The 288,358-nt window shown below is 39.9% G+C and overlaps 5 protein-coding genes and 2 pseudogenes across 11 annotated transcripts in view; 2 read left to right on the forward strand and 5 right to left on the reverse strand.

Moving 5' to 3' along the window:
- The first annotated feature begins 22,730 nt into the window (after window positions 1-22,730).
- On the forward strand, window positions 22,731-132,832 carry NFAT5 (nuclear factor of activated T cells 5). The gene is made up of 14 exons (XM_052656047.1): window positions 22,731-22,803; window positions 24,527-24,580; window positions 82,400-82,525; window positions 93,895-94,453; window positions 99,320-99,512; window positions 101,607-101,797; window positions 103,255-103,427; window positions 113,324-113,458; window positions 113,585-113,637; window positions 118,455-118,587; window positions 122,848-122,928; window positions 128,495-128,643; window positions 129,453-131,934; window positions 132,597-132,832. The coding sequence occupies exons 1-14, from the start codon at window positions 22,731-22,733 to the stop codon at window positions 132,830-132,832; spliced, it is 4,638 nt and encodes a 1,545-aa protein (XP_052512007.1).
- LOC128063350 (60S ribosomal protein L23a-like) lies at window positions 57,524-58,533 on the reverse strand (annotated as a pseudogene).
- A 12,821-nt stretch (window positions 132,833-145,653) lies between the features above and the next one.
- NQO1 (NAD(P)H quinone dehydrogenase 1) lies at window positions 145,654-156,518 on the reverse strand. Of its 5 annotated transcripts, XM_052656069.1 has the most exons (8): window positions 156,168-156,298; window positions 153,300-153,324; window positions 153,165-153,220; window positions 150,698-150,862; window positions 150,459-150,589; window positions 148,201-148,314; window positions 147,444-147,545; window positions 145,654-146,568 (listed from the first exon to the last, which is right to left on the reverse strand). In XM_052656069.1, the coding sequence occupies exons 1-8, from the start codon at window positions 156,253-156,255 to the stop codon at window positions 146,263-146,265; spliced, it is 987 nt and encodes a 328-aa protein (XP_052512029.1). In that variant the 5' UTR covers window positions 156,256-156,298; the 3' UTR covers window positions 145,654-146,262. The 5 variants fall into 5 exon arrangements, with proteins under 5 accessions (XP_052512029.1, XP_052512030.1, XP_052512034.1 ...); XM_052656070.1 differs by lacking the exons at window positions 153,300-153,324; window positions 156,168-156,298 and adding an exon at window positions 156,400-156,518; XM_052656074.1 differs by lacking the exons at window positions 153,300-153,324; window positions 156,168-156,298 and adding an exon at window positions 156,400-156,512 and having other exon boundaries at window positions 153,172-153,220.
- A 14,201-nt stretch (window positions 156,519-170,719) lies between these two features.
- On the reverse strand, window positions 170,720-180,956 carry NOB1 (NIN1 (RPN12) binding protein 1 homolog). The gene is made up of 9 exons (XM_052656068.1): window positions 180,834-180,956; window positions 180,580-180,712; window positions 177,273-177,403; window positions 175,553-175,624; window positions 175,228-175,353; window positions 174,936-175,136; window positions 174,212-174,309; window positions 173,029-173,173; window positions 170,720-171,314 (listed from the first exon to the last, which is right to left on the reverse strand). The coding sequence occupies exons 1-9, from the start codon at window positions 180,894-180,896 to the stop codon at window positions 171,045-171,047; spliced, it is 1,239 nt and encodes a 412-aa protein (XP_052512028.1). The 5' UTR covers window positions 180,897-180,956; the 3' UTR covers window positions 170,720-171,044.
- On the reverse strand, window positions 177,782-178,342 carry LOC128063348 (ubiquitin-40S ribosomal protein S27a-like). Its single transcript, XM_052656080.1, has one exon. It carries the CDS (start codon window positions 178,277-178,279, stop codon window positions 177,812-177,814), a length of 468 nt encoding a protein of 155 aa, XP_052512040.1. The 5' UTR covers window positions 178,280-178,342; the 3' UTR covers window positions 177,782-177,811.
- Window positions 180,957-187,090: 6,134 nt separating the features above from the next.
- Window positions 187,091-288,358, forward strand: part of WWP2 (WW domain containing E3 ubiquitin protein ligase 2) — a 141,813-nt gene continuing 40,545 nt past the window's right edge. For 2 of the 3 annotated variants that reach the window (XM_052656049.1, XM_052656051.1), the window contains exons 1-8: window positions 187,091-187,149; window positions 203,341-203,425; window positions 212,275-212,422; window positions 212,778-212,899; window positions 244,250-244,387; window positions 246,379-246,475; window positions 269,053-269,180; window positions 283,118-283,328. In XM_052656049.1, coding sequence (XP_052512009.1) covers window positions 203,356-203,425; window positions 212,275-212,422; window positions 212,778-212,899; window positions 244,250-244,387; window positions 246,379-246,475; window positions 269,053-269,180; window positions 283,118-283,328 — 914 coding nt within the window. In that variant the 5' untranslated portion in view covers window positions 187,091-187,149; window positions 203,341-203,355. Of the gene's footprint in view, window positions 187,150-197,329; window positions 197,360-203,340; window positions 203,426-212,274; window positions 212,423-212,777; window positions 212,900-244,249; window positions 244,388-246,378; window positions 246,476-269,052; window positions 269,181-283,117; window positions 283,329-288,358 lie in introns of those variants that run through there. The other variant, XM_052656050.1, reaches the window with a different exon arrangement.
- LOC128064271 (uncharacterized) lies at window positions 207,393-207,479 on the reverse strand (annotated as a pseudogene).

The raw sequence follows: 288,358 nt of genomic DNA on the forward strand, positions 1-288,358 counted from the left end.
TAGTGCCTTCCTTTTATCTGCTGCATAATGCTTCATAGTATGACCATTTTAGGTTTTATCAGCCATTCTCCTACTGCTGAATATTTCCATTGTTTCTAGCTTTTTATTTTCATTTTGTTACAAACAATACTGCAATCAACATCTCCTTGGTTGCTCTCAAGAGTAGAATTGCTGAGGTATAGAAGATGCTAATGCTGCTGCCTAGTCACTTCAGTCGTGTCTGACTCTGTGCTACCCTATGGACTTCAGCCCACCGGTCTCCTCTGTCCATGGGATTCTTTAGGCAAGAATACTGAAGTGGGTTGCTTTGCCTTCCTCCAGGGGATCTTCCTGACCCAGGGGTTGAACCCAGATCTCCTGCATTGCAGGCAGATTCTTTACCACTGAGCCAATAGGGAAGCCTGATACAGAGAATACCTAATTTTTAATTTCACTGGTTCCTGCCAAAATTATGCCCTAATTTCTTCATCTGTAAAATCAGAGGGTTTCAGTGATTTCTAAGGTTTCTTTCCGCCAGCTCGTAAAACACAATCATCCTGAGACAATAGAGGGGAGAGGCTGACTTTAAATTCTTGGCAGTGATCTCAGATATACTGTGCTCAGTCAGATGAAGTGGAAACAGATAATATCCAGGGTCATGTGTTCCCCGTTGTTCCCTCTCTAGGTCCCTGGGAAGCAAAAACTCCACAAAACACCAGATCAGATTTTCTTTTAATCCTCTAAGTAATAAAGTAGATAAAAGTTTCTGACAGTGGAAAACTCCAGTTATTCAATTACATTAAATCTGTCAGTAGACTTGGAAACGCAAGCGCTGCTTGCTCAGATCATTAAAAGTAAAAAGGTTTCCATGCTATGAACAGTTTTCCTAACTTCCGCCACGTGATTGTGATTTAGGGTCATTTTACCTGCTTACGCCTCCTGTTACCCAACTGTTAATATCAATCCAGTGAATGATAAAACAATTTGTAAGGGAACCCTATCTAATTCCAATAAATACCCCACTTCTATTTATCTTGAATGTGTCCATTGTCTCCGGGCAGGAACCACAATTCAGGATATCAGAATACCCACATGTGCAGGCAAATATGTATTATATTCTTTAGCAATTAAAGATTCAATAGACATTGACATCATGTCCATGACTCATGTCCTCATGACTCCAAGCTCATTGAGAAGGCTTTCACCTGTTGATCTGAGTTAGGAATAGTATTAACACAGTATGGGCTTTTCCTATTTAATTGTAGCTACTCAGTCCTTGGGATTATATTAATAAGAATGTATATAAAAATCATAAGATGATAGTTCAGTGTTGATTTTATATGGAAATTACCTCCAGATATTAGGATCATGTCTGCTAGAAATAAAACTTTAGAACAGGACAAAAATGATGTGGTAATTTCCCTTCCAGTATAGATGTGCTTATTACAAAAGTTTGGAAATTATGATAGAAAAGCAGAAGGAAGAATGAAAGGATGATCACTATTACTATTTTGGTGTAGTTCCTTCCCATTTTGCTTTAGAAATTCTTTTATATTTTGAGACATTTCAAAAATACGGAAAAATGCAGAGTAACAAAATAAAAACCAGACCTATGTTCTCACTGCTGATTCAGGAATAACCATTAACATTTTTTAATGTTTGCTACCAGTCTTTGTTTTGTTTGTTTGTTTGTTTAAAGAAAAAAGAAACACTGAAGATAAAGCTAAAGGCTGATTTAACCACCATCATGAGGTATCATGAGGTTGGGATTTTCCCTTCCAGTTTATTTTTGAATATGTGTGTGTATACATACAGAAATACATACATAAATTTTATATGAACAATATATGGTATTCTTCTGAGTAGTTTTTTTTAATGTATTCCTATTTAAAGTTTATAAAAATTGATGACATATAGTGTTGTTTTGAGGTATCTTCTGCATCTTAACATCCACCTCGAGGCGTGGGAATTCTGAGCAGGATAGGAGAATAAAACCTTAGTTCCCTCATCTGCAAAATGGACACAGTAATAGTACCTGCCTCAGAGTGGATGATTGATGAAAGTTAACAATAATAGGAATATCGAGAACTCACCCTGTGCCTGGCACACGTGCTCGCAGCCATTTCTCCCCAGCACTGAGAGCCCTCCAGCTATTGAATGAGGTTCCATTCCAACTACTGTGTGACCTTCAGCCACATACCTGACCCCTTTGAACCTCACTTCTCTCATATAACACAGATCATCATAATACGTATCTCTAGGTTGTTGTGACAAGGACATGAGATAATAATGTGCCTTGCGTGGGACCTCCAATGTTGCAAACACTAAGGAACTGACAGCTGTTATTATGATCTCTTTATTCTTTAAAATGAAAACATTTTAAAGTTGGAATATGATTGATTTACAATGTTGTATTAGTTTCAGATGTACAACATAATGAGTCAGTTATACATATACAGATATCCACTCTTTTTTGGATTCTTTTCCCATATAAGCATTATGGAATATTTGAGTAGAGTTCCCTATGCTACATAGTAGGTTCTCACTTACTAGTGAGAAAACCACCTGTTTTATACATAGTCGTGTGTATGTTAATTCCAACCTTCCAGTTTCTCCCTCTGCCCTTCTTGCCCCACTGGTGACCATTAGTTTGTTTTCTGCAGCTGTAACTCTGTTTCTGTTTTGCATGTAAGTTCATTTGGACCCTTTTTTAAGATTCCACATATAAGCAATATCATATGATATTTGTCTTTATCTGAGTTTAGTTCATTCAGTATGACAATCTCCAGGTCCATCCATGTTGCTACAGATGGCATTAGCTCATTCTGTTCTTATTATTGCTATCTGCTTATCCTTTAAAACGAAAGCTTGATCCTGCTTAATCAATCTTAATGGCTGAAAGTAAATCCGTGGAAAAAATGTTCTGTGGTCAAAAGAGTTTGGGAAACCCTGTCTATTCTAGCTAGCCCTTGATTCACAGTGCACAGTAAGATATCAAAAGTGAAGAAGTTAAAAAAAAAAAGTCCAAAGTAAAAAGAATTTTAACCCAACATTTCCCACACATTTGATCACAAAACTCTCTTGTTCCATTTACATCTATAAACATCCCCAAAAAGTAATGTCCTGTGTGGAACACATTTTAAGTATTAGTTTAAGATATGACTCCCCCATATTACATAGAAGCATCTGAATTGGGGGCCTTCTTTTTGTGTCCACTCAAAAAAACTTAATTCACTCAAGGAAGTTTAGTTGGCTACTCCAAAAAATCTGTGATAAAAGAATACTGGCATAAATTAGAATATGTGTTGACAACCATGTACTAATTCTCAGATTCTCAGAAAGTTCTGAGAGCCTTACAGATTATTGATCCTGTAACAGAGAGCTTTCTTTAGTTATTTTAGAGGCAGTTGTCCATTCATATATTGGACAGAGTTTTGTTACCTAGGAGCAAATCTCTAATGGATGGAAACCCACTTTACCCAAGACTTGGCTTTTAAGTCTAAGGTCATTCAGATGTTCTTGAGACACCATAAAAGACCAGGCAAAGACCAGCTATGGATAGGGAGGAGGAAGTATTTGCAACACACATAATCAACAACAAGTTTGTATCCAGAATATATGAAAGACTATAACAGAAGACATGCCACCCGAATGAAAAAGAAAGTGACAAAGGAAATAAACAGAAGAGGACATTTATTAGTCAGTAAATATCTGAAAAGATGCTCAAACTCAATAATAAGAAAATGCAAATTTGAACAACGAGATAAATATATGTAGTAAAAGTCCATAACCAAGCGTGGGATGACACACTCCAACTTCAGAATACTGGCTACTGTAGCGGTAGAAAAAGGTAAAAAAGGATGAGAAAGACTTCTACATTATGTATAATGTCTCCTGTCTTTCTAAAAATTATGAAGAAATATAGGGAAAAGTTGAATTTGTTAAATCTGGGTGACGGATATGTGGCATCTATTTCCTGCACATTTGAAATATTTCCTATTTTAAAATAAACAAGAGGAAAGACTTCACTTTGATTACATGAATGTCAAACTTTGTAAGATATCACTTCATAAAAATATTTTCTTCAAGTATTATTTTTATTTCTTGTCTTTCATTTATTGATTTTGCACTTTGAGCAAGACCTATCTGGAATAGTTTATACACTGTAAACCCCAGAGATGTTGGTTATTGTAGTTTAATTATCCTCTTAGGGTCTAGAGTCTAGGCATTTAGGCTTGGCTTAATAGCTATTGCCTTTTGCCTTTTTTTAATTAAAAAACTAAGCATGGATTTAGATGTACTTGACAATAATATTTAGGTGTATCAGTTAGGTCTCAACAAGATTGCAAGGGACAGAAAAGTCATTTCAAACAGGCTCACAATGGACTTTTGTTTGGCTGTGTAAGTGCAGGAGAGAGCTGGTCAGGCTTCAACACCAGTGGATCCAGGGTCTTAAATGATGACATCTATTCTCACTTTCTAGTTTTTTTAATATTACAGATAATATTGCAATAAGCATGTTATTGCATGCTTACATACATGTGCATATACATGTGCAACCTAGATAGATATTCAAAAGCAGAGACATTACTTTGCCAACAAAGGTCCGTCTAGTCAAGTCTATGATTTTTCCAGTGGTCATGTATGGATGTGAGAGTTGGACTGAGAAAGAAAGCTGAGCGCTGAAGAATTGATGCTTTTGAACTGTGGTATTGGAGAAGACTCTTGAGAGTCCCTTGGACTGCAGGGAGATGGAACCAGTCCATTCTGAAGGAGATCAGCTCTGGGATTTCTTTGGAGGCAATGATGCTGAAGCTGAAACTCCAGTACTTTGGCCACCTCATGCGAAGAGTTGACTCATTGGAAAAGACTCTGATGCTGGGAGGGATTGGGGGCAGGAGGAGAAGGGGACGACAGTGGATGAGATGGCTGGATGGCATCACCGACTGGATAACATTAGTCTGAGTGAACTCCAGGAGTTGGTGATGGACAGGGAGGCCTGGCGTGCTGCAATTCATGGGGTTGCAAAGAGTTGGACGCCACTGAGCGACTGAACTGAACTGAACTGATACATGAGTGAAAGTTTATCAGATCTAGAGGGGGAATTGCTAAATTAAGAGTATAGAGATGCCTTACTTTCCAAACATTGTTGCCAAATTTCTACACAAAGTTAGGGATTTGTTCATTTGTTTATGTTTTGTTTTGTTAGTTTATATTTCCACTAGGACCTGCAGTGTAGGAAAGTTCTCATTTACTTTTTGTCTGATTATATTTTGAATTTTAAGGTCCCTACGTGTTTCTACTCTTTAGCCAGGTGTGTAAGATCAACATCATAAATCATGTTGATTGTATGTACGCTTGATATGATGTGATGAAAGTGGCATTTTAACTCTGTGGTCTTCCTTTAAGAAATTCATTGCCTCAATATAATCACACGAATAATATCAGACAAATTTGAATAGAGGAGTATCCTACACTATATCTGTGCAGCATTCCTCAAAACTGTCAAGGTTATCAAAAACAAGGAAAATCTGAGAAAATGTCACAGCCAAGAGAATTCTAAGGAGACATGAGGACCACATGTGAAGGTCCTGGATGAGAGATCCTGGAACACAAAAGGAGTGATAGGTAAACTAAGAAAATCTGGGACTTTAATGAATAATGATGTGTCATTAATTGTAACAAATGTACCACATGTATCAACATACAGGGAACCTGGTCATGAAGTACACAGAAACTCTGGTTTCTCAGATTTTCTGTAAATCTAAAGCCATTTCAGAATGTAATGTCTATTAATTTTTTGTACTCCTAAAGGCATTTAATTGTTATTTTAATTTTCATTCCTCTCGTTACTGGTAAGGTTGAGCATCTTCTCATATTTATTGACTATCCAGGATTCTCTTTGATGAATTTCTTGTTTACATCCTTTGGCTATTTTTTAAAATGTGCTATTCCATGGACAGAGAACCGTGGTGAGTTACAGTTCGTGGGGTTGCAAAGAGTCGGACACGACTGAGTGTGTGACACTGATTAACACACACGTTTGTTTTCTTTAAATGATTTGCTGGAATTTATATATATTCAGTGTATTAATCTTTTATTGGGTCATCTATTAATTTTTTGTTGTGTTGAGTTGTAAATATCTTCAGTTAGTAAACATCCTTTGATACATTCTATGGTATATTATGGTCTGGGTAGATATTTAAAATGTTAATAGCATCAGATGCTTCTGTTTATTTTTGTACCTTTGAGTCTTGTGTAGAAAATCTTTCCCTATTTTGATGTCACAAAGATATTACTTGTTCTCTTCCAATAATTTTTGCAAGTTACTTTTTTACCTTAAAACTTTTAAATTCCCTTGGAATTTCTTTTTATCTAATATAAGGTAGGAAACAAATTTGTTTTTTTGTGTATGTGTGTGTAAGTACCTAATTGTTCCAGCATCATTTATTGGGTTTTTAATCTCTTACCACTGATTTATAATGTGATTTCTATTTTATGCCAAGTTTCCATATGTATTTAAGCTGTTTCTGGGCCTTTGCCCCTTTAATCTGTTTGTCTATCCTTAAACCAGTCTCAAATTGTTTTCTTTTTTAATATGGCTTTATGATGAATTTTTCTTATCTGGTAAGTTGAGTTCCCTCCTCCATATTTTTTCACCTCAAAATCATCTTGGCTATTTTGGGCATTATGTTCTTTCATGTGAAATTTAAGATCAGTTTATCAAGAGCCATAAAATGTCCTTTTGGAATTTTGATTATTATGATGAATTTCTAGACTGACATGATAAACTAATGAATTTACAGGCTAATTTTGAGTCCTTCTATTCACCAACAAAGTATAGTCTCTGTTTACCTAAGTCATTTTTTATATCCTTCAATAATATTTTGTAAATTTCTCCTTAAAGGTCTTGTCCATCTTTTGTCTGTTTTTTCATGGATATTTCATAGTTTTCGTTGCTCTTATTGTATTTTTTGTCATTACCAAAGCTTTTGATTCTTGGATGTTGTTTTTACTAGCAAGTTGCTGAACTGTTTGAATGTTTTTCTTGGACTTCCTACATAAAAAAACCATTTCAACTGCAAATAGCAAAGATTTTTCTGTATTATTTTTGAATCTTTATTCTTCTTATTTTTTTCTTATTTCATTGGTTAGGACTTCTAGAACAATGTTGAATAGTAGCACAGAGAGGAAAGCCTGTCTTGTTTCTTACTTTAATGAAATGTTTGTAATTTTTCAGCACTAACCATGGTGTTTGCTGTAAATTTGCTGTAGATTTTTGGTATATAGTTATCTCTCATTATCTGTTTTATTCTTCTTACAGTGATAGGACCCCAGATTTTTAGCTGATCAAATAGCTATACAAAATGCGTACTATATTTCTCAGCCTCCCTTGCAGTTAGAAGATATGGTCCTCTCTAAGCTTCAGCCAAGAATGTATGATCGAGGTGGTCCATATCCTTAAAGGGAAGAGGAAATGCTCCCTCCTTTCCCCTTTCTCCTCCTTTCTGTTGACAGCTTCACCTTTTTCTCTTTTTAAAAGTATATGAGCTTTTAAAATTAGTTAACTAATTTTTTTGGCTGTGAGGCATGCAAGATCTTAGCTCCCCAACCAGGGATCAAACCCACACCCCTGCAGTAGAAACTCGGAGTCTTAGACACTGGACCACCAGGGAATTCCCAGGTTTACCTTCTTGATAGCTAATCTTTTGATGATCATGGAGCTGTCGTGCTAGCCAGAATTGCCCATATTCACATGAGTAAGAAATAAATTCTTGTTTCACCCACTGTTTTTGTTTTGTCATTTGCAGGTAAACTTAATTAAACATCTATTGGATAAAAGAAATTCCTTTTTATTCCTAGTTTGCTTGAAGTTTTTATTGTTTGCTGCTTTTTTCGTTTTTGCATCATGACTCAGTAATAAATATTACACGGTGTTTTTTCCTACATTGATTGAGATGAACATAAGTTTGTCTCCTTTAAAATATTCTTTCCATCTCACCTATAACATTTATTTATCTTGTGACTTGTTTCAAACCAGGGTAGGAAGATTGATTTTATTATTCTAGAACATAGACTAGAAATATATTTTTTGCCTAATTATAAATATTTTGTAAGTTGGATAAGAATAAACTGATTAAGGGACATAGAACTCTAAGAACTGTTAACTTGAGATACGTTTCTTTAAATCAATTTGCCCATGTGATTATAAACTTTAAGAAATAGAAAAGAAAAGATAAGACAAAGAGGAAAGACTTTATACATTAAAAATTTTATTTGAAATGATTAATATGATCAAGGGGAATTTTAAAAAGATAAATCTGTAAAGCTGCCATCTAGGTGCAAATATTCTTATTGTTGCTTACTATCTTTCAGCCCTTGTCCATATACTCTTATTTTTTTGTGCTTATGATTGTAGTATAGAGACACTTTTACTGAACAATAACAATAAAAGTTCATAGAATAAATGTTCCTTCCCACTTGAGTCACAGAGTAAAAGAACTTTTAGAACTGAAGGGAATTTTTTAACCTCATCTTTTAAAGGCTGATTTAAGTATTTGTTTCTATATTTATTTGATGACAGTTTTGATATAGAGTGCTCTCAAATCATTAAATTCTTATATTTAGGATTATAGTTTTGCTGTCCAGTCTTTGTGACAAACTCAGTTCTAGGAATGTCTGAATTTTTCAACACTTCATTAATTATAATAACCATTACCAGTAACATTTATGTTACAGTATTATACTTCACAAAGCAGTTTCTCACAACTTAGCTCATTTTTTTCCCTAAAATAACTCTGTGAATGGCAAAGGTACTATTATAAACCCATTTTGCAGAAGAAAAGATTGAGGCTTAAGAGTGATTAAGAGATTTATGTATTTACTAAGTGGCAGAGTAGAGACTCAAACTATTCTGCTTTTCCATCTGCACTAATAGTTTTTGAGCTCCACCAAATCAGATAATGCCAGCCATTTTTCAGTTTATAGTAGAACAATAATTAATTAATGGGCCAAACTTTCTCAGTTATAAATTTTTCTCTTATGTGTTTTTCTTAAATGGATACCTCTTGCTTGTCTGTACAAGATGCTGGAGTAGATGATGGTTTCTGATATAGCATGAAGTTATGTGTCTTGTGATTTTAAGTTTCCCCATCAGCAATTTCTGCAGTGTTTTGCAGAGAGCTCAGATTTCCAGGTGTTGAGCCACAGGAAAATATTTTAAAATCATTGCATTATGTTATGCTGAGTAAGCCCCGGAACCTGCAAGCCAAATGCATTTTAGGTCCCCAAATAATGGTGAAAAACTACTATGGACTTGCTTCATTTTCTCATTTCATACATTTTTTTCCTTACTGCTCATCAAAGTAAAGCTTATGGAGGGATATATATCCAAGGAAAATAGTTAAGATTAGGCTATAAACATAGATTAGCTACAAGGATGTTCATCTCAGTTCATTCTTATTGTTGCCTACTATCTTTCAGCCTTTGTCCATATACTCTTGTTTTTTGCACTTAAGATTATAGTATAGAGACACTTTAACTGAACAATAACAATAAAAGTTCATAGAATAAGTGTTCCATATTTACAAAGGTTTTCCAAAAAAGGAAGCAAACTAAATGACAAAAGTAGATGATTGGCTAATTAAGATCGATTCCACAGTTAAGTACTTCTCTGCCATCACACATTATTAAGAATATTTATTGATGTGTACTGACGTCCACAGTTATGTTGAGAAGGCAGGATAACAGTATACATGGTGCAGCCAAGTCTCGTATATATAATGCAAATATACATAAAAAATGTGATCTTCTCTAGGTCGTGGTTTAGTTTTGACTAATTGTTAATTGTCTTCTTATTTATATTTTCTGCTTTTTTTTTTTTTTTACAATGAACACATATTGTTTTTGCAGTATAAAACCTCCACATAACTTTTTTTAAATGAAAAAAACATCCCACTCAGGCCTTTATTGAGCATTAGTGAACATGTGATTTACTGCTACATTCTGTCAGCTTTAAGAATGAAGGGGAAGGAAATGGCTATGTACAGAATTTAGTTTAGATATAAGAATTTCTTCAGGGTAAGACCTTCAAATCTGTTAAAATGCTAAGAGTCTAGGGAATTTCCTGGTGCTCTAGTGGCTAGGACTCCAAGCTTTTACTGCGTGGGCCGAGATTTGATCCCTGGTCAGGGAACAAAGATCCTGCAAGTTGCAAGGGTGGTGGGAGGAGGCGAAGGTAAAGATACAGGTGAAACACTTAAGTGAAGGGAGGTGATCAGATTGCTGACTCCTGGGGCTGACCTAAATGTACAGTGCTAGAGACACTTAAAGGTAGAAAACCAAAGACTTTCTAAAGCTGGCTTCCTAGGATACAAATTGCCTTGGTAATGACTCTGAGATATAGTCAGTTAACAAGCATGCATTGAGGATAGGAGTTCTGAAGAGAGAAAAGAAATAGAAATTCAGATTTCAATTATTCATTTATCCAGCCATTGCTCAGCCATTATTGATTGCTCTCTACACATCCTGCATTGTGCTAAGTGTTGGGCTCTGTTCTTTATAAGTTTACAATTTAGTAGGAGAGAGAAAAGATGAGGCTCTAAGTCATTTGAGAAGCACATACTGGAAACTAGGAGGAAAAACTAGAGAACTTAGTTCAATTAAAGGAGACATCAGAATAGTGGAGGTGAATGGGAACAGGGTTCCTGAAGACTGAAATTAAAAAGTTGAAGGAAGTTTCACAAAAGAGAAAGTAAACGTAAAGGGTTTCTGACTAATAATCTGATAGCTCACATGGACCTATGGTCTTTTCATTTATGAGATGTACTGCTACTTCTCCAAAATTTGAGATTTAAAAAATGTGCTCCCTTTCCACAAAATACTTACTTCTTTTTCATTAAGAAAAGATTAGGGGGAATCCCCTGGCGGTCCAGTGGTTAGAACTCTGCACGTTCACTGCCAAGCCTGTGGGTTCAGTCCCTGGTTGATGGGAACTAAGATTGCACAAGCTTCAAGGCACAGACAGAAAAGAAAAAGGAAAGAAATAGGCAAAATGAAATAGATTAGAATTGCAGAATTTCAGAGAGGGAGGTTACCTTTGTTATTATAAAGTTTGTGAAAGGTGCTGCGGTCATTTGTAATTGTCTACCCAACATCTGTTCTCCCCCTCTTCCTTGCCAACTGACCCAAAATTGAATTCAGAGCATCAATGTAGCCATCTAGTGTACCTACACAGTTCCCAGGCTTCTTTGAGCTGAGATGATCATGTGACACCATCCTGGCCAATGATATGTAAGTAGAAGCCACTGTGCGGGTGTTCCAGGGATCAGAATTGCTCTTTTTACCCTTCATCTTTCCATTTTGCCTTTCACCTAGAATGCAGACAGGATGCCTAGAGGTGACAGTCATCTTGCAAACATATGAACAAGGGCCCAAATCTCAAACTCTGGCAGAGGGGAAAGCCTGTGTGCCTGATGGCATTGCAGGACTTCAGGACTAGTACTGGATTGCCTAATCCAGACTCATTGCATGAGAAAAATAAAGTCTGTGAGCCACTGGGTATGTTGTTGTTCAATCACTAAGTCACGTCTGACTCTTTGCAACCCCATGGACTGCAGCACACCAGGCTTCCCTGTTGTTCACTGTCTCTTGGAGTTTGCTCAAACTCATGTCCATTGAGTTGATAATGCCATCCAACCATCTCATCCTCTGTCACCCTCTTCTCCTGACTTCAGTCTTTCCCAGCATCAGGGATTTTCCCAACGAGTCAGTTTTTCACATCAGGTGACCAAAGTATTGGAGCTTCAGCTTCAGCATCAGTCCTTCCAATGAATATGCGTGGTATTTCCATTAGGATTGATTGGTTTGATCTCCTTGCTGTCCAAAGGACTCTCAAGAGTCTTCTCCAGCACCACAGTTCAAAAGCATGAGTTCTTTGGCACTCAGCCTTCTTTATGGTACAACTCTCACATCTGTACATGACTACTGGAAAAACCATAGCTTTGACTATATGGACATTTGTTGGCAAAGTCAGGTCTTTGCTAAATCTACTGTCTAGGTTTGTCATAGCTTTTCTTCCAAGAAGCAAGCATCTTTTAATTTCATGGCTGTAGTCACTGTCCACAGTGATTTTGGAGCCCAAGAAAAAACTCTGTCACTGTTCCCACTTTTCCCCATCTATTTGCCGTGAAGTGATGGGACCAGCTGCTGTAATCTTAGTTTTATGAATGTTGAGTTTTAAGCCAGCTTTTTTACTCTCCTCTTTCACCCTCCTCAAGAGGCTTTTCAGTCTCTCTTCACTTTCTGCCATTAGAATGGTATCATCTGCATATCCGAAGTTGTTGATATTTCTCCCGGCAATCTTGATTCCAGCTTGTGATTCATCCAGCCTGGCATTTTGCATGATGTATTCTGCATAGAAGTTAAATAAGTAGGGTGAGTGTATACAGCCTTGATGTACCGTTTTCCTAGTTTTGAACCAGTCCATTGTTCCATATCGGGTTCTGCCTTTAGCTTCTTGACCTGCATATAGGTTTCTCAGGAGAAAGGTAAGGTGGTTTGGAGAACCAAATTCTCTTGAAGAATTTTCCATACACACAGTCAAAGGCTTTTGCATAGTCAATGAACCAGAAGTAGATGTTTTTCTGGAACAGCCTTGCTTTCTCTATGATCCAGTGAATGTTGGGAATTTGATCTCTGTTTCCTCTGCCTTTTCTAAATCCAGCTTTTGTATTTGGAAGTTCTCGGTTCACGTTCTACTGAAGCCTAGTTTGAAAGATTTTGAGCATTACCTTGATAGCATGTGAAATGAGCACAATTGTATGGTAGTCTGAATATTCTTTGTCATTGCCTTTCTTTGGAATTGGAATGAAAACTGACCTTTTCCAGTCTAGTGGCCACTGCTGAGTTTTCCAAATTTGCTGGCATATAGAGTGCAGTGCTTTAACAGAATCATCCTTTAGGATTTGAAGTAGCTCAGCTGGAATTCCATCACCTCCACTAACTTTGTTTGTAGTAATGCTTCCTAAGGCCCACTTGATTTCACACTCCAGGATGTCTGGCTCTAGGTGAGTGGCCACACCATGATGGTTATCCAGGCCATTAAGGCCTTTTTTATATAGTTCTTCTGTGTATTCTTGTCACCTCTTCTTAATCTCTTCTGCTTCTGTTAGGTTCTTGATATTTCTTTTCTTTATTGTGCCCATCTTTGCATGAAATGTTCCCTTGGTATCTCCAATTTTGTTGAAGAGACCTCTAGACTTTCCCATTCAATTGTTTTCCTCTCTTTCTTTGCATTGTTCACTTAAGAAGGCTTTCTTACCTCCTTGCTATTCTCTGCAGCGCTGCATTCAGGTGGGTATATCTTATCTTTTCTCCTTTGCCTTTTACTTCTCTTCTCAGCTATCTGTAAGGCCTCCTCAGACACCACTTTGCCTTCTTGCATTTCTTTTTCTTTGGGATGGTTTTAGTCACTGCCTCCTGTACAGTGTTATGAACCTCCATCCCTAGTTCTTCAGGGACTCTGTCTACCAGATCTGATCCCTTGAATCTATTTGTCACTTCCACTGTATAATCATAAGGGATGTGATATAAGTCATACCTGAATGACCTAGTGGTTTTCCCTACTTTCTTCTGTGTTGGTCTGAATTTTGCAATGAGGAGCTCATGATCTGAGCCACAGTCAGCTCTAGGTCTTGTTTTTGCTGTCTGTATAGAACTTCTCCATCTTTGGCTACAAAGAGTATATTCAGTCTGATTTCAGAGTTGACCACTTTGTGATGTCCATGTGTAGAAGTCATCTCTTGTGTTTTTGGAAGAGAGTGTTTGCTATGATCAGTGAGTTCCCTTGGAAAAACTGTTAACCTTTGCCCTGCTTCCTTTTATACTCCAGGGCCAAACCTGCCTGTCACTCCAGGTATCTCTTGACTTCCTTTCGCATTCCAGCCCCCTGTGATGAAAAGGACATCTTTTGGGGGTGTTAGTTCTAGAAGGTCTTGTAGGTCTTCATAGAACTGTTCAACTTCAGCTTCTTCGGTATCAGTGCTTGGGGCATAGACTTGGATTACTGTGATACTGAATGGTTTGCCTTGGAAGTGAACCAAGATAATTCTGTCATTTTTGAGATTGCATCTAGATACTGCATTTTAGACTCTTTTGTTGCCTGTAAGGGCTACTCCATTTCTTCTAAGGTATCCTTGCCCACAGAAGTAGATATAATGGTCATCTGAATTAACTTTTTCTGTTCCCATCCATTTTAGTTCATTAATTCCTAAGAGGTCGATGTTCACTCTTGCCATCTCCTACTTGACCATGTCCAATTTACCTTGATTCATGGACCTGACATACCAGGTTCCTATGCAATATTGTTCTTTACAGCATCAGACTTTACTTTCACCACCAGACACACCCACAACTGAATGTTGTTTCCGCTTTGGCCCAGTCTCTTCATTCTTTGTGGGGCAATTTCTCTGCTCTTCCCCAGAAGCATATCGGACACTTTTTGACCAGGGGGGCTCATCTTCCAGTATCCTCTCTTTTTGCCTCTTCACACTGTTCATGGGATTCTGGAGGCAAGGATACTGGAGTGGTTTGCCATTCCCTTCTCCGAGTGGACCATGTTTTGTCAGAACTCTCCACCATGACCCATCTGTCTTGAGTGGCCCTGTACAGCATGATTCTAGCATCTAAACACAATGCCTGCCTGATAAATCATCTGACCCACTTATTTCAGAGAGAGGAGACAAAGGCCCAAGAAAGTTCCATAACCCTGGACAGAGTGTATCAAGTTAAGACTTTCTGTCTTTGAAGTGACTGAATACCCAGTGCCATATCTCCCATGGAAAAAACCCTTTAAAAACGGATTCATCAATTCAAATCATTGAGGTCAGGCGTGGCTTCCTCCAGAAACTCAAATGACTTTTTTGGGTTGTGTTTTGTTCCGCCTCTCTCCACTTCTTGGCAACCCTTTCTCTGTTCCCTCCACCTCAGACAGGCTCTTTTCCTTTGTGTGGCAAGGTGATGCCAGCTGCTCCAGCCTGACCCCACCCACGATTAAGTCAAGCGGGCAAGCCAAAACTCCTCCACGGAGGAAAGTCACCCCACTCAGGAGAAGTGTGACTGCCTGCTAGGCATTCGAAAAGGGCACATCTTCTGCTTAGTGTGTGCTGAGAACTAGAACTTAGAGGACCCCTGGTTCCAATTCAGTTTACTTGCCACTTCTTCAAATACCTTCTGCTAGACTTAAATAGGCATATGTGACATCCATGAGAAATACAGATCTGTGCCATGTGCCCTTGGATCATGTGATCACATGCTGCTTAGGCAGTTTTTGGCCACTGATATATATGTGAACCCTGAAGAGGAGGATACCGAGTCTATCTAGAAGCAATTAGAACTCAAAAGATTGCCCCCAACTCTGAAGACAAAGTCAGATTTGGACCTTAGGGTGAATCTGCTCAAGAGCAGTAATAAAAATTACATCTTCCTTTTTCATTCTGGAGGGATCACCTCTCCATGGGTTTTTCTCTCATGTTTTTCTCTTTCTGAATTTCCCCCTCCTGCACCCTCAAAAGGATACTTACTTGATAACTATGAAGGGCAGATGATCTGTTTGTTCCTTAGGGCTCCAGTTCAGGCAGTCAGGGCTAGGTTCAGAGTTCCCGCACCTTCTTTTGTACCTGACTTTTAAATGCTTTTGTCTTGGTCCAGACCTTACAGAGTAAACCTTAAGTCCATTATTACCCAACTTTTCCATGAATGGAATGTTTGCAAACTGATCTTTAAAAACATCGTGGTTGCTTTTTATTTCTACAAGCCTTTTTGTTTATTTCCTTTTTTTTTTTCCAAATTGTTGGCCTTTAGTATTCTTTTTCTAAGTAATAATTTTATTTATTTCTTTATGACTGTGCTGGGTCTTCTTTTTCTCTGCTCTCTAGTTGTGGTGCAAGGGCTTCTCATTGCAGCGGCTTTTCTTGTGGAGCACAGGCTTCAGTGGTTGTGGCGCAAGGGCTTAGTTGCTCCGCGGCAGGTGGGATCCTCCCAGATCAGAAATCGAACCCGGATCTTCCACACTGGCAGGTGGATTCTTTACCGCTAAGCCACTAGGGAAGCCCTAGGATTCTTGAAATTCTTCCAAACATAGCTACTCTGAAGGTGAGCATTTAAGGCTTCTGTGTTAATGCTGATGTATGTTTAGAGTGAAAATCAGGAATGCAAGTTCATATAGATATTGTTTCTTACCAGTTCACTCCTGTACTGAGTTTCAGCAAATTGTGTTTACTTGGATTTCCTATTGGTAAGAAGTAAATATAGGATAGTTTCTTTTCTGGTTAGAGTTTTTGCTGCTCTGGATAACAAAGTGTAAAGTCTCTTGAGGGTAGTTCACATTTAGTGGTGTTTGTATCTCCATTAAATATTATTTTTTTGATAGGTTAAGCTCTTGGGCTGCAACGATGAAACTCTTGGTGGATATTTCAAACCTTTGTCCCATTATCTTCTTTTCTTGAATATCCTCAGACTTTTCTGTCTCCCTCACTCATCCTTTAAGCATTTTTGAGTTTTTCTGATTCTACTTTCATACTTTGTACACAAAGCCTTCCTTCCATTTTTCTCAGGATCTTCTTTTTCAGGCCTTATTCGTCTTGGCTGGGTTCTCTTTCCAGCCTCTCAGCTGCCAATTTACTCTCTACACTGCTGCCTCTGTTACGTTCGTAAAATACAACTCTGGGCAGGTCATCTCCCCCCTCAAAAAGCCTTCAGTGGTTCCCCAGTACCTATAGGATAAAGAACAAAATATTTGGCATAACGTGTAAGGCCTTTCACCTCTGTCCTTTTCTTTCTTCTTTTGTTTCTCCTTTCATTCTATCCATCTCTGTACTCCGCATCAAATTCCTATTAAAATATCTATAAATGGCTTATTAGAGAGTTTGTTTCATTTTGTCTTGGTACTAAATTATGCGTTCACAGTCAATTATAAGTTACTTAAGGCAAGGATGTGTTTTATCTATTTTGATCTTAGAGACTGTACAAGCAGTGTTCACAACATACTAGAGAGAGACCCATGAAATGTAATTCACTGTGTTAATTGCTGTACTACAGTTTGAACAAAATGCTATGGGAACCCAGAGGAGAGAAAAATTAATATTGCTTGAAATGGCTCAGGATGGATTCATAGATGAACTAATGTCTGAGCTGGACTTTGAAGGATAAGTAGAATTTGTGCAGGTAGAGAAACTGAATAAATGAATATTCTCTCTAAGCCTCATATTTATAATTAGATCCTAACACCTGTTGGTAGACCCCTTTGTGTAACTTCCCCATGTCTGGAGCAGTCCACATTTCTTTATTCAGCTGAAAGACATTTTTCTCAGGTGGAATATGTTATTTCCAAAGCAGTCTTGTTTATCTTATAACTTCAGCTTAGCCCTTCAATTCTGGAGCTTAGATGTGGATAACCAATTAAACTATTTTGTCAGTGCATCCTTAACCTAAGTATTTAGTCACAATCCTCAGCAAAGCTGAGAAAAAGATACTCTGCTTCTTTGACCATCTACTGATAAAGTCCAGTGAAGCCCAGGTATTTCTTGGAATACTTGTATCAACACAAAATAGCTGTGATGCATCACAATATAAACATTGGTATGTTAGAACTTTGCTCAGCAATGATCTAGCCTCTTTTAACCACTTTACAAAATTAGGGTTGGAGTGAAGAGATATCAGCTATGGAGGATAGTAGGGGGAAGAGAAAGAATGACAGGTGGTATTCCTTCTTCTTCCCCTCTATCAGCTAAGAAAGTAAAAGGATAAATCATTTCTAGGTACCTGTACAGAATTCTAGCTTAGCACCTGTCACAGTGTGAGCTTGTTTGCAGGTCAGCTCCTCCGTTAGACAGAATTTCTCATAGGGCTTCCCTGGTGGCTCAGACAGTAAAGAATCCACCTGCAATGAGGGAGACCTGGGTTCGATCCCCAAATTGGGAAGATCCCCTGGAGGAGGGCAACCCACTCCAGTATTCTTGCCTGGAGAATCCCCATGGACAGAGGAGCCTGGTGGGCTACAGTCCATGGGGTTGCAAAGAGTCAGACATGAGTGAGCCACTAAGCACGCACACACACACGCACACATTTCTCATATTCATCTTTGTAAAAATCTTCATGTTTCTTGTTCGTAGCATAGTTCCCAGAGCCCATTTGTGGAAATACATAAGAATAGATAGTATTCATATGGAAGAATGGTTTTTCATTTTCATTTTCTCCAGGTTAAGTATATTTCTTTTTCCAAAAACATAGAAAGTTAAAGACTTTCATCCTAAAGAGAGAGAGATATGTAGGTACACCCTTAGAAAAATTTGTGTACAAGTTTAAGGAGATGTCTTGAAGAAAACCAAGGGACCTCAGGTTAAAACTCCATGAATTGAGAGAGGGAAATAGGAGATTGTAAAACCACTTCTAATTTGTACTTTTGGTCAAACTAATGTCACAGCCAAGGTGGGGCTGCTAGACTCAATATATATTATAATTAGATGTGGAAAGAGCACCATGGCAAAGATTGGTGGTCGTATCAAGGCCAATGTGAATAAGGACTTGAGCAGTTTGCCTAAGTCTAACCTGCCTACTCTTGGGATGCGGCTCAAGAATTTCTATTTTCCCACTTAAGTTACTCCTCCCTGATCTACCCTTTGAATTCCTCTGGCATTTACCTCTTTCCTCACTGCTAAATCCTCTGGATTCAAACTGATTGCACTATATCTCAGGACTTGCAACCATTCTAAATCTTGAGAGACTTTTGTCTCCATGGGTCTTCAAATGAAAACTCTGACCCAGACCAAGCAACTCATAAAATGCCAAAGTACTTCATCAAAGTGAATGAGATGCCTGATTATCAGATTTAGGTGCACTCTGAAAGACGTCAGAAGCGGAAATATTCTAAACTCCATGGCAAAACTATCGAAACAAATTTCGCCTTCAGAAGTATTTGCTAGAACATGTTCTAGGGGTGAAAATTGATGCATAAACATCATCAAATAAGAATTTGGTTACAGTTTCAGCACAAATGCTGTCACTGCTATTTCCCACCACTATCAATTCTCCATTATTATGAAGGAGTGCTCCCAAGGTGGGGCAAAGATAATTTGCGGTCTAAACTTTTTTTTGTCTGTTTCTTGAATTGCTCTGGAAATTTTCCTTTCAGGTTTTGTGTTTGTTTAGCAGGTTCACTACAATATACATGTGACTAAAATTATTTTAAAAGCCTTAATTGTATTAGGATGACGAAAATTCTGAAGATCTTGTGACAACACATGCCTCTATTCTGTATGAGTTTATTTAATTCCTTTTCAGTGGTTGATATTTGAACCTCTTTCAGTGAGAGCAGATCCAGCTATTCACTAAGGTGCCTAAACAGATCCAGGAGGGGTTAAAGAACACACCGTCAGTGTAAGAACTGCCACTCTGTTGCATAATCTACACAACCTTCTGGTTGAATCTGGGCTTCTGGGAACATCTTAATCAAATAACTAGGGAATATGATATAACAATTGGGAAGTAATGTAAAGAAATTCTACAAACTATTAAGTCTTCTTTATGTTTTGTCCCATGATTCTATTGTAATTTCCAGTGAAAGGAAATTTCCAAATTTTATATGCTCAAAGTTTTACTTCATATTGTGCATAGAAAAGGTTTTATGAAGAAGTTTGTTCTGGTGAAAGCGTTAGTCACTCAGTTGTGTCCAATTCTTTGCCACCCCATAGACTGTAGGCCACCAGGCTCCACTGTCCATGGAATTCTCCAGGCAAGAATACTGGAGTGGGTTGCCATTTCCTTCTCCAGGGGATCTTCCCGACCCAGGGATTGAAGCCGGGTCTCCTGCATTGCAGGCATATTCTTTATAGTCTGAACCACCAAGGGGGTGCTAATATGTTCTAGTAATAGAGTGGGTTTTCAAATATAAAATAAGACTATTTCAAATATCATATAAAAGGGAAAGCAAATGAGATATTAATGACCAGAAAAGGAAATACCATTGGAACTTGACGGTGCGTGTAATTTACTAAAAACACAATGATCAGATAATTATTTTTGGTAACCCTGAATTTTCAGAAGGTCATACTGTATTTTTGTGATCAGAGCAGAGCAAACACTGTTTACTAGTAAATCTGTACTTTTAGTTATTGAAAATCTGCGTCTCTATGGTATTGCAAAGCATGACCATGAAAACTATCCATTTAAGCGTTTTTGTTTTTTAAGTATCTCTGTAAAAGGATGGGAGGTGGAGTTAACCACTGAGTTTTCAAATGTTTAGATATAATCACTGCTTGATGCAGGGCTTGATGGAGTGGGTCCTGAGCCCAAAGAATCCTTGGAAGTCAGTTGAGGTCAAGTTACTTTTTGGGGGATCCTTATTCACTTTGCTTTTACTCAATCAGGGAAAATCTGATTAACATAAACAACAAAGCTTAGCACAGTACTAGGAAAAAAGTCATAAAAGGGCAGAGATATGTTAAGGGAAAGGGGAAGGAAGAGGCCTTGCCAATTCTTGACTTGTTAACTAGGGTCAGGACAGCAATGGGGATTTCCTATACCCTAAGTTTGTTGAATGATTACATAGGTCTGGGGTAGAGGGATAAACTCAGAGTGACTCACTCAACTTTTTTTTTTTTTTTGTATTGGGGTTCTGCCTGGTACCTTGCAGAATTTCCTCTTCTCACATTATGTATGGACTAATGGAGTGGGGAGGTCTCCAATAGGTGTTCACACCCACTTAGATTCAAAAGCTTTGGCCTAAGCCTTGGCCTGTTGGGCAATGTGGGGTCTGAATCTTCTCTCAAATGAATGGGACTTTGGCCCATTTTGAAGGGACTTCTGTTGGGACTTGTTACAACAGTGTACAGCAGTGATGTATGTTTGAGAATAATTTCTGGTTCTGCTTTGCCATCTTGGGGTGGCTCTGAAAAGCTTTCTTACCTCTGACAGGAAGACAATGTTCACAGGGTTGATTACTACACAGAAGGCAGTGAAGAGAATTGGGCAACCTGACTCAGATGTAAAGATGGAAAGATAGGTAGACTCTGGTGGCACAAGTTAAATTCCTGGTCTGCAGGTAAAGCTTTGCAGAGGGCCCCACCCCAAAGACACTTGCACAGGGGTCTCCTTTGCTTAGGGCTTCTCCCTTATCCCCACCACTCCAAGTCCAGATGAATTGCTCAAATTCTTGGGGGAAAGGTTCTACAAATCCTGTGTGCATGTATGTGTATACACACATATATGTGTGTGTGTATATATATATATATATATATAAAAGACCAATTTTTTTTAATGATTTGTAACTATCTTTGTGAATAATAGAAACTAAACCAATTCAAATACCTTAAAAATATTGCCCCAGTGGCTGCTGGCATTACTATTCCACACAAGAGTAAAATTATTTCCTATGTAGCATACCCTGCACTCCAGTTGATATGATTGATTTTTAATAACTGGATTAAAAATTTCTCAAGTCTATTAGTCAGGAAACAGTCTGTGGTGTATGTGAGAATTCAGTTTTTGCAACGGAAACTTTTGGTCTCATGAATAGAACAGCAAAACCTCAATTAAGTGTGCCTTCTCCATTCTTGTCTAGTCCACAGGTTAAAAAAAAGAAAATGAAAAACTGTAAGAATGGTTTTTAAGTTTGCTTTTTTCACTCTACAACAGTCAGGTGGATTCATAGGACTCAGTTTTTAAATTAACTTTTATCTCCCACTCTGAAAACACCCGGCCATCCCAGCACAATGAGAGACTTAAATCTTTCTTTTTTTTCAGCCTCTAATAGTTGGGGGTGCGGGGGGCGGGGAGAGAAAGAAGGGGAAGGGTAAAGATGGGAGAGAAGGTACTTTAATTTAAAAACAACCAATAACTCGAGGTTCCATTTCCTAATTAAGAAATGAGTTTGATAGTCCTTTGGCCAACTCAATTCAGACATTGCTATGAAAACCCCAAAGGAGTGGTAACTCCAAGGGACGAAACTCTTCCCCTCTGAGACCCCACGCCTGCCCGCTCGGGATGTCCCGGCTTTGGGGGAGGGGGGGTCTCTCCCCTGTCCCCGGAGACACCTCGGTTCCCCTAGGTTTGTGTCCTCCTGAGCTCAGCTTGGAGCTGGGCCGGCCGCCTCCGGCTTGCCGCCACCAGGTCGGTGCAAATACCTTTTCCCTCCCCGGGGCCCCAGGCGCGGACACCTCCCAGCCTCCCTCCCTCTCGGCAGGCGGGGCCGTTTCCCAGCTCATGAACAGCAGCCCGGGGCCGCGGCAGCAGGAAGCGGAGCCCTTGTTGATGCTGTTCCGTGGGGCGCCTCCCCGCCCTCCGGCAGTCGCCTGGGCTGTTCCCTGCTGTGGGCCGCCCCCCTCCGCGCCTGCGCAGTGCCTCGCGGGAGGCGGGGCTCAGATTCCTGTCAGCGGCGGCGGCGGTGGCGGCGACCGTCAGTTTTCGCAGAGGAGAAGCACGAAACGGACCCGTTGGCTCTCCCCTTCCCTTTCCCCCGACCTGAACCCCCCTCCTGGCTCGCCGGGAATTAGTCCCCGTGGAGTTCTCCCTCCACCCCGCCGCTGTTTCCTCGGTTCGTCGACTCGGTGGAAGTCACTGCCCTCGAGGAGGAGGCAGCGGCAGCCGCCCTCGCCTGCCGCCCCCGGTTCGGTGCCCGCGGTCCCGGAGAGGAGGTGCCGCCGCCACCGCCGCTCCCCCCCTCCCGCTGCCCTCGGGCCGGGCTGGGTCGAGTTGCGATGCCCTCGGACTTCATCTCATTGCTCAGTGCGGACCTAGACCTGGAGTCGCCCAAGTCCCTGTACTCACGAGGTGAGTCAGGCTGGGGGCTGGGGTGTGTGGTGGGGAAGCGGGGAGGCCCGACCTAGGGGGAACCGGAGGGTTCCCGGTCGGGGGGCGGCCGAGCCTCCGCCGGAAAGGCCTGTCTTGGGGGGGTGGTAAGGAGAGGCCGAGGGGCTGGGGGCGGTGGTGGAAGGGGCCTGAGAGGAGCGGTGGCCCCTCCCCCGCGGAGCCGCCTGCCGCCCGGGGCCCAGATGCCGTCGGCCCCCGGGTCTGCGGCCCCCGGTAGCTCTGAGCGCCCCTCGGTGGCGGGCCTCTCCCCTCTCCCCGGGCGGCCGGGCCCGGCCTCCCCTGCTTGGGGATCACCCAGGACTGGGCCCCGCGCTGGAGCTGCCGCGATCCGGGCGCCGTGGCTCTTCTTACCAGGACCACCCTCCCCAGCAAAGTTGCCCCCAAAGGGGCAGTGTAGCCTGGAGCTGGTTCTGGGTGCAGGATCACCATTTTTCTCCCCCTCCAGGTTGTTTGTGCGCCGTGGTTCTCCCCCCTCTCTCTCCGGCCTAGTCCACTCCCTCGCCTTGTTGGGACGGCCCCCCTCGACCAGGCGTCCTTCTTTCCTCGTCATCTTATTGCTGGAAAGAGCCCGAATTTTCTTTTCTTTTTTCTCTCTTTCCACCTCTGTGACATTCTCATTACTTCTCTCTCTGTTTTACAAAGAGAGGGTTGCTCTCTCTGCATTAGTTTTATTCCTCTCCTGTCCCGGGGGTACCAGCTCAGGGCACAAACGCTGTCCTTTGAGAATTTTCTCTTTCGTTGCCGTTCTGGGGCTTGTTGCAGGGAGGGGGCATTGGACAGAGTTTCCAGTTTTAAAACTCTGTTGGCTAAGGCTTGGAGGGGATTCCCGGGATATAAAATATTAACACTTGAGCTGATCTCTACTGGGGTTAAATTCCTATACTGGACACAAGAATGTGTTAGAATGTGTGCAAGGGCCATCAAACCAAAATTCTCTCACTGCACTCTTCACCACTTTTTAAACCATTGAGAGGGGCTAAAAGATATTACCGGGCTATTAGCTATTTATTTTGACGTATTAAAAAAAAATGCATACCAATGTGAACCCTGTTTACTGAGAAATTCAGGGTTTCTTCGGTTTTGGGTTTGATGTAGCCACCCGCTGATCCCACCTTCTCCAAAAAGGGCGGCTTCAGCCTCACCTTCTTGTATCTAAATCGCTTAGGTGAATCCGAGTGCGATGGTTTACTCTGGAAGGTACTGGGCTTTATAGACTGACGTTTGTAGAGTCCTACTTAGTGACTGTAGCCATTGTCTTGTTGTTGCTCTGATGACTTTAGTTGGCAATCACCATCCTGTAGGATATTTTTTGGGCAACATTACCTGAAGTAGCTTGAAAATACTGTAATTTTGAGTGTCAGAAGGAAGAGACGGTATCTAGAGGTGATCCTTAGAGGAGGGCTAATGTGATACAATTGGGTGTTAAAAATAGTCAAGACATTAACACCATTTGTGCAGTAATCATCAGATAATTTTCCGTGAAACAAACGCTTTATGAAAATCTGAGTTTAGCATGAAGACCAGTGTAGAGGCAATTCAGCCTTCCTTTGCAGAGATTATATTCACAAATACGGACTTTAGCTCTTAAAAATACGTGACAATTATATAAGAGATGTATGCTATCCTTGGCTTTTTTTTTAGTCATTCAGCATAAAAAGTACTTAATGCTTTTTGTGTTTTTCAGATTCTCTGAAGTTACACCCATCACAGAATTTTCATAGAGCTGGACTATTGGAAGGTCAGCAAAGTGCCATTTTAAAGCATATTGTGTGAGTATGCAAAGGCTTTCTCTAAAATGGAGTTTAAATGAGAAACTTTGCAAACTCATACAATGTAGTTTTCTGCTGAAGAGCCTGATCCTTCTTTTAGAGCAGCTGAATGTTTTTAGTGGATTTTATTGCTGTGTTTGATGTCCTTGTTAGCTATTGTATCTGTTTTGAGAAGCTTTGGGAAAAAACCCCACAAAACTTAAAAATTATGTGTTGGGTGTTCTACTTTAGAATTCTGTATCTTGATTCAAGTTTTTTGCAAACTGAGAGTAAAAAGGCTCTAACATTAAGTAAGGTAATGAATATAACTAAGAGTGACACCAAACACATGTTTAGTTTGAAAAGTCAAACGTTAGAACTTCTATAGGCTGAGCATTTCAGGATGGCATATTATTTATTACAAAAGCACTGATGTCATTACTGTTGCATCATTTTGAAGGATGAGGAAAGCCAAGTAATAGAGCTAATGATTGAGTTATGCTTAGAAAAAAAGGTTTTAGAAAGTTCTGGAAATGTTAATAGACTGTAGAACAAACAGCTGACAATTACTTTAGAAAACTTTATTCTGTGTTGCCTTCAGCATTTTAAGACAGAAAAAGGGGGACTACTTGTTTTGTTTTTGAAGTGATTTCACATATGTCATTTTTGAATCTTACAACCCTGGGAATTGGACTGCAAAGATGTTCACTTTCTTATGATGAGTAACCTGAGGTTGAAATTAAGAGACTTGGGGAGGGGGGAGAGTCATACAGTAGCAAAGTAAACAGTGCTTCTGTGTTGTAGTTGATACTTTTTACCCGAAACCAAGCTGCCGCTGTAATATATATGTAACCCGTAACTTAAGCATTTTATGGTCCACTTAAAAAAGGCCCTAAATATTTAAATTTGACTTGAGTGTAGGTTTTTGCCTCCCATATGGTAGCCTGGTAGTAATAGCAAGGGAAAAAGTGGGTTTTGTATGTAAGCTTAAATTTGAATACCATTTAGCTACTTAATTAGCTCTGTGACCTTGGGCAAGTGATTTTCTCTCTCTAAGTCTTAATATTCTTTTATTAAAATGTAATCTCTTAAATTTAGTGAGCTAATGTGTATGAAAGTACTTAGTATAGTGTCTGGCTTAATAAATGTTGTGTATTTGTTCCTTTAGTATCAGCCAAGTTGTCTTAACTGTAATTTAAAACATATAAAATGTTCTCAAATGAATTATTTATTATATTTACACTTATAAAAGTTCATAGATATATATTAGTATAGAAATCAACTACAATTTGAGGCAAGGAATTTCTGAAGTGTCTCTTAGTGAAGCATATTTGCTGTTGTTATTTGTAATGTTCAATTTATGACCATGTTGTAAAGTCATATTTGTCTGTATAAATATGGGCAACAAATTAGAGTGTTATAATTGCAGAGATATCAGGGTGGAGAAAGGAAAGAAAAAATTACTTAAGCAAATGTTTTGAAATGCAAACAGCAATTTAATATGTATATGTTTAACCAAAATGCTTTTACTAATTTTTCATTTTGGTTGAGAGGATAGTCACTTATTTCAAGTAAGATCACCCTTTACAGATTATGTATAAATTGTAAAAGGTATAAGTATCAAGTTTGTCATGTCCTTTTATATCTTTGATACAAAGCATCAAAAGAAAGTTGTTTGCTTATGTGATAAAAGAGTTTAATCTATGTACCCTATTCTATTTTCAACCTTTTATTGTGGAAGTTTTAAAGAATATACAAAAGTGGAGAGAATAAAATGATGAATCCACATAGACCCATGACCAGACTTTAACAATTATCAAAGTATGTCTACTCTTCTTAATCCTCTCTCCTCCCTCAAGCTGTATTAAATATCAGACATCATAATCATTTCATGTATAAATACCTCTGTATTAGAGTGATATTTCTTATATTACTTCTTAAAGTACTCTGTTATTCCAGGAAATACATTTTCTAATTTATTTCAACAAGATATAGCAGGAGGCTGTTGCTTCAAGTGTATAAGAAAATCTATGCTAGATTTGTAGATTATGTGGTCAGACTTAGGTTCAGATCCTTGTTCGACATTTGTGTATGATCTCAGCTTAGTCATTTAGTCTTTCTGTCCTTCGGTTTTCTCTGTTTTTTAAATGGGGACAATAATAGTATCTTCATAGGTGTTGTTAAGATTATTTGAGGCAAATTCATGTAAAGCATTTAGCCTGGCACATAGTAAACACAGGGAGTGAGTGAAGTGAAGTCGCTCAGTCGTGTCCCACTCTTTGTGACCCCGTGGACTGTAGCCCACCAGGCTCCTCTGTCCGTGGGATTTCCCAGGCAAGAATACCGGAGTGTGTTGCCATTTCCTTCTCCAGGGGATCTTCCTGACCCAGGGATCGAACCCAGGTCTCCTGCATTGCAGGCAGATGCTTTAACCTCTGAGCCACCAGGGAAGCCCAAAATACAGTAAATGTTACCTAAATTTAAAAAATTTAAACAGTCATCTACATAGTTTTTACTGTGTGCCAGGAACTTTACAAATAACTCAATTCTCATAACAGCTATTTGAGATCATTATTATTACACCATTTCACAGATGAGGAAGCTAAGGAGGCACAGGGAGTTTCAGTAACTTAGAGAATCACACAGCTGGTAAGTTGTAGAGACAAGATTCCAACCCAAGTAGTCTCACTTTAGAGCCTGTGCTCTTAAGTACTAAACTGTACTGACTTGCTATGATATATAATATGAAGTATTGTCTAGTAATATTTATTGTATGCTTACATCAGTAGTCCAGATTTCCATCTGATAACTAAAAAATCAGTCTTGAGTGGGGTTTCCCAGGTGGCTCAGTGGTAACGAATCCACTTGCCAGTGCAGGAGACATAGGAGATGCAGAAAGATCCCCTGGAGGAGGAAATGGCAACCATTCCAGTGTTCTTGCCTGGGAAATCCCATGGATAGAGGAACCTGGTGGGCTACAGTCCACTGGGTCTCAAGAATCTTGACATGTCTTAGCAACTAAACACGTGTGCATAGCCCAGAGTGAGGAAATTTAGTTGTTATCATACAATTTGTTAAGCTTTTTAAAGAACATAGATTTTACAAATTAAAGTTTTTTTGTGTGTGGGGGGATTTGAAACAAAAGTTGGAAAACCTACAGTTGAGTTTTTAGCTTTAGTTTCAAAATCTTTTTACTATTCAGTTTGTTTGTATTTATCTTACGTATCAGTGATGGACCTTTCTACTCTGTCTCCTTTTTAAGAACAGGAAATTAGGTTTTGCTCTTTTTAATTGAGACATAATTGACATATATTAGTTTCAAGTTGACAACAAAGATTTGATATTTATATATATTGGGAAGTGATCACCATAAGTCTAGTTAGCATCTGTCACCCTACATAGCTCTGCTACTGCTGTTTAAATGTAGTGGTTGCCCAGCAGTAGGAAAACGGTCTAGCTAGTTAATATAATGATTCATAGCCATTCAAATAATGTTTCTGATGACCCCATAGTTATATTTGAAACTCCTAATAAAATAAGTAAATAAAAGACATTGTTGTAATTATAGTAAAAATAGCTTGCATAGAAAAAGTCCTGGACAAAAGTATATTCTGCAGATTTTTACCTTTTGATTCTGTTTTTGCATTTTTCCTACTTTCTTAAAAGAAGGTAGTTTGTATATATGTTTTAAAAAATAAAGTGTTTTATACTTAACGGTGTTCAGACTTTAAGGCTAGGATTTTTCTTTGTTGTGCCTGGAAAAAAATGTTCAGCTACAAAAAAAGGTACCCTTTCTTACACTTTCTATATTAAAAAAAATGTTGATTTTGGCATATATAGTTTGCTATGTAAAAACTGACATACAAAGTTAAATAAGCAATAAGAAGTCATTCTTGAAATACCTATAGAGATGTAATATAAGATGGTAGAAAATCAGATAAAACAGGGAAAATAATATAGGCAAATTAGAAAAAAATACAGTAATAAAAACGGGATTAAAATTTTAAAACGCTTCAAAAAGTATGAGTTAAGAGATTACATTAAAATACTTTTAAAAGTATGAGTCAAGTAATTACATATGGATCAAATTAAAAGAACTGGTTAGATAAGAGCTAAACACCAATATGATGTAATCCTGATATGACTTAAACATTTAAGACTGGAAGATTTTTGAAAGAAAAGATGAAATATTGTAATGAGTTAGGGAAAAATAAACTACTTTAAAAAAAACCCACAACTAAATCTATTAGATATTATATCATGCAGTAATTTTACGTTATAGTTCAAAATTGAAAATCCTAAAAATAGTAGCAGGTTTTTTTTAAAACAGATTTTATTGGGATATTACTGGGATATTTAATTACCTTTAAGTTTGATTTATTTTTTTCCTAGGGCTTGTGTTCATAAGATAGTTAGGGCCTACACGATGATATGTATTAAGATAACTTACTGGAAAGGACTTTTTGGAAATATTTAATGTTGAAAGTACTCTATTGAATCCTTTTCTGGTTTAGAATCTATTAATCTCTATTTGTCTATACCTAACAAACTGAAAATATTATTATGGAAATAATTACAGAAATGAATTTTAAACGTAACATTTATACCTAGTTCATGCCAACTTTTTGTTTCTAGGATCCATCTCTCTAATTTCCTTTCATTTGTTATTTTGTCTCTTTCTAAACTCTGTTTCTCTTTTTTTTTAATTTTAATTTTTATTCAGTACTAGAATTCAGTTGCTTATTACAGCGAAAGGATAGAAATATATATTTAATCAGATGGTTCTTGGTCTGTTCTTAATTCACTCTTGACTCTACTGTATTCATTCCAGGAGTCCCCTAAAACTTGAAAATAAAAGTACAGAAAGACATTTCTTATTGTGATCAATAACTATATAAGTAGCCACTTTTTACTAGAAAAAGTTGACTCATTAGATTGTTTTCTATTAAGGATAACATGTAATTAGAAAAAATAAAGATCAAATTAATCTGAACCATCAGTTGAGCCTGATTATATAGTGACAGAGGATAATTCTGTTAACTTTAGAGAGGTAAAAGATGTTCTTCAATAGTAATGTTGCTTATTACACTCTTTTCTTGTTATTAAGATTTTATTTCAAGTTGCGTGAGAGAGATTCATGTGTCTTTTATTTCCTGTTTTAATAAAAATCAAGGTTAAAAAAAACTATTGAAGTATAATACACTAATTATAAACATGTACTTAAATGAAAAGGTAGAAATCATCTTTATGGATTAACTATAGATAATGATTTCAGCTTCCAAGTATAAATAAAAGCTGATGTTGTGATGAAGAATCTATATTTTTGGTTTAAACTCAAGATGCGATGCATGAGATTTTTCAGTTACTTTTATTTATTCTTAATAACTATTAAAATAGATTTTTTTCCTCTTTTGTTTTTAATATTTACTTGATAAGTTGTTGTTTAGTTGCTAAAGTCGGTAATAATTATTACTGCAGGCCAGCCATGAATCCTTATCCTGTCTTTCCCATTCAGAAATGTTATCAGTCCTTTAGTAAATTTGGTACTTGGTTTTTAAAATGAGACAAGAACAGAAAAGTTACTAATAAATAGTGAGCCGAGTTGTTGATTATTCTTTACAAATTTAGTTTTAGTTAAAAAAAAAATCTACGTAAAGTCATCTTTGTAGGACATGTTAGAAGAAACAATGTTGGTAAAGAGAAGAAAGAGTAATCAATTCAATGTTAGTAATAATTGAAAACATTTTTTGAGCAATTTGTGTTTATCAGCTTTTACAGATATTTTTCACATTTAATCCTCAGAAAAATCCTGTGAGTATCCCTGTTTCATCAATGAGGAAACTGAAGTATAGAGGGATTCAGTGATTTTCTAAGGTCACAGAGCTAGCTATTGGAGGAGGCTGGAATTTGAAACTTGACTATTTTACTCCAGAGTTTTGAGTTTTTACTTACTCTCTTAACAGTACAAATATTTGGTAATTGGCATTTATACTTCAGGCCCTAATAAGGTTATACCGCTATTCAAGTGGTGTAAAAAGAATACTTTGTGTAGATTTCTTTAGCTTAACAGTTCCTATAAAATAATGAGAGAAATTCTATAAGCCACACATAAAAATCAGTAAAGATTATGATGATGACCCTTTTGAGGAATATTTTAACACTCAAAATTAGCAAATCAATGCTTCACTTTGGTGGGTGTCTTTAAGATTTATCTGAAGCACACTGCTGTTTGAACCTCTGTTTTGACTGATACTGGTGCTCAAAAGTGAAAAGAAAAGGGAGGGGTAAGCAAGCCACCACCTAAGGAGAACAGCTTTAGAAATGGAGGATGCCGATGGTCTCTTCATTTCTTTGGCAGTAGTTTTATAGAAGCAGAGAAGTCACTGCACCCTATTTCTGCTGGTATGTTTCAGAGCCTAACTAAACCCAAAAAGAACTAAGCAATAGAAAAAGCAGTACTCATAGAATATTGGGAGTTCTGTTTCTTGCTGTGGTTGGTGTTAGTTTCTGAGCTTGCTGAAAATTGTTAAGCAGTAGAAAATCTGGATATTAATTTTGATTAAGCCTTTAGACCACGTGGAAAATCATATAAGTGGTCCTTTTCTTCAGCAGGGATATTTTCAGCAGACTTGCTTACCTAAGAGTTATGAGGAAGAATAACTGAAATAATGTTACAGGATTTTGAAAAAAATAGTGATATTTTGCAAAAGGCCCTGTTACATTTACTTTGGTTCTTCTTTCCACTGTCTCGCTCTCTTTTTTTACCCAGTCTTCCCATTTTACCTGTGTCTCCATTTTCTCATGGTTCTCTGTACATTTTGCTTGTTGGTTCTGTTGTTACTTTTTGTATCCTTTCTTTCCTCTCTTTTAACAAAAACAAACCATCTTTATACAGGTACACAGGTATACCCATTTTAAGTGTTCCTTGAGTTTTACAGGTACACCCATTTTAAGTGTTCCTTGAGTTTTTAACAAGTGTATACATTGTGTAACCACTACAGACAAGCTATAGAACGTTTTAGTCATCCCATGAAGCTACTCTACTCTTTTGTAGTCAATTCTGCCCACTCCAGCCCCTCAGGCAACTACTGATCTGTTTTTCCTTACCATAGATTAGTTTTGGCTTTTTTAGAATTTCGTATAAATGGATTTATACAGAATACACTATTTACAGTATGCATTGTGTACTCTTCTCTTTAATTTTGTTGTTCAACCACCATAACCTTCTAAAAAGGAAAACTAGTTTTTTAAAGGACATAAAGTTAGTAAGGCATTTTTTATTTCTGTATTCTGAATGTAGCCAAGTATAGTTTATTTTAGAGATAATTTTTTATGCCTATGTGCAGGGTTATAGGTTACATAGTCATATTATTGTTATATTATTATTATTATTCATTCACTCAAAGTGAATTTATTCCCATGTATCCTGGCCACATATTGCTTATAGTTTAGTAACGGAGATTGTATGTAAATAAACAGTGATAATACAGAGTTTTAAAGGGTTTTATAGTTCACTTTAGAATGGAGGATGAAGTTAATATGAAGTTCCTGTTTGTTAATAGGAAAATACTTTTGTGCAGAGTGTATCTGAGTATTATTTGTCCCCCTACTTAATAACTGTAAATTGAGGTTTAAAACTTTAAACTTTCTTTTTGCAACTGTTTAAGTCTTCAGAAGGTTATAGAGTTAAAGACTACGTGGAGGGTATGTACTTATTTATACTGATCATAAAGGTAAAAACAATGTGAGCTTTCTGTCCCAGGTGAGTACCATCTTGTGCTTGATGGTGAATTTATAAATGCTAATTTCGAGTAAAATTCATGTTTGCCCAGTAATCATATTATACTATACTACTAATTTGAACATTAGACATTAAAATACTTTTGTAAAACTGTAACAGAGCAATTAAATGTATATTGATGAAGGTGTGATTAACCTTAACTATTTGCTTGAATTAAAGTTTTCATTACAGCAATACTGTAAAGCAGTTATCCTTCAATTAAAAATAAAGTAGAAAAATAAAAATAAAGTTTTCATTACAGTTTTCTAGGGGAGTCAATTAAAACCTTGTATTTAAAAGTGTCTGATAGCAGTAAAACATCCAAACATAGTCTTAACAAGCAGCTATCCTTCAAAATAGATTTGTAGTTAAAAGTCTTAAGAGAGTTTGTTACTGTTACTGTTTTTTTCCAGTTTTTAAGTAATAACTTGCTTGTTGGGTTTAAATTCTGAAAGGAAGATTTCTACTTAAAAAAATACTACTGAAAATTGTAATTAATGATAATAAGTGAGTGTTCACAGTGTAAATGCTCAATTTATAAGTACCTAGATGATGGGCAGTTATAAGTACTTGAGAAACACTGTAAATTAAAAATTTACTTGAATAAGGTTTTATAAAATTGTATTGTGAACTCCAAAACTGTTTCGTATGTTCTTTTTCATTTTTATTGTTAGGTTATATTCTAGTCTAGACTTTTAGGTAAAGTAAATGAATGGGAATTATAAACATACAGCTTGAATTTTGTAATTTTATAATTATTTTTGAAGAACTTTTCATTTTCTTAGTTTCCTTTTGCCTATGATATTGAGTATAGAGTGAACATTTATATATACTAGTTGGATAATATGCCTTGGATAAAATCACCACTTAATTCCTTTAAAAACTCTTTATTGCTTAAAAAAGAAACAAACTGGGATAATGAAGTTATTGAAGAACAGAAAGTCATTAGTTAACCAAATTACTGCTGTGTTATAGTAAGCATAAATAACATGTTTATAGTGTAAAATATAGTAAATAAAAACTAAAAAATGACTTTTTTGAGAATGTTTCCCAAACTTCACAAGAGTGGATAACACTATAAATTCTGCATAGGAAAAAATAATTAGTGCATCCTGAATTGAGAACAAATAAAAAGAAGAGTTGAAATAAATATGAAGTGATTTTCTAATAAATTCATAGTAAATTAAAAGTGGTAGAGATGCTAATTGGGGAAGGAAATGGCAAACCACTCCAGTGTTCTTGTCTGGAGAATCCCAGGGACGGGGGAGCCTGGTGGGCTGCTGTCTATGGGGTCGCACAGAGTCGGACACGACTGAAGCAACTTAGCAGCAGCAGAGATGATTATAAGTAAATCAAAGTCCCATATACTTATCTGAATTGTGAATAAAAACACAGTTTCAAAAACATATATTACTTAATAGCTGTGTAATTTTAGGCAAGTTATTTAACCTTTCTATTTGTTTTTCTATGAAGTGGAGCTAATAGATTCATATTTTGTTATGAGGATTGGATTGGATATTTGTTAATATTTCTAAAGAGCTTGCTACATAGCACTATATAAATATTTGTTAAATAAAATTCATATGTAGAGGTAAGTTATTTGGCAAAAATACTTACTCAAGATACAGTAAGGAAACAGGGTTTTATTATTATGCATAAGCTTCTAAACACCCAAATCAGATGTTAAATTTATGTGCTAAAGCTTAGATATTCACAGCGGTATGTCTTGCAGGATTTATGTTCCTAAAATACAAATCTAATCATATTGCTTGCTTAAAAAAATCCTATAACAGTGCCCATGGGCTTTAGGATAAAATCCAAATTCTTAAAGACCTACCTGGTTCCAGATTATCTTTTTGTTTTAATTGTGATGAAATTCATAGAGCATAAAGTTTATCATTTTAATAGTTTTAAAATGTATAATTCAGTGAGTTTTAGTCCATTCATAGTGTTGTGCAACCAGCACCATTATATAATTCCAGAACATTTTCATCACCCCAAGCAGAAACCCCTTACTCATTTAGCAGTCATTCACCATTCCCTTCCCCACCCCCAGCCCCTGGTAGCCACTCATTTGCTTTTTGTCTTTATGAATTTGCCTATTCTCAACATTTCGTATAAAAGAAATAATAATATGTGGCCTTTTGTGACTTCCTTGTTTCACTTATAATGTTTTCAAGGTTTATTCATGTTGTAGCATGTATCAGTAATTCATTTCTTTTTATGGATGGATAATATTCCATTAAATGGATACATACTTTTGTTTATCCATTCATTTATTAGTTGATGGACATTTAGGTCGTTTTGGCTATTACGAATGTTTATGTACAAGTTTTTGTGTGTATGGATGCTTTCATCTCTCTTGGGTATATACCTGTGAGTGCAAATGGTGGATCATATGGTAACTCTATATTTATCTTCTTGAGGAACTGCCAAACTGCTTTCTACAATAGCTGCTCCTTTTTACATCTTCAGCAGCAGTATAGAAGGGTTCTGATTTCTCCACATCGTTGTCATTCTTACTATTATCTGTCTTTTTGATTATAGCTATCTCTAGTGAGTATGAAGCAGTCTCCTGGGGTTTTGATTTATATTTACCTGATGACTAATGATGTTGAATATCTTTTCATGTGTTTATTTGCCATTAATATCTTTGGAGAAATATCGATTCAAGGCTTTGCTCATTTAAAACTGAACTATTTGTCTTTTTGTCGCTTAATTGTAGGAGCTCTTATTATATTTTTTTACAAGTCCCTTATTAGATATATGATTTACCAAAATTTTCTCCTGTTCCTGTGAATTGTGTTTTTACTTTCTCGGTAGAGTCTTATGATGCACAAATCTTTTTAATTTTGTTGACATCTACTTTATCTGTTTTTGTTGTTGTTGCTTATGCTTTGTGTCATATTTACGAAACTGTTGCCTAATACGAGGTCAGAAAGATGTACACCTATGTTTTCTTCTGAGAATTCTGTAGTTTTGGCTCTTACATTTGGGTCTTCAATTCATTTTGAGTTAGTTTTTGTCTATGGTGTGAAGTAGGGGTCCAGCTTCATGCTTTTGCATGTGGATATCCAGTTGCCCCCAGTACTATTTGTTGAAAAGGCTGCTGTTTCCCATTGAATGGCCTTGTCACCCTTGTTGAAAATCAGTTACTATAGGCATATGGATCCTCAGTTCTTTTCTGTTCAACTATATGTTTATTCTTATGTCAGTACCACACTGTCTTGATTACTGTAGCTTTGAGATTAGGAAGAATGAATCTTTAAATTTTGTTCTTTTATGAAACTGTTTTGGCTATTCAGGGTCCGTTGAATTTCCATTTGAATTTTAGAATCAACTTCTCAATTTATGCAAAAAAGTGAGCTGTGATATTAATAGGGGTTGCATTGAATCTGTAGGCCAGTTTGAGGCGCATTACCATCTTAACAGTATTCAGTCTTTATGAACATGGGATGTGTTTTCTTTCATTTCTTTCAGCAATGTTTTGTAGTTTTCAGAATATAAGTTTTACATCTTTTAAACATCTATTTTTAAGTATTTTATTCTTTTTGATCATTGTTTTTAATAAAATTATGGAAATAATTTGAAGAAAGATCTCTCAAAACATAGGAGAGCTTTAGTATTAAAATAATAGCTTATGCATGTGATCAGAAAATGAAACCCAAACCCCAATAAGGTAACTGACTGAACAATATTAGAATCAAGCATGGAAATTAAAGGTGCAGTAAACCATAAAGAGCATTTAGTAAAGTCCAGTTTTGTTTAAAAAGTTATACTGATTTCTTGTTTCTCAAGGACAGGACTATACCTCACATTCTCTTAAGTGGCACAAGTGCCTTATATCTGAAAGGTGCTTGAATGAATGAGTGAATGAATAAATACCACATCCAAAAAAGAAGGAAGGAATGGTCTTGGAAGTCTGAGGATTGTGCTCTAGTTATATAAACCATGTAGAAAGCATTGATTGGAATAATAATCAAATTAAAATTATTACAGGTGGAAGGATGCCTAGGCCTTTAAAGAATCGGAGCTATTTAATCTGTTAAGACAAAGGTTTAAGTAATTAAGATGAAAATGGAGGTAGATTTGATCACTAAATCTAGGATACTCAAATAAGAAGGTTCTCTTGACGCTTGACCACCTTCACCCATTTCATTTACAACACCCACCCTCCCCCACCCCCAAAACCACCAGTCTATATCTTTGAGTTCAGTTTTTAAGAAACAATTCTGATTGCTCATATAAGTGAGATCATACAATACTTGTCTTTCTCTTTCTGACTTATTTCACTTAGCATAATGCCTCAAGTTCCATTCATGTTGGTAAATGGCAAGATCTCCTTCTTTTATGGCTGAATAATATTTCTCTGTGTATGTGTGTATATATATCACATCTTGTTTATCCATTCATTTATCAATGGACCCTTTGGTTGTTTCCTTGCCTTGACTGTTGTAAATAATGCTGCAGTGAAAATGAGGGTGCAGATACCTTTTTAAGATAGTTGTTTAGTTTTTTTCAGGTAAATACCCGGAAGTGGAACTGTTGGATCATATGATTCTACTTTTAATTTTGGGGGGAACATTTGTACTGTTTTCCTAGTGGCTGCACCTGACTGACATTCTTGAGCACAGGAATTGATGGTATTTAAATAAACGCATCTTAGTTAAATGAAAGAAATACATAGGTGATTGGCTATAAACAGTGTGACGAATCTAACTGTACTTCATTTTATTGATCAGGTTAACTGTTCCTGTGTATTTAGTTTAATAGCAAAATACTGCTTGTGCTATTAAACATATTTATTTAAGTTATATTTAAGAGCATATTGGCTTTAATATGTTTTTCATAAGTATTGATAAACATAAATGTTTTAAAATGAAGGCACTGATTTAATAAAAATATATTAAATTGATAAGCACATGAAAAAATTTTCAACATCATTAGTCATTACGGAAATGCAGAACAAAACCACAGTAAGATACCACTTCAGATCTACTAAGATGGCTATAATCAGAAAGACAGGTAAAATTAGTGTTGATAAGGATGTAGAGAAATAAGCTCACACATTGCTGGTGGAGTATAAAACAGTACAGCCACTTTGGAAAATAATCTGATAGTTCCTCAAAAAGTTAAACACAGAGTTACCATATCCAGCAATCTCATTTCTAGATACATACCCAAGAGAAATGAAAACATATGTACACATAAAATCTTGTGTATATATATGCTCTTAGCAGCATTGTTAATAATAGACAAAGTATGGAAACAACCCAAATGTCCATTAACTAATGAATGGATGGATAAACAAAATGTAGTATGTCCATGTAATGGAATAGTATTTGGCCAAAGGAATCAATTACTGATACATTCTGCAACATGGATGAGTCTTGAAAATATGCTCAGTGGAAGAAGTCAGTCATAAAGGACCATATATTGTATGATTCCATTTATATAAAATCTATAGACTAGGCAAATCTGGAGAGGCAGAAAGTAGATTAGTAGTTCCTAGGGATGGACAGTGGTATGGAGAATCATAGTTAAACCATTTGGAGTTTCTTTGGAGAATGATAAAACTATTCTAAAATTTATTGTTGATGATGGATGCACAACTCTGTACTGAAAGCTAAGTTTCCATTAAAAGATGAAAGGATAACTAAAATGTATATAAATACAGTGGAATATTATTCATTGTTACAAAGGAATGAAATTCTGATATCATCTTACAGCATGGATTAACCTTGAAAACATATGCTAAGTGAAATAAGCCAGACACAGAAGGACAAATATTGTCAGTTTCCTTGGAGTATCTAGAATAAAGACAAAAGGTAGAATAGTTGTCACCAGGGACTATGGGGAGAGGGCAATGAGGAGTTATTTTTTAATGGGTATATATAGAGTTTATGTTTGGGTTGATAAAGAAGTCCTAGAAATGAATAGTAGTGATGATTATTGTACAGCATTGTGAATGAACTTAACACCATTGAATTGTTGACTGAAAAAATGGTTACAATGGTACATTTTATGTATGGTTTTACCCCACACATGAAATGTTTACAAAAGTAATTTTAAGACTGAGATATAGTAACTTTTTTTTTTTTGGTAAAGTTAATGAAACAGGTAATTGTGTTGTGGCACATGGAAGGGAGACTGTTTCATTTTCCCATTTAACACAGTGTACTTTAGCTGTCTGAATAATTTAAATGTGCTTTAAATGTAAATGGCATCATCTCAATACCGAGTGTGCTACATTTTAAATAATCAAAAACAAAATTTTGATGAGCACGATTAGACTACAGATGAATTTGTGAAAAATTCATGAAGTAGATTAACCTCATTTAGATTGGAAATATTTTTTGAGTATTAATATGCATGATTGATTCATTTTGCTAATTTTTTGAAACCAAATGTTTATTTAATAGTAACATGAGGATTGCAGTTTTCCAATAAATGTCACACAATAATGACAGTGAGCTAGGAGGAAGAAGAACTGCATAAATGAAGTGAGATATGCTCCTGTAGCTATGGAAGCTATTTTGTTGTTGTTCAGTCGCTAAGTTGTGTCCTACTCTTTGTGACCCCCATGGACTGCAGCTCCCCAGGCTTCCATGTCCTCCATCTCCTGAAGTTTGCTCAAATTCATGTCCATTGAGCCAGTGATACTATCTAACCATCTCATCCTCTGCTGCCCTCTTCTCCTTTTGCCTTCAATCTTTCCCAGTGTCAAGGTCTTTTCTAAAGTTGTCTCTTTGCATCAGGTGGCCAAAGTATTGGAGCTTCAGCATCAGTCCTTCCAGTGAATATTCAGGGTTGATTTCCTTTAGGATGGATTGGTTTGATCTCCTTGAAGTCCAAGGGACTCTCAAGAGTTTTGTCCAGCACCACATTTCAAATGCATCAGTTCTTTGGTGCTCAGACTCCTTTATGGTCCAGTTCTCACATCTGTACATGACTACTGGAAATACCATAGCTTTGACTTTACAGACCTTTGTCGGCAAAGTGATGTCTCTGCTTTTTAAGACTGTCTAGATTTGTCATAGCTTTCCTTCCAAGGAGCAAGTATCTTTTAATTTTTCTTTTAATCGCCAAACGGTGATTTTGGAGCCCAAGAAAATAAAGTCTGTCACTGTTTCCACTTTTTCCCCATGTATTTGTCATGAAGTGATGGGACCAGATGCCATCATCCTAAGTTTTTGAATATTGAGTTTTAAGCCAGCTTTTTCGCTTTCCTCTTTCACCCTTCTCAAAAGGCTCTTCAGTTCCTCTTTATTTTCTGCCACTAGAGTGGTATCATCTGCACATCTGAGGTTGTTGATATTTCTCCCAGCATCCTTGATTCCAGCTTGTGATTCATCCATCCCACATTTTGCATGATGAACTCTGCATATAAGTTAAATAAGCAGGGTGATAATATACAGCCTTGTTGTAGTCCTTCCCAGGTTTGAGTCATTCAGTGGTTCCATATCTGGTTCTAACTATTGCTTCTTGACCCGCATACAGATTTCTCAGGAGACAGGTAAGATGGTCTGGTATTCCCATCTCTTGAAGAATTTTCCACAGTTTGTTGTGATCCACACAGCCAAAGTCTTTCACATAGAAAATGAAGCAGAAGTGGATGTTTTTCTGGAATTCCCTACTTTCTCTGTGATCCAACGAATGAATGTTGGCAGTTTGATGTGTTTCCTCTGCTTTTTCTAAACTCAGCTTGTACATCTGGAAGTTCTTGGTTCACATGCTGCTGAAGCCTCGTTGAAAGGATTTTGAGCATAACCTTGCTAGCATGAAGAGTGAGCGAGTGAGCACAATTGTCCTGTTGTTTGAACTTTCTTTGGCACTACCTTTCTTTAGAATTAGAGTGAAAACTGACCTTTTCTAGTCCTGCAGCCATGGCTGAGGTTTTCAAATTTGCTGACATATTGAGTGCGGCACTTTAATAGCATCATCTTTTAGGATTTGAAATAGCTCAGCTGGAATTCCATCACCTCCATTAGCTTTGTTTGTAGTAATGCCTCCTAAGGCCCACTTGACTTTACACTGTCTTAGTTCATGTACCTAACATTCCAAGTTCCTTTGCAAAATTGTTCTTTACAGCGCCGGACTTGACTTTAACCACCAGACACATCCACAGCTGAGGGTCATATCCACTTTGGCCCAGCTGCTTCATTCTTTGAGCTATTAGTAATTCTGGAGCTATTAGTAATTGCCTTCCCCTCTTCCCCAGTAGCATATTGGACACCTTCTGACCTGGGTGTGGGGGGCTCATCTTCTGGCCTTTTCATACTGTTTATGGAAACTATAAACCCTATTAAGTCTTGTAAAGATGTTCTTTTTGTATTTATATTAATAATTAGTAGAGGATAATGAGGACCCTGGATAACTGCTAGATTATTATTAGTTTTTGTTAATTTTCTTAATGATATCTTTTATCTTTTTATTATTTTTTAATTTTTACTTTATATTGAAGTATAGTTGATTAACAGTGTTAGTTTCAGATGTGCAGCAAAGTGACTCAGTTATTCATATGCATGTACCTATTCTTTTTCAAATACTGCTATAGTAATAAAGGTGTAACTGTGTTCATCAGAGGACCTGGGTAAAATGCATTGTTGGGTAGTTCAGAATTTGTTTTGTGTAAGCATTAAAGTGCTTATTTTCTTTTGGTCCTCAGACTACTAAAATATTCTCTATTTAAAAGGACATTCTCTTAAATTATTACCACAGCTCAAGTTTAAGTTTGAGAATAAATGGGAGAACTTAAATATGATTCAGTTTAATGAAATTAAATTTATCTTGACTGCTGCTGCTTCGTCGCTTCAGTCGTGTCCGACTCTGTGTGACCCCATAGACGGCAGCCCAACAGGCTCCACCGTCCCTGGGATTCTCCAGGCAAGAACACTGGAGTGGGTTGCCATTTCCTTCTCCAGTGCATGAAAGTGAAAAGTGAAAGTGAAGTTGCTCAGTTGTGTCCGTGTCCGACTCTTAGCGACCCCATGGACTGCAGCTTACCAGGCTCCTCCATCCATGGGATTTTCCAGGCAAGAGTACTGGAGTGGGGTGCCATTGACTAGTACTTGTAATTTTACTGGTAAATGCTTATATCTGTGTACAAGTAGGGTTTATGAATAAATAATGTTTTAGGTGTAAATAATTTACAGTAATTTTTGTAGAATAGTGCTTTTACTGAGTACTGATTTCATCACAGATTCCTCAACTACCCTATAGCTTCATATTGCCCCTAATTACAGAAACCAGCTTACTCCTAAGAATATGTAAGATTAGGTCTGTAATCAAGCTTGGCTTTACTCATTTGGTGAAATTATGATGGGCTGCTTGAGGTGGCAAACTTCAGAAGGGAGATGGCCACTAATTCTAAAAATAGAAAGGTAACCTAAAGCTGAAAAATAGCTAGTGAGTAATTGTGTTCTCACCACACTTACTTGCTTATTTATGTCTAAATCCAAAGTGCATTTTCTCTTAAATTTAGATGTGCTTTGTTCTATACATTTATACTAGTATTTCTTGAACTAACTGTTAGGCCTTTTCAGAACATCAGTTATCAGCCAATATAGAAATAAACTGTATGTTGGAATTTCCCAAGTCAAATAGTGAAATTTAAAAGTGAAATTTAGCAAACCTTTATTATATGAATAAAACAGAAAAAGTGAAATATGAAAAGTAAGGTCTTTTGGGGAAAAAAAATCACTGTAAATTGGAACCTGTAATATTGCCCAGGAGAGAGAAACCATTTGTTGGATAGGTCAAATTAGAGGTATTTTGGTGGAAAGCAAGGTTCTAGGTCTTCTGTTAAGAACTGTTTGAATATTCACCATTGTCTAGTTCTGGAACCCAAGATGGAGCAGAGCATTACAGGGAGGGTCCTTCCCAGAGCACTGAAGGGCCCTCCTGTAGTGCTCTGCTCCATCTCTGGTTTCCTGCTTCCTTTTTAGTAGGACATTGTTCATCTGCTTGTGTGTTAATTGCATAGGGAAGAGATCATGGATTGTAGTGAACATAGCTCTTCATAAAGGTCGGGGTATACTGTGAGAAAAGTACCATTTAAGCAATTCAAATGTGGATGTGCTATATTAGAACAGATAAGCAAATCCACATTTGGATGGCTAAAAATCCTTAAATGTAGATAAAAACTTCAACGTGGAAATTCAAAAGATAATATTTGGTAAAGATAAGAGAGTAAAGAAGTTTTTTGACTTAAAATAGCTAGGAATAGACAGTATAAAGCAGTATCTCTAATTTTAGTATTCAAGTATGATTGAATAGAAACTTCAGGATGATTTAGATAACTCCTTTGTGTCTTCAGGTTAAGGCTCTTGAATTCCAAATCCTCCTTTTCTTCAGCAGGAAGTCTTCTTTTTGTTTTTGCTTTTTTGATACTTTGTTACTTTATTTTTCACTATTCTTTTTCCATATATTTTATCTATCATCATAGGTGATTCTTTGACACCCCAGGTATCTAAAGAGCCTTCCTTACTTTGACATTTGTAAGTCTTCTCAGTACAGATTTAAATGAGTGCTAAATACCAACTGACTTAATACTGATTAAGTATTAATTAAGAAATAGTTCTGAATGAACCAATAAATTGACAAATCTTGTTTTAGATGATTGGCAATGATATATAACAAAATGGTTCTTAGTAATTTTAGGTTTGAGCATTTATTTAAAAACAAAAGCCGTATTAGCTGAAACTCAGGGTTTTTCAGGAGAGGTGTTTCATAATTCAGAACAGTATTATTTCTTCTTTGTATCATTAAAATAAAACTCAGCTGAATTTCAGCTTGTAAATATTAGAAAATTGTTGTTTACAGTTACTTTGTCTCAGGTTATATGGAGAAAATAACTTCTAAAGTGGTTTAGATAGTCATATTTTAAGTTTAATATTTATAAATTTCAAGTTGTGTTCTCTATCTTTTTCTGGCCTTTCCTCCCGTTAGTTTTTGTTCCATTGCTCAGTTGTATCTGACTCTCTGTGACCTCATGGACTGTATGTAGCATGCTCCCCTGTCCTTCACCATCTCCTGGAGTTTGCTCAAATTTATGTCCATTGAGTCAGTGATGTTATCTAACCATCTCATTCTCTGACCTCTTTCTCCTTTTGCCTTCGATCTCTCCAAGCGTCAAGGTCTTTTCCAAAGAGTTGGCTCTTCTAATCAGGTGGCCAAAGTATTGGAGCTTCAGCTTCACCATCAGTCCTTCCAATGAATATTCAGGGTTGATCTCCTTTAGGATAGATTGGATGGATTTTCTTTTGATGTCCTTGCAATCCAAGGGACTCTCAAGAGTCTTGTCCAGCACCACAATTCAAATGCATCAGTTCTTTGGCGCTCAGACTTCTTTATGGTCCAATTCTCACATCCATACATGACTACTGGAAACACAGTATGTGACTATACAGGCCTTTGTCAGCAAAGTGATATCTCTGCTTTTTAATACTCTTGTCTAGATTTGTCATAGCTTTCCTTCCAGGGAGCAAGTGTGGCTGTAGTCACCCTCTGCAGTGATTTTGGAGCCCAAGAAAATAAAGTCTGTCACTGTTTCCATTTTTTCCCCATATATTTGCCATCTATAGCTCTTGTATTGGACTAAGGACACAATATAAGAGAGAATCACTCTTACAGAGTTCACAGTTGAGAGAAAATAAAATCAGCAAACTTTAAAATAATGCACTATGTGCTTTCTTAGAAATAAGGGGTGTTATGCAAGTAGAGAAGAGGGAGTCCTTAACACTGTAAAGGATCAGCGAAGGCTGCACAGGATATGTGCCTCCAGATGTCAGTCTTGAACACTGAAATCAGCATTTAGCAGACATTTTTAAAATTAAAAATTATTATTTTATTTTTTTGTGGAGAGTTGAGAAAATGCCAGATTTAACTACATTTTTTAGTTATATTAGTGTCCAAAATGAATAAACTAGTTTTAGATTACCAGTGTGTTTTGAATATTATAGATTATGTGTATACCTTTACTAAATATGAACAAATGCACTGAACAAATCTTTCTGCAGTGTGCAATATCTTAGTTCCTTGACCAGGGATCCAAGTCATGCCACCTGCAGTGAAAGTATGGAGTCTTAACCACTGGACTGCCAAGGAAGTCCTTAAACAACAAATCATAGTCAGAATTTTATTTTAATTGGTCAATTTTTTCAAAATAGGATTTTGAAAATTTTTTTACTAAGTTTCTGTATCTGTCTGTCTCTCTAGAAGATGTTATAGTGAAATACCTATGGAGGAGACTGAAATGGCATTTGCCATCAGAAAAACTTTAATTCACCTCTAATATTTCAGCACAGTTACATTTTTAACAAAGTAATTTTGAGAATGCAGATATAAATGTAATTCTAAAACTGGTAGGTGTGTAGAATAGGATGAGAAAAAGGAAACAGGAGGAAATGAATTAAATTGAGTTTATTATTATTATATGAAACTATACCATTTTTGGTACAGTGTAAGAATATAAGATTATCAGCATTTTTTAATTAAAAAAACTTGTATTTTAACCTGTTTTTATGTTAGAACTTTCCCCCCAGGTGCTATTTTCAGCTGTAGCTGTTAGAGGGCTGAATTTATCCTTTTCTACCTAGTTTTTCATTAACCTTTTAGCACTTGACTAACAGGTTCAGAAAAATCTACTGCTTGTTAGTTGAAACTGCTAAGAGGTGGAATAGGAACCATTTTGCTTCTAGTATATCTTCCAAATCTGGTTTCTTTTAAAGAAAAGTTCCTTTTAACTTTAATAGGCTGATGTAAAATGTAATGATAAACAAGTAGGATTATTTCTATTGTTGGAGAATGGACAAGTAGACAGCTTACACTCGTGTTACACTTGGCCCACAGCTTTGTAGATCACTTTGATATACATTACTTCATTTAATCTTTTTGCACCCGGGAGGTATAGTTATCATCTGCATCCTATAGATAATAAAACAAAAACCCCAAATGATTGAGAGACTTGCCTAAGATTGCACTGTTAATCAGTCAAAGAGCTAGGTTTTGAAACGTATTCTGACTTCTGATTGGTTCTTTTTTTTCCCCTGTAATCTTGGCTAATAACATGTATTTACCAACTGACTGCAGATGTAATAGTAAAAGAAAAAAAAGTGATTCCTACCCTAACTTAGCTTGCCTTCTGGTTGGGGAAACAGACTAACAAATAATCCATTGAAAATAGTATGTTTAAATGCTCTGAAAAGGGAAATAAATACAGATTGATGAAGTAGAACATGAGAAGGTGCCAGTGTACTAGGGAATCTGAGAGGGGCTTTTGATAAAAGGTGAAATCCAGACTCAGTTCTGAAATGATAAAAATTCATCAGGTAAAGGTGAAGGGACTTTGTTGGAGGAAGAATGTTTTAGGTGAAGGGGAGAATATCATATTGGAAAATATTGAGATGAGTATGTTGGAGAATTGAAAGAAATTCAGTACAGCTGGATCATAGAGCTAGAGATTGGGAAAGGGGCGAATAAGCTAGAGAAAAGGTATAACAGTGAAAGATCTGGTAAACCAAGGCCGGATATGCTAAGAACCTGAATTAGTACAGCACAGATGAAGTGAAGAGACCCTCAAGTATCACAGAAAGCTTAATAAATGTGATAGAAGTATCATAGTCAACTAGTGACATTTTATACAGTTATTACATATGTCTTGTGTTTTTTTGTACAGTAGAAGTCACAGTATCCTGATAGTTGAAAACAGGTAACTGCACTGTTCACCATGGTGAATCTTGGAGATGAGCTCTGGCTACAGCCATTTCTACTTTCGCTGCCCTACTCTGGCATGTATAGGTTAATCTTCCTCTAGTGTGTTCTAAACTAGGTTTTAGACCCAGAGTTAATTGAGGATCAATAAGTAAGTGAGCGTTACCCTTGATAGACATTAATAGTCTTTGTTGTCTGGAGAAGATGTTAGGGAGAAAGTAGAAATGGAGGAGTGGAAATTATGATTTGTTGCCATAATAGTATTTAGTTATTAATTTTTAAGCAAATTTTAGTCTTTAATACACTGAATATTGAGGTATTTGGGAAAGTGGCCATTTATTCGTTTATTTAATGTATTTTGTGCTGAGTGCTTTAAAGAGACTCACCATTGTTAATAATAGAGCAGACACAATTTTAGCATCGTTTGATAAGTGCTGCTTATAAATTACTATTTCATGCCAAAAGTAAGGCTAAGTCCCATCAGTTGTGTCCGATTCCTTGTGACCCTATGGACTGTAGCCTGGCAGGCTTCTCTATCCATGGGATTCTTCAGGTGAGAAGACTGGAGTGGGTTGCCATGCCCTCCTCCAGGGGATCTTCCTGACCCAAGGATCAAACTCAGGGATCTCTTACATCTCCTGCATTGGCAGGTGGATTCTTTACCACTAGTATGACCTGGAAAGCCAAGCAGAAGATGATGAGTTTCATTTTGAGTATGTTGAAATAAGATGGTTGTGGGATACTGAGCACCTTCTGTTTACCAAGCACTAATCTAGATGCTGGGGCCACAGAATTAAAGAAAACAAAGTTCCTGCCCTCACCAGTTTATATTTTGGTAGCTGGAAAGAGACAGTGAACAAATGATTATCAAATGTTAGAGGGTAAAATCAGACAAATCCATAGAGACAGAAAGTAAATTAGTGGTTGCCAGAGATTTGTGGCATGAGGGAGTGGGGAATGACTTGCTAATGGATATGACATTTCATGTTATGAATGTGTTTTGGAATTAGTGGTGCCTGGTTCGCGAAGAGTTGGAAACGACTGAGCGACTTCACTTTCACTTTTCACTTTCATGCATTGGAGAAGGAAATGGCAACCCACTCCAGTGTTCTTGCCTGGAGAATCCCAGGGACGGAGGAGCCTGGTGGGCTGCCGTCTATGGGGTCACACAGAGTCGGACATGACTGAAGTGACTTAGCAGCAGCAGCAGCCTATATGCAGGTCAGGAAGCAACAGTTAGAACTAGACATGGAACAACAGACTGGTTCCAAATAGGAAAAGGAGTATGTCAAGGCTGTATATTGTCACCCTGCTTATTTAACTTATATGCAGAGTACATCATGAGAAATGCTGGGGTGGAAGAAGCACAAGCTGGAATCAAGATTGCCGGGAGAAATATCAATAACCTCAGCTATGCAGATGACACCACCCTTATGACAGAAAGTGAAGAGGAACTAAAAAGCCTCTTGATGAAAGTGAAAGAGGAGAGTGAAAAAGTTGGCTTAAAGCTCAACATTCAGAAAACGAAGATCATGGCATCTGGTCCCATCACTTCATGGGAAATAGATGGGGAAACAGTGGAAACAGTGTCAGACTTTATTTTTTGGGGCTCCAAAATCACTGCAGATGGTGACTGCAGCCATGAAATTAAAAGACGCTTACTCCTTGGAGGGAAAGTTATGACCAACCTAGATAGCATATTCAAAAGCAGAGACATTACTTTGCCGACTAAGGTCCGTCTAGTCAAGGCTATGTTTTTTCCAGTGGTCATGTATGGATGTGAGAGTTGGACTATGAAGAAGGCTGAGCGCTGAAGAATTGATGCTTTTGAACTGTGGTGTTGGAGAAGACTCTTCTTTTTTTTTTCCTTTATTTATTTATTTTTATTTACTTTGTGCCTTCTGGCTTTTATTTTATTTATTTTATTTTTTTAATTTTAAAATCTTTAATTCTTACATGTGTTCCCAAACATGAACCCCCCTCCCACCTCCCTCCCCATAACATCTCTGTGGGTCATCCCCATGCACCAGCCCCAAGCATGCTGTATCCTGCGTCAGACATAGACTGGCGAGAGTCCCTTGGACTGCAAGGAGATCCAACCAGTCCATTCTAAAGGAAATCAGCCCTGGGATTTCTTTGGAAGGAATGATGCTAAAGCTGAAGCTCCAGTACTTTGTCCACCTCATGCGAAGAGTTGACTCATTGGAAAAGACTCTGATGCTGGGAGGGATTGGGGGCAGGAGGAGAAGGGGACGACAGAGGATGAAATGGCTGGATGGCATCACAGACTCGATGGACGTGAGTCTGAATGAACTCCGGGAGTTGGTGATGGACAGGGAGGCCTGCCGTGCTGCGATTCATGGTGTCACAAAGAGTCGGACACAACTGAGCAACTGAACTGAACTGATGACTTTAAAACTTTGTGATTATAACTCAAACCACTGAACTGCAAAGTTTAAAAGGGAACACTTTTGTTGTGTAAATTACATTGATTAAAAAATGACGGGGAGTGAAAAAACTTAAGTAGCATTAGGAAAGATGGTCTCTCTCATTGCAGGCAGACGCTTTACCGTCTGAGCCACCAGGGAAGCCAATAAAATGCTGCTGCTGCTGCTGCTAAGTCGCGTCAGTTGTGTCCGACTCTGTGTGACCCCATAGACGGCAGCCCACCAGGCTCCCCCGTCCCTGGGTTTCTCCAGGCAAGAACACTGGAGTGGGTTGCCATTTCCTTCTCCAATGCATGAAAGTGAAAAGTGAAAGTGAGGTTGCTCAGTCGTGTCTGACTCTTTAGTGACCCCATGGACTGCAGCCCACCAGGCTCCTCCATCCATGGGATTTTCCAGGCAAGAGTACTGGAGTGGGGTGCCATTGCCTTCTCCAAATAAAATGCTAGTGGGTGCTATTTTATATAAGGTGGTAGGAGTGCCTCAAAGAAGTTGGGCTTCATTTGTACATGGACCTGAAGGAACTGAGGGAGTACAGCTATGGTAATATCTAGGGAAAGAATTTTCCAGATGGAGGAATGGTTAAGTTCAGAGGATTTGAGATTAGGAAGGTGCTTGGCATGTTCAAGAAGCTCTAGTTAGGAGGCTAGTGTGCTGGAGCACAGTGGATAAGGAGAAGAGTTGCAGGAGATAAAGTGAGAGAGATGTTAAGGTGCTGAGATCACATAAGGACTTTAGGTTTTACTTTCACATGGGAGCTAAGGAGTGATGTGAATTAGGTTTTGTGTGTGTTTTTATTTTCCAGTTATTTCTTTGAATTAAATGGATTGTTTTAAATGGATTATTCAGTGTACAAGGTAGACAACAGTCCAGGTGAGACAGTTAAATCAGGATGGTAGTAGTGGATGTGGCAAGGAATGTAAGAGTTCTCAATATATTTTGTAGGAAAAGTGGACAAGAATTGCTTAAAGATTAGGTGTAGGGTGTGAGAGAAGAAGGTAAGTTGAAAGATCATGACCACATTTTTTGAACTTAGCAAACTGGAAAAATGGAGTTCTCTTTTAACAAGAGGGTAAAAGATTGATGGGAGGGTGAAGTAAATAAACAGATTGGGTTTAGACATACTAATGATGAAATGTCTATATAAGTATCTAAATGAAGATAGTAGTTAGTATTTATATCTAACAATCTGGAACTGGAGGTAAACATTGATAGTCATCAATTTATGAATATCATTGAAGTTATGGTTGAAGTTGAAATTAATAATCAAGAAAGGAAAATAAGAAAGAAGAAGGTTGAAAATTGATTTCCCAGGGCAAAACACTCAAAATATTTAAGAGGAATGGAAAAACTGGTGGACTAAAGAAGAATCAAAGAGGGAAGAAGAGAAACAAAAGATAATGGAGAGAGGCGTTACTGGTAATAGAATCAGAAGTTGCAAATAAGTCAGTTTTATTGGAGTTTATTGGCGACAGAAATTTTGATGGACTAGTGGGAACAGAAGCCAACTAGTAGTAGGTTGAGTAATAAATGTAAGTGGAGGAAGTGGAGGCAGCTAGTGAAGACCACTGTTGTACTAAGCGTGGTTGTGAAGGGAAGCGAAGTTGGAAACTAGAAAGAGATACAATAGGAATAGGAATTTTGTGGAATGAGGGAGTTGAAGATAAAGAATAGAAGATTTATTAATAGAAGAAACTTTTGAAGGACTAAGGAAGGAAAAAGGAATCTAGTACACAGGATTGCGTCTTCTCTTGGACCTAAAGGGACAAAGGTAAGGATAATTTGTATCTGGGAAAGGAAGAATGTGGGTAACGTGTGTCTTATAGCCTGCCTGTTTTCTTTGTGCAGCAGTGAACACTCATTTACCAAGAATGATAGATATGAGTTGGTGGCTTTAAGATGGGAGAGCTGAGGGAACCCTCTGGTGGTTCAGTGGTTAAAACACCATGCTTTCACTGCCGAGGTGTAGCTTTAATCCTTGGTTGGGGAACTAAGATCCTGCAAGTCGTGTGGCTTGGCCAAAAAATAAAACAAAAAACAAAAAGACTTCCTGAGCTACTTTGAAGATAATGAATTCATAGTGGTACTAATCTGTTTGTTTTTATTTTCTCCATTGAAACTTAGATGCTGTGGTTCAGGGAGATGAATGGTTAGTGTTATTGAAGATGAGTGGTTAGGGTTATTGAGGATTGTACAAGATTAATAGAATGAATATGTTAGAAAAGCAATAAGGGGTGGATAAAGAAATTCTCAAGACACAACCTACAACCATCTATTCCTTGAAGTTATTCTCCATTGGTCTTTTTCATTTTGTGTTTCTTTTCCCTGGTGATACTGCCTAATATTTAATCTATATAATGAATATTTACATATTTATTTATCTTGAATTTTTAAAATACAGAAAGATATAAAACAACAAATTACATGAAAGTCTGTTGTATCTCTATATGACCACCATTAATATGTTAATTATTCTTTCAGACATGTCTCTCTGTACTCTATGTATGTATTGTTGTTTAGTTGCTAAGTTGTGCCTGACTCTGTGATCTCATGGACTGTAGCCTGTCAGGCTCCTCTTTTCATGGGATATTTCAGGCAAGAATACTGAAGTGAGTTGCCCTTTCCTTCTCCAGGGGATCTTCCCAAACCAGGGATTGAACCTAGCTCTCCTGCATTGGCAGGTGGATTCTTTAATATCACTGAGCTACCAGAGAAGCCCCATCTACTTTACATTATTTGTTCTTATTGTACATTTCTGCATAAATGAGATATAGTACATCCTGTTTTCTTATCTGCTTCCTGATATTCTTATGTATTGATCTATTATTACAATAACTTCAATACTAGTCCCTTAATATCCACCAGGGATTGGTTCAGTCCTGGATTGGACCTCTGGGGATACCAAAATTTGTAGCCCTTGTGTAAAATGGCTAGTGTTTGCATATAGCCTATGCACATCCACCTGTATACTTGAAATCATCTCTAGGTTTATTTAATAATATCTAATACAGTGTAAGTGCTATGTAAATAGTTGCCAGCCTGTGGCTGTTGGTTGAATCCAAGGATTTAGAACCTGGGGATACAGAGGGCTGACTGTATTCCATAATATACTTAAATCAACTAATCTTTGATGGGCTTTTATTTTATTTATTTATTTTTTAACTGTTACAAACATCACTGTTTTATTTTCTTAACTGTTTTAAACACACCATGCAATTTTTTTTTTTCTGTGCTAGTATGATTATTTTCTGTGAGTGATAATAGCTAATACTCATGTAGTGTTTTCTCTATGGTGAGCTCTGGTCTACCCACTTAAATTTGTCTTTTATTTTAAAATTTGTTACTGTTAAATTTCAAGGGGTTTCCTTCAGCGGTGCATCTCTTAGCTTTATCTTGAGAATGGAGCAGCTAAAGGAGACTACCCACTTGTAATTAGATAAAACCGACCCAGGTCATCCTGTAATGTTTTGGTTAAATGCTTATTAGGCTTTCAATTCAAATCCTTATTCTGCTACTAATTGTAGTTGTAGAAGTCTAAACTTTAGCTTTCCAGTTTGTTGAATGAAAGGCATTTAAAGCATAAAGCCTTTTTTTCTTGTGAAAATTTTATAACTAAGAATAATTTTTTTTAATTTAGCTAATTAAAATCCTTCTGGATGCAATTTAATGTTAGAATTTCCTTTTCTATGTTAGGAAAGGTAGAGAAATCTTCATTATCTTTTGTCTAGTAAATGTTCATGAAACTAAATCTATTACTATAAATCATGCATTCAAAGAATACTTATTGATCAAAGAAAGTGTCCATGATGAATGTTAAGGAAAATATAAAATTATGATCCCAATTTTATTAAAGAAAGTCTGGTAGGAAATAGATTAAAATGTTAGAATGGTTATCTCTGAGAACTGGGATTTGAAGTGGCTTTATTTTCTCCTTTATACTTAAAAAATAATCCCAATTTTCTATAATGATGTATCTTTTATATATATTTTATCAATTTTATAATTTAACAAAATGTTAAAGTAGGAAGCTTCATGTATTAGAACGTTGTAACTAAATGAAACTTTTATGATACCATCTTTTAAATTTTTCCTCACAGATTTTAATTTTCAGTGTTTGCATTTATTTCAGCCCTCTAGGTCCTCTTCATGTTTTTCATTTATACAGAGCTTAGAACATAATTCTCTATTAAGGTCTGCTTCTGTGATGTGTATAATTTCAGGATTGTCTGTTCTTGCGCATACATTCTAAATCAAAGAACTTGAGATTTGAACAGTTTACTTGTCAGTACTATTATATACGAGCAGTTTTTGATGATTGAGAGACCTACCAGTTATAGATTTCCAATAATATTAATAGTAATTAATGAAATTAAGCTATATTATATTAATGATTGTTTAATTATATAATAACAATGGCTAAAATTAATTCTTTCAAAGAAGCTGGGTCATTAAATTCTTGAATTATCTCATTTAGTCCTTAGAACGACCCTCTGAAGGATAGGAAACATCGTAACTCATCTATTTTACAGTTCAGAAAACAGGCTAAAAGTAACTTGTTCTGTGCTACCTGTAGCAAGCAGTATAACTGGCGTTCAAGCGGTACTCATTTGGTAATGAAACTGCCTCTTCCTTCTCCTGTGGTAGATTTATCTGTCCTGGTTGTTGTGTGAGATTTGCTGGGATAATTTATATTTAAAACATTTAGCACTGCATTTGGGTACCTAATAGGTGGTTGCATGGACGTGGGACTTTCTGTTTTGTTTTTGTTTTGTCCTAATAGGAAGAGCAGTTACTTTGTATTAGGTGGTCAGATAAGGAATTGTTCTTTAAAATGTCTTTATTGATATGAAATTCACATGAATTAACCATTTTAAAGTGAGCAGTTCACAGTATTAGGCAACCGCTCTCTCTGTATCTAGCTCAAAAATATTTTTACCACCCCTAGAGGAAACCTTGTACTCATTAAACTGTTGTTCCCTACCTCTCCCTCTCCCTAGCTGCTGGTAACCACCAGTCTGTATTCTTTCTCTATGGATTTGTCCTTCTGGTTACTTTACATAAGTGGAAGCATACAACATGTGACCTTCTGTCTGACCTTCTTTCACTTAGTGTGTTTTCAAGATATATCCACCTTGTAGCATCTATTAGTACTTATGAATTCTCTTTTATGGGTGAATACTATTCCGTTGTATGGATACCACAATGTATTTTGTCCATTCATATATTTTTTAAAAATTTTTGTTTATTTATTTATTTTTGGCTGGGCTGGGTCTTCGTTGCTGAGCAGACTTTTCTCTAGTTGTGGCGAATAAGGGCTACTCTAGTCGCAGTACACGGGCTTCTCATGTCAGTGGCTTCTCTTGTTGCAGAGCATGGGCTCTAGTGCAGGTGGACTTCAGCAGTTGCAGCAAGTAGGCTCAGTAGTTGCAGCTTCTGGGCTCTAGAGCACAGACTCAAAATAGTTGTGGTCTGTGGGCTTAGTTCCTCTGTGGCATGTGAGATCTTCTGGGATCAGGGATTGAAGCCTTGTCTCCTCCTGCATTGGCAAGTGGATTCTTTAGCACTGAGTCATCAGGGAAGTCCTATCCATTTATTTTCTGATGGACGTGTAGGTTGTTTCTACCTTTTATCTCTTGTGAGTAGTGCTGCTAGGCACATGCTATGCATATGTTTGTTTGAGTACCAGCTTTCTATTCTTCAGGGTATAGAAGTAGGTTTTTTTTTTTTTTGAAAGTAGCCTTTAGAGGTTCTTTAAAATTCTATAAAAATATTGACAAAAAAGAAAGTGAAAAAGCAATATATTAAAAGTACTATTGTACATGTTTGTGTCTTTATTATCTTGCATGGAGCCTTATAAATATTAGATGTTTGGTAAATGTTAAAGATGAACTATTGGTTTTGAGACTGCTTTCTAATTCTGATTTAGCTGTCAGCTATCTGATTTGGGGCAAATTCTTAACCTTTGGCCCTATATAGATGAAGTTTAGGTATCTATGACCTATGTAGATACAGTTTCTATATCTATAAAATAAGAAAGTAGACTAAATAAACTCTAAAAATCAGATTATTAAGTTCTGTAAAAGTCTATACCTTTAAAAAAAAAATATGAAGTGTTTTGGTACTGCATCTTTCTTTCACACTCTGGAAGATTAGGTACTTCCCAGCCCTTGACTATCATATACAGTTTCCTTCTTGTTAAATTTGCCTCTGGGGAGGGATCAAGATCATCCATATGATCAAGAAAGTTGAGATCAGCATTTTAGTCTTTAAGCTCTTGAAAAGTTTCTTCAGGAAAGATTCATCTTTTGTTTTTTCCTCCTTGCATTTCACAAGAAAATCTCAGTCATAAAACTCCTAGTGTAGAGATTGAAAACTCAGATGCCTTCAGGACTTGATGTAATGTAAAACAGTGAAATTGGCTGGGTGGTACTTTGAGTAACTGGAAGTCACACTAAAAGTTTTCCTTGTGGGAATATATACTTAATGTTGCCAGGTCTTGTGATTTGTCAAGAGAGGCCAGAAATCTGGATTATGTAAAATCCCATTATTAAATGTTGACTACTAATTCAGAATGTTTTAGAACACTGTGCAGGTCAGACAGAACACTTTTGCCCTCCAGATATGTGCTGTAGAAAGTGCAAGACCTGCAGAAAGAAAAGATGTGCATTTCAAAGTGAAATTAGTAATTTTAAAATGGTCATGAATATTCACTTGATTGCCTTTGGAATGAAGAAAATAATGCTCGGGGAATGTCTCATATCCATAACAACTTCCTCATTGCATACCCATTTGAGGCCAGAAATTAGGACTTTTATTTGTGTTATGAGCTCCAATTAGTATCTCCATAACTCAGTGGTTCCTGGTAATCCATCAATGAATACATGTAATTTTAGCAGCTGTGGCTCCCTTTATAACAAAGTTTGTAGACTTACGGTAGAGATAGCCATAGATTATAACCAGTTCACATGTAAACTTCTGGCACATTTTAGGTTGGGAGATTTTAGGTTGAGGAAACAGCTGTAGTACTGTGGTGTTAGTGTGTGTTTAGCTCTTGTTTACCCTCACATTTGTATTTTTAGCTTTACTAGGATGATAGTAATTATTTCTGTATTTTTACTTTGTTTCGCTTCCCTAAAAAATGAACTGATTTGAATAAGTAGTACTTCCTTGTTTTTATTTTTGTTTTTTTTAAAGGCGCTGGCCACATCATTAGGTTCTTTGCCTTGTGTTGTTTGTATGAAGTTTGAATTCTGTTTCATACTTCTGTTCATTTTTCCATCCATTTAACAAACACTGTATTGACCTTATCAAGGATGCCAAGGTCCTGCAAGAGCTGCCCTCTACCATCCCTACCTTATCTCATCTAGGAAGCACATTCTCTTGATTACTCTGGTTTTGCCACACTGTGCACCTTTTGGTTACTCAGACAAGCCACGTCTTTTCCTGCCTGTGGACTTCTGTACATGTTGTTTCCTCAGATGATTTTACTTCTCTTTCTGCTCTTTTTGAGTTGCTGATTCACTTATACCCAGGAACCTTTCAGAGAGGCCTTCCCTGACTATCTTCTCTTATAGTAGTTTCCACTTTGTTCTTTATTACAGATTCTTATTTGACTTCTTCATAGCATTCGTCCCGCTTTGAATTGTTAAAAATGATTTCTTGTTTTCCTGTTTCTCTCATTACAGAACAATCCCTTAAAGACAGGGACCTTTTTCTCTTATCTAATTTTTGTATCCTTGGCCCACAGTAAATTACTTCTGGTTGAGTTAATTATTTGTCAGCATAATAATCATTGTATGCCTACATTATGCTGGACAGTTTGTTTTAGGTGTGTTGTATACATTATTGACTGCAAGGAGATGCAACCAGTGCATTCTGAAGGAGATCAGCCCTGGGATTTCTTTGGAAGGAATGATGCTAAAGCTGAAACTCCAGTACTTTGGCCACCTCATGCGAAGAGTTGACTCATTGGAAAAGACTTTGATGCTGGGAGGGATTGGGGGCAGGAGGAGAAGGGGACGACAGAGGATGAGATGGCTGGATGGCATCACGGACTCGATGGACGTGAATCTGAGTGAACTCCGGGAGTTGGTGATAGACAGGGAGGTCTGGTGTGCTGCAGTTCATGGGGTCGCGGACACGACTGAGCGACTGAACTGAACTGAACTGATACATTATTGCTAGTGCTCACAACTCTGCAAGATAAATAGATGTCATATTATAAGCTTACTGTCATATTGTAAACGAGGCAGTCAAGGCTTGCTATGATGAGTAACTTGCCTAAAGTCAGAAAGTAGATAGAGCTGTAATGAAAGCCCAGTTCTCACTACCTTTGCTCTTTCATTATGACATGCTACTTACCTCTTATTTATTGTAAACAATATTGGTATCCTGACACAAGGATCATACTGCTTTTATACATCTCTGTGTTACCTTGTGGTTTTCTCCTTCCTCCCTACCCCACTTCATGCAAAAATGATTATAATAATATTGGAAATACCTAATAACCATAGTGTCTGTTGATACTGACTTTCTGATCAAAGTCAAATGAAAATTCATGTATTTTTAATAGTAATACTGACAACCTCTAGTATTAGAAGTTTCGTATCTTGAGTTTTAATCCCTAATTCCTGTATGTAATTGGCCCTTTAAACATTAATAGATATAGAGGGATTTCTTACATGCCTCTGAAGCATTTACTTCTAGAGCACAGCCACTGCTGCTGCTGCTGCTAAGTCGCTTCAGTCGTGTCCAACCCTATGCGACCCCATAGACAGCAGCCCACCAGGCTCCTCTCTCTCTGGGATTCTCCAGGCAAGAATACTGGAGTGAATTGCCATTTCCTTCTCCATACAGCCACTGCCTAAAAGAAATAATTGAATTATCTTTGAGCACTTTGAAGTGCTCCTTTCAAAGTCCGTCAGCTTTTTATCTCTCTCTCTTTTTTTTTTAATAGTGAAAACTTTTATATTTGGAATTAACCAGCCGGACTCAGTTTAAATGATCTCAGTTTTGTTGGCAACACCCAAAGCATCATATTCAGGAGCCATTCAAACATAGGCCTTCTTCTCTCCATCAATCTGAATCAAGGTGTTGACCTTAGCTACAACAGTGTCATAGAGCTTCTTCACAGCCTGTTTAGTTTGGTGCTTTTTGGCCTTGACATCCAAGATGAGTACCATTGTGTTGTCTTCTGTTTTCTTCATAGCTGACTCAACGAGGAGGGGGAATTTGATGATAGCCTAGTGGTCAAGTTTGTTTCTCCTAGGGTCGCTCTTCTGAGGATATTTGGGGTGCCTCCTGAGCCACAGTGTTTTGGGTTGCTGGAAGGTGGGTGACATCTGGATCTTTGTATGTGTGTGTGGCTGTGGATCACCCCACTCCAGTACTCTTGCCTGGAAAATCCCATGGATGGAGGAGCCTGGTAGGCTGCAGTAAGAGTCGGACACAACTGAGCGACTTCACTTTCACTTTTCACTTTCATGCATTGGAGAAGGAAATGGCAACCCACTCCAGTGTTCTTGCCTGGAGAATCCCAGGGATGGGGGAGCCTGGTGAGCTACCGTCTCTGGGGTCGCACAGAGTTGGACACAACTGAGGCGACTTAGCAGCAGCAGCAGCAGCAGCAGCAGCAGTGGCTGTGGATGCCTTTCACCATTGCTTTCTTTGCCTTCAAAGTATTTGCTTTGGCTGCTGCTGCTGCTAAGTCGCTTCAGTCATGTCCGACTCTGTGCGACCCCATAGATGGCAGCCCACCAGGCTCCCCCATCCCTGGGATTCTCCAGGCAAGAACACTGGAGTGGGTTGCCATTTCCTTCTCCAATGCATGAAAGTGAAAAGTGAAAGTGAAGTTGCTCAGTCGTGTCCGACTCTTTAGTGACCCCATGCACTGCAGCCTACCAGGCCCCTACATCCATGGGATTTTCCAGGCAAGAGTACTAGAGTGGGTTGCCATTTGGCAGGAAGGGGCAAAGGCTTCCTTATTCACTTTCGGTGCCATCTTCATGAAAAAGCAACTTTTTGCTTCTTTATCTCAAAAATTTGTTTGGGTCTTCTTATTTTTCTATTTTCTTTTTCTTTCAGGTTAGTAGAAGAAATGCTAAGGCACCCTCAAATCTCCAGGGCTTGACTCTGCGACGTACTACTTTGCTTTAATAGTTTTCAACTCTTGTTTTTCATAATTTACTATTACATTTTTTTTCTTCATGGTCTTCCCTAGTAGCTCAGCTGGTAAAGAATCCACCTGCAATGAGGAGGCCGTGGTTTGATTCCCGAGTAGGAAGAGGCCCTGGAGAAGGGATAGGCTACCCACTCCAATATTCATGGGTTTCCCTGGTGACTGAGATGGTAAAGAATTGCCTGCAATGTGGGAGACCTGGGTTTGATCCCTGGGTTGGGAAGGTCCTCTGGAGGAGGGCATGGCAATCTCTTGTTTTTCATTATTTTTAATTATGTTTTTTGTTTCTTCATAGTAGTAGTTGTCAAACTGTTTAACTACAATTTCTCTGGAATTGCTGTGGCACGTGATAATACAGTTCTAAAAGAAATTATATTTAAAAAGAAAGTTAGAAAGCAAACTCCTTATAGTAGTATAATTCTGTAACAATGCCCCAGAAAACTGTTTTATTATATTCACTGAAACACTAATTTCAACTTTACCATCTGATTGTCCCATAACCCGCTATCAGCACGCAAGCATTCTTTTGGAAATTCAGTTGTGACTTCGCAGTTGTCAGATATGGTGGTCGTGTCTTAATTAAATCTCTTCTGTATGTTTTCTCTTGGATCTTTAAACTTTTCCTTGTTACTGGCTGTTTTCCTTATACTGTCAAGCCTACATATTTCTTCTTCCACACAATAAAGTAACATAAACCCATTATTTGGCCCTGTCTCCTTAAGTATTCTTTTTTTCTCCTTGCAAGGACTTTGTGAAATAGTAGTCTACATTTCTGCTTACACTGCATTTATTTCCTCACTTCCATTTGGTCGTCAACTCTTTTCCTTCTGGCTTCTGTCCCCATCACTCCCTTGATACTTCCTTGGAAAAGGTATCAAGAAATATCTTTTGTCACATCAAATAAATACAGTTTTTCCAGTTTTTCTTATTTGAACTAAATGAGGCATTTTCAGTTTGGGGCATCCAGTTCCAAGACTGTTCTTTTTGACACTTTCTCCAAGCTATCCTCTGACTCTTTCTCTAGTTTTTTTCCTAGCTTTTTTTCCCCCTCATTCTGACCCTTCTGCCTCTTCATTCATTATATGGTTTGTCAGCATTCTTATGTATTTCCACAGCTTCTGTTTTCTTGTTCATTCATCAAATAAAAGCCTGTCTGTGCCAGGCACTGTGCTATTGCTGAGAAGACAGTATGAATGAAATGGTCATGTCCACTGTCCTCATGACACGATGTAGTTCAATAAGAAGTACACAGAGGTAAACTGGTAATTGTGAAACAGTGGGTGGTAAGTGTTCTGGTAGAGGAAATACAGAGAAAGGATACGTAACTAAGACTAGAGTGGTTAGGAAAAGCTTTTGGGGAAGAAATAACAGTAAAAAGGGGCTGTGGGAAAGTCAGTATTTCAGGGAGAAACAATAACATTTGCAAAGAAATAAAATGAGGGAGTGCATGGCTAAAGTATTGAAAATCATTGTATCTTGAGAGTGTGGAGGGAAAGAGAATGGAGGAGGGATAATGGTGCATGATCATAGATTAGGCACTCATAAAAATATTCATTCAACAAGTATTGGTGCTATTCTTTAATAATTATAGTGTCACATAATTATACATTTTAATAGCCTAGTTTTCACTCTGCTATGAACAATCACAGCTAGGTTTTAGAAGATATCTGAGTCTGATCGTTGCTTATTGCTATAGACTGGTCTTATGATGGGTTTGTGCTGCCTATTTTACTAAATCTGGCTTGAAAGTCTGTGTTTTTGATTATTCAAGATCTTGTCCTGCGATCTATTTATGGCTTCTCAGGGTCTTAGTTGCTGTGTGCAGGCCTTCTCTAGTTGCAGTGAGTGGGGGCTATTCTCTAGTTGTGCTTGGGCTTCTCATTGCAGTGGCTTCTCTTGTGGAGCATGGGCTCTAGGGTGCTTGGACCTCAGTAGTTGTGGTGCACGGCCTTAGTTGCCCCATGGGATGTGGAATCTTCCTGACCAGGAATTGAACCATGTCCCCTGCATTGGCAGGTGGATTCTTAACCACTGGACCACCAGGGAAGTCTAGATATTCAGTTTTTTGGGGGGCATAGCCTACTGTGTCTTTATTTTCTTTTACATATTCCTTTTTGCATAGAATACAAAGAGTATGTTTGTATGGGTCTTTATGTACAGAGTATTTTTGTAATTTTACAAGATTCTCATTTTTTTAAAACCTTGGACTTAACCCAGTATTTTTTACATGTGGCACATTATAGTATTTATCAGATATTTAACTGAATAACCTAAAAAAGTTCTTTAAATCCCTGGTGGTTCAGCTGGTAAAGAATCTGCCTGCAATGCGGGAGACCTGGGTTTGATCCCTGGATTGGGAAGATCCTCTGGAGAAGGGAAAGGCTACCTAGTCCAGTATTCTGGCCTGGAGAATTCCATGGACTGTATATAGTCCATGGGGTCGCAAAGAGTCGGACACGACTGAGCGACTGTCACTTTCACTTGACTGTCACAAGTAGAACATGATGATACTCAAAGTTCTTTCTGAGTAAACATACTCAGTTCAGTTCAGTCGCTCAGTTGTGTCTGACTCTTTGCGACCCCATGAATCGCAGCACACCAGGCCTTCCTGTCCATCACCAATTCCTGGAGTTTACTCAAACTCATGTCCGTCGAGTCGGTGATGCTATCCAGCCATCTCATCCTCTGTTGTCCCCTTCTCCTCCTGTCCCCAATCCCTCCCAGCATCAGAGTCTTTTCCAGTGAGTCAACTCTTTGCATGAGGTGGCCAAAGTACTGGAGTCAGCTTCAGCATTAGTCCTTCCAATGAACACCCAAGACTGATCTCCTTTAGGATGGACTGGTTGGATCTCCTTGCAATCCAAGGGACTCTCAAAGAGTCTTCTCCAACACCACAGTTCAAAAGCATCAATTCCTCGGTGCTCAGCTTTCTTCACAGACCAACTTTCACATCCATACATGACTACTGGAAAAACCATAGCCTTGACTAGACAGACCTTTGTTGGCAAAGTAATGTCTCTGCTTTTGAATATGCTATCTAGGTTGGTCATAACTTTCCTTCCAAGGAGTAAGCGTCTTTTAATTTCATGGCTGCAATCACCATCTGCAGTGATTTTGGAGCCCAAAAAAAGAGTCAGTCACTGTTTTCACTGTTTCCCTATTTCCCATGAAGTGATGGGACTAGATGCCATGATCTTCATTTTCTGAATGTTGAGCTTTAAGCCAACTTTTTCACTCTCCTCTTTCACTTTCATCAAGAGGCTTTTTAGTTCCTCTTCACTTTCTGCCGTAAGGGTGGTGTCATCTGCATATCTGAGGTTATTGATATTTCTCCCGGCAATCTTGATTCCAGCTTGTGCTTGTTCCAGCCCAGTGTTTTTCATGATGTACTCTGTATAGAAGTTAAATAAGCAGGGTGACAATATACAGGCTTGATGTACTCCTTTTCCTATTTGAAACCAGTCTGTCATGGGTTAAAATTACAATGACTTCTGTGTTTAGCCAAGATGAGGCTAAACACAGGGACCAGGTTTACTTACCCTCTTTTCTGAAGCAACTAAAAAGCCAGATAAATATATGAGACAATGGTTCTCTTCACATTTAACATCAGGCAGTGAAGGAAAGTGATCCTTGAAGAAACAAAAAACAAGAAGAGCCCGGCAAGTTCTTTACTCCCTGGAGAAAGTTCCAGGCTTTGGTGTGAAAGGGGAAGTACAGGTAAAGTCCAGTAGTCTCTTGAGTTGAGGAGGTAGAACTAGGAGTCTGGGAAAGCCAAGGTAGCTAGAGTTCTCAGGGGCAGAATATTAGAAAGGAGGGAGATGGAGCCAGAGGATTTTAGAAATCTGCAGAGGATGTCCTTTGACTATTCAGCCAAGTGGTGATCATTACATGCAGGTGGAAAACCACCCACGACTGAGGAAAGAACTGCCTAAAAGGATGAGAGGAAACAGTGCTCAGATCTCACTAAGGGCTGGATATGATGCGTGTTTGCAGCAGCAAGAGTGGAATACTTTCTTTAGGTTTTATTTATTTATTTATGGCTGCACTGGGTCTTCATTGCTGCATGAGGGTTTTTTTCCAGTTGCAGCAGGCAGGGCCTTCTCTCTAGTTGTGGTACACGGGCACTTCTCATTGCAGTGGCTTCTCTTGCTGCAGATCATGGGCTCTAGGGTCATGAGCTGCATTAATTGCAGCGTGAAGGCTCAGTAGTTGCTGTGCAAGGGCTTAGTTGTCCCCCAGCGTTTGGAATCTTTCCTGATCAGGGATCGAACCCGTGTCTCCAGCATTGGCAGGTGGATTCTTAACCAACAAGAGGAGCAGGGAATCCGTAGAATACTGTTTTACACATGAGTAGTGTTAAGAAGGATCTTGCCTCGGTAGTAATACTGGACCAAACATGCTCTGGTCACGGCTAACAAAGCTTTAAGAGCAAGAACTAAAAGGATCAAACTGTTCGCTAGTAACTTAACCATAACCCAAAGTAAAGCTCAAGAATATTTATAGGAATATGAAAATATAAGGACACAAAGTGAAATTCTCAATGTTTGGCATCAAGTCAAAAATCATTACCATGGTTCTAAAAGTTTGTTTTATTTTTATCAAAAACTACCAGTCATGGAAAGAGGCAGAAAATTACAAAATGTAACAAATATCAATAAATTGAAACTGCTTGTAAAATAACTTGTGGCTTTTTTAGCCTGTGCCCATTGGCGTTACCAGATTATTGGCCTCCCCAATACTCAGTCTGGTATGTATGAGGCAAAAAGAAAATTTGTGGGTCTCACCATCCCTGGCTGGCCTACTTTCTTTTTATCTCACCTTTCAATCTTCTTAGTTTTTTTTTTTTCCTTTTAAATGTATGTAGTGTTCAAGATTTTTAGCTGAACTTTTTGGAGGAAATAGTGAAAAGTGTGTCTACTCCATCTTTCTGAAAATGGATGCCTCCAAGATATTTATTTCTGGAGTATAAACAAATGTTCTTTGATGAATCATTTGAATATTAACATGAAAAACAATGAACTTTGAGTTCAATAATATAATAAAACCAATTCCAGAATGATCATAGACATAAATATGGCAGATAAAGCACAAAGACTTCCAGAAGAAAACAGAATATCTTCATGTTCTTGGGGTATGCAAATATTTCTTAAACAGTATGTAAAAATCACTAATCATAAAGGAAAAGATTCATATATTGAACTTGATTAAAATTAAGAACTCTTGTTTATTAAAGGTAACTTTATGGAGGTGGAAAGGCAAACCATATGTGGAAGAAGATATTTACATTATGTACGTTAACATAGGATTTGCATCTAGAATATACAGTGAACTCCTACAAATTAATATTTTTTAAAAAATAGCAACCAAATATAAAAATGGGTAAAAGACTTGATGAACCATACCTTGTGACTCAGCGATTTCAACCTATATATATATATCCAATGGAAGTATATATATGCACATATAAAAATGTTTATGGCATTATTTTTGTAAAAGGTAAAAACTATAAACATTAATTATTTAACAGCAGAATGGATTTAATTATTGATGATTCCGTGCAGTTTACCTCACTGGATTGTAAATGTTTGAAAACAGATACAGGTCACTTTAGTGTCTACACTTACATACACAAAATAAATTATTGGTGATATATTTTCCTTCTTTTAGAAAATAAACTCCTGAGGTACCTTGTAATCCAAAGTCCGTGCAATTAGAAATAACATTGAATTTAAGAACTGTATTTTATTTATTTTATTATTGTGCCTAGCACATAATGGACGTTAAATAATGTGCTTTATGAATGAATGAGCAGATTGTCATTTATTAACTGTCTTTTAAGTTCAAAACCAAATATGCATAAAATAATGGTCTTTATTTCATTTTCATTGATTATTATATACATTGATAAGTACATGGTTATTTTAGTTTATTAAATATATGGCTATTTAAGATGGTTAACTGTTAAGCAGTGGAACAGGTTTCTATTTAGTGTTGGTTTTGGAAATAGTAAGCTAAATTGCAAGTGTGTATACATATTATATGCACTATGTTTAGTCACTCAGTCGTGTCTGACTCTTTTGGTTGAGATGCTTCTACTGCTTATATTCCAGAAATGAACTTATTTTGCTTCCCTGGTAGCTCAGTTGGTGAAGAATCCGCCTGCAGTACAGGAGACCCCGGTTCAGTTCCTGGGTTGGGAAGATCCCCTGGAGAAAGAATAGGCTACCTACTCCAGTATTCTGGTCTGGAGAAGTCCATGGACTGTATAGTCCATGGGGTCACAAAGAGTCGGACACAACTGAGCAACTTTCACACACAGTTAATGTGAGTTTAGTAAGGACAGAAAATTACAGAACACTGGAGCCTCCTCTTTTTAGCAAGCAAGCCATCACCAAAATTTAAACTTGAGTGAAAGGTCCGTGACACAGATTGTCTGTTTTGTAGCTGATGTATCTCCAGGAACCAAGAGAGTGCTTGGCTTACATTAGGCATTTAGTAGATATTTGTTGAGTGAATGAATAAGTGAATGAGAATATTTATTCAGCTGTGCTTCATTCTGTAGCAGATACAGTGTTGTCACTGCTGATATGTCATTTATTACTTCTTTATTATATATTAGCAATGTTTCTGAAATAATATGAAAATTAGAAATTTTCATGAAGTTTATTTCATAACTAAAAATTAATACCCAGTAGCTTTCTTTAGTATTTTGATAACCTCATTAGCAAACATTGAACTCCCATTGTGAGTATAGTACCACTAAACTTATAGTCATTCAAAGAAGACATATCATAGTTTCTGCCCTTGAAGAGTTTTCAAGTAGTTGGAGAGAGAGAAAATAGGCATAAGGATGATCTATAACAATATGAGGGTGCCAGAGTTACAGTACACATGAGAAATAAATTTTATGTTCAATGAAAAGTTTGATACTAAGTTTATGTACATTATTCAACTTTTTAAAAATATGTATAGGAAAATAGGGAAAGAAAACATAAATATATTATGTTTTGAATGGTGAGATCATGGGCAAATTTACTTTTCTTTCATCAGTTCAATTCAGTCGCTCAGTCGTGTCCGACTCTTTGTGACACCATGAATTGCAGCACGCCAGGCCTCCCTGTCTATCACCAACTCCCGGAGTTCACTCAGACTCACATCCATCGAGTCAGTGATGCCATCCAGCCATCTCATCCTCTGTCGTCCCCTTCTCCTCCTGCCCCCAATCCCTCCCAGCATCAGAGTTTTTCCAGTGAGTCAACTCTTCGCATGAGGTGGCCAAAGTACTGGAGTTTCAGCTTTAGCATCATTCCTTCCAAAGAAATCCCAGGGCTGATCTCCTTCAGAATGGACTGGTTGGATCTCCTTACAGTCCAAGGGACTCTCAAGAGTCTTCTCCAACACCACAGTTCAAAAGCATCAATTCTTCGGCACTCAGCCTTCTTTACAGTCCAACTCTCACATCCATACGTGACCACTGGAAAAACCATAGCCTTGACTAGACGGACCTTAGTCGGCAAAGTAATGTCTCTGCTTTTGAATATACTATCTAGGTTGGTCATCACTTTTCTTCCAAGGAGTACACGTCTTTTAATTTCATGGCTGCAGTCACCATCTGCAGTGATTTTAGAGCCCCCAAAAATAAAGTCTGACACTGTTCCCACTGTTTCCCCATCTATTTCCCATGAAGTGATGGGACCGGATGCCATGATCTTCGTTTTCTGAATGTTGAGCTTTAGGCCAACTTTTTCACTCTCCACTTTCACTTTCATCAAGAGGCTTTTTAGTTCCTCTTCGCTTTCTGCCATAAGGGTGGTGTCATCTGCATATCTGAGGTTATTGATATTTCTCCCGGCAATCTTGATTCCAGCTTGTGTTTCTTCCAGCCCAGTGTTTCTCATGATGTATTCTTCATATGGTGAAGAATAAGCAGGGTGACAATATACAGCCTTGACATACTCCTTTTCCTATTTGGAACCAGTCTGTTGTTCCATGTCCCGTTCTAACTGCTGCTTCCTGACCTGTATACAGATTTCTCAAGAGGCAGGTCAGGTGGTCTGGTATTCCCATCTCTTTCAGAATTTTCCACAGTTTATTGTGATCCACACAGTCAAAGGCTTTGGCATAGTCAATAAAGCAGAAATAGATGTTTTTCTGGAACTGTCTTGCTTTTTCCATGATCCAGTGGATGTTGGCAATTTGATCTCTGGTTCCTCTGCCTTTTCTAAAACCAGCTTGAACATCAGGAAGTTCACGGTTCATGTATTGCTAAAGCCTGGCTTGGAGAATTTTGAGCATTACTTTACTAGCATGTGAGATGAGTGCAATTGTGCGGTAGTTTGAGCATTCTTTGGCATTGCCTTTCTTTGGAATTAGAGGAAAACTGACCTTTTCCAGTCCTGTGGCCACTGCTGAGTTTTCCAAATTTGCTGGCATATTGAGTGCAGCACTTTCACAGCATCATCTTTCAGGATTTGAAACAGCTCAACTGGAATTGCATCACCTCCGCTAGCTTTGTTCGTAGCGATGCTTTCCAAGGCCCACTTGACTTCAGATTCCAGGATGTGTGGCTCTAGATTAGTGATCACACCATCATGATTATCTGGGTCGTGAAGATCTTTTTTGTACAGTTCTTCTGTGTATTCTTGCCACCTCTTCTTAATATCTTCTGCTTCTGTTAGGTCCATACCGTTTCTGTCCTTTATCGAGCCCATCTTTGCATGAAATGTTCCCTTGGTATCTCTAATTTTCTTGAAGAGATCTCTAGTCTTTCCCATTCTGTTGTTTTCCTCTATTTTTTTGCATTGATCGCTGAAGAAGGCTTTCTTATTTCCTTGCTGTTCTCTGGAACTCTGCCTTCAGATGCTTATATCTTTCCTTTTCTCCTTTGCTTTTCACCTCTCTTCTTTTCACAGCTATTTGTAAGGCCTCCCCAGACAGCCATTTTGCTTTTTTGCATTTCTTTTCCACGGGGGTGGTCTTGATCCCTGTCTCCTGTACAGTGTCACGAACCTCCTTCTATAGTTCATCAGGCACTCTATCTATCAGATCTAGGCCCTTAAATCTATTTCTCACTTCCACTGTATAATCATAAGGGATTTGATTTACGTCATACCTGAATGGTCTAGCAATGTTCCCTACTTTCTTCAATTTGAGTCTGAATTTGGTAATAAGGAGTTCATGATCTGAGCCACAGTCAGCTCCTGGCCTCGTTTTTGTTGACTGTATAGAGCTTCTCCATCTTTGGCTGCAAAGAATATAATCAAATCTGGTTTCGATGTTGACCATCTGGTGATGTCCATGTGTAGAGTCTTTTCTTGTGTTGTTGGAAGAGGGTGTTTGCTGTGACCAGTGCATTTTCTTGGCAAAACTCTATTAGTCTCTGCCCTGCTTCATTCCGCATTCCAAGACCAAATTTGCCTGTTACTCCAGGTATTTCTTGACTTCCTACTTTTGCATTCCAGTCCCCTATAATGAAAAGGACATCTTCTTTGGGTGTTAGTTCTAAAAGGTCTTGTAGGTCTTCATAAAACCGTTCAACTTCAGCTTCTTCAGCGTTACTGGTTGGGGCATAGACTTGGATAACTGTGATATTGAATGGTTTGCCTTGGAGACGAACAGAGATCATTCTGTCGTTTTTGAGATTGCATCCAAGTACTGCATTTTGGACTCTTGTTGACCATGATGGCTACTCCATTTCTTCTTTTTTTCATACACATCTGTATTTTCAAAAGCAAGCAATAACTTTAAATTAAAAATTTTCTGCCCCAATTCTAGCACAAGATTTGTATTAAAGCGAAAAATACAGCAGTCATGTACCCAGTATCATCAATTGTAGATCCCTCTCCTGTTTATACACTCACTAGATACTCAGCCTCATCATTTAAAACTAAATTTGTTGACTTGCCAGTTTTACTCTTACTCCTAAACTCTGTATCATGGGACACTGTACCACCTTACATTAATTTTTGTGCCAGAATTTCTATGGGCTGCCTGGAGCTATTTCTGTCTCTCCCTCTCCAGTCATCCAATTCAGTTAGTTCATCAGTTTCCTGAACATGTTTAAATTTGTGTTCTATTTGCCATTCTCACTGCCTTGGTTTAGGACCTCATTATTTCTTACTTAGAAGATTGTAAAAAACTTAGCTCTTCGCCACCTCTAGGATGTAGTCTGTTTTGCATATACCTGGGCAGATGATCATTCTCAAATATGAATCTGAGCTTATCATGTCTTTTCTTGAAACACTCAAAAGCTCCCTGTGTGCTGAGGGATAAAGTCTTTATTGCTTAGAATGATTATACAGGGCCTTCAATGATCTTACCCCTGCATGTCTTCAGTAGACTCATCTCTTGGTATTTTTCTATGTAACTCCTGTATTCTAACTTAACTGAATTACTTGAAAAACTGAAATAAGCAAAATGCAAACACTCTCCTTGTTTGGATTTTCTTTTACAGTTTCTCCTCCTCCTTCACAAATTTGTTTGTCAGATACCCAATTCATTGTTCAAGGTTGACCTCAGGTGTCACATACCCCATGCACCCTTCTCTGACCTTTATAAACAGTGTTTAGGATTCCCTCTTCTCCAGTTGCATAACAGTCCATATTTCTATTAAAGCACATATTGTATTTTTTATTGAAGTGTAGTTGATTTATAGTGTTGTGCCAATCTGTGCTGTGTAGCGAAGTGACTCAGTCATGCACATATATACATTATTTTGTATATTCTTTTCCATTATGGTTTATTGCAGGATATTGAATATAGTAGGGAATGGCAGTCCTCTCGGGTACTCTTGCTTGGAGAATCCCATAGACAGAGAAGCCTTTAGGGCTACATTTCATGGGGTGGCAAAGAGTTGGACACGACTGAGCGACCAGCACTAATACTTGCTGAATATAGTTCACTCTGCTATGCTTTAGGGCCTTGTTGTTTAGCCATTTTGAATATAATAGTTCTGCATCAACCAACCCCAAACTCCCTGTCCATTCCTCTCCCTCCCCCTAACTTGGGAAACACAAATCTGTTCTCTATAAGTCTGTTTCTCTTTTATAGATAGTTTCATTTGTTGCATGTTTTAGATTCCACATATAAGTGATACCGTATGGTATTTGACTTTCTCATTTTAACTTCACTTAGTATGATAATCTCTAGTTGCATTCATGTTGCTGCAAAGGCCATTATTTCATTCTTTTTTATTACTCAATAGTATTCCATTGTATATATGGACTACATCTTTTTTTATCCATTTGTCTGTTGATGAACATTTAGGTTGTTTCCCTGTTTTGACTGTTGTGAATAGTGCTGCTCTGAAGATACGGATGCATCTGTCTTTTTGAATTACAGTTTTGTCCAAGGAGTAGAATTGCTAGATCATATGGTAATTCTGATTTTAGTTTTCTGAGACACCTCCATACTGTTTTCCATAGCCACTATACCAACTTACATTCCCACCAACAGTGTCAGAGGGTTCCCTTTTCTCCACAGTTTCTCCAACATTTGTTATTTGTAGACTTTTTAATGATGGCCATTATGACCAGTGTGAGGTTGTACCTCATTTTAGTTTTGATTTACACTTACGTAATAATTAGTGATGTTGAGCATCTTTTCATGTGCCTACTGCCATCTGTATGTCTTCTTTGGAGAAATGTCTGTTAAAGTCTTCTGCCCATTTTTCAGTTGGGTTGTTTGTTTTAAGTTGTATGGGCTGTTTCTATATTTTGGAGGGTAAGCCCTTGTCTGTCACATCATTTGCAAATATTTTCTCCCATTTGTAACATATTGCATTATTTTAAACTTGACTAATTTTATTTTCTTTCAACTGTGAATTTCTTGAGTGATTTCCTCTTATGTTGTGTCCTTAGTCCAGTACAGGAGCAAAATATGTGATGAATGCATATTTAAATTAATTGTTCTGTCAGGTTGAAGGTGTTAGTAAAGCTGAGATAGCATAGCTAAAAATATTGAGCCAATGAGTGTGAAATATAAGGTGTCAAACAAGTTCGTTGGTCTTTCCTGGACTTTTCACAGTTCTGATACTTTTGAAGATTACAAGTCACTTATTTGTGGAATATTCCTGATGATTGCATTCAAATTATGCATCTTTGGCACAAATACCACAGAAATAATGATATATTCTTTCTGCATCCTAGAGTGGCATACAATTTTGATTTGTATCATTTCTGATGATACTCACTTTGATCACTTGATTAAGATGGTATCTGTCAGACTTCTCTAAAGTTACCATATTTCTCCTTTGTAATCAGTAAATGTTTTGTGAAGTTGTACTTTGAAACTGTATGAATATCTCATTCCTCATCATACTTCTGGTTTATTCATTACTGTTTTATGTCAGTATGGACTTTTATGTTTTCATTTGATTTTAATCTGTTACGATTATTACCCTCCTTTCTGGCCATGCTGTATGGCTTACAGGATTAGTTCCCCAACCAGGAATTGAACCCAGGACATGGCAGTGAAAACACTGAGTACTAACCATTGGACTGCCAGGGAACTTCCATTGCTTATTTTCATGCTCATGTTTGTTAGTGAGAGCCTGGTCAAGATAGTTTCTGTATCCTTTTGACAGGTCTCCTTAATTCTTTGAGTACTTTCTTACTTTAGCAAAACAATATATATATATCAGGCTAATCTTGTACTTTTCGTATCCAGGTCCTGATAACAACTATTTCTCAAAGAAGCCCAAACTACTTTTCAGTAGAAAAGAATATTTAGAAACCAGGATCTGGATACTAGGTATGCTTGTTTTCCATGAGTATGCTTTTGGGATCGTGCTTCTTACAGAATCTTTCAGAAGACAGAGCTTGGGAATATATGTATACTTATAGACCCTGATTGGAAAAGGTGATGGCACCCCACTCCAGTACTCTTGCCTGGAAAATCGCATGGATGGAGGGACCTGGTAGGCTGCAGTCCATGGTGTCGCTAGGAGTCGGACACGACTGAACGACTTCACTTTCACTTTTCACTTTCATGCATTGGAGAAGGAAATGGCAACCCATCCAGTGTTCTTGCCTGGAGAATCCCAGGGATGGGGGAGCCTGGTGGGCTGCTGTCGAAGGGGTTGCACAGAATCGGACATGACTGAAGTGACTTAGCTGCAACAACAGCAGTATAGACAGACCCTGATGCTGGGAAAGATTGAAAGTGGGAGGAGAAGGGGATGACAGAGGATGAGATGGTTGGATGGCATCACTGACTCAATGGACATGAGTTTGAGTAAACTCTGGGAGTTGGTGATGGACAGGGAGGCCTGTTGTATTGCAGTCCCTGGGGTCACAAAGAGTCTGACACAGCTGAGTAACTGAACTGAACTATATTCGTATATTGGTCATTGGTCATCCACCAGTGTCAGTCTCCCAACTGAGGAAGTTACACTGGTGATTTAGTTGCTGTTGTGTCCAGCTCTTGCGATCTCATGAACTGTTGCCTGCCAGGCTTCTCTGTCCATGGGATTCTCCAGGCGAGAATACTGGAGTGGGTTGCTATTTCCATCTCCAGAGGGTCTTCCCAAGCCAGGAATTGAACCCCGGTCTCCTGCATTGCAGAAAGATGCTTTACCGACTGAGGTATGAGGCAAGTCCTTACATCCCTATATACATTTATATTTTTATTCTTCTTTCTCTTGTGAGTTCATGCTGATACCTCCAGTTGCAGTTTAGTAACACACGGTTCCTCCTTGTTTTTCTCCCTCTGTTTGTAACTCCTTTAGTTCAACACTGCAAAACTTTATTCCCTTCAATTTTAATATATTTACTTATTCGAGCAATCTCCCTTTGTATAATTGAGCTGCTTTTGCCATTGCTTCCCCCTTTCCTACACACTGATACCTAATTATCCAACTTGGACATACGTAACTTGCCTCTAGACTGTGACTGCTTTCCTCCTCCATCCTATGTATGCTGTGACACCCAGAGCTGCCCTCCTGCTTATCTGTTGACACCCTCCTTACCCTCCTTAGGTTCTGACTCCCCATTTTGGGTAGCGCTGCTAGGCAGATAGCCTTCACGTTACTAAGATTTTTATATTCTACCTAAAAGATGCCCTGTGCTCCTGCTCCCTCAACCTCATGAATATCTTGTTTACCCCACTGGGACTCCAACATCTTATGCTGGGCTGCCCATCCATGGGAATGTGCTCTTCATCCTGCTCAGGCTTGAAGGCTTCACATGAATGCCCTCCTCACCCTGCTTAAATTTCTAATTCCCATGTTGGTCTTCCACACTCCCCTCATGGGCGCACTCTACTTCCTGCTTAATCTTTGATACCCAGCTCAGGCAGCCCTATTATATGGACATCCTTCTTACTGCTTGGGTTCTTAAACCTAGAGCAGGCTGCCCTTGCATGAATACCCTTTATACCCTGCTTCAGCTTTGCTTCCCTGTGTTGGCTATCCTCTGTCACCTCACTGGCTTCAGCTGTGATATCCTGTGCCATCCCCTTAAGGCTACATTTCTCACCATGCTCTGACTCTGATACCTTATGCTAGACTCTCTGCCTTCCCTCCTCTGCATACCGTCCTCATTCTGTTTGGGCTACCCATCGCTGGAGACTTTGACTTTGCTTGGACTCTAACCCAGTAGGTTGTCCTTCTGTGTGTCAAGCAAAATTCCTCTTCTCATCCTGCTTTCTTGGGTTCCACCCCACCCTTCCACTCTCTCCCACCTTTCCCCACCCCCACCCCCAGATAAGTTATTCATTATGCTTGGGTTCTGACACCACATACTAGGCTGCAGGTATTTTATTTGCATTGCTTGGACTCTGCACCTGGTCATCTTTTCCTCACCCTCTGTCTCCCCATTAATACTTTCCTCACCCTGCTTGGGCTCTGAAACCATTTGCCAGGCCTCCACCTGCACCTTGGATTCCCTTCTCATTCTTTACTTCTGACACTCAGCCCTAGTCCTCCTTACCCTTCTTGAACTCTGAACGCTACAGTTCTTTAAAGCTGATTTGAATAAATATTCCTATAAGATGTCTGGAAATTATAAATCGATAAAGGTTTTACTCAGTAGTCAGGTCATAGGTAAGACTTTGAAAGTGTTTATTCTAGAACGGACTTAAATAGCTTCTTCTGAAAATAGTATAAATAAATTAAGAAAGTATAATATATAACAAAAATGGTTAAATAGAATAATCCATTCTGTATCTCATAAATGTTATTAAGTTATGTAGAAAATAACTGTGAAATTTTAAAGTGAAAAATAATACCTATTCGAAAAAATAGATCTCAAGTTATTCTTCTTATTTCCCAAATTGTTGCAGTCTGTGCTGCTGCATATTGTTTAAAATTACTGTAGCCCGCTAGCTTGAGGAAAATGGTAATCAAATATATTCAAAAAGAAGTGATATGATTAAATAAATAACAGCAAACTAGTAAGTGGATTTAAACTTAAATGAGAAAATTTTATTAAAACAGAGATCACATACAAGTTATTCTTGGACTTAATAATCTTTTAGAAACCAAATATCCAGTAGACCTGCAGCCAGTACATTTTCCAGTGGAGATGCCAAGTATGATGACTGTCAAGCCCAAAGTGTTTTTAACAGAATGAATGCTGTCTCTCTTCAATGCAGAAGTATGTTGGCACAGTGGAGGTGCCAGGCATTTTGTTTTAGAATGTCTGATGTGAAACCATAGCCTTGGGATTCACCAGCTTATTGAGGTAGTTAATAAAGATATGGAAGAGTAAGGCAATTAGTTTGCCAAACCATTTGCAAGAACTCTTCGTAAGTCTTTTTTAACTCTTCTGGATGCTAAAGTAGCTTTGTATATAGAATTAAAAAAAAGTGAAATCCCATTTTAGAAACAAGATACAAACATTTATAACTACATTTCCAGTATTATTAGAGTGTTTGCATCTAGTATCAGGGAGCACTCATTATATGAATAACTAATACCTATGCTGAGCATTAATTTACTTTTCATTAATTTTTTAAAGCATTTCCAACACAAAGTATCATTTTTTTTTTTACCACAAATACTTCCATTTAGCTGATTTCTTGACAGTTGAATAGAAACATTCATTTATTTACTCCACTACTACCACCTTTTATATTGTTTATCTCTGCATGAAGATAAGTCTCTGGTATTGGTTGTGTACAACTATGATTTGTTTGGTTACCTGAAAGTTAATAAGTGTCTTGAGAAAAGTTCAAGAGTAGGTGGACTCTGAAAATTCTGATCTTTACTTTCTGACTCTGAAGCAGCTGAATATTGAATGCTAGTTATCAGGTCAACAAAGGCAAAATGGCAATGTTGTTGTTGTTGTTGTTTGGTCCCTAAGTCATGTTCAACCCCATGAACTGTAGCCCGCCAGGTTCCTCCATTCGTGGGATTTACGAAGCAAGAATACTACACTGAGTCGCCATTTTCTTCTCCAGGAGTTCTTCCCAACCCAGGGATTGAACCCTTGTTTCCTGCATTGGCAGGCAGATTCTTAACCACTGAGCCACCAGGGAAGCCCCAAGAATAATTTACAGAGTTCTTTTTAACAGATCATCTTAGTTAAGCCTTATAGCAACTCTGAAGGCTATGCACTGTCCATGCGTAGCCTTTTATTGTATTTATTGATTAGATTATATATTTTAGTAAAAAGAACATTCTTGAGCCTGCTGTCCAGACCAACTTATCTCTGCTACTCCTTTGTCCTATATCCTTGTCTCCCCATCAAAGGAAATTGCTGTCCTAAACTTCGTCATTCCCTTCTTTTGTTGTTTTATCGTATGTATTTTTCTTTTCCTTTTTTAAAAACTATAAAGTTTCACATTCTTTACTGGTAAAACTGACCTCACATAATTATTTTGAAATTAAGTGAGTATGTATGTAGAAGACTTTTGAACAGTGCCTGTGCCAACAATCAAGTGCTCAATAAATGGTAGCTGAATTTGCATTATTAATGCTGTTATTTTGCAAAGGGGAAAAACTAGAAAAGCATGTCTTTTCTCAGCTGTTTCATTTGTTTTTGTCTCCCTGGGCTTTTCTGTGGGAAAGTGAGGAGTATAAGGGTTTGAAGTCTTTCATCTTTTTGAAACTGGGCAACATATAAAATTGTACAATGGGATTTGGTTGATCAGCAGTTAGGAAACAGATTTTCTAATTGAGAAGAATAAAAAAAATGCTTCACTATTAAGTTAACAGTTTTTTCTTCTTTTTCACTGCCTTGTGCCCTCAGGATAGGATTGCTATCTCCTTGAGTTTGATGCAGTGTGATAGGATTCCCCCTATAGCCAGTGTTGCAGCGTTAAAGACCAAATTGCCCAGAAATAACAGGTGATACAAAAGGATCAATTAGAATTTATTGAATGACTGAACACACACACCAACCAGTCAGCCAATATTTGCATTGTTTACCTTCCCACCAAACACTAGGAAGCATTTAGTTTGTTTTTAATATCTGAAAATGATTTCATTCCTCTAATCGCTGTAGGCTCTGCACTGTTGCACTAACAAAACAAATTCTTGATCTTCTGAGTTTGTTCCCTTTTCTGCCTAATTTCTTTTTTTTCATACACTTATGTTAATAATTTATGGTAACTATTCTATTGTACTTGATCTAAGTCTGTTACATGGATACTTAATCCCACTTATATTGGGATTTTGGCCAACTAAAATTTATAATGAACCATTAAATGAGTTGATTAACATTATTATTGCACAAATTATTAATGGAAAAATATGATCACCCCAATTCTGACAGACCAAGGAAAGAATTCTTTAAGAAGCAAAAATAAAATCATTTCTAGATTTTGAAAAAAAGAATGAGAAAGAAAGTGAGTACATTTGAGTACACTGCACAAGAGTATTTTTTTACCAGCTGTTACACTGATCTGTATCAAAGTTCACTTCATTCTTTTGGGCAGATATTCCAGCTTTTCATCATCTGTGATGAAGTTGTTGATGTAACTGCGTTTCTCAAGGTGGGGAACCCATAAAATTTTCAAGTGCTGTTGCTTAGAGATGTCTGTTTTATGAAGTCTACATTAATCTTATTCATAAGAACTTTAAAAGATTTTCATCAGGTTATTTTACTGAATGTAGGATACCTATAGCTGTCATATTTTCCTGATCTAATAGAAGAGCCTTAAAAAGCTAATTAAATTAGTTTGCAGTTTAGCCTTCACAGTTTCACTTTTTACAAACAGAAACTATGTGAAGAGGTATTTTGTCCATAAAGTTTATTAGGAACATAGAGAGACCTAGCTCACTCTTATGCAGTTCTCAGTTGTCTTTATTCTATTCCTGTTTCTCTCTTTTTTAAAAACAGCTTTTACCCATGTATTATTTGCATATCATGAGATTCACTTATTTAAAGTGTACAGAGTCAGTTGTGGTTGGTATATGTTATAGAATTGTGTAGCCATTGCCATAATCTAATTTTAGAATTCTTGCTACCCCAAAAAGAAACCTCGTAACCATTTTCTCTCTCTAAAAGAAAAATCTTGAAAATTCTTTTAAAATCTAGTAGGTTCTTTAAAAAAAAATGTAGTACAGATTATACTTTTGTTTTCTAAGGAAGTCTTTTCTCGGCAAACTGCTTTTCCATTATAGGTTTCCCATTCTCTTTCTTCATATCCTATGCTTATAAATCTAGAATTTCATTCCTCCCATATTTATTGAGCTGGTTTAACAGATAATGCAAGGAAAATAAATATGGCTGCTTAACATGAGGCAGGATTGTTTGTTGTTTTCATGTATTTAAAGGGCCTATGCTCTTCTTTGGGCTTCCCTGGTGACTCAGACAATATAGAATCCTCCTGCATTGTGGGAGACCTGGGTTTGATCCCTCGGTTGGAAAGAGCCTCTGGAAGAGGGCATGGCAACCCACTCCAGTGTTCTTGCCTTGAGAATCCCTATGGACAGAGGAACCAGGTGGGCCCCAGTCCATAGGATTGCAAAGAGTAGGACATAACTGAAGCAACTTAGCACACACGCAGGCCTGAGAGTAAGACCAGTGTATGTGGTCAGGTTGTATAGTTTTATCTTGGAGGGAGTCTCTTTGAGGTAATGGGCTAAAATAAAAGTTTCATTGAGGATTTAAGTTGCTTGAAGTAGTGGAGCCAACAGAGTTCTGTCTAAAGTCAGAGCCTGTGATGGTATGGACTTATTAACTGCTGTTTTCCTTGGAAAGATAGGATAAAACTTCTGAATTCTCTAATTTTCAAACACTGGAGTCAGTTAATCAGAAATACCTTTGGTGAAGGAATGAATCCATGCGTCCTACACCTTCCACTTGACTTATTTGGTTTGAAGGGTAGGCTGTGGGGAAGACTGAGATATAAGAAGTTCTATATTTAGTTACTTTCCAGTGTATTTTTACTAACACTGCTTTTATACTTCTAATTTAGATTCAACTTTGTATTCCTCTTTGGGAAACCGAAATGTGGTTAGTTATTGGGCTGTTTCTAGGGTTTTTTTTCCCCCTTAACATAAATGCATTTCGGCAGATCCTTTCTCTTTTTATCTAAGTGAATTTTACTTTCGTATTTCTTTCTGTTTATCTCCTTCCCCCGAAAAAGGTCTTGAGTATGCTTTTCTTTTATATATAAGAAGCTCTTGTTTTCAGCATGGATTGAGAAAAATAATTGTATTAAAATCAATATTTGATGATGGGCATTTCTGTTTTAATTAGTTTCTCCCTATTCTTTCTCTATGTTATTTGAAAGGTGGAAATAATTTACGTAAGCCCTATCAGTTCAGTTCAGTTCAATCCCTTAGTTGTGTCCGACTCTGCAACCGCTAGGACTGCAGCACACCAGGCCTCCCTGTCTATCACCAGCTCCTGGAGTTTACTCAAACTCATGTCCATTGAGTTAGTGCTGCCATCCAACCATCTCATCCTCTGTCATCCCCTTCTCCTCCCACCTTCAATCTGTCCCAGCATCAGGGTCTTTTCAAATGAGTCAGTTCTTCGCATCGGGTGGCCAAAGGATTGGAGTTTCAGCTTCAGCATCAGCCCTTTCAATGAATATTCAGGACTGATTTCCTTCAGGATTGACTAATTGGATCTCCTTGCAGTCCAAGGGACTCTTTAAGAGTCTTCTCCAACACCACAGTTTAAAAGCATCAATTCTTCGGAGCTTAGCTTTTTTTATAGTCCAACTCTCATATCCATACATGACTATTGGGAAAACCAAAGCTTTGAGTAGATGAACTTTTGTTGGCAAATTAATGCCTCTGCTTTTGAATATGCTATCTAGGTTGGTCATAACTTTTCTTCCAAGGAGTAAGCGTCTTTTAATTTCATGGCTGCGGTCACCATCTGCAGTGATTTTGGAGCCCAAAATCACTGGAGCCCAGTCACTGATTTTGGAGCCCAAAGTCACTGTTTACATTGCTTCCCCATCTATTAGCCATGAAGTGACGGAACCAGATGCCATGATGTTAGTTTTCTAAATGTTGAGTTTTAAGCCAACTTTTTCACTCTCCATTTTCACTTTCATCAAGAGGCTCTTTAGTTCTTCTTCACTTTCTGCCATAAGGGTGGTGTCATCTGCATATCTGAGGTTTTTGATATTTCTCCCGGCAATCTTGATTCCAGCTTGTGCTTCATCCAGCCCAGAGTTTCTCGCGATGTACTCTGCATATAAGTTAAATTTAAGCAGGGTGACAATACACAGCCTTGACGTACTCCTTTTCCTATTTGGAACCAGTCTGTTGTTCCATGTCCCAATTCTAACGTTGCTTCCTGACCTGCATACAGGTTTCTCAAGAGGCAGATCAGGTGGTCTGGTATTCCCATCTCTTTCAGAGTTTTCCACAGTTTGTTGTGATTCACACAGTCAAAGGCTTTGGCACAGTCAGTAAAACAGAAGTAGTTGTTTTTCTGGAACTCTGTCACTTTTTCAATGATCCAGTGGATGTTGGCAATTTGATCTCTGGTTCCCTTGCCTTTTCTAAAACCAGCTTGAACATCTGGAAGTTCATGGTTCATGTATTGCTGAAGCCTGGCTTGGAGAATTTTGAGCATTACTTTGCTAGTGTGTGAGATGAGTGCAATTGTGATGAGTGCAATTGAGATGAGTGCAATCCTTTCTCTAGGATTGAAATGAAAACTGACCTTTTCCAGTCCTGTGGCCACTGCTCAGTTTTCCAAATTTGCTGGCATCTTGAGTGCAGCACTTTCACAGCATCATCTTTTAGGATTTGAAATATAGCTCAACTGGAATTCCGTCACCTCCACTAGCTTTGTTTGTAGTGATGCTTCCTAAGGCCCACTTGAGTTCGCATTCCAGGATGTCTGGCTCTAGGTGAGTGATCACACCATCATGATTATCTGGGTCGTGAAGATCTTTTTTTTAATAGTTCTTCTGTGTATTCTTGCCACCTCCTCTTACTCTCTTCTGCTTCTGTTAAGTCCATACCATTTCTATCCTTTATTGTGCCCATCTTTGCATGGAATGTACCCTTATTATCTCTAATTTTCTTGAAGAGATCTCTAGTCTTTCCCATCCTATTGTTTTCCTCTGTGTCTTTGCATTGATCACTGAGGAAGGCTTTCTTATCTCTCCTTAGTATTCTTTAGAACTCTGCATTCAAATGGGTATATCTTTCCTTTGCCATTTGCTTCTCTTGTCTTCACAGCTGTTTGTAAGGCCAGCTCAGACAACCATTTTGCCTTTTTGCATTACTTTTTCTTGGGGATGGTCTTGATCATTGCCTCCTGTACAGTGTCACAAACCTCCATCCATAGTTCCTCAGGCACTCTGTCTATCAGATCTAATCCCTTGAATCTTTTTTTCAGTTCCACTGTATAATCGTAAGGGATTTTATTTAGGTCATACTTGAATGATCTAGGGGTTTCCCTACTTTCTTCAATTTAAGTCTGAATTTGGCAATAAGGAGTTCATGATCTGAGCCACAGTCAGCTCCCGGTTTTGTTTTTGCTGACTGTGTAGAGCTTCTCCATCTTTGGCTGCAAAGAATATAATCAGTCTGATTTCGGTGTTGACCATCTGGTGATGTCCGTGTGTAGAGTCTTCTCTTGTGTTGTTGGAAGAGGGTGTTTGCTGTGACCAGTGCATTCTCTTGGCAAAACTCTATTAAGCCATTGCTCTGCTTCATTCTGTATGCCAAGACCAAATTTGCCTGTTATTCCAGGTATTTCTTGACCTCCTATTTTTGCATTCCAGTCCCCTATAATGAAAAGGACATCTTTTTTTGGACATCAGATGATCATTATATCTACTACTGTGGGCAAGAATCTTTTAGAAGAAATGGAGTAGCCATCATAGTCCAAAATGCAGTACTTGGGTGCAATCTCAAAAAAGAATGATCTCTGTTCGTTTCCAAGGCAAACCATTCAGTATCACAGTAATCCAAGTCTATGCCCCGACCAGTAATGCTGAAGAAGCTGAAGTTGAACAGTTCTATGAAGACCTACAAGACCTTCTAGAACTAATACTTAAGGCTTTTAGCAATGGTTTAACAAGCTGAAAATTTTTATTATATTCAGAAAGATGTAAAATTTGTCAAATGCTTTGAAGATGAAAATTTCAAGTGTTAGGTAATAGTTTTTCAAAAGAAAATTTTCAGTTGATTCTTTATTGTGAACAAAGATCATTTAATACTACAACTTCTAATTTTAGCTTCATGATAGTCTTTCTTATTCATATCTGCGTGAAATTCAGGCTACATATTTTAACTGGGAGGATCAAAATATTTTTGAATTCAGTAAACAATTAACTAGCAATATTGTTTGCTACTGAGGATAAAATGTCTTCTAGTGCTACTTTTATTTTTTTTAATTCACTTAGTGCAAATAATAATCTTCCTAAATTGTTGGAATGTTGCTTTTCTTGGAATACTAGGCAAATCCCTTAAACCCTGTGCTTTGATTCTTCAGAAAATGAACATAGGATTCTAATTGGTCTTCTGAAGATTTTTCCAACATTGATTCTACTATCTTTAGAGGATATTTTGATTATTATTTCTGTCCTAAATGCATGTAACAATAATTATAAAATAATTTTTGAATAGTAGACATAAATTTGATTTTATGGACAATTATTATTAAATATATTTAAAAGATATACAGTATTCTTTAATCTGGGATACAAAACTAATCATAGTCTAATAAAGGCATTTATGCTTTTTCATTTCAGAGAATCCTATGCTTGTGCCTTTCTTGAGTTCGAGATACCTCAGAGTACAAAGTAGTTCCTTGAGTCATAACATTCCTTTTTTTAGTGTCTTTAGGAGGGAAAAATTCAATATGAAAGCAAATTAAAATATTTGATGAAAGTGCTGGATAAAAAAGCAGGAGTAGACTAATGGTCTGTTTGAAGAAGCCAATTTATAGCTGATACACACTAGTACATGCCATCTTACATGTAAAGGATGATAAAGAATACTTCTTTTTTTTAAACAAAGAAAGATATTGGAGCATCTTGGGTTATTTGACATCTCTACTGCCTAGTTTTATATGGTTTAAAAATTTTGGTAACTTTTTCTGTATATCATCAGCATGAAAGGAAAAGCCAAGAAGAAAATGGGACTCAGAATGAATGGAAAGTTCATTGTGCAGTTCACTAAAATTATAATAAAAGAAAAATGTTTGCTAAGAATTTTTACATCAGTAATTACATGAAATTTAGTGTGTGTATATGAATGATATAATTCTTGTGAGTGGAAAGACATTAATTTTGTGCTCATAAAAATTTTTTCTCTTTCTCCCAACAGAATCTGTCTATGATCTTCTCCCAAAGGAGTTACAGTTACCTCCATCTAGAGAAACATCTGTAGCATCAATGAGTCAGACAAGTGGTGGTGAGGCAGGCTCGCCTCCTCCAGCTGTAGTTGCTGCTGGTATGCATTTCATTTTACTTTTTAAAGAAAACTAAAGCATTATCTGGTCAACATGAACAGTGCTGGCAAAATTTGTATTAAAGAGTGTGATTTGAGGGTTTGTTCCAGGAGGTTTTAAAATACATACTTCTAACATTAAAAGTTTTCTATAAAATACTCTTATACATTTATTATTTCTTAAAATTTCACATTGGCACATCTGTTAGTGCCATCTCCCAGAATGGATCTTATCTTCAACTATGGGAGTGAGTTTAAAGCTCTTTGGTTGACTGCACATAATAAAGTTATTGAATAGCAAGCTGTGGATAGAAAATTACATTTGAGTCTATAAAAGAGTTATTTTTGAAAGTTTGCTCCAAAGGGAAAATGTTTATTTCGTGTAATCTGAAAAAGGACTCAAGCACCAAGTGTTTTTTTGGTTTGTTGCGTGTTACTATAATCTTTTCCCTACATTTAAAAACATGTGTGGCCCTACACTTATTTTAAATTTAATCAAAAGTAATGGAAGATTTGAATGTAATGTTTATATAAAGATACTTTTTTATATCAGTGAAAAAGTATGGAAAGTAGTGTTTGAAATTTATCAAGTTTATTTTTAATCAGCTCTCAAATCATACACTTTATATAAAATTGGTTCAAATTTTTACTGAATTAAAAGAAAAGATTGACAGATAAATTAATAGGAAAATGTCTTGATTATGATAAATAATAAGAATGCTTTCAATAATACTATATTGCCCAACTGTAATTCTTTTTTTAGTTGGGTTTGCAGATTACTAAGTGTGTTTGGCTTTTTAAAAAAAGTTAGAAAATTATATGTACATACTCTGAAGCTTTATCTGTCTCTTACTAATTAGAGGTTTCTTGCCCAATATGATACTTTTCATCTTTTAAAATGGTACTTAAAATCCATCAGAGGATTGTTCTCAGTAAATTATTTTTGTTTCAAAGAGAACAGTGAAGTGGAAGGTTGTGGTTTAAATGAGGATATTGGTACTGAAGTAGAACTTTGGGTATTTTTCTTATTTGCATTAACCTAAGTCCAGTCACTTTGTGTACCAATATTTCCCCTGAGCCGTACAGTGTAATCTGCAGCCTTCCTGGTTGAGGGCAGGAAAACTTTAACCATGGCCAAGAAACATACCAGCCCTGCTCACTGTTCATGTGTTGCCAGACATTTTCTAACAGATTCTGTGGATTTAATTGTGAACTTTTTGGTAATTGAATTGTAAAGATGACCTGGTTTCATTTTATATGCACTGAATATTTTTTTCTGGAATATAAGTATTTAGTTTTAAAATAGTATCAGATAATATTTTTAAAAAATTTAAATGAAATATTTCACTTTAAATCCACAGGTAGAAATTGACTAACTGATTTCTTTTGTATCTTTTGAGATTTTTTTTTTTAAGCCATTTTGAATCTGTATAGAACTAAAAGTCTGTTTCTTCTGTGCTTTTTAACATCTGTTGACAGTAGATCCAGTTCCTTTTAAAAGCTGAAAAATGTTAGCTAGATTTGGAAAAAGAACACCACTTCCTTTTAAATATACCAAACTCAGTTTTAGAAGTTTTTATATATAAATATTGAAAGTTTTTGAATTTGAGTCACTGATGGAATGTTGATCCTTCCTCCCTCTCTCCCTTTCTCCCTCCATAATCCTCTCCAGATAAATTAGAATGAAGGCTTTGAGTTGAAAAATCATGAAAGTAAGAATTAACTAAAGGAAATATTCTGAAGTAATAGTCTTTTATTAGATCAAACAGTTATTGACATTGTAAGATTGTGAAGAGTAAGGAGGTGACCTTGACAATTTTCATATATTCACACACACAGAAAGTTTCTGTGATTTAAAACCCATTTGTTTTTTTTTTTTTACACATATTTATTTTTAATCAACATAGACTCATTCTAGAATTTTAGTGTCTTATTCGTAGAGCCCTCATCATATAACATTATAGGTAAGAGAGTTTAAATTGCAGAATAATTATTATAGGGAGTTCAGTTAGTATGTATATTTAGAGTTGCTTTTTAAAAATTTGGCATATTAATATCCTTAGCGACATAAATGTCAAAAAGAGTTTTGGAGTAAATAACCAGTTACTCAATGTTTCCTGGCCAAAAGACTAGATATTTAGGGAAAGAAACATTAATTTAGACTTTTGTGATTTATTTTTTAATCTATAGCATTTGCTGTTTTAATATGAAATGCATAAAAATGATGACTCTTGATGTAGTTAATTCTTCAGAGTTTTGAAGGAGCTGGATTGGCTGCTATCAGATATGAGGGCCTGGTGGGAACAGACTTCTAGTTCTGCCATAAAGGTTTGTGTTTCACAAATTCTGAATCAATTTAAATTTTAAAATTTAGAGACTGGGCATATAGATATTCATGTACATTTTAAATTATTATTAAAAATGTGTTTCTCAGATTCGCCAAGCTATAATTTTTCCCTTTACGTATTACTGAAGGATTGAGTAAACATGATGCTGCTAATCCACAATCCAGAATATTGGGGAAAAGAATGTCTCTGAAACCTCCTTTTCTGTCTCTACACTATACACACTTTTAATACTGTCATTTATATTATCTTTAGTTTGGTAAGACCCTGGATTGGGAGTAGGGGAAAGAGGGCTTCCTTCCTCACAATGTCTCCCCTCTCCAGAGGGCCAGGTGTCACAGACTGGAGGTGTAGTTGAATATCAGCAGTCTAGAATTTGTATTTTAAACCATTTTTTAAAAACATCTGTTTTTATCTCACTAGAAAGTTTCTTAGTAGTTTGAGATTCAATATGTGAATATATAAAAGTTTTAAAGTACAGACTTCCTGAAGATATTGTAGGTTTTTGGTAATTAAGACAGAGGCCATTTTTCTAACAGAAGGTTATCCATATGAAATTATTATTTTGGCAAAATAAGGAGTTGTTAAAGGAGTAGATAAAAAATGCAAGTTGTGAAAGGATTTTTTTTGTTGTTTCTTTGTCATGTCTGACTCTTTGTGACCCCATGGACTGTAGCCTACAGTCTTCCGTCCATGGGATTCTCCAGGCAAGAATACTGGAGTGAGTTACCATTTCCTTCTCCAGGGGAATCTTCCCGACCCAAGGATCGAACCCTGGTCTCCTGCATTGCAGGCAAACGCTTTAACCTCTGAGCCACCAGGGAAGCTCCCCATAGTGTAGGTTATAAGACACTAAAATATATTAGTAAGAATTACTAAGAAGAACTAAAACAGTCACATTAGAATTTAGGGGTTTTAAAGAGATATGGCAGGTATTTTTCTTAAATAACAGCTTTATTTAGATATTGTTGTAAACTGAAAGGTGCATTGATCTTGGTTATTCCATATGATCAATTCCTACTTTTCTTAGAAAACTGGGCCATTTCCAAAAGGAAGTCAGTTACAAACATGTTGCCATGTAGGTTTTAAAACTACTCCTCATTCTGTCTTTTAAAATTCCATATAAATACATACATTTATACATACAGAAATATCTGTGTATGGACCTATGTATAGATGTTTACTAACATCTGCATTATTAGAGTGAAAAAAGCATCAGCAGACTTGAACCCTAATGGTTAATTCAGAAACAATTACCAATTTGGGAGACTGTCCATGTTGTAAATTTTCATTGACAAAAAGTACACATGGCTTATTAATGATTTATTCCCTATATATTTACCTTTTTTGTCCTCTTAATTTTTAGCAGCTTTTATAAATATTGTGATTTATTCATTTTCTGATACAATAAGCACATTTTTGTGTCATCTGAGTTTTAGAAATAGCATTTTGAAACTGCACAGATCCTCAACTATTCATAAACAAAATACATATATCAAATAGACACAGTTTCTTTTTTCCCTGTGTTTTGTAGAATTTCACATTAATAAGTTAATGTACAGAAGTAAGCTTACTTTTTTATGTTACCGATAAGATTGATAATAAGCAAAAGGTATTACCATAACTGTTTTATAATAATTAGTTATATAAATAATAGTAATTAAGTTATATAAAGACACTCCAACTGTACTACAGTGAGGGGAATTGATAAGGGTAGAATATAACAAGAGACTTCACCTATTTATGACATTATTTTTCTTTCCTATATGTGAAGTACAGTAAAATCAGCTTGAGCTTTGGAATCGTAAAGAACTAATATGAATCTGATTGCTATCTTATCATTTCTGTCATATAGACAGAATCTTGTGGAAATTAAGTAAATTTTTCATATTACCTCTGTAACTGGACAGTAATGACAACTTTCTAAAGGCTATTAAGAAAATAGATACTTAATGTTGCTTGATGATTAATGTTTAGATGAACATTGACCTCCCTCCCACATGGATTTCTCCTTTCATTTGTTAGTAAGGTTTTTAAAAATATATCTTATTTTTATAAAAAGAAGTTTTTAAGCATTTTGCTTCTTTCTTTCCATTCTCTGTTTTTTACATTATTTTGGAGTTTTGTGTATCAGACAACACATGGGCCGTGGGATTTTCTCTCTGAGTTAGTCTTTAATGTTGACACTCTCTCACTAGGAACCTTTGTAAATCAAAAAACATGGATGAAGGATGATGAATCATAGGGAGAACAGACATTTCCCAGTGAGATGATTATGCAAATTTGACTGATTAAATATTCTTCCTAGAATGCTTTTCCCACTTTTTAAAAAATTAAATGATAAAGTTGGGTGATCGATTACCACAACTTTTTAGTAGAGCGATTTATTGCTTTTGGTTTTTGTCTAGACGTTTTATCTACAGTTGGATCTAATATACACTCTAATCCAGATCCAGGTATAAAACCATTCTAAACACTTGAGTTTCTTTTCCTTTTTTTGTCACTTCTAAAAAAAGAAGTGTAAAGACATTGGACTGGTGTTGGCAGGAGTGCTTTTATTATTTAATCTAAACTATTTTAAAATGTATTATATGATAAAGCATTGAAGTGACCTTCAAATAGCATCCCTCAGAACTGCTTTTTCTCTCCAGTCCTTAAGTTAATGTGGTGGTAATCTCTCTTTTTGTCTTCAAGTAAACATTACCTTTCAGGTAGTATGATTGCTGTCTATTTTTTTTAAACCTATTCTTGGGGTCTTTGACAACAACAAATACAGTTGTCAGCTAGTATAGTTATTCCCTATTGTGTTTAAATTATTTGAGGGTGAGGATAATATCAACTATTGATGCTACCTGCTACTGCTAAGTCACTTCAGTCGTGTCCGACTCTGTGCGACCCCATAGACGGCAGCCCACCAGGCTCCTCTGTCCATGGGATTTTCCAGGCAAGAGTACTGGACTGGGGTGCCATTGCCGTCTCCAATGCATGAAAGAGAAAAGTGAAACTGAAGTCGCTCAGTCCTGTCCGACCTAGTAGTATTTAAATCACTGGATGACAGAAGGCATCTGTCTCTTCCTAGAAGATTTAAAAAACAAATTGTATAATGTGTACTTAGTACCTGTTTTACCCTGTGCTTATATACTTAGGATTGAATAGGACAAAATACATATTTTAAAAACATTGCTCTAAGTGTCAGGACACTTGCAAATGTTGTAAGCATTTTATTTTTCAATAAAGATTATTTAATAAATATTATGTGAATATATTTATTAATGGCACTCAGACAAGGTAAAAATAATTATTTTAGGAGAATTTAGATTAAAAGTGGGAGAGTAGTTATTGTATAGTATTAGAATTCTGACTGGCAATTTGATGAACTGGAGGAGAAAAGGATGATCTGTAGTAAATCAGTAACAAACCTTTCAGTTTCAGCAGTAGAGCTAATTTTTACAAAATAGAGCCACTGGGATAAAGCATTTTATGCACAGTAGCATATCTAATTTAAAAGTATAAATTAGAACTTCTCTGGCAGTTCAGTGGTAAGACGCCAAGCTTCCAGTGCAGACATGGGTTTGATCCCTAGATTGGAACTAAGATTCCACATGCTGTGTGGCACAAGCAAAAATTTTTTTTTAATTAAAAAAAAAAATTTTTTTTAATGTACATTAGTAACTTTGTAGGGGAGGGGTATGAAGAAGTGTTTGGAAGCTGGCCTGAGTAATGAAAATACTCTTTTGCTGTAAAATGCAGGGTTTTTTTTTTTCTGCTTTTATGTATTTGTCAGAACATAACATTTTCTGCTCTTTAAGGAAATTTGGTTAAGGGAACTGTTTAAAAACACTTAAAGCATTCTGGCTTATGGATTAGATTGCATTAGTAAACAAAAGAGCAAATTGGTGAATATGAGTTAACAAAAATTTTGAATAAGAAATTTTCTCATATGCATTTATTTGGGTGTTAATTTAATTTTTTAAAGTTTGTTTTAAAACATTGCTTATTGTAACATATAAATTTATGTTGGGTGGGAAAAGTACAAATGAGAAATTGAAACTGTTTTAAACATGTAAATTAAATGATAGACACTACAATTTTGGGGTTTTGGTTTTTTTTTTCTGTTTTGTTTTTATTTTTGTTTTTTGGTAAAGTAATCTGGATTGCTTATTTTATATGCTGGGATGCTAGTTGTTTTTTCTATTAATACACTTAACTTGCATTCTAGCTTCGCCATTCAGAGACAGGCATCGTGTGGTGGGTTGTGTGACAGTGTCTGTCAATAGTGAAGACAAATAGTGCCAGAGACACTTAACCCATCCAATCTCACCCAGGGTATAGGTCGGTCTCGTTTTCAGACTTCTTCATAAGTCTTTTTTTCTTTCTTTCTTTCTTCCTTCCTTCCTTTCTTTTTTTGTTTCTAAATAGTGTATTGATACTGATTGAAACTAAAGCTTTATGTAAAGTTTTATACTTTACGTTAATATTTTAAGAAGAAGAAGAAAAGTAGAAAACGAAGGTTGGCATGTAAGGTGTTGACAAAGCAGGTTTGCAGCCACTTTGTGTGTTCTAGATTTTTCAGTCCCTTGGCAACATGAATGTTGGCCTTATAAAATTTTTTCTGTCAATATCTTTCTTCTTTGATCTGAAAATATGTTCTTATATCTGGTGACTTTTATCAAACAAAATGTTTAGATTTGAAGTCATTGTTACCAGTAAGAAAAATGAAATACTTAAAAAGAATAACTTAGGCTGAACAGTAAGTGTTTTAGACCAGAAGTGGTTTCCAGATAACCTGTGTTGTTTTTTATCACTATTTTCTGAAGAGTCTTGTTTACTCCTTCCCGTTCCACTATTGGTTCACTTAGCACACTTGTAAATTTTTATGGCTTTTTTTTTTTTTTTTAAGGAAACTCAACTGATTTTGCACTGATGTTAAGAAGTTATAAAATATAAGTACATATTTAAATACTAGGGACCACATTTTTATCTTGGAAGCTTAGTTAAATGTCATTTCTGTTATATTTTTTAAAATCAGTGAAAGGTGTTTGTTTCTTTTGAGGTCTTTAAAGAATGTTTCTAGTTTCATAGCTTTCTATAAAAAGTTTAGTTAGGTCCACAAAGTATCATCTCTTTTTTATAGTATTTAAAGCACTGAAATTATGTGATAATTTAATTTATTGTTTACAAATCTAGAACTAGTAGTTCGCAATTTTAAAATGTAATTTAAAGCAAACTGTGTAAAATATACATAGGTTTCTCTATGTAGTATCATTTAAAACTCCATTTTCATCTTTCCAAACAAATTAATAATACAGTTGACCCTTGAATGACAGAGGGTTGAAGTGAGTAGGGGTGCTGTCCCTTAGCACAGTCAAAAATCCATGTATTACTTTACAGTTGGCATTCTGTATCCTTGGCTCTTCATCCACAGATTTGAAATCTAAAATGTTCTTGCTATATTTTATGCATTTATTTTTAATAGATAATATTAAGAATTTGCTAAATTTTTTAGTAAGTTTATGGATTAATACACAAGTATGTAGGGGCTTCCCAGGTGGCTCAGTGGTAAAGAATCCACCTGCAGCAGATGTGGGTTCATTCCCTGGGTCAGGAAGAGCCCCTGGAGGAGGAAATGGCAACCCACTCCAGTATTCTTGCCTGAGAAATTCCATAGACAGAGACCCTGACAGGCTACAGTCCATAGGGTTGCAAAGAGTCATACATGACTGAGCATGCATGCACAGAAGTAAGTCACTTGACTTATATCTGAGTTTTAAGAAAGAAGATTCTTAGCACATTTTTGTAGAAATAGTAGGTAAGTTACCTCTAAACTCTTTTAAGTTACTTCCAAACTTTCCCTCTAGCAGATAATGTTGCTATAGTAAGATACAGTCTAAGCATTTTGAGTATTAAATCTTTTTTTTTTAAACCTGATATGTGTCTGTTATTAACACACCGGTACATTTATTTACCAGTTTAATGTAACTCAGCGTACATAGGAAATACTGACCTTCTCATAAATCAATTTAATTAAAAAGTAGAATTTTTACTACATGAAAGTCATAGTATGTTACGTGTCTGGGGAGTCTAAGATGAGAAGGATGTTGTCCATGCTTTCTAGGGGCCCACAGTTCGTATCCCTTACTTTACCACCTCACCTGGCATTATTAATGCACTTAGATGATGTTTTCCTAACCAAAATGTAACATGGCTTTTGTGAAGGGTTTTATACACCATCTTCATCAGCATCAGAGAAGCAATGATACTATTGTGAAGAGTTTTATAGTTCAAAAAATTGTCTTATATTCATTATGTTCTTAAAATAAGTAGAACTTTAGTAATTTAGGATCGAACTGAGGTAACCTTTAAAAAATAATTTAAAAAATTAAAGGATGCTTGCTACTGTCTTTTGACAGTTTTATGTTTTCAGCTTTAATAGTATTGTGCTCATGAACTTTTTAATTTAATATGTATATCCAGCAAACTGCAGGTATAATATTCAAAATGTGTGTTAGATGTCCATGGAAAATATAGAGAATATTTTAACTTCTGTAGGGTATGATATCACAGTTTGGCATACCTGTCCCAGAACAGATATATATGTACAGGTATATCAATTGGGTTTTATAACCATGATTTTTAAATAAGACGTACAAGATTTAATCACGCATGCTTTTAAAGAGCAATGCTAGATTATATCTTGCATATTAAATTCATAAATATCATATAACTTACTTTGAGTTCATGATTACATTTTACCTAACTTTCCGTCTTTCATGGACAGGGATCACTGAGATATTCGTATTCTGCGTTCTCATTTGTGTGGTACCTAGATTCAAAGAGTGGGTGGGAAAAAATATTTTCTTAGAAATACAAGTTCACAGCATTCATGCTGCATGCTTTGTGTGTGCCGCTGCAAATACTGCATGCTGCATACTTGTATTTCTCTGAAAATGATGAACACAGGCTCATACATACAACAACATGTAGTTTCTTTTTTGCCAATAGTTGGAACAGATGGAGGAATGTTAGACATGATACCTTTTTTTATCTTTTCTAAAATGAATTCTGTCATATTTTTCAAAAAAATAAGGAAAACCTTGTTATTTAAACCCAAAGTGGCTACAAATCAGCTCCTAAACTGTCACTGACATTAGTATCTAGAATTTTGTAGTTTTTACAAATCTTTTAAAATATTTGTTTACTAAGAAAACATTGCATTAATGCATGATACAAAATTGATAAATTTTTTCTTTAAATTGGAATGCAGTTTAAAGTGACTGAATTTTTCCAATTTCAACTACTGCATTTGACAAGGATACAAACTGGAAAATGGAACTGGTATCATCTAATTGCTTTAAGTGCCTTAACTCATGGTAGTTGAGAAAAATCTTTCCATGTGGCATTATGTAGATTACATTATTTATGGCTAATATTTGTAACAGTATTCTTCAGCCTTGACAGCAGTGAAAAATTGTGGGTGAATTTAGTTCTTTCAGTGATTTTAGTGTTTTGGTGCATTTTTTCAATTTAAAAGTAGATCTTTGGCACTTGGCTTTTGATTATCTAAACATTGGCATTCTTACATTTTACTCTTTACATAATTAATGTGGATGTTGCAATTCTACTGCACATCACAGTTTTAAATTTTATCATGCCACTTTAAAACAGTAGCATACATGCTATAGATAAAAATTAATTTCAATTTAAACACTTTTAGTTGTCACATGTTGCCTATTTTCATTTTTGTATATGTTTATGATTATAAACCCTTCTGTATCTTATACAAGATAAAATTGTATAGGACTGATAACTTCCAACTGTAACATAAGTGTGCTTCCATAGATTATGTTGTTAAAGGGTTTAGTAGTTGTATTTTTCAATGAACTGATGTGCTAGTGGCCACACATTTTGAAAAGATCTACTTTAGACTTTTTCGGTTAGGCATAGGCAAGGGAAATGATTTTATGAAAAACCTTCTTATAAGAACTATTAATAATTCTGATTCTCTCCAGAGATTTTTTTTTTCTGTTCAACTCTTTTTCATTAGACTTCAGTCAATAAAATGTACTGTTTACTCAGTTGAAGAAATTCTCTTAGCAGTTAAAATCAAGTAGACCTTTTAAAGAGAGAGTAAATGGACAGTGGTAACCAAGTGCTGAATGTCTAATCAAGTACTTTACAAGAAAAATCTATCCATAAATAAGTCCTTCCTCTGTTTTTCATTCTGCCACAAAGGATGGTATTATTAGAGATCATGGTTTTGAACTGCCACTTCTAACTTCTGGAGACCCTCTGTAGTTAACTTGCTTATCTTCTGCAGCCCAGCCTGTTCCAAATCAAACCTTTTTCATTTTTATTCTTCTAGATTTTAAAATAATCATAGTTACGGTACCAGTTCCATTTTGCCTCCAATTCAGTTGATTATATATTTTTTCTATTTATTTCTCATTTTATAATTGATATCTGGAATAATCAGCAGCTCTTTTCTCATTTATTTTCTCATATTTTTATTCCAGGATTTGCCTCTGAAGCAGGGAGTGTCTGCATTAAAAATGACCTGTAGTTCTCTGCTTCATAGGTTAGAAACTTATTTTAATATTTTGTGGCTAAGCACAGTCCCACTTTTCAAATTCTATAATGAATTATTTAATTGGCATTGAATGTGGACCACAAGCATATATTTCATATTGGGGTTTTTTTTTTTATTATTTTAAATGATTAAAATTCAATAGAAATATCCAGCTGAGGCAATAAAAGCTTTATTCTTGCTTTACAGCTTAAAACATTAAATTAGATTTTTAAAAATCTATCAATTATAACAAGTAAAATAATGCTATTTTGGCATTTTTTTTAAATTGTGCTTTTTTAGGCCTTGTATTGCTTGAAGCATTTATATTCTAAAACTTAACCAAATTCCAACTATTCATTATGGGGAAAACAATCAGTTCACAAATCACTTTTCATTGGGACTGCTAGCCAGCGTAGGTTGAAACATGTATAGTGTATTTACTCTTAAATTGTACACTGCAGATGCTTCTTCAGCTCCCTCCTCTTCCTCCATGGGCGGTGCTTGCAGCTCCTTTACCACCTCTTCCAGCCCTACCATTTATTCTACCTCAGTCACCGACAGCAAGGCTATGCAAGTCGAGAGCTGCTCCTCAGCCTTGGGGGTAAGTAACCGAGGGGTAAGTGAAAAGCAGTTAACCAGTAACACAGTTCAGCAGCATCCATCAACACCGAAGAGGCACACAGTCTTGTACATCTCACCACCACCTGAGGACTTGCTGGATAACAGTCGGATGTCCTGCCAGGATGAGGGGTGTGGATTGGAATCTGAGCAGAGCTGCAGTATGTGGATGGAGGATTCCCCCTCCAACTTCAGTAACATGAGCACCAGTTCCTACAATGATAACACTGAGGTACCTCGTAAATCACGAAAACGAAATCCAAAGCAGAGGCCGGGGGTCAAACGACGAGATTGTGAAGAATCTAATATGGATATATTTGATGCCGACAGTGCCAAAGCACCTCACTATGTGCTTTCTCAGCTTACCACGGACAACAAAGGCAACTCAAAAGCAGGAAATGGGTTGGTATTCACATTTTTTTTAAAGTTCTCTCACCATTATGCAAAACAAAAAAATAAGTCATTCCTCATTTTTCTTAAAGGCTTAGCTCAAGTTTGCATCTAAAGCAAAGATACTAATTTTATCATTGATATAACATGAAAATTTTAACTTAAAATGATCAGGTTTCACAAAAGAAGATAATAAAATACCAGCAGATTTTGCCAGTAGGTATCTTAGTAAGGGTATGATTAGTAGTAGAAAATGAAAATAATCTGTTTAAGAAATAACTTAAATTTCAGATGAATTTATACTTTAAAAGATTTTTAAAATATTTTTACTCATTGAGATAGCTAGTAATGTTATGGCTCTAGCTAAAACAGACTTTTACAGAGGGCTAATTTGTTTTATCTTTCACATTGTCTCCCCCATATAATTCAGTTTATTTCCATTTTTATTTGATGAAATAATTTTCCTTTTATTTGATGAAAACAAACTAAATTGATAGTTTGAGTCTCAATTTAGATTCATATATTTAAGTTTTTTGTTTAATATATTTTGCCAGTTTAGGATTTCTTTATAAATAAATATATCACTTTTTTTCTATGATTCTGGGTTATGTATTTAAAGGGTAATAGAACAGAATCAGAAAACTATTTTGAGTTTTCATTCATTTCTGCCAGTTTACAACACATACTTAATATATTTCAGTAGCTATATTACAGTACCTTCACTTCTTAAAGTACAGAATCCTGTGACTTAACTTTCTAATTCCTTTGATACTTTCATTGTAACATTTAATTGCTAGACTTCTGATTACATTTTCCTACAGTATATTCAATGTAGTTTGATAAAGTTTAACTTACTGGATCTTGAGAGTTTACTTTTTTGGATGGTCTTTTAGTTGACCAGGATCTCCTACAAGTTTAGGTTGTCACAGAATATGATGGAGATGCTTTTCATTGGTTCATTATTTGATTACATAATTGGTGGATTTTTAGATAAAAATCTGATTGAGAGTTACAGAGAATATCTTTAGTGTTTCTTAAACTTGTCCTTAAATATTTTCTCAGTATATTTTAAAAGTAATATCTACCGATTAAGCAATGATTATTCTATACTACTCTCTTCTCTTCTCTGATCTAAAACTCCTTTGGGGTGATGAAGTTAAATAAAAAATGCCCATTACTCCTTTGGGGTGATGTAGTTAAATAAAAATGCCCATTTAAATATTTTTCATTTTTAGAAAGTTCAGGTTAAGAAATTATCTAAAAAATGTTTCTATACCCTTTCCAAAAGTATTGCTGTTAGCAGAGTCCTAACAATTGTAGGACATTTTGTAGAACTATTACCTGTAGAATAATGCTCTGAAACATAGTAGCTTAGATATAAAAGGTACATATGTGTCTATCGTTAAATACAGGTATGTGTTTATTTGGGCTTCTGTGGAGAAGTGGGGTTTTTTTTTTTAAGTTCCATAAGAGAGATTTTCATTTTTATACTGAAAAAATGTTAAAGTTCAGATGAAGAACAAATAAAATTTTGACTTAACAGTTAGTCAACACACATGATTTGCAGTTGCTGTTAAAAAGATATCTTGACACATCTTTTCTGCTTCTGCTTTTGTATGATAGATATATCTTAGAAATGATTTGAGGTTACCCAGGGAAAGTATAATAACATTTGTCAAGACAAAATCTCTCATGAAATAATTCATGGAACAGAAACTCATCAAGCAGCAGAAGAAATGTCCAGCTTCTTAGGTAATGGAAAAACATTTGACACTAGCCTATGAAAATGATGGAAGAAGTTTAAACTTTGAATTTATAAGAACTATATTGAGGAAAGGATAAAACCATATGTGAATATAAAAAAATTAGATCTTTGGAAACAATTGTTAAGAGAATCTCAAAAAAAGTTCATAGATGTTAGAAAATGAAAGAAATTTTGCCATAAAATTTCAATTTATATAAAGCTACATTACAGAAAATACACTCTCAAATATTTTGGTACAGCAATTTTTATTTATCTTCAAGATAGAAATAGCATTCTGTATAATTAAAATGTTAAATGAAAGAATTTGCTAAGAAAACAAAACTATTTTTAAAAAACTACTCAGTTATTTAAGCATTCCATATTTTCCTTAAATTCTTCACCTAAATATCCTGAGAATCAGTAGCCCAGTGTCTCTTCTAGATATTCCTGGAAATTAAGATATGATATATGTGAAACTGTTTTAGGCATTTTGTAGTAAAAATTATTTTTGTGACAGGCGACCAGAACGATGTGCAGCACAAAAGAATTAAAGTGTCATTTTAAGACTTCTGAATGGAATATGGCAAGATAGTGGATTTTCTTTTTAGATAGTTAATTTAAAAGTAAAATCCCATACAAATAGCTGCTGTTTTCTTATTTTTTCCTTAAGCCATAATGCAGTAAAAATTAGTAATTTTAATGAATACTTTTCTAATAATTAGTTGATGTTCTGTTTTACACAGCTTGATATCTAAATATGTGTGCATTCCATTTTTACATTTAAACCTAGAGAATAAAGTTAGTTTTAAGGGCTTTTAAAAGTATCATTTCAGAAACGGATTACCTGTGTTGTTCTTTAAACCATAATGTGTATACTTCATTAACTTAATAGTTTTCATCCCAAATGAAATGTTTTAGTGAAATAATCAAGCTTAGTATCTTACTTATCCTCATAAATATTGCTTTGGCTAGCATAAGTGAATACAAAAGCCATATCTTGCCAAATTAATGATGTGCTACAGTTTCCTTATATGTCAGACTAAAAGTCTTCTACTTTTCATTGTAAAGTTAATAGATATTAGTACAAACATTTGAAAAATGCAGAAAAATAGATAAATAATCTATAATCTAGTAAATCAATACAACTAATTTCTTTTAGTCCCTTTCAGTGCATATTTGGGGATGTTTTTATATGGTTTGAGTGAATATTTTTGCTTTGATTTTTAAATTAAAAAAAATTTTTTTGACCACACTGTGCAGCTTGTGGGATCTTTGTTCCCCAGCCAGGGATTAAACCCTCACCGCCTGCACTGGGAGCACAGTCTTAACCACTGGACTGCCAGAGGAGTCCCTGCTTTGATTTTTCAAATGATTAAAAAATAGTATCACTGTAGAATTTCATATGCAAAATACTGTATTCACTGCAAAGATTTGAGTTTCTACCCAGAATAATGAAAAAATAGAATTTATTGCCCTTTGTTTTGACTTTGAATCCATACTTTTGTTCATAGAATTTTTTCTTCCAGGGCCTTTTAAATTACTTATACAGGTAATCTTTGACTTAGTTAAGTCAAACTTCATCAACAAGTTTGCCTTCATCAGCAAATACTTTTTAAGCATCCTTTGTTTTGGGAATTGTGCAAGGTTTAAAGGAATATGAAGATGACTGAGCAAAGTACTTCCCCCTCAGAACCCTTTTTCTCAGTCAGTCTGACTGCATTCCTTTGCATCCCTTCTTCCCTCCATTCTTCTATCCCTTTCCTAGCCATGCGTTCACCCCAGTCCCAAATTCCACTGAGAATGTAGCATTTCCCTGTTTATTATTGACTACTGAGGCAACAATTTGATTAGAAATGACAGAGGTAGGGACTTCCCTGACAGTCCAGTGGTTAAAACTTCACCTTACAATGCAAGCAGTACAGGTTTGATCCCTGGTCAGGGAACTAAGATCCCACATGCCTCAAGGCCAAAAAAATAAAAACCCAAAATATAAAACAGAAGCAATATTGTAACAAATTCAATAGAGTTTAAAAATAGTCCACATATTTAAAAAATTTTATTAAAAAGAAAGAAAATGGAGAGGTAAACATTGGAGCTAGGTTTTAGGCTGCTTAGCCACCTATGTTTGAAGTCATAATATTTCTCCTGGGACCTGTTTGCTTTTGGACAGGATTTTGGCCACAGTCATCTCTTGGATCCTGTATCTTCAATATGAGTGTAAACTTTAGGACTGGGAAAATCATGCCAAAAGCATTGTAGGCCCTGACTCTGTTTTTAAATATACATAGGTAATTTTTAAACTATAGTATTGTTTACTGTTTATTTTTATCACATATTTACAGTACTTCAGATTAAATGTATTGACCTGAAGTCCTAACCACCACTTGAAATATTTCTTCGACCATACATTCTGCATAGCAAATGCATGATACATCAGTAAACACTGGAAACCCAACTTAAAAAAATAAGTTAAATTGCCTATCTGTAAAGCCCAGATTATTCATTTTTTATATACTAAAGGCTTTACTTATTTAATCACAAATGAAAATACTCTGAAAAATTAAGGCCTTTTATGTTTTTTTTTTCATTTTGCTACCCCTACTTTTGCATTGCAAGACCTATTAGAAGATAATGATAATCTTGTAACTTTATATAACACTCACACATATATGTAATTTTTAAACTTTATTTTGACTGAAGTACAATGTGAAAGGTTACAGTGACATTAGCTATTCTCTTTCCTGTTATGCTTGGTTTATTGCATTCAGTCTTCCTTCCTCTTGCCACGCATATGCATTCTTTGTCTTCCCTGTCCAACCTTATTACAGCATTCAATTTTTAGTTTTTTTAATTGAAGTATTTAGTTGATTTATAATGTGCCAATCTCTGCTATACAGCAAAGTGACTTAATGTGTGTGTATATATATATGTACACACACATATTCTTTTTAATTACAAAGTTTTAAAAGATACTTTGCTTATGGAATGTATCATTCCTTAGGCTGTATTTATTTTGTCAGTAAGGTAATTAGTTGTTTTTAATGTTATTGCCTGTTCTCTTTCTTCCTTTATCTTGGATGACTTTTGTAGAAAACTTTTTGATACTTTTTCCACTTTGTGCTTTGATTTCTCAGAACATTGGAAAACCAAAAAGGAACTGGAGTAAAGAAGAGTCCTATGTTATGTGGACAGTATCCTGTTAAAAGTGAGGGAAAGGAGCTGAAGATAGTTGTACAACCTGAGACCCAGCACAGAGCTCGGTACCTGACTGAGGGTAGTCGTGGCTCAGTAAAGGACAGAACACAGCAAGGCTTTCCTACAGTGAAGGTACTTATTTTATGTAGCAGTAAATGAAGAATTGTATCCACTTTTATTCATTAGTTATTTTGTTTTTAACCAATAAAAGCTGTCTAAAATAAAACTAATCACTGTATATATTAGAAATTAAAAGTCTGAATCATAAGCCAAGTATTATTACTTTGATGTCATTTGAATTTTAGTTGAAAAGGAAACAGAATGTGCTCTAACAAGTAAAATATATGGCAATCATGAACTATCTTCCCTTTATGTTTGACATTGGTAGCAACTCTTTAACATTCTTTCCAAACCTGTATTTTAAAAATATTTTAAAGTAAATCCAAATAAATATTGTAGAAATTATTGTGGACTTGGAAAATAAGGTTTTTGAGGTGTCGAAAGCAATCAGGTCTACTCAGCTCTGAAAAGAGTTGGTTGATAGGTAACTTAAGTTTTCAGTTTGAAGTGAAGTGAAGTGAAGTCGCTCAGTCGTGTCCGACTCTTTGCGACCCCGTGGACTGTAGCCCCCTAGGCTCCTCTGTCCATGGGATTCTCCAGGCAAGAATACTGGAGTGGGTTACCATTATATCAATTGAGTCTTTAGCTTTTCAGAACTTAGACTAAAAGGAAAAAGAAGGAGCAGTTAAATTTCAGCACCTGGCTTACCTTATTATAAAGACTTTCTCTCTTTGAAGACAAACCAAAATAAAAGTGGGTAGGGAATATTTAACAAGTGTTCCTACCCCTTGCAAAATACTAAACAGGGAGGAATTTTGGCTAGTCACAGGGTAGATTTTTGTAAATACAGTTTGTGTAAATGTTTTAGTTGAACATCATTTCATTGAACTGCCTTTCTTTTTATACATGAAAGAAATAATGGCAGAAACTTGAAATCAAGAAACTTACTCATGACCATTATAAGGTTGGTTAATAGTTACATGTACAGTATCATTTCTACCCCTCTACTGCTCACCACACCAGTCCTTCTTTAGTCCCCCAAACTTAGGACAAGTAACAGGCAAGTGAAACATTTAAATTACGCTTTATGTAAATATTTATTTAGCCAGACATTTTGATAGTTTGAAATTTTTAACCTAACTGCTCTGGCTTTAAGTAAGTTTTATCTAAATACTTGTCTATAGAAGTATTGTTATATTAATTGCCTGTAATAGGGGATGAATTGCCTGATATTAAAAGTTTATTTATTCACTCATTCAACAGATATGGTACCCTTCTATGTGTCAGACACTGTTCTGTGGTACTGCTGACTAACAGCTTGGGTAGACTGCTTATTTGCCTGGTTATTTGACTCATTATGATACCATAGATACTGAGATACAGCTATTCTTGAATAAAAAACATTTATGAGTTATTTTTAAGCAGTTTGATGTGCATTGTACAAGTTATTTTGTGATTTTCTATGTTCTGTATTAGCAGCTTCAATGTTTAACTATAAACCTTATCAAGAACCCAATTTATTTATTTGTCAGCATACAAACAGTAATTTAATTGCGACCTGTAAATGACCCATAGGTCCTGGTTTGAACCAGCAGTTTTTCGTATCATAATGTTCTGGCCCATGATTTTATGATGTTGCATATATGCATCTAGTCTATGAAAATAAGCCCTGTTCCTCTATTATTTATATAGCTGAAGGTCAAATGCTTTCCTACCCAATAACTTTCACAGAGTAAAAATTTAGTAGGTGTACTCTTACTTGACGATGATGCCACTAACACAGCTCAGTGTATTTTCTGTTAGTGGTGGTGGTAAATCCTGAGTAACCCACGTGCTTTGGCAGTCCACAAATTTATAAATACTTCAAAGGATTGTGTATTCATTCTCATTTGGTTGTAAAAATTAATTACAAATGATAATTTTTCATTACACATCTAAAATTTTAATTAAAATGTGATTGTTGCAGAACTAAAAGTTTTCTTGAAAAATACAGCTAATTCTCTTTTATGAAAACATTTTTCCTCTGTTTTTCTGGAGGACTTATTTCTTTACTGTAATCCAGTTATAAATATAATGATATAAGACTTGACCTTAAGTGTTTGATTTTTAAAGTTCGATTATTTGGAATGCTAATTAGTGTTTATGCTCCATGTTATCTCATTCCAGCTGGAAGGCCATAATGAACCAGTGGTGTTGCAGGTGTTTGTGGGCAATGACTCTGGTCGAGTGAAACCACATGGATTTTATCAGGCCTGCAGGGTAACTGGGCGAAATACAACTCCCTGCAAAGAAGTGGATATCGAAGGCACTACTGTTATAGAAGTTGGCCTTGATCCAAGCAACAATATGACACTGGCGTGAGTACTTACTAAAAATTTTTTTGTTAGTTCATTACACTTGTGCAATAGAAGGAAAAGTTTTTAGTTTGTAATGTAAATATAAAAGATTTTTAGTTTTAAGCATTGCAAATAAAAAGAATAGATTATGGCAGAATTGTAATGGGGGAAATGAATTCTTGCCCTTTGCTAGAGAATTCCCGTAGTGAAAAGCAAGGATATAAAAGCAAGGTGGAATGCTGGCTTTTTGCAAAATAATATAGACTTATATGTTGGTTTTATAATATTAACATTAAAAACTAAAATTACAACCAATTTGATTTGCTTTCCTAAATTCCACTTTTGTAGTGTTTGCAGTAGAAACTGACAGACATCATTCGTGGTGTCTTTAACCAGTCTTGGAATGAAAAAGCATATTGTTAGTCTAAATTTACCTTCTGTTTTCCTGTGTTAAAAAAAAAAATGATGTCCTACGATTACCTATTTTTCATGTTAACGCATTTTCATTTCCTGAAATATATTACAAGTGTTAAGGATTTAAAATATTTTTTCCTTAACCCTTTTTAATCTGAAAGATAAACTTAACAGCAGCAAATATTGATATGGGATAGACCTTGTTGTAATTATTTGTATTGGATAGCTAAAGACTTTTCTTTACTTGGTGTTTTTTTTTTTAAAGCTATTTTGAATAAGTAAGAGGGAAATAATAAGTTGGAAAAGGGAAATTTTGAAACATATTTAATAAAGTTTTTTTTAAACTTTTGAGATTATAAAAGTAAATGTATATGGTGGAAGATAGAGAGTTACTGATTATAAAAATAGTACTTATTCCTTATAAGTTAAAAACAGAATAAATTTTTAAAATTAGTAAAAATAGTAATAATAAAAAGCTAAAAACATACTCCTCAAATGCCAACTTCCAACTTAATAGAACTAAATACAATTTGACATTTATTTTTTCATCCTTTTTTCTGATAAAATGAGATGATAATCTACTCACTGCTCTGTAACCTACTCTTCACTTACTATGAGCATTTTCCCATAACATTAAATATTTAAAGTGTACATTTTAATGGCTGTATAGTGTTTCATTTTGGGGGGAGACAGTTGCTAGTTTTTTTCCAAGTAAAATCTGTTCCTTATTTTAATATCTGAATTAGGTACAAAAAGGAAGAGGAAATTAAATTTAATTTAATTTTTTAAAGCGAAAGTGTCTCTTATAAACCATAACTTATGTTCAGATTTTAAAATAGTGATTTCTGTACTATTTTTTCCCATTATTATTATAAATAAAAAGTTGACCAGAGGTTATGAATAGTTAGAATTTATATTTCTCTATTTTAAAAAATTTGGAATAATTATATTACATATTCAAAAATTAATGAAGAAGCAAATTATACTTAAAAAGAAAATGTTTAAGAATATATTACTATTTATACAGCAGAAAATATCAATTAATATATTTTTTTCTGTATTAGGGTTGACTGCGTAGGGATATTGAAATTGAGGAATGCTGATGTTGAAGCCAGAATAGGAATTGCTGGTTCCAAGAAAAAGAGCACTCGTGCCAGATTGGTTTTTCGAGTTAATATCACAAGGAAAGATGGCTCCACTTTGACACTGCAAACACCCTCTTCTCCAATTTTATGTAGTAAGTAAGAAAATATGAAGACATTAAATATATAGAGGGGTTTTTTCCATTTTCTGTTTATCGTTCAGATATCTCTAAATTTCAGTTGTATTACATACTCTAGCTTATGGTCATGAAAACTTTGCAACGTTTTAAAAGCTATAGTCAAGTTTTCTAGACTAAACTAAAGGTGGGTAATTTCTAATAAGAAGTATGTAGCATTTTGTAGTTTCCTGTTAATCTTATACTGATATAAAAAGTAATTTGAATAGTTTGCCTAAGTAAATTACAAATCTGAAGGATTTTCACAGCATCTTCATTTTGTGGTAAATTGCTGTGATACTAAGTGTTTTGTGTTAGAACATAAGGAAACAGAAAGGTAAGCAGAACTTTGCAAATATATAGCAGTGAGAGTTCTGATTACAAATTCAAGTGCTGTAGTATAATGGGAAATTAAATTCTTACTTTGCTGACCTTGGCATAGAAAATAAATGATGTGTATATGTGTGTATTTAAATTCAGTCATGTTGTATGTGCCTCACCATATAGTCTGGTTTCCCTGTAATGAGTATAAGTACAAGTAATACATAGGAAAATTTTTTCCTTTGTACATCCCTTAAGAAGATTTTCATTAAGTATTATGTTCTTTGGCCTTGCTTCTGAATTCAGAAGAGCAGAAGATACTGAGTGAATTCCATTTACTTTAATTTCCTATTGGATGGTTATGAGTATTATGACCTTGGTACCCCCAGACACTTACAAAGCCTTTGTTATTTAATTGTAGCTTAGTTTTGTCAGCTTATTCACCCTTACAGTAAATCTTATTTTTCCCTTCCTTTTAATTCATTTCAGATGTGAATGCCTATACGTTAGCTTGGCAAACACCCTTGTTTTAAAAGAGTAGTAGTAAATATATTTGTGATCTCAAGAGAACTCAGAAGACTTCTGTTTTTCATTATTATGAAAATTTTGTTATGGTATTAGTGTTTCCTTGGACTATTTCTGGATAATGTTCACTTATAAATATGCTCCTTTTAAAGTTTGTAGATTCCATGTCCATTCTGTTGTGTTCAGATAGGGACAGAAGAAATAATCTGTAGATGGTTTATTGAATTCTGAAGTTTTTCTAATATGGGTGCTAGTTTACTGTAAATCACAATATGTCTCAACTTGAATATTATAAGGATGGAATTTCAATTTTAGTGGGGTACATGCAGTTCTTCCTTCATGTGATCTAATACTTTGAGCATGACCATAGCCACTCTCTGAAGACCAGATCCAGGAGATGCTAGATAATTCAGATCATACTGCCTTAGCAGGAACTGAGAGATGGTTGTCAACTTTATTTTATTTTATTTTTAAATTATTTATTTTAATTGGAGGCTAATTACTTTACAATACTATGGTGCCATACATCAACATGAATCAGCCATGGGTGTACATGTTTCCCCCCGACCTCGAACCCACCTCAACTTTATTTTATTAGTAATTATTTATTCTTTCAGTAGTTTATTTCTTTATTTCCTATTTAATTGAAGTATTGTTAAAATATAAATATAAATGTATCCAGCCAAAGATAGAAAATATAAAAGAAACAGAAAACATGATTTTCTGAAATTTTTCATCTATAGTTATAATTTTCATTTGTTAATTATCACCATTAATGGTAACATGTTAATATGTTCATGTTGCAAAAAGTGTTATCTCCCTTGGAAGATGTGTCTGGGTGAATATGATAGTCCTAAGAAGCAGCAGCATACAGTGGAAGGCATATAGAGCTAATAATAAAAATTGCCATATTTTGAGCTCTTCACAGTATGCCAGAGATTTTATTAACAATTTTATAAGCATTATGTCATTTACCCTCACCATTGCCTTTTATTGTTTCTGTTCTACAGTTGATGAAACTGAGACTTAAATAACTTCCTCAAGGTCACATAGCTAGTATATAGTAAGATCAGGATTAAAAGCCTCCTTTTTAGCCATTGTGCTGTGTTGCCACCACAGTCACTTAAAATTTAGCAGTGCTAAAACAAAATTTGAATGATTCATTTTACCCCAGCTATAGCCTCTAGATGGTTAGGACTATAGTTACAGTATGAAATTAAGTTAGAAAACTATTTACCTATGAGATTTGTGTTGTGTAATTTATAGATTTTTTATGAATTTAGAAAATAGATCTCAGTTTATATTAGAGGATTTTGCTTGAATACCTATATTATCCCTTCCATTTGCTTTTGTAAACGTCATTTATTATGGAGGTGTAGGATATATATTTTTACTCCTTTAGTTGACTATTTGGCATTTATATTGCCATCTGCTTGGTGAAATTGAATTAGATAAACTTGAGCAATACTTCCTTTTAAACTTTGCAATAATAATTCGTTAGAAATGGAATGGGAGGTAGAAGGAAACAGGAAGATGAGAGGTAAGTAGAAAGGAAGAGGGGCCAGAAGGTGCTAGAAGTGAAAGAGAGGAGAGGAAACAGATAATTGATCTTCCCTCTAGAGGCACTCAGTGGAAAGAAGGCCTAATGCCAGAATTCATGCTGTGCCTTGTGACCTTAGAAAAACAATCCTGCTTCTACTTGTTGGTTTAACAGTGGCCATTGGATCCATTTTCTTTTAGTTCGTTTATTTTTAAGGGGATAGAAGAATCCTCTCCTTTCACACCTTTAGATTTCTCCAGAAAATATATATATACTAGATCAAAGTAAAAATATCAATTTTCATACTTTTTTAGTATCTACCCTTCTGTAATAATTTTTAATGTGGCAAAATTAATCATAGCTTTCTTCAATATAATGTTTTATCTTACTAATACTTACTGTATTAAGTCTTGCTAAAATTAACAAGTTCTTCCTTTACTTATTGCTGGCTCTTCCAGAACTTTAGGGAACGACTAATATCATTCAGTAAACTTTTGTTCTCTTCAGTTCAGTTCAGTTCAGTTGCTCAGTCGTGTCTGACTCTTTGCGACCCCATGAATTGCAGCACGCCAGGCCTCCCTGTCCATCACCAGCTCCTGGAGTTCACTCATGTGCATCGAGTCGGTGATGCCATCCAGCTATCTTATCCTCTGTCATCCCCTTCTCCTCCTGCCCCCAATCCCTCCCAGCATCAGAGTCTTTTCCAATGAGTCAACTCTTCGCATGAGGTGGCCAAAGTACTGGAGTTTCAGCTTTAGCATCAGTCCTTCCAAAGAACACTCAGGATTGATCTCCTTTAGAATGGACTGGTTGGATCTCCTTGCAGTCCAAGGGACTCTCAAGAGCCTTCTTCACAGTCCAACTCTCACATCCATGCATGGACCACAGGAAAAACCATAGCCTTGACTAGACGGACCTTAGTCGGCAAAGTAATGTCTCTGCTTTTTAATATACTATCTAGGTTGGTCATAACTTTTCTTCCAAGGAGTACGTGTCTTTTAATTTCATGGCTGCAGTCACCATCTGCAGTGATTTTGGAGCCCCCAAAAATAAAGTCTGACACTGTTTCCACTGTTTCCCCATCTATTTCCCGTGAAGTGATGGGACCAGATGCCATGATCTTCATTTTCTGAATGTTGAGCTTTAAGCCAACTTTTTCACTCTTCCTCTTTCACTTTCATCAAGAGGTTTTTTAGTTCTTTTTCACTTTCTGCCATAAGGGTGGTGTCATCTGCATAGCTGAGGTTATTGATATTTCTCCCTGCAATTTTGATGCTTGTGCTTCTTCCAGCCCAGCGTTTCTCATGATGTATTCTGCATATAAGTTAAATAAGCAGGGTGACAATATACAGCCCTTCTTCACAGACCTTAAAAAGGCTTCCTAATTCTTTTGACAGGTTGAAATATTTGCTTTGTTATTTTTCAGTATTCAAATGTTCATTTTGTTTAGCTTTGTTTTTGAGGCTCCTATTTGAACAACATCTAAAAGCACATTGTTTTTTATAATACCAGAAAAGTGGCTGCTTTTTTCTGTTATAATTTTTTAAAGCAATGTGATCCCTTTCAAGAGGCAGCTTACTAATTTCTTAAAGGTAAAAATAAAACAGCTAATGCTTAAATGATCCTGACTTCAGTTCCATTTGGTATAGAGTATGTCCTATTAGGTAACCACCAAATTTTTTTAACAGATAAGACTTTTTAAGGTCAAAGTTAAATTATCTTGAGGAGACTAGTTCTTTGTGTAATGTAAATACAAATATATAAAATAAACATTGTACCTTGAGAGGGGCCTCATTTGGCCATCTTATGCCTTTTAATGCATTAAAGGGAAAAAGGAGATAGGAAACAGTTTTGATAATCATGAGCAAAGTGGAGTTTCCATATAGTATTTTATAAGTGGGTAGAGGGGAGATTATAGACTTTCCATTCATTTTGTTACTATAATATATTCATATAATTTTGCACCTCTTACTGTTTTCTAATCAAAATAATATTTATCATATTTTTCTTGAATGTCATTTAAAAACAAGTATTTAGTTCCATTGTTACTCCAAAAAGTTATAAATTAATTCAGTTAGTTCTTTGTTTTAAAAGGGTGTATGATTACCAGTGTATGACTGATAACTGTTTCCATCTGTTCATACATTAACTCTGTGTTTCTAGACAGTATATATGTATATACAATCACAATTTTTTTAAACTCTTAGGCATTGCTGAAAATATTATTTGGCATTTAATTAGGATAAGATACTTGTTTGTATCAATAAATGAAAATAAATGATGCTAAAAGTAATAAATAAACAACCAAAAGAAATCTAAGTGCTTATACAATGCAGTTTTACTTTTCCCTCATTTTATGATAATATTGGTTGCAGTTGAGGAACAGCTCCATTTTCTTTACTGTGGGAACCAGGCTTTAGAAGCTGCCTTTTTCTGGGATATTGCTATTTTTTTAGTGGAGGAAAAAAAGGTGGTGCAACCATGTGGAAATGGTAAAGCCTGGAAGTGGCACATTACTTTGGTTCACGTTTCATTATATAAACAAGTCATGTAGCCAATCCTTAAATGAGTGCGGCAAGAATGACTTTGTGTGGAGCAAGAGTCTTCTGACAGAAAGAGCAGGCCTAGGGAAAACGGGGCAATAGATACTTTGACAATAGTAATTTCCCACATTACTTTCTTGTAAAGATAAAATTGATTATCAAATATCTAAGTACCTAAGGAGAAAAAACTTTAAAACTTTGGTTAAAGTTTAGTTATTGTTGTTTAGTTGCTAAGTTGTGTCCGACTCTTTGTGATCCTGAGGACTGCAGCATGCCAGGCTTCTCTGTCCTTAACTTTCTCCCAAAGTTTGCTCAAACTCTTGTCCATTTAGTCAGTGATGCCATCCAACCACCTCATCCTCTTTCGCCCCCTTCTCCTCCTTCCTTCAGTCTTTCCCAGCATCAGCGTCTTTTTAAATGAGTCGGCTCTTTGCATCAGGTGGCCACAGTATTGGAGCTTCAGCTTCAGCCTCAGGCTTTCCAATGAATATTCAGGGTTAATTTCCTTTAGGATTGACTGATTTGATCACCTTGCTGTCCAGGGAATTCTCAGGAGTCTTCTCCAGCAAAACATTTCAAAAGCATCTATTCTTTGGTGCTCAACCTTCTTTATGGTCCAACTCTCACATCCATACATGACTACTGGAAAAACTATAGCTTTGACTATACAGATCTTTGCTGGCAAAGTGATATCCCTTCTTTTTAATATGCTGTCTAGGTTTGTCATAGCTTTTCTTCCAAGGAGAAAGTGTCTTAATTTTGTGGCTGCAGTCTCTGTCCATAGTGATTTTGGAGCCCAAGAAAATACAGTCTGTCACTGTTTCCATTTTTTCCCCCTCTATTTGCCATGAAGTGATGGGACCAGATGCTATGACCTTAGTTTTTTGAATGTTGTGTTTTAAGCCAGCTTTTTCACTCTCTTCTTTTTACCTTCATCAAGAGGCTCTTTAGTTCCTCTTGTTTCCTTCCATTAAAATAGTATCATCTGCAAATCTGAAGTTGTTGTTTAATTCTCCTGGAAGTCTTGATTCCAGCTTGTGATTCATCCAGCCTGGCATTTCGCATGATGTACTCGGCATAGAAGTTAAATAAGCAGGATAACAACATACAGCCTTGTCATACTCCTTTGCCAATTTGAACCAGTCCATTGTTCCATGTCTGGTTCTACCTGTTGCTTCTTGACACGCATGCAGGTTTCTCAGAAGGCAGGTAAAGTAAAGTAGTCTGGTCCTCCCATCTCTCTAAGAATTTTCCACAGTTGTAATCCACACAGTCAAAGGCTTTAGTATATAGTCAGTGAAGCAGAAGTAGATGTTTTTCTGCAATTCTCTTGCTTTTTTTATGATCCGACAGATGTTGGCAGTTTGATCTCTGGTTCTTCTGCCTTTTCTAAGTCCAGCTTGTGTATCTGGAAGTTCTCAGTTCACATACTACTGAAGCCTAGCTTGAAGGATTTTGAGTATTGCTAGCCTGTGAAATTGTATAGTAGTTTGAACAGTCTTTGGCATTGCCTTTATTTGAGATTGGATGAAAACTGACCTTTTCCAGTACTGTGACCACTGCTGAGTGTTCCAAATATGCTGACATATTGAGTACAGCACTTTAACAGCATCATCTTTTAGAATTTTAAATAGCTCAGCTGGAATTCTATCAACTCCACTAGCTTTGTTCATAGTAATGCTTCCTAAAGGCCACTTGACTTCACACTTCAGAATGTCCACCTCTAGGTGAGTGTCCACACCATCATGGTTATCTGGATCATTAAGACCTTTTTTGTATAGCTCTTCTGTGTATTTTTGCCGATTCTTCTTAAACTGTTCTGCTTCTGTTAGGTGCTTGCTGTTTCTGTCCTTTGCATGAAATGTTCCCTTGGTATCTCCAGTTTTTTTGAAGAGGTCTTTAGTCTTTCCCATTTTGTTGTTTTTCCTCTGTTTCTTTGCATTGTTCATTTAAGAAGGCTTTCTCATCTCTTCTCACTATTCTCTGGAACTCTACATTCAGTTGGTTATATCTTTCCCTTTCACCTTTAACTTCTCTTTCTTTCTCAGCGTGTAAGGCCTCCTCAGACAACCCACTTTGCCTTCTAGCATTTCTTTTTCTTTGGGATGGTTTTAGTCACTGCTTTCTATCGTGTTAGAAAACTCCATCCATAGTTCTTTAGGCACTCTATCAAATCTAATCCCTTGAATCTACTTGTCACCCCCAGTGTATAATTGTAAGTGATTTGATTTACTGAGCATGGCCCTGCCCACCAAAGCAAGACCCAGCTTTCCCCACAGCCAGTCTCTCCCATCAGGAAGCTTGCACTAGCCTCTTAGCCTCATCCATCAAAGGGCAAACAGAAGAAGCAAGAGCTACAGTCCCACAACCTCCAGAATGAAAACCACAATCCCAGAAAGGTAACCAAAATCATCACATGAATCAGAGCTTTGTGTAACTCGAAGCTATGAGCTATGCTGTACAGGGTCACTCAAGATGGATGGGTCATGGTGGAGAGTTCTGACAAAATGTGGTCCACTGGAGAAGGAAATGGCAGACCCCTCCAGTGTTCTTGCTCAAGAACCCCATGAACAGTATGAAAAGGCAAGAAGATATGACACCAGAAGATGAGTCCCCCAGGTCAGTAGCTGTCTGACATGCTACTGGGGAATAGCAGAAAAATAGCTCCAGAAAGAATGAAGAGGCTAGGCCAAAGCAGAAACATTGCTGAGTTGTAGATGTGTCTGGTGGTGAAAGTAAAATCTGATGCTGTAAAGGAACCTGGAATGTTAGGTCCATGAATCAAGGAAAATTGGATAAGATCAAGCAGGAGATGGCAAGAGTGAACATTGGTGTTTTAAGAATCAGTGAACTAAAATGAATGGGAATGGGTGAATTTAATTCACATGACCATTATGTCTATTACTGTGGGCAAGAACCCCTTACAAGAAATGGAATAGCCCTCATAATCAACAAGAGAGTCCGAAATGCAGTACTTGGGTACAATCTCAGAAACAACTGAATGATCTCAGTTCGTTTCCAAGGCAAACCATTCAACATCACAGTAATCCAAATCTGTGCGCCAACCACTGATGCCAAAGAAGCTGAAGTTGACCAGTTCTATGTAGACCTACAAGACTTCTAGAACTAACACCTAAAAAAGATTTTGCATCACAGGGGATTGTAATGCAAAAGTAAGAAGTCAGACCTGGAGTAACAGACAGGTTTGGCCTTGGAGTACAAAATGAAGCAGGGCAAAGGCTAACAGAGTTTTGTCAAGAGAACACATTAGTCATAACAAACACTCTTCTTCCAGCAACTCAAGAGATGAGTCTACACATGGACATCACCAGATGGTCAATACCGAAATCACATTGATGATATTCTTACAGCCAAAGATGGGGAAGCTCTATACAGTGAGCAAAAACAAGACCTGGGGCTGACTGTGGCTCAGATCATGAGCTCCTTATTGTAAAATTCAGGCTTAAATTGAAAAAAGTAGGGAAAACCAGTAGGCCATTCAGGTATGACCTAAATCAAATCCCTTATGATTATACAATGGAAGTGACGAATAGATTCAAGGGATTAGATCTGGTAGACAGAATGCCTGAAGAACTATGGACAGAGGTTTGTAACATTCAACATGTATTAGACTATCTCATTAATTTAGAAGTTGATGAGTTATACAGCCATGTTTAAAATTACTTCTGCAGTATGTTATTAGGTATGTTGTTATATGTTATATATATAATATATATATTATATAATTAGTATGTTACTAGGATTTACTAAAACAACAAATAGTGTAATCTGTTTCAAAGTGCTTAATCTTAAAGGAGTAGTTTTATGAGTATCTAAAAGGTATGTATTTGCATTAACCAGTATTCCAGGGAGTAATCTGGTAGAAACCTAGTCCTTGGGTGTCAGTATGAAAGAATGTTTCTGGGGTCAGAAATATTGAGAAAACTGTGTACTACACCCAGTTCTTGGATATTTATAGTGTACATCAGAATGTGAAATGTTTGGGGAAATTTTGGAACCTATTTTACTAAACAGTACATATTAAATTTTCTTAAGAAAATCAGCAAGATTAGTAAGCCAGTTATAGTTTATTAGATCTGGCTCCTCCTCAGTACTTCTCCATCTCTTTGTTAATTTACTAGTGGTTAGTTAGTCTTTATAATTGAAAAACTAGTGTGTTTTATTTTTATCCTCAAGGTATGCTAATTCAGGGAGATCCTCTGGTAGAAAGAATTATTCTGAAATGGATTCAGTCTGTTTTCAGGTGTTCTTTTCATTTAGAGCCTCTAAGTCCTAGATCTGGATCCTTAAAGATACTCTTAATACCACACAGAGGCTCACTTTGCCTCAGAAGTCTTGTGAAGGTGTAGCACAGCTAACATTTTTAAGGTTAGGATTGTGAGATGTCTATTATTAAATTGATTTTTTTTTGAATGTTAAAACAAAAACATGACCAAGTTCATATTTTACACCATTTTTTTTTCATGTAATGAGAAAACAAAGATGACATGTAACTTTGCTTTCTGTTATGGTAAATTTTAATTTGCAGAATGAAAGTGAAAGTTGCTCAGTTGTGTCCAACTTTTTGCAGTCCCAAGAGCTATAGCCTGCCAGGCTCCTCTGTCCATGGAACTCTCCAGGCCAGAATATTGGAGTGGGTAGGCATTCTCTTCTCCAGGGGATCTTTACCCAGGAATTGAACCCAGGTCTCCTGCGTTGCAGGTGTATTCTTATACCCTCTGACCCACCAGGGATGCCCAAGAATACTGGAGTGGGTAGGCTATCCCAACCCAGGAATCAAACCAGGGTCTCCTGCATTGTAGAATAAAAGAAGGCAAATTCAAGGGTCAACAAAGACAACTTACAGAACTGAATAATTGAGAGTTGATTTTAGGTAAGAACTGTATTGGTGGTTCTTCTTATGGAATGCTTGTATATACCTACAGCTCAACCAGCAGGAGTGCCAGAAATCTTAAAGAAGAGCTTACATAGCTGTTCAGTGAAAGGAGAGGAAGAAGTATTTTTAATTGGCAAGAACTTTCTGAAAGGAACTAAAGTTATTTTCCAAGAAAATGTTTCTGGTAAGTAGGCATAACACTGCCTTAGAAATTGTTGGGTGTTTCATTTTGTTATAAAGATACAGTTGTAGCTACAAAGTAAAAAATTTTTCATAATTTTAGTAAGTCACTGTTTTTTATTTCAATCAGATGAAAACTCTTGGAAATCAGAAGCTGAAATTGATATGGAATTATTTCATCAGGTATAATTTAAACTTTTTATAGTTTGATTGTTTATTCTTTGAGAAACTGAGTTTTGCTCCAAGATTTTCCTAAATCAACAGATTAAATTTCTAATTTATATGGAATTGATGTAAATCATTTAAAGTTTCTTGAGTTTCTTTAACTGAAATAGATTTATTCCACTGATGCTAGAAATGACAGTTCTGTATTTGAAAAGTTAAAAGCATGAGAAAATCACCATTATTAATAAACGAAACATGTCTTTCCTAATATTTATTTGCTATCTTTACCTGCTTTGGATTATCTTTGGATTATCGTCACGTACTTTTTAATGAGAAACTTATTTATTGAGCACCTGCTATGTGCCAGGTGTTTTATATTTGTTCCTTACGTTTTGCACTCAGAAGCACTACTTATTACACTTAGAGTCTGTATTTGTAGGACCGTGGTGTATATTCATTTTTGGTTAAAAATTTTTAAAAATTCCTTTGTGTTCTGAAAAAATAAAGAAATTTAACATTATATATCCAATATATTGCCAAACTCAAAGCTAAAGGTACAGTGCTGCCTAAGAGTACCCTCACTTCAGACACCAGCTGCAAGTTCAGGGGTCCCCTGAACAGGTCTCACTTCTGAACAGTTGGCTTCAAATTCAAGGATTTCCACTACCCCCCAAAAAATGCTAGTAGAACTCACAAGAACTCAGGAAAGCACTGTGCTTAACAATTTCAGTTTTATTATAGCAAAAGAACACAAATCAGATTATAATTTCTCAACTTCTAGCCTTCTGGGTTCTTTATATTGTGTTTTTTAGAGAGAATAAAAACAAAATAAGATGGAGCTTTAAAGAAGATGGAATTTTCTATTTTTAATAGGCTAATGTTTATTTCATGCTCTGTAAAACAAGTTATACAGTGGATTAATGCAGAATAATCATAAAAATTTGGTGGAATGGAAAGGAATTATATCCTCATTTGGTGGCTGTATATAGAGGCCCTGGGGTTTTTGCAAGCAAGAATGTAAACAGGCTAAATCATAATATGATCTTTCATTAATTCTGTGGTTCTGCTATTTATTAAAATTTTTTTATCTTTTTCAGAGAAAACATTCTTTTTTTCTTTCTTTCTAAAGGGCTTTCTAGGAAGTGTGTTAGAGTGGAATCAGAGCTGAGATATACAAAATAAATCCTAAAGATTATATTATATTAAAGAAAAAACACAATAATTAAACATTTAGAAGAAAGTATGATCAGAAAATACATTAAAAGTAAGAAACTTTGAGTGTGGTCAATAAAGAAATAACAGGCCTATAAGGAAAAATTAAAAGAGCCTCTACAATAACAAAAAATGACCAGAAGATGGTACAGTAGAAAAGACCATTTAATGATGGCTTTGCAAATTGCAAATATAATTGTGATAGCTATTCATTTGAAACTCCAAAAATCAACTCATCGGGTATTAAACTTTTTTATTATTTGAAAATTGAGGCTAACAAAGTCTGGGAAAATAATTCTTTGTTAATATTTGGCTCTTCTAGTCAATGCCATAATATATCTCATACTCATGTATACCAAGAGCAATAGGCACATGGTCATTATATCTACTCCCATTTTAACAACTTTAGATGAATTCTGTAGGGCCTTAATTGCCTATTAAATGTATATATAAGATACATATCTTAAAGATAGATCTCTTCTCTACATATATATATGTATTATTTTGAAAGATAAGTTGGTTTTAAAAGAAGGAGAGTTTAGCAGCTTGAATGTGGAGGTGATTTTAAAAGGAAACTAGAAGCAAGTATTTTAGAGCCTAGGAGAGCTCAATTTTTTTTTTTAAGCTTCTTTTGTTTTTTTCATTTAATTATTTACTTTATATTGGAGTATGGTTGATTTACAATGTTATGTTAGTTTCCAGTGTACAGCAAAGTGATTCAGGTATACATATATCCATTCTTTTTTCAGATTCTTTTCCCATATAGGTAATTATATGGGTATATGTTATTACAGAAGATTGAGTAGAGTTTCCTGTGCTGTACAGTAGGTTCTTGTTGATTATCTATTTTATATATAGTAATGCGTATATGTAAGTTCCCAAACTTCTAATTTATCCCTCCCTCCCACCTTTCCCCTTTGGTAAGCATAAGTTTATTTATTTATTTTTTTATAAGTTTATTTTCAAAGTCTGTGAATCTGTTTATATTTTGTGAATAAGTTCATTTGTATCAGAGGTCTATAATTTGAGTAACTATAACTTATTTTACAGAACATGAAATAGACAGCCTATTAAAAATAGAAAAATGTATAGATTATAATTTCTCAACTTCTAGTCTTCTGGGTTCTTTATATTGTATTTTTTAGAGAGTAAGAATAAAAAAAAATAAGATGGAGCTTTGAAGAAGATGGAATTTTCAGTAGAAATATGTAAAGAAAATTCTTGGAAGAAATGCCCAAAAGATGCTCAGAATTTTGGGGAACAACTAGGCTAAACAAAGACTTGAGAGTTTTGAAGTTATATGTTTTCAAAGTGGTTTTCTTAGGAATTTGTTTTGTGTCTCCAGTTATTTTTATGTATATATCCCCAACTGCAAAATGATAATTTTGACAATGATAAATTATTCCTTAGGGAAAGTGAAAAATATCTAGCACCATTGCTTATAAATTCTGAAAAAAGATTTTATGCTGGGATAAAGAAAATTGTTATTTTGAATCCAACCAGATTTTTCTAAGAAATTAAAATTTAGATATTCTTCCCTTTTTACCTCAGGAAACATTCTACCTGCTCCACAGGCCTCCCAGCCCTTTGTATGTTTTGTGTGTATTGTAATCCTAGTTCAGTGGTAGTTAATTGCTCTTAATTTTTGAGATTAGTTTTTTTTTTTAATTTACTGTCAGTATTCACAGTTTACTTAGTTTTTAATTCAAATCATTTGTAGAATTTCATGATTTCAGATTGAGGATGTGTGAATAATTTGTTCATTTGATTTTTAAGTTCATTTGGTTTTTAAGAAGTTTCAAATTAGGTTTGTTTAACTACACTCTAAAACAAGTGGAGTAAAAGATTAAAATATATATATATATATATATATTCATCTGACTTTTAGATACTAATTCTGTTACTAATTACCAAGAACAAATTTTTATTTGGAAGAATAATTTCAGTTATTGAGTTGGTCAAATAATCTTAAGACTGAGAAGATACTTCAGAAGTCCATCCATTCAGCCATCTCCTTAACTGTAGGTAGAACTGCTTTTGATGTAGTTGCAGTGTTTAAACAAAGGAGGAAAAATGAAGGTGGGCAAGATTTTAAAATTCTTATTTCTTAGAATTTGAGTCAATGCAGATACATTTTTTGATGGCTTCATATACAATTGAGTATGTGCTTTCAGATTTTTGCCCCCTAATTCCTGTGGATGTATGCATTTATATGTTTTTCCACCTGAATTAGAAATGTGATTTTTTTGAGATAGCTAACTGGACTCAGAAAGCATTCTACTATTGCCATAAATAAAAAGCTATTTTAAAATTTGTGACTATTTCGGAGCATGTTTTAAGATGGCTTAGAAACAAATTAGGTACTCAAAAATCGAAATCTTGGTTTCATTTGTCATGTTCTGTTCAAGTGAGTCAGCCAACTTCCAGAGTCTGACTAAGTGAAAAATGACATTAAACTCATTTCATCCTCAGCTGTCACCATTGGCCTCCTGCATATCACATACTGAATACAAAAGCACAGTCACTACCTTTTGCTGTTCTTTTCTAGTACTATAACGTAGCAGGGAAGAAGAGAATAAGTCAGATGCAGTTCATGATACCTTCTAAGAAGATGTAGTCCCCTTAAATAAGTACTGCTGAAGCAGTTACAAAATTCTTCCCTTCTTTTAAAAGGATGCTTCTACCACTATTTTCACACACAAAAAAATGACCTTGATTTACTAGGTTTTGGGTAAACTGAACTCTGTTGACTTTAAATGAGAATTAGTTACTAGTTTTAAATACAATTGAAATATTTTAAATTTAAATAGACTAAATGAGAATTAGTTGTTAGTGGTTAGAAAGCAGTGAACTGCACTGCAAAGTACATATCACCGTTAAGGTTTACAAAGCATATGGTAACTGACATTGTGCTTGGTGGGCATTTTTTTTTTCTTGAAAATATACTCATTCTCTTTTTCAAGAAATCTATTTGAGTATATTCTGTGTGAGGTGCTTAATAGTGGAGATAGGATGAAGAACAGAACATCCTAGCTTCTCTTGGAACTTGCTTTCTTGTGGTTGTAGAGGGGACCAAAACCAAGCAGATAATCACAGTAATTTCAGGTGGTGGTAAGAAGTAAACAGGATTCTGTGATCAGATTGGAGAGGGGTGCCACTTTAAAGAGGATGGTCAAAGAAGGCTTCTCTGAGGAGATGACATTTGAATGAGACCTGGAAATGGGTAAGGAACTGGATATTTAAAGAGATAAAGGAGAATAGTATTCCAGTGAAAAAGAATAGCAAAATTTTAAAGGCTCTGAGGTAAAAATGAATTTAGTGTGTTAGTGTAAGAAGGTCAGTGTGACTGGAGTGTAACAAGCTAGAGGAGATTGGGAATGAGATAAAGTTGATAGGACAGGCACCTTTTATGCCATTGCAAAATATTGGTGTTTTACCTTAAAAGCAATTTTAAGATTAATGTCATGATGCCCATGGACCCGAACTTTTAAATAATACTTTTCCCCCCTAGTCAAACTTTTTAAACTTTACAGCTAACAGGAAAGTACTTAATTATATTTGATTTCAAATTTTTAATTTACATATTGCTTTATTTCTGCCTCTTGTAATTTTCTTTCAATTAGAATCATCTTATTGTGAAGGTTCCCCCATATCATGATCAACATATAACTTTGCCAGTAGCAGTGGGAATATATGTAGTAACCAATGCTGGAAGATCTCATGATGTTCAGCCATTCACTTACACTCCAGACCCAGGTATGTCAAAATAAAAAGTTCTGAATCAAAAGGAGTAATCCATTTCTGCTTCTTCAGAAGAATATGAAGATCAGCCAACTTAAAAGAGGAAGTAGTGTGCAAAGGTGAATTGATACCAGTATTTTTTGGAGATGTCATTATTTCCCAAGAAGATGGCCACCAAACTCTGCTTTTACTGTTAGTTAAGGGAACCGTTTCTGCCTTAGGCTCTAGTAATAAAAGAAAAGTTAGGAATTCTCTGAAGTCAGGCTCTCCAGAGTTATCATACAAGTACTCCTTGTATGATAAGGTAAGAATTACCATTCATTGAATACCTCTTATGTACAGAAAGGTGAAAGTGACTACTTTAGGAAACTGCTAGTAGTTTTCAGTCTGGCTGTCTTACAGGATGCATTTTGGGAGAGGTGAAAGAGAATCTCAGATAAGTGATAATATCACAAATAGAGTCATATGCCTGTGACATTTTCTAATTTGTGTACTCAAAAATATCAAAGACTTCTGGTGAATAAGTATTTTAAAAATAACTTTTGGCATTTAGGTGAAACAGGTGCTTTAGAAACCAGAGCAGTTGTTTAAAAATTTATATCTCTGGGTAAGAAGTATCTTAAGAGATTTTTACCTACATTCATTTAGTTACCCGGAGAAGCCTTTTCCTGGAAAAGTAGAGAAAACATTTTGGAAATGGAAACGCTTCAGATGTTTTGTTGATGTAGACTTGGCTGCTGCCATGCTGCCATTGATTTACTCCATTCATATTTCAGGCATGCTCCAGAATTAGAAGTTCTTCCATATCTCCAAGTTTACTGATAACATTTTTCCCAAATTGTTCAGAATTCAGTGAGGTGCAAAGTGGAAAATGGTAGCAAGGAAAGAAAGCCCTGGTAACAGAAGTGATGAACACAGTAGCTATGACAGAGTTATAATTAGTCTTGATAATTATTCTCTATCACTTAATGTTATCTGTTCCCTTTTTCTTTTGTAAATCATGTCCAACTTTCACAACGTTGGTTATTTCCCACCAGTTTGTTACAAAAGTGTGCCATAATATAGCCCTTATGAAATTATTTAGTATTTCTCTCAGAATAAAAGAGCACATGTAGAAATTTCAGACAGAGGAAGACAAAGTTTCAACAAAACTAGGAAAGAGGATACTGCTGCTGCTGCTGCTGCTAAGTCGCTTCAGTTGTGTCCGACTCTGTGCGACCCCATAAATGGCAGCCCACCAGGCTCCGCTGTCCCTGGGATTCTCCTGGCAAGAACACTGGAATGGGTTGCCATTTCCTTCTCCAATGCATGAAAGTGAAAAGTGAAAGTGAAGTCACTGAGTTGTGTCCAACTCTCAGCGACCCCATGGACTGCAGCCTACCAGGCTCCTCCATCCATGGGATTTTCCAGGCAAGAGTACTAGAGTGGGGCGCCATTGCCTTCTCCAAGAGGATACTGGTTTATACTTAAAAATCAAACAGTTGATTGTTTTCTTTCTAGGAAAGTCTCAAAAATCCAAGAAAACTTGATTTAAAACTAATGGTAGTTAAAGCATTTTAGTAATTGCTAGAATATTTAGCATTTTATGTGAAGAGAAGCTTGCTCATAGAGGGAGAAAAATGGCATACAGTAATTAATGCATTCATATGGGAAGGGGAGAAGGAAGTGAGTGTGGGGGGAGGGGGAATAGCTTTAAAGTTCTACCATCCTTAAAATACTGAGATTTTGTTGTCTTTATTTCTTTTTATTGATCAATAATAAAGAACTTCAGGACTTTGAAGTGCTTAGCATCAGCACTATGAATCTTCATTTCTTAGTGATGAATGCTCATTATTAAAATTTTTCCTTTGATAAATTGCCAAATATAAAGCCTACACTAATTGGCTATATTTGGCCACATTTAGACCATCAATGACATATGTTTATTCTTTTATGTTTTTCCCCCTTGTATTTTATATATACTAGATAGCAGTTGCTCTCAGAAACTCTTATTTGAATAAATACATTTTGTGCAAATTTTATAGTGAGATCTAATGCTTCAGTTTCTGCCTTTATGATATAGCTAATTAAAGAATCTCCCATAATTTCACTTTTTTGTATTTTATAAAATGTGAATGTCTTTTTAGGTGTGCACATGAGAGAATATTTCAGGAAAACTTTGTTATGATAATTTGCACTGTCTCATTATGATAAACTGCTGTTTTGACTCAGCTGGGGACTGTGGTTAAAGATTTGCATATTCAGTGGTATATAATAATTATAATTATAGGGCTTCCCAGATGGCGCTAGTGGTAAAGAACCCGCCTGCCAATGCAGGAAATGTGAGAGATGGCGGGTTCGATCCCTGGGTCAGGAAGATCCTCTGGAGAAGGGAATGGGAATCCACTCCAGGATTCTTGCCTGGAGAATTCCGTGGACAGAGGAACCTGGTGGGCTACAGTCCATGGGGTCACACAGAGTTGGACGTGACTGATGAGATTTAGCAGTTAGCACATAGTAATTATGACAGCTAAAATAAGACCCATCCTCATTTTTGTGAGTTAAGAGTAGAAATGGTGACTGCTACACCGTTTTGTCTAAATATTTAAGTTACAGACAAAAAAATAACAAATAAATATATTTTATCCTAATTTGACCTAGATACCTTCATAATAACCTGGAAGGCCAGTTTTGAATTTAGGATTTTCAGACTGCTTGGCGGTCCAAACTGGAATATGGCAACACGAAGAAAAAGGATTTCCCAGCCTGCCACCCTTCTTTTCCCTCTCCTGGCTCCATCCTCCACCTGGAGGGCCTTGATGCCCCAGCTCTGTTTACCCTATAGGCTTAAGATGGCACACATAGTCTATAGAGTAGCTGTGCAGAAAATTTTGGTATCTTATGTACTTGGGTACGTAGTCTAAAAGGATTGGAGCAAGGGCTCAAGTGAATGTAAACTGGCTCTGCATGCTTTGCCAGACACAAGCCCCTCTAAAGCCCTCTGAGTCTATACTGCCAAAAATACATTACATGTGCATCCTTTTAGACCATTACTTCGCAGACTTAAAAAACCTGTGTTTCATTGCTAGTCACTGAACCATTGCTTGACCATTAATTTGTTTTACTTCTATCTTTTAAGACACAGAAATCGTATTAGTTGTTTTTTGTAGTGACTCTGCAGTGGTAATTGCTATAAGAAACGGAGGATAAAATACTCATTCATAATTTTTTGTTGCTTTAAAAACAAATGACTAAAACTTGTGTTTAAAGTAGAAATTTAAAAAATTTTTGAAGATTAGTTTCCGTTCTTAAATCTGTAATTGTTAGAATAAATGTTATGCTTTAAAATTGTCTATGAATTTCTTTTCCAGTCAGTTCTTTTCAGTTTGATAATTTCATTCAATTAAACAGTTTGTTCAGATTATCATTTGTTGGCCCTTACATACAGCATGCTTAGATAAATGTTTTAACCTCATTCTTAGGAGACATGTACATTTTGTCTCTTTGTTCACAGTTAATTACCTTAATATTCTCATCATTTTGTATTATGATGTCAAGAATAAATTGATAATAAATTGGCTCAGTTCTTATTTTGAATAAGTTAGGGAATATAAGTATATTGAAAAATAGAAATTAGCATCTATTTAAATAAAATTATTATACAGTCATTTTAAGAAAACCTTTTTAGTTGGAATTTAACTTTACCATTCAGAACTGATCACTACTCTTAATGCTCATTAAATTTAAAATTTTCATAGTAGGTGTACTTGATATGTGTAGATATAATAATGTAGCAATTCTTCATTAATAATAGCAAAGATTATTATTTCTAAGGCTTTATAAAAAAGTAATACTATATATTTTGTATATTCAGCACAGTTTTTTAAAAAAAATTCTCAATTATGTTTCTGAATCAGTATTTTTAAATCATTTACATAGGTGAATGGTGAATTTTTTTCATGCTAGTGTTACAGTATATTTATTAGTGTTAATACTTTTTAAAGATCTCATGTCAGTCTTCTACTCATTTGTACTGTTACAAGAAAGAGTTTTAAAAGTTGCTGTTATTTTTATTTTGTTTTAATAAGCAGCATATGCTTCTGCCCACTTGGAGAGTGGTACATTTTAGAGGGTAAACTGGTGGTTATAGATTATAAAAACTCATCTGAACTTAGAATTTCTGCTGAACAAATAATTTAATAATGCTTTGTGAGAAAATACTCCTGTTAAAGAATTTTAAGATATGTATTTTTCAGGATAAGTTTAAATAAATACATTAATCTTTTTTAATAACAGCAGCTGTTGCTTTGAATGTGAATGTAAAGAAGGAAATATCTAGTCCGGCAAGACCTTGCTCTTTCGAAGAAGCCATGAAAGGTACCAAGTTAATTATTCTCAAAAATTGTAAATCAGTGATGCTATATATTTTCACTAACAAACGTTACTATTTTATTTACTGTTGTGTACTTGAAACAGTTAGCAGGTTATCTTTGATATTGTAAAATAAATACTTGTTTAACTTCACTGAATGCAGAGACTTGCTTCCTAATTTGATATTTCCTTTCATCTGCCATATAAACAACTTTTTAAAAAACATGTTACAGATAAGGAGTTTTTGTTTTGTTTTTTATTCCCTAATATTAAATATCTTAAAAGTATAATAGAGTACGATAAGGTATGAAAAATAGCTGTATAAAGCTTCTTGCTGCCAGTGAGTAGGACTTAACATTGAGGCTGAAGAACCAAAATAAGAACTATTGGCATTTGAAAAAGTTGCTTTAGGTACCATTCTTTCTTCTGACATCATTATTTCCAAGCAGACAATGACAATATCTTCAGTTTGTTATAATGTGTTAGAGTGGACTCTTTTCTTAGCAGATTTCTAACACATCTGTGACGCTCAATTATGATGCTTTTGTGCCATTATATGTTAAGATGTCAATTACATAATGGTCATTGATTTACTCTATAATTCTAGCATTTTCTTACACTTTTGCCATTAAATTCATGAGTTAAAAATTTTTATATACTTACATTTTTAAGGGGCATAATATCCTTAATACATTTTATCAAATTCCATGGAATTTTTCCCTGTGTCATAGTAAAATTCCGCATTCACATGTACAGTTCAGTATGGCTTGCCATTATAATTTCTGACCATCAACACTTCCAAAATAGATTAATTAGGAATTATGCACTAGTGTGAAAAGAAGAAAAGTGAAAAGCAAAGGAGAAAAGGAAAGATATACCCATTTGAATGCAGAGTTCTAAAGAATAGCAAGGAGAGATAAGAGAGCTTTCCTCAGTGATCAGTGCAGAGAAATAGAGGAAAACAATAGAATGGGAAAGACTAGCGATCTCTTCAAGAAAATTAGAGATACCAAGGGACCATTTCATGCAAAGATGGGCTCAATAAAGGACAGAAATGGTATGGACTTAACAGAAGCAGAAGATATTAAGAAGAGGTGGCAAGAATACACAGAAGAACTGTTCAAAAAAGATCTTCACGACCCAGATAATCACGATGGTGTGATCACTCACCTAGAGCCACACATCCTAGAATGTGAAGTCAAGTGGGCCTTAGGAAGCATCTCTACGAACAAAGCTAGTGGAGGTGATAGAATTCAAGTTGAGCTATTTCAAATCCTAAAAGATGATACTGTGAAAGTGCTGCACTTAATATGCCAGCAACTTTGGAAAATTCAGTAGTGGTCACAGGACTGGAAAAGGTCAGTTTTCATTCCAGTCCCAGAGAGAGGCAATGCCAAAGAATGCTCAAACTACCACACAATTGCACTCATCTCACACACTAGCAAAGTAATGTTTAAAATTCTCCAAGCCAGGCTTCAGCAATATGTAAACCATGAACTTCCAGATGTTCAAGCTGGTTTTAGAAAAGGCAGAGGAACCAGAGATCAAATTGCCAACATCCGCTGGATCATTAAAAAAGCGACAGAGTTCCAGAAAAACATCTACTTCTGTTTTACTGACTGTGCCAAAGCCTTTGACTGTGTGAATCACAACAAACTGTGGAAAATTCTTCAAGAGATGGGAATACCAGACCAGCTGACCTGCCTCTTGAGAAACCTGTATGCAGGTCAGGAAGCAACAGTTAGAACTGGGACATGGAACAACAGACTGGTTCCAGATAGGAAAAGGAGTACGTCAAGGCTGTATATTGTCACCCTGCTTATTTAATTTATATGTAGAGTACATCATGAGACACACTGGGCTGGATGAAGCACAAGCTGAAATCAAGATTGCTGGGAGAAATATCAGATATGCAGATGACACCACCCTTATGACAGAAAGTGAAGAAGAACTAAAGAGCCTCTTGATGAAAGAGGAGAGTGAAAAAGTTGGCTTAAAGCTCAACATTCAGAAAACTAAGATCATGGCATCCGGTCCCATCACTTCATGGCAAATAGATGTGGAAACAGTGGCTGACTTTATTTTTTGGGGCTCCAAAATCACTGCAGATGGTGACTGCGGCCATGAAATTAAAAGATGCTTACTCCTTGGAAGCAAAGTTATGACGAACCTAGACAGCATATTAAAAAGCAGAGACATTACTTTGTCAACAAAGGTCCGTCTAGTCAAAGCTATGGGTTTTTCCAGTAGTAATATATGGATGTGAGAGTTGGACTATACAGAAAGCTGAGTGCCAAAGAATTGATGCTTTTGAACTGTGGCGTTGGAGAAGACTCTTGAGAGTCCCTTGGACTGCAACAAGATCCAACCAGTCCATCCTAAAGGAGATCAGTCCAGGTGTTCATTTGGAAGGTCTGATGTTGAAGCTGAAACTCTAATACTTTGGCCACCTGATGCGAAGAACTGACTCGTTTGAAAAGACCCTGATGCTGGGAAAAATTGAGAGCAGGAGGAGAAGGGGATGACAGAGGATGCGATGGTTGGATGACATCACCAACTCAATGGACATGAGTTTGGGTAAACTCCGGGAGTTGGTGATGGACAGGGAGGCCTGATGTGCTGCGGTTCATGAGGTTGCAACAAGTTGGACATGACTGAACGACTGAACTGAAGTGCATAATTATCTGATTTAACTACAGGACAATTTACAAGTTTCTGCTTTGGATAACGATGGCTAACATTTCTTCAACATATATTAAGTGCTAGTCAGCATGCCACACTCTTTACCAGCATTATCTTGTTTAGCCAAACTCTGAGGTGGATAATTTATGATTCTCATTTCACAGATGAGGAAATCAAGATTCCTGAGAGGTTCTATAATTTGCTGAAGGTCACTTAGCTAGGATTTTAAAAGACAGATCAAGTTTTAGTGTGTAAGGTAACATCTAAGCAATAATAATTCAAACCATGTTCATTAGGTTAATAATAGCATAATTAATCAATCATTAAAGAAAGTTAGGGACATTTGTGATCTTTCCTTTGGCAGCTTTGATGGCTTCATGCTTTTCTCCAAAAATGCCTAGATGCTTTTTTCCTAGAGTATCAGGGAAGCTAATCTCATCCAATGTGAAATTTCTCATACAGGATTACAGATTGAAGGTTAAAAGGTGTTAAACACTATGTTTAATTTTTGGTAATAAAATGATATAGTCATTTAATCAAAATCTTACAAGATTAAAAAATGAATAAGAAACAGACACATATTATTCTTTTTCACAATTCAGACCTTATTTTGACAATTTTATCAGCTGAAATCATGTAAAATAATTTTATGAAGATATAAAATTAAATTGAATACTAAACTATTTATCAAGCTTCCCTGGTAGCTCAGTTGGTAAAGAATCTGCCTGCACTGCAGGAGGCCCCGGTTCGATTACTGAGTCAGGAAATTCTGCTGGAGAAGGGGTAGGCTACCCACTCCAGTATTCTTGGGCTTCCCTGGTGGCTCCGCTGGTAAAGAATCCACCTGCAATGTCGGAGACCTGGGTTTGATCCCTGGGTTGGGACCATCCCCTGGAGAAGGGAAATGCTACCCACTCCAGTATTCTGGCCTGGAGAATTCCATGGACTGTATAGTCCGTGGCGTCACAAAGAGTCTGACACAACTGAGCGACTTTCACTTTCAAACTATTTATCAGTTTAAATTTTTCATTTGTCATTTTTAAATACAACATCATTAATTGGAGATTCCTGATCAGTTTTAAAAAGACAGTCGCTTTCAAGAGGGAATTTCCCTTGACAAATGGCTTATTTTTGTGATTCCTTGGAATCAGAGCTTTAGTATAACACCCAGGTGTCCTTCTTAGAGATTTAATTAATTATGCTTTAATGATGAAGTCTTAGCAACATAAATGACTTAAATTTGTGTTGTGGCATAATCCTCCATATAACATCCTTTAAAATAGCCATCAATTACAATAAGATTTAGAACTTGATATACAAATGTGACCTTATGTACAGACATGGAAAGCATTCGTTTCTTCATTCATTCAGCAATATTTATTTATTCCCTAGTATGCACCAGGCAACAACAAAATCTCTCGTCTTCATGAAACTCACATTCTAATAGAATCCAAAAGCAAGAATAGCACTTGATGTTACAGGATCAATGTAAGACAATACTAATTGTCTTTAAAATTATCTGAAGCTTTGACTCAGACAGAATTGAAGTTGAATTGTGTTGGTATTGATAGAATCTAGGTGAAAATAGATCCAGAGAACTCATGTGAAAATGATTGATTTCTTAGAGTAATGAAAGGAGAATATCAAAAATGGGCACTTTTTCCTCCCCCAGTATCATCATTTTTCATAGTGATTGTTTCTAGCCAATTGGCTGTGAGAAATGTTGAATAAAGACCAGAAGATTTCTAATATTTTTAAGTCAAAATATTTACAAAAATAACTATCCTGCTTATATACCATATTCTATTTTAAAACCCTCTTTGTAGCCAGGATTTCTTTTTCAATATCAAACTAAGAAATCTGTGTATTAAAATATTGAATCACCTTGTTGTACACCTGAAGCTAATAAAATATTGTGTTAGTTTTGCAGCTAAAAAAACGTTTAACAGCTAAGCTTTCTCAGGAATCTGTATTTCTTTACACAGGGTCTCAAAGTAGTGGTAAACCTTAGCTCAGAATTTGGCTATGTGTTCAATTCAGAAGCCTGCCATCAGTGATGCTTCATCAGTGTGCTCCACTAAGTGCCAGTGGCAGGCTTAAATAGACAAAAAAGGAGAAGGAGAATCAAGGGGGAAAAGTAGATAGAATGAAGTGGTAGAACCTACCTATCTGCTACATATTGCCTCTGCTTGGTTTCTAATCTGTAGCTACTTCTGAAAATGGAAGTAGGTGAAAGTTAGAAAAATACTTGCTGGTTTTGCTTTGGAAATTTAATTGGTAAACCTAAAATATCGGTCATACTTAAATTTCTGAAAAGAAAAAAAATTAAGTCCTGTCTTGAAAAATGTGTTCATATGTCAGCTAGGCAAATTCAAGTTTTCTAAGACATTAATTTAGAAAAGTGAATCTATTTGATCAGTTGATGGCATTATAATGAGAAGCTTGAGTTTTGTTGAGCAGAGAAATATTCGAGCAATCCTATAACCCCCTAAAGTTTGACTTTGTAATTTCCCAGCAGCCAGATACTAAGAGGAGAATACAACAGTTGTAACTGAGCAGTTTTAACCTCCTGGAGATTTCCAGGCTGCATGGTCCTGTTAAGCAGTGTAATTCAGGGCCTTTTGAAGAGTGCTGAGAGGTACAGCTTGCTAACTGAGTGCTCAAGCTTGTTGATATTTAACTCATAGTCTCAGGCTACTGCCAGGAGTCCTCAAGGCACTGCTACTTAAAAGAGGGAGGACACACTTTGGGCACATTTTGTATCTCATGCTACTGTCAGAGCATCAAAAAATTAATGTTTTGAATCATGACTAAGGTATCAACACACAGTAGAATAATATAGTTGATTTCAGTGAGTTTCAACTTTTTTTTTTTTTTGGTGTGTGTGCAGCAATGAAAACTACTGGATGTAACTTAGATAAGGTAAATATGCTTCCTAATGCTCTGATCACTCCGCTCATATCAAGCACTATGATTAAGAGTGAAGACATTACTCCAATGGAAGTAACAGCAGAGAAAAGATCGCCTTCTATTTTTAAGGTGAGCTACAGTGACTAGTGAGTGCCCTGTCACATCTTAACCTCAAATATAAAAATAGTTATATTTTGAGTAGTTTGATTTCTTTTCCCTGATTATGCTTTTTACTCTTCCTGTTTTTATAGCTGTTTCTCTTTGGATGCACTTAATGAATTTTGCTTTGTAGAGTAAATGATTTTATATTCAAATAAAATAGCCTTCAGAGCAACTTCCAATATACATTTTGTGTGTGTGTGTGTGTGTGTGTATGTGTGTGTCAATATACATTTTTGACAAGAGAAGAATTAATGCATTAGCTGGACCTTTGTGATTTTTGGTATAATGAAAGTACAGGTTTAACATTTTCAAAACTAGAGACATTTTATTTCCTTTTTCTTCTTTCCTTTCTTCCTTTTTTTCTTATTTCTTTTTTCCTTTTTCCAAGAAAGATTCTTCTTTCCTTTTCCATTTTTCTCTTATTTCTCCTTCCCAATAATGTTATAAGTGATGCACCAATGGAGATATTTTAAAATTTGCTAGTAATTCGTGAACCATAGAATTAATGTGTACTTACTGTCCTAAGCATATCAATAGCTGATTATTCTTCTGTGTCTACTTCTGTTGTTTTACTGTCTTTGCTTATATGCTTCTTTAAAAATCCTGATGATGGTAAGATATAATGTTATCACTGATAATCATAGTCTTACACTTGTTTTCTGAATAATAATATAGACTGGGAAATTGGTCCTGCGTATGTTTTTATAATAATAATTTTTGAAGAATCGTATGAGCTCATTTATACATATACATATTATTTGGCTTTTATTTTTTAGACTACAAAGACAGTTGGATCAACTCAACAAACGTTAGAAAATCTCTCTCACATAGCAGGAAATGGGTCTTTTTCATCATCATCTTCCCACTTAACTTCTGAAAATGAAAAGCAACAACAGATTCAGCCCAAGGCGTACAACCCAGAGACCCTGACAACTATCCAAACACAGGACATTTCACAGCCTGGTACTTTTCCAGCAGTTTCTGCATCTAGTCAGCTGCCCAGCAGTGATGCACTACTACAGCAGGCTACACAGTTTCAAACAAGAGAAACTCAGGCTAGAGAGGTGTTACAGTCAGATGGTACAGTGGTTAACTTGTCACACCTGACTGAGACATCACAGCAGCAGCAGCAGTCTCCACTGCAAGAACAAGCACAGACTTTACAGCAGCAGATTTCATCGAATATTTTCCCATCACCAAATAGTGTGAGTCAGCAACTACAAAATACGATACAACACTTGCAGGCAGGGAGTTTTACAGGTAGTACTGCCAGTGGCAGCAATGGAAATGTTGACTTGGTCCAACAAGTTTTAGAGGCACAACAACAGTTATCTTCAGTTTTATTTTCTGCTCCAGATGGTAACGAGAATGTTGAAGAACAGCTTAGTGCAGGCATTTTTCAACAAGTCAGTCAAATTCAAAATAGCGTGAGCCCTGGAATGTTTTCCTCAACAGAACCAGCAGTCCATACCAGGCCAGATAATTTAATAGCTGGAAGAGCTGAAAGTGTTCACCCACAGAATGAAAACACTTTGTCTAATCAGCAACAGCAACAGCAGCAACAGCAAGTGATGGAATCCTCAGCTGCAATGGTGATAGAGATGCAACAGAGTATCTGCCAGGCAGCTGCCCAGATTCAGTCAGAGCTGTTTCCTTCATCGGCTTCAGCAAATGGAAACCTTCAACAGTCTCCAGTTTACCAGCAGACTTCTCATATGATGAGTGCATTATCAGCCAATGAGGACATGCAAATGCAATGTGAATTGTTTTCTCCTCCGGCAGTTTCTGGAAATGAAACTACTACAACTACCACACAGCAGGTTCCAACTTCTGGCACTACCCTGTTTCAGACATCAAATTCAGGAGATGGAGAAGAGACTGGAGCACAAGCAAAACAGATTCAGAACAGTGTCTTTCAGACCATGGTCCAAATGCAACATAGTGGGGACAGTCAGCCTCAAGTTGGCCTTTTTTCATCTACAAAAAGTATGAGAAGTGTTCAAAATAGTGGTACCCAGCAGCAAGGCAATGGTTTATTCCAGCAAGGTAATGAGATGATGTCACTTCAATCAGGGAATTTTTTGCAGCAGTCTTCTCATTCACAGGCCCAGCTTTTTCATCCTCAGAATCCTATTGCTGATGCTCAGAACCTTTCCCAGGAAACTCAAGGTTCTATTTTTCATAGTCCAAGTCCTATTGTCCACAGTCAGACTTCTACAGCCTCCTCTGAACAAATGCAGCCTCCAATGTTTCACTCTCAAAATACCATGGCTGTGCTGCAGGGCTCTTCTGTTCCTCAAGACCAACAGTCAGCCAACATATTTCTTTCCCAAAGTCCAATGAATAATCTCCAAACTAACACAGTGGCCCAAGAAGAACAGATTTCATTTTTTGCAGCTCAGAATTCAATTTCTCCACTTCAGTCAACATCAAACACTGAGCAGCAAGCTGCTTTCCAGCAGCAGGCTCCAATATCACACATTCAGACCCCTATGCTTTCCCAGGAACAGGCACAACCCTCCCAGCAAGGTCTATTTCAGCCTCAGGTTTCCTTGGGCTCCCTTCCTCCTAACCCAATGCCTCAAAACCAACAAGGAACAATCTTTCAGTCACAGCACTCAATAGTTGCCATCCAGGGTAACTCTGCATCCCAGGAGCAGCAGCAGCAGCAGCAGCAACAGCAGCAGCAACAACAGAGCATTTTATTCAGTAACCAGAACGCCATGGCACCGATGGCATCTCAAAAGCAGCCACCGCCAAACATGATATTCAATCCAAGTCAAAATCCAGTGGCTAATCAGGAGCAGCAGAACCAATCAATTTTCCATCAGCAAAGTAATATGGCCACAATGAATCAAGAGCAGCAGCCCATGCAATTTCAGAACCAGACCACAGTTTCCTCACTTCAGAACCCAGGCCCTGCCCAACCCGAATCATCACAGACCTCCTTGTTCCATAGCTCGCCTCAGATTCAGTTGGTCCAAGGGTCACCCAGTTCTCAAGAGCAGCAAGTAACACTCTTCCTCTCTCCAGCATCCATGTCTGCATTGCAGACCAGTATAAACCAACAAGACATGCAACAGTCTCCCCTTTATTCCCCTCAGAACAACATGCCTGGAATCCAGGGAGCCACATCTTCACCTCAACCACAGGCTACTTTATTTCACAACACTACAGGAGGTACAATGAACCAGCTACAGAATTCTCCTGGCTCTTCTCAACAGACATCTGGAATGTTCTTATTTGGCATTCAGAATAGTAAGAAACTCTTTCTAATTTCCCATTTCTTAAATGTTATTGGTTGAAATGGTCACTTTATTGTTACCAGAGAAAGCACAACACAGTGGTTCTAAGAGCATAGATTGCAGTTGGACAGAACTGAGTTCGAGTCCCAGCTGTACCACTTACAGACTGAGACCTTGGACAGGTTATTTGACATGCATGAGCCTCAATTTCCACATCTAAAATGGTGGCAATATTACAAACTTGACAAGGATATTGGGAGAATTAAAGGTGGTGATATATATATAAATATATGTGTCTGCCATTTTGAGATATAACCTTGAAAGGAAGATGAAATACAAATGACAGAAAATTTTTCAGCCTGTTAAAGCAAGTAGTTTCCAAGGAGGTAGAAACCTGTGTTTCTTTAATGTTTATGTACCAAGGAAATTATATTGGATTTATGTTGATAACTAAGCAGTGTTGTATTTTTATACTGCTTAGAGAAAACCGAGGATGAATTCTACTACTGTTTGATGAAAACCTTTTTGGAGGCTGTCAGGTTCCTCACTTTTAAGTCTCTAACAAGTGAACAAAATAATGCATTTGTATACCCCAGCCACTAGTAAGTACCTTCTTATGAATCTTAACAGAAAATAACTAATCAGGTAGCTTCTCTGTTTTCAATGTCTCTGCAGACTGTAGTCAGCTTTTAACTTCTGGACCAGCTACATTGCCAGATCAGTTGATGGCCATAAGTCCACCAGGCCAGCCACAAAACGAGGGCCAACCACCTGTGACAACACTTCTTTCTCAGCAAATGCCAGAGAATTCTCCAATGGCATCCTCTATAAACACCAACCAGAACATTGAAAAGATTGATTTGCTTGTTTCATTGCAAAACCAAGGGAACAACTTAACTGGCTCCTTTTAACTGGATATGTAAGTAATGCATTTTGGCTTCTTTCTTATTGAAAAGCATCAATAAATTTTATTATTCTTAGCATATTTGGGTTAAGTAATAACACTGTTTAGACTCTGATCTTTTAAAATATGGCTTTCTCACAAAATGGTACCTTTTTTACCCTGAATTGATTGCTCTGAATGATAACTTACAGTCATATTGTTAATACTGGGCATTCCTTCTAATATATGTTGGATATAATTACATCTCATTTCACTTCCTCAAGAAGTAAACCTTGAATCTGAAAAAATATGACAGTATAAAGGTGGTAAAGTATCATTTATAGTACTGTAATATACTTTGGGATCATTCAGGGCAACAGCAACTTTGTAAATGCTTTCCCTCCATAGTGAGTTAAATTAAACGTCTTTTTTTTTTTAGAAATTCCATGAAGAAAATCCTGATTTCAAGATATCCTAAGATCTTGTGATTCCATGAGGATTATCGAACTGTTACTTTAAAAAGAAAACAAAATATGAAAAACTGTGATTGAGTAAATGGATAGATTTTACTCTGGCTGCAAAAGAGCACACCTTGGCTACCTATTGCAGTGATTAACCACCATTGTTAACATCTTTATATTTTATGTTCCTAATAACAGTGATGACTGAGAATCTATTTGAGTTTCCAGCTGACAGAATTAATTATTGCTATTTTCATAGGCACTCTTTCTTTAAAAGTACAGTTTAAACTGACAAGCTGAATCACTCAGTTATTATTGCTATTAGAAAATAATTCATGTTTCATGTTTACTTTTGTTCATTTGTATTTTCTTTTCTGCATTGTTTAGTCAAGTAGTGGCTTATGAAAAAGAGTTCAAATAATAACTAAGGCTGTGATTTTTCAGTATAAAAAGCACAGCTATTGGCTATAGTGCAGGAATCTTTTCTCAGTTTTTATGGAGAAACTGAAGGGATAACATTCTGACAGGTAGGCTGTATTAAGAGCTCTGAACGGATAAGAGGCCTCTATTTATCACAGACAACACACTTACAAATGGAACAGCTGGAATGCTATTGATTTTATTTTTCAGAGAGTCGTTAATTCTCTATGTTTCTGTTAAGGGTTTTAGCCATAACTGTGCATAAAAAAGAAATATCTTGCTATATTAAAAAAATGAAGGGGATGATATATGGTAAATTATGTTCTGATAGCCTCCTACAGTAGTTAAAACTGACAGTAATTTGAGTCTGTTTTCTTCTTATCCCAGTCTTGGACTGGTATTCTCTTTTTATGTTCATCTATGTTATCCTTCCCCTCTTCCTTTTATTTCAGACAACTAGTAATATGCTACTAGCTTTGTGACCCTGTAGTAACTTGAATAAAAAGACCATGTTGATCTAGGGTTACCCAACAACTCCTGCAGCACAGGCAGGGGGTACCCTTTTGGGAATGAGGAAAACTGACTCCTGAGAAATAAGAAACAATGCATTTTTTCCCCATGAACGGTGCTGTTCTGAAGTCTTCAAATTTTTCCCTCTTATAGGAAGCAGTGTAAATGTTAATTAAAAAAAGAGAGAGAAACTAAAATTTCTTGAAACATCGCTTCTCCCTGAGCTGTAGTAAGTGTGATGCACTTGTCACCTCAGTGCTTTACAGTTCGAAGTGGTCGTTTACCTGATGGTTCCCACAAGCCTTAGGCTTTACAGGGTCATATCATTGACTTAAAGTGAAGAATTCATTTGTGTTACATCTATAGAGAGCAAAATAACACACTCCAGAACTTGCAGTTGTAGTATTAGTTATACAGATTTGGGTGTTCTCACCACCCATGGGATGCCTGCTTCTCACTACAACCTATTGTCTGGACATATGCTTACGTCTTATTCTCCTTTTGGCATGTAGAAAGCTGTTAATACAGTTTAAGGCCAAATTGTGTGTGGCTTCTATATGTAGATAAGATGTTTTGGCATTCTTGTCCGTTTCATTTATTTTTTTAAATGTACAAAAAATAGTCTGTTAATTGTTCATTCAAGGCTGCATTTCTGTTTTTTTGTTTTTGTCTTTTCTATCCTATACACTTAGTTGAACTTTGTGGAATTGTGGTGTTGGTTTTGTTTATACAGCCGGATTTTTCCCCCTTTTTGTGATGGTCTTCCTTGGTTCTTTGAATGTACTCTTCTTTGTTTTTTTCTCTTTGGTCTCATTTATTCTTCCCTCCACCCCCAACCCTTTCTTTCTTTCTTTCTCTCTCTGATTGAGAGGCATCGAATTATGTTTTCAGTAGTACAGGCTTCTTGCCGATATGAAGGGAACTTTTCAGAAAGAGACCTACTCTGGGTCATTTAATTTTGAATACAGTTTTCAATCGTTCAAGTTTTGGATGGTTTATATCTAATGTGTGTTTCATTTTTTTGGAAAGCTATATTTTGTATTTAGGAAATGGTATACTATTTTGCTATTTGTACTGAGTGAGTACATTGGCATAAATATAGAAATTTATATATATACATATATATAAACTATTCTTTTTTTGCCACACATTTTTGTGGTAAATTTGTGAGTTTGTCTGATGTTCTACCACAACGTGGCGTCTGATAAAAGTGAGGGGGGGGGGGGTTTGTTATGTCTTTATTGAGTATTTAAGTATCTTTTGAAACAAATGACCTGTTCATCTGTGGCCATTCCATCAGGCAGTTCCTTGATGTGATTAGTGGGCTAAAGTCAGCTTACTGTGTGTTCGCTGGATCTTACACTCAGCAAAATGTTCAAGTAAGGAAACCCATCTAGGCAGTTGTGTCAAATGGTGTTTCACAAGAATGAGCCATCCAGTCTTTGCTCACTATATATTTAATATTTTATTATTGTTATTGTTATTATTAATTGGCTTTCTGTATTCTATGCCTTTTATTTATAAAGACACTAAAAAAAAACATGTTTGTAATTTTAATAACATTTTCCCCATCTTGTAATGTCCAGAGCTACTTTATAAATTCTCTAAACCAAAAGCATTTTCATATATATATATATGTATGTATGTATGTATATATATATATATGTATCTCCCCACCCCATCAGGAAAAACTACCCAGTATAGTTCAGGTTATGAGAAGGACCAGCTACACAATCCAGTGCTTCAATTTTAAAATGGATAACTAATTACAGAGGATTGACTGATGTTAGAAAGCTTATCCAGTGGTATAAAAATAAGTTAGAAATAAAATGCTGTAAGTTTATTTCTGAGTTTTCTGAATTTTTTCCCATGAGATTACACAGGAGACTCAGGAAAGTCTATTTGTTCATCAAGTTCCACTGTTAACACTGCTCTATGGATGAAGTGGTGGCAAGAAGACTGGCTTGTGTGCTGACTTCTGTTATTTAGCAAGAAGTTTATCATTGTAAAATGCTGATTGCCAATGCCAAGTCACCAGGGACCAATTTTGTGTTTTGTACTATCTCAGTTTAGAACAGAACATACACCTGAACTGTAGTGGTTTGATTGGATGGAGGCAGAAAACCCAATTTTTATTTTCATAAATTTTGTGGTTATTTGTACAAGGGCTCTGCTAAGATACCATATTCTTAATTCAGTAACGATTTTTTTTTTAACATTGTTATATGTTCCTTACCGCTAAAAGGTCAATGTTAAGTACAGCATTCAGAACATATTATTTGGTTAAAAAAACGTATTTGTCTTCTTATTGAAGAGCTAGCTTAGTTGTCAGTGGTTGATACTTGTGCTAACAATACAGATTCAAGATTACTGTTACAAGTTACATCTATATATGGGAGAGATTCCAAGAGCCAGCAGAGTCCTTGGAAACAACAATTTACTAAATTTACTTATGGCAGAAGGACTTAAGTGAACTATAAACCACATTTTATTCCTTTATATTGTTACATTCGATTGTTCTTGCCTTTAGGAACTCACATGAATGCTTGGAGCTTATCTGTATGTCTGCATGATTGTGTGTGTATGTGTGTGTTTGTCCTTTATTCCTTATTGTCATTCCATTATATATCCACCAACATGGGAGAAGTTGTATACAACAATTAGAAGTTGTATTTTGCTTCTTAGCTTTATCTTGTTACCTTTGTAATTAGAGTATTATGTTGTTATTTAACCAATGCAAATCTGTTTTCGCCAGTCTCCCTAGAACAGGTTTTCAAAGGGCTTTGTTTATCATAGAAACAGTATTGCGAGGGACCTTCCTTCCTTTCTTTTTTGTACTATTGTTTATGCTGTAGTTGGGAATTTCATTACAGTGCATTTCTTGCCCATCAGAACCTCAGTTAATCCACCTAGGAAAAACTGTGTCAAAGGGAATGAGAAAGAAACTATAGAATAATTCCTTTTGACCATTTAAGCCATTATAAATGCTTATTTTGGAAAAGGATAACCTGTTTAGATGCATCAGCAATTATAGACCAGAAATTAAATGCTTAAATTAAAATTAATCAAAGCCTCAAAATTCAACATGGTTTTATAAATACTCACAGGGAGTACTTGAGGAATTTTTTCATCTTTCTGGTAAGAATTTCTGTTTTAGTATTTGTTTTCCAGTTGATTATTTTCTAACTAATTGAAAATTATATTAGACCTATTAGCTTCTGACCATTCTGCTTCATGACCACAGGCTTCTTCCCTTAGCCAGACAGCTATGTTATATCTGCATGCCTTTGTTTTGTGGAGGGACTTAATAGAAGAACGAGTGTATAGTTCAGTGGCTTTATTAGAAAAATGACTCGGAATATATATACCCCAGTGAATGGTGTAGTATAATCTCATAACATGTATTAAAAAGAGGTTTTCCTGTCTGCTTATTTGTGTCATTAGAGCTAAATAGTGAAGATGATGTTCATAATGTAGTAAATACCAGAATAATACCTAGAATATCATTTGTGATTTGTTCCAACACTCTAATTACTTCTTTAATCCCCCTTTGTTTTTGTGTCGTTCTAGCCTCATTTATTAATATGAATCTGTTTTTACTCCACTTTCTCTTTCAGGAAATTTTTTAAATTAATATTTTATATCTAGATTAAATGCTTATGGAAAAGTGCCTTTTTACCATGATAGTGCCCCTTTCTTATAATTTCATTTTTCATTGTTGCCAAAAACACATAGGCAAATGACTTTAATAGTCTCAACTTTCATTTTTTCTTTCTGGTAATTCTTTTCTCCATTTCTTGATCACCATAGAAAAGTTTCAAACCTTCCTAATGCCCATTGGCAGAAGAGGAACAGAAAAGATATATAGCTAGGATTGTTTCTTTGAAAAAGGATAAGATCCTCTTTTAGACTTTATATAAATTAGATAAATTTGTCTTCATCGTGACCAACTGTCAAAAATTTTACTATATGTGAGACTATGGCTGAAATGTGTATGGTTACCTTTCAGAAAGGAAGTTGAAGCACCTGCTCTGCTCTTAATTATAAGATGGATGAAAATAAATCAATAACACATAGTTTAGGTAAAGCTTGGTAATGTCAATTTTTCCAATGATAGTCAAATAATTCATTGTTTGTGCCTCTTGCCCATCAGAACCTTAGTAATCTGCACATGAAAAATAGTTGCAAAGGAAATGAAGTTATATCTGAGTCCCCCAGAACTAAAATAATTCCTTGTAGCCAGATAGAGTTGGATAGGGTGTCCCTCTATTTGTTTTGTTAATTTTGCCTGTGTTCCAGCTCCTCACCATAGTGGTGGTGCCTGAAGAAAGGCCATCAGCAGCAAACAGGCCAGGATAGTAGTGACTTAGAGATAGAGCTGCTTTCCCTATGTGAGTATTTCCATTACTGTTGGTGGCTCTAAAGACTGCAGATCTTTATGCAGTATTCTCAATACCCTAATGATATTATGCACTTTAGTCATTCCAAAGAAGTAAAAAATGCTGTATAGTGATGCTTCCTTTTGATGAATACATTTTAACTGTTTAGGATATTTATGTCCCTTTTTATTTTGGATAGCCAACTTGGTATGTTACGGGAATGTTTTCTAAAACGACTGTATAATAGGACTTACTAAGGCTTTGAGATGTAACTGACTATAAGGGGAAATGATTACACTTCAGAAAATCATTTTAGAAACATTAAAATGTTCAGCTTGCTAATCTGTATGTTTGAGAGTTAATTAACCAGCTTTCTTCCTATATTTTTTGTTTCATATTAATAACAATAGTATATAGTTTTCTACATGTATGTATAAACCAATGGTTCTCAAAATGTGGTCCTCAGCCCACCAGCCAATGTCTGTATCACCTGAAAACTAGTTAAAAATACAAAATCTTGGGCCTTATTCCAGACACAGTGAATCAGAAACTCTGGAATGAGACTCAGCAATCTCTGTTTTTAACAAGCCTTCTGTTAAAGGTGATTCTGATGCATGCCAAAGTTTGAGAACCACTGGTTTATAGTGTATACAGTAAAATTTATTAATAGAAAGGGCTTTTTTCCCACTCACACAATTATACATTGTTCTAAATGTAAATTCAGTTTAACATGGTTATCCATAATCATTTACTGGTAACGATAATTTATTCTCAGTACTACCTATAGAAATATATTTTATATACATATACAATTAGTCCAGTTATTGATAATTCAGTTAACTTAGTTTGGTGTATTCCTACCACATACTAAAAAGTTTACATTAAATGACTGATTTAAATATATAGGTGCAATGGTCTATATTTTTATTTTAACTATGGTGACATTTAATTAGCTAACATAATTGACGGGTGCTAAAGTCTCCTGTTTATCCATAAAATGGGTACATTGTGGGCAGTGATAATTCAAGCTTCATTTTCATTGCCTCTTACCTTACCAGCAGACGACAGTTTTGTCCTGGCTAGACCAACTCTCAGAACAAAATTATTTGTCATTCCTTATATTTACATTTGTATCTGAGCTATTAAACAACATGGCTAGCCAGGTCAACAAAGCACCTTATTTTATTTAATTTCTTTTTTTAATAGATAAATCTCCTTTTAAAATAGCTTGCTTTATATGAAAGCTGACGCACTGGAAATATAACTACCCTTGGTTGGAACTTATGCTTCAAACAAGACACTGTATTATTTAGTTTAGGCATTTCTCCCTTTCCAATTATATGCAACTAACTATAAGATAAATAGATTTATTTATTCATTTTAATCTCCCTCTATAATTCAGTACCTCCATAATTGCTGGTGTTTACAAATCACCAATTAATTCATGAAAGAAAAATGTACATTTCAAAATAAAAATCACCACTGCTGTGTTTGCTTAATAGTAGCAGTGGAAATGTAAGTGGCTTACTCTACAAACTTTGGTGCTGGAAATACATAGGCAAACTGTTGGGAGATGCTCTAGCTACATTCCTGCTTTCTTGTTCCTGTTACCACCTTTATCACCTTGTTGCATACTATATTCTTATTACATAAGGCATTCTACCATACCACAATATTATTCAACTCCAACTTGTAATATTTTCTTTAAAAGTTCTGTGTTTAACCATATTACCGTGCTTTCTTTTCCCAGAATTAATTTGCCTAATTTGAGATAGTTTGTATAACTATTATTATTTTAGCTAATGAGCCTCAGGACAGCACACACAAACACACACACACACATACACACACATGCCTTCTCAGATGTTTGAGAGTGACTTTGGAATCAGATTAAAGAACTGTCCTGCACGGAAGTGTTTATGACTTTCAGTGACAAACTGACTCCAGTGACATTGAGCTAATTTCTTTTGATCTAATGAATGTATCTGCTTCACCTTGTTCCCTTACTTTGAATTGATAAGCTCCAAGTATTTATTACTTTTTTCGGATACTTTTTACTGAGTTCATTCATTTGTTTTACTTAGTCTTTTAATAAGTATACTACAGTTATTTCATTAACCTGTTCTCAAGTGGTTTAGCTACCATTCTGCCATTTAATTTTTTTATTTAATTTTATTTGCTTGAGTACACTGATCAACCACTGAGCTGCCTTCTTCCATTGTCCTGCAATGATATAAGGGTTACATTTTTGTGTATATGGCTTTCATAGTTGGTATTTCAGAGCACTGACACCAGATACTTCAGTTTATTCTCTGGGGGAACTTCATTTGCATCTATGTTTTTAGCTATCTGTGATAACTTGTTAAATATTAAAAAGATATTTTGCTTCTATTGGAACATTTGTATACTCGCAACTATATTTCTGTAAACAGCTGCAGTCAAAAATAAAACATTGAAAGTTTTCATTTTGTAGTGGTTAACTGTCTTTTTTCCTCAGACTTTATGAATGAAGTCATATCTAAGAATGTCAATTTTGAACAACATGAATATGTGACTGAACTTAAAAAAAGTCATTAGGAAAAGGCATGAAATAAAGAAATATTTTTAATAGTGACTTTGTACCTACTGTTTTACCAGGTAGTGTACAAAAGTGACTTAGTGTGATAGAATTTTTATTTGTTTTACTTAAAGTGTTTCATGTTTAGTAAAATAATACATACATGTGGTGACAAGTTATGAATTGTCTCCCCAGCCCTCAGTCCCACATCCAGAGGCAGTCTCTTTTTATTCTTCTGTAAGTTAATCATTCAGAATGATTTTAGGTGATTTACATGGGTAAACATTATTTTTAAACATTGTGTGTGTGTGTGTGGATGTACATTAGAAAAACATGTAATGTGTTTACCTACTAGACTATGGGGAAATGTGAGTCAAAGCCAGAATTCTAAATAAATACTAATACAGGTGATACATGAATATTGTGTATGTGATGTATAAATAACTGAAGCTTCAGTAATGCTGCTTTAAACAACATTCTTATACTTTCTTATCAAATACAGATGGTATCTGTTGATTCTGTGAAAGTGACTGCATTTTTAACATCCAAATGTATATAATCCATCTAAATAAGTTTTCACTTTAGGGGTCTAAAGTAATAACACTGCTGCCATTGTTCTAAATATGTTTAAAAGTTGTCTTTTAGCATTTATGGACTTCAGCAACATTGGAAAGAAGTAATAACCAGATGTAATTTAGTAAGTATAAATATCAAAAGTATTTGGGTATTTTTGATCTGAAGATGGAACTACAAGTGGCTGCCAGAAAGGCTGATGTGGTCCTGGGTTACATAATCTAAGTTACAGTGTCCAGAACAAGGGAGAGAGTTTTCTTGCTTTACTCCAAGCTGATAAGAGTCCTGCTTTGTCATCTCGTGAGGAGCAAACAGTTCTCAGCAGCCATATACATATAATTAGGCCTGTCAGAGAACTGAACATCATTTATCCCTGCTTAGGGACACAGGAGGACTTTAGAAGTGTAAAAGCAGCTACTGACAAATATATACTACCATGTGTAAATTAGATGGCTAGTGGGAAGCTGCTGTATATAACACAAGGAGCTGGCCTGGCGCCCTGTGATAACTTAGAGAGGTGGCATGGGGACAGGGAGAGGGTGGCTCAAGAGAGAGGGGATAGACACACACACACACACTCTCTTATGGCTGATTCATGTCGTTATATGGCAGAAACCACCACAACATTGTAAAACAGTTATCCTCCAATTAACAAATCGCTATAGTTTCTCAATCGCAATACTTATGGTCTTTCAGGAAGACAGCTGATTATTGCTCTTGTGCTGTATTTCATGGTGTCATTGTCCCTGCCTGTACTGAGGCACAATAGTATTTAAAAGCATAGTCTCTGGAGTTTGCCTCTTGGGTAAAGTTCTGGCTCCTATACCGAATGTTTAACCTCTCCATTCCTCAGTTTCTTTATAAAGTGGAAAGAAAACTAGAATGATCCCCTAAGGGTTGTTATAAAAATTACATAAGTTAATCAGCATAAAACTACTTAGTTCCTGGTACACAGGAGCTAAGTGCCTAGTAAGTGTTAACTTTGTGTTAGTCATACTAGTCCTGATACGGCTTTGTTCTGCTGCCTCTGGTGCACTGGATCCATATCCTTTTGCTTTCTCAAATACATGGTCCTTTAATTATCCTCTTTTTTAATTTGTAATTTACTTTTTAATTTTAATTATTTTTATTTGATTTTTATTTTCTGTTGGAGTATAGTTGACTTACAGTGTTGTGTTAGTTTCAGGTAAACAGCAAAGGGATTCAGTTATATATATATAATTACCCTCTTTCTCCAGCATCAAAACCTTTTCTCATACCCACTAGAATATGAATTTTCTGTAATGTTCCTCGTCTCAAAATTAACAATTTTCTTTGACCACACATCCCACATATACACTATTTCCACTTCCTCTCTTTCCATTCCCTCTTAAATCCATTCCAATTAGGTTTTATCACCCCACTCTCCAGAAATAGCTCTTGTCATCACCACCAATGGCCTCTCAAAAGTCAATTCCCATGCCTATTTCACTCACTCATCAGCAGTATTTGACAGTCTTTGAAACACTTTCTTCCCTCAGCTTTCAGGACATGACGCTCATCTCTCTCGCTTCATTGGCCTTTTCTCTTCTCATCATCTTGAGCTTCTAACGTTGGAGACCTCTAGAAGTTGATCATTAGATCTCTTCTCTATCGTAACTCAATTTCCAGTCGATCTCATCCAGTCACATTGCTTTATATACTTCTACATGTTGACTGTACTCCAAGTTCCTATTACCCAACTGTCTACTTGACAGTCACAACAGGCATCTCAGACATAACATGTCTGAAGTCAAATTTTGATTCTCCCCTTCCCATCCCCATCTTCTGCCCCAAATACTCTTTCCAGATTCTTCCTCATTTGAGCAAAATGAAATCTCCATTCTTTCAGTTGTTTAAGCCAAAATACCTCTGAGGGTTTGTGTTTTTTGACCTTTATACAGTCTGTCATCAGATCATGTTACTCTGACCTTTGAAATATATCCAGAATCCAGCCACTTCTCAATACAGCTATTGTTATCACTTTGAACCAAAGCATTTGTTGCCATAACAGTTTCCCAACAATTCCTACTTCTCTTCATTGCTCCTCATACTTGATTCTTCAGTTACCAGCTAGATTTAAAAGTAAGTCCTATGTTACATGTTTGCTCAAAGCCACCTAGTGACTGACTTCCTGTTTCTGCATTTCACAGTGCTTGTAAGGCCCTTTGTGGTCTGTCCCAGCTGTGTGTCTGACCCATCCTTCTCTTGCTTTCTCTGCTTTGGTCACACTAAGTTCCTTTCCCTCCCTAAAACAGACTGATCATGCTGCTACCTCTTGGGTTTGTGCTCACATCACTCCCGGTATGCCTATCCTTCAGGGATCCACATGTCTCAGTCTCTTAACGTTATCAAGTCTTTGCTCAAATATAACCTTATTAGATCCTTTTTGATCACCCTGTATAAAACTCGGATCCCATCTCTAACCCTCTTACCTGCTCTTCCTCTCTAGCATTTATCACCTGACATTTGTTCTTCTGTCATGGAATGCAGTCCTCCATGAGGATAGGTGTTTTGTCTGCTTTTGTATATCTCCAGTGCCTAGAAGAATGCCTCTCCCATTGATTAATCAAGATAATTCAGTCGAGTCACAATAAATATTGCCCCTTGGCATTTATCTATTACATTCTGTGTTTTTCTTGATTTCTATACCACTCTACTGATCCCTGGGTTGGGAAGACTCCTGAAGAAGGAAATAGCAACCCACTCCAGTATTCTTCCTTGGGAAATCCCATTGTCAGAGGAGCCTGGCCATCTATAGTCCATGGGGTCGCAAAGAGTCAGACATGACTAAACAACTAAGCACTCCTTCCTGGATCATCTTAAATGTCCTTTAAATCCCCTGTTGCTGTTGCTGCTCAGTCCCTTCAGTCGTGTCCGACTCTGTGCGACCCCATAGACGCCAGCCCACCAGGCTCCGCCGTCCCTGGGATTCTCCAGGCAAGAACACTGGAGTGGGTTGCCATTTCCTTCTCCAATGCATGAAAGTGAAAAGTGAAAGTGAAGTCGCTCAGTCGTATCTGACTCTTAGCGACCCCGCAGACTGCAGCCTACCAGGCTCCTCTGTCCATGGGATTTTCCAGGCAAGAGTACTGCAGTGGGGTGCCATTGCCTTCTCCCTTAAATCCCCTGAGAGAATCTTAATTGGTTCCATTACCATTCAGAATGAAGCAGCCCTATTGGGCAAGCTCTCAAGCCAAGTCACTGTTTAGGCTTCTGGCCACAGTTTATCACTGAATCCTCTGATCCCTTCCCTGGTAGATTCTACTTTTGCCTGAAACCAATGAATTTGAGTTTGTTTTATAGAAATGGATTTTATTTGGAACTTTTAGAAATATACATAAAACTGCAGTGAGGATAAAGGCAACAGGAAACATTTTCATGTTTTCAAATTGAAACACCCAGCCATCTGCCATTGTGGATATTGTGGAAAGAATACCCAGTGCTTGCTGGCATCTGGCACTTGAGGTTCTCCTGCCTGATGCCATCATTTCCTTGGCAGGTAAGAGGCAACCTTGCTTTGCATCATTTCTCATGTTTTCTTTCTCTGGACCACAAGAGGGCATTCTTTCATCATTTTCAACTTGGATTATACCAACACTTAGTAGACATGCACCTCAATTATTTAAACAGGAAGTTAGATTATGAATGCCAAAATCGTTCACCAAAGTTAGTGAAACTCTAGGCTTACAATTTTGCCCCCAGATTCATGGAACCAAAACACATCCGTGAAAGGAAAGTCATCAGTTTATAAATGATATGGGGAAAATTTCCAGGTTAGTTATATGGATCAAAAAATAAAGTACTATTTGTGGAAGGCTGTTTTTAGGTATTAGGAGTACTATTTCTTTTTGTGAATTCAGTCATTATAGCAGATGTAGTTATAGTTGTCTTGGTTTATTTGCAGATAGTAAATCAGAAAATTGAAGTGAAAAAGATTTTTATTAACTTTTCATTTCAAGGTATCTGTGTTAACAACAAAAGTTCAAGGAAGGAGGACATTCATGTAGGCATGGTAGTCATTGTATAGTAATAAAGCTAATATATATCACAAACAAGCAGAGAGTAGCAATTATTAAACAAGTCCCTTAGGTCAGACAGATTCTGTCATTTCCTCCTCTGAGCAATTCCCTTCTGCCATAAACCACAGAGAGGTAATTAAAGAAAAATAGATCATTGAGGAGTTGGATGCTCTCTAGCCAGATTTATTCCTAAAAATATATACCTAAAGAGAGAGGGATTAAATTGTGTAGAGGGCCTTAAAGAATACTGTCTGGCATCTTTCTACCTTTCTGTCTGGCTTTACATCCTAAGAGCCCTTTTGAGACTAATCAGATTTTGCCATGATAGCAATCATAAGAATTGGTTACATTATTTAATAAAGCTATCCAGAAACGTATGAATTTAGTCTGTTCTCTATTATTCATTCCTCACGGAAAAAGAAAAACACAGATCTTAAAAACTAGAGCAAATCAAGGAAGCTCAAAATAGCAACCAAGATTAGGTCACATTCTTAGAAGGAAGTCCAGCCTTGTGGATCTTATTTTATGGCTTTGATCTGATTGTCCATTGGGATGGACTTGCCCAAGTGATGGCCCACAGAAAGGCCAAATTTCTTACTTTTCTGCTCATCCTGCACCTCCTTTTTCATTAAGAATCCTGCCTGGAAATTTAGGTCAAAGAGGCTACTTGGAGCAAAATACAGTGGCATCTCATCCCAAATATTCTCCAGGCGTTTCTTCCATCCTTCCAGGATCTGAACTCGGGCATCCTCGGGAGTGTGCCCAATGCTATATGTCAGTTGAGGTTCCAAGACTTGGAAGCCACAGAAGTGCAGAGTGCCACTCTGAGGATACACAAAGCACAGAGGTGAGTCACAGGTCAAACGCCACACACCTTGTACCACCGACAATGAAAGTTAATCTGGGTTTCCCAATAGGACACCTTGATGTGAAGGCCTTGAGAATTAGTTCCTAGCTCCATCCTCTCACCTTGTGCTCTCTGTACCTAGCTGTTACCTATTTTAGCCTATTCAGCTGTACTCTTCTCTTAATGAATAAAGCCTTTGAAACTGTCCCAGCCTGGCACTATCTGCCAAAAGTGCCCAAAGTTCTGTTAACTCAGGGAGGGTTCCAGCTGCTCAGCAGCTGACTGTTGCCAAGACCTGCAAAGGTGCATTTCTTTGCCTCTCCACATTACCAGGCAAGTCTTCATGAAGTATTCTTGCCATTTGTTCTCCAGTGTTATTACTAATACTGATTCCCTCATCCTGTAGATGGCCACCTCATATGCTCTTCTTGCCAGCCTTAGATTATCCTGAGGGTCCAGTGACCGCCAAAAAAACGTGCTTCAGACTTCAGTTTTATTAGCTGAACTAAATAGTTTCTTAACTTTTCTTGGGCTCTGACAGTCTGTGAGACTAGCAGCAACTTGGAGGACAGAGAGATTGGCGAGAGATGCCCGTCACATGGCTGTACAAACCTGGGGGAGTCATCCACGCTATCCTCTGGCTAGGAGGAGAGAGTGGTATTTGACCATGTACACACATGAATTATTCTATAAGCCTGGGGTCCTGGGAAGACAGGTCAGTCCTAAAAGGAAGCCCCTTCTATAGTTATTTGATCTTCATACCTCAGGTCTGTTTCCAGATGCTATCTGGAGGATCTGGACCCAATAGAAAATTCAATTAATCCTCCTGAAGGGTCACTGAAAACAAGATACCTGAATTGGCCAGAGAATGATGTTCATGTCCCCATGGATACCATGCAGAGAGTACATGGAGCCGCTGCCACCGGTGGTGATGGAAAGCACTGCCTTCTTATTCTGTAAAAGAAAAGTCATTATCATCCACATCTCTTTGGTGACAGGAAGTTAATGGAACAGCCCCGGGGAAAAGAATATAAAAGTCCCCACCCCCCACCCCCTGCTGCCTAGATCTGCTCCTTATATTACTTCATACATTGGCTCTTCTGAGCCATGCAGTATCACTCTGCAGAAGTACCAGCCTGGAAAGTGGTACGCAGAGGGGCAGGCCCAGGATTCCATACTCTCGCATGTGAAGGCTGTCACAGTAACGCAAAATCAGTGCTGACTGCTGGTGCCTACGTGGAGTTTGTAAAATCTGTCTCCTCACAGTACTATGCATGTATCAAGGCTTGTGATCTAGAAGGTCTCAAAAATGCTTCTTGTGTAGTTTTGGGTGTCTAGAAAATGAAGACAGACTCCTTTTTTTAATGGACAAGTTCATAAAGTTCATATCAGTACATAAAGAGAAAATAGTATAATGATACATTCACCATCCTGCTTTAACTCTCAGTATTTTGCCATTCTAGGTTTATCTAATCTCCACACATCTCTCCCAAAGGGACCTGGAGCCTGATTGTGGTATCTAACTGTACTCAAAACTCTGCATCAAGACAGAGTCTTTCTAAAATCCAGGCGCTAGAAAACAGAAAACCAAGAACAATTATCCACCTACCCGAAAAGGCCCCTTATCATACATGGCAGCATACTTGTAAGCGAACTCCCCTACGAGCACCCGCTCAAACCAGCCTTTCAGGATGGCAGGGACTCCAAACCACTGCAGGGGGAACTGAGGGACAGAGGACAGAGAGGTTAGATTGGGAACACCCCCAGCACAGAAGATTCAATGCTTAGCTGCTGTTCATGACATCACTGAGGGGCAAACTTTCTTCAGGCCCTGTCATTCCTCTTGGAGAAGGTAGAACATTCAAGAAAAGAAAATTTTAACGAAAATTATTGCCCTTGGTCAGTCAACTAGACACTCCTGTTCCTGCGTACAAATAATAAATATCGGGTGGGTGTGAAGAGAGCCACGTGAAATAAAGACTTGTTTCTGTGAAATCTCATTTGGCAGCAAAATCTAAACAGCAAGGATTGGAGGCAAAGTTGGCCTCAGTGTGTGACACCTAAATCAACATTTTCTCAAGAATTGCTTCAGTGGGTGTGGTATCACAAATATGAGACCTGTACCTTGTGTTCATGGATGTAAAGTCTTATCATTTAGAATAAACAAAACCACTCACAAATGCTATCAAATGATCAGTGTAACCAAGGTTTATCAGGGAATTCGCAGAAGAAAGACCTGCTGGGGCTCTTGTCCTGGTAAAAGTCGAACAAGGCCATACCAGTATTTCTTCTTGACTCACTTAAAGGCTATGATGACAGGAACATGCCCAGAGGTTAAAAGAAAAAGCTAGGACAGAGAAGAAATTTGTAGGACTTGGTAGTTCTCTCTTTGAAGAATGGTTGACCCATAAGAGAGAGAGTAAGGAAGTAAAGTTCTGGACACGATTGAGAATGAAACCAGCATTCTTACCCTGAATCTGCCAATAATGTGAGGCATGACCTCTGCAACACAAGCCCCTTCCTCATCCGTAAAAAGAGGAGCTTGAGGGGTCTCATATTCTCACATTTAAGGTGCTTCAATTGTGAAGGGCATATCTGCAGCTTTTAGGATGTGTAGGTTATTCAAGCAAGTAGATTTGGTCCTCTGTGAATGTTCTACAGACAGGGCTGAAAATAGAATTGGTTGGCTTGCTTGATATTAAAAGTTTACTCTCTCAGGTTCCATTTGGAGAGGTGAGACAGCTGAGCAGGGCCTAGCCTGTGTGGCACGTTGCTATGAATGCGGGCAGTCTTTCCTCAGGATGTTTATTTTAATGTTGCCAGACTATCATTTCTAGCACACTGCTTTTGCTGGAATAAGACTCTTCCTGTCATCTGTTGCAAAACTGATATAATAAATATGCAAGTCTGTGGAGTTTACATTGCCCTTCCTTGTGCTGCTATTTTGTAGTGCTCAACCTATACAGTTGTACTGGTAGTAAAGAAAACACATGCATTGGATAGAAGCTGAATTTAAAGGCCAGCCTTTCCAGTTTTTAAATACGGTGATTCTTAGAAGCAGAACTGAAAGTTGCTACTGCTACTGCCTTGGCTGTACTGCAACGAGAGTAGAGAATGTAGACCAAAAAGGGATCCTTTGGGGCACTGGCTCATGTTATGTGGCTTTGATTCATAGCACCAGGTAGAATAAGGGACTTCAAAGGTTAGAGTCTTTGCAGCTGATTGAATAACTGCAAAAATCACCACCAGTATCAAACTTATGAAGTTTCCAGTGTCGCATACATTTCATGTTTAATACCAAAAAGCTGGTTGGGATTGGTAGCAGCCAAGTCACTGACTACAGTCCACCATCGTCAGGAAAGGTGACTTACAAGAAGCATCCCCAGTTTCAGTGCTGACTGCTAAATGGTGAGGCAGCTTCCAGGAGGAGAAAGGCCATGGTTTTGCTGCTAGAACACATTAAGCAGGGCAGCACACCCTGCACTGGGAGCTCCCATCGCAGAGAAGCCAAGCTCTCATGCCTCTACAAAATGCTTCCAGGAGGCTTATGGAGATGGGGTGAGAACTGCAAACTTGAGTGATTCCATGAGAAATTACTAATTGAAGAAAAGACTAAACATTCTCGGGAAAAGAGCTCAAGGCTCATATGTCATCTCTGCAGTCACAGTCATACTTTCAAAGAATACACAGCCAGTCTTCATAACATCCATAAATCTGTAATCCTGCACCTTTGAAGTAATTATCCTTCTTAAAGGAGAGTATGGGCAAGGGGCTGTGACTTTCCTAAGAGCACATAGCTAATTAGGTGTCAGGTCTAGGACAAAAAAACACAAGTGCCTCAACACCCCTTCTGATGTCTTACCACACCTGAAAAATCACAAGGTCTGCAGCTTCCAGCTTCTTTTGTTCGGCCACAATATCTGGGCTGAGACGGCCTTCTTTATAAGCTAAAACAGTCTCGGCAGGATACTGAAAGTTCCCGGGGTCCTTCAGTTTACCTGCAGAGAGGAAAAGAGAAGCTGACGCCAGAGGGCGAAGGCGGGGCCCGAAAGCCCACAAGGGAGAAGTTCCACAAAGACCTAATTAAAGGGGAGAGCTGCTCCCACCTGTGATGTCCTTTCTGGAGATGACGGGATTGAAGTTCATGGCATACAGGTCCGACACAGTGACCTCCCATCCTTTCCTCTTCAAAGCCTCTATGGCAGTCTCCTTCATGGCATAGTTGAAGGACGTCCTCTCTGAGTGGGCCAGTACGATCAGTGCTTTTCTGACTATTTAGACACACACAAGGCACATGGAAAAAAATCAGTCACCAACCAGCAAAGCTCAGGCTGCAGGGGAGCCCAGCTGGGCTCCACAATGGAAGACGTGACTTTGTTAGACACTGGGTTATGCAACCCATCCACTGCATCCAGAAATATATTTTCTTCTTATAAGTCCCATTCATCAAAGGAGTGATTTTTAACTCACTGGGAAAACAGTAGCTAATCTAATAAATGACTTTGGCATACTTAATCAAACATCTGCATAAAAATAAAATTCAGTTCAGTTCAGTCTCTCAGTCGTGTCTGACTCTTTGCGACCCCATGAATTGCAGCACGCCAGGCCTCCCTGTCCATCACCAACTCCCAGAGTTCACTCAAACACGTCCATCAAGTTGGTGATGCCATCCAGCCATCTCATTCTCTGTCATCCCCATAAAATGATCCCCTTAGAAATCTCATATAAGGTGTTAGAGGTCAGTACAGTGGTTATCCTCTGTTGGGGAATAATGACCGGAAGGAGACAAAGCACCTGGGGTGCTGTCTGTGTTCTATTTTTTTTTTTAATATTTATTTGGCTTTGCTGGGTCTTAATTGCAGCACTTGGGAATCTATGATCTTCATTACAGCTTGGAGGATTGTTGGGGCATGTGGGATCTAGTTCCCGGACCAGGTATCGAACCCAGACCCCATTCACTGGGAGCAGAGTGTTAGCCACTGGACCACCAGGGAAGTCCCCTGTTCTGTGTCTTGAAATGGATGCAGATTATACAAGCATGTGTTCAGTTGGTGAAAATTCACTTAGAACTTGTGCACTTTCCAGTGTGTCTATTATATTCAATACAAGTTTCCCACTAACATACCACATACAGCAACAACTTACTGGCAGATTAAAGATCTAAATTTTAAAAACTGAAACTATTAGACTAGTATGGGATGCTCTATGTACTCTGTTGCCTTCTGTCTCATTTTTAATTGAACATCAAGAGACTACAGTATTTAAATTACAAACTCTGCCAATACCTTTATCTAGAGGTTTGTTGTCATTTTTGACTTTTATGAAATTTTTGTTGCCAAGAAAGGCAGGATTACATTTTTCTCTTATAGATTGAGTTGGTGTAGTGTATCATTGGTTATCAGAATACTCATAGCTTTGGGACTTTGAAATGGTAAATATTCACAATTTGTGAAAAAAGCATGACACATAACTGTATGATCTTAATTATAAAAAAATGGATGTTTAATTGTATAAATATGCAAATAGGATCTAGAAACGACATATCAAAAGGTAAACTGATTATGGATAACTTTTTTGTTTTTGCTTCTTGTGTTTTTTGGTTTCCTATTATGCATATGTTAACTTTTAAGAAATGTTATTTTTAAAACCTTAAAAAAATAAGTATGGGACGAGAGGGAAAAGTTGTATAACCTCTGGACAGAGGCTGCTTTTTAAGAAAGACAACAGCTTCAGAAACCATGAAGGAAAAGCTTGACAGATAAAGCCCCAGAAACATTAAAAATTGTGTTTAATGAAAGGTTCCAGAAATAGAGTCAAAAGACAACCAGGAGAAGATATTCACAACTCTTACCAAAAAGAGTTAAAATCCCCCCACTTCAGTTCAGTTCAGTCGCTCAGCCGTGTTCAACTCTTTGCGACCCCATGAATCGCAGCACGCCAGGCCTCCCTGTCCATCACCAACTCCCAGAGTTCACTCAGACTCAACGTCTATCGAGTTGGTGATGCCATCCAGCCATCTCATTCTCTGTCGTCCCCTTCTCCTCCTGCCCCCAATCCCTCCCAGCATCAGAGTCTTTCAAATGAGTTTGCTGCACGTACTGATACACTGTCACCCTGAAAGGTATCTGGGATATATCATTAAATGATAAAATGGGGACTTCCCTGGCGATCCAGTGGTTAAGACCTCCTTCCAATGCAGGGAGTGTGGATTCAGTCCCTGGTTGGGGAGCTGAGATCCCGTGTGCCTTGTGGCCAAAAAACCAAAACATAAAACAAGTAATATTCTAACAAACTCAATAAATACTTTTAAAAATGGTCCACATTTTAAAAATCTTTATAACGTGAGTGTGAATCTACTTTTACAATAAAGAAAGAAACTCTATGTTTGTAGGTAGATCTGCAGTCTATTGCTCTGAAGAGAAAAAGACGTGGCGCAGTTTTCTTAGGCAAGTAAGAGGTGGCAAGGGGGTAGACGCACAGGGGAAGATGAGCTTTTTCTTGGACATCCTTTGTGTTAATAAAGCCATTAGAACATGCCTGCTTCTGCAACAAGAGCATGTAAAGGGTGCTTACTACGCACTGAGCATTGTTCCAAGTACTCTGTATTTTTTGCAGTTGTCATAGCAACCCTGTGAGGTAAACAGAATATCATTAGGGATGGGAAGACTGAAGCCCAGAAACTTTAAGCAAGTTACTACCCAAATTTACCTGTTAAGTGGTGAAGCTGGAATAACTTGAAAATATATAGAGAAAAATCCACACAACAACATGCAGGCATGGGGAAGAGTACCAGAGAAAGGAAGTTTCACCATCCTCCTGAAATTGGAGCTAAAATTCCATACCTTACTAACTCTTCAAAAGCAGTGACTGTGGGTGGAACTGAGGAGAGAGTACACCTGGAACTTCTTATAGTATTGTTGGAAGAAAATTAAGGCACCTGTAAGCCTTTAGTTCGCTCCCTGATTTCAGTATTAACCACACCTGGCATAGGCATCGCCCATTGGCTTAAACTCAGTCATGTGTAAGCTTTAGGTTCCCGCTTGTCAAATAAGAGGATTCCCAAGCTTGGCCTGGCCTTTTGGACTCCATAAACTCAGATTCTGTGGGGTATAAATTTGGTGATGATTTAAATGCTACAGAAGTGATTTAGTTTCTTCTGATGTAGCCTGGGAAAATGGAAAGGAATTCCTGAGGCTGCTTCAACAAATTCCCACCTGATTTCTTACCAACTCATGGACTGAACACCACTGAGAGCAACGTGAGTATATTAAACTCTAACATGCATTTTCTTTGTGACTTATCTTTGCATTAGTCATATCCGTTTACTAAGTACTGCTTTGTCAGTTTTTATTCTCTTGGCTTACTTCTTACGTATGTATATTTTAATTTTTAAATTTACATATATATAGTTTCACTTCTTACCAACATTAACAAACATTTTATAAGTAGTAAAACATAAAGGTGATTCCCAGAAAATGAGTAAGTCAAAGACATCTATCTCTTGCTTTCAAAGAGCTTACATCTACTAACTACAGTACAGCCATGACTGTTAACCTTCAAAGATAAAAAAAAAAGATGAGACTCAAACAGGAAGAATATATTCACAAGAAATATAACCAATAGAGTTCAAAATCTGAAATATATAGATTTCTTAAAAACAACCCAGTAGAAAAATGGTCAAAGGCTATAAATGGGCAATCAATAGAACAGTTGTGCATATTTGCTAGAGGTAAGGGTAAAGCAAGAGATAAGCCACCTCTCTAGTTTTCAGGTTATTTTCCATGGCCAATTCTGAGATTTTTTGGACTTAGAGGGCTCAGTTTCCCTTCCTGCCATTTAGCTACACAAGCTTGACTTTATCAGAATTTACTCAAAGAAAGGCATAAGACATATACACAAGTAACTAACAGAGGAAAACTGTTCACTTCAGGGCCAGCCCCTCAGGAAAGGCCTTGAGAAGGAGCTGCATTTGAGCTGAGTCTTGGAAGACAAATGGGGTTATTATCAGTACCTCTAATTTACCATTCAGTAGAAGGAAATGGCAACCCACTCCAGGACTCTTGCCTGGAAAATTCCATGGACTGAGGAGCCTGGTAGGCTACAGTCCATGGGGTCACAAAGAGTAGGACACGACTGAGTGACTTCACTTCACCTTGCTTGTCCTGCACGTGATTAACCCATCTGCTAGAAGCGACTGTGTAACATGGCTAAGCACATCTTGTTAATGCCTCTCTCTCCCTGCACCAGTTCCTTTTCAGGTCTCAATCCCTAAGCAATATGCTCCCAGTCCGTCCTCATTTCTCTGTGTCCCCACCATCCTACACCTTCTATTTCCAATCCACATCCACACCAGCCAGCCTTCTTTCCCCACCTTGAAATGCTAATATTCTCACTGACCCAGCCTCCCCACCTCAGTTTACTGAGCACTTAGGATGCACCTGGCACCTCTCTAGGCATTTGGGATACATCAACATACCAACACAAAACAAATCTTTGCCATTTCCTACTCCCGAGGATCTTCCCTACTCAGGGATTGAAGCCGTATCTCCTGCATTGGCAGGTGGATTCTTTACCACTGCGCTACCTAGGAAGCTTAATACTAGTCATACAAGATCTAAATCTTCCCATTTTCCCTCACTAGCTCCCCCAACCCCCCCCCCCCCACCTTTTTTTTTTGGTCTGTTACACATAGACACAGAACATTCTATAGGATTGGAGAATGAGGAAATAGTTCTTGCCCTAGTATTTCCAGAGAGGTATTGATGCCCTCCAGACAACTGGGGTACAAATAACCAAGAGGGAAACGGCCACTAATCTGCGTGCAGAAGACTTGTCAGCCAAGCCCTACCCCTTGGGCCATGAAACCTTGGGTGGGCTTCCAGTCCCCTGCTTAGCCCTTTTCTCTTGAGCACCTAAGTAGTCTGTCAGCTTCAAAAGCAATGCCTTCCCTCACCCACTTACTTTTAGCAAGATGAGGTTGTGTGTTTGTGTGTGTGTTTTCAGAAGGTAGAACTAGGTTCATAGGGAAGGAAATTACAGAAAGGTAGAATTCTGCCTTCTAGGAAGGAAATAGATATCTAGATTTTAGCTCATTATCCAATCTCAGAGTAAGGCTCTCTGGAAAACAGGGAGTCCAGCCCCAGCGGGTGTTGCAGCTGGTCCAGTATGTGTGAGAGGCCATTCACACATTAGATTCAAGCTGTGGGGACCTCCAAGGTCCCCCCTGTGGTTGACGGTGGAGAAGGGAGGCTCTGTCACTAGAGCGGCACCCAGATCAGGTTTGCCCACTTCACGGGTCACAGTCTGAAAAGTTTCCTGGCCCAGCAGCCTGGAGCTGGGTCTGATGTCCATCAAACTAAAGGGAGCAGCTTCCCCAGCTCAAGCACCCCCACTGCCAGATCTTCCAGTTTTCCTCCAGAAGTTGGGAACCCACGTTTTTAAGTGAAATTGCCTATATTTATTTTAAACGTTAGCAACTTATTCCAAAAGATTTTAAATACTATTAAGGTCAAGCAGGGTGTGCAAGTTAGCCAATTTGGTCTCTGACGGCTGATTCTGACCCCAGAGGGAAGGAACCTTTTGCTTCCAAGGTCAATTCTCTCCTAACCGCCCATCGTCGTTTCTGGGAGTGGGGTAGAAACAGGAGCCTCTCCTCTCCCGGCATCTGTCAGGGCTCATCCAGCGATTCTAATGCCTCCACGTTTCCAGTTTTAAGTCGAGGAAGGAAACTGTAAGCTCCTGCTGAGGAACGAGGGCTGGGGACAGCAAGGCTCCTGGAGTGGTTGAGGGGCGGGGGGCGGACACTCACCAGCCATGGCTCCGGCGGCGCGCTGATTGGCTGGTCTGCTGGTTGCCCTGGTGACTCAAACTGGGGAGGGCTGGAAGGCAAGGTCCTCAGGCTGCTTAGCGAGCTGCCGCCTAGAAGGCGTCACCAGTGCTGCTCGCCGCCGAGCGCCTGCTACTTTATACCCAGTCTGGCTGGCCCGGCCCATGAACTAGGGAGCCAGCAAAGGCGGAGCCGCCGCTCAGGCCCTGGGGTGCAGGGCGGAGCACGCCTCGGCTGAGGTTCTAGGAAGAACTGGCAGTCTGAGTGCAAGCATACGGACCCATGTGGAAGAAGGGTTCCTGGGGGGATAGGGAGTAAGGAACCCATGAGTCTGGGTGGGTGTGGGAGGCATGTTTTCTGGACGCTGTTCTGAAACCACCCTGGGACAAAAGGAGGAAGTGTCCGATGGAGTCCGGGGTTCCTTTGGGCACGCTATCCAGGCCACTCCTAGCCCTGGGAAATGGCTCTGAATGGAATGGGCCTGTCTGAGAGAGGAAGGCGAAGGACTGCAGTTCTTTAGACTCAGATTCGCTGAGTCATTGTGACTAGACAGGTTTCGAGGGCTGAGATGACCTGGGAGACTTGCTTCTAGAGAAAAGAATTTGTTCCTGCTTTTGCAAGGTTCCCATTTTACACTTGCTGGGGCCGGGAGGTGGGGTGGGGCTCCCCGCCTAGAATGCACTGCTGCTGCTGCTAAGTCGCTTCAGTCGTGTCCGACTCTGTGCGACCCCATAGATGGCAGCCCACCAGGCTCCCCCGTCCCTGGGATTCTCCAGGCAAGAACACGAGTGGGCTGCCATTTCCTTCCCGGCTACAAACCTCTTCTCCTCATAATCTGGAGAAGAGCTTTTTTTCCTGAAGAGCTAATCATCATCAGAGGAAGCATTTAAAGACTAGCCAAGACAGATAAAAGTGTGGTGCTGTTTATCCAAAGTCCTACCTAGGACAATTGATCGGAACAGAGCAAAGTTTTACGTTTTTAAGTTTCTCAAAGTAAAAGTTATAATAAAGTCTTCATCCTACAGAAGGAAGACATTGTCAAAAGGCGAAGGAAAAAGAAATAGAACTTTAAAATACTAACATAACCTTCAGAGGGACTTCGCTAGTGACCCTTCCAGTGGTTGGATCACTCCATGCGTCCACTGTGGTATGCACGGATTGGATCCCTGGTCTGGGAACTGGATCCCACATGTTAGCACTGCGCTGGTGGAAAGAAAAAAATGTAACCATCAGAAAATTTACAGGTGATAAACTAAGAAAACTCGAGGGAAGAAAGTTGGGAAGCACACTAAGGGAAGAAGCAAAATTTAAAGGGGTGAGAAAACTCAAGAAGTAATCAAGATAACTTTTTAGTGCAATTTATTAAAAATCCATTTGAAGGCAAAAAGCTTGAACAGATGAAAAATTAAAATGTTAAATAAAGATGGACTTAGTACTTTTACCAAGCCAAGCCATGTTGCACCTAAAGCAAGAGGAAGAGTTAGTTGAAAGAGATTATTTTGTTTAAAAACAACATTCAGTCGAGTAAGTTTTAAAGCTCTTACTAGCTTTATTCAACAATTCAGTAATCCAGCAGCATTCAAGACTTAGCAGACAGAAAGGAGTTCTGAGGAGCTGTCAAAATTGAAGAATTTTCTAGGTGAAAGGAAGCAGGAACAAGAAGTTATACCAGGCAAAATGTGGGTTAATTATTGCAAGGTTACTTTCCTTTAAGGGATGGCAGGAATCTCTCAGACAGATTACTGAAGATTCCAGATTGACTAAATTTAAGAGTCCATTTCTGTGAGAACCAAAACTAATTGAGTTTTGACCTGAAGCAGCCTAGGCTGCTATTGGGGCCTATTTTGTTTTAAACAATGCCCTCCTTTTGATCAGACTCTCAGCCTGAGAGATGTGACTTAAAAAAAAAATTTTTTTTAAGGTTTTAGTGCTACTCCCAGCAAAACTCTGGAATTCTCACAATTTTTTATGAGTCTCTGTGTTGTATTGACAATATCGGACTCACTTTTTTTGGCTGCACTGTGGACCTGGCGAGATCTTAGTTCCCAGACCAGGAATTGAGGCCAGTGAAATCACTGAGGCTTAACCACTGGACTGCCAGGGAATTCCTATCAGATTCACTTTAAGTCCATGTTTTTCTTTGATTTTCTTCTACGATTCTTTGGGAAATCCTTGGTTTGGTGGTTAGCAGTTGCAAATAAGCATTTTAAACTTTTGAGAAAATATAGCACATGAAGGAGACAACTATGATTTTTATAAGGAGGCATGTCTGGAGTGTACTTGAGAGCCATAGTCCCCAAGACCCAAGCCAATCAGAATCAAGTTAAGTCAAAGAAAGACACTATTGAAGGAGGGTCTCTTTTCAAAGTCAGCTGGCTTATCCAGTGATCTTACATAGCTGAGTCTTAATTTCCTCAGAAGTGTCAGTCCAAGTATAGCAAGTGGTGTGGTCTATACACAGCACAGTTGCTCAGCAAAGCATACTTGTCTTTCTTCCTGACTTACTTCACTTAGTATGATAATCTCTGATTGCATCCGTGTTGCTGCAAATAGTGTGAGCACACACAGACTATTTAGGGCTTCTGCCCATTTTTTGATTGGGTTATTTGGTTTTTTGTTGTAGAAATAATCTTGATCCGACATCTTGGAGAAAGCAGTCCACCTTGCAGCCGGCTACTTCTCTTCCTCGTCAGTTTGATTTTGAGGTCTCCAATGTTTGTACAGGACCAGATGTCAGGTAGAGCCTTCTTCAGGTGTGAAATATGCACCCAAGGTTCAGCACCTTGTAATTTGACAGGGGTATCAATGATCAAAAGCACTTGGTAGCACCCTTTTCTTGAATCTGACCTTTGCAAAACATCAGAATAAAACAGTAGTAGTCTGTAGCCGAAAGACTTTAGAATGCCCATGATTAAAGATTTGATGAGAGTTTTTTACAGTGGATTAACAGGAAATTTGGTCATTTATGTGATATACAAATTCTAAGATCATAAGTGGAATTAGGATTGATAACATTATACTAGGATATGTCAAATTTCTAGGAATTTCTAAAACACCACCTATATTAATAACATGCATCATACAAATATAATCTAAGAAGGTTTAACATCACTTCTTTTTTTTTTTTTTGATAATGCTTCCCAAGTAATATAACAAGTCAAATAAATGTAATTAGCTCAACATCTTATCTGGTGAGTAACAAATACTTTAGATTTTCTAGGGGGCTTTTGGAAAGCCTTAAAGTAAGTTTGAGCTTAAAAGACTCCACTTAGGGACCTCCTTGGTGGTCCAGTGGTTGAGACTCTCTGTTCCCAATCCAGGGGGCCTGGGGTCGATCCCTGGTCAGGGAGCTAGATCCCATACGCTGCAACTAAGACCTGGCACAACCAAGTAAATAAATATTTTTTTTAAAAGACTCCACTTAGAATTTTTTAAATTGAAGTGTACTTCATTTACAATGTTGTGTTAGTTTCTGGTGTATAGCAGAGTGATTCAGTAATTTGTGTATATAGTCTATACTTTTTCAAATTCTTTTCCATTATAGTTTGTTATAGGATATTGAATATAGTTCCCTGTGCTATACAGTATGACATTGTTGATTATCTATTTTATATGTAGTAATTTGTATCTGCTAACCCCAAACTGTTAGTTTTTCTCTTTTTCCCATTTGGTAACTGTAAGTTTGTTTTCTGTATCTGTGAGTCTATTTCTGTTGTGTAAATAAGTTCATTTGTATTATTTATTTTTTAGATTCTACATAAGTGGTGTCATGTGATATTTGTCTTTAGCTATCTGACTTCCTTCACTTATAAGAATCACTGCTGCAAATGGCATTATTTCATTCTTTTTTATGGCTGATTAGTATTCCATTGTGTGTGTGTATATATATATATATACACACACACCACATCTTTTTTATTTATTTAGGCTATGCTATATCTTCACTGATGCACCGGCTTTTCTCTCACTGCAGGGAGCGAGGGCTACTCTCTAGCTATGGTGTACAGACTTCTTGCTGCGGTGACTTCCCTTGTTGTGAAGCAGAGGCTTCAGGGCGCCTGGGCTTCAGTAGTTGTGGCTTGTGGGCTCAGTAGTTGCAGTTGCCAGGCTCTAGAGCACAGTCTTAGTTGCTCTGCGGCATGTGGGATCTTCCCAGAAGAGGGACTGAACCCATGTCTCCTTCATTGGCAGGCAGATTCTTTACCACTGAGCCACCAGGGAAGACGGGAAGACCCCTGCATCTTCTTTAACTATTCATCTGTTGATGGGCCTTTGGGTTGTTTCCTTGCTCTGACTGTTTAATGCTGCGATGTACATAGGGGTCTTCTTTTGTGCTGTGCTCGGTTGTGTCCGACCCTTTGTGATGGCTCCTCTGTCCTTGGGATTTCCTAGGCGGGGATACTAGAGTGAATTGCTATTTCCTACTCCAGGGGATCTTCCTGACCCAGGGATCATACCTGTGTCTCTTGTGTCTCCTGCATTGGCAGGTGGATTTTTTACCACTGAGCCACCTGGGAAGCCCTAACATGAACTTAACTTGACTTTTAATAAACTTAGGTAGAATAAAAGTATTCTATTTAATTTTGATAACTGTAAAGGCATGCCTGTTTTCATCAAAACACAAACTAGCTTTTATATACCAAAGATTATTTTAATCACATGAATATAAATGGAGCTCTTTATAAATAATACCTTCTAGAGACAGAAACGGAGAAGGCAATGGCACCCCACTCCAGTACTCTTGCCTGGAAAATCCCATGGAGGGAGGAGCCTGGTGGGCTGCAGTCCATGGGGTCGCTAGGAGTCGGACACGACTGAGCGACTTCACTTTCACTTTTCACTTTCATGCATTGGAGAAGGAAATGGCAACCCACTCCAGTGTTCTTGCCTGGAGAATCCCAGGGACGGCGGAGCCTGGTGGGCTGCCGTCTATGGGGTCACACAGAGTCGGACACAACTGACGTGACTTAGCAGCAGCAGCAGCAGCAGAGACAGAAAAGGATGACTCATTTATAACATATAGACATACATAAACATGCAGACAGAGGCAAATAGGATCTTATGGCTTTTGTTTTTCAATTTTATATCTGGGACAAGTACAATGATGCAAAATCAACTAGTTTAAAATAGAACAGTTGGGTCCAAGTTGTATTTCTGGCAGATGGACTAAAGTTTAGTTTTCCTTCTCCAATAACTGAAGCTTTTTGCTAATATTTGTGGTGAAGATTTTTAAGATTTTTTTTCACAGGCCTAATTTCCAAATCTGCCTGCAGTGCAGAAGACCAGGGTTTAATCTCTGGGTCGGGAAGATCCTCTAGAGAAGAAAATGGCAATCCACTCGAGTATTTTTGCCTGGAGAATCCCATAGACAGGAGCCTGGCAGGCTACAGTCCATGGACTTGCAAAAAGTTGGACACAACTGAGCAACTAACACACTGATTTCCAAATCACCCCCCCCCACACACACTCCTTCTGATAAGAATTACCTTTGTTTCTAGAGGAGACCAGGTAGAACATTTACATCTCACATGGCACAGAAAAAGAATTTAAGTTTCACCGAGAAAGAATTTTGTTCCCCAAGTCCAGATGGTTTTACAATATCTGCTGCTGCTGCAGCAGGGAAGTCCTAGTTTTTCACTAATTTTGATTTTAGTTTCCTACTGGATATTTAAAGAAATAACTGGTAAAGTTGACCAGAGAATCTCTTGGAGTCCCATCAACATGGGAGGTGTCCACACATGGGCCTCCTTCAAGGGTGGAAATGGGGGCCCTTAAGTTTGATGTGGAATGATTTTGTTGCAGAGAAAAAGCCAGTTCTGACTCCATGTTGGAAACTGTTTCTTTGACTTGCTTTCCATTTCTTTTGTTACTATAATTATACTTAATAGCTGTTTCCTTTAGAAAATGGCAAGTGTCTATCATACAGCTTATCTAACTTAGTACTGATCGGGCAATTCCTGATTGACTGCCGTTAAGGTTCTGTTTCTAGGAGAGCAGAAACTTTATTGGTTTGGTGATGTGGGACATAGCAAAAGCTATTGTCATATTTTAAACAATTTAGTGTATTTTTTTTTTCATCCTGGATTTTCGTCACTAATTTTGATTAAAAAAAAATATAATGCATGATTGGGACTTCCCTGAGGGTCCAGTGGTTAAAGCTCAGAGCTTCCACTGTAGGGAGAGCAGGTTTGATTCCATGGTCAGGGAACTAAGATCCTGCATGCCTTGTGGTGTGGCCATCAATGAATAAGTAAATAAGCATTGCGTGATTCAGGGGATTCCCTAGCCGTCCAGTGTTAGGACTCTGTGCTCTCACTGCTGAGGGCCTTGGTTTGACCCTTGGTCAGGGAACTAAAATCCCACAAGCCACATGGCACAACCAATAATAATAATAATAGTAATAAATAAAAATAAGTTAAAATACTGCATGACTTATATTGATACTATCTAAAGTTGATAAACCAAGAAATAGAGCACATTATCAGAGTGTAACCACCAGAACCATTAAACACAGTGTTTCACAGTATTTCTTCTAGGAATGAAAAATGACAGAAGATTATTTGTTTATATTTAAGAATTAAAACTGCTAAGGGGTATGAGAGTTTAATGAAGAATTTGCTACTCAGTAAGAGTTTTCTGGGGGACATGAGGGCCCATCTAGTCAGTTCAGTTCAGTCTCTCAGTCGTGTCTGACTCTTTGCAACCCCATGAACTGCAGCACGCCAGTCCTCCCTGTCCATCACCAACTCCCAGAGTCCACCCAATCCCAGGTCCATCGAGTCAGTGATGCCATCCAACCATCTCATCCTCTGTTGTCCCCTTCTCCTCCTGCCCTCAATCTTTCCCAGCATCAGGGTCTTTTCAAATGAGCCAGCTCTTCACATCAGGTGGCCAAAGTATTGGGGTTTCAGCTTCAACATCAGTCCTTCCAATGAACACCCAGGACTGATCTCCTTTGGGATGAACTGATTGGATCTCCTTGCAGTCCAAGGGACTCTCAAGAGTCTTCTCCAACACCACAGTTCAAAAGCATCAATTCTTCAGCGCTCAGCTTTCTTCAGTCCAACTCTCACTTCCATACATGACCACTGGAAAAACCATAGCCTTGTTGGGAACACAGAGTTTTAGCCACTGGACCACCTGGGAAGTACGTCCTTTTCCAAATTCTTGATGCCTTGTGGTATGCTGTGTTTTAAAGTAATGTCTTGTGTGTGACTTTTCATTTTAAGATGGTGGTCCACAATGTTTACGGCAGCAGAGATGGGTTTCGTGGAAGGCAATTATTCCATAGACTCGGGCCGGGGCGGAGATGATTCAGTGAAGAAGCTGGCGATGGGGAGAGGCACATGAAGCTTCGCTCTCTCACCTGCTGGTTCCCACCTGCTCTGCTGCCTGGCTCCTAACAGACCACAGATGGGAGCAGTCTGCGTCTGGGGGTGGTGGACCCCTGTTTTAAGACAGTACTTATTGGCTTGCTATTATGAAAAATGAGGATGAGTACTTGGACAGTATCCACCAACTCCACCTTTTCTCCCTATTTTTCCAACATGGTGATATCGAAAACTCTGACTGAATCAATACTTAGCGTTTATGCTATTATGACAACAGACCAAGCAATGAATTATGATTACGTTTCCTCTCTTCTACAACTTCGTATCTTTCTGGAGTAATATTTGCCTCTCTTTTTTCATGATTTTTCTTTACTGCAAGCACTCATGGTTCCCAACCATGCCATCTGATGTGTAAAAAAAACAAATAGCATACATACCATGAATGCTATTTTTTCACTTGGTGAAATTCATCAGATTTCTTGTCAGTTCTAGTCTTTGGAGAAAGGCATGCTGGATGTCCTGTCTTCCACGCTGGGCTGATCACTCTCTGAGCTCTGCTGCACAGCTGTCTTCTGGGATTCTTTTTACCTCTGTCTTGTGTTAGATCCCAACTGTTTCTCTTTTGTTTACTCTTCCCCACCCCACTCTGGATTACTTTCTCCAGTACTTTCCCCAGAAAGGATAAATGAAAGGTAACTTTTTTTGATATATTGCATATCTGACCATTAGACATCAGACCATTTGGTTGTGTGTAGAAGTCTATGGTTGTCATGGAAAACCTGATACAATTTGCTTCCTGATTGTTTGGATGTAGATCACTTACACTTTTCTCTGTAAGCACCTGAGATCTTTTTACTCCCAGTGTTCTGAAATTTTACCAAAATGAACATTATAGGGGTAACCCCCTCATATGCCCTTATTCTGTATATTACTATGAAATGTAATATGTACATTTATATATTACTATGAAAACCATATTGTATTAATTTGTGCTTTTCTAAATAATCAAAATATACCATGCTAGGCTTATCAGTGGACAATTCTTCTAATTTCATTGTCCTTCATGGAAGAAAAGTCAACAGATTTCATTCCTCCATCCCTGTAGAGTAGGAAATAATGAGCATGGAATCACTGAAGACTTACTATGCATCAAGGACTGTTCTAGATATAGTTATATATGTATAGCTCATGTTAACTCCCAATAAAACCCTTTGAGAGAAGTGTTATTGTAACTCATTTTTAAACAGCTTCATTAAGATATATGAGCCATAAAATGTGCCAATTTAAAGTGGCTAATACCATGGCTATGAGCATATTTTTAGAGTTTTGCTGTGAGGACATTAATCTCACTTTAGAACATTTTATCACCTTCAATAGAAGCCTTGTACACAGCAGCAATCACTCTCCCATTTCCCTGGCTGTCCCTGACCTTTGGTCCTAGGCAACCAGTTATCTACTTTCTGATTGCCATTCCAGGCATCTTATAAATGATATCATACATTATATGGTCTTTTGAGACTGGCTTCTTTCACTTAGCATAATGTTTTCAAGGTTCATCTGCTACTGAGTCCAAGTTCGTACTGCTCGCTACACAACAGGTCAATAAATTGAGAGACAAGTTGTTGGGGCAAGGAAAAGTAATTTTATTCAGAAAGCCAGCAGACCCAGAAGATGGTGGAATACTGTCCCAAAGAACAGTCTTGCCCTGGTTAGAATTCAGGCTTCTTTTATACTAAGAGGAGAAGGGGATGTGGCTCATTATGGCAAACCTTTTGGTGCTGGAATCCTTTGCTCTTGCAGCTGGCCACAGAGGTCTGGTCACAGTGTTCCTATAAACATCCAATAAGACAATTTTTATTTTCTGATTTTTTTCTTTTTATATGAATGGAAAAGGTTAAAGGTCAGAGCCTTGAGAATGGGCTGTCCTATAAACGTCAGGCTATAGGCAATATTCATTTATAAAGGTACAGAGACAGCATGACTGAGCACAGGCAACAGAGCACGAAGATCAGAGCTAAAGGAATAGATTCAGTGTGGAGTCAGGTTTGTTTTCTCTGTTACGCATCCATGTCAGTACTTCCTTCCTTTGTATGACTGTAGAAGACTCCATTGTGTGGATAAACCACATTTCGTCTGTTCATTCATTAACATTGTTTATTCATTCATTTATTCATTCATTCAGTTGAAAGACATTTGTGTTGTTTCTACATCTGGCTATTATGAGTAATGCTACTATAAACATTTGTACACAAGTCTGTGTGTGTTTTTTATTTCTTTTGGGCAAGTATATATAAATAGATGTAGAATCGCTGCTGCTGCTACTGCTGCTAAGTCATTTCAGTTGTGTCCGACTCTGTGCGACCCCATAGACGGCAGCCCGCCAGGCTCCCCCGTCCCTGGAATTCTCCAGGCAAGAACACTGGAGTGGGTTGCCATTTCCTTCTCCAGTGCATGAAAGTGAAAAGTGAAAGCGAAGTCACTCAGTCGTGTCCGATCCTCAGCGACCCCATGGACTGCAGCGTACCAGGCTCCTCCCTCCATGGGATTTTCCAGGCAAGAGTACTGGAGTGGGGTGCCATTGCCTTCTCTGGTAGAATTGATAATAACGCTATATTTAACATTTGAGAAACTCCCAAACCGTGAGGTCAGGAATAAATTCTCCATTTTATAGATGAGGAAACAGGCACCCAGTGCTCACCGGCTTGTCCATGTCTCTACAGCTTGTCAGTGGTGTCGTCTAGAATTGGAGCTCAGGCTCTTGGTCTCCAGAGCCAGCTCCTATCTCCTTGTTATCAGAGTTAGGGTCAAAATTCTTGAGTCTAGCTCCAGGTCAGCTGCTAATGCTTGTCTCTCTGAGCCCTGTTTGCCTTATCTGTAAAATTACAGGTTGGGACTGCATTATCTTAAAGGTCTCTCTAGCTTTAATTTGCTGTCAGTTTAAGATTGTACAATTCCCATGATCTTCTCCAAGCAGGCCTCTGTCCCAGGTGTAGGTATGTACTGGGCATTGTGTATCAACTGAAAACAATGTCCTCAGGGCCTTCCCTGCATCCCCAGGGAGCATGCCAGCACCATGGAGCTGTAAGAAGCTTTGTTGATTGTCTTTGTTATCTAGAAATAAGAAGCAGGGGCAGAACCCTCAGGGGTCCCCCATCCTCCTCTCAACGAAAGAACACAAACAGCCTCATTAGTCACCTGCCAAGTCCCTGCATCCAGAAGTCCCCAAAGCCCCCTTGGTTTTTTCCAGCTGCAGGTGATGGACTTAGAACAGTAGCTCAGAGTCATGTTTGGGCCCGTCTGGGGACCCAGGCCTCTCCTGTCCTCAATGGTTCCCATGGCTACCAGCCAAGTATCCGTGGAGGGAATAGGTCCTTGGTATTAGGAGAGAGATGGTTCTTCTACTTTGAGCCCCATCCCATTTTGCCTTCCTGTCTCACAGTCACAATCACTGCTGCACAGGACACACACTGCTATGTTGGACTCCCTGTGTTCCTGTGTGTCTTGCTGGAATTTTGTCCTGTTACATATTGTGTGAAGTAGGTCATCCTCTGTTGGACTTAGACCTTCCCTGATTAAAGTGAAATTTCTCTTCAAATGGCATACATGTGTTGTGAAGAGATTTTATCTGATGTAGCAAATTGAGTTTTGATCTCAGATCAGAGAAGTATAGAAGGGACCCATTTCCTTTAAAAAAAAAATTGTTTATTCATTTTGCTGTGCTGGCTCTTAGTTGTGGCAAATGAAATCTTTAATCTTCCTTGCAGCATGTGAGATCTTTAGTTGTGGCACGCAAGCTCTTAGTTGAGGCATCTGGGAGCTAGTTCCCTGACCAGGGTTTGAACCTGGGCCCCCTGCACTGAGAGTGCAGTCTTAGCCACTGGCCTGTCAGGGATGTCCTGAGGACCTATTTTCAATGCTTGATCCTTTTCACATCACTAGTAACTCTTAGATTTTGCACAAATAACCTTCAGGGTGGGGAACTCATTTGTTATTTCCATGAGCAAACTAAAAGAAAAGTTTGGAAAAAGTATTTCTTGCCTCTTGAATTATGATCTCCAAAGTGGTCTGAGTCACGCATTCAGCTCCACAAGCATTTGTTGAATATCATTCAAGATCCAGGCACTGAGCTTCGTGAACAGTGTAGAAAGAGAACACCCAGTGTCTGAAGAGGGAAAAGCAGCTGTTAGTAAACATGCACAGTGTCACTGTGCTTCACAGAACTACAGTTTCATCATTGTCTTACTTACACGAAAGGTTTCATTTGTAAGAATTTACCTCCGAATACATGAACACAAAAACATAGTGATGTGGACATGGTGAATGTTTCCACTCCAGATTTCTTCCTGTCCATAAATACTGGGGTAGATAGGTAGGTTTAGTTGCTCAGTTGTGTCCGACTCTTGTGACCACATGGACTATAGCCTGCCAGATTCTTCTGTCCATGGGACTTCCCAGGCAAAAATACTGGAGTTGGTTGCTATTTCCTTCTCCAAGGCATCTTCCTGACTCAGGGATCAAACTGGGGTCATTGCTAATAATGTATATGGAGTATTCTTCTAGATCCCCCAGACTGTTGCTGCTTGGCTATGAATTAGGATGATACTGCTTCCTTGGGAGAGTGTTTTGAAAATGTGAGAACACTGAACTTTCTCTTAAAAAAATTTTTTTTTTTGGCCACCTCCGGTCTTAGTCACAGCAGGCAGGCTCGGTGGTTGGGGTACGTGCGCTCTAGTTGAGACACGGAGTTTCAGTTGCCACAAAGCTTGTGGGATCTTAGTTCCTGAACCAGGGATCAAACCCATGTCCTGTGCATTGGCAGGTGCAGGAGACCAGCGAGGAAGTCCCAGGGATTGTTTCTTGTTCCAGTGGGATTGGGTGGGGCCACAAGGCTGGTTCTGGCATCAAACTAGGAGTAGGATTCTTGCAAGGTTGGCTTCGTCGGGTGAGACCAGAGCAGCCCTTAGTCTGGAAATAATTGTTTCCTGATCTGGAGTACCTGCCTGATGCCTGTGAATTAGGAAGTTTTCCACTCTGTATAGCAAGAGTGTGGAGCGTCCCTGGCTTCGGGCGAGCTTCGAGGATTATCTCGTTTTGGTGGGGAGGGGTATTTCCTCCCTCAGCCTCAGGAAACTCCTCACGTTTAAGTGCTCATCAGTGCTTCGCTGAGGATGCACAGGGGCCCCTCTGCAGACCTGGAATGCTTGCGTGCACTCGAGTGCTGTGACGGTCACGCCTTTCCTTTGTTTGGGCCCTCCTGGACTCCCGGCACTGTTGCTCCACCTCTTCCTTCTGGAAATTCTCTCTAGATACCAAACCAGTGCAATCGTGGAGCTCACCTGTCTCGTCCTCTCTTGGGGATCACCTGCTTGACCTCCAGAAGCTGAATACTGTGATATTCTGTGTTTTAGCTCTTTTTTAAGTTGTTTCAGGTGAGAGGGTACATATGAACCCTTTTACTTCCTGTTGGCCAGGAGTGAAACTGTATAAAGACAACCCTAAAGGGCCTCCACAACCAAGCTAGTATTCTGGCTCTGTCTTCAACAACTGAAACTCTTAAATCAGTCAGTAGAAAGTTGTGATGCATGGCCAGCTAGTCAAGACACTTTGAGTAGCAGGTGGTGAGTTTGGTTATATATCAGTTTTTACAAAGTGAGTATTAAATGCCAAATATATGCAACAAGTGTTTACTGGGCACCCACCATGTTCCAGGTACTGTTCTGTGTGCACACGAGCAGTGGATGAAATAGTGCCTTGTGTCTTCCAAAATGTAACACATACCCACACACTTTTTTACAAAAGAAAATACAAGGATAAGTCAGAAACTAATGAAATGGATTAGCCAGGGAAAAAGAGGAGATGGGGATGAGAGGGAAAGGCCATCTAGTTCTACACACACCTGTCTCATATAGTTTATATAGTTTTTACTTTTGGAACTGAGTTTTCACATTTAAAAAATACATAGGACAGGAGATATCTTAAACTGAATTTAAGCTCCCCCCAATTAGCTTTATACTAAATAGAAGGCAATGGCAACCCACCCCAGTACTCTTGCCTGGAAAACCCCATGGACGGAGGAGCCGGGTGAGCTGCAGTCCATGGGGTCGCTAGGCGCCGGACAGGACTGAGCGACTTCACTTTCACGCACTGGAGAAGGAGATGGCAACCCACTCCAGTGTTCTTGCCTGGAGAATCCCAGGGACGGGGGAGCCTGGCGGGCTGCTGTCTATGGGGTCGCAGAGTCAGACATGACTGAAGCGACTTAGCAGCAGCAAATAGACAGTCATCAGAGAAAAACTTGATGTAAGGAACTTTTGAAGCTAGCACTCTGTGAATATACTGTTAAAGAACTTATGAAATCTTCTACTCAGCAGGTTTATTTACCAAGTAATCTGTTAACCATCATTTAGGGTGAGGCACTGAGAACCAATGATCACGTATGTAGCTTTCTTGAACCATGTGGATCACCTCCATCTAATTACAAGGAAACATCTTGTCAAGCCCAAATGGAGGGGCATGTTGAAAACCTGGCTTATACTATTAAAAAGGTCAACTTCACAAACGACAAAGGCGGAGAGATTGTTCAGATCTGGGGGAAAATGTCCTTATGAAGGACAGTACTAGGGCAAGTTGGTAAAATCTGAAGTGTTATGTATTAGGTAATAGTAACATATCATGTTAAATTTCCTGAATTTGATCACTGTGCTGTGGTTATGTAAAAGAACATTATTGTCCTAGGAGACACTTTGTGTGTGAAGAAAGGGAAAAGCAAATAAAAAATGTTAACAATGGGAGAGTCTAGGTATTTTCCTGGATGACTGAAATGTTTTCAAAATGAGTTAAAATTAAGAGCTAAAATTAAAAAAATAAAATAAAATTAGTACCTAGTATAGTTTCTGGCAAAAAGAAAACCTAAATGCTTGATCCTTGAGTGCACACCTTAGGTGTTTCTCTAAAAAAAAAGAAAATGCACAGAAGCTTATAATCACATTTATTAGAAAAATATTACCACTTAGAAGTTCCTGTCTTTAAAGATTGAAGATCTGCTCCAGGCACCATTTGCTCTGTTTTCGTCAAACTCCCTCAACATGGCAGGAATCCCGGTTCTCTGGATGCACACAGGTCAGGGGTTAGCCAGGCTCCACCACAAACCCAACCCGAGGTACCACAGCAAGTCCCAAGGCAGCGCTGAGGAAGTCGGGCCCCTTCTGTGTCCAGGGGGTTGTGGGGCTGGCACAATGGGGGACCTGAGACCAGGTCTCCTGGGCAGCCGTCCAGCTTGCCTGTGGAGCTCATGCTTCACCTTTTCTTCACAAACTTCTTTCTGGAAGCATTGGGATTTAACCGTCTCCTCCCGGCTCCCAGGGTGCTGTCTCGGACCTGCAGGGTGGCTGAGCGGCTGGAGATGTCATTCTCTGCAAAGGGAGACAGCCCAGCTATGTAGTCAGGGGCAAACACGTCGGTTTTCTGCCTGGCCTTTCGGGAGAGTCGCAGCTGAGGGAAGCGCTGATCCTCGGTCAGGTGGGGGTTGATGGCGTACTTGCCCCCTTTGGGAGTGGGGAGAGAGTACTGGAAACAAGAAGGGGAAAGGCCATTAGAAGGACTGGGATCCGTATTCATGCACACCAGATCCTGCTAACGTAAAGCTCGCCTGACGACTCTGCACGCGGGCCGACAACCCCAGTGGAGTCCATCACCGCTGCCTGCTGTGCACTAAGCCCCTGCCACGCCTCTTCCCACTTGAGCCTCACCTCACCTCTCAGGTGCAAAACCCAAAGCCGTATGCTGACTGCATACTCTCAGATCAAGACAGAAAGACCGCAGGCTTCCAACTATCTTTCTCTAGTTACTTATTAATTACAAATAATAACCTTACGGGAAATTGGATCATCTTGGTTTTTGTTAATGATACTGGTATTACATAAGAAACTGCCTTAACTAAGTGATCAAAGTTATTACCAGCAGTAAACCAGACAACTAGTTATCATTTACCCCGACAGGATGCACCGGGAAGATCCAGCATCACTTCTGGGTGTTCCTGCCAACACTGCACAGCCTGAATCTAAGCAGGGGGGAACACCAGACGAACCCAAGGTAAGGGATGTTAAGGAACTGCTTTGAACCCTTTCAAACCATTAAAAAAGGTCAAGGTGTGAAAGACAACAGACTTGACAAACTACTTCAGTTTTAAAGGGACATGACAAATACAATGTGTGATCCTAACCCTTTTCTTCTTTTGCTGTAAAGGGATCTGTGTCAAAGTTTGAATACGACCCATAGACAGTAGAAGCGCATGCTAAGTCGCGGAGTTGTAGCCGACTCTTTGCGACCCCATGGACTGTAGCCCACCAGGTTGCTCTGTCCGTGGGATTCTCCAGGCAACAACACTGGAGTGGGTTGCCACTTCCTATTCCAGGGGATATTCCCAACCCAGGGATCGAACCTGCATCTCTTATCATCTGCAGACAGATTCTTTACCACTGCGCCATCTGGGAAGCCAGGATAGTAGTCCTGAAGTGATGTTAACGTCTTGGTTTTAGTAATTGTTCAGTGGGCATGAAAGACAAAGTCCTTGTTTCAGGAAATACACACCAAAGTATCTAGGGGCCAACGGGCATCAAGTAGCGTTTACTCTCAGATGGTTTTTAGGGGAGAAGAAAAAATATATATATATATGACAGAGCAAATGTAGTAAACGATTAAATTGGGAAATTTAAGTGAAAGGTAAAATAGGAATTTGTACTATTTTTTGGCAACTTTTCTATAAATCTAAAATTATTTCAGAATAGAAAGTTTAAAAATGAACAACCCTTCTCACATTAGTGGCATCTGCCTAGAGAACTCAGTGCTGGGTCGGCCACAGGCATACCCACTGGTCTCTCAACACTTCTCTCCTGCTTCCTCAAGACAAATCCATTCGGCTGTGTGTCCAGCCAAAACTCTTGCGCAGAGCACTTCACCCCCTTCCCTTGTGGTTCTTGGAGATTCTGGAAATTCATCCCCAAACTCCTGCACACATCCAACCTCCACCGCCCTACAAACAACCTCTCTGTGACCCCACATGTAATTCATTGTGTGGAATTACTGGTGATTTATTCTTAGACTGCAAACTCCTCAGAAAGCTCATGGGGAGGCTGAATCGTGAGCCTTCCCCATCTGGATCACAGGCTTTCACGAACTATCTTGTAAAAACCATGAGGTTTGTTCTTCTCTCTGATCATTTTGCTCCCCATGCTAAGAGGTCTAGCTTCCACAACCCTGTAGCGGAAGCCGTTCCACTCACCCTCAGGCCGCGAGGATTTAGCACCTTCGGGTTGCGGGAGAAGTGCATGTGCAGGGTCCCGTCATCGCTGACGGTCACGGACACCTTCTTCAGCGTCTTGTTTCCACAGTGTGCACAGAACACTCGGCTCATGTCAGACGTTGTCCTACAGACACAAAGGAGCCTCACTGCACTGGAGCCTCAGGCAGCAAACCCAGTCCCTGGGGCACACGGCGAGTCTCGGGCCTTGGAGGAGGCGGCAGTGGCATGAGAAGTGGAAGGGGACAGGCTGAACTGCACTGCCACCCTGGACCAGGGCTGCCTGGCTGTATTGCGTGGCTGACACACGCACATTGCTGCCCCACAGTTCCAGGGAAAAATGACACAGGTAGTAAGAAAACCTTGCAGAATGTTGTTACAGTGACCGTGACCGCTTTACCGAGTTCTGTCAGGCATTATGCTACAAGTGTACCCTGGAAACAACCCTATGAGGGGGGTACACCTGCATTTCTTAGGTGGGGAAATGGTGGCTAGGCAAGGTAGCTAGCTGCTCAAGGTCACAGAGCCAGTAAGTAGCAGGCATATGCCCAAGGAATATGGCCCAAGTCAGCGCTCTTACCACCACCCCTCCTTCTCCAGGGGCACGCTATTACATTATTACAACTATTACTGAATACCTTGGCCCCAAATGTCATGTCACTGGGCATGATGCCAGGAGGTGGCTCTGGAGATGCTGAGAATTTATTAACGAATCATACAAGAAGCACTATCGAAGCTGCTATGGTTGAATGGGTGTGGGGGCTGAGGCCGACCCCCAGGCCTTGCGTCTCTCCTCCCCTCTCAAGCCCCAATGGTGGACTCTGAACAGGAGAAGCTGCTGCTCTCTAGGACCAAACAGGAGCCCTAGTGTCTGTCCTTGAGGAATTCTCCCTCAGTTCCCAGGGGCAGGAGACAAGAGCTGCGTGCATCTGCCAGAGAAGCCAGGCCCCTGACCTGATGTCTGTGCAAGTGAACAGAGCCCTCTCAACAGCAGCTAGGAAATAATTATTCTGTGCAAGAAACCATCCCGTCACTGGGGCTAATCGGAGGTGGAAGGAACACCTGCACAGAAGGCAAGGCTCCCTTTCAAGAAGCCCACAGAAGGTTCAGGAAGAGAGGGGTGTTCGACAGAGGGGCACCGGCACCCACACTGCTGGCTACGTACTTGAAGCAGCCATGGCAGCGCAGGATGTAGCTGCGGGCCTCGCGGATCAGCATGCCGTTCACGGCCAGCACGTGCAGCCCCATCTGCAGCAGGACGTTCTGCAACCAACACGTTAATGGGGAACCGATCTCAGAGCAAAACCGACGCTCTCTTTAACATCTGCATAATCACAGTTAAGAGAACTTCACAAACCCCGGTCTGGCTCATGAAGGGCTTCTGCTCACGAAAAGCAAGCACAGGATGCCTCTCAAGACAGGTAAACTAGGACAAGGACCCAGATTCTTCTAATGTCAAGTGCCACTGACTGTGAGCATTAATTAGCCAAGACTTCCCATGAGTAATCTCTCTTTTTTTAAAGCAATCTCTCTTAACGGAGACATTCATTGTGTCAGAGCGAAATTACTCATTTCTGGATTGGAAACCTCTATCGTCTCGAAATACTGAACACAGAACAGAACAGTACACACACTAAAAGAAAAGCAGCAACAGATTGTGAATGTTAGACATTAGAAATGTAATGTACTATACGTACATTTTGTCAATGTATTGATTCCCCAACCTCTAAGCAAAACGGCAAATTACCAAAGAGCATAGGCAAAGTTTCTAGAACCAGGAAGAGAAGCATTATATAACAGTTCCGCACATCCCATCCCCAACCTCCGAGGGACCACTGTCCGTAAGAGGTGACACTGAGCCCAGGCCAACAGATACCCACTCCACCCACCTGCATGGCAAAGTCTGCGGTCACACAGCCGACCCGCACGTCCCTGGGGACAGCACACTGCTTCATCTCCTGCTGGATCTGCTTGATGTTGCTGGGGGTTATCCACCCGCCCCCGTCGTCATCACTGTCTTGGTCCTGTCTTTCGTCAGGTCCATTCTCTTCATCCTCCTTCTCGCTTGGAACATCCTCACCTCCGTCCATCTGAAACATTAATAGAATTCAAACTCCCTGCCCATGGGCGCGGCTGGAAGATGCTAGTCTGTGGTCATCAGGTCATAAGGCAGGGCCTTACCAGCAGCTCCTGCAGTTCACAATCAATGTTAGGCAAAGGATTTCTCCAGAACATGAAGGAACTGAACTCTAGGTCCTCAGGCTCACTGGCTGGGTGTCTGTGTTCTGTTTCTCGTGGGGGTTTAGGCTGAGATGAAAAGAAAAGTAATTTTAAAACTTGAAAACTGAGAGAGTTATAGATGAAATGATATACAATGTACAAGTCAGATCAGGCAGGGCTGACATATTGCAGCATCTCTCAGGATAAATTTGGTTCCCTGGGATTTGTGGAGATCTGACATGGAGCAGAAAAAAGCACGAAGAGCCCGGCCTGTCTCAGAAATTACCTTTGAGGGCAGATGGAAACCAGAAACATGCAGGGGTGTTTCCGGGTGCTGAATCGATGAACTCACTTTAACCTTTAAAAAGAAAAAAGAAACAAGAGACAGCACTAAGCAAAGAAATACAGGCTGAAAATTCAACATGGAAGAGTAATTAAAAAAAAACAAACAGAAAACAAAATACTTCCCCCTGGTTATTGAAATAAAAAGATTTATTCAATGTTTTTAAAAAGTGAGAAACATAAAAATATATATGAAGAATTATTCAGGGAGTCCACTACCACCAAATAACCATTTTAGGACATTTCTTTTTTGGCCCTAGACATAAAGCTTTAATGAACATCATTATGTATACAACTTGGAAGTATCTTTGGTTACATCCTTAGGATAAATGCCTATAAGTGGAATTGCTGGGTCAAGAGACAGGAGTTTTAAAGCTTCTGATACAAAACAGGTTAACTCCTGCCCAAAAGACTGCAGGAAAGGGTGGTTTTTAGGAATCTCAAGTTGACAGACGCCAAAACAGAAACCCGGCTCAGCCACAAAGTCAGCCTTTATGTAAAACTATTCCCTTGACTCCCAGCCCCCCAAAACATTCTGGTGACACACAGAAGTCTGTATTTTAGGCATCACTTTTAGACTTTTTGGATTAGAGGACTCTAAACCTGGTTGAGAACAAGGGAAGGCAGTTCCAACTAGAACAGGAACATCAGTCCACTACAGTGGAGTGGTCAAAACAGTCTACTAGTTTTGATGACTTTAGACAGTGGAGATCAAGTAATTCTTTGTAAACACTAGCTGAAATTACTTTCTGTCTTCCAAAATCCTCTGGCCTGGAAACAGTGCGGCCCAGGCACAAAACCATTAATCTCTTCAACTTAAACGAGCTGGGTGAATACGTAAAAGCACAACAGGAACCCAGAATTCTGAAGGCTAATAAGAGTTGAAAAAAATGGTAGCTTTTTTGGTATTCTTTTTTGCTTGTTTCTGGAAAAGAATTCTATTTTTTCAAAAGTAGTGAGAATATAGTTGATTTTTACTCTTTCTGCATTTTAAAATTAAAAAATATATATTTATTTGGCTGTGCTAGGTCTTAGCTGTAGCATGCAGGATCTTTTAGTTACAGTATACAAACTTGCTTAGGTGCAGCATGTGGGATTTAGTTCCCTAACCAGGGAGTGAACCTGAGACCCCTGCATTGGGAACTTGGTGTCTTAGCCACTGGACCACCAGGAAAGTTCCTCTTTCAGCATTTTAAAATTTAACCAATCTCACCAACAACTTACAGGTCAAGACAGACACATTTGCTAACTACACTGTGATGAACCTTATCTGGATCCTGATTCAAACAAATAAACTATTAAAAATTTTATACAATAATTAAGAAATGTGAACAAACACATATTTGGATATTTGATACCAGGGAACTGCTATTAATTTTGTGTAGGTATAATATTGGTTTTATGGTTATTTTTTAAGAGGACATACCTTATCTCTTTCAAGACACACCAAGAAATATCTATCAGTGAAATAAGATATCTGAATTCAAAATGCTCATGGCTAGAGTGGGTAGTGATGAAAACAGACAGATCATGAGTTGACAGCCATGGAGGCTGAATGACGGGGACACCGGGTCCATTATACTATTCTCTCTACTTCTGTACATCTGATAGTTCTCATAATGAAAAAGTAAAAATGGATGAAATCAACAATCCTTCTTATTTACCTTTTCTGGTTCTTGTTTTAGGTGAGACACCCCAACAAATTCTGCTTCCAGCTGGTAAGTAAGTGCCAGTACTTGGATATCTGTAGCAGAAAGGCTAGGATAGTCTCCAGTTTTCTTTGAAAACTCAGTCACTGTAAATAAGAGATTCCAAACTTCAGTTAAAAGCAAAGAGCCATATGACTCTGGATAACTGTAATGAAAGTATGAAAAGAACTTTGGATCAGTATCCCCCAAAACACCTCACTCATTCATCTCCTGATCTTTTTCTACTTAGAACTGAGACATTTATATCTCTCAAGATTTATGCCAGTTAGGTTTACTGTAATGTCCTTATTGAGTGCTGATGAAGGGACAGAAAAAAGTTAATAGAAAATCATTGAAAGTTAGCATAATATTTGCAAATGTTAAGTGTTCCTTTTCTAGGCTCTGGTATTAGAATAGAAAGTCTCTTCTCCCTCAGCAATAAAGTTCTCTGATTCTAACAATCCTTTTTTTTTTTTTTTAAATGTTAGCTCATATGTTTATTAACCAATATACAATTACTTGTCTTCTGGTTTGTTGAAACAACAGGTCAGACAACATTTGCCACAATAATGTCTGTCGAAGTGACTGGCCATAAAAACTCCAGCACCACATTCATCTGAGGGACACTCCCGGCGAAGGCGACTGATTTTGCCATTCTCATCCACCTTATAGTATTTCAGAACAGCCAATTTAACCTTCTTTCTCTTATGCTTCTTCTTCTTGGGAGTGGTGTAAGACTTCTTCCTTTTCTTAGCGCCACCACGAAGTCTCAACACTAGATGAAGAGTGGACTCCTTTTGAATGTTGTAGTCAGACAAAGTACATCCATCTTCCAGTTGCTTGCCAGCAAAGATCAGTCTTTGCTGGTCAGGAGGAATTCCTTCCTTATCCTGGATCTTGGCCTTTACATTTTCTATTGTATCCGAGGGCTCGACCTCAAGAGTGATGGTCTTCCCCGTCAGGGTCTTCATGAAAATCTGCATCTTGGCGGCGGTTCCACCGCAGATGGTGGATCCGAAAGAAAGGCCCCACCCTGGTCCACGAGCTTTCCGGGCGCTCCGGGAGGCCCTAACAATCCTTTTTAATAGAATGGATGCTCACAGTTCAAGTGGGATGGAAAGGTGATTCAACCAATAATTATTGTCTATGATGAGACAAAAATACTGGGTAACAAATATTGAACAATTTTTGTATGTAAACCCACCCCAACAAGAAAACCCACATCCCTATTTAGCAAAGTGATCTCCAGCTCTTTTCTCCTGAGACATCAATAATAAGCATATAGAATAATATTTTGACACATTAACAGAAAGATGTCTCTGCTACATTCAGCTCAGTTGCTCAGTCGTGTCCGACTCTTTGCGACCCCATGAACCACAGCACGCCAGGCCTCCCTGTCTATCACCAACTCCTGGAGTTTACCCAAACTCATGTCCATTGAGTCGGTGATGCCATCCAACCATCTCATCTTCTGTCGTCCCCTTCTCCTCCTGCCCTCAATTTTTCCCAGCATCAGGGTCTTTTCAAATGAGTCCACTCTTTGCAGCAGGTGGCCAAAGTATTGGAGTTTCAGCTTCAGCATCAGTCCTTCCAATGAGCACCCAGGACTGATCTCCTTTAGGATGGACTGGTTGGATCTCCTTGCAGTCCAAGGGACTCTCAAGAGTTTTCTCCAACACCACAGTTCAAAAGCATCAATTCTTCTGAGTTCAGCATTCTTTATAGTCCAACTCTCACAACCATACATGACTACTAGAAAAATCATAGTCTTGCCTAGACAGACCTTTGCTGACAAAGTAATGTCTCTGCTTTTTAATATGCTATCTAGGTTGGTCATAACTTTCCTTCCAAGGAGTAAGCATCTTTTAATTTCATGGCTTTTAATTTCACCATCTGCAGTGATTCTGGAGTGCAAAAAAATAAAGTCAGCCACTGTTTCCCCATCTATTTGCCATGAAGTGATGGGACTGGATGCCATGATCTTAGTTTGCTACTTTAGCACCAGGAACAATAAGTATACAACTCACTAAAAATGCAGCTATTAATTAAGAGCAGCTAAAATTTATTGGGTACTATGTACCAGGTGCTATGTTAAAAGCTCTTCATTTTATCCTTCAGGCAAATCTTTACAAAAATTTTTAAGTTGAAATATAGCTGATTCACAATGTTGTGTTAATTGCTTCTGTACAAAAAAGTGATTCAGTTATACATTTATACATATATATTCCTTTTAAAAATATTCTTTTCCATTATGGTCTATTATAGGATATTGAATACAGTTCTCTGTGTTGTACAGTAGAACCTTGTTGTCTATCCAGTCTATATATAAAAGCTTACATCTGCTAATAACCCCAACCTCCCTCCCTGTTGATAACCAGAAGTCTGTTCTCTATGCCTGTGATTCTGTTTCTGATAGGTCACTTGTGTCATATTTTAGATTTCACATGTAAGTAATATCATATGATACTTGTCTTTCTTAGTTTGATAATCTCTAGTTGTATGCATGTTGCTGCAAATGACATTATTTTGTTCTTTTTTATGGCTGAGTAGTATTTCATTGTAATAAGTACCATATCTTCTTTATTCATTCATCTGTCAATAGACATTTGGGTGGTTTTCATGTCTTGGCAAACGCAAATAGTGCTGCTATGAATATAGGGGTGCATGTATCTTTCTGAATTACTATAGCTTTGTCTCCATATATCTCTAGGAGTGGGACTGCTTTAGCCCAATCTTGTGAAGTAAATACTATTAGTATTTTCTCAGAAAGATTAAATAACTTGTCAAAGATCATAAAGCTAGTATGTTAGAGAAACCTAAATAAGTCACAAGTAGTGTAGGTAGCATCATCTCCAATATCAGCCTTTAAACCCTAAAACCCCTAAAACACTTTCAACCGCCTAGGTCCTTTCCAGGGCAGGACTTCTATTTTTAATCCAAACAAATTTAATATTTACAAAACGCTGGACACTGTGCTGAGTGACATTATTCTTCTTTTAATGCTCCCAGCAACCCCGCGGATAGGTACTTTTGTTAATCCCATTTTACAGATGAGGAAACTGACGCCTAGAGAGTCTGAGTGATACACGCAAGGGCACATAGCTAATAAACAGCAAGGCCTGGCTGACTCATGACCCTGGATGCCTCTCTCCCACCAGGATCTTGACCGTGGGGTTTCTAAACCAACTCTGATCAAGTAACCAAGCTCCAACTAGCACCAGAGCAGGTTCAGTCAGCAACCTGGGGCCCAGCTTCACCATCAACATCGGGCAGAGGTACTCACCCAGTCGCACGTATTCAGGGAAGGGCTCCTTGAAACGCAGCTCGTAGGGCAGCACGGCGAGGCGCCTGCGCGTGGCTTTGTCCCGAATCTCGCTGATCACATTGCGGATGGTGTAGATGTTCTTCCCGATGTCCTGCGGGGGGACCAGCCCAGCTCACACCATTCCGCACCACGCAACGTGCTGCCGGATTTCCCAAACTCCTTCAGGGGCCGCCAACCCAGACCCCGCTCCTCCCCACAGAAGCACCCTGTACCTGCAGAGCCGCATCCAGCAGAAACGCCCCGGCATCCGCTACAACGTGCTCCACTGGCGCCATGTTGGCCCAACGAGGCCACACCGCGCATGCGCGCGGAGCTTCCGCCCGGCTCCGTACCAATCCGGGCCTCTGGGAACCGAGAAGAGAAGCTGCAACTAAGCGGCGACTCCTGGCGGGCGCGCCAGCATTTTCCGGCTCTGGGTCAACCGGGCGCCTGCGCAGTACGGCCGGCCGCTTGCCTGGGAGGTGTGGGCGGAGTCAAGCCTTGGGAGGGACCTGGCGTGGGGGTGGTCGCCTGAGAAAACGCGCTTTGGTATCAACTATTGAGAGTCAGACAAGACTGAGCGACTGAACTCGACTGAACTGAACTGAACTGATTGGCCCCTCAGGGGCTTCCCTCGTAGCTCTCTCGGTAAAGAATCTGCCTGCAGTGCAGGTGACCCGGGTTCAATCCCTGGGTTGGGAAGATCCTTGGAGAAGGAAATGGCCACCCATTCCAGTATCCTTGCCTGAAAAATCTCGTGGACAGAGGAGCCTGGTTGCAAAGAGTCGGGCACGACTGAGTGACTAACACTATTGATCCTTAGAGACACTTTAAGTGGCCCATGAAAATCCCACGGAGGGAGGAGCCTGGAGGGCTGCAGTCCATGGGGTCACTAGGAGTCGGACACGACTGAGCGACTTCACTTTCACTTTTCACTTTCACCTACTGGAGAAGGAAATGGCAACCCACTCCAGTGTTCTTGCCTGGAGAATCCCAGGGACGGGGGAGCTTGGTGGGCTGCCGTCTATGGGGTCGCACAGAGTCGGACACGACTGAAGCGAGTTAGCAGCAGCAGCAGCAGCAGCAGCAGCAGCAGCAGGGCTTCCCTGGTTAAAAGTATCTACCTGTAATGCAAGAGACCCAAGTTCGGATCCCTGAATCTGGAAGATTCCCTGTAGAAAGGCATAGCAACCCACTCGGGTGTTCTTGCCTGGAGACACCGTATGGGGTCATATTCTTGCCTGGAGATGCCCTAGCTTCTTCCGTACACTTGAATTCAAATAGTCTGTAATTGGTTTTATTGTTGAGTCAGTCAGTTCAGATGACCTAATTTAAAGATTGGGTTTCCCTGGTGGCTCAGTGCTAAAGAACACTACCTGCCAAGGTAGGAGACTCCAGTTGGAACCCTGGGTGGGGAAGAGCCCCTGGAGAAGGACGTGGCAACCCTCTCCAATATTCTTGCCTGTTAAATTCCATGGACAGAAGGGGATTGGCAGGTTACAGTCCATGAGGTCGCAAAAGGGTTGGACTAAACAACTCTATGAAATACTATTTTATAGGCAAGGGGTGGTTGCTCAAGAAAACGAGGCCAGGCTAACATTGACTAAATGGTGTATTAAGACTGAAACAAACCAACTCAGAGCCACTTTCTTACCTTTCTGCCAGGCCAACCACTGCTTTCTTACTCACCCCTACTTCATTTTGAGCAATTTGGGGCAGGGATCTCTCTCTCTCAATTTTTTACCTTAATATTCTTGCTCCAGTTACATAAAGCAAGGCTCATAATTCCTTGCTGAAATTCTGTAGTTATGAAATCTGGTCTGTTAGAAATTTATGCTGGTGATCTTGACTGAATAATGTCTTTTCAGTCATGTATCTTCAGTGGTGTTGAGTTAATTCTAAACTGGCTTTCTAGTCTTCACTCCAGTTTTCACCCCTTGATTATAATTTAGCCCTTGTATCTCCAAAAAGTCATTCACATCTCGGCGGGGGGGGGGGGGGGGGGGTGTCTTAACCACTGAACTACCAGGGAATTCCCTATCATATCAATAGTTCCTCTGCAGAACTTTACATGGTTGACCATCTCCTCTTTCTGGACTGTCTCTCCTCTCTTCACTCTCCTGATGCATCACTATGGTCCCCCTGCATCTCTGATGATTTTTCAGCCTCCTTCAGTGCGCTCTCTTCTGCCTTGCACACAGGGCACCATCCACAGAACTGTCTTGGCCTCCATGTCTCTCTAAGTTTTCTCCTTCACCAGTACTAGCTATCCTCAAAGCTGGTCACAATGATCACCTTATATGAATACCTCTGGAATCTATAGGTCCAATCCCTGTTTATTCCCTAACCTAGTCTTTTGGCCACATCTTTCTGAAAATTTTTGGCACTGTTACTCAGGAGGAGGGTTGAAACTAGGTAATTGTCTCTCCTGCCAAAAATTTCTTTCTCTGCTTAAAATTTCTTCACTGGTTGAGTTCCTATTTTTACTAATGGCATTACCAAAAAAGGCATTCAAGGTGAGAATCTCTGAGTCATCTTTACTTCAACCTGTACTCCTTTTGCTCAAGTTTATAGATGTCACTTCTGAAATGGTTTGAGGTACCTGGGTCTCTTCTCCATTCATTTCCATTACTCTAATTAAGTTTTTATTTCATGCCTAGAAAATATAGTTCACTCAACACTAATATTCCTGTCTCTAATTTATTCCTTAATTGACTGCTCTTGCTGCCTGGAAAGGGAGGGATTATATAGAAACTAGACCCTACAATAAAAGAGGTTTATTGAAATCAGCAATAATTCTGTGGATACTATGGTGAAGAAGAATGACCTAGATCAATGTTCCCCAACTTGAGTGTAAATCAGAATCACCTGGAGAGATTGCAGAACTAGAAGCAGCTGGGCTTCTAGTTCTGCAATCAGTTTCTGATTGAGTACATCTGCTTTTCTAGTAAGTTTCAGGTGACATTGATGCTTCTGACCTGGGGTCACACTTGAGAACCACTGATTGAGGAGAATAATCAGGAAAAGAAAGATCAGGCTTTGAGCCATTCTTTTTCTAGTAAACATTAAAAATACCTGTCAATATAGGTTTCTTGACACTTTGTGGCTTTTGTTATTTTTTGGTAATACTTTAATCCGTTTTCTCTTTCCCTGTAATGTTAGTCTCCAAGTCCCTTGAAGCCTTGGGACTGTCATTTGGTGAAAAAATACATACTGAGAGCTAATTTACACCACCACGATTTGGGTGATGTAATAGCTATGAACAAAATGATATCCCGTGTAGTGTCGAGGGGCAAGTTTGAGTTTAGAGGCCTAAGCTTTGGAGCCACATCTTGAAGGATGATGAGGGCAAAGACTCATGAGGTCTGAAAATCCAAAGGGAGTGTTCAGGGAGTTGAGGGTAATATCTTTGGTAGCTGAGGGTGTCTGGGGACAGGTTCTCTCAGAAGTGAAGGAAGAAATTCCCTAGTGGCCTAGCGGTTAGGATTTGTAGCTTTCACTGGGAGACCCCAGTTTCATCTCTGGTTGAGAAACCATCCCACATGCTGCCAAAATACAAAAAAAGAAAAAAAAAAAAAACCTCAGAGGACCCAGAAGTGAATTGAACCTTGAAACATGTTGTTTGAAGCTCCTTGTTTTTTTTAAAAAATGAAGGAAGTGAAGAAATCTCAAACATTATCATGAAAATTATTGTCACTGGAAACAATTTACCTTAATAAATGAACACTTTCAAACTTATTTAGTGGAGAAGGCAATGGCAACTCACTCCAGTACTCTTGCCTGGAAAAATCCCATGGATGGAGGAGCCTGGTGGGCTGCAGTGCATAGGGTTGTGAAGAGTCGGACACGACTGAGCGACTTCACTTTCACTTTCACACACTGGAGAAGGAAATGGCAACCCACTCCAGTGTTCTTACCTGGAGAATCCCAGGGACACCAGAGCCTGCTGGGCTGCTGTCTATGGGGTTGCACAGAGTCGGACACGACTGAAGTGACTTAGCAGCAGCAGCAGCAAACATATGTAGAAGGACTCCATGTATAACGCATTTGGAGATAATGACAACTTTAACATGTGAGACCCTTTATGAAAGAGAAAAGGTCTTGATTGTGTGCCAGTGAAGATCTGACTTCACTTCCAAGAAAATTTACAGGCTATAAAGCTTTACACTTAACAGTTGGGTAGGGAAGAGAAAAACTTGATGCAGAAGAAACGCGACGTGAATTCAGTAAGTATATCTAGAATTCCTCTGGACTTTCCTGGGAGTGTCCCGGACTTTCTTATCTCTGCCTTTGACCTTGTTTTCTCTTCTGCCTGAAAGTTCTTCTTGCCAACCCCCACTTAGTCTCCAAGAAGCCACTCTGTTGTTCCCTCTGTAAACTTGTCCTGATTACCCAAATCAGAGTTTTCTCCAAGGACAGATTTGGACCCTTATTTCCCACCATACTTAAGACATTTCAAATCTAGCCCTCAATGAGCAGTTATTACTTCTGCTTTGCATTGCAGTTACTTGGTTGTCTTCTTTAAGTAGATTAGAAGTCAGGGACTGTTTTAGGGGCCTTTTTCCTTAAATGAACATTTCAACTTCTTTTTAATTTTTTGGGGGTGCTTTCAAGATGACATAGTTCAGATTTTTTATGTGTCTTAAAATATCTCCTGTATTGCAGGACGTATAGAAGCCAGTTCAGTGCTCAATAAAAGTTGTTGTAGCCTATTTACTCAACGGATTATTTAAAGAGGCCTCCTATTGGCCAGGTACTGCTTTGGAAGCTGGGTTATAGCTCCTGTCTTCATAATTTTTTTGTAGGGGGTAACGTAACAGATTATACATATACACATTCATGTGAAAGGCAGATAGTGCTAAGTTGAGGAAGTACGGAGAGAAAAAAGCAGGAAGGTACTGGTAGGAGGGGAAAGGAAGAGATGAGTTGCGATTTAAACTAGTGTAACCAGGAAAGGCGTCACTGCAAGGGACAGTTAAGCAAACATATGAAAGAGATGAGGGGGTGAGCCAACTGACTACCCAGAAAAAGAGCTTTCCAGAAAGAGGGAAAAGCCAAGTCCACAGACCCTCAGGCTAGAGTGGCTGAAGCAAGGTACTGAGTGAAACTGCAGTTGGAGATGAGATAAACAAAGGGGAGGGGTGGAAGGGACCATGTAGAGACTTTATGAAAGAAAAGTGAAGCGCAAGAAAAGTCTTTCAGTCGTGTTGGACTCTTTGTAACCCCATGGACTGTAGCCTACGAGGCTTCTCCATCCATGGGATTTTTCCAGGCAAGAGTTCCGGAGTGGGCTGCCATTATTCAAGATATATATCAAGCTTTTACTCCTTTAACTCACAGTGAGAGACTGCCTTGGCTAATCCGGTTTTTTCTTTTGGTGAACACCTACTCAAATGCCACCAAATCAAAGAGGCCTTCCCTTAGAATAGAATTAGTACCGCTCCCATCTAAAGACTGTTACTAGAGAAATTTTAATAGTTTTATAGATGGGATTACTGTAAGAATTAAGGTGTTAACAGAGGACTATAGCTCCTTTAAAGGCCATCTCCTGGATGGATTTGGGATGGGAAAAGTAGAGACTAAGTGCTCAACCAGTTTAATTTGTATGCATATCTGATCCCTCCACCTGGAAGACCTAAAAATAAGACTAATTAGTTCACAGTGCTTAAGGCTAATTAGTTGACTCATACTCATTTTAGTTAATGCTGATTGAAAGTGAAAAATTGAGCCTTTATTCAACTTGTCAAAGCTGAAATTCTTGACCATTGGTAAAGAATACTGACTTAAAATATTTTATTTTCCAATTCATAAAGTTCTATCTAATCTATATATTATCGAAATGGGGCTAGTTTGCTGTGCTGGGGCATCTTATGGACAACAGCAAAGGTTTCAGTGCTTTTCTACCTTTGTTTTATGTCACAAGAACAGATGCTCCACAAAAGCTACTTTTGAGTTTCTAGAGCCTAGAAACGTGCCTGGCACATAGTAGGCTTAGGGTTGTCAGATATAGCAAATTGAAACATAGGATGCCCATTACATGAGTATCAACTAGTTTTTTTAAAACTATAAATATGTACTGTACCAGACAATATTTTGGGGCACACTTCCGTATTAATGGCTGTTTAAAATTACAATTTAAGTCGGTGTTCTGTATTTTATCTTGTCTGTTAACCCTAAGGAGTTCAATAAATATCTGCTGACTTAATAGACTGAACGCCTCCTCTCACCTGTAAAATGGGGCTAAGATAGACCCGCCCTCAGCGTTGATGGGAGGAGTAAACGAAGCGCCTGGCACTCTGCGAGACTTCAACTTGTTTGCTGGGAGACCATCTAGCAAGTGGAAAATCCTCCCACTTTTTAAACATACAAAGGACAAGAAGGCCTTCTGGCCAGAGGGTCTCAGGCCTGGCCTAGGTTGCCCACACCTGAGGCCCGGCCAGCCTCTTCCGGGTCAGCTGACCGCGCGTGGTCACGTGACCTGGCCCGAGTGCGGTCTGTGGAAAGCGGAAGTGGGAGAGGAGTTGGGCGCCGCTTCTGTGGCCGCTGCAGGTAGCCAGCGCGGGCACTGGGGACGCAGCGGGCGGGTGGGGGCGCGGAGAAGTCCGGGGGCGGCGGGCGGCGCGGGCTGGGCCGGGGGAGGCGCGGCCTCGGCGCCGGGGGGCGGCGGCTTCCTGTGGGAGGGGCCTGGCGCGGCGGTTCCGGCCTCCGAGGAGGGGTGTCCTGACTCCCGCCCGAGCCGGGTGGGCGCGCCGCTGGCCGTGCGCGGGGGCTGCTCCGAGGTGGGCGCGGAGGCCGTCCTGGATACGGCGGCCAGCAAGTCGTCCCGGAAAGGGAAAGCATCATAGGTGCCAGGCATGAAGAGGAGTGACCTTTGTGGAGGAAGCGGGGCAGGGGGAAGGGGCGACTTGGGGGATTGAGTTGCAGTGGGTCGCCTGAGAATGGGCGAGTGACGTGGTGGGGAAAAAAGGAGAAATTAGCTAGCAAGAAGATGCAGCGTGAGCCTCACCTGAGAGTCTTTTCCTTTCTTCCTCTTTGGAAATGATTGGTACTCCAGACTTTGATTTTGTTCCCATTCAGTGTTTTAAACTTCAGGAGGGATCACAGAATCTTGACCATCTTGCTTTCGTCACACTCAGTCCTGCTTGGGTAGAGTTTCCACTTCTTGGGAACCTAGTCCTTCAGATCATCTATCTGCTCAGATCAGATCAACTTCTAGACTTAAAAACAGAGTGTGGGCATTTTGCTCTGGGCTTAAAATGGCATTTAACCTCCAGTGTTGAGCAGGACCTAGTCCCAGCATGCCCTCACCAATATAGATACTGCGGTAACCTTGGACAGTGTCTGCCTACACTACTTTATGAGTTTTCCTCTTTCTTCAGTTTAAATTATTCAGTTTGCTTTACCATGTGACTGCTTATCTCCACGGACTGTAACTAGGTAGCAAGACTGAACTGTGACCTGGATCATGATTTTGAAAATAAACACCTGTGCTAAAGCTGTTCGTCCTCTTTTTCTTCTTATTTATTAACATTTGCAAAGGTGGAATGAATTTCACAGATGTATTATTGGAGTGAATGTGTAAACTGGACATTAACAGGAGCCAGAGTCGTTTTGGATTACAAGTAGGAAAAAAAATACTTTTGTAATGAATAATGAGTTCAAGTTTTTGGAGTACTTGACAAATATTTAAAAATTGATTTTTGTGGCAGCCCTGTGAGTTAGGTTGGGAAGGTGTTATTCCCATCTCACAATGACTAAACAGACCTGAGAGAGATGACTTGATTTTTTTTTTTGACAATTTTTTGCTTTTTCTTATCTATTGATCTCTTTTTCCCTGCTAGACTGCAAATTCCTCAGGGGTAGAGTTCATATCTTATTTGACTTATTTAACTAACCTAGTTTCTGGCACGTTGTGGGCACTTGGTAAGTGTTTGGTAAATAAATGAGTATCTAAAGGTCACAGACCTGTAAGTGGAGGACAAGATTTGAACCTGAGTCCTTGGTCTTCTCTTGTCAGATGTGCTTGCCATGTTCTGTTATTGGTACATGTGAAAACGATGGGCATGAGATAAGGCTTGAGTTGGCTTCTCAGTCTCCTTCATTTAATGACTGCTTTCCCAGTTGCAAAGAATTTATGACAGCATCTCATTTAATCTTTACCGTGATCCTGTGAAGGTTGGAATTGTCCATTTTCTGCAGAAGAAGAAACAGGCTTAGTGAAGTCCTTGCTTTAGAATCTGGAAGTAGTGAGTGACTGAGTAGGGACTCAGGCCCAGGCATTTTATCCTTGAGCACATTCTTTTCCATTTATAGAAGCAACATAAAGTTTTATTTTAAAATATTTTTTTCAACTATATAAAGGATGACATTTTAAGGGAAAGCTAGTACAGGTTATAGCAAAAAGTGTGAACAGGGAGTGTAACTGAAGTTTAGAAAATCCTGTGCTATACCATAGCTGCCTCTTCCTGGGAAAACATTTTTTCATTCAGTGAACATTTATAAGTGCCCACTCTGTGCCAGGCATTGTTTTAGAGTCACATTGTCCAGTATGGTGGTCACTCTGCAGTGTTGAGCCCTGGAATTAGGTTATGAATATAAAATACAGACTAGATTTTTGAAGTCTTAGTATGAAGAAAAAAGGCAAAATATTTAATTCACTTTTTAAAATATTATAATACATGATAATGTAAATATAATATGAAAATGTGCTAGAAATGATGGTATTTAAAGTTTATTGGGTTAAATACAATAGGATTGAAATTTCCTGTCTTTGTTTTTAACATGCTTCCTGAAAACTTAAAAATTATAGTGCACAGTGCTATTCTGAGCACCAGGACTATGTTACACAATGAAGGCAAAAACCCCTGCCTTTGTGGATCTTTCATTTTAGTGGTGAAAGGCACATGAACAAATTAACCAAGTAAATGCACACTATGTTGTAATAAAGGAGGGAGGCAGAATGTGGAGTGTTGCCTGGCATTAACATTTTATTTATTATTAAAGTAATAAATATTAGCTGTACCAGGTCTTAGTTGTGGCACTCGGGATCTTTAGTTGCAGCCCCTGGGATCTTTAGTTGTGGTATTTGAACTCTCAGTTGGGATGCATGGGATCTAGTTCCCTGGCCAGGGATTGAACCTGGGCCCACTGCATTGGGAGCTCAGAGGCTTAGCCACTGGACCACCAGGGAAGTCTTGGCATTGCAATTTTGAAGAGAGTGCTTAGGAAGTCTTCCTGAGAAGGTAACAGTTGAGTGAATATCTGAAGGAGGTGAGAGGAGCCAGGTGGCTAAATGGGGACATAGTGGTCCAGACAGAGGGAAGAGCAAGTTCGAAAGCCCAAAGGATGGACCACCCCTGGCAGGTTGGTGGACTTGCCAGGAGACCAGTGTGATTAGAGTAGGTGGGTGAAGGGGAGGAATGAAGAGGATGAGGTCAGAGAGGCGTTGGGGGTAAAGGGAGAGATGGGCAGGTTGTGGGAACCTTGCAGACCACTGTGAGGATGTTCGTTTTCACTCAGAGTGAGTTGGGGCCATTGGAGGATTTTGTGCAGTGGATTGGACACATTTCATCCTGTCTTTTAACAGACTCACTCTGGGTGCCTTGTGGAGAAAGCAAAGAGGAGTGAGGTAGAAGCAAGGAGACAAGTTTAGAGGGTCCTGCCTTGGTCCAAGTGAAGGATGGGTGGGTGGCAGTGATGGAGGTGGCCCTCAGCAGTTTGTCGTGGGTTTACTTTGAAGTACGCCAACAGGGGGTGTGGAGGGGACGTGAAAGGAAGAAAGGAGTTACGGCAGCCCAATCTGTGGTGTGAACACCTGGAAGAATGGAATTGCCACTAACTGAAACAGGAAGTTTCAGACCACCTGACCTGCCTCTTGAGAAACCTGTATGCAGGTCAGAAAGCAACAGTTAGAACTGGACATGGAACAATAGATTGGTTCCAAATAGGAAAAGGAGTACGTTAAGGCTGTATATTGTCACCCTGCTTATTTAACTTATATGCAGAGTACGTCATGAGAAACACTGGGCTGGAAGAAGCACAAGCTGGAATCAAGATTGCTGGGAGAAATACCAATAACCTCAGGTATGCAGATGACACCACCCTTATGGCAGAAAGTGAAGAGGAACTAAAAAGCCTCTTGATGAAAGTGAAAGAGGAGAGTGAAAAAGTTGGCTTAAAGCTCAACATTCAGAAAACTAAGATCATGGCATCCGGTCCCATCACTTCATGGGAAATAGATGGGGAGACAGTGGAAACAGTGTCAGACTTTATTTTTTTGGGCTCCAAAATCACTGCAGATGGTGATTGCAGCCATGAAATTAAAAGACGCTTACTCCTTGGAAGGAAAGTTATGACCAACCTAGACAGCATATTCAAAAGCGGAGACATTACTTTGCCAACAAAGGTCCGTCTAGTCAAGGCTATGGTTTTTCCAGTAGTCGTGTATGGATGTGAAAGTTGGATTGTGAAGAAAGCTGAGCGCTGAAGAATTGATGCTTTTGAACTGTGGTGTTGGAGAAGACTCTTGAGAGTCCCTTGGACTGCAAGAAGATCCAAGCAGTCCATTCTGAAGGAGATCAGTCCTGGGTGTTCGTTGGAAGGACTGATGCTGAAGCTGAAACTCAAATACTTTGGCCACCTCATGCGAAGAGTTGACTCACTGGAAAAGACTCTGATGCTGGGAGGGATTGGGGGCAGGAGGAGAAGGGGACGACAGGATGAGATGGCTGGATGGCATCACCGACTCACTGGACATGAGTTTGGATGAACTCCGGGAGTTGGTGACGGATAGGGAGGCCTGGCGTGCTGTGATTCATGGGATCACAAAGAGTTGGACACGACTGAGCGACTGAACTGAACTGAACTGAACTGACTGAAACAGGAAGACTGTAGGAGGAACAAGGCTGGGGCTCAATTTCGTTGACTCTGATTGTAAAATGCCCAGTGATGGCGTCATGGGCAGTTCAGTAGGGAAGTCTGGAGTCAGGCTGAGCTGGGGATGTACCTGTAGAAGTGGTTAGCATGAGGAGGTGAAGAGACTGGGCAAGGTCACTTATGGCGTAATGTGAATACATAGCCAAGAGGAGTGCTAGAATTTAAATTTTGAAACAAAAATCTTGGTTTATACTAGCAGGTATTTTAAGCATTTCAGTGTGTCTTGGGGATCTTGGTTTTCTCTCCTTTTCACTTTTCATCTAAAGACCCTTTTGAAAAACCACAAGCTAATGGGTTTCTTTTCTTTCTAAGGAGGCGACTCTTCCAAGCGCGTGTCTCTGTAGTGCCTCCGAAAATCAATTTGAGTTCCAGTTTTTGGAATTAGTTGGTCTGTCTGGGTTGGCAACCAATTTAGAGACCTCCAAGAAAGATGGGAAAGAGACAGCCGGCAAGGACGGGTAATGGCTTTTTACTGTTGGAAATGTTGGTTCTACCTAAGAGGTATTGAATGAATGTTGTTGCCAGGCATCCTGCTGTTTTATAGATTTAAAACAAACAGAATCTCTCTGTGGTGAAGTGATCCATGCATGAGGTGGTGTAACTTAAGACACGGATGGGCTGGCGTTTGAATCTTGGTCTTCTGAACCCCGGTCTGATGCTTCTGTCAGCAGGACCTATGGTAGTGGATACATGAACGTCAGCTTCCACTGGAATCAAGTCAGTGAACTGCTTTTGATTGACTTTGGGTCACTTCAGACAATTTTAGACTCTTGAATTTCTGAGAGGTAGGGACAAAAGGGAAAATCTTGTTTCTCTTAAAAAGAATCAGCTGAATCTTTTTGAGAAGGTTGCAGTCCCCTGTTCCTGCTTCTGCCCCAGCAGCTTGAAAACATTCAGTGCTTTCAGTCCCCATGTTAATCACTCCTTCCAGGAAAATACCAGATATCAAGACTTGGCAGCCCTGACCTGGGGCAGGTCCTCTTTCTGTGTCGCCCATGCCTTTTGCTTCCTCTTTTGTCCTTGGAACTGCTTTCCAGTCTCCTCTGTCTGTTTTATTTTGGCCAGCTGTGCAGCTTGCAGTTCCCCAGCCAGGGTTTGAACCTGGGTCACAACAGTGAACACCCAGAATCCTAACCACTACGCCACCAGGGAACATCCCTGTGTCTTTTATTACTAACCTACAATTCCACTGTGCTTCCAATGCTATGACCTCCCTGTCCCTCCCTCTCTTTTTATCTGCTTGGTCTTTGTACGAATGACCTTTGGCCAAGTTCAGTTCCATTTGATTGCTTTTCAAGATGGGCCTTTGGAGGATGGAAGGGAACTCAGTGCCGGACAGAGGAAAGAGGCCAAGAAAGAAGCATTAGTGTTGGAAAAGCAAGAGAGGGTGGAGGAAAGGAAGAATCTTCTGAACAGACCTGTCTTATCCACATCTTTCAAGAAGTGGATACAGAATGGATCTGCACTTATGAATAAGAAGCTCTGCCTGTTTCTACCTGTTATTAAAAACACATTTATTTATTTATTTAGGACTGTGCTGGGTCTTCTGTGCTGCACGGGCTTTTCTTCAGTTGCAGTGCGTGGGGGCTACTTGTTCGTTGTGGCGAGCATGGACTTCTTACTAAGGTGCCTTCTCTGGTGGGGCATGCACTCTAGAGTGTGTAGCTTCAGGAGCTTCAGCTTGCAGGCTCTGGAGCACAGACTCTAGTTAGCTGTGGTGCAAGGGCTTCGTTGCTCTGTGGCATGCGGCATCTTCCTAGACAAGGGATTAAACCTGTGTTTCCAGTACTGGCAGGCGGATTCTTTACCACTGAGGCACCAGGGAACCCTTTCTACCTATTTTTAAACTAAAAATCTTAGTGCTGGTGAGTTGTCTTTGCTCTTCCCTACCTCGTCTGCTGTGCAAGTTCTTCTGTCTCAAGATCAGTGTTTCCTTGAGTCAAACCTGGGTCAAGAATTTCAGGAATCTCAGAGCTGGAATTTCAACATCAAGAACAAGTTTAGCTTGTAGTAATCCTTAAAGAGCACTTAGTATTATTTGCTGGCTGCTTTACCTGAACTCGTTTATTCCCTATGATCATCTTACAAGGTAAGTATTAAATGCTATCATTAGGTTCATGTCACAGACTAGGAAACTGAAATTTAGAGAGGATGAAAAGTAACTTGTCGAGTGCCACTTGATGGCTAGTGACTGATGAAGTAGTCTGTTTCCAAAAGATTTACTTACTGGTCTAAAAGATTCTTGCTGAAATTGAGTGATAAGAAGAATCAAGTACTTCAGACACTGTCACTTGCTAAATCTGATGTGTGGTTGCTTTCTCCTGCCAAAAGCTCTCTGAGGATTTATTTAATGGGGGTCTCTTAGATCAAGATATCTGAGTCCCAAAGGGCAGGGGCCTCATGGCATTCTGTATTTCCATGGCCTGGCACAGACCTGGGGCTCACCAGGGGTCTGTGAACATGTGTCGAAAGACTGACTCTGGCTCAGGACTGGTTGGGTTGAATCAAGGGGGTTTGGAAGAGGTACAGTCAGAAGGCCAGATGTCCTCTTGCTGAAGGTGCCCTTGACAGTTATAGTCCCCTGCCATGACCCCTGCAGATACCAAAATCTGCCGCTGCTAACTGAGAAGTGTCAGTCACTCAACTGTATCCAACTCTTTATGAACCCATGCTTAAAGAATCAACCTATCCTGGGAATTCCAGTGGTTGGGACTGGCACTTCCACTGTGGTAGTGTCCACGTTCAATCCCTGGTCAGGGAAGTGAGATCCTGCAAGTCATGTAGCCCAGCCAACTGCAACAACATAAGAATGAACCCATCCTAATAACACAAACATTGAGTTGTCCATTGGCTGATGAATGGGTAAACAAAATGCGGTCTGTTCTTACAAATGGAATGTTACTCAGCTAGAAAAAGAAATGAAATATTGATACCTGCTACAGTGTGGGGAACCTTGAAAACATTATGTTAATGAAAGAAACCGGGTGCAAAAGACTACATATTGTTTGATTTCATTTATTTGAAATATCCAGAATAGGCAGATCCACAGAGACAGAAGAGGTTAGTGGTTAGGGACAGGGGAGCAAAGATGAGTGAGAAGTGACTATTGGTTTCTTTGGGGGTGATGGAAATGTTCCAGAATTCAATAGTGGTGATGGTTGTACAACTCTCTGAATACACTAAAGCTCACCAAATTGTATGCTTTAAAAGGGTGAACTTACGGTACCTGAACTATATTTCAACAAAAACAAAGAGTCCACCATGCATTTTCACCTCTATATTCTGTCCAGGTCAAGTCAAGGATTGTTTTTCTATTTTAATTTCTCTGGGTCTTCGGTGTGGCACTTGGTCTTCTGTTGCTGTGGAGCATGAGCTCAGTAGTTGCCCCGAGGCCTGTGAGATCTTAGTTCCCCCACCAGGAACTGAATCCATGGCCCCAGCAGTGAAAGTGCAGAGTCCTAACCTCTGGATTGCCAGGAAATTCTCCAGTCACATCTGTTACCACTGTCATCCTCCTCTTTCTCTGCCCTCCAGCAGCACTGGCCCCCTTTTGTTCCTTACACTCTAAAGACAATCTCAAGAGCTTTCAATCTCAAGAGCTTTCGTTCTTGCCCTTTTATCTGCCTGGAATGTGGTTTATTTGGTTGCTTTGGGTCTTAGTTGCATCAGCAGGCTCTTGTGTTGCTGCACACAGACTCTCTAGTTGTGGTGTTCGGGCTCAGTAGTCGCAATGCTCTGGCTTAGTTGCTCCATGGCATGGGAGATCCCTGCATGACAAGGTGGTTTCTTACCCACTGGACCGCTAGGGAAGCCCCTATCTGCTTGGCATGTTCTAAGGCAGATGCCCTCAGTTCCCTTCTTCAGATCTTGGCTCGGAAGTGAAAGTGAAGTGAAGTCGCTCAGTCGTGTCCGACTCTTTGTGACCCCATGGACTGTAGCCTACCAGGCTCCTCTGTCCATGGGATTTTCCAGGCAATAGTCCTGGAGTGGATTGCCATTTCCTTCTCCAGGGGATCTTCCCAACCCAGGGATCGAACCCAGGTCTCCTGCATAGTAGACAGACGCTTTACCGTCTGAGCCACCAGGGAAGTCGGAAAACCCCCCTTCTAAATGAGACTTGCCTTGTCTGCAACCTTTAAAATTTTACTTCCAGCTCCCACCACCAAATCCCTGTGTTCCTTCACTGCTTTGTTTTCCCAATACCGCTTGTCCCTTCTCTGGTTCTCTTGTTTGTTTCCTATTTGACGTCGCCTCCCCCCACACACCATTTCCCTCGGTGCCTGTCTTTTACTGTATGAAGAAGCCAGCCGGTGGAGCTTCATTTATTCCTTCCCTCATGGTCTTTCCTGGTAGCTTAGTGGTAAAGACTCTGTCTGCAGTGCAGATGATACAGGAGACTTGGTTTGATCTTGGGTCAGGAAGATCCCCTGGAGGAAGAAATGGCAGCCCACTCCAGTATTCTTGCCAGGAAAATCCCGTGGACAGAGGAACTTGGCTGGCTACAGTCCCTGGGGTTGCAAAGAGTCAGACATGACTGGGCATTCACGCGTGCACACGCATGCTCTTTCCTGTGTGTACATATAAGTCTCTGACCTATATAGTTTTCTTTCTTTCTAAGGAACTTCTTTTCAGCAGTTTTTGCAGAGCAGGTTGTTGTTTGAGAATAGCATTTTTTCTCCTTCACTTTGAATGGTAACTTCATTGGATGGAAAATTCTAGGTTGGTGGGTTTTTCCTTTTAACATTGTAAATATCCCATTGCATTCTCTTCTTTCTTGTTTTTTAAGTTTATTTTTTGATTTTTATATTAAAAAGTCAAATTGACTTTGGTATTTTTGATACTTATGAGCTTCCTGGGTTTGTGGTTTGGTGTATGTCATTAAATTTAGGAAATTATTGGCCATGTTACTTCAGATATTTCTTTTGCTCCGTTCTCTCTTCTTCTGGTATTTTAGTTATGTGTATTTTATACCCTTTAAAATTGTCCCACAATTCTTGGAAGTTTCTGTTTTTTGTTTTTTCACTAATTCTGTTTTTTTCCTTTGCATTTTAGTTTGGAATGTTTCTGTTAATTTATTTCCAAGCTTACTGATTCTTTCCTCAGCCACGTCCAGGCTACTCATGGGCCTGTCAAGGCCTTCATTTCTGTTACTGTGTTCTGCATTTTCTTTGTATTCTTTCTTAGAGTTTCCATGTCTCTGCTTACTATTACCCCTCTGTTTTTAAATGTTGTCAGCTTTTTCCATTAGAGCTCTTAAGATATTAATAATACTTATTCTAAATTCCCTGTCTGATCATTTGAAAATCTGTGTCATATCTGAGTCTAATTCTGATGCTTGCTTTGTCTCTTCACACTATTTTTTCTTGCCTTTTAGTATAGCTTATAATTTCTAGTTGAAAGCCAGGCATGATGTATTAACTAATAAGACCTGGGGTGAGTGAACAGGCTTTTATCTAGTTGGGCATTTTGTGTAATCTGGCTTGGAGTTGGCTTGTATTTAATGACTGAAGTAATTGAAGGTACCTGAAGCTCATATTCAGAGAAGGCAATGGCAACCCACTCCAGTACTCTTGCCTGGAAAATCCCATGGCTGTAGTCCATGGGGTCGCTATGAGTCAGACATGACTGAGCGACTTCACTTTCACTTTTCACTCTCATGCACTGGAGAAGGAAATGGCAGCCCACTCCAGTGCTCTTGCCTGGAGAATCCCAGGGATGGGGGAGCCTGGTGGGCTGCCGTCTATGGGGTCACACAGAGTCGGACACGACTGAAGCGACTTAGCAGCAGCAGCAGCAGCAACAGCAGCAGTTCATATTATGCTAGGTATCCTTGTTTTTGTTTCCCTTGTGTCTCTGGTCCTCCTAAGAACTTTTTCTTAAGTAGAGTGTATACCTTTTAGCTCTTTCAACTATAATCCACTGTTATTATTACTATTTTGGACCCTTGATATAGTGGCAGAATGTGGGGGAGGGAAAGCATTTCATAATTTTATGGTTGAATCTCATTTTTTTGTTGGTGTTGGGCTGCGTGACTTGTGGGATTTTACTTCCCTGACCTGGGCCCTCGGCAGTGAGAGCGCAGAGTCCTAACCACTGGACTACCAGGGAATTCCTTAAATCTGAGTCTCTTAATGGGTCTCTGTCCCTGGGCTGTGACCTTCACAAGTGTTTAATTAATTAGTTAATTATTCATTCATTTGGCTATGTCTAATCTTAGTTGCAGCACTCAGGATCTTTAGTTGCAGCATGTGGGGTCTAGTTCCCTGACCAAGCTTTGGACCCAGGCCTACCTACCTGCACTGGGAATGTGGAGTCTAAGCCACTGGACTCCCAGGGAAGTCCCTAAAGACAGTTTTTATGAAATAACACTTTTCTTTATGTATGATATACTTTTGTATTTCCTACTGTTATTTTATATTTTATTTTAGAAAGTGCTTGTTGAGATCTATATAGAGGTGAAGTTCAGAAGACAATGTTTTTTATTTTTTAAGGGAATGTGGGTAGCTCTGCCACACTTAGTTCCAGCTCCCCTCTTTTCCTCCCAATAAATCCATCACTCCCATGAATAATGAAATTCTTTGTGCATCTATAGCTTTTGGTGGTATTTTAGCATGTTGTCCCTCCTCCCTCTGCCTGTCCCACATTTATGCTAACTCAGTTTTCTTGGGAATGACTTGAATACAAATACTTTCATCACTATTAGCAGGGGAAAATTTTACTTGAGCATGTAAAGAGTCATTTCGTTGTGTTGCTTAGACAGGCGATGTATAAAATCTGGATCTCAGGTTTCATAAACTTCCTAAAGTGGGTGTTAGGAGTTTAGATCTCATGCCCATTGGAACCATGTCCAACATGGGGCTCTGAGACAGAAATCATAGGTACTTTGGGGTAGGATCTGACTTCTTTTGATAGTGATGGTTATTTTTATTTATACATGGATTGGAAAGGTTCAATTCAAGACCTACCTTGTAGTGTCAGGGTGGTATATCTTGATACTGGATTTGGAGAGACAGACAAAGCCCTGCATAAATAACATGAGTTATTGTGAGTAAACAGTGACTGTAATTATGAAAGACGTTAGAGAAAGAAAACATGGTAGTTTTATCTGTTTCTACTGCTTTTCCTGTTGGTTTTGTTCTGAGCTGCCTTTGGAATTTATCTGATTGATTTTGTTTTCAGGCCATGGAGTATAGATCAAGAGGTTTGGTCTTCCTCCCATTTAACAGAACATGTGAGGGCTTTGAGTTGCATCCTCCAGAATTCTCTCGAGTTCCGTCCAAAGGCTAAAAACAGCTAAAGCTCAGGGAGAACAAGCTAGTTTAAAAACTACACTCAGCTGAGTTGCTTTAGGAGAAAACAAGTCCCAGTAGATGTAAAGATTTTTAAATTATTCTTTTTTTTTTAAAGTCTACAAATAATGGATTTCCAACTTTTAGTGCTTGAACCTCTGTTACTGAAAGCCCTGAGGCTTAATTTACAATCATTAATCTTTCCTTCATTACTCAAGATATCTTTTTTTTTCTCTTTTAAAATTACTGTTAAATTATGAAAAAAGATCAAACATATGATGTGGTTCAGAGAATAAGATAACAGTCATAAAAGCCACCATCTGGATTTAATGAATATTAACATTTTGCCATATTTGCTTCAATATTTTTTCCTTTAAAGAATGAAATGTGGCAGATACAGTTGGAGTTCCCTTGGTCTCTCTCTGTTTGTGTCAGTTGCCCTGCTCCCTCCTCTGCTCCCCTGGAGGTAACTGCCGTCCTCAGTGGTTCCTTTGCATTCATGCTTCTGTACTTTTATTCCCTTATGTGTGTCCACAACAGTAGACGCACTTGTTTTGTGTAGGTTCAAATGCATACCAATGGCATTGTCCTATTTGTATGCCATTGGTGTCTAGGCTGAATTCCTACATTCAAGAAATATATAGCATTGCATTTTATAACTATTTCACATTTTATAACTATTTCACTATTTCCTCTCACTGTTAGGCATTTGGGTTATTACAAATGCTTGCTGTTATGAACATTGCCGTGTTGAACATTTTAAACATGGTTTCTTCTGCACTGGTTGGAAGATTTTCCCCCGGCAAATACCTATGGGTGGAATCCTAGGAGGTACAGTTTTTGTTGTTGTTCAGTCTCACAGTCGTATCCGACTCTCTGCGACCCCGTGGACTGCAGCACGCCTGGCTTCCCTGTCCTTTACCATCTCCCAGAGCTTGCTCAAACTCATGGCCATCGAGTCGGTGATGCCATCCAACCATCTCATCCTCTGTCGTCCCCTTCTCCTCCTGCCTTCAATCTTTCCCAGCATCAGGGTCTTTTCTAATAAACTGGCTCTTCGTATCAGGGGGCCAAAGTATTGGAGCTTCACCTTCAGCATCAGTCCTTCCAGTGAATATTCAGGATGCATCTTTAACTCAATCAGAGGTTGCCAGATACCATGTAATTTTCATTGCTTCCAGAAGTATGGATGGAAGGAGTTGTCATTAACTGAGACACAGAACAGGATTGAGGGCAAATGTCGGAAGCTCAATTTTGTCAATGGACAGGAGGACCTGAGGTTCAAGAGTGAGGTTCGTACTGGACACACCCGTTTGGGATTGTCCACAAAGAGATGGTAGCTGAAACCATGAGATGTGCTGAGATAACCCAAGGGGAGATGTGCAAGGGCTAAGCTATGGGACACACGGGTGGTTGAAGGTTCAGGAGCTGAGAAGAAGCCAACGAAGGAGGCTGAGAAAAAGCAGCCTGAGAGGCAGGAAGAGAATCAAGCAGGTGTGGTGTCCTGGAAGAGACCAGAGGAGAAAGCATTTCAAGGAAGATAGAGTCAACCATCCATTGTGTCTGAAGCTGCCAATAGGTCATCTAGGATAAGGACTGAGAATTCACTATTGGATTTAGTACCATGGATGTCTGGTCTCCAGAAGTCTTGATAAGAATAGTTGCCGTATTGTATTCCTATATGTTACCCATAACATTCCAGAAGTTTCCACTGCTGCTTTACATTTAAGATCAAAGTAAAAATGCCTGTTACAGACTAGTCTAGAAAAACAACTGGCCCCTTAAAAATTTTTTTGGATTGGTTATATCTCATAAAGAAGGCAAATGGTTTTGTTTTGTTTTTGCTAAAATCTTGAAGCATAGAATTCATCTGTGGAAAATGTCAAAGTCAATGTGACTTAGCTGTAGCTACATTTAATTCTCATACAAAGACTTCCATTCTTAGAATAATATGGTGCATTCATAAGCACATTTTAAGGCTAAACAGCTCTTCAGAAGAGGGAGTTAAGAGGAGAGATCAGATACAAATAGAATGAAAGGAGGTACAAATGATGTTGAATGGAATAGGAATTTCATAGTGTTCTTTTTTAAAATTGGGGTATAATTGCTTTATAGTGTTGTATTAGTTTCTGCTGTACAATGAAGTGAACCAGCTTTATGTATACATAAAGACCCCCTCCATCCCAATACTTTGGCCATCTGATGCAAAGAACTGACTCATTAGAAAAGACCTTGATGCTGGGAAAAATTGAGGGCAGAAGGAGAAGGGGACAACAGAGGATGAGATGGTTGGATGACATGACTAACTCAATAGACATGAGTTTGAGCCAGCTCCGGGAGTTGGTGATGGACAGGGAAGCCTGGCGTGGTGCAGTACATTGGGTTGCAGAGTCAGACACGACTGAGCAACTGAACTGAACTGAACTGATCTCACCGTGTAGGTGAGCACAAAGCACTGAGCTGAGCTCCGTGTACTGTATAGCAGGTTCCCACTAGCTATCTATTTCACACGTAGTGTATCAATTCGCCTCCCAGCTCATCCCCTCCCCTACCCCATGTCTGCACATCTGTTCTGTACGTCCACGTCTCTATTCCTGCCTTACAAATAGGTTCATCTGTACCATTTTTCTAGATTCCATATATATGCGTTAATACACAATATTTGTTTTTCTCTTTTAGCCCTACTTCACTCTGTATGACAGCCTCTAGGTCCATCCATGTCTCTACAAATAGACTATTAACTCATCCAGAAAAAGGAATGAAACTGGGTCATAGTGGGTGTTTTTTGTTTTTGTTTTTTAAATAAGATATATTTGTTTATTTTTGGCTGTCCTGGGTCTTCATTGCTGCACACGGGCTGCACAAGAGTGAGCAGGGGCTCTTCTTGATTGTGGACCACCAGGGAAGCCCTGGCCACAGTGTTTTCACAGGAGCTGTTCTTGGGTGTGGGCCTCAGGCCCCCGGTGGCCCCTCACGACTTTCAGGGTTCTGCAGGGTCAAAGCTGTTCTCATGATAACTTTGCCTTCTTCCACTGTAACACATCTGCACTCATGGTGCGAAAGCAAAGGTCAGTGAGCGTGTTGGTGCTGTAGTGTAAATCAGGGCAGTGTGACCAGCCCGGGCTGCTGTCAAGTGTGTTCCTCACCACGACCCACTCAGTAAAGAGGAAAGAAAAAGCCAATTTCACTTGAAAATGTGCTCGATGAAGCAGTAAATGACTAATATTCTGTGTGATGAAAATGGAAAATATGCCTAAAACACCTTTTCCTGTGCACCACAGTATAATGGCTGTGTTGAGAAAAAGCACTTGTATGACTCTTTGAATAGAGAGGTGAATTATATAGTTGCTTTTCTCATGAAATAACATTTTTGCTTTATAAAAAAATCAACAGACAACCTAATGTTAATAGATTTGGGTCTTTGGCAGACATTTTCCTGAAGATGAATGAAGTGAGCCTGTCACTTAAAGGAAAACAACTGACAGTACTTTTTGCCAATGATAAAATATGAGTTTTAAGTGAAAATTAGAAATTTTAGAACCCTTACATCTACCACAAAGAGCTTGAAAGCTTCCCAATATTCAAAAACTTGTCTGATGAGATCAGCGGTGACATTCACAAGTGGGATTTTTTTGGATAGAGTATGATGAAACATGTCAACATTTGGACTATCTACAGACCTCAGTGAACCAATATTTTCCAAATGACGATGTTTATGCAATTATATATAAAAGTAAAAAGATCCATTCAGAAGGCAAGATAGACTTCTGCTTCTAGCCAGGATGGAGCGACATAGCCTGTGGCTGATGTCAATCAAGAATTATTTCCTGTGCTCATTGGCCTGGTTCACGTGCACATGCCCGTGAGCACAGGGTGGTCGACTTGTGCCCAGGTAACTGTGGGGCTTTGGAATCAGAAGATGTAGGTTGAGTCCTGGCCTGTCATTTCCTTGTCCAATAGGCACGCTTACTGGTCTATCTTCTTTAGAGAAATGTTTATTAAAAGCTTCTGCCCATTTATTTATTTTTGGCTGCACTGGGTCTTTGTTGTGACATGGGCTTTCTCTAGTTACGTCCTGGGCTTTCTCGAGTTGTGGCAGGCAGGTTTTCCTTGTGCACCACGGACTCTGGAGCTCGTGGGCTCAGTAGTTGTGGTGTGTGGGCTCAGTTGCCCTGCAGCATGTGGGATCTTAGTTCCCCTAGTTTTTTTCTTTTAATTGTTGAACTGTAACTTTATTTTTAGAGATATTATTTTAGGGTCTCCCTCCTTAAGACTTGGATGTAGCAGTGCTGTGTCCTTCTCAGCTCATCCAAGTCATACCCAGATTCAGTAGTCATTGCAGGAGAGACACACAGACATCACTTGGCCAGAAGCAGCATGGCTGCTGATGGCTGCAGTTGCTTGGATGTTGCTATTTTCTTGCTTCTGTCTCTTTAAACTCAGATATTGAAATTGAGCTCAGTTCTTAGTCTCTTATTAGATGTCCTCTAAACCTGCTGCCGTATTTGTCTTTCAGTGTCCTGGTAATGACATGGCATCTGCCAGCTCCAGCCGGGCAGGGGTGGCCCTGCCTTTTGAGAAGTCTCAGCTTATCCTGAAAGGTGAGTGGCATGGTATGAAGTTTATCATTTAAGGTCCAGCCCCATCTTTGGGAAAGAGGTGGAATTATACCACATCTTGGCTTACGAGCAAAACTGTTCATTCCCACAGGGTTGTCATATTATATCTGGAATTCTTAATTATTTTTAAGAATTAAGAGTTTTTTTTTGGCTGTACCACGCAGCATGTAGAGTCTTAGTTCCCTGACCAGGGATTGAATGTGCACGCCCTGCATTGGAAGTGTGGAGTCTTAAGCACTGAATTACCATGGAAGTCCCCTAAAGTTGGAATTCTTGCAGAGGAAGGAAAAAAGGAACTTTTTCGAAGGATTATACAAAATGGCAGTTCCTTCCCTCCCCAGGGCTCTTCTGTATCTACGCTCATCCCCTTCGTGAGCTCATCCAACCATATCACTTTGAGACGTCACCAATAATAAGATTACTGCCACATTTGTACCTCCAGCCTGGCCTTGTTTCTGACCTCCAGGTTTGTATATCCAGTAGCCCATTTGTCATCTCCTGAATGCTTAGTAAACATCCAAAATGTGACATGCCTCGAACTGACCTCCTAATTTCTTTTTTTCCTCAAAATTCTGTATTCAGCAAATCTGCTTGTGTCTACCCTCAAAACAGGGGCCATGTTCAGCCACTTCTTACCACTCCTACTGTCCCACCAGCTGGCATCATCTCCACCTAAGATTAAGGCAGAAGCCTCCCAAGCTGGCTTCCTGCTTCTTCCCCTTGCCCCACTTCATTCTGTTGATCACACGACAACCTGTGATCTCCTTAAAATGGAAGCCAGCTCCTGTCACTCCTCTGCTCAAACATATTAAGGACTGTCTCCCCCATTCAGGGTACAAGTTGAAGATCCCACGTGATAAGACCCCTGCCACTCCTCATTTCCTGTCCCTCGTTTGCTCTGGCTAGACGCACAGGTCCATGTGGACCTCCCTTGCTATTCATTGCCCCTGCCAGGCACGCTCCCACCCCTAGGCCTTTGCACTTGCTGTCCTCTCTGAGTGAAATAACCATTTTGACCCAGTTATCTACCTGGTCTACATCCTTACTTTCTGCAGGTCTTTACCCCAGAGTCACCCTGTTCAACTAGGCCTTCCCTAACTCCCCCATCTGAAGCCCCCCTACCTTGATTTCTTCATGTCTCTCCTCTTTTTGCTACTTTATCTTTTTCTTCTCAGCCCTTGGTAGTATTTAACACTCTACCTATTTTATTTTTTTACAGTTATTCATTTATTTGGCTGCACACGGTCTTAGTTGTGGCACTTAGTTGTGGAAGAAGGATTAGAGTGAACTGCCAGGATTTTGAATTTGAGATTACAGCTTGTACTGCCTTATCTAATAATTAGCAGGACTAGGTCAAAACAGAGGCCTGCCCATGGAACCCTGCGATATCCTGAGGTCCCTGTTTTGGGGCCATGTTATTCAGGAACACAACACACTGACTTCTGAAGGTTTCTCTATTGCCTTTCCCCAGTGTGTATTTTCTTACTAGTGTGGCGAGAACCAACTTGATAATACAGGTGCATCTCGTCATACATGCACTTAACCTGTAGGAACTCGGTAATACTGACCAGGAAGGTGGTGGGGGAAGGAGAGAAGGATAAAAACAGCCACTTAAACAGTGTGGGTGGTTCTTCCTCCTATGTGTTTCCTGGGTGGAACCTCAGGTGTAATTCGGGAACTGTGGCCTGTATCCCCTCTATCTGCCTTAGTTCTGTGCCTCTCCATAGGGCAGTCCTAGAGATTTTTAAACAGTTGTATTGGAGTGTAGTTGATTTACAGTGTTGTGTTGGTTTCAGTTGTACAGCAAAGTGAATCAGCTATACATAAACATATAGCCACTCTTTGTTTTTCTTTTAGATTAATTTCTTTATTTTAATTGGAGACTGATTACTTTACAATATTGTGGTGGTTTTTGTCGTGCATCAACCTGAATCAGCCATGAGTGTTCATGTGTCCCCCATCCTGAACCCCGCTCTGATCTCCCTCCCCACCCCATCCCTCTGGGTTGTCCCAGAGCACCGGCTTTGAGTGCCCTGCTTCATGCATCGAACTCGCACTGATCACCTATGTTACACAGGGTAATATACGTGTTTCAATGCTGTTCTCTCAAATCATCCCACCCTCGCCTTCTCCCAGAGTTCAAAAGCCTGCTCTTTACATCTGTGTCTCTTTTGCTGTGTTGCATATAGGGTCGTTGTTACTGTCTTTCTAAATTCCATATATATGTGTTAATATGCTGTTTGGTGTTTTTGTTTCTGACTTATTTCACTTTGTATGATAGGCTCCAGTTTCATCTACCTCATTGGAACTGACTCAAATGCATTCTTTTTTTTTTATAGCTGAGTAATATTCCATTGTGTATATGTACCACAGCTTCCTTATCCATTCATCTGCCGATGGACATCTAGGTTGCTTCCATGTACTAGTTATTGTAAACAGTGCTGCAGTGAACACTGGGGGTACATGTGTCTCTTTCAGTTCTGGTTTCCTTGGTGTGTATGCCCAGCAGTGGGCTTGCTGGGTCGTTTGACAGTTCTATTTCGAATTTTTTAAGGAATCTCTACACTGTACTCTATAGTGGCTGTACTAGTTTGCATTCCCATTAGCAGTGTAAGAGGATTCCCTTTTCTCCATACCCTCTCCAGTATTTATTGTTTGTAGGCTTTTTGATGGCGCCCATTCTGACTGGCATGAAATGGTGCCTCATTGTGATTTTGATTTGCATTTCTCTGATAATGAGTGATGTTGAGCATCTTTTCATGTGTTTCTTAGCCATCTGTATGTCTTCTCTGGAGAAATGTCTGTTTAGTTCTTTGGCCCACTTTTTGATTGGGTCATTTATTTTTCTGATATTGAGTTGGATGAGCTGCTTGTATATTTTGGAGGTTAATTCTTTGTCAGTTGTTTCATTTGCTATTGTTTTCTCCCATTCTGAAGGCTGCCTTTTCACCTCGCTTATAGTTTCCTTTGTTGTGCAAAAGCTTTTAAGTTTAATTAGGTCCCATTTGTTTATTTTTCTTTTTATTTCCATTACTCTGGAAGGTGAGTTATAGAGGATCTTGCTGTCATTGATGTCAGAGAGTGTTCTGCCTATGTTTTCCTCTAAGAGTTTTATAGTTTCTGATCTTACATTTAGATCTTTAATCTATTTTGAGTTTATTTTTGTGTATGGGGTTAGAAAGTGTTCTAGTTTCATTCTTTTACAGGTGGTTGACCAGTTTTCCCAGCATCTCTTGTTAAAGGAATTGTCTTTTTGCCATTGTATTTTTTTGCCTCCTTTGTCAAAGATATGGCGTCCATAGATACATGGATTTATCTCTGGGCTTTTTATTTTGTTCCATTGATCTATATGTCTGTGTTTGTGGTAGTACCATATTGTCTTGATGACTGTAGCTTTGTAGTATAGTCTGAAGTCAGGCAGGTTGATTCCTCCAGTTCCATTCTTCTTTCTCAAGATTGCTTTGGCTATTCGAGGTTTTTTGTATTTCGTACAAATTGTGAAATTATTTATTCTAGTTCTGTGAAAAATACTGTTGGTAGCTTGATAGGGTGGAGAAGACAGTGGCACCCCACTCCAGTACTCTTGCCTGGAAAATCCCATGGATGGAGGAGCCTGGTGGGCTGCATTCCATGGGGTCGCTACGAGTCTGACACGACTGAGTGACTTCACTTTCACTTTTCACTTTCATGCGTTGGAGAAGGAAATGGCAAACCCACTCCAGTGTTCTTGCCTGGAGAATCCCAGGGATGGTGGAGCCTGGTGGGCTGCTGTCTATGGGGTCGCACAGAGTCAGACATGACTGAAGCGACTTAGCAGCAGCAGCAGCTTGATAGGGATTGTATTCAATCTGTAGATTGCTTTGGGTAATATGTTCATTTTCACTATACTGATTCTTCCAATCCACGAACATAGTATATTTCTCCATCTATTTGTATCATCTTTGATTTAAAATATATGGAATGCTTCACGAATTTGCATGTCAACCTTGTGCAGGGGCCACGCTAATCTTAGTATATGGGCTGCTAAAGTGAGCACTATCCATTCTTTTTAAAGATTCTTTTCCTATATAGGTCATTACAGAGTGTACTGAGTAGTATTCCCTGTGCTATAAGTAGGTCCTTACTAGTTATCTTTTACATATAGTAGTATGTATATGTGTCAATCCCAATCTCCCAGTTTACCCTTCCCCTATGTCCTAGAGTTTTAAGATATAATTTTTAAAGACACCAAGGCCCTCAAATGTAAGCCAACTATTTTATCTGATATTTAGCTGAAGGAACACCAAAAACAGCACAGCGAAGCAAAAATCTGGCTGTTTGGAATCTACTGAAGGATAATATGCCACCCTCTCTTCTGTTGCCTTCCTAAGAGCTCTTCAGGGATGTCATTTTGGAAATACGTGATTTTTGCCTGATTTGTTGAATTTAAAATTTAAATGCTATGTGAATATTTGACTCCATGTATAAGAAACTGACATTTTATGTTTCCTCAGATAGTAAATAAATAAACTCTAGATGAATGTGAGACCTTTATTTTGAGTTATCTTTTAAGAACAAGAAACATTCAAAATACCATTTTAAGCATTCAAAATTAATTATAAATTATTGAAAGGAAATGTATCTTTACAGTGAAGTGACCTGACAAACTGGGCCCACATTAACCACAGGATCAAAATTAGCATCCCCAATAAGGGGTTGCCTGGTGTATGCAGTAAGTCTAAACCCTAACCTGGGTGGTTAGTATTCTTGACAAAAATGTTCAGTGTGCATCTAACCACGAGGGAACAATCAGAAAAACACAGAATTCATTGTGTCCTATGAGATATCTGGTGGAAGTCTTTAAAAATCATTGTCATGGAAGAAGAAGGGAGTGCATTCTAGGTGTTAAAAGATTAAGGAGACAGCAACCAAAAATAACTTATTCATCTTCATTGGATCCTGGGTTGGGGGGAAAACAGCTTTAAAGATACATTTAGGATAATTGGGGAGATTTGAATATGGAATGGTTATCAAATGAAGGAGGGAGTGACTGTACATTTTTTTTTTAGGTATGATGACAGTGGGGTAGAGGTGGGATGGGAGAATGTCCTTATTGTTAGCAGTTGCTTTCTGAAAGTAGTTTGGGCTGATCTGTCATGAGGTCTCCAACTTACTTTCAAACAGTTTACCAAAAGTTAAAATGTGTGGATATAGATGTATATGCATACACATACAGACATAGATGTCTTACATCTGTACCGTGTGCTATCCAGTAGGTTAGAAAGTGTAGCCACAAAAAACTATTTACATTAAAATTAAATAAAATTTAAAGCTCAAATCCTCAGTCTCACTAGCATGGTTCAAGTGCCTTGTAGCCATGTGTATATTGCAGCAGTGTATTGAACAGTGATGGAGCAGATATTTTCATTATTGTAGAGGTTCTCTGGGTGACACTGGTGATAGTTACAGTGGAGGGCAGGGAGGCTGGAGTGAATGTAGCAAAATGATAACAATAGGTGAAGAATATGCTATTATTTTTCTTCAATTCTTCTGTAAATTGGAAACTTCATGGTAAAAACACTAACAACACTGTGTGATCTTAGCTTGCATCCAGGACTAGAAAAAAATCTTTCCTTTTCTCTTTTGCTGTAATGGACATTGATAAGATAATTGGCAAAATTTGAATAAGGTCTGTACCTTAGATAATAGTATTAAAGAATGTTGAATTTCCTAATGTTGATAACTGTACTATGGTTGTGTTAGAAAATGTCTCAGTTATTAGAAAAGACAGCCTGACATATTTAGGACTAAAGGGGCATAGTGTCTATAACTCACTCTTAAATAGTTAAAAATGAGTATGTGTATGAGAAAAATCAAGGGAGATAAAGAGAATGATAAAGCAGATACAGTAAAAAGTTAATGTTTGGTGATTCTAGGTGAAGGGTTTATAAGAATTCTTTGTATTAGTCTCACAACTTTTCTAAACATCTGAAATTATATATATATGTATATACACACACATTGTATATATATCAGTTCAGTTCAGTTGCTCAGTCATGTCTGATTCTTTGTGACCCCATGAATTGCAGCATGCCAGGCCTCCCTGTCCATCACCAACTCCTGGAGTTCACTCAAACTCAAATCCATCGGGTCGATGATGCCATCCAGCCATCTCATCCTCCGTCGTCCCCTTCTCCTCCTGCCCCCAATCCCTCCCAGCATCAGAGTCTTTTCCAATGAGTCAACTCTTCGCATGAGGTGGCCAAAGTACTGGAGTTTCAGCTTTAGCATCATTCCTTCCAATGAATATCCAGGACTGATTTCCTTTAGGGTAGACTGGTTTGATCTTGCAGCCCAAGGAACTCTCAAGAGTCTTCTCCAGCACCACAGTTCAAAAGCATCAATTCTTCAGCGCTCAGCTTTCTTCACAGTCCAACTCTCACATCCATACATGACCACAGGAAAAACCATAGCCTTGACTAGATGGACCTTTGTTGGCAAAGTAATGTCTCTGTTTTTGAATATGCTATCTAGGTTGGTCATAACTTTCCTTCCAAGGAGTAAGCGTCTTTTAATTTCATGGCTGCAATCACCATCTGCGGTGATTTTGGAGCCCCAAAAATAAAGTCTGTCACTGTTTCCACTGTTTCCCCATCTATTTGCCATGAAGTGATGGGACCGGATGCCATGATCTTCATTTTCTGAATGTTGAGCTTTAAGCCAACTTTTTCGCTCTCCTCTTTCACTTTCATCAAGAGGCTTTTTAGTTCCTCTTCACTTTCTGCCATAAGGGTGGTGTCATCTGCATCTCTGAGGTGATTGATATTTATATATATATATATTTTTAAGTAAATACTAAAAAACAAGAACTGGAACTTCTCTGGTGGTCCGGTGGCTAGACTCCGTGTTCCCAGTGCTGGGAGCCTGGGTTCCATCTCTGATCAGGGAACTAGATCCCACATGCTGCAACTAAGACCTGGTGCAGTCGAATAAATAAATATTTAAACAGACAAAAAACAAGGGCCAAAAGGAAACATGATGGCAGAGTTCACAGAACTGGCCTGGGAGCTGGGAGACTTGGTTCAAGACTGAGCACTGCTCTGACTAGCTCTCTGATTTTGGGTACATTGTCTTACCTCTCTGGATCTTAGTTGGCCCAACTGTTAAATAAAAGGCTTGAGCTTGTTGATTTCAAAGAAACTGTCTTGCTCAAAATGGTAGGGCTCAAAATGCAAGTAGTACTTATTTTCTTTTTAGATTTAAGAGTCTACACGCAGAGCTGCCCTTGTACCACTAGGTGGCCTCAGTTAACCTCGATCTTTGTGTGTCGTAGCCTCATTTTCCCGCTCTGGGCCACATTTCCCAGTACTACAACCTTTTTTCCTAGGACCATCCATTGTTGCTTCTGAAACTTCACCACAGCTTTGTTGCTGTTGTTCCTTGATTTCTCTCTCCTGTTTTTTGGGGCCTGGAGAAGAAAAGGATTGCTAGAAGAGAATCAAAGGTGGCTTTGCCCTGTCCCAGGTTGTGGACCCTTATAGGATTGTCACCCCTCAGAAGGATCTGGGAGGGAGAAGTATGCTAACTTTTGGTGGGAGCTCAGGCTCAGGCAGTCTTGTCATCACCCGTGAGGATTGTCAGTTATATCTTCTGATTTGGGGCATAGGATAGAAACCATGTAGATGGGTTTTGTCCTAGTGACCTGGAGTTTCCACTGTGGCTGATACATAGTATAAAAAGAGCTTGTCTAGCATCCAGCCCTGGACATATGCTTGCTTAGGTGGTACTGAGTCCCTAGCTAGCTGGTAGGTACCATGTGAGCATCAGAAATGCTGCCACACAAAGGAAACAAACAAAGAGGAAATGCAGATGGTTAACAAGTACATGGGAAAAATATTCAATCCGGTTAGTGACTGAAGAAACAAATAAGAACAAATAAGCAAAGTCCGTTCGGCATGGTGTGGAGTCAGGCAGCCAGAGGCACATCCTGGCTCGAAGCTTCTGGATGTGTAGCCTGGGGCAGTGACCCAACTTCCCCAAGCCTGTTTCCTCGTGGGTGAAATGCAGTGATGATGTTATTTCCTGCCTCACTGTAAGGATTCAGTGAGATAATGTGTGCACAGCATAGTATCTGTGATAAGTGCTCATTAACTCTTAGCTGTTATCTTTATGCTATTTCTTTTTTATTTTATTTTTTGCTTCACCTACATGATTTGCCAAGAGTGAAAAAAACCATAGTACTCAGTGCTATGCAGTGGTGGAATGGATATGTTCCTATAGTGCTGATGGGTATCTATATGGGTTTAGAAAGGAATTGAGCGGTTTTAGGAACTTTAGAAATAATGTTTGTATCCTTTGGAAGAATACTGAGACATACATGCAGATACTTTATACATTTGTAGTCATTTTTCCTGAGCCAAAAGTTGGAGGCAATTTATTCAACTATGGAAGAATAGTTTACTAAATTATGGCATATCCTTATAAATGGGCTTAGGTTATAACTTTTGAAATGAATTTTTTGGGGAGAGGAGTTTTTAAGGAATTAGGGACGTTAAGAGATGAAAGTCTAGAAAAAGTCTGTATTCACCAGATAGCAGAAAAAGTCTGGTATGACTTAATGATAATCATCCCAGTGTTTTCAGGTTAGGAGTGATTTTTTTTCTTATCTTCTTTTCTTGTGCTATATATATATTTTTATATCCTCACATTTTAAAAAAGTCTTTTTAGAATGAGGAAAAAGCAAAATTTCCTTTTTTAAAGGAAACAACAAAAAAGAGGTGGAACTTGTGCCACAGGGGGGCAGCTGGGAGCCCTCTGACTCATCCTTGACTTTTTCTGTCTTTCCCGGCCAGTGGTGTCAGCAAAGCCCAAGGTGCATAGTCGTCAACCTCGAATTAACTCGTTTGTGGAAGTGGCTGTGGATGGACTCCCCAGCGAGACCAAGAAGACTGGAAAGCGAATTGGGAGCTCTGAGCTTCTCTGGAACGAGATCATCATTTTGTAAGAGAAAACCCCTTCTCTCCGAAGGCAGCTCCCCTGGGGGAGGTCGAGAAGTGGGTGGTGGGAGATCCAGGTGGGGTGTATCAGCCTCTAGTCCCCTGCCTTGGGTACCTGAGGTGCCTTCTCTTCAGGTGTTTTTACACCGTGGAGCTCACAGAGCATTCATTGTTTGCTAGATGGTTCCAGGGTCAGCTTGGGTGGGGGTGGGGTGGGGAAGGGTATCTGTGACTGTCTTCCTCTTTGGGGTCTCCCCTCTGGTCTCCAAGAAGACAGCAGTATAATTTCTCTGCCTTCTTCTAAATTACAGGAATGACTGGTCTGCTTGGTTATGATGAATCAAGTATTTGTTTTCCAGGAATGTCACAGCCCAGAGTCATTTAGACCTGAAGGTCTGGAGCTGCCACACCTTGAGAAATGAACTGCTAGGCACCGCCTCCGTCAACCTCTCCAATGTCCTGAAGAACAATGGGGGCAAAAGTATGTATGGTGCAGGGGTGGCTGACGTGATTCATCTGTGGGTGTGGGGAAGGGATATGAAGGCGGGGATCTCTCTCATTTGGCGGATAAACCTGGTTGACCCGTTTCCTCCCGGGCCAGGGGCCGCAGTGACTCTGCTCCCTGTGGGTGGGATCCCTGGAGTTCTAAGAAAGCTGAGGGCTGCCCTCTGCCTCTACTGCGGGACTCAGCCCTCTTGGTCCAGGGCCCTTTGTGTTGGGATGCAGTGACATTTCCCTCTTGATCTTTCCTCAGGGATATGTGTACTCTCCTTCTGCCCCTGCCCCTCTTTTCCTGATGTGTGATGTGTAGAATCAGACTGTTAAATGCTTCCAGCCTAAATCATTATTTTCCCAGTCTGATCCCTCAAATAGAACAAAGGAGCTCTGCGCATGTGTGTGTGTGCACGTGTGCATGCGTGTCTGCATGGGATGGTGTTACAAACGGTGCCCTGTGCAGGCACTTGATAAACATTTCCTGTATATTGGAATGTGATGGAAGCTCCATCATGATTATTCAACGTGTCTCTGCTACACAGAGATCTAAATCCTAACGTCTGTTTATTGCTGTTTGTGGTCAGTGGAGTAGCTTGTGGTTGTGGCATCTGGACCCTCCCTCATAAAGCCTCTATTCAGAGCAGCACCAGATGTGGTGAGGGAATGCCACAGAAAGAAAGCCTCCTTCTTCTCTTGATGTCTGCTGTCTAGCAAATATTTTCTGAACGTGGATGTAGCTTGAGAGAGAGGTGGGGCTGGGGAGCACTGAGATTCAAGGGTCTCGCCTTTTTGAGCCTGTCCTTTCTGACGGGCCTGGTGAGTGCTGTGCGAGGCTCCCCCAGTCTCTTCCTTTCTGCTGGGCACGCAGTGACGTGCATCCACTGTGGACCCGGGAATCGTCTGCAATCAGGGCCTGCCTCTGTTCTAATTCTACAGGGAACTACCCCCTGCTCTGTCTTCTGAGTTGGTATTTATTTTCCCACATGCTAGTCTACCTTTTATAGTTTGATTCTCGAGGGTAGTTGTGTTTACTGTGTCATTTGGAAACATACTTCTGGGCACTCTCTCGTTAGGATCATCAACCGACACGCGTGTGCTTTTCTCTCCTTTTGCTTGTGTCCAGTTGGCGTACTTTTGCTTTCAATGGCAAAGGTAATTGTAGAAAAATTGGGACTTACACCAAAGCACAGACACACAAAGAAAATAAATTCTCCTGGAAGCACAGTACCTGGTGATAATTACTATTAACTTTTTGATATATACCATTGTGAGGTGTTCTTTTTTCCTGTATGCAGTGTCTTAATATTTAAGATGTCAGTGAAACAAAATTGAGATCATACATGATCATATTATTTTGCAATATGCCTTCTTTTTCTTCAAAATTTATTAATATAGAGACTTCCTTGATGGTTCAGTGCTTAAGACTCTGCTTCCATTGTAGGAAAGTCTTAAGTAGGAGGCATGGGTTCAATCCCTGGCCAGGGAACTAAGATCCTCATGCTGAGCAGCATAGCTATAAAAAAAAAAGAAAAATTAGAATGTGTTAATATATTTTTATTTTAATTGTGATAAGCACATAACATAAAACTCATCTTCTTAACCATTTAAAAATGTATAGTTGAGTGTTATTAATTTCGTTCACATGACTCTGTAGCTATCACCTCCATCCATCTCCAGAGCTTTTTCGTCTTGCCAGACTTGAACTCTGTCCCCATTAAACAGCAACTTCCTTGCTTCCCTCAACCTCACCATTCTGCTGTCTCTTTGAATCTAGATATTGCCTATAAGTGGAATCATGCGCTTCTGTGTCTTTCTTCTTTCACTCAGCATAATGTCCTTAAGGCTCATTCACGTGGCATGTATCAGAATCACCTTTTTTCTCTTTTTTAAAAATGTATTTTATTTTATCTTGGTCAAGCTGTGTGGCTTGCAGGATCTTAGCTCCGCAACCAGGGACTGAACCTGTGCCCTCAGCAGGGAAAGCACAGAGTCCTAACCACTGGACCACCAGGTATTTCCTGGGAATCACCTTTTTAATGTTGAATAATATTCCATTGTATGGATACACCACACTTTGTTGATCCATCCATCCATTAAAGGACACTTGAATTGCTACTTGCTTTCCTGTAGTGAACAGTGCTGTTGTGAACATGGGTGTGCAAATATCTCTTCAAGTCTATGCTTTCAGTTCTTTTGGAAATATATTCAGAAGTAGAATAGCAGGATCATGTGGTAAATCTCTTAATTTTTTGAGGAACTACCATACTGTTTTCTGTCACTGCAGTTCCATAAGATACATCAACATAACTTTAATTGTTCTTCAGAAGTCAATTTTTGATGTCTGTCTGGTAGTCGTCTGTCAGATGACTGTGTGAAAATTTAGGGTTAAACACGTGAGTAATTTTCAGTGGTCACAGATAATTTTCACAGTCACAGATAATGCTGTGATGGTGCTCTTACAGTTTACAGATTTTTGTACCAGTTGTTGAAAATTTGTGTTAAATTACTGAACACTGACTTGCTGGGTTTAAACATTTTTCAAGGCTTTGGACACATATTGCCAGGATTACTCTCCAGAGAAGTTCTCCCCATTTATCCTGCCATCAGTTTTTGCCGATGTGGCTGGTTTCTATTGTACTTTGGCATTTATTAGATTTGTTTGTAAGAAGAAAAAATATGTGTGTGTGTGTATTTGGTAATTAACATTATGCCAGATTTGCTTCATCTGTTTATTTTTGGCTGCAGTATTTTATTATTTGTTTATTTTATTATTATTACTTCATTTCGTATGTATTTCGTTTTTGGCTGTGCCTGGTCTTTGTGGCTGCGGGGGGCTCTAGCTGCCATGAGCGGTGGCTCCTGTCTAGCTGCAGCGTGTGGGCTTCCCATGGCAGTGGCTTGGGTAGCTGTGGAACATGGATTTAGTTGCTCCTTGGCACGTGGGATCTTCCTGGACCAGGGATTGAACCGCTGTCTGCTCCCTTACAAGGGGGAATCTTAAACACTGGATCACCAAATTAGCCTTGGCTTCAGTATTTAAAGTAAATTACAGATGTTTCAAGCTTTTATCCTAGATTCTTCAGCATGCATCTCATTAAAAAGGGACTTTTTTATTTTAAACATAGTTACTTTTTTCTTTTTACAAAAGTACCATTGTCACATCTGGCAATATTTACATGAATTCCTCATTTTCAACTAATACCCAGTTCATATTTGATTTCACCATTTATCTCAAGGTATTGTTTTACAGTTGGTTTCCCTGAACCTGGGTTTGGGCAAGGTCCCCTCCCTCCTTTTGGCTGTTATGTTTTCGAAGTCCCTCTCCTCCACTCCACTTTTTTTAAGGCTGTGATTTACTCCAGGAGACAGAATGTTTTTTAAAAGTGTGTTTGTTGCCTTATTAATGTCCTTTGCTCAGTTTTGAACTGAAATTTACTTATACTGTATTTATATTATTTAGACTGCATTTTAAATTTATTTATACTGCATTTTTCTCTCTTGATTTTGAAAGAGCTCTTTATATATTAAGGTTGTTATTCTTTGTTTTATAATTTTTGTTTTCCCAGTTTTTCATTTGCATTTTGATTTTGCAATCATTTAAAAAATTTTTTTCCATACCGGTGTTTTAAATTTTGTAGTCAAATCTTTCACCTTTTAGGTTTTCAGCCTTTTCTTTTATGATTTGAAAGGCTTTCCCTCATTCTGAGAACAGGTAAATGATCATTTTCCTCTACTTTGCTGTGATTTTGTTTTTTTTAACTTAATTCTCCATCCAAATGAATTTATTTTTGTGTTCACTGTGAGTAGGGATATCATTTATTTTTTATTCTACTTTTTAAAAAACTGGAATGTAATTGCTTTACAATGTGTGTTAGTTTCTGCTGTACAACAACATGAATCAGCCACTTATGTACATATACCCCCTCCCTCTTGATAAGGATCTAATTTAATTTTTCCAAATATTTAACTGATTACTTTAGCACTGCTTATTGAATCTATATCCCCAGTGACTTGAGTTGCTACCTTAAGCATATATTAAAAACATATGTATATCTGGGGCTGTATGGGGACTTTATATTTCATTTGTTGTTTAGTTTCTAAAATCTCTGTTTATGTATTTGCTCTGATCTTAGTGGCAGTGCCTGGAATCTTTTAGTTGTGGCGTGTGGGATCTAGTTCCCTGACCAAAGATCAAACCCTGCATCGGCAGCTTGGAGTCTTAGCCCCTGGACCACCAGGGAAGTCCTTGTTTGTTTTTTTAATTGGCCTTTTAAAATCACTTTGTCTTAGCTATTATAACTGACAGTTCAAGTTTCTCTTCTTTTCAAAATCTTCCTGTTCTTTTCTTTGCATGGATAATACCGTCACATGAATTTCATTTTATTGGGTTCTCCCCTCTTTCTATTCTCCTACCCCAAATCCCTTGAGATTTTGTTGGAATCCTGTCATGTGTAAAGTTTCCTTTATGGAGAATTTTCATACTAATTCGTCCTACACAGGAACATGGAATGTCTTTAAATTCACTCAGGTCATTTTGAAGTTATTTTCAGATATATTCTTTTAATTTTTGAAGAAGCTTTGATATTATTTTCAGTGGGATAATTTCCTATTATGTTTTTTGACTTAATGTTTGTTATTGGTGTCAGTTGCTGACTTCTCAGTATAGATTTTCAAGTTTCTTTTGGTAGACTTTTTTTTTTTTTTTAATGTGGGCCATTTTTAAAGTCTTTATTGAGTTTGTTATGATATTGCTTCTGTTTTTCTGTGTTTTGGTTTTTTGGGCCATGAAGCACAGGATATCTTAGCTCCCTGACCAGGGATCAACCCACACCCACTGCATGGGAAGGCAAAGTCTTAACCACTGGGCCATGAGGGAAGTCCTTTGGTAGATGTTTATATGGTTTCTAAGATCAATAATTTTGCTCCTCTTAGGAGTTAATTATACTTCTTTTTCTTATCAGTTGCTTTGCATACAACTTCCTGTTTTAGTGGCGATGGAATAGGTATCCTTTCCTGTTTAATAACCAAGCTTATATTATAGTGACTTCCTCAGGTATGAGGTTGAGGATTAGGTGGTAACCTGTCTTCTTGGTTTATTAATCATTGTTGTCTTTTAAAAAATATCTAGATGGGGTTTGAATTTTTAGCAAATAGTTTTTAAGCGGCCATTAGGATAATTACATGATTTTTCTCCTTTTGATGTATTATATTAATTTCCATGTAGTAACAACCTTAGAATTTCTAGAATATACCTAATTGCTTCTGGTAGATTATTCCTTGAAAATTTTCTTAGAATTGCTTGTTCATATTTTATTTGGGAGTTTTCCATCTATATTCATGAGTGACATTTGTTTGTAGTTTTGTACTATTTTTGTCAGCTTTGGAATTGAGGCTAGGCTAATTTTATAAAGTAAATTGAAGTGCTTTCCAACTTTGGGAATAGACTCTATAACATGGGAATTATCTGTTCCATGAGTGCAGGAAAGAGCTTACCCATAAAACCAACTAGGTCTGGCAGCTTTCTTTGAAATAATTCTTTGATGACTTTTTCAGTCTTTTCCCCCCATAATGATTGGTTTGTTCAGCTTTTCTGATTTATCTCGTGTCAATTTTGTTAATTCATATTTTCTGAGAAAACCATTTCATGAGATATTCAGATTATTAATATAAAGATTTTAGATAGCATTCTCATTTTTAAAAATGTTTCTAATTTTTCTCACTTAAAAATGTAGATATTTGTGTGAAAGTGAAAGTCGCTCAGTTGTATCTTACTCTTTGTGACCCTATGTGGACTATGCAGTCCATGGAATTCTCCAGGCCAGAATACTGGACTGGTTCTCCAGGGGATCTTCCCAACCCAGGGATCGAACCCAGGTCTCCCGCATTGCAGGTTGATTCTTTACCATCTGAGTCACAAAGCAAGCCCAAGAATACTGGAGTGGGTAGCCTATCCCTTCTCCAGGGGGTGTTCCTGACCCAGGAATTGAACCAGGGTCTCCTGCACTGCAGGCGATTCTTTACCAACTGAGCTATGATATTTGTGTATTTTTCCCCAATTTTTTTCTCTTGCCTGGCATAAACATTTTTGTTTTAATTTTTGGCTTTTGATTTATTTTTTCACAGGACAGCTAATGTATTTGGACTTATCAATTATATTGTATTTTCTAATGTTAATTTCCATTTTTAATGTTAGCTTTTTCTACCCTTTGCTCTAGATTTGCCTTATTTATTCACTCAATCGTTTATAGCTATTTGAGTTGAAAGCTTAGTGACTTTACTTTTGTCCTGTGTTATTTAATAATGAAAACATTCTTGCTTTACTCGTGCTTTTGATTTTCTTTCCCCCTTGTTATTCAAGTTGTTTTTTTCTTTTAAAAGCGCACAAATCTTAAGCGAGACAGCTCAGTGAGTATTTACGTATGTCCACATCTGTGTAATGACCCCTCAGATCAAGAGAGAGAACCTTCCTAGGACTCCAGGAGTCTCCACATGTCTCTTCCTTGCCCTGCCCTGAGATAACCACTATTCTGAATTTTATCATTATTGATTCGTTTTGCCTGTTCTTGAATTTTGGTATCACTGAAATCAGCTAGTGTGTTTTCTTGTGCCTGGCTCTTCATTATATCTGTGAAATGCTTCTGTGCTTTTCTGTGAAATGAGAGGTGTTTTTTTCTTTACTTGGGTGTGGTATCCTACTGTATGAATATGCTACAGTTTATTTGTCTTGTCTCCTGTTGGTAGACATTTGGGTTACTTCCAGGCTTTAGCCGTCATGAGCAATACTGCTGTGAACATTCTTTTTTTTTTCATTTCATTTATTTATTTGGCTGCACATGGTCTTAGTTGTAGCATGAGGACTCTTCAATCTTCGCTGTGGCATGTGGAATCTAGTTCTCTGACCAGGAACCGAACCCGAGCCTTTTGCATTGGGAGTGTGGAGTCTTAGCCACTGGACCACCGGGGAAGTCCGCTGCTGTGGACATTCTTATACATGTGTTTTGGAGGACACAGGCACACACTTCTGTTAAATCTGTCTACCTGTCTGTCTCTACCTTGTGGACTTGGTTCATTGGGTGGGCGTATGTTTAGCTTTAGTGGAGACTATTTGCTGGTGAACTGTTTGCCATCCCCTATGTTTTGCCGGTTCTGCTCCTTTTTTTGTAATTGCTACTGTGACTTTCTGTTTGAGCCCAGAGCGATTCAGGAGGGTGTTTCTGTGGCTCCTAGGAGCTGTGTTGCTTATGGCAGTGGCTATAGCTCCTGCAGCTCTTGCTGACACTAGCCTTAGCACTTTGAGTGTGAGGCTGGGTTGAGTTGTGAGGCACATCAGATCCGAATCTGATGGAAAAATTTGGGCACTGGGCTGCTTTTTCTTAGAAAAACAAACCTAACCTGGCAATGGCATAGCTGATAACAGATAATACTCATAATGCTTTCTGTGCAGAGCAAGGCTGCTTCTGGTGATTGCAAATCTGTTGTGTAGAGAGAAGTGGTTAAGAATGTGTAGACTCTGGAGTCAAACTCCCTGGGCTAGACTCCTGATTCCCCCAGCTTTGTACATCAGACGGTCACTTCACTTCTGCATGCTTCTGTTTCGTTGTCTGTAAAATATTGTTTTGAGGTTCAGTGAGCTAACAACAGTACCTGACACATGTTGGTGTACTATATTCGTAGTAGCAATGGTAGTTATTAATGTTATTCTGTCTCCTCTGATACTTTCCTTCCCAAAGATTAGAAAGTTCACATTCCAAAGATGGACAGGCAAAGACCCAGTTTGCTGATACGAGACCTCCTTGCCTAAATGGGAGGCAGCCCTGAGGTTGTTCCAAGAGAGAATGTAAAGACTGGACAAATGCAGTCTTTGCAAGTGTGAATGCTGAAGGAACACAGGACGTCTCAGCAGTGTGGTCTTGGCATCTGTTCTCCTCTGGGAGCTGCTGGGCCAGAAGTGCTTCCAGAGTGGCATCTAAGGTTTTGTAGGGAAGTGGCTCCCAGTAGGTGAGATAACCCTCCTCTCACTGTGGCTGGGTCTTCCTGGAACCACTTTTCCTGGGAAAGGGCATGAGGGTGGTGCTTGCCTCACCTGGTATTTTTCTGCTCCATGGGACATAATTCATCCTTTCATTCTCTCCCTTGTTTTCCCTTGGGTGGACTTGGAGGTAGACTGGGAGACCCAGCTCATGTTTCCTGTGTCCCTGCTGGCCAGCAGTGCTACAGTGGAGGGTTTTACTCAGGTCCGGCAGTTACGTAATGGTCAGCCTTGGCCAACTCAGCGGGGATGTTGACCTGGCTGTGGTCGCGCATAGAGGACTTGACCAAAAGTCCTGGTCTGGCTCTTAAGGACGGTTCTAGTCATCTCTGTGCTGAAGCCAGCTTTTGAGGTTGAATATTGATTTTTAAAACCCTTTTTGTTTGGGGTATTTTCAAACATAATCCCTACCTGCCAAACTTCAGTGACCATCGGCATGTGTTTCATCTGTACCCGCCCACTGGGTGATCTTCATTTCTTTCTAGCTTGGTAGCAGGTAGAATCTGAGACCCCCTTTTCTCTTGTAGCTCACCTCTCTGTCACCTGGCCTCATCAACATTGCAGAACTTGGCACTACCAGATTGTCCCACTTTCAAGGAGGGAAAATGGCTTGAAGTAGATTAAAAAAACAAGCAAACAAACAAAAAACAGCCAAACTTCTTTATTTTAAAGTGATTTCAAATTCAGAGAAGTGTTATAAGACTTGGACAAAGAATTTCCTAGACTCTTCGTCCATGTGCTAATATTTTGATGCGTTTGCCTTAAACATCATCTGTATATGTGTATCTACGTGTGTAGTGATTTGTTGAATCATTTCAAATTATAAACCTTTTATTTTTTTATACCTGAATATCTAAGTGTGTGTTTTCTAAGAGGGGCTTCCCTGGTTGCTCAGCTGGTAAAGAATCCGCCTGCAGTGCAGGAGACCCCGGTTTGATTTCTGGCTTGGGAAGACCCCCTGGAGAAAGGGGTAGGCTACCCACTCCAGTATTCTTGGGCTTCCCTGGTGGCTCAGCTGGTAAAGAATCTGCCTGCAGTGCAGGAGACTCGGGTTTGATCCCTGGGTTGGGAAGATCCCCTGGAGGAAATTAATCAAATCAAGAAATCTGACATTTTTACAATATTGTTATATAATTCATGTTTTCCAATTGTTGCAAAGATGAACTTCAAGTGATTTCTTCCCCTGTGTGCCACCCCATCCAGGATCCCATTCAAGATTATGCACTGGATTTGGTTACCCTTAAATCTGGGGTCAGCCTGTTTTTGTCTTTTAGAGCAGCGTCCTTTTTGAAGAGTTCAGGCCGTCTTTTTGTGGATTCCCCTCAGTTTGGACTCAGAGTACACATTTTTGGTGGGAACACTAGAAGTAATGTTGCATTCTGTTATTGTGTCAGACCAGAGGGCACCCCACTCAGCTTGTTTCATTACGGATGACGTGAACTTTGTCTATCAGGCTAAGGTGGGGTGTGCTAGGTTCTCTACTGTAAAATGACTATTTTCTCTTTATTTATTTAAATTAAAAAAAATTACTTTATTTTTGGCTGTGTTGGGTCTTTGTTGCTGTGCACAGGCTTTCTCTAGTTGCAGAGAGCGAGGGCTACTTTCTAGTTGTGGCACTCCGGCTTCTCATTGCAGTGGCTTCTCTTGTGAAACACAAGCTCTCGAGTGTGTGGGTTTCAATAGTTGTTGTGCATGGGCTTAGTTGCCCTGAGCATGTGAAATCATCCCGGACCAGGGATGCAACTTGTGTCCCTCGCTTTGGCAGGTGGATTCTTTACCACTGGACCACCAGGGAAGCCCTGTTTTTCTCTTTATAACTGAAAAGTTATTTCTGGAGAGATACAGTACTTTGACAGCATGTAAATATGGGTTCTTCATGGCGCCTTCAGAGAAGGCAATGGCACCCCACTCCAGTACTCTTGCCTGGAAAATCCCATGGATGGAGGAGCCTGGTAGGCTGCAGTCCATGGGATCGCTAAGAGTCGGACACGACTAAGCGACTTCACTTTCACTTTTCACTTTGATGCGTTGGAGAAGGAAATGGCAACCCACTCCAGTGTTCTTGCCTGGAGAATCCCAGGGACAGGGGAGCCTGGTGGGCTGCCGTCTATGGGGTCGCACAGAGTCGGACACGACTGAAGCGACTTAGCAGCAGCAGCAGCATGGCGCCTTCACCTACTAGTTTTTGCATTTGTGAATGATTTTTGTCTGAATCAGTTAATACTGTGATGGTTGCAGAGCTTTTTTTTTTTCCAATTTAGTCACTCCTTCTACGTTTAGTATTGGGTATACTGCTGTAAGGAAGAGCTTTTCCTTTTCCTTTATGTAGGTATGTATTATCAGTCTCATGGATTATTATGTAGATATGTATTATTATCTCATGGATTCTTCTTTTATTCACGTGTTGTAATTTATTATTTCAGTGCTCAAGTTATCCTTGGTTTGGCAGTGGGTAGCTCTTTAAGCTCGCTCCTGTATCCTTTTGATAAGTCCCCATCATATTTTTTTTCCAAACATTATCTAATATACATAGAATTTACTGTGTGATAAAAGTGGCATTTAAAATCAGTAAAGGACTTCCCTGGCAGTCCAGTGGTTAGAGACTACATGCTTCTACTGCAGGGGGTGCAGGTTCTGTCCCTGGTGGGGGAAACTAAGATCCCACATGCCACGTGACACAGCCAAAAATAAAGAAATAAAATCAGTGAAGAAAGGCGAACAAATGGCATTGGGACCTTCAGTTAGCCCAGTGGTTTCAAAGTGTGGTCTCCAGAGCACCTGGAAACATATTAGAAACGTAAATTCTCAGGCTTTATCCCAGTCCTACAGAATCAGAAACTGCAGGCAAGGCCCAGTGATCTGTCTGTGTTTTAACAAACGTTCCAGAGGATTCTGAGGCCTGCTCAAGTCTGAGAACTGCTGAGGTATCACGTGGGAAGAAGTGCAGTTAGATACCTTCCTTATGTAACACTTGTGATGGTTTTCTTTATTTAGTTTCTAAGATGTTTCACTCTTTAACCAATCTGGAGTTTACTTTGATGTATGGTGTAGGCTGAGGATCTGGTCGTACTTTTCCATCCTGGGTTTTACACAGTGGTAAACTCTTTTCACCGGAGGGAGTGTCAGTCTCAGGGTGGACCTCTCTCTTCTTTCTACTTATTTGTTTGGCTGCATCAGGTCTTAATTGCATCATGTGGGATCTTTTGTTGCAGGGCACGGACTCTCTAGTTGTGGCGCATGGGCTTAGTTGCTCTGTGGCACGTGGGATCTTAGTTTCCTCACCAGGGATCAAAATCCATGTCTCTTGCATTCCAAAGCAGATTCTAAACCGGTGGACCACCAGGGAAATCCCTGGACGTAATTCGTCTCACTGCTCTTTTTCTTCAAAATGTTCTTGGTTTTTGAGCCTTCAGTTTTCCTAAAAGACTTTATGTACGCACACACACACGCACATGCACATGCAGACACAACACGTATTTCTGTGCCCGTATATTGGATTGGCCAGAAGGTTCTTTCAGGTTTCACTGTAACATCTTATGGAAAAACCCAAATAAACTTTTTGGCCAACCCAGTATTCTACATGATGAATTCATGCTGCAATTGGTAATTCAACCTCACAGGGTTCTTTCTAACTTTCCTCCTTTCCGTAGAGAACCCTGGCTCTCACCATCATCCATATATTTACTCACTTCCTCAGTTCTATATACATAGGAGGTGGTTTGAGAATTGTTGAACCCAGACCTCTGTGACAAATGAAGTGCCTGCGAAAAGCTCCTTGCTTAGCTCTTCCTTTTCAATATGTGTCTGTTTTCTTTCCCCATGTGTGTCTCCCAGATTTAAAAAAAAAAAAAAATGAGAGAGAGAAAAAGCAAACAGCTCCCTATTTATTTAAAAATCTTTTAAGCAGAGGGCTGTTACTGCACTTTATGTTCCGAGGACAGACAGGCCAGTCACACGGGCTGCACTGCCTCCCTCCCCCTGCTGTGAGGATAAAGTGTTCTGGTGGGTGGGCATCTCAAGGAGGCAGGCCTGACAGACAGTGCTTGCATTTGTTTTAAAGTAAACACACTGTTTTTCCAGTTTTTCAACTGAAAGATAAATAAAATCACTGATCTTTGGAACCTGAGTCAGAGAAGAGAGAAAATTTTTAAAAATTGCTCCTCAGTTAAAAACAGTTCTAAATCTGAGAAATTATTCGCAACTTCTTCAGGTGAGGAGCAGGCGGGCAAAAGACAAAAGTGAAAGGAAGGGTGTGACAGTCCTGTAAACTGGTAGGGAGCTGTTATTTAGAACATAGCTACAAACTCCAGTGTCTTGATTAGGCCTGATGGGAGAAATGGCCAAACCAGTCCTGGCCTAGCCAAGGAGTTACTTTTATGAACCTGGCAAACCACTAAGGCCTAGTTATTTCAGTCTTATGGAATGCTCACAGAAGACTTCTGAGAAATTCAGCCTTGCTCCCCAAATTGAAAACATAATCGTCCCTCGGTGTCTGTGGGACCCCCTCCCCCCAATACCACAGTCTGCAGATGCTCAAATCTCTTCTATAAAGTAGCACAGTATTTGCATATAACCTGTGCACGTACCCCCATATACTTTAAATCATGTCTCGATTACTTATAACACCTAATACAACCTAAAGAAAGAGAAAATGAAGTCGTTCAGTTGTGTCTGACTCTTTGCGACCTCATGGACTGTAGCTTACCAGGCTCCTCCATCCATGGAATTTTCTAGGCAAGAGTATTGGAGTAGGTTGCCATTTCCTTCTCCAGGGGATCTTCCCGACACAGCGATCGAACCCAGGTCTTCCACATTGCAGGCAGATGCTTTACCGTCTGAACCACCAGGGAAGCTCTAATACAACCTAAGTGCTTTGTAAACAGTTGCTGGAGCACAGCAAGTTCAAGGTTAACTTCTGGGAACCTTCTGAAATTTCTTTTCCCTGAATATTTATTAAAAAATTAATTATTTATTTAATCTGGCTGTGCTGGGTCTTAGTTGCAGCTTGCAGGATCTTCGATCTTTGTTGTGGCATGTGAACTCTTAGTTACTACATGTGGGATCTAGTTCCCTGCCCAGGGATCGGACCCGGGCCCCTTGCATTGGGAGTGCAGAGTCTTAGCCAGTGGACCACCAAGGAAGTCCTTCCCTGAATATTTTTGATCCACACTTGGTTGTATGTGCAAATGGGGGACTTTTTTTTCATGCTTATTAAAAAAAAAAAAAAGACAAAAACTTTGTGAGTGCTAAGTATGTGCCAGGTATTGTTCTGAATTCTTAAGATTACATATACAACATACTGTACTATGCTATTGCTATTGCTAAGTCACCTCAGTCATGTCCGACTCTGTGCGACCCCATAGATGGCAGCCCACCAGGCTCCCCCGTCCCTGGGATTCTCCAGGCAAGAGCACTGGAGTGGGTTGCCATTTCCTTCTCCAGTGCATGAAAGCGAAAGGTGAAAGTGAAGTCACTCAGTCATGTCCGACTTAGCAACCCCATGGACTACAGCCTACTAGGCTCCTCCATCCATAGGATTTTCCAGGCAAGAGTACTGGAGTGGGGTGCCATTGCCTTCTCTGATTCTATGCTATAGTATAATGTAATATAATATATATAAAATTATAATATTATATATATATTAATATATAGAAATATATATATAAAAAACTCTTTCCTGGAAAATCCCATGGTTGGAGGATCCATTTAATCCTCCTGTATACCTATCAGGTAGGTTGTACTGCCATCCCCTCAGATGATATAGGCAGGTATTATGTAGCTTGCCTAAGATCACATAGGAGGTGGTGGCAGAGCTGGGATTTAACCTAGGTCTTTTGGTCTCTGAGTCTTTGTCTGCAACCTCTGTTAATTACAGCCTTCCAAAAAAAGTGAAAATGTCAGTCTCTCAGTCGTGTCCAACTCTTTGTGACCCCATGGACTGTAGCCTGCAAGTCTCCTCTGTCCATGGAATACTCCAGGCAAGAATACCAGAGTGGGTTGCCATTTCCTTCTCCAGGGGATCTTGACCGAGCCAGGGATCAAACCTGGGTCTCCTGCATTGCAGGCAGATTCTTTACCGTCTGAGCCACAAGGGAAGCCTTCCAAAGAAAGAGAAGGTAGAAATCACTGGAAATTTTATTTTTTCCCTACAAAGCTTCAAATCATACTCTGTTATTATGAACTCCAATGGATGTTTGTGTTTTTTAGACTTTTTTTTTAATAGCCAGTTAACAAATAGTGTTGTGATAATTTCAGGGGAATAGTGAAGGGACTCGGCCATACACGTGCATATATCCATTCTCCCCCAACTCTCCTCCCATCTAGGCTGCCACATAATATTGAGCAGAGTTCCATGTGCTATACGGTAGATTCTTATTGGTTATCTATTTTAAATATAGTAGTGTGTACATGTCCATCCCAAACTCTCTTAACTGTCCCTTCCCCAGATCCTTCCCCCTAGCAACTATAAGTTCATTGTCAAAGTCTGTGAGTTTCTTTCTGTTTTGTAAGTAAGTTTGTTTGTATCATTTTATTTTATTTTTTTTTAAATTTATTTTAATTGGAGGCTAATTACTTTACAATATTGTAGTGGTTTGTGCCACACATTGACATGAATTAGCCATGGGTGTACATATGTTCCCCATCCTGAATCCCCCTCCCACCTCTCTCCCCATCCCATCCCTCAGGGTCATCCAGTGCACCAGCCCTGAGCACCCTGTCTCATGCATTGAACCTGGACTGGCAATCTAGTTTTCACATACGATAATATACATGTTTGAATGCTATTCTCTCAAATCATCTCACCCTCGCCTTCTCCCACAGAGTCCAAAAGACTGTTCTATACTTCTGTGTCTCTTTTGCTGTCTCACATATAGGGTCATCGTTACCATCTTTCTAAATTCCATATATATGTGTTAGTATACTGTATTGGTGTTTTTCTTTCTGGCTTACTTCACTCTGTATAATAGGCTGCAGTTTCATCCACCTCATTAGAACTTTTTCAAATGGCTGAGTAATATTTCGTTGTGTATATGTACCACAGCTTTCTTATCCATTCATCTGCTGATGGACATCTAGGCTGCTTCCATGTCCTGGCTATTATATACAGGGCTGGGATGAACACTGGGGCACATGTGTCTCTTTCAATTCTGGTTTCCTTGGTGTGTATGCCCAGCAGTGGGATTGCTGGGTCATATGGCAGTTCTATTTCCAGTTGTTTAAGGACTCTCCACACTGTTCTCCATAGTGGCTGTACTAGTTTACATTCCCACCAACATTGTAAGAGGGTTCCCTTTTCTCCACACCCTCTCCAGCATTTATTGTTTGTAGACTTTTTGATAGCAGCCATTTTGACCAGCGTGTGATGGTACCTCACTGTGGTCTTGATTTGCATTTCTCTGATAATGAGTGATGTTGAGCATCTTTTCATGTGTTTGTTAGCCATCTGTATGTCTTCTTTGGAGTATCATTTTAAAGATAATTTTTTAGAGCAATTTTAGGTTCACAGCAAAATTGACAGGGTACATGGACATTTTTTTATTCAGAGCTAACCTGGTTAATATTTTGTTATATATCCACTCAGCTTTTTTGGGTATGTCAATCATGTATGTATGTATGTGTGAATATATAACTTTTTTCCCAAACTTGGAACTGACTATACATATTGCTTGTAACTTGCTTTTTTCCACCCAGTTTTTCTACTTCAGTGAAACTAGACCCTTTTAATGGCTCCAATAGCATTTTTTTGCTATGAATGTACCATAGTTTAACAGACCTTTTATTGTTGGCCGTTTCTCCTTTACTGCGATAAGCACGACTTTTCAGTAAGTTCTTGTAAAGATACCTTTGTTTTCCTGTCATTTTTCTTAGGGTAGTAAATTCCTAGGCATTCATTGCTGGGTCAGAAGGCAGGCGAGTTGCAGGTTTCATGATACCCACGGCCTGGGTCTGCCCACTGTGTGTGCGCACGTGTACTTGTTTCCCTTACCCTCAGTGGCGATGGGCATTGCCAGTCTTTTAACCTCTGCCAGTGTTTGGCTACAACAAGTGATTTCTCTTTGTTATTTTGATTTGCGTCTCTTTTCTTTTCTCCTCTCATTTCCTTCTTGAGGAACTCTCAGGCAGGCTTTTACTCTCTCTGCCCTGCTGCAAATATTGTACCAAGTCTGCGGTCGCCTCTGTGTGGCTCAGTTCTCATTTCTTAAGTTGGAATCCATCGCTTCTCCCTGACCTACTCTTCTCACTTGGTTTTCAGGACACCATGTCTGGATGGTGTTCTGTCTCTCTCTCTGGTAACTCTTTTCCAGTCTCCTTGGCTAGTTTCTTTCTCTCCAGTCTGAAAACATTGGGACACTCCAAGTGACCTCGTTTTACATCTGCCTGTTAATTTGTACCTCTTCCTTTCACGATCTTATCTGGCCTCATGACTATAAATTTGGTCTGCACACCTATGACTGGTACTCTTTGCCTTTCCTTGGGCAGCCCTGTGTTTCCAGCTGTCTAATCAATGTCCTCAAATTAACGTGGTAAAAGCTGAGCTACCTGCTTTCCTGGACTTCCCAGGTGGCTCAGTGGTAAAGAATCCGCCTGCCAGTGTAGGAGACATGGGTTCAATCCCTGGGTCAGGAAGATATTCTGGAGGAGGAAATGGCAACCCATTCTAGTATTCTTGCCTGGAAAATCCCATGGACAGAGGATCCTGGCAGGCTAAAGTTCATGGGGTCACAAGAGCTGGCCATGACTGAGTATCTGAGCACGCACATGCCGTATAATATACATTTTACTTATTTATCTGACTTATTGTCCTCTATACCTGGTATGTTAGCTCCATGAGGGCAGTCATTGTTTGTTTTTTAGTGACTTTTTTTTTTTTTAAATCTTAGCGATTACCTGATATAACATGTTTGTTTATTTTATTTTTGACCACACTTTGTGATTTGCAGAGCTTCCCCAGGGTACGAACCCACGTACGCAGTGAAAGTGTGGGGTCTTAACCACTGGAGCACCAGAGAAGTCTGGTTTTTTTAACTCTTGTATATCCCCCAGCCCTCTGACTAAAGTGCAAAGAAGATACTAATACAATATAATACAATATCATGTAATTTGATAATATTTAGTATTAGTATATTATGTATATAAAATAGGCACACTTAATTAGATTAGTGAGGACGAACATCTCTTTGTGTGCTTAGGTTTTGTGGCCTGTGTCAGGGCTGAAGCAGAGGTGGGGCCAGGGTGGCGCTGGGTGCCCTCTCTCAGGAGACATTGGTCAGAGTCCATCCCCAGCCTTCAAATGCAGAAGTCTTTGTTCCATTTTTGCCTCCTTCTGGTCGCAGTTACATCGGTGACTACTGTTTTCCTTGATTGGCACCAGCTGCCAGGCACTAGGATTTAAACCTGTCTGTAACAGTCTCTGAAAAGCTCCCTGTACGTTGCTTTCCATCATCGTGCACCTCAGGACAGATACGGCCGAGCCAGAACCTCAAGGAATTCCCGAAGAAGCCAGAAGCCACCCTCTCCCCCTCCTCCAGACCCCCCCTTCCCCCCGCCAGCTTCTCAGAGTTACAGCCGGGCCCATCCGTGGTTTTGGTGTCAGTGGAGAGCTGGTCGAAAGAAAAGGTCCTTTTAGCCAGGAGTCTCAAAGAGTAAACACACAGGCCCCAGCAACGCATGTGAAAACAGACCCGTTCTCTGTGTCACTGGCTGAGAGGCTGCCTTGTGGAGCCTCACTTGAGAAAAGAAGAAAAGCTTTTTCTGTGAGGAAAGCCTTTCCCGCTGTACGTGGCTGCCCCAGTGTAGCCTGGGGTTTCAGGCCGCCTCCAGAGCGTTCTGTAAACTTATCGGCTTTGGAGGGCAGTCAGCCTCATGGGAATGTATATTTAAACAAAGAGTGATTCCACCCCTCAAAGCATGAATGTCTACCAAGGCGGTCCCCTTTTTTCTTTTTCTTGAGATATATTGAGAACTTTTGCATTTTAATCCATAGTATGTGGTCAGATAGTTTTCTCCTTTCTTCTTTTTTTTTCCCTCCTTAGACTTGGGAATTTGTCAGTTTGGGATCAGAGTTTTGTGGGACAGGGAAGTTTCCTTCTTCTTTTTATGTATTTATTTTTTGCCCATACTATGTGGAATGAGGGATCCTAGTTCCCCAGCCAGGGGTTGAACCCATGCCTTCTGCATTGGGAGACGCGGAGTCTTAACCGCTGGATCACCAGGGAAGTCCGTCTTCTTTATTTGTCAGCGTTCGCACAGCAAGTCCCTTTAAGCACCAGCTTGGATGCTAGAGATGCAGCAGTGAACTGAGGCAGACATCTTGGAATTTAGGATATAGAAAGGAGAGTGGACGGACTGGACAGGCAACCAGCGCAGACTGCTGCCGTGGTGACAGATACAATGGAGGAAAAGTACAGGGTACCTAACCCAGCCTAGGGACAGGGGCTGTTGAGGACGGCTTCCCAGGGGAGGCGACACCAGAACTCTAGAAAAATGAGAAGTGATTGTCCAGGCCAACAGTAGAAAAGCATTCCAGGCTGAAGGAAGCTTTGAGGCAGGAGCGAACTTGGTTCACCCAGGTCACACAGAAAACGCCGGCTGGGCCTGGGCAGTGAGAGCTACTCATGATTATGGCCCCAAAAATGGCAGGAACGGGGCACCTGAGCAGCACTGTCCATTAGAAATGAGAAGTGAGCCACGTAACGTAACCTAAAGTTTTCTAGTAGCCACATTAAAGAGAGTAAAAACAGAAACAAGAGGGTCAAATCGGTTTTAATGATCTGCTTTCTTTAGCCCAGGAGAAGGAAATGGCAACCCACAGCAGTGTTCTTGCCTGGAGAATTCCATGAACACAGGAATCTGGTGACCTGCAGTCCATGGGGTTGCAAAGAGTCAGACACGACTGAGCAACTAACACTTTTCTTCAATCCAGTATATCCCAAGTGTTACCATTTTTGATATATGTGGTGGTGTTTGATATATGATGTGTTGTTTATACCCTCAGCACATCTCAGTCTGGACCGGCCACATTGCTAGCGCTCAGTGACCACATGTGGCTTATGGCCGTCACATTGGACGTTGCTCATGTCTAGAGGTTAAGTTACTCAAGGAAGATTTGGGAGACTTTTCTTCTAAACCAGGTTGCTAGTTTGTACTGTGCGTGCAGTTCTAGAAACTGCCGCCTGTCCTCTGAAGCCTGTCATACTGTGGTGCTGAGCTGTCTCCTAGAGGGGCCATGCTGTCTCTGATCATTACAATCTGCTTCTGAATTGACTGCTGTTTCAGGCATGAAATGGTAGCCTTGCAGAGAACCTGGAATGGGTGATAGGAAAACAAGACTGTTGCCTGGATATGAGCTGTTTCCTTCTCCTCGCCAGAAAAAAAAGGAAAACTCCAACAAAACAGCCCTGAAACATTGCATCTGATGGTGCGGTCTCTGTCTCTGTCTTAGCATCTTTTCAGGAGGCCGCATAGCAGTGTCAGCTGTAGTCACCATGCTGTTCATCGCACCTGCAGTCTTTATTGATCTTACAACTAGAGGTAGTTACTTTTTGACTGGCTTCATCCAATTCCTCCTCTATGCTAATTAAAAAAAATTGTATTCACTTATTTGGCCTCTCCAGGTCTTAGCTGCAGCATGCAGGATCTTCAGTCTTTGTTGCGGCATGCAGACTCTGTTACTGCCTGTGGGATCTAGTTCCCTAAATAGGGATCAAACCCAGGCCCCCTGCATTGGGAGGGTGGAGTCTTAGCCACTGGACCACCAAGAAGTTCTCACTCTGCTGATTTTTTTAAAAGCAGAACCTAAACCATGGAAGTTTTCTTCTAGCTGGGCTCCTACATTTTGCTGTTCAGATGCGGTTGAAAAGGAGGTTTGTTCATTGAAAACCAGTCTCTACTGTATTTAAAACACAAAGCCTAGATTCTGTGCAATGGAGAGGGATGATGTGGTTGCCCAGGTTCCCTGAAGGGGCAGAGAATGGATGAGCTACTAAGACAGGGCTGGTCTAGGAATCCTAGGAATTAATGGGTGATGAGGACTTTGCCCAGCTTGGGGAAGAGGGCCTCTGGTGACAAGGCAGCAATAACTCATGTAAACTGACAGTTTATTCTAAAGACTTACCTTTCCCAGATCTGTATTTATTCCCCCTAAATCACTTTAAAAATAGGCGATAGCTTGACAAACAGTGAGATTCACCAAGACAGATAAGGCATTTTTTCATTTTTTTTGTTTGTTTCCTGTGTTAAGAGGACACTCTGTTGATTCAAGGAGACTCCTTGTCTATAATGTACTTGTTAGATAGATGACTCTGATGAATAGCTGGTTCTGGAGTGTTTACACGGGTGTTTTTTTTTTTTTCACAAGTAGAGAAAAGCATTTGTAGCTGTAGGGGCTTGGACTTTAGAACACTGGGACCCTGCCCCTAAAAAAACAATGTTAATTAGCTATACCCCAGTGCAAAATAAAGAGTTTAAAGCTACCAAAAAAAAAAAAATTAGGGCAATCGTGATTGATGAATCTGTCGTGAACCGAAATGAGGGTGTGTGTGCCTAACCTCTCCTCTCAATTCTTGTGGCTGAAGGCGAGCTGTCCCTCTTCCTCCCATCTGAAGGGCAGACTCTCCGTCCATGCTTTGGAGCCCACCCTTTCCTGCCTTCTCAGGACTCCTACCTGACTCTGCTGCTGCCTCTCTGCCTGTTCTCTGTCTTCTTTGCAAGGTCATCTTCATCTGTTAGACTATGACCTGAGTTTCCCACCGTTCCATCCTCTTCTGTTTTCACGTTCCTATCCTCTTTATGCATAACTGCCTTGTGCAGGTGACCCATAGGTTTGAATCTCCAGCCTAGACCTTCCCTCTGAGCTCTGTACCCAGTGCCTGACTGCTGTCTTGCCATCTCTTTGTGGATACCTCAGAAGCACCTCAGATTCAATGTATTCAAATCTGAACTTATCCCCTCTTCCCTGGACCTAGACCTCTTCTAGTATTTCATATTTCAATGTATAGATCCTCCATTTGCCCAGTTAAGTAAGTTAGAAGCCCAGGAATTGCCTTTGATCCCTCCACTCCTCTTGGTGATCTCTGTCTCTGTCACTAAATCGTGTCCGACTCTTGCGACCCCGTGGACTGTAGGCTGCCAGGCTCCTCTGTCCATGAGATTCTCCAGGCAAGAATACTGGAGTGGGTTGCCATTCCCTTCTCCTGAGGATCTTCCTGACCCGGGGATTGAACCCGGGTCTCCTGCATGGCAGGCAGATTCTTTACCAACTGAGCTACAATCCACTCTTCTTGTCCACCTTCTTTGCTGGTCTGTTTACTGGTTCTCTTGGTTTTTACCTTTGCAAGTCTGTCCACTTGTAAAACCTCCACCTCTACCGGTCTGGTCCTTCCCTCTGGCCTCCTGCCTGCTCTGCTTGCATCTGCTCTTACTCCTCTCCATTCTGTTTTCCATGCTGTGGAATGATTTTCAAAATCATGAAGCTGATGTTGTCACACCTTGATTAATTAAAAACTGTTAAATACCATGCTGTTGCTGTTAGGATAGAGAAAGACTTCAACATTGGGGCCCACAAGCCACTGCCACATCTGGTCACCACCTGGCTCTCCTGCCCCATTCAGATCCCATCCCATCCCATTCCACCCACACACACTCGTCTCTGTTCAGTTTCCCAGATGCATCTCCCTGCCCGTAGATGTGCCCGTCCCGCCTGCCTCACACCCACCCCCCAAACCTGCTGGCTCTCTTCCTGAGACTTCAGATCACAGCTGAGTTGTCAGTTCCTCAGGAACCTTTTCCTGATGCTCTGACCAGGCCAAGTGTCCAGCGCTCATGGCACCATAAGATCTCCTGCATGAAATCTGTTTCACAGCTGCAGCTTTACATTTCTCTGTGAGGTTATTTAGTGATTTCTGTTTCTATCACTGACTTGGTGAGGTTCCTAAAAGCAGAGGCCATGTCTATTTCCATTCTTCATGATAACACAGCTTCTAGCACAGTGTCAATAGTTGATGCCCAGAAAATGCGTCTTGAATGAATGCACAAGACAAAAAAGAAAAGTTCACACACTTTGTGAAATGAAGCACTTCTCATTTCTGGAGGAGTTAATGCAACCCTCTGTCAGCCAAGACTTTAATTTAGAGATGATTATTAAGAATGGATTCCCCGCGTTAGCCTACAGAAGAAACTTCCAGGCCACACTAGGACTCTTACACCTTGTTCTCTGGGAAGAGAGCATGAGTGACGGGGGCTGCAGGAAGGTGGGGTGAAGCAAAGTCAACATTGGTGCCCCAACAAGAATTCCAGTGTTTATGACCTGCTGCTAGCCTGGTAGAAAAGGCTTTCTCTTGTTAGGCTCCAACTGAGGTTGGAAGCAAAAGAGACATCGTTAACAGTAAATCCTGGAAGCCCCTTCGCTTCCTTTACTGAGTAGGGAGCGTGAAAGGGTGTTCTCTTTAAACCTGGGGTAGTCTCCAGGCTGTGTGTGTCTGAGTTAATGGGGAACCAGGGAAGGGAAAGGAGTCTGTTTACTCTCTGCCCTTCTGGAATTTCCTGCAGTTCCGTTTCTCTGTGCACCAGTGTTTCACAGCTATGTGCAGAAGGAACACTGACCTGTTAATGAATGCCCTGCTTATTTTTGCTTTCTTCTGATGGGCCTGTGGGATCAAGGGCAGAAGGAGGCAGGAAGAAGGAGGTTTGTTTGCTCCGTTGAACAGCTCTGTTCAGGCCAAGTTAGTCACGTCTTCATAAGGCTTCTTCTGAGACTCCTGGCCCGAGAGGACTTGGTCTCCCCTAAAAGTATCCTACTTTGTGTCCTTTTTCTCAAATTTCCAGGTTGATCCTTCCATTTGTATTCTGAGTCAGGAAGAAAAAGGGAAGAAAATATTTTTCTTTTTATAAGATAGAAGTGTATATGTGCACATGCATTTTGAGGGGTATGAGGGGAGGGAGGGATAGTCATGATAGAAGATGATTCTAAAGTAGAAAGTCCTTTTGTACTTGGTGGTGAGACTGTCCAGGTAGGGGTTCTGGATTTAACTGAACTGCATTATAAGGGCACAGTTTGGCAGTTCTGGTATATGTAATTTCTTTTTTCTTCTTCTGTGGGAATGAGGAAGGTAGCTTCCATGCTCTGTTTATCTATACTTATTGGTACCATATGCAAGAAACATATTAAAAAGTCCAAGTCAGGAAAGGGAAAAAGTAACTCTTAGAAAAATATTACTCATCCTTGTTGCATGTAACAACTCTTCCCAATAGGAAATTATTAACCTGAAGCCCCTTGCAAATCTGAAGCTTTGCAAGCTTCTCAAAATAAGAGTCAAGAGCTACTCCTTAAGCAGCTTGATTGTATATTTTCCTCCTTTTCGTTTTTCAAGATGTGTAGGTAATGTTAAATTTGTGTGTGTGTGTGTGTGTGTGTTTTAAGTTTACAGTCTCTGTTCTTTAGTATGCTGGCTGAAAAACCCCCAAAAACTATCCTGGAAAATGTCAGGCATCCACAAAAGTGGCAAGAGTAGTCCATGAATCCCTGCTTGCTGAGGTGGTGTGTGCTTCCACTGGAAAGCACCTAATGTCTTCTTGTCTCTCCCAGTTTGCCAGCTTTTAAAGAGATTTCCTGGCACAGTACTTGAGGATTTTCCTAATTCTTATCCCCTAGCTTCTAATATCTAACCATACTGCTGTCTTTGACCTCCAGAAAGTAGCATCACAAGGTATTGGTAACCAGAGGGTTCTTGTAGAACAGAAGAGAAGAAATAGGCTTGCTAAAGTTCATATGCATTTGGGGCCTTAGCTTTCTTCAAGGAACTGAGGTCTCTTGCCAGTGAAAAATTTTCATGGTATATGTATGTTCCACTTGATTGTAATTGAACCTGACCTCTTCCAGCCATGCACTAAGTGGGCACTTTTTGCAGCCCCTGCCAGTGATGTGCCCAGAGCTTTGATTCCAAGAGCCTGGTGGGCCAGTGGAGCTTGGCTGGTGTGCTAGGTGGGCAGCCACAGGGCTTTCTTAACACATGCTGGCAAGGAAGAGAGGGGTGTTTCCCTCTGGCACCCCATGCCCAGGAGACACTGCCATCACCTGGACTGGCTGCCCGCCATGACCTCCTCGCTGGCCTCATTGGCTTCCTCTCTGGCTCCTCCTGCAGCCAGTGTGACGGCGCTGCCACAGGTGTCACCTCCCTTCCTTGTTCACAACCCTCTGGTGGCTCCCGGTCTCACGCAGAGTAAACGCCAGACACTTCGCCAGGGTTCCAAGACCTTCCTTGTGAGTTCCAGCTTCCCACCGCCCTCATCTTGCTTCTGTCTTTGCTCATCCACTCCAGCCACAGCGGCCTCCCTGCCCTTGCTCAGACCAGTCAGGTGTGGCCCCTGTTTGGGGCTCCTATGTCTCACTTTCTCTCTGCCTGGAATACCCTTCCTCCAGACAGAGACATGGTGCCCCTGCCTCATTCTTCTTTAAGTCTTTGCCTCACTGTCACCTTCCTGGTGAGACTTTCTTACCAACCCAGGGCCTCCTTCTGCCTGCGTCACTCCCCATCTCTTTCCCTCCTTTCATTTTTTTTTTTTCTACTGCATTTGCTGCAGTCTAATGCATTATGTGATGTACTAAGAAAATGGATACTGTCTGTTTGCCTCAGCTAGAATATAAACACCCAGGGGCACAGCATTTTGTCTCTTCCGTACCTGTTGGATGTCAGAGACCGGAAAAGTGAGCGCTTGCTCGCTATACATGTGTAAATGGCACAACCGCAGATGGAGCAGGGCCGCACGAGATTGAAGGAGGTCAGTGAGCCTCCGATGCTGAATCTGGTTCTAGTTCTGGAACTCGACTTATAACACCCATGTTTTCATCAGCTTTTTGATTTTTGAGCAGTGCCAGAAAAGGTCTGGGGAAGACCTGGTGCAAGAGAAAGGCCTTTTGTGGAGTGCATGGCATGGCTGGAGTGAAACCTGAGGGCCCCAGAGGCGAGGTGGCTAAGGCTGCTATTTATAGCTCAGATTCCAGTATATGTTTTCCAGCCACACTTCTTTAAGCCTCCCCTGTATGCTCGAGTCTGTCACTCAATTAGCTAATGGTTTCTTTAGTCCCATTATGCATTGTAGGGTTCTCCTGGCTCAGGTATTTTTTTTTTAAGAGAATAATAGAGTGTTCTGTTCTCAGAGGTTTAATTTTGTAATAGCCTTGCCAATTAAAAAAAAAAACAACCCTTTCCCAACTTTTTAACATGCAGTTTTTTCGACATACAAAAGAATGAAAAGAATAACAGTGAACACCCAGGTGCCCTCCACCAAGAACCAACACTTGCTAAACTTGCTGCATGTGTTTCACGTCTGTGTGTGAGCCTTTGAGTGTGTGAGCCTGTGAGTGTGTGAGCCTGTGAGTGTGTGTGCATTTTTTTTTTTTCTCCCCGAACCACTTGAAGGTAAACTGCAGATATCATGACACTTCACTCCAGAAAACTTGTCTCAGTTCAGTTCAGTTCAGTTCAGTCCCTCAGTCGTGTCCGACTCTTTGCAACCCCGTGAATCACAGCACGCCAGGCCTCCCTGTCCATCACTACCTCCCGGAGTTCACCCAAACTCATGTGCATCGAGTTGGTGATGCCCTCCAGCCATCTCATCCTCTGTCATCCCCTTCTCTTCCTGCCCCCAATCCCTCCCAGCATCAGGGTCTTTTCCAATGAGTCAACTCTTCGCATGAGGTGGCCAAAGTATTTTGATTCCAGCTTGTGCTTCTTCCAGCCTACAAAACCATGAGAGTGAGTGCAGATATCATCCTAATTTCTCTTGGATCTCCCAAGAATGAAACCATTCCTAAATACAGACATAGTGCCATTACTGAACCTAAGAAAATAAATGGTAATTAAAGACATCATTCAATATCCAACCTGGATGTGAATTTCTCCAATCGTCCCAAGAATATATTTTTCAAACTAAGACTTAGCCAAAATTCACAAAAGACATTTGGTAGTTATGTTCCTTTAAATCCAAGAGTCTTTTTCCTACCTGTCCCACCTCCCATTTTAAGTGTTTTTAATGACATTGGCTTTTCAAGGAGCCTGGGATAGTTGCCCTATAGATGTCCCGTATTCTGGGTTAGTCTGATTGCTGTCTTGTGGTATCGCTGAATTTGTTCCTCTGTTCCCTTATTTCATATAATCTGGGAAGGAGGTTTAGTGGCCTGATTGGATTCAGGTTAGATGCTTTTGTAAGAAGACTATTTATTTATTTATTTGGCTGCGTTGGGTCTTCATTGCTGCCCAGAGACTTTCTCTAGTTGCCCCTCGGCATGTGGGATCTTCCTGGACCAGGGATTGAACTCATGTCCCCTGCTTTGGCAGGTGAATTCTTAACCACTGGACCACCAGGGAAGTCCTATAATAAGACTTTGAAAATGCTGTTGTGTACTTCATCCTGTAACACATCAGGAAGCATGTGGGTGTTGGATTGTCTTGCTCTTAGTGATGCTCAGTTCAATTACTTGGTTATAATACTAACAGCCAGAGATCTCTCTGAAGTGTTTCTCTTTTAGTAAATAAAGCATGAGCGACTTCACTTTGACTTTTCACCTTCATGCATTGGAGAAGGAAATGGCAACCCACTCCAGTGTTCTTGCCTAGAGAATCCCAGGGTTGGGGGAGCCTGGTGGGCTGCCATCTATGGGGTTGCACAGAGTCGGACATGACTGAAGCGACTTAGCAGCAGCAGCAGAGGGTTATGTTCTTAGTTTAAAGGGATCTTCCCTGGGGGCTCAGCATTAAAGAATCTGCCTGCAGTGCCAGAGTCCTGGGTTTGATGCCTGGGTTGGGGAGTTCCCTTGGAAAAGGGAATGGCTATCCACTCCAGAATTCTTGTCTGGAGAATTCCATGGACAGAGGAGCCAGGTGGGCTATAGTCCATGGGGTCGCAAAGAGTTGGACATGACTGAGCGACTAATACTAAAGAGAAAAACCTCCCCCGTCACTGGCTCTTTTTGAAAGTCAAATGTGTCTCCAAGACTTGTAAGGTAACTTCTGAACCTACGTGTGTATAATGACTCTCGACAAGGTGAGCAGGTAATTGAGTTGGTGCCTTGACATGAGCCCAATGGAGAGGGAAATGCAGTCTGTGCCCCTGGCTTTGTCAGAAGACCACAGTGGGGGTGGCTGTCAGGAGGTGGAAATTAGCAGCAAGAGACCTTGGGTTCTTCTAGTTTCCTGTCAAATGTTATCATCCCTCCAGGAAGGAGGGAGGAGGGTGCCTACACTCTCTTTGTAAAGTGATGGCCTTTGAGATCCCAAGAAGGGAATTGAGGAGCCCTTCTAGAGTGCCTATCCCAGCACATTTCCTCCAGTGGCATGCCAGACATCTTTAGGAAGTGTCCTAGAAATACGATGGAAGACCATTTGTCCTTGTGATGGATATGTGACTGACCTTGGAAGACTTTTGTTGACTCTTTTGCCGAAGCCTGAAAAAGGCTTAGAAAGGTCAGGAGAAGAGTGACTGTACAATGAATGAGTTAGATCAAGAGAAATTTGGACTCTCCAGCCTGAAAACAGGACCATCAACAGGGAGATAATAGGAACTTCCCTGGCAGTCCAGTGGTTAAGACTCCATGCTTCCAGTGCAGAGGGCTTGATCCCTGGTCAGGGAACTAAGATCCCACGTACTGCATGATGTGACCAAAAACAACTTTCTTCTAAATTAAAAATTATTAAAGGAACAACACAACAGGGGCATAATAAAGATGACAGCTTACCAGGAACCTACTAGATACTATTTAATTCTTAACATTTATTCTCTGGAAAGTGTGTTCTTACTCCTCCTGTTTTGCAGGTAGCGAGACTAATGCTCAAGGTAAGTGCTCCAGTCTGCCTGACTGGTACTGTGCTTGAATCCAGTCCGCCAAACTGGTACTAGTCTTAGACCTCTGAGCTCTACTGCCTGCTAGGGACTTATGCCCTGGATCTCAGCATGAAGACTGGGGAGATGCTCCTTGATTAAAAAAAGAAAAAGTAAACATCTATTACCTCATAGTCTAAGTGTGTCAGGTTTGGGGAATGGCTTAGCTGGGCAGTCTGGCCTGAGCTGTTCCATGAAGTTGCACTCAGTACCCTGGGTGGGCTGCAATAATCTGAAAGCTAGACTGAGGCTGAAGGGTCCATTTCCAGGGTGGCTCATTTGCATGGCTGGCAAATGATGCTGCTGGTTCAAATGCCTCTCTTGGACTTTGTTTTTTAATTGGAGGATAATTGCTTTACAATACTGTGTTGGTTTCTGCCATACATGAGCACCATCCAGCCAGAGATACGCGTATGTCCCCTGCCTCTTGAACTTCCCTCCCACCTCCCACCCCATCCACCTCACCCCAGGTTGTCAGAGAGAACCTGATGTGAGCGCCTGTGTCATGTAGCACATTTCCAGTGGCTGTTTGTTTTACATGTGGTAATTTATGTTTTTGCCTGCTGCTCTCTCAGTTCGTCCCACCTTCTCCTTCCCTGACTGAGTCCACAAGTCTGTTCTCTCTGTCTGCGTCTCCACTGTGAAACTGAAAGCGTTATTCAGTCACGTCCGATTCTTTGCAACCCCATGAACTGTAGCCCACCAGTTCTCTGTCCTTGATATTCTCCAGGCAAGAATACTGGAGTGGGTAGCTATTCCCTTCTCCAGGGGATCTTCCCAACCCAGGTCCTGTATAGCAGGCAGATTCTTTACCATCTGAGCAATTTCCTGCCCTGTAAACAGGCGCATCAGTACCATCTTTCTAGATTCTGTATCAGTTCAGTTCAGTTCAGTCGCTCAGTCGTGTCCGACTCTTTGAGACCCCATGAACCGCAGCATGCCAGGCCTCCCTGTCCATCACCAACTCCCAGAGTTTACCCAAACTCATGTCCTTCAAGTTGGTGATGCCATTCAACCATCTCATCCTCTGTCGTCCCCTTCTCCTCCTGCCCCCTATCTATATATCTGTTAATATATGATATTTGTTTTTCTCTTTCTGACTTACTTCACTGTGTGTAATAGGCTCTAGGTTCATTCCCTCATTAAGACTGACTCAAATGTGTTCTTTTTATGGCTGAGTAATATTCTGTTGTATACATGCACCACAACTTCTTTATCCATTTGTCGATGGATATCTAGGTTGCTTCCATGTCCCAGCTATTGTAAATAGTGCTGGAATGGACATTGGAGCACATGCGTCTCTTTCAATTATAGTTTTCTCAGGGTATATGCCCAGTAGTGGAATTGTTGGGTCATATGGTTCTATTCCTAGTTTTTTAAAAGGGATCTCCATTCTTGGACTTTTGAAGGAACTAGTTTTCAGGTTACAAGTGTTCTTTTATAGAAATTTGAATAAATTTTATTTTTGGTGTGCTGGGTCTTCCATGTGGTGTGTGGCTTTCTCTAGCTGCAGCAAGCAGGAGCTCCTCCTCACTGCGTCGCAGGGGCGTCTCATTGCGGGGGCATCTCTTGTGGAGCACAGGCTCTAGATGCTCTGGCTTCCGTGGTTGTGGCACATAGGCTTAGTTGCTCTGCAGCATGTAAAATCTTCCCTTACCAGGGCTCACCTGCATTGGCAGGCTGGTTCTTAACCACTGTGCCACCAGGGAGGTCCTATAGAAGTATTAAAATATGTATATATTTATTTATTTGGCTGCACAAGGTCTTAGTTGTAACATGTGGGATTTAGTTTCCTGACCAGAGCGCAAACCCTGATCCCTTGCATTGGGAGCATGGAGTCTTAGTCACTGGACCACAGGGAAGTCCCTCTTGGGTCTTTGAAGGAACTAGTTTTCAGACTACACATGTTCATTTCTAGAAATGTTTGAAACTCACCAAGCCCCTTAGTGAAACTGATTGAAAACAGACTCAAAAGGATTCAGAGAGATCCATTGCAGGGAAGAAAAGTTAAAGGAAGGGAGAGATGCCTTGAGAGCTCAAAAACCTGAAGGATAACTGATTTCTACCTTAAATCCTTGAATCGATCAAGACTTTTTTTTTGGTCTAAGTTCTTAAAGGACTGTATCTGTTTCTTAGAGAGATGCAGGGCAGACTCTTTTTGGTGGGGGGCGGTTGTGTCTAGGAAATGCTCATGGAGATAGTTATTTATACATACCCTGCCTTGTTCTAGAAAACCAGCTTATAATAATACAGTAGCAACTAAGAGATAAAATGAAGTGGTGGTTTGATGGGTAGTGTGGGCACGGAGGGAGGTTGGAATATATGGCATTTTCCTGGTCTGGCTTTGTAAGATGTGGAGAGGCGTGGAAGGACTTGCATACTCTTTGGAAGTTCTCATAAACGCCGCCCTTTCTCGGTAATTATTGAACAGCCCTGAGCTGGAGGCTGTGGATCCCGGGCAGTAACTGGATGGAGGCCATTCTGTGTGGCTGGTCTCAGTGGTGGGGTCGGGTGTGTGTGTGCAGCAGTTTTCAGCTCCCCTGGGGTTTGGTGCTTTTGCCTCTTGTTGGCTTGTTCTGTTTCTTCTTTGCCCATAGGGCTGAACTTGCCTCGTGTTCTAGGGGCTGGGTAACTCTGAACGGCCCTCTCACCTCAACTCATGGAGCCAGGTGTCTGTTAGTCTCTCCTTATGGAACTCAGCCAGGACCGTGTAACTGGGGGGCTAAGTTGCCCATACTGAGCTTTTGTTGTAAACTTTTTTTGCCCCTTATTTCAAAGCAAAACATTTCCAGGATTGAAAATTTCAAAACAACTATTTTAGGGCTTCCCTGGTGGTCCAGTGGTTGAGACTCTGTGCTTCCAGTGCAGGGGGCGTGTGGCAGCGCAGGTTCAATCCCTGCTCAGGGAACTAGATCCCGAATGCCTTGAGGCATGGCCCCCCAAAAAATTAATTAAAAAAACCCAACTTTTTAGCCCAAATAAAAAGTCCCTACAATTGTTCATGTAGAGATGATTCCTGATGACTTTTCCTTAGTGTCTCTTGACCTGTCTAGACTCTTTTCGCTCCCACTCTGTACTGGTTGGGGGATGCTGCTTGGAACTGCTTTCTTCCTCTGCATATCCTCAATACCTTTTACTCTTTTCTCTCGGTCCTGCAGATATAAGCAAACATATAAGGAATTACCTAGCAAACCTAATGCTCTAAAATGTTTAGAAGAAAAAACAAGCACATCCTTCCCCACCAGCCTGATACAACAGTTAGGCATATTCCTCCGTGTTCCTTTTTCCATGCCTTCAGACAAGTTTGAAGATGCAATGAAAAACGTTGCCAGGGAAGCCAGAGTTGGTGAAGTGGGAGCTCATAACTTACAGAATCTTAACCTTGGTGTGGGTTTGTGTTTGTCCATCCACATTGCTTTTTGTGTCCAACAGTGGAGAACACACAGCTGACCCTGAACCTGCAGACAGAGAACAAAGGCGGTGTTGTCTCGGGTGGTGAGCTGACAATTTTCCTGGACGGGCCGACTGTTGATCTGGGAAGCGTGCCTAATGGCAGTGCCGTGACGGATGGTGAGTGCCGCCCTGCTCCCCAGGGCTGTGCTGGGACAGGGCAGGGTGGGGCGGGGCAGGGCAGGGCTGAGGAGGTCACCAGAGCTTGGTTCTCTACCAGATATCTGGGTTCAGGTACTGCTTAGCCGGCCCTGACTCTTCTGAGCATTGTGGATCCCAATCATGACATGATTTTTCAAGGACTGCTTTCTGATAAAGGACCAAAATAAATGTCAAGTCTTTGTGAGTGCGAATAGAGAGAAACATCTTTTCATCCCACATGGACTTTGGAAAATAAAAGATTTTTATTAAATGTTACTTGGGCCCGGTTTTCTTCTTCCCAACCCACTTAAACTCCCTGGGGAGCTTGAGAGTGTCTTTTATGAGATGGTCTTGGTTGGGAGAGGGGAACTGTGTGTATCAGAGATTCACACCAGCAACATATAGGCAAGAAGCAGGGAAATCAGAGAGTGGTTCCTGCCTCGTCCTGAATGTGGGCGGTTTGTTTCTTTTCATCTAGTCTGAAATTAGTCACCTTTGGATCTAGCAGGAAATTATTTCATGACGTCTGAGGTCTGAAATGGGTTGGCTCTCTGCATAATTTTTTCTCATTAAATGTGATGTAACTATGGCGCTTTCCAGGCCCCAACCAGGCTTTCCATGGGTGCAGGGGGTGAGATTTGAGTTCTGTCTCAAAGGCATTTGGGTGGAGTCTCAGTGACTGGATGGGCCTTACTGCTACAGATCCTCCCTCAGCTGGGCTGCGTGGTGCTTGGGGCGCTTTAGGTGCATCTAGAGAACACACGTCATTCACTCATTCAGCACATATGTCCATAATTGGGCACTGGGTATGTACTAGCTCCTGGACCAGGTGCTGGCCAGATGGCAGGGGTAAAATTCACCTGGTCTCTGCTCCCTAGAGCTTGTGATCTACTTGGCAGGGGCAGGGGATGTTAGACACCAAACAAGTAAATGCACAATTAAGTATATAATCATAACTGACCTGCTATGAAGGAAGAGTGCTGGGCGGTGTGAGGTTCCTCCACTTTAGGGGAATCTCATCTACATTAGGCACCCAGAGAAGGTTTTCTTTGAGGATGCTGAGATTTGCTAGAACATGAGTTTAGGCAGGCCAAGGTGGGGATGTGAGGTGTTGGGGTGGCTGAGTAAGAGGTAGAGGGGTTTCAGGAGCAAAGGCTCTCAGATGGAAGCGAGTGTGGCCTTTCATAGCCATAGGAACGGCCAGTTGGATAGTGAGGAGTGAGAAAAGTAGAGTGGTGGGAGATGAGGCCAGTTGGATCACATAGCCTCCAAGATCTCGATAAAGATTTGGAACCTCAACATAAGAAGCAGAAAGCTGTTGAAGGGTTTTTAATCAGGAGAGTGTCATGATTTGATTTAGATTGGATCTGATCTGACTTTATTAAGTTTTTTAATTTTATTTTTAAAATATTTATTTATTTTTTTGGCTGCATCAGGTCTTCATTGTGGCCCACGGGCTCTCAAGTTGTGAGCTTAGTTGTCCTGTGGCATGTAGATCTTAGTTCCCCGACCAGAGATGGAACCCATGTCCCCTGCATTGGAAGATGGATTCTTAACCCCTGAACTGCCAGGGACGTCCCTGATTTGGCTTTTCAAAAGCTCGCTGATTGCGATGTGGAGAGATGCCCCAATTCCTTGCCCCCAGTTGGCATGGCCAGCATCTGGCCTCTGTCTCACGTGGTGTGGTTTCACATAACGTATAAGGCAACGTGCTTGTAAAGTGCCTGAGACGTTCTTGAAGGTCTTGAGGAAGAAGAAGTGTTTCCCGGGTTTGAGCCCCTTTGTTCCTTGGCCCCAGTCAGATCTCACCTGGCCATCCCTGTCCTTGTTGGGCTGGCAGCTGCAGCTTAGTGGACACTCGCTGTTCCTCTGGGGTGGAAACACGCAGTTAGCGGTGTTGCCGTACCCACATCTCGAACAGAGATGTGAGCTTCTCAATGTTTCTTTCTTATGATGGATCCCTTTTCCAGGTCCACAGCCCCCTTCGAGAGAATCCAGCGGGACAGCCGTCGCTCCAGAGACCCGCCACCAGCCCCCCAGCACAAACTGCTTTGGTGGGAGATCCCGGTAAGACATCCTCCTCCTGCCCTGTGAAGGAGGGGGAGCCAGGAGTTGCTCAGAGCTCCTGAAAACATGTGGCAAAGTGACGAGGAACAGTTTATGTTAGAAACTGTCAGAAATTTCCAGAGAGCTTGTAACTGCCTTGCAAGACTTATAAGTATGTCAGTATGGTCCAGAGGGGAATACACAACTCAGGATTCTCAAACGGGTCAGTGGTTGCTTGACAAAGATGGGGATGGACCAAGTTGTTTATTGCTCAGTTGAGCAGAGCTTGACTGCTTTTTGATGATCAGGTACCATGGCCACAGTTATCCTTCCAGGAAATACAAAGGAACACTTAGAGCAGTGGTTCTTTTTTTTTTTCCTTTTTATTTAGGCTTGCTGTGCAAAGATTTTCTCTAATTAATGACGAGCTGGGGCTGCTCTCCAGTCGCGGTGCACAGGCTCCTCATTGCGGTGGTTTCTCTTGTTGCAGAGCATGGGCCTTAGGGCACACGGGCTTCTGTAGTTGTGGTGCACAGGCCTCGCTGCCCCAAGGCCTGTGGGATCCTCCTGGACCAGGGATTAAACCCCTGCGACTTGCATTAGCAGGAAGAGTTCTAACCAGCAGACTACCAGGGAGGTCCTCAGAGCAGTGTTTTTGTGTATGTGACATTTTCTCTCTGTACATTTTTGTCTGTGGGGATGATCCATGATTCCCTTTGGAGTGCTACTTCAGACTTCCTGCACTCAGAGTCTGAGCTGTATTATACTTGTTATATACACATCACAAATGATGTTATTTTTAGACTTAATTTTATTTATTGACATCCCCATCTTATACCTGTGTTAATGGTGCATTCTCATCTCCATGGCCACTAAATTCCCAGGCAGGGAAAAAGTTTTAAGTATATTAGATGGGGAGGAGCTTTTATTATATATTGTTTATTGTTTCATTGTTTGTTACACTGTACAAAATTCCTAGACATTTTGAAGAAATTTTCAGGAAAAGAATCATATGGAATGTAGTTTGTAAACCAGAGAGCAGGTGGATGGTAAAATCTTCCCAAACAAGTCCTGGGGCGTGGGGGAATAATGCTTTAAGAAACAGAGTATATAGCGAGCTGGGGTTGCTGTATACCCACAGCATCTGGAAAGACTGCACTGCAGACAGCGATCAGCCTGTCTGGATTTTGTGGTCTTGAGGGCTTGTGAGGTCTTGAAGGCGAGCAGGCGTCAGGAACAAGAGAGGGTTAGACGTTCGGCTCTTCCGTCTATAGCATCATTAGGAGCAGAGGTACCATTTCCCTGTTGTCTCTTCTCCAAGCTTCTGCGGAGCTCTGGCCTCATATCCTGAAGATGGGTCACCTAGTCTATCATGGAAAAGAGAGACTTTAAGTTGGGAAAAGTAGCAGGGTCTCACAGGGTGGTGGTGGTTTAGTTGCTCAGTGGTGTCTGACTGTTTGTGACCCCATGGACTGCAGCTCACCAGGCTTCCCTGTCCTTCACTATCTCCCGGACTTTGCTCAAACTCATGTCCGTTGAGTTGGTGATGCCATCCAATCATCTGATCTCTGTTGTCCCCTTCTCCTCCTGCCTTCAGTCTTTCCCATCATCAGGGTCTTTTCCAGTAAGTTAGTTCTTCACATCAGGTGGCCAAAGTATCGGAGCTTCAACTTTAGCATCAGTCCTTCCAATGAATATTCAGGATTGATTTCCTTTAGGATTGACTAGTTTGATGTCCTTGCTACCCAAGGGACTCTCAAGAATCTTCTCCAGCACCACAATCTGAAAGCATCAATTCTTCAGCATTCAGCCTTCTTTATAGTCCAACTCTTACATCCATACATGACTACTGGAGTTTCACAGGGTCAAGTACCAACAATACAGCTGGCAAATCTTGTATCAACAGTGGCAACATTGGCACCCAGAGCTAGAAAAACAGAATTGGGTGCTCACTGTGAGAAGGCTGCCTCTGAGCCCTGGTGCTTGTCACTGCCATCTTGGTCTTTGAGCTGACTTGGAAAATTTGTGTCAAGCACAACTGATGTCACTTAATTTAGGGATGGAGGAAGGCAGTGTTCAGCTCTTAACAGGTTCAGACTTAAGTTCTTGAGCTATTTGTTGCTCTCTGAAGTTCTCTGATTGGTAGACCTTGAAACTCACATATCTGGATGGCCTTCTTTGTGCTCTTGTTTGTGTTGAGGGTTGTTGATTGTTAGAGCAGTAGCCAGACTTCAACAGAAAATCAGTCGCAACTTTGCCCACAACACACAGTGGACATTCACTGGTAGTTAATTGTCAGTGAACAGAGTGCTTATAGGTAACTGAAGCCATTTGGGAGCCTCCTCTATCCGCCTGGCTACTGCTGCATTTTCCATGTGTGGTCTGTGAATTTTCACAGGCCTCTGCCATCTAGGTATTCATTGTATGTTCGCATGGAACCCGCTGCCATTTGGTGGCAAACACTTGGATGTGTGGCCTTTATGAAGTCACCGTGCACACAGGGAGTGGCAGGGTGGTCTACTGGATGAGTGTGAGGCTCTGGCAGCAGATGGAGACTGAATCCTGACCTGTCATTGACTTGCTATACATTATTGGGCAAGTCATCAAACTTCTCAGCCTCTTAGTCTTTTCAGGTGTAAAATGGGGGTATCGCCTGCCTCACGGGATCACTGCAGGAATTAATTGGGATGAGTTAGGTGGCTCAGATGGTAAAGAACCTGTCTGTAATGCAGGAGACCCGTGTTCAACCCCTGGGTTGGGAAGAACCCCTGGGTTGGGAAGATCCCCTGGAGAAGGGAATGTCTACTCACTCCAGCATTCTTGCTGGAGAATCCCATGGACAGAGGAGCCTGGCGGGTTATAGTCCATGGGGTCAGGAAGAGTCAGACATAATTGAGTGACTAACACACAGTACCACCTGAGGGCCTTGCACACAGGCATTGCGCAGTAAAGGTGGCCAGGGCTTGCATCTGGAAACTGTCTTTCATGCCCCACTTCCCTGCCCCCAAACCTGGGACGTAACGCATGATGAAGCATTCCTGTCCAGGAGTCTGTAGTTAGGAGGGTGATGAATCAAACCTTCAGGACTCAGGGACAATCCTCCGCTGTCCTTGGTTTCCTGTGGCAGAGAGAATGACGGGCTTCGGCCCACCGCCTCCCAGACTAAATATTTAGCTTTCGCCGTCTGAAAGGGTAGGTTTTTCTTGGACTTGGGCGCTGTTCTCCATGATCAAAGGTGCTCTGATGTGCCCATGAAGGTGAAGATTGCAGTGCGAAAGCAGCCTTTTCCTATCCTGCCCCTGCTTTATAAAGCTACAGAACTGGAACCGTGTAAGAGCTGCATCTTCAGGATTCATTTCCCCAAGTTCATCCAGCAGCATTTCCAGGTGCTTGCTGAACAGGACCTCATAGCGCCGTCTCCTCGTGGGATCTTTCCCACTCGTTACAGGTCACCAGGTAGAACACCTTCAGTTATTTTGCCATTTGGGCTGCCACATGGAAGCCAGCACGGTGTCACCACCCATGGCATAAAGTTATTAGCAGACCAACCACCTTAGTATCCACTCAGTGGGTCTGGTTGAGTAAAGAAAGAGTTAATATCACACACTGTTGTATAGTCTTGCAACGAAATGCTGTCTGGTAGCAAAAAAATGGGGAATAGAAAGTTAATATCAATGTCTTGGAATCTCAGAAACATAATGTTGAACAAGAGCTGCAGATGACAGAAAAAATATATAGTATAATGTCATTTATATAAAGTTTAGAAATGTAAAATGAAACCATGTGTGTATATATATATATATATATATATATATATTTTATGGATACCTTTGTGGGTGGTAAAACTGTAGAAAACAGAAGGGAATCATTAACCCTGAATTCAGGAGGATGGTTGTCACTGGTGGGTGGGTTTAATGAAGAAAGAGCACAATGAAAGCTTCTGGGTACTGGGAATGCTATTTCTTAGCCCAGTGTTTTTTTTTCTTTAACTGAATATTTAATATATTCTTTAATTTGCATGATATATTTCAAAATACAGAAACTATCATCTACCAATCTAGGTAAGCTGAATAGGGATGGTGTTCGGTAGCAGAGATTGTTGTCTACCGCTGAGGCAGATAGGTTTCAGAACTTTGGGTTTCTCCAGGCTGGATGACGAGCACTCGTTTGTCTTCCGCCCTGTTCATCTTTACAGCAGTGGAGCTGGTGATTCTAAGACGATGCTCCACGCTGGCCTTGGCGGCTGCGCTTCCACCACTTAGAGATATCAGGTGGGAGAATGTCATCTGGGCCTTGGGAACAGGATCCAGATGAAAGCTGGCCACTGCCAGACTGTGTGTCAGAATAGCAGTAATCTTGGTGGCCCGAGAGGGCCAGTCTGGTGCTGTTTTGTGTGTGGAGTGGGGGCCGTTGCGTGGGGTGCCCAGAGCTCTGTCTGCACGTGTGGGGGACTGTGTGTCAGAATAGCAGTAATCTTGGTGGCCCGAGAGGGCCAGTCTGGTGCCGTTTTGTGCGTGGAGTGGGGGCTGTTGCGTGGGGTACCCAGGGCTCTGTCTGTGCGTGCACTGTCCCGGCCTGCGTCCTCAGCCCGTGTTCCCTGTTCAGTGTTGCGGAGCCCCCTGGGAGAGTGTGTGCTAGTTGGCACTGGGAAGGCCTTCCACACCCTCCAATAATCCCCCAGTGTTTGTTTTATTTTGCTGGAATGAGGGCTGACTTGGGAACCGTGCCTAAGTCAATTCAGGTTCTGCAGATCTCCTGTGTGCCCGGTGTCATGCACACGTTGCCTTGCACGAGGCTTGCCAGAAGCATGATGTCTGCGTTCCACATGCAGTCTTCATGACATATGCAATGTATGTGAAGTTTCACACCATGGGAGGCTCTGAGAGAGAAGAGATGAGTGTGTGGAGAGGAAGACACTTGAGGAGAAGGAGGGCGGAAGTTTGCAGAGAGACTTGTCCAGCGTCCAAGGGTTCAGTACAGTGGCTTAGGGGCTAATGGTGGTAACTAGAGAAGCTAACAGTGGGGTGAGCATGGAGGGAAAAAGAACCCAGCAGGGGAATCCCCGATGGTACTGGCAGACCTCTTCAGAGATACCGTCAGGTGAGAAATAGTTGGGAAATTCCAGACTGAAGGTGGAAAGCCAGAGCATTGGAATCCCTCTGTGGTTTGCTGATTCTTCATCACCTGTGATTTCACCCCCTCCTCCTTGGCTATTACATGAAAGCAGGGAGTTAAGGTGGTGTCAACTGATGGGTGAAACCATCATAGGACTGTCTGTGAACTATGCTGTTGCTCCAAGCACAGAGTTAAGATTCCTTCTGACTTGCAGACAAAAGGATAAATATCCTTTGACATCTCTTATATGCAGAATCTAAAAAGAAATGATATGAATAAACTTACAGAACAGAAAGAGATTCAGACTTAGAGAATGAACTTATGGTAGTGGGGAGGTGGGAGGGAAGAGAGAGATAGGGAGTTTGGGATGGGTGTGGACATACTGCTATATTTAAAATGGATAACCAAGACGGACCTACTGTATGGCACGTGGACCTCAGTTGAATGTTATGTGGCAGCTTGGATGGGAGGGGAGTTTGGGGAAGAATGGATACATGTATATGTATGGCTGACTCCCTTCACTGTTCTTCTGAAATTATCACAACGTTGTCAATCCTTAATTGGCTATACCCCAAAATGAAACAAAAAATTTTTAAAAAAAAAGATGAGAAAAAATTTCTTCCAACTTGAACAACTAGCTCCTCTGTCTAGAATCCCTATAGATTTTCCATCGTCCTTCAGGGAAATGGTATGAGCAAATGGGAGAATGTGTTGAATTTGATTTTGGGTTCATAGAGGTTTTCACTTATAGGCCTGAAATCTGTGAAAGAGATCTTGGTTAAGGAGATACAGGGGCTTAAATAATTAATTTATCTTTATTACATACTATATACATATTTATTGTAAGAATATGTGTGAATGTACACGAGTGTGCATGAGCATGTTTGTGTGTGTGTTTGGTGTGAAGGGCTGGAGGCCTCTGTTCCCCATCAGCCATCAGTATTGGACCGTGTTGGTCAGAATCTGCATTTTAACAAGCTCCCACACAGTTCTTTGACACGTGAGTTCATACCCTCCTAGACAGAGTTTTCACCCACCCTCCTCTCCTCTCTCTCTTTTATCCTGCTCTGATGAAAGCATATCAGATTTATTGACTCCCTTGCCTTGGCATTAGTGACCTCTGGAGATTTAAAAGCCCTAATCTCAGAGACATGGAAAGGCCCAAGGTCTCTGGTGAGCTCTAAATAGCTCATCAGCTGTGTCTGCAGACAGCCTAGCCCAGAAAGGAACTCCACCGAGCGCGAGGCTGCTGGGAACACTGCTGGAAGTCCCTGGGGGACCAGCGACGGCCGGGAAGCAAAGCTAATGGGAGCAAGAGGCAGGTGGGAGCTGAGCCTCCGGCGCGGGGCCGCGCTCTGTCATTGCTGCCCACTGCCGCCGGTCCCGCCACGGAGATGGCTAACGGTGCTTGATTCGGAACTGCAGTTAGTTAGATCTGGCCATGCTGTGCCACTTGAGGACGTTAGTTCCCCAGCCAAGGACTGAACCTGGGGCCCCAGCAGTGAAAGCACCGATTCCTAACCACTGACCACCAGGGAAGTCCCTTCAGCCTGCAGTGATGTGGCGATGTCACCCTGTCAGCGTACCACTGATCCAGATGTCTTTATGGTCTCCATTCAGGTCTCCTGCCCAATAACTTCTACTTAAAATCTAGCTGTAGGCTCATTACAATTGCTGGGGAAGAGATAGGAGCAAGAAAAGGAATATGAGTAATTTGTTTACTCGTATAGTAATAACTGAGACCCGGTTCCTGCACAGAAGGAGCTTGCAGGGCTCTCTTCTGAGTAGATGGTATGTAAGGAATAGGGTTGACACCATGGACAAGAGCTACCCTGCATTCCCAAAGCCGCACATTGAAAAGTCATCATTGAGATGAAGTACACATTTATTTATATGTTAATTTATTAATTCTGCACTGATTAAAATTATACATTATTGTACTTTTTCTGTTTTAGGGTTTTGTTTTTGTTTTTTTGGCTGTGCCACGTGGCTTGTGGGATCAAGGATTGAACTCAGGTTTATGGCAGTGGAAGCACAGAGTCTTAACCACTAGACCAGCAGGGAATTCCCTATTGAATGTTTGTTTATTCAAATTCGTTTTATCTCATTGGTCTTTATTGGAGGCAGTTTTTGTTGGAGGCAGTATTTGTTCCACAAACGTGAATGCCAGGCTGTGAGCTGCGTTGTAGATAAAAAGATAAAAAAGTCATGGCCCTTGATGTTGAGGACTGGCATCTGGTGGGAGACAGAGTTGACAGTTCCAGTGTAGTGCGATGGACCCCACAGTGGTGGTGATGGACCCCACAGTGGAAAGTTTACCTAAATCCACCAGGGGATAATAGGGGAAGACTTAACACGTTTGATCTTTATTTTGAAGGCTTTTGCAGACCAGTGAAGTGGGGGAAAGGGAAGTCACTCAGGCTGAGGGAACAGCGTCAGCAAAGGCAATTGAGAACAAGAGAACTTGGCACATTTGGACATATTAGTCATTTGGTAATGTTGACACAAGATATTCAGGATGATAGCTGAAGCCAGCCATGGTCTGCAGGTCAAATCCAGGCTGCCACTTGTTTGTTTGTTTAGAGCAGTGTTTGGTTCACAGCAACACTGAGCAGCAAGTACAGAGATTTCCTACCTACCACATACACACAGCATCCCGCAGTGGGGAGCGTGCCGTCAGCGTCCCACACTAGAGTGGTTTGTGTTCAACAATCGTTGAACCTACATTGACACATCATCATCCCAAATGATAATGAGAGACTTTATCTCCCAGTGTCCATAGTGTATATTAGGGTTCACTCTTGGTGTTGTGTACTTTATGATTTTGACACATGTTTAGTGACATGCATCCACCATTATAGCATTATACAAAATAGTTTCAGTGTTCTAAAGATCTCCTGTATTCTGTTAACCATTGATCTTTTTACTGTCTATATAGTTTTGCCTTTCCTAGAATGTCATCTAACTGGAATCATAAAATTTGTAGCTCAGATTGTAGCCCTTCACTTAGTAGTATGCATCTGAGGTTCCTCTGTGTCTCTTTATGGTTTGATAGCTCATTTGTTTTTTAGAACTAAATAATATTTCTGGTCCCATCACTTCATGGCAAATAGATGGGGAAACAATGGAAACAGTGACAAACTTTATTTTTTGGGGCTCCAAAATCACTGCAGATGATGACTGCTGCCATGAAATTAAAAGATGCTTGCTCCTTGGAAAAAAGTTATGAACAACCTAGATAGCATATTAAAAAGCAGAGACATTATTTTGCCAGCAAAGGTCCATCTAGTCAAAGCTTTGATTTTTCCAGTAGTCATGTATGGATGTGAGAGTTGGACTATAAAGAAAGCTGAGTGCCGAAGAATTGATGCTTTTGTGGTGTTGGAGAAGACTCTTGAGAGTCCCTTGAACTCTTGCAAGGAGATCCAACCATTCCATCCTAAAGGAAATCAGTCCTGAATATTCACTGGAAGGACTGATGCTGAAGCTGAAGCTGCAATACTTTGGCTACCTGATGTGAAGAACTGACTCATTTGAAAAGACCCTGATGCTGGGAAAGATTGAAGGTGGGAGGAGAAGGGGACGGCAGAGAATGAGAGGTTGGATGGTATCACCGACTCGATGGTCATGAGTTTGAGTAAACTCCAGAAGTTGGTGATGGACAAGGAGGCCTGGCATGCCGCATGCAGTCCATGGGATCGCAAAGAGTTGGACACGACTGAGCGACTGAACTGAATTGACTGAAATAATATTTCATATTCTGGACATACCACAGTTTATTTATCCATTCACATACTGAGGGTCATCTTGGTTGCTTCCGAGTTTTGACAATTTTGAACAAAGCTACTGTAGACAGCCCTGTACAAATTTTTATGTGGACATGTTTTCAACTCCTTTGGATAAATACAAAGGAGAGCAATTGCTAGGTTGTATGGTAAGAGCAAAAGAGTACTTTTAGTTTTGTAACAAATTGCCAAGTTGTCTTCCAAAATGGCTATACCATTTATATCCCCACCAGCAACAGATGAGAGTTCCTGTTGCTCCACATTCTCACCAGCATTTGGTGTTGTCAGTGTTCTAGATTTTGGCCTTTCTAATAGGCATGTCGCGGAGTCTCATTTGCATTTCCCTAATGACCTACAATGTAGAGCACCTTTTCATATACTCATTTGCCATCTATATATCTTTTTTGGTGAGGTGTTTGTTCAGGCCTTTTGCCCATTTTTAAAATCAGGTTTTTCCTTTTCTTGTTGAGTTTTAAGAGTTCTTTGTATATTTTGGATAACAGTCTTTTATCAAGATATGTTTTTACAAATATTTTCTTCCAGTCTGAGTCTTGTCTTCTTATCCTCTTGACCACTTCTTTTTGTAAATAAAATTTTACTTGAATACAGCACATACTCATTCATTTGGGCTTCCCAGGTGACACTAGTGGTAAAGAACCCGCCTGCTAATGCAGGAAACACAGGTTCGGTCCCTGGGTTGGGAAGATCCCCTGTAGAAGGAAATAGCAACCCACTCCAGTATTCCTGCCTGGGAAATCCCATGGACAGAGGAGCCTGGTGGGCTACAGTCTGTGGGGTTGCAAAAGAGTTGGACATGACTTAGCAACTAAAACAACAAACTGCTTCCAGAACCTAGCTGCCTTGTTGTTGGAGAGTCTGCTAGTCCCTGGAGTGAAGGGGTAGGAGAAGGCAGAAGAAGGTAGGAATGTCTTGACACAGTGGAGGCCAAGGCTAGACTCAGGGACCTAGAGGATTCCTAGATTCAGGTCCCTAGGACCTAGGGATCAGGAGGATTGCTGTGGAACTGGAGAGAGAGGAGTGGAGGACTAGCAGCAGGTGGTGACTCCATTGCAGCATGCAAACACTTGGTTGCAGCATGTGGGATCTAGCTCCTGGACCAGGGCTCAGATCTGGGGCCCTTGCATTGGGAGTGTGGAGTCTTAGTGACTGGACCACCAGGGAAGTCTGAAGCTGTCACTTTAAAATGACTTCCCCCATAATGGTCGTGATTAGTGCTTAGCAGGCTCTGTGGAACAGTGGTACTGAGTGACTCTGGGGCAGAGTCATTCCTCTCAAAGTGTATCCATAGGAGGAGAACGCAAGCCAAACCTAGGAGATGCAGAGGACCACAAAGTGTATTCCTGACGTTGAACAGTGGTACCAGTATAAGGGTCTCCATGATTTAGGGGGCAGGGGTGAAATTTCTACTTTAACGAGACCTGTATCTGGATTCTAGGACTTCTCAGTCCTAGAAAACTGTAATTGAAAGGGCAAGAGTTGGGACTTCCCTGGTAGTCCTATGGCTAAGAGTCCACACTCCCAATGCAGTAGTCTGATCAGGGAACTAGAACCTGCATTCTGCAACTAAGACCGGGAGTACCCAGATAAATAAATAATCAAAAAAAAAAAGAAAAAGACAACGGAAGGGAAAATGTTTAGAGAGAAGTCAGTAAAGAGTATGGATCTCAGAGAAAAGACTTGAGTCACAGGAACTAGTGCAGTTTGGGTATGTGATGATCAGAGATCGGAACAGAACTGACTGGAAATACTTTGGACAGATGTGGATGGTGGGGAAAAGGACTGCTGAAGCCATGGTGTTTGTGGCTGTGGTTTGGTGTGATGAGGTTAGACGTTTCCTTTAGGAGTCTGTTGGCCCTGCTTGGCTCCTTTCGAAAGCGCCAAGGTCTGTGGAAGTGTAGATTTAGGGTTTGGTTTAGCGACTGCCTTTATGATGGCATACTCAATAACCTAAATAGAACGACTTTTTTTATACACTGGAACAATTCTATATTTAGGTTTTTCACTTTGCATTAGGTAAAAATAGTTACAGAACTAAAGCGCAGAACACATCACAGGATTTCCTGAAGTTGTTATGTACCCATACCTATTGAAAATATAGCGAAAATACTAGTCTCAATATTCTGAGTCTCCTATCCTTATTCCTATTTATGTGTTAGTTCACTTCATTCTGGCATCTGCCCCTACCATCCTGCCAAAATTACAGCCGCAAAGGCCCAGCTGGCCTTGTCTGCAGGTTTGATCTTGTGGCCTTGTTACAAAGCAACAGGATGCACTATGAAATAATGCAGTTGAGAGAGGTATGGTTAAGAAGGCGACCTGTAAGCAAAGCCTTGAAGAAGGTGAGGGATTTCTCCATGAGGCTCTCTCGTCAGGGAAGACTTTGGGCAGAGGAGTGGCTCTTGCCAAGGAACTCAGCTGGGAGTGGGCCTTTGGAGTTGAAGGAGGCCAGTCTGGCTGGAGTGGAGGGAATGATGGGAAAATAGGAGGAGGTGATGGCAGTTAATAGGTGGGGCCAGGTTGTATCCAAGAATTTCTGCTTTGTGTATTTAAAGGTTTTATTCTTGGACCCACTATACAAGTTTGAAATATGTCTTATGGGTGAATTGAAATTTTTATCTTGTGATCCTCTCTTTTTCTAGCAAAGTTAAAATTTTATTTGTTCTGGGCAATAAAAAGGAACAGCGTTAAACAACATGGATGACTCTCAAAAGAATTATGCTAAATGCAAGAAGCCAGATATATAAAAGATGTCCTTGGCAGTCCAGTGGTTAGGAGTCCACGCTCTCACTACCTGGAGAGTGAAAGAGAAAGTGAAGGTCGCTCAGTCGTGTCCGACTCTTTGTGACCCCATGGACTATATAGTCCACGGAATTCTCCAGCCCAGAATACTGGAGTGGATAGCCTTTCCCTTCTCCAAGGGATCTTCCCGACCCAGAAATTAACTGGGATCTCCTGCATTGCAGGTGGATTCTTTACCAACTGAGCTATCAGGGAAGCCTCACTGCCTTGGGGCCAGGGTCAATTCCTGGTTGGGGAACTAAGATCCTGCAAGCCAGGTGGTGGGGTCAAAAGTAAATAAATAAGTAAAATAAAATGATTAAGATGGTAAATTTAAAAAAAGCCAGACACGAAAGGCTACATTCTATGTGATTCCATTTATATAACTTTGTAGAAGAGGCAAAATGATTGGGACAGAAATCCTGTTAGCAATTGTTGGAAATTGAGGGGAAGGATTGACTACCAAGGGCACCAAGAAATTTTGGGGGGCAGTGTAAGTATTTTATATCTTGATCGTGGTGATGGTAACACGATTGTATATGCTGGTAAAAGTCATTTAACTCTACCCTTGAAAGGGAGTGAATTTTACTATATGTAAATTATGCCTGAGTTTTAAAAATCATTAAAAAAGTTTGTTTAGTTTGGTATTAGCATAACTTCCCCAGCTTCCTTTTGTTTTGTATTTTCTTGTCATATTTTCTGCATCCATTTAGTTTCCACATTTTTGGTGCTTATATATTAGATAGTGTTGCTCGAAACATCATTGAACTGGATTGTTAACAAACAGTACAAGGAGGGTGGCAAGTTGGAAGAACTAGATGAAGGGGACTAAGAGATGTAGGCTTCTGGTTATAGAATAAATAAGTCATGAGACTATAATGTACAGTGTGGGGAATATGGGCAATCATTTTGTGTTCACTTTGGCGGCAGATGATTCCTAGACTTTATATACATTGGTTCAGAATGTATATAAATGTCGGATGACTTATGTTGTATACCTGAAACTAATATAGTTTGTATGTCAGCAATACTTCAATTAAAAAAAAAAAGATTGAAAAACAAACCCAAACCAGTATAATACCTTGTATCTTTAAACTGTCATGGCTGGTCCATTTGTTTCTGTGATTCATGATATCTTTTCATCCTCTTGCCTTTTAAGTGCTGTCTGTTCTGCTTTCTTTGTCTCTCTTTGCTAAGCTAATGAGCCACTCTAAGCCTGTGTTTGGCCTGCCTTTTCTTTGTCTTTATGAGTTGAAGGTATCTTTGGCTCACGGATTATTTGATAATGGAGTGTGAAATTCTGCACCTAACAGCGTAGAGAGAACAAGAATTTCTTCCTTGGCTCCCTGTCTGAAGATTTTCTGTTTGGACTGGGACTTCTCTTGGACTTTCATGGCACGTCTATGTGTCGGGTCTGTTTTGTGTGCTCATAAATGGCCTTTGAAGGTACAACTTTCAAATGAGAAATTGACAACAATTTTTAACATGAGATTGGTGAAAGTCTAGAGTGGGAGATGGTGTGAATCACTACTGTTTGGTGAAGGAGAAGGGGAGATGAAGAACTATGGTTGGTTTTGTTCTTTCTCTTTAAAGTTTTTCGCTTTAAAAAAGGTAAGCAAAACCTTTATTTGAAATCACACCTTACAGTTTTGCTTTACATGTAGAGAAGAATGATGAAATGGGGACTCTTGAGGAGTTGGGTTTTTTCTCTCCCATCTATAGCACTCTTGTTTCGAAGGTGGGGAGGGGTACAGGGGGAGTTCTCAGCCAAACTCCTCTGGGCCTTATGCATCTTTGTGTCCCCACCAGGGCCTGGAATAGTGCTCGGCTGCACGTAGCAGCAGCTCAGTGAATCCTTGTTGAGTTGAAAGAGTCTTGTGTTCCTGCTTCTCACTTGCCAGGACTTCAGGGTGGGTCTTGCTACCAGTTTACATTCCTTGGCACCTCGACTCCCTGAGAAGTGATGGTTTCAGGGGCACAGGGTACAGGGGAGACTTTTTATCAGGACAGCCTTGTCTTTCTAAAGCTTAGCGAGACCGCCAAGAGGGTGGTGGATTCCCCCTGGTTTTTTTTTTCTGGCTGCGGCATGCAGGATCCTGGTTCTCCAACCAGTGCTCCAGCCCACGCACCCTGCAGTAGAAGCATGGAGTCCCAACCTCCGGACCACCAGGGAAGTCTCTGCTCCTCCTGTTTTATTTATTCTTCATGATTGATACTTCCACTTTGAACTTTTTTCTTGGATTGTTCTTTTCAAGTCCTTACAACTTCGATGGTTAGCACTGGAATCAGAGATAAGCTGACACATAAATACGTCTTATTTGGAAAAAGCATGTGTAGTAACATCCATGTTCCTGAACTCTACCAGGAGAGAGTGTTACTTACTGACCCTCTGAGAACAGTGATGTCCCACATATAGATAACTATTCACATCCCCAACTGATGATTGAAATGTCAAGAGTGTGTGTCTCATGAAGGATATTTGGATCACAGAAATGGCACCCCTGTGAGATGAGCACTGATTCCACAGGGCATTGCCATCTCTCTTTAAGACCTCCAACTTGAGTAAGGCCACGTGCTCAGCAGAAATTCAGGCTGTGTGATATGTCATCACAGTCCCTGGTTTTATGCATTGAGGTGGGGTGTCTTTGGGAGGAGGGGCATTTTAGAAAATATTCCTGCCATAGAAGGTGTCTCTTAATTCCCATGTTCAATCGCTTGCCTAGTCTTTACCTGTTGGAGAATGCTTGAAAACTACAGCTAGAACAACAACAACAACAAAACCATGATAAATAAAATCTGGTTGGATGTGGAGACTGTCTTGCAATTTTAGTATATGTGGCACACAAAAAAGTGTAATGATATGATTTTTATTTGTAGACCTTGGTTTGTAGACTAGAGAATGTTTTTACGTGATGTTGAGGGCTAACCTTTTTGGAAGACACTAGCTCTGACACTTCTCAATACCTACTACCTTGTGGATTCCGTCTCTTGGGATAGAGTCCATTCTTTAAAGAGGTGGTTGGAGACAGGGAGGTGAGGAGTGACTGGATTGCCAGGAACATGGGAAATATTAGAGGTTACAGGCCCAAGAGTGCTTTTGTACTTGAGAGGTTGCGTCTTTTAGTCATTCAGCAAATGTTTCTTTGTGCTTACTGTGAGGCCAAGCAGATGCTAGGTGCTGGTTATACAAAGTTATACCTAAACAGACATGGCTTCCGCCTTCATGGGCCTTGTTGAAGTTAGACATTAAACAGATAAACAAACATAAATTACAAATAGAAAGGCTGAGTCCCTTCAGCTGTTCACCTGAAACTGTCACAACATTGTTAGTCGGTTATACCCCAATACAAAATAAAAAGTTAAAAAAAAAAAATGCCATTAAGGAAAAGGATAGAATGCTATGACAGAGAAGTCAGGGAGTTTAGTGCAGCCTGGGAGGTGAGGGACATTTAGACCAGGATTTGAATGAGGAGCCAGCTGGGCGAAGAGTCCAGAGAAGAGGATGCCAGCGAGTCGATCAGCAAAAGCTCCAAATTTCCCTTGGGAGGAGTTTAGAGGGAGGTTTGGAGGAACGTCTGATGAACATATTCTTTAAGGAGTGTGCCTCCTTCCTGCTGAATCCCTGCCTTTGTGATTTGTTGTGTCAGAACACTTAGAAATAACGTCCTGGGCACTGTCATTCTGGTACCGTGTGGTCCTTTCAGGTCTGTGGCTGTAGCTCAGGGATGTTCTATGATAGGCCAGGTTCAAGCAAGAGGTGATGCCAGGGGGAAGAAGGTGGAAGAGCCTTTTCTGGCCCACCTATAGCAGAAGTTGGAGCCCCGTGTTCAGGGTCGGCCCCCTGCAGCTTCCTGCTGTGTATCAGTGGAGGTTGACAGTCTCCTGAGCTGCTGGAGCGTCCTGTGCCCTTGTACCATCTCAGGACATGGGACAAATAAGTGAGGGGCTTCTGTGTTCAGGGAACCCCAGGTCATTCCCTGCTGCCCCAAGTGGGGGTGGGGTGGAATGAGACACTGACCGCTTCCGCTAGAAGCCCAGCATAAAACCTGGAATGAGATGAATCAAAATGTAGTATATAGTCTCTCTTAAAGTGAATTTTTCAGTCTCAGGAAGCTGCCACCGTTGAGAATGTTTCTCTGTTCTCCAGATTGTGCAGAAGTAAATCGCTTGTCTTTCTGTCATGCAGAATGGACTTGGCAGTTTCATTTTTACCTTTCCTGTCATTTCTGAGGCTGGCAGCCAGAGGTAGGGTGTGGAATGGAGCCGTAAATTATCCTCAGAATGATTCCAGCGGTCCCATTTTTAACTCTTAATTGCGCCTTTCCCTTTTCACCTCCCCCTTTTACCCCCCTCCCATTCCCCCCGCTCCTTGTCCACATTTGAATGAACAGGAAGAATTGAGGAGGCTGCATGTAGGTGGGAGCAGGTTTGCTTAGTGACGCCTCTCTGAATGATGGAAACCATTTCTTTTCCCATCACTGCTTCCCATTTTTCCCTCCATGATTCTATTTTAAGTGACTGTTTTTTTTTTTCCTGAGTCTTTTACTGGAAACAGGCCCAGCCTCACTCATTTTGTTTCCATGCTGCTATTAAAAGACAATGCCCAGTTAAGAGGACTTGGAAGAGGGGCAGGATGGCCACTCTCTTGCTTCTAGTCATCTAGGCAAAAATCAATTCCCTGGATTGGGATGTGAGAACAGTTTTAAATTATTTAGGCAATTTTAACTTCTGTGTCTGTTTTTTTTTCCTTTAATAAATTTAAAGGGAGGAAAAACCCCACTATCAGTGGTTCTGCCCAGAAACTTCTCTTTTGCCAAGCTAATGGGCTTGAATTCTGAGGTCAAAGAACTTCCCTTTATATTCTGGGCCTCTTTTACCAAGATAGAAAAATATGCTTGGCACCCAGTATCCGGTCAGCCATGAATTCTTGACATTTGCAAGAGATGTGTCCTCGGGCATTGAAGAATCCCTGTATTTATTAATACAGAGTGTTTGTAGAGTTCTGAGTATTGCCTGAATATATTCCCTTCAAGGTTCTTGTTTTCTGGGTGTTTTTTTGGGGGGCAGATCCCCTAGAGAAGGAAATGACATGACAACTCACTCCAGTATTCTTGCACAGAAAATCCCATGGACAGAGGAGCTTGGCGGGCTACAGTCCATGGGATCACAAAGAGTCGAACATGACTGAGTGACTAACACACACATATCCTCATACCATACTTAAGTTTTCTTTTAAAACTTTTTGATTACTTTAAAAATTTTTCTCATGTGATAAGTTGTTTTTGCAGTGACTGAAACACACAGATTGCTTTTTAAAATGAAGATAGGTCTGTGGAGGTATAATTTGCATACAGTAACATAAACCCTATGCAGTGTACAGTTCTGTAGGTTTTGATGGAAGTATAGAGTCTGGTGTGTCCTCAGTCACTCAGCTGTGCCTGAAACTCTTCTTTACCCCATGAATGGTAGCCCTCTAGGCTCCTCTCTCCATGGGATTTTCAGGCAAGAATACTGGAGTGGCTTGCCATTTCCTTCTCCAGGAGATCTTCCTCAACCAGGGATCGAAACCATCTCCTGCATTGGCAGGTGGATTCTTTACCACTGTACCACCTGGAAGCCCGTATGGTCTGGTAACCACCACCAAAAATCAAGATACAGAATGTTTCATTTCCCCCCAAAGTTCCCTCTTGCCCCTTTGCAGTCAGCCTCTACCTCTTTCTCCAGCTACTGGCAGATACTCTTTCCTGTCCCTGCAGTTTTACTTTTTCTTAAATGTCATAAAAATGGAATGATACACTCTGTAGCCTTCTGTGTCTGTCTCCTTCTGCTTCACATAATTCATTTGTGATTCATCCATGTTGTTTCATCATCAGTAGTTCATTCCTTTTGTTCGCTGAGTAGTGTTTCACTGTGTGGATGTACCACATTCGATCTGTTCATTCACGGATTTGGGTTGTTTATGGTTTTGCAAATTATGAACAGTCACCCAAAATAGTTTGCCTACAAGTTTTGTATAAACATGTTTTCTTTTCTCTTGTATAAATACCTAGGCGTAGGATTGCTGGTTGGTACACTAAGTGCATGTTTATAAGAAACCGCCAAACTTTTTTGCAAAATGATAGTACCACATTGCATTCCCTTCAGTGGTGTTTGAGAGACCTGGGTGCTTTGTGTTCTTACTAACACTGTTTACTGTCAGGTTCTTTTGCTGTGTTTTTGTGTGTGTGTGTCAGGCTTTTTTGTTTGTTTTTACTTTGTCTGTTCGTATAGTTGTATGATGGTATCTCACTGTGGTTTTAATTTGCATTTTCCTAATGACTTGATGGCGAGCGTTTCTCATGTGCTTATTCGCTGTTTGTAGATCTCTTTTAAAACTTTTCGGTTAGTTTTATTGGTTTATTCTTTTTATTATTGAGTTTTGAAAGTTTCCTTATATATTCTCTATAGAAATTCTTTATCAGGTACATATTTTACAAATAATTTTTCCCAGTTTAGGGATTGGCTTTTCATTTTCCTGATAGTGTTTTTGAAAGGGCAGAAGTTTTGAATATTAATGATGTGCTTTTTAAATCCATTTCCTCGCAAGGGATATGATAGACTTACCAATCCCAAGTTCTGAGCCACCACCAAATTTTGAATTTCATTTTTTAATTTAGCAGAAACTTTTCTTTTTCTGTCTTGTGAGCTATTACTTCTTTTGACTCTTCATTTTGTTTTAACTTACATTACCGATAGTAAGGCTGCTTTTTTTTTTTAAACGAAGTTTTGTTTATGCTTCACATAAACTATTGCATATGTGATGGTGATCAATAAAGCTGCACTGGTTGATAGAGCTAAGTTACCTTCAGGCTCACTCACTAGCCAGTGACTCCCACACACCAGCTTCATAGGGAGTGATGCAAATTTGTGTCTGAGCAGAATTATCTATCACTGCATTTCCCCTAGCATGTAGATCCTTGAGGTCAGGAACTCTTTTTATTTTGTTGCTAGCTCTAGAACATGGCCTAATAGGTCAGAAAATAATGATTGAGTTCAAGTTACTGGCTTTCATGAAGGACAGTGCCAAATATCTCACAGCATTTGAGGCTGTGGCTCTCAGGGTTAGCTGAGGACCGAGGCCAACAATGAATGTCAAAGCTTGAATGGCAAGGGACAGCCAAGAGCCCTCTCCTGGGGGCCTCACTTGCATCAGATCGTTTTCTGGAACATGGGGAGATAATCCCAGGACCCAGACCTTGACTGGTATTCCTTAGGGAGGCCTTAGTTTCTGACCTGAGAGACGAACTTAGGTAAGTTCACACCAGCATTCTGAGAGAGCTGCATCTCGGTAACTAGAGGACTCAAAACCATTTGTGGAGTTTTGCTGTTCCGCCGCCTTTTGACTACCCCAGGGTCTGCATAGCTGTTCCCTCCTGCCCCCAAAATGGCAGAGGCATCAGGCCAAGGTTGAAGTCATTGGCAGAGCCGTAGCCAGGCTGCCTGTGGTGGAGCCCAGCTCATCTCCACCCATCACCCCACTTGCGTCCTGGTACTATTTTGGCTTATGGTGCGTGGTTTCAGCATTTGGGCCAGCTTTTTAATCACGACACAGTCCCATCTTTTAAGGGTTGAGTGAGTCTTCCCATGAGTTTGAGCAGGCTCCAGGAGTTGATGATGGACAGGGAAGTCTGGTGTGCTGCAGTCCACGCGGTCACAGAGTCAGACCCGACTGAGCAACTGAACTGAACTGGGTCCTCCCAAAGAAGCAACTGCTGAAGAAGATTTTCCTCAAACGTTCAGGCCTTCTCTTCTTTCTAAGAGTCTTATTTTAAAGATGATTCTAGAGGGGAAAAGTAGAAGCTCCAGATTTAAGGCAAGGGAAGAATCTGGGGGAAGTGTGTATGTGTGTGTAAGGGTGTGTGTTTGGGGGAAGGGTGTGTGTGTGTCTATGTGTATGTGTGCGTGTATGTATGGTGGGCGGGTAGTGGGGTGGCCGTGTGTGTGTGTGTCTGTGTCTGTGCGCGCGCGCGTGTGTGTGTGTGTGTGTGTGGTGAGCGGGTAGGGAGGTGGCAGTTCACAAAAAGCGGTCCCAGCGGCCCCTGGTTCTGGGCTGACCCCAGCGCCACTCCAGCCTGTCATTCCGGCTGTGCTGCTGTCATTAGTGGCTGAACCTTTCTGAAAGTGTTCTCTCTCAACTCTGACCACACGCCCTTTCCGGGAAGGGAGGGAGGGGCCAGGAGAGTAACAGGACCCACCCTGTTGTCATGCCCAGCCGCCTTGCAGAGTCAAGGAGCCCAGGGGTCTGGAAGGAGTCACAGACCTGTCAGAGCCCGTGTCTCAGGGTCCAGCCCTCTGCTGTGGGCTCTGAGCACCCAATCACAGAGGCTTTTTCCTTTTGTCCTTTTAAGGGGATTCTTGGCTGAAATAAACCTTCTATTAACCAATTTGATCTCTCTCAAGCTCTCAGCCCTCAACACATACACACACATTCACCAGCAGCTAACGACCGTCTTCCTCTCTGGAACTAGTCTGCACTCCTGCTTTCGATGAGGACTTGTGGTAAAATGCTCAATGGTAATATTCCTTCCCATGGAGAGGGGACTCTGAAATATTTTTCTTGACTGAGGTGTGGTTGACAGCTTTGATTTATAAAATTAGCTCAGGGAAAAATAAGATGGAAAAACAGTCCAAATTAAATCTTTATTTCCATAGCTTAGTTGTGCTCTCCTGTCCATTTTTAACTGCCACGCAGTCTTAGGTACCAAGGACTCCAGGGTTTTGCTAGGTTGCTTTCTTCTTCTTCTTCTTCTTTTTTTTTTTTGTAGTTTTGGCCTAAGAAAAACTTTTTCTTTTTAAATAATTGTGTTTCTTCCTCCCTCAAAAGGAGGCAAGTTTAATGAAGAAAATCAGAAAAACCTAGGAAAGCACAAAAGGAACCATCCATCTTCCCAGCAGCCAAAGGCAGTCACTGTGAACATCTGGGTGTGTGCCCACTGTGTTGGAGAAGGTAGTCCTGGGGCCGCTCCCTTCCCCTGGGAATCTCTGAGTTTGTTGTGCTGCAAGATTTTCCCCAACATCCTGGACCAGAGTGTCTCACCAGCAGAGGCGCTCTGGTAGGTGTGGAGCCTTCCCATGGGGGAGCTTTCTGCTCACGGTCTTCATCTCATCGTCGGCCGAGTGCCCCATGAATGGCCTGAAAGGGATTCAACTTAAGTCCAGGCTTCCCCCGACCCCCACCCCAGCCTCCAACCAGGGAGCGTGGACTCTTGATCTTAGAGTACCTAGATTCAAATCTCTGCTCCATTGCTCACTTTCTCGGTGTCTGTTTTCTCACTTGTAAAATGGACATCATAATAGTCGGCGACCTCTAGGGTTGCCGTGTTAAATGAGATAGTATGTGCAAAATGCACAGCACACCGCAGGTACCTGGAACCTGATATTCTAGCCCTGCTAAGTTGCTTCAGTCATGTCCGACTCTGTGTGACCACATAGATGGCAGCCCACCAGGCTCCCCTGTCCCGGGGATTCTCCAGGCAAGAACACTGGAGTGGGTTCCATTTCCTTCTCCAATGCATGAAAGTGAAAAGTGAAAGTGAAGTCGCTCAGTCATGTCCGACTCTGTGTGACCCCATGGGCTGCAGCCTACCAGGCTCCTCTGTCCATGGGATTTTCCAGGCAAGAATACTGGAGTGGGGTGCCATTGCCTTCTCCAATATTCTAGCCCAGTGCATATTAAATAGTTCCTTCGTCCTTCAGTTCAGTTCAGTCATTCAGTTGTTTCCGACTATTTGCAACCCTGTGAACTGCAGCATGCCAGGCTTCCCTGTCCATCATCAACTCCTGGAGCCTGCTCAAACTCATGTCCATCAAGTCGGTGATGCCATCCAACTGTCTCATTCTCTGTTGTCCCCTTCTCCTGCCTTCAGTCTTTCCCAGCATCAGGGCCTTTTCCAATGAATCAGTTCTTCCCATCAGATGGCCAATGTATTGGAGCTTCAGCTTCAGCATTGTCCTTGCTTCCACACTTATTGTAGGTGGTATTCTCACTGCCCCTTGTCTTGTGGTTATAAATTGTTCCTGGACCTCTCTCTGCCTGGACAGGGCTGGTCTTTTCTTCCCTGGGTAGTATAGAAATCCTCTCACTGTTGAAAAGTTGTATGTAGTGATGGAGTAATAGAATAATCTCCCTTTGACGAAACGGAAACCCAAGGGTAGGGAAGCTCAGTCATTTTCATTGAGTGAAGGAAGTCAAGCTGTGGCAAGACTGTGGAAACACATACTGCCTGTTGCCTTGCGTTCTCTGAAGATGTCAGACGGTCTCTGTTGCTGAATTCCACCACTTTTCCTGTACGGATCCCTCTCTGCATTGTTCCTCATTTACTTGCATAGTTACTGTTGAGTCACCTTTTGTAGGTAAAACATGGCAACATGCACGTTGGTTGAAGTTGTCTAATGCCCTTAACATTTATTCCCAAGGCAGGCATGTTTCTAGGTATAGAGCAAATGGATTTGGATAAGTTTGGGGCTGCTTTTTTGGCTAATGGGAAAAATATGTTGTCTGTAGCCCATCCAGTGATTTTCTTGTTTGCTTCCTACGGTCAAGCCCAATAAAAATAATGTGATGGTCACAGGATATTTTGCCAGTTATTTCAGATGTAGGGGCAATTCACTCTGGATTTGTTTACTTCAAGTGGAAAAATTTACCCAAAGTTACCTTCTGTACTTTTTACCGAGAAGGAAGCTTACCTGGGTTTCTCCGTTTGGGGCCAGCTTCTGTCGAGTCAAAGACCAGAAGGACTATTAGAGGGCTTATTTCCCATAAATAGTGAGAGAGAGGGAATACAGTGACTTAGGTGGGGGCACAGCTCGCTCTTCTTCATGGTAACTTATGTCTGTCTGTTTTATATTTTGAACCTGCAGGACGCACAGACATTCAAGTGGTTCAGCCAGACCAGCCACAGCAGCCGGAGAGCAGAGCCCCGGTACTAGCAGCCGGCACCACCAGCCCGTCAAGAACCCGAGCCACAGTGGCTTGGCCAATGGCACAGGTGAGTGACAGCACAGAGCACCAGCCCAGACTAAAGCTGTGCTCACGTGGAGCCGGGAATCTGCCTGCCGTGTCAGAATGCCGGGTGGGTGAGAGAAGACTCCCAAACTAAGGCGGAATTTGAATTCATCATTCTTTCCATGACCCATCTTCCTTTCTCTCTGGCATAGTCTGTACAGCCAAGGTCATTCTCCACATGACTGCACTCTTCTCAAACCTTCCTTGGCACAGAAATAAAAAGCATTAATTTTTAAATTCATTTCTTATCAACCTTGGATTTCTTGAGTGGGGATATCTTTTTTAAGTGACACTTTTTTTTTCATTTCCCTAATTTATGGAAATGATCAGACTAAGGAGAAAGAAGGCTAAGTATTATTGTTAAGAGCTGGTTTAGAGAAGATGGTGGTGCTGTTGAGTGGGTTGGGATGCTGAACTGGGGCAAAGCCCTGGTGCCACCAGGGGGCCTCCTGTGGCTGTTCCATTGAGAGTATTTGTCCCATTTGAGAGAGGAGAGTCCTTCCACATCCACACCAAACTTCTCTGCACTTGATCCTGCTTCCCCATAAGTGGGAAGAGAAGGACCTGTTTCAAAACAAATCCATTTTTGTGCCACGTTTCTTCCGTCTCATTGGGACAGTGCTGAATTTAGAAGGGAAAAGCCATCCCCCACAAGTTTGTTCTTCTAGACATCTTGAGGATTGTCAAATCTTTTGTGATTTCTGGTCATTTGGTGGTTTGTCTTAATTTGGGGCAGTTGGGCCATTTGCTTTGATAAACTGTAGGTGGGGGAATGCAAGTGTTTAAATCAGAGAGTGACACAAATAATTTTGAAGATGCTTGTAGTAGCAGAAGTGTGGCAAGGACAGGAAATTTGGAGCAGCATAGCTTCTTCTTTTTAATAATTACAAAATTATTTTATTCTTATGATTACAACACAATATTTAATTTCGAATCTTTATTTAGCAAGATCACTATTTAATATTTCCTTTATTTGCTGGAAGTATTAGGTTAAAAATGAAGTGTCATTGGATTGAACATAGCAGCCTAGCTTCTCCATGCAAGCATTAGCCTGGTGTTGTTACTGTCCTTTCTGTAGCAAACTTATTGAGCAGGAGGCATCGTTTGGGACTACCTTCTAATGACTTTCAGTTCTCTGGCAGCGCCATCTGAGGGCTCCAGAGCCACTGTGATAGCTTAGGGTGTTGGCCATGACGTTGTCTGTGGATGACTGCAGGACAGAGTGGCCTGGGTCCTGCGAGATTCACTGTCTATGAGGTGGCCTGACTTTCTCTCTGGAGTTTGGGACCTGCCTGCAGGAACTGAGTTGGCCAGCTGGCCCTGAGCCTTGAGGACGAGGAAGCACTGGAGGTGAGGAGGATGAGTGGCTGGGCTGCCGTCTCGACCCACCTGGCACTCCTGTGCCAGTCACTGTGTCCAGGCACTGGCATTGCCAGTCACAGAAGCCAAGGGTGGCCTGGCTTCCCATCTGTGTGGTGGAGACGGCAAGGTGGTGGCCATGGGCCATGCCGGAGAAAACCAGGTGAGCACCATGGGCGCCAGTAAACATGCTTCTCAGAAAAGCAAGTCACCCTTAGAAGAGGGCAGGTGTTCACAAATGGGCGGGGAACTGGCTTTTGGAATCAGCTGTGACCTCGATGCCATGGCCATGATACCAGCCTCTGTGTCCTTCCAGGGGCCTCCATTCTTGTGATGCTGGTCTCCCTCAGCCATCTCTGCTTGTCTTATAAAGACAATTCCCTTCTATGGGTAGGAGTAGGTCCCTACTATGGGCACCCTACAGGGTGTACTCAATCCCTGGTAGGGGAGCTAAGATCTCCTATGCTTTGTGGCCAGAAAAGCAAGCCATTAAACAGAAGCAATAATGTGCCAAATTCCATAAAGACTTTAAAAAAAAGTCCACATTAAAAAAAAACAACAACCCAGCTATGGGTAAATTACATTTCTATGGTTACGAACTTTGAGTCAGTCTCCTTGGACGTTTAAACAGGTCTGTGTTTCCCCTTGGCTTATTTTTAGGTACCTTCGCATATTGTCCTTATCTCCAGGAACATTATGTATTTCAGCAGACGAGGCAGGTGCCAGCCACGTCTTCTGAAAGCCAAGTATCTGTAACCCCAAACTGCCTTAGAGATGTTTTATGGTGCTGTGTCTGAATGTCCAAACCGCTCCCAAACCCTTCTGTGAAAGACAGTCGTTGCACGTTAGGGATTTCTGCCTGTTCAAATACCAAGGCCTTGTCCCCTGTCTCGTCTCTCTCTTTTCTGCTCTGAAGATGGTTCACCATGCCTCACAGCCAGCCTGGACCTGGTAGGCTTTTTAATGTCTATCCAAAGGGTACAGAAAGATCTCAGTTTTCCTTTGGGGAGCAGACAGGAGCCCCCTCTCTTTGGCAGCGCAAAACAACAAGGGGGTTGTGGCTCTGACTGAGGACACCTCCATCCCTCAATATGTCTCTGTTCGAACTGTGAGGACCGGTTCCAAAATGGTGGTGGTAGTGAGCCGTGCCTCCAGGGAAGGTTTCCAGGGACCCACAAGATTTATTTAGCAAGCCTGTTTTTGGCTGTGCTCTGCAGCTGTGCATGAAAAAGACATCTGGGGCAAAAAGGGAGCCGAGTTCCAGGTGGTTTTTTCACGTTGTCACAACTATAAAGTATCCATTTTTTATAAAAAGAAGGTGAATGGCAGCCTGTCTGTATAAATATAATATTTCTAAGGTTTTAGAAGTGGTGGAATCGGGGTCTAGGACAATGCCATGGCACTTTACTGAGACTTGTGTGCAATGATTTACTTTCTAATTTTTTAATTGAAAACTTTATCCCCCTCCAAAAATTATATCTCTCACTCAATTCTCCCTTAAATGTGATTTCCATGCATATAAGGTCGGGAGTCACACAGGCTGTGGTTAGATTCTACATCCCCATGTGCAGCATGTGTATAATGCCCAGGGACTTGATGGCCCTTAGATTTCTAATTAATGAAATCAGGACAAGAGTTTATATCTCCTAGGCTTGTTATAAGGAATAAACTGTGTAAGACATATAGCAGGTCTCGCACAGTACCAGTACATAGTAGGCTCTCGATGTTAGCCTGGCAAATAATTTCATATGGTTATAATTATGTAGCATGGATAGACGTTCTTTTCTGCATTTCATTATTTTTTTTTAAAGATGTTTTTGTTGTGGACCATTTTTAAAGTCTTTACTGAATTTGTTACACTGTTGCTTCTGTTTCATGTTTTGGTTTTTTGGCCGAGAGGCATGTGGGATCTTAGCACCCTGACCAGGGATTGAACCCGTATCCCTTCACTCTCACCTTCGCATTGGAAGGCAAAGTCTTAACCTCCAGGGAGGTCCTCATGTCATTATTTTTGATACACATGTCCATGTTTCAGGGTCTTTCTGTTTACCTTTTTTTAGTGGTTTCATACTGTTTATCAGTTAATATGCCATAACTCATATAACCATTTCTCAGTCCCTGTGCATTTCTCTTACATATAAGTAAATCCTGATGTAAACATCTTTACACACAACTTGGTTTCTTCTGGAATGACGGTCTTGAGTCAAAGGATAAGTAAGTAGTGTTAGTCGCTCAGTTGTGCCCAGCTCTTTGCGACCCCATGGACTGCAGCCCTCCAGGCTCCTCTGTCCATGATTTTCCAGGCAAGGACACTGGAGTGGGTTGCCGTGTCCTTCTCCAGGGGATCTTCCCAACCCAGGGATCGAACCCGGGTTTCCTGCACTGCAGGCAGATTCTTTACCGACTGAGCTACGAGGGAAGCCCCGAGTCAAAGGATGTGAACTTTTAAAAATCTGAAGTGTGTTACCAGATTGCCTAAATCTGGTGTTATAATAATCATATATGCCAAGGCATTGTAAAATTTTCCTCGCGGCATATGAAGCTTATTTTTCCCTTGACCTTGTAAATACTAGTTTGTCATTTTGCTAACAGGTATAGAGTCCCACCTCATCGTTTAAGCTTATCGTGTTTCTACAGTGATCAGTTGCTTTTCTCTTATGTGACTTCTTTGATAGTGTTCAGTTATTTGACTTGTGGAGTTATAGAGGTTAACTTTAGAGATTTATATAGTCTTTTTAGTAAAATTGTGGTAAAATACGCATAACATAAAACTTACCATTTAAGCCATTGTTAAGTAAATAATTTAGTAGCATTGAGTGTGTTCCCAGTGTTGTGCAGCTTCATCACTGTCCTTTCCCAGAACTTTTCATCTTCCCAAACTGAAACTCTGTACCCTTCACCCAAAAGCATTCTCCCTTCCTTCTGTTCCGCCCCCCCCCCCCCCCCCCCATCCCCTGGAAACCTCTGTCCTACATTATTTTTGCTTATTTATTTAGGACTGCCCTGGGCCTTTGTTGCTCTGCACGGGATTCTCTAGTTGTTGTGAGCAGGGTCTGCTCTAGTTGCGGTATGGGCTTCTAATGCAGTGGGTTCTCTTGTTGCAGAGTGCAGGCTCTGAGTGTGCGGGCTTCAGTAGTTGCAGCGCATGGGCTTAGCTGCCCCTCAGCATGTGGAATCTTCCCAGACCAAGGATTGAACCCACCTGCCAATGCAGGTGGATTCTTAACTGTTGGACCACCAGGGAGTCCTCTGTGTTCTACTTTATGTCTCTATGAATTTGCTTATTCTAGGTACTTCATGTTTTACGTGGAATCATTTGTCCTTTTGACTCTGGCTTATTTCCCTTGCATAGTGTTTTCAGGATTAACCCATGTTGTAACAAGTGTCAGGGTTTTGTACCTTTTCCAGGCTAAATGATATTCCACCGTGTGTGTTCACCACATCTAATGCATCCGTTCATCTGCTAATAGACATTTGGGTTGTGTCCTCCTCTGGCTGTTGTGCTGCTGCTGTGGTGACTGTGGATGCCTGAGTCTCTGTCTGAGTGTGCTCTGGTTCTTTGGCTGTACACCTTGGAGGAGGGTTGATGGCTCATATGGTAATTCTGTGTTTAGCTTTTGAGGAACCTGCAAACTGTTTTCCACAGCAGCTGCACTCCTTTCCCACGGGCAGTGGATGAAGGTTCCAATTTTCCCACATCTTGGTGAACACTTGTTTTTTTCTTTTAATACTTAGTCATCCTAATGTGTGTAAAATATCTAGGTACACAAGTTTTACTGGTTATTTTTATGATTATTGAGTTTTTATTATATTTTTGTTTTGCCTTTTATCTCATGTTCTGTGGTTTTTCTAGAAAAGTAGTTAACTTAAAAAAATTGTGCCTGAGCATTTTTTTAAAACTGTTTGAAATTTCAACTTTTGCTTCCATAGTGAGAAGATTCTGTCTTATCTCTGCTGCTGCTGCTGCTAAGTCGCTTAAGTCGTGTCCGACTCTGTGCGACCCCATAGACAGCAGCCCAGCAGGCTCCCCCGTCCCTGGGATTCTCCAGGCAAGAACACTGGGATGGGTTGCCATTTCCTTCTCCAATGCATGAAAGTGAAAAGTGAAAGTGAAGTCTCTCAGTCGTGTCCGGCTCTTAGCAACCCCATGGACTGCGGCCCACCAGGCTCCTTCGTCCATGGGATTTTCCAGGCAAGAGTGCTGGAGTGGGGTGCCATTGCCTTCTCCAGATGGAATAAATATTTTCTTCTGTTTTACTTTTTTTTTTCATGTTAAATTATCCTACCAGAAATTATAGTGGCATATCTGTATATGCATATGTATGTATACATTCATATTATATGCATAATGAAGGCTGAGTTTCAATTAATTTTTCCCTGTAGTGAGATCCTATTATCCTATGAACATTAGTTGCTTTTTTTTAAAAATTGTGGTGATGCTTTGTGTTTATCACTTACTATATTCTTATATTCTTATATGCAGTGAGTATTCATTTCTGGACTCTTTACTTATCCTGTTTATCTCTGGTCTTAAACCAGTCTTGTGTGATTTTGAGTATCGACATGTTTTTTTAATGCCTGGAAAGGCTAGTCCCATCTTACTGCTTTTTCTCCATGATATGCTTTTTTCAAAACAAATTTCAGACTTTGAATGCTTAGGAACTTGAAAAATAAATGAAAGTGTAACTCACTCAGTCATGTCTGATTCTTTTGCAGTCCCCATGGGGACTGTAGCCTGCCAGAGAAGCCTTTAAAAAATTGGTGGAAGGTAAATGGAAATTGTCTGAATCTATGTATTGACCAAGATGGAGCATTCCCATCAGGTGACATAGTGTGACTTTATCCATTTTCAAGTTTTCCTTTTTCCATCGAATTTAATTGCTTTTCTTTATATAATCCTCACCCACCACCATGTCATGCTAGTTATGAACTGTTTTTCTAGTTTTGGTTGGTCTCATGAAGAGCTGAGTTGATCAGTTGCATTGGAAGGCATTGCTTGGGTTTCACGGGTGAGACATACTGACTGCTTTACCTTGTGTCATATGTTATGAGCTGGTCTTCCATTTAAAAAGCTTCCATTGTTGGCAGGCGCCTTTTCCACACCCGAGTGAGGGGACTGAAAAGATGTGTGTGTACAGTGAGAGTCTGTGCTGCACCACACACACACCTAAAGATCTTGGAACACACAGTGAGCTGGCAGCGTGTCTAGGATTAAGCAGAGGAATTTCCAATTCCTGATCTCTTTTTGGCTAACTGTGACTAGAGTATGTCTGAGCCCTCAATGAATATCTGATTCATAAAGTCACAGTGTTTAACCAGCATCACAGAGGGAACTTTGTGAAATACCCACAGTTGCAGAAATCAGGCATTTTGCCTCCTTACCCCATTTACCCTCTCATCTCGGTACCCAGCTTTTCTTCCCATATGTGAGAGCCATCTAAGCCATCTCTGTTTCTCTTTCCCCCAAACCCTTCCATTGTGTTTGTTTAGTGGTCTTCTGGATTTGAGTGCTGTTTCTGCTAGTTGCTTGCCACCTCTCTAAATGGTACTTCTGGGAGCCTCTATTTTACCTTCAGTAAAATGGGGATAATACCACTTTTCTTATGGGGTTATTAGGAAGAAAATTGAGCTCATGAGAGTGAACTTGTGAAAAGCAGCAAGGGATCCTGGATTAGATCTTGAAATAGTAAAAGGACATTAGTGGAAAAGCTGGTGAAACCCAGATAAAGTCTTGGATTTAATTAATAGTAATGTACTAATTTTTTTTTTTTTTTTAGCTTTGGCAAATGTGCCATAGTTAATCAAGGTAGTAATATTATATAGCATGGATGAAGGGCATGCTATCTTTGTACTGTGTTTGCAACTTTTCTATAAATTTGCAGTTATTCCCAAATTTCAAAATTTTAAAAAGAACCTGCTTTGCAATGATAGTGTTATCCAAATGTGAGGCACATTTATTTCAGATATCTTTTGCTAGATTATTAGGCCTATTAAATAAGTATTTGTTCAATGAATGTTTATCAAATGCTATTTTACTAAGTGCTATGACTGTATAAAAATATATAAAATAAGCCTCTGCTCTATAGTCTGTTTCAGGGAAAGAAGCTGAAAAGACACAGTCTGCCAAGTGCTAACACAGTACATGTCACAGGGACTGTGTGGTTGAGTAGCTGAGACCACAGGTACTGTGGGCTCTGCAGAGGGACCCGTCTGGGCTGAAGCAGTAGGAAGAGCCTGTAAAGAAGCGGGGCTGAGGTGAGCAGAGGGATGGAGGCAAGAACATAGGAGGTAGAGAGTAAAAGCAGCCAAAAACAAAGGAAACAAATTTTCCCTCATTCTCAAGAAGGATACCATCCTTTGGGACAGATAAGTTGTGTACATCAAATAATTAGGATTAAGAGAGAACACTGGCTATATTGAATAGAGCTTAAAAGTAACATACAGCATTTCTCTAAGGGGTGGTGAAATTCTAGCTCCTCGTCTTTGACAGTCCAGTTTTTCTCTCTACATTAAGTCGTGGTTCAGGATCGTGCCCTGTCACTGTTTTACTAGGGTGACCATGGGGCAGTAACTGAGGTGTCCGAAATTTGGTTTCTCCTGACTATAAGCTGCGACGGGGTGGATTTAATTCTGAAATTCCAAGCCCTTATGTTCTAAGAACATGTGTATATATACAGGCATACCTTATCTTATCACGCTTTGCTTTATTATGCTTCATTTGTTGTTTAGTTGCCAAGTTGTGTCTGAATCTGTGTGACCTCATGGACAGTAGCCTGCTGGGCTCTGTCTATGGGATTTCCCAGGCAAGAATAGTAGAAATGGGCTGCCATTTCCTTCTCTAGGGGATCCTCCTGACCCAGGGATGGAACCCATGTCTCCTGCATCTCCTGCTTGGCAGGTGGACTCTTTACCACTGAGTCACCAGGGAAGCCCATTGTACTTCACAGATAACTAAAAAAAAATTTTTTTAAGCAAATTGAAGGTTTGTGGCAATGTTGCCTCAGGGCAAATCTGTGGCACCATTTTTCCAACAGCATATGCTCACTTTGTGTCTCTGTCATATTTTGATAGTTCTTGCAATATTTCAAACCCTCTACCAGCAAAAGAGTTGATGGTTAGCAATTTAGCAATAAAGTGCACATTATATTTTAAGACATAATACCATTGTACACTTCATAGAGTATCAGTTCAGTTCAGTCACTCAGTCGTGTCTGACTCTTTGCGACCCCATGGATCATAGCACGCCAGGCCTCCCTGTCCATCACCGACTCCTGGAGTTCACTCAGACTCATGTCCATCAAGTCAGTGATGCCATCCAGCCATCTCATCCTCTGTCGTCTCCTTCTCCTTCTGCCCCCAATCCCTCCCAGCATCAGAATCTTTTCCAATGAGTCAGCTCTTCGCATGAGGTGGCCAAAGTACTGGAGTTTCAGCTTCAGCATCATTCCCTCCAAAGAAATCCCAGGGCTGGTCTCCTTCAGAATGGACTGGTTGGATCTCCTTGCAGTCCAAGGGACTCTGAAGAGTCTTCTCCAACACCACAGTTCAAAAGCATCAATTCTTCAGTGCTCAGCTTTCTTCACAGTCCAACTCTCACATCCATACATGACCACTGAAAAAACCATAGCCTTGACTAGACGGACCTTTGTTGGCAAAGTAATGTCACTTCTTTTCAATATGCTGTCTAGGTTGGTCATAACTTTTCTTCCAAGGAGTAAGCGTCTTTTAATTTCATGGCTGCAGTCACCATCTGCAGTGATTTTGGAGCCCCCAAAGATAAAGTCTGACACTGTTTCCACTGTTTCCCCATCTATTTCCCATGAAGTGATGGGACAGTATAGTGTGAATATAACTTATATGCCCTTGGCAAGCAGAAAAATTATGTGACTTGCTTTATCATGATATTTGCTTTATTGTGGTAATCTGGAATCACACCTGCAATAACTCTGATGTATGTCTGTACATACACACACACAGTTGATTGAGAGCAGAGAGGATAAGCATGGACGTGTAAAGTTGCAATGCTAGGATATCTGGCTTTCATATTTTGTCTCCAATCCAAACTTGAGATAGCACAAAACTCTTAAACAGATGAATGACTCTGGTAAATCACAGGCTCTCAGATAGCTCTGTGCACAGACTCAGTCCTGGTGGGAACCCTTGTAACTAGATTTGCAGCTGCACAGATGGTCAAATCCAAATAGTATTGACTGGACAGTCTTTTCCACTGGCATGCCACAAGGCTCTGGTTTTATTCTTTTCCTGGTTGACAATTTCATCGTAATTTTTTAATAAGCAGTAAATACATGTTGTCAACACTTTATACAAAAGTAAAAAAGCTTAAACAGTGTAAAGAAAGTCTCTTTCCTGTTCTCATCCTCCAGCCTCCCCTTCCCTCCCCAGAGGCAGTCCCTGTTCTGTTTCTTATAATTCTTTCCAATTTGAATATACAAGCATGTCCATATATATTATTTGAACGTATACACGTAAATGTTAGCACAATATACCTGCTGTTCTTCACTTTCCCACTTAAATCATCTTAGAATTTTTTCCGAAAAACTTGAAACTGACTTGAAAATCTTTGCCCCTTCAGTCTCCTGTTAACCCCAGTCAAAGAAGGAAACAGTTTTAGTTCCAATAAGAACAGTAATCACAGCAGATTGAAATACTTCTTGTTGTTCAGTTGCTCAGTTGTGTCCGACTCTTTGTGACCCCGTGGACTGCAGCACTCCAGGCTTCCCTGTCCATCGCCATCTCCCAGAGCTTGCTCAAACTCATGTCCATTGAGTCAGTGATACCATCAAACCATTTCGTCCTCTGTCATCCCCTTCTTCTCCTGCCTTCAGTCTTTCCCAGCATGAATGAAATACTTGAAACATATTTAAATCCAAGAATTCATAATGATTTTTAAACAATAAAATTTCACTTTTTTGGGAGGATGTGAGAGTATCCGCTCATTCTTCTGAAAACTGGTAAATAAAAGGAAATACTCCAACTATTCTCCTTCTTTTTCTTCACAAACTGAACCTTGAGGTAGCCAAATAGTTTTTTTAAAAAAAAATACATTTATTGGTTTATTTTTGGCTGTGCTGGGTCTTTGCTGCTCTAGTTGCAGAGAGCAGGGGCTCCTCTCTAGTCGTGGTGCATGGGCTTCTCATCGCGGTGGCTTCTCTGGTTGCAAAGTGTGGACTCTAACGCGGGCAGGCTTCAGTGGTTGCAGTGTGCTGGTTTGTTCCCCTGTGGCATCACCAGGGATCGAATGGTGTCCACTGCATAGCAAGGTGGATTCTTAACCACCAGGGAAGTCCACCAAATAGTTGATAGGTCAAATTCCTCTTTAGAGGCATGATAGATTATTACTGTTTTGCAGTCCCTCACCAATTAGTGGATTCAGGCAATAATCATCAATGGCTGGTAACATTGCAGGAGAGACACCAGACATTCTGTGCCTCCTGATGGGAGTACTTCATATGTATGGGGTAATTTGTATTTCCTTCACTGTGAAGTGTCTTTGTGCATTTTTTTTTCTTGTTGATTTGTAGAAGCTTTTTTCATATCAAAGAAATTAGCCACTGGTCTGTAATATGAGTTGATAATGATCTTTCCCAGTTCATTGTTTTTTCTTCTAATTTTGCTTTTGCTTTTTTTTTTTTTTTTTTTTGCCATTTCAATTAAAAAATGAATATAGTTGAATTCATCAATCTTTTATGACTTTTAGATTTTGGGGGGTCATTTTGTTAATTAATTTATTTTTGGCCATGTCTTATGGCTTGTGGGATCCAAGTTCCCTGACCAGTGGAAGCACAGAATATTACTTTTATTGATAGATTTTGTATGCTACCTTAAATACTCTTTTCTGCTTTGAGATTATAAAAGTATTCTCCCCTATGTTCTTTTAGTTCCTTCATGGTTTCCTCTTTATGTCAAAATCTCTGGTCTGTCTGGAGTTGATTTTGATGTAAGGAGTGAAACAGGGATGTAACTCAGTTTTTGTCTAGTACACTACCCACTTGCCATAGTACAGTTTACTGAACAGTCTGTCTTTTCTGTAGGAATTTAAGATGTCACCTTTGTCATATACTGAAGTACTTAATTCCAGTGTGTATTTAATTCTGTTTCTGAACTTTCTTGTTTACTTAATCGACATCTGTCTATTCATGTATCAGTGCCACATTGTTTTAGCTGTTGTAACTTAATAGTATGTGTCGGCTAATACTTTGGAGAACACCCCTGCCCCTACTTCCTCATACACACAAGACTCTTCATCTCTAGAATGTTTATGGCTATTCTTCTGTATTTAGTTTTCCTTATAAATTACTCAATAAATGTATTTGGTTCTCAAAAAAGTCATGGTGTTTTAAATTGAAATTGAGTAAAATTTATATATTTTGTGTAAAGAGACTTGCCATCTGTTGTGTTTTACTAACTCAACCAAGATACTGGGAATATAAATAAAAATTCTTGGATTTATGTTGGGGAAGCATCAGTTGCACAAAATAAAGTTGTTTATTAACTAATTTACTCTGCATGTCAGACAACATTTAATATATTGGAGAGAAAGCAGATTATTTAAATTAATCACAGGTGGTTCTTAGGCTCTTTGCTGTTAAGATCAAGCTTGGCATCATATCATGTGAAGAAATTATAGTTTCAGCTGACAACCAATCTTACGTTAGCCGACAGGATCATGTGGTTGCTTCTGAGGTATAATCCTGGGTCACCTCAGAGGATGTGCAGAGAGGAAGAAGTAGTGTGTAGCAAGTGAGTGGTTCAGGCTCTGAAGACAGACAGCAGGGGTGTGAATTAGGTGCCCTATGACCTTGGAAGTTTATTGAACCTCTTTGGGCTTCAGTTTCCCCAACTGTAAAATGGGGCTGTGTATAAGGCTTAGATGAGATCATCTAAAAGGCTTTGTGCTTTGTTTGGTACATACTGGTGTTCTTTAAACATTGCCGTTATCATTTATATTGGGAATCTAACTCTGCTGGTCTGATATTGTCTCATTTATTATGTTCAGTTGGTGATATCATTATTTAGAAATAAAGGCAAGAGAAGATAACTAGAAAAGGGCAGCCAGGCTGTTAGAATATGGCGTGACCTAGAGACATTAAAGAAACGGTAGGCCTTGTACTGGAACAGAGAAAGTGAATGAGAAACAGGGTGGCCAGGTATTTATTCTGTATTGCTTGAGAGCATGGGGATTAAAACCATCTAGTGGAATTCAGTTTAACATAAGGAAAGTCTTTCTGGTAGCTATTTCTGTTCAACAGTGGAATGGCTCTATGGACGAGAGGGGAGTTTGCGGGAGAATGGATACGTGTATATGTATGGCTGAGTCCTTTTGCTGTTCTATCAGATACCTGAAACTATCATAACATTGTTAATCAGCTATACCCCAATACAAATAAAAAGTTAAAAAAAAACAATGGAATGGCTCTATAGTGAGCTGTTTCTTAGAAGACATGTTCAATAAGGATCTGGATGGCCATTAGGAAACACCAAAAAGAGTTTCTGAATTAGAAGATGAGGCTAAACCAAGGGGGTTTTCCTATGGAATTCTAGTGTAAATGTACATATATGTTAGTCACTCAGTCGTGTCCAACTCAATGCGACCTCATGGACTGTAGCCCGCCAGGCTCCTCTTGTCCATGGGATTCTCCTGGCAAGAATACTGGAGTGGATAGCCATTCCCTCCTCCAGGGGATCTTCCTAACCCAGGGATTGAACCCAGGTCTCCTCCATCGGCAGGTGGATTCTTTACTGTCTGAGCCACCAGGGAAGCCCAAATCACATATGTGGAAAATTCTCTGTATATTTATGGCTTATCCATTTTCAAAGAATTTTAAATGTTTGAGACCATGTTTGGTTCCTTTCTGAGTGAGAGGATATTGCAGTGCCTTGGGGTCCTTGTGAACATGAGTGATCATCAAAGACCTGGAGAAATGAGGAGACTCAGGAATCAGCTCATTTCACTTCTATCTTTGTTGTTCCCTTGGAGACAAGTCCCTATCTCTGAATGCCATCTTTTCTGTGTAGGCTGTTAATCTTTGCTCCCCACTTTGAGTATGTATCTTTAAAAGAACAAGCACGTTACTCAAAGTTTACTACCTCTTAGTGTGAATGGAGCTTTTTGAAAGAAGGTGATATTTATTTGTACCTAGCAGACAAGTGACAAGTTTAAAGAAAACCCTATAAACTTGACTTTGGCCTAGACTATGCTCTATGTATCACTAACACACTTCCCTGGTGCCTTACTTTCCTGCTGCTTTTATTGCAATAAATGTAACCATAGTGTGTTAGAAAATTTTAATACAGTTATATAAAGGAGATAATATTTAATAATCTGTTTATTTCAGATCCATCTTCCTTTTTTTTTTTCCCTCGCAGGCTCTTACTGACTTGCTATCTTTTCCAGTATTATGTTCTGTAAAACCTTTTGCTATCACTGGGTAACATTTGTGGTACCCTCGTAGGTTCTGTGTTATACCACTAAGTGAGAAACCTGGTAAATGTGAACACAATGCTGAGTTGATCTCTAAAATACCATTTCTGTATTTTCAGTGAATGACGAACCCACTGCAACCACTGATCCCGAAGAACTGTCTGTTGTTGGTGTGGTGTCCCCGCCTGTTGCAGTGTCCAGTGTGACCCCGAACCCCACCACTGCGGCTATCCCTGCCACGGCCACGCCGGCCGAAGGGGAGGAGCCCAGCACTTCGGTCACTCAGCAGTTCCCCGCAGCTGCCCAGGCCCCCGATGCTCTGCCTGCTGGGTGAGTAGCCTTCTGTCCCACTGCAGCACCCCCTGACCCCCTAGGAAAAAACCAACTGGGGCTCCTTCACTAGGGCAGAAACAACATGCTTATTCATTACCTGGTGGCTAGCAGTCCCTGGGGAGGCTGCCATGCATAGGAGCAAGGAAGGTGTGGAAGGACTGCTCATTCTACATAAATCTTGAAAAAGACCTAAATCATCTGGGGCTGAATCAATGCTACCTTATACGGTGACTTGAAATGAACAGCTCGACTCAAAGAGTGTGGCTGTTATGGAACAAGGAGCTCATTTTGCCCTCCAGAATCACTGGGTTTGCCCAGATCCTGCCTAGAAAACAGCTTTTCTCCCTTGCATTTTATCTCAATGGCCCATGGAGGGCTTTAGGCCCTGAGTATTACTGTATGTTTTTCCATGGCTGGGGCTGATGTTAACGTGGACTCATAGTTTTCCTGCCACCTTTTCGTTCAGAATGAAATCTGATGCGAAAGGCCTTGGGTGACAGGAAGATGGCCCCAGTAGGCCAAAAGCAAGAAGAAATGAAGCGTAGGGACCTGGGAATCAAGTAGATCTGGATTTGAATCCTAACTTGACCCTTTATGACCTTGCCCAAGTGACTTACCATCTAGGTAAGGTAGAGGTGATAATCACGCATAACTACCTCCCCAGGAATTTGCTGTTCAGTCACTCAGTCATGTCTGACTCTTGGTGACCCTGTGAACTGCAGCATGCCAGGCTTCCCTGTCCTTCATCATCTCCTGGAGTTTTCTCAAACTCACGTCCATTGAGTCAGTGATGCTATCCAACCATCTCATCCTCTGCCGCCCCCTTCTGCTCCTGCCCTCAATTTTTTCTCATCATCAGGGTCTTTTCCAATAAGTTGGTTCTTTGCGTCAGATGGCCATGGTGTTGGAGCTTCAGCTTCAGCATCAGTCCTTCTAATGAATAGTCAGGATTGATTTCTTTAAGGGGCTCCAATAAGACAGTGTATGTGAAGCCCTCACCCAATGGTGAGTGTTAACACCTGGTGAATGATATTTTTGAAGTGGTTATGAAAGAATCATAAAAGAAGAGAATGGTTCTGAACTGGGAAACAGTCTTATCTCAGGGCTCCCAATCACTTGTCAGGGCCAATTCCATGCGGTCTCACTGCCCATCCTGGTTATCAGCTTGGAACCAGGGAAGCCCTTGTGATAAAAGGGAAGGATGGTATACTGATGTATAATACACCATACTGTTCTTCAGCCACTTTAGAAAACCCCATTGTCCAAACAAACAAAAAATCCTAAATCTGAAGACAATCTCGCATCCCTAGCATCTGGCACACAACTTAAATTTCTTAACAAAACACGATGAATACGTGAAAAATATCACAAATGGTTTTTAATCCCTCAGACCCATAGAGAATCAGGAGGTACTGAGAGGTGGCTCCAAAGTCTTCTGTGAAATTTTTCATTTTGTGAAAAGATTTATAACTACTTGCTTCTGTGCAACTTCTTCCTACAGAGGTTTTTTTTTTTTTCCTTGTGTATGTGGTTAGGAATACTCGAAAGACCCTTGTTTGGTTTATAATTTGAAATCTGTATATAATTTGGGAGGAGCAGAGTGGGATCATTTTGGCAGAGGGAGAGAAGATGGCCGCCCGGTGCCTCAGGAGCCTGTTTGCTTTCCGCTGAGCAAAGCCTGGAAGGCGGGCTTCCCTCCCGTATGTCAGTCACAGGCAATTAGGGCTACTGGCTCAAGGCGTCTTTATGTAGGGCGTGTGTGAGGGTTACTGTTCTCCTGGATTGAGCCCTTCCTGTTTCCAGGCAGCTGGAAAACTCCAGGCCCTGAAAACACTCTTTATTCTGAGTCTGGCGGTCAGAGCAGCTCAGAGAAGCTAGTTTTCCTACTTGGCCTCCCAGCCCACCCCAACCAGAGGCCGAACCACTTCTCTTGGGTAGAGTTTGAACAGCATCTTCTCCCTGGAGCGTTTAGAATGGGATGGTAGGTCTGAGGAGGCTGCTTCCCACTTGAACACGAGTGATGGTCCGGAGAAGGGCATTGAGACCCAGTCTTGCCACCCAGAGGGGCTTCCAGGTGCCCACTGGGAGTCCTGGTACTCTGCGGGCTGTCTCAGGGCCTGGCGATTACCACTGGCAGTGCTGAGTGTGTGGCGGTGAAGCTGGCAGGCTTTCAGTTCTCTGCTCTGTGATGGCAAGCCAGAAAGGGCACACTTTCCACCCCGAGCCTTCCAATTCACAGACCTGCTGTCTCCACCCTAGCAGCTTACTTACAAGTTTAGGAGATCCAGACAAGGTGGATCATCGCTCCCTTCTTGGTATCGTACATTCAGGAGTCAGGGGAACCACTTTTAACCTTTTAAATAAAGTTCTGAACATAACATTTCACTGCCTAGAATGCCTCACTGGTTTCCTCTTGTCTTTAGGAGTCAGTTCTCAAATCCTTAATAAGACCTGAAAAAGCTCTGCAGGACAAGGCCTCATCTACCCCTCAAACCTTCCATGGAAGACACGCTCTTCTTTGCTCTCTAAGCTTTACCCATAATGACTTATTTTAGTTTGACAAGTATAGCACCCTTTCTCTGGGTTGGGGACTGTTATGCTGGTTACCGCTCTCTGAAACCTTCCTCACCATTTTGTCCGTTAATTTCTATCCATCTTCAAGTCTCAGATTAATCAGCTCTCAGATTAATCCTTCTTCAATCCCCAGCACACAAGGTCAGACCGCTGTGTATATTGCAGTTCTTCTCACACGCGTAATTGCGTGTTCTGCCTCTCTCTACCCAGCTGGGCTGTAAATGCCAAGATGGCAAGGAGCCTGGCACAAAGTCAGCTCCCAAGACATACTTATAGTGCATTAATGAACCAGTTTTTTGAGGATTCCCCACGTGGCTTAGTGGTAAAGAATTGGCCTGCCAATGCAGGAGACGCAGAAGACATGGGTTCCATCCCTGGGTTGGGGAGATCCCCTGGAGGAGTCAATGGCAACCCACTTCAGTATTCTTGCCTGGAAAATCCCATGGACAGAGGAGCCTGGCGGGCTTCAGTTCGTGGGGTTGCAAAAGAATTGGACATGCCTGAACGACTGAGCAACAACAATGAATCAATTTAAATGCCATATATATGTATATATATATTTTTTCTCCACCTGGATGAATGTTTTCTGCTTCTTTGATGCCTCAAATAAAGAGGACCTATGACAGGATTTACATTTTTTTCCTAAGAGCAAGACCTTAATGGGTCCCTCACTAGGTTGTCTGGCTTTGGGTTCACGTATGACTCTCTCACAGGGTCGGGATGCTCCTTCCTGCCCAGTAGGGATCTGCATGCCTGGGAAACGCTGCACAGCATGTCTCCCCCTTTGTGTGGCCTTTGTGAGCCACGCTAGACTGGTTTTTTTGAGACATCCAGCCGACTCTGTCTCTTTCCAGCCTTACCTTCTCAACTCCTTCATCTCTTTCACAGAGCAGTCAGGCACAGTTCACTTGGGGATGCCAAGGGCTTATTTTTCCAGTTGCCACATGGCCTTTCTGAAACTTGCAGCAGATGCAACTGGTCATAAAGATGTCACATCCGCCTGTGTTTTAGTGACTGAAGGCCACCGAAACCTGGGCTGCCTCAGTCGGAACAGAACACCCTTTATCCCTTTCCTCTCTCCCGGTCTCCAAACCCTCCTCCTGCCTTCTGTACCTTTTAATTTAATTAGCGAGAAAGAAGCCAATTGGAAGGGCGTGGCGCTTTCAGGCTGCAAACGCCTGTCAAGGGAACGGGTGCCAGCCAGGCTCGAGAGACGTGGTGAGATAGTGGCTTGGGCGAAGGGCAGTGGGGAGGGAGGCCTGCTTTGATTAGCTGGCCCTGCATCTGGTTTTTATCAGCAAGGAGCCCACTTTGGGGACCAAATGCTCATTAACAGACCGTGTGTACATGGCTTAGATAAACTCCAAGCGCGTCGCGGGCCCCGCCGCTCGCCCAGGCCCTTGCGCACAGAGGCGCATTATTCTAGCCTGGCAGCCCGCGCCGCGCTGTGGTTCCTTACATAAGGGAGGCCGTTGTGTTTGGACTCTGCCGGCTTACCTCAGCACTGCCATTTCACACCATCCCTCTCCTCCCGCAGTCATTGGCTGCTCCGGCTGTTTCCTGCCTCAGGAGAATTAGTTGAGGAGGGTGTTCTTCGGGTCTGTTGGATTTGCCATCTCCCCCCACCCCCAGGTCCAATTCTGCAGACCTAGAGGTCCTTTCTCCAGGTGGTCCTTGACACACTATCAAGGATGACAACCTGGTAAGAGTTCTTTGATGTTTTCTTCGTGGAGACACTTTAAGAGACATTGGAATTTGCAGCTTCTCTGCTAAGTTATAAACCAGCTGCTGCCATTGAATTTCATTCCAAACTCAATTTTGTTGCTAGCCAAAGATCCTTACCCAAGGAGTTTTAGAACAGTGCTTTTCAAACTGTCTGTGAAAAACTAGTCCTTTTTTTCTCCCCACTGTTTTTGTTTGTTTTAATTTTTTTTTCAGTCTCTTATGAACTCTTACTTTGGTCCTCTATTTAACGAAATAGATCTACAGGTCATGTATTTGGATGTTGTGGCAATGTCAAATTGGTACAAAAGTTTCTAAAAGCCTACAAACTTCTGAACTTTTCTGGTCACTGAACAGTAGCAGTGTGAGCCACGGACCATACTTTGAGTAGCAAAGGATTAAAGGATTATACTGGGAGAATCTGTCCCTTTGTGCTAAGTATTATGGTTTAGTTCTTGACTCTGCAAGGATTATTACATGCTTAGGTAATGCCAGATAGTACATGTTACTGGCTTCCTCCTCCTCATCTCAGAATGAAATCCTTGTTTCCAAAGATTCTGTGTTAGGGCTGGCTCATGAGAAGTTCTCGCCCTGCTCTATGTATGTTTTTGTGTGTAATTAGGAATTTTCATTTTACTACACTTTCTTGAGAGCTCCTCAGGAGCTGGTGTTACTGTGTCCTCCATTTTTGTATTCCCAGCACCTAGCATAGTACTTAGCTTCTAGAGAGA

The sequence above is a fragment of the Budorcas taxicolor genome, chromosome 18, assembly GCF_023091745.1.
Source record: "Budorcas taxicolor isolate Tak-1 chromosome 18, Takin1.1, whole genome shotgun sequence".
NCBI lineage: Eukaryota > Metazoa > Chordata > Mammalia > Artiodactyla > Bovidae > Budorcas > Budorcas taxicolor.

What these genes read in the sequence shown, in the direction of transcription:
- NFAT5 (XM_052656047.1), top strand. Translation starts at nt 22,731, where the DNA reads ATGCCCTCGGACTTCATCTCATTGCTCAGTGCGGACCTAGACCTGGAG. An exon ending in TAGAGCTGGACTATTGGAAG is followed by an intron (nt 24,581 to 82,399) that starts GTCAGCAAAGTG and finishes TTCTCCCAACAG; the next exon opens with AATCTGTCTATGATCTTCTC. An exon ending in TTTCGAAGAAGCCATGAAAG is followed by an intron (nt 122,929 to 128,494) that starts GTACCAAGTTAA and finishes GTGTGTGTGCAG; the next exon opens with CAATGAAAACTACTGGATGT.
- NQO1 (XM_052656069.1), bottom strand. Translation starts at nt 156,255, where the DNA reads ATGCCGGGAGAGGAGAGGCTCCTGTTTCTACCCCACTCCCAGAAACGA. An exon ending in CCAGCTTCACCACTTAACAG is followed by an intron (nt 153,221 to 153,299) that starts GTAAATTTGGGT and finishes TTTACCTCACAG; the next exon opens with GGTTGCTATGACAACTGCAA. An exon ending in CAGACCTTGTGATTTTTCAG is followed by an intron (nt 148,315 to 150,458) that starts GTGTGGTAAGAC and finishes TCTGTCCCTCAG; the next exon opens with TTCCCCCTGCAGTGGTTTGG.
- LOC128063348 (XM_052656080.1), bottom strand. Translation starts at nt 178,279, where the DNA reads ATGCAGATTTTCATGAAGACCCTGACGGGGAAGACCATCACTCTTGAG.
- NOB1 (XM_052656068.1), bottom strand. Translation starts at nt 180,896, where the DNA reads ATGGCGCCAGTGGAGCACGTTGTAGCGGATGCCGGGGCGTTTCTGCTG. An exon ending in GTTTCCATCTGCCCTCAAAG is followed by an intron (nt 175,354 to 175,552) that starts GTAATTTCTGAG and finishes TTTTCATCTCAG; the next exon opens with CCTAAACCCCCACGAGAAAC. An exon ending in GTGAACTGCAGGAGCTGCTG is followed by an intron (nt 175,137 to 175,227) that starts GTAAGGCCCTGC and finishes TTAATGTTTCAG; the next exon opens with ATGGACGGAGGTGAGGATGT.